The sequence below is a fragment of the Balaenoptera musculus genome, chromosome X, assembly GCF_009873245.2.
Source record: "Balaenoptera musculus isolate JJ_BM4_2016_0621 chromosome X, mBalMus1.pri.v3, whole genome shotgun sequence".
In the NCBI taxonomy this organism is placed as follows: domain Eukaryota; kingdom Metazoa; phylum Chordata; class Mammalia; order Artiodactyla; family Balaenopteridae; genus Balaenoptera; species Balaenoptera musculus.
The window spans coordinates 45,393,091-45,633,353 of NC_045806.1; the positions used below are offsets into that span (position 1 = coordinate 45,393,091).

Consider the following 240,263-nt stretch of genomic DNA (forward strand, 5'->3'; position numbering starts at 1 on the left):
TATGAAGCCCCCCAGCAGTCTATAGCACTCTTCACTGAGCCCAATATGCTCCAACCACAGTGCCCTCTTTGTGTTCATCTTTGTTTTGTTTTGTTTTTTAATTTTTATTGGAGTATAGTTGATTTACAATGTTGTGTTAGTTTCAGGTGTACAGCAAAGTGAATCAGTTATACATATACATATATCCACTGTTTTTTAAGATTCTTTTCCCATATTGGCCATTACAGAGTATTGAGTAGAGTTCCCTGTGCTATACAGTAGGTTCTTATTATTTATCTATTTTATATATAGTAGTGTGTATATGTTAACCCCAATCTCCCAATTTATCCCTCCCCCCTGTGTTATCTTTGAATTAGCTATTCCCTCTGTTTGGAATGCTCTCCCCCTGATCTTTGCATGACTGTATTTGTTGCTGTTGTTGTTGTTGTTGTTTGGTCATTCAGAACTAAGCTTAAATGTCACCTCCCCTCCCGGAACTCTCAAGCTGTAAGCCACCTAGTTACTATCCCATTGGCTTGGAAGATGTCATCAAGAGGACGTGACCTCTGGTTGACCACAGAGCTGGACCCAGGCATTGGGAGACTCCTTACCCCCTCCTCTGTCCTTGGAATATATCCACCGTTCCCACAGGTGGAGCTGTTTTAAGGATGCAGCCTTGAAAGAGTAAGGTGTTGAGACCATCTGGACTGAATACATGACTGAACCCTCTTAACGCCTCTATATAAACTTTTAAGATTCTGGCAGGTGGGTGCGGAGATCTACTCGCTCGGCCACCCAAAACAAACCTTGGAAGTTCCCTTGCTCATTAAATCTGCCACCTACCAATGCGGAGTGGTCTGCCTCTTTCTTCAGTTTCTCCTTGCCCTCCTTGTTCAGGGGCCAGTTTTTGAATCAACACATTGCATGTTTGAATTCTCTGCATAGCACTTACAGTTCCATCATCTTTTTTCCAAACTTGGGGCCAGATGTGCTTTGGAATTCAGAATTTTTTCAATTTTAGGAAGGAAGACATATACCCTATATTACATAACTCTATATACCGCATATACTCTATGTTACATAACTACTTAGAAAGGTCTGGAGCATCACTTATAATTAAACATTAATTTCTAGAGTCAAAAGTATGAAAATTCACACTGAGTGAATCAAGACTACAAATAACCTCATGCTATTTCAGACCAGGTTGTGTCACCTAATGAGTTTGGGCTCCAAAGTATGAAAAAACAACCTATACTTTTCAGAACTTTTGGCATTGTGGAATTGTGCCTCAAGGCTTTTGAGTCTTGTCTAACCTGGCCTTGTTTGTGTGTGTATTTGTGTTGTTCTCCCTGTGCTGGAAGGTAAACCCCGTGGCAGCAGGGTCTTGTCCTGCTGGTTTACCTCTTGGCTACCTAATGCCAAGAACACTGCCTAGCGTGTACTAGACACTCAATACGAATGAAGGAATGAATCAATCAATCGATCAGCCAATCTTGGAAGAATTTGCTGGCCCAGCTTCATGATTCTTTCATCTGCTCAGCTCCAGGGACCTTCACCTCCTCGCTACTTTAACCACCTCTGTCTAAACCACGTTATTAACCTTGTCACGCCCTGGAATGACTCCCCCACATCTGCACACCACTGTCTCTCACTCTGACCATGTTCTCCCAGTCACCTCAGGTCTTCTCCTCTCCACCACTTCTTTTATCTCCTTGAACCCTGTTGATCTGTGGGCCTTTCTATTTTCTCCAGCCCAGCAGCCTCTTCCTACTTTTCTTCTGGACAGTGTAGACTCTCTCTCATTCCTTCTCTCTCTTTACCATTCTCACCAGTGCCCTCAACCCATTTACCCCTTGGCATTCTACCAATTCACCTCCTTGGCTTTTCAGCAAAGGCTCTGAAGCCAGAGGTCTGGGTTTGAATCTCAGCTTCATCATTTACTAGCTGGATGACCTTGGGCAAGCTACTTTACTGTTGTGCCTCATTATCCTCTTCCATAAAATGGGTGTAATCAAAGCACCTCCCTTGTAGGGTTGTTACGAATAAATGAGTTAACAACTACATAAGGAAAAGAAAAAGGTACTTAGAACAGTACCTGGCCTTTAGGAAGAGCTATGTAAATGTTAGCTACTGTTACTCTTCAGAGCAGTGTCTCTTAGCCTTTTTTATGCTAAGAACACTTCTGGCAATCTGGTGAAGTCTAAGGAACCCCTTCCCAGAATAATGCATGCATGAGATAAATAAAGATTACAAAAGAAATATTAGGGGCCTCCCTGGTGGCGCAGTGGTTGAGAATCTGCCTGCCAATGCAGGGGACACGGGTTCGAGCCCTGGTCTGGGAAGATCCCACATGCCGCGGAGAGACTAGGCCCGTGAGCCACAACTACTGAGCCTGCGCGTCTGGAGCCTGTGCTCCACAACAAGAGAGGCCGCAATGGTGAGAGGCCCGCGCACCGCCATGAAGAGTGGCCCCCACTTGCCGCAACTAGAGAAAGCCCTCGCACAGAAACGAAGACCCAACACAGCCATAAATAAATAAATAAATTAATTAATTATAAAAAAATACTATTACCAAAATAAGAAAGACATCTGTAATGTAGTTATATCAGTGCTTCTTTATTAATACATTAAATACCAAACTCTATCAACAGGTCTAGTGACTATCATGATTTCAAATAGTGATGTAATTTTGAGAGATCTGCAACAACCATGATATGCTATGAAAATCTGATTTCTATTGGTGACAAAGCCACAGGTATTGCTAATACTACTGTAGTTTGTTACCCACATCCCCTAGAAGGACATGCTACATATCTGTTGGTGATAGTGAAAATAAAGATGCAATTCCCACCCCCACCTCCAAGTCCATGGGCTCCTTGAATTCTCTCTATAGACTCTGAAAGGGCTGTGGACCCTGGGTTAAGAACTACTGCATTTAAAGCAAACAGAGGCTATTGGGTGAACACTTCCTCTCTTTTCACCTCCAACCTTGTCTCTACCCACACTCTCCTTTCCTTGGGTCTCAGAGAAGAGAGGTCCTGTTTGAGGCTTGCCCTTCCCACTGGGCTCTGGATCCCAACCCCTCCCACTTCCTTGGGGATTTGTGCCATTGAGCATCCCCTCTCTTATTGTTCGCGCCTCTCTCTGAAGATAATCAGAAAATAGGGAACAGGACTTCCCTGGTGGTCCAGTGGTTAAGACTCCACGCTTCCACTGCAGGGGCACGGGTTCGATCCCTGGTCGGGGAGCTAAGATCCCACATGCCGCACCACTTGGCGCGGCCAAAAAAAAAAAAAAAAAGGAAACAGAGCAAACTCAACTTTTGCACACAGTCATCAGTTAGGGTGCATGAGGGCCAGAGGTGAGCAAAGAGTCATGTCAGGGACACCAGAACCAGCAACATCCAGCATTACCCAGGGGGTATTAGCTGTACCAGGAGGTGAGAGAAGAACAAAGGTGATCTTCACTCCTGGGAGATAAAAAACCACAGGATAACCCATTTAACCCTCGTGGGTGCCTGCAGTTATCCCTGCAAAGGCAGAGCTGCACTAGCTCCGACTCTGAGGTGACATTGGCAAATATAAAGGCCCTCAGCTGATGAGTATGGAGAGCATCTGAAGGTGTGCCTGTAATTTCCGAGTGAGTTGGGGCACAATTCAAATGAATGGTTTAAATTCTGAAGGAGTGTGTGGGATGTGAGAATGATTGTGATGTTTATCTGAGAGCATGCTGAGGACGCATGCTAGCTGAGTGTTTATCATTTGAATAAATGGGACTGATGTCTAAATGAGCCTGTTTGATGCCAGCCTAAGGTCATGATGACTTTACCTTTGCCCAAATCAATGGTCATTGTTCAGCCTTTGTGTAATCAGGACTTTCTGGCTGCATTTGACATGGTTGATCACTTCCCCCTCCTAGAAACCACCCCTTGGCTTCCATGACACCTCACTTTCCTGGTTCCTCCTGCTTCCCCGCTTCTTCTTGGCCTTCTCCCTGAGTTCCTTTTCTGGGGAGCTCATCCATCTCCTGGTTTCAATATTGCCTCTCTGCTGAAGACTTCCTAATCTCCAGGCTTACCTTCTCCACCGAATTTCAGAATGAGATAGCCAATTATTTGCTGGCCCCCTACACCAGATGTCCCTTAGGCACCTCCAACACATGTCCTAAACGAAACTCAGTCATTGCCTCCAACATCTGTTCTATCTCAGTTGGTAGCAATACCATCTTTCCAGACTCCCAAGCTGGACGCTGGGAATGATGCCCTCTTCACTCCATCTAATCAATTGCCAAATCCTGTTGATCTAACTAACTCCTACATACGTCTTAAATCTGGCACTTCCTCTCTCCCATCTTCCTACTATCACTATCCAAAATCTCTTGCCTGTACTATTATAACTAGTGAGATCCCACTGTTGTCCCTCTTAAAAGGATCCTCCAAGAAGCCAGAAGAAACCTCTTCCTAAAACTAAAATTTTATTATGTTACCCCCTCCTTGCTTTAAACCCTTTGAGTGGTTCTCCCCCACTTTTAGGGCTCTCCATAAGTTGCTGCATTCTGACTGTCTGACTTCAGCCTGTATAACACTGTACTTTCCAGCAACGACGAGTGACTTGATACCCCCCACAGTAGTGCTGCCAGATGAGATACAAGATGCTCAGTAATGAAATTTGAATTTCACATAAACAACAAAAAATTTTTAGCATAAGTATCTCCCATGCAATATTTGGGACATACTTACACTAATATTATTTGTTAATAATTAAAATTATTTGTTATTTATCTGAAATTCATATCTGAGTGGGAATCCTCTATTTTTAGTTGCTAAATATGGCACCCCTACCCCACAGATAACCTCCAGGATGGTGAGATATTCCTCTTCAGGCTCCCACGGCTCTCTATGCCCACCTCTGAACCAATACTTACCCTCCTGAGAGATCAGGGATGTATTCTGATCTCTTTATCCTTCATTTGCCATACAGGGCCTGGCGCGGAACAGACGGCAGTTTGCTGAGTGAATGAATGCATATGTGTGACATCCCAATAAACCTGCATCATTTGGTGGAATCTATGTGTTGTGATCAGTACACAGCGTCAGTTCCACTTGTAGCTACCTTCCCTTCACAGATTTGGAAGAATTACCTCATGGTTTACATACCCACCCAGCAGGCGAGCTAAAAAGCTGGGAGTCATCTGCAGGCTTAGTGAAGCCATTACATGACCAGTTGGGTTTGTTGTTTGTTTGTTTGTTTGTTTGGAGGGGAGGAGTGGGAGGGAGACAACAGTATTCTGGCAATATGGAGGTCGAGGAAGGCAAAGAGGACGGGAGCAAAGGAGGAAGTGGGGAAGGAAGGGAAAGGGATGTGGACAGCGGGTGGGAAGGCAGGAAAGCGAGCAGGTACGCATGAAGGCGGAGAACCAGGAGCCAGCTGGCGCCGGAGCGAGCAGTGACAGCCGCCGCCCTCAGTGGGCGGGAGCCGGGAGGAGGGAGGCTCCGGCAATACGGGTGGAAGCATTCTTCTCCCTCCGGGCTCCTCATCACCCCTCCTCCAGGCGGCGCGGAACACCCCCGCCCGGCTCCTGGTCAGAGGCGGACACAGCGGCTGGCCCTCTCGGGGCCTCCCAGCTCTCCAGCCAGGGACTTAGACTAGTTTCTCCAACAACTCTGCCGGCCCCCAAATCCCCTCCGCGCCCGCCCGGGTCGAGTTAGGAAAGACTCGGAACAGAATAAACGGGTGTGAGGGAGATGAGCTAGCCCGGGCGGGGCGGCAGTGCCAGTGAAACCCCCGCCAGTGTGACTGGGCGACACCCAGAAGTGGGGGGCCCGCGGGGGCAGGGGTGCCCATTCCGGGTGCGAGGCTTTAGAGGCCCTGTCTGTGATAAGTCTTGACCATGCACCCACTGAAGGGGCGGCTGGCGGCTGTGGGACCTGGGTCGAGTCTTCTTCGTCTTCCGGCCTCAGTTTCCTCCGCAATCAAGTGGGAATACGAATACTCGCTTTATCCTAGTGTATCATGTCTGGTATAAAAGGTGGTCAGTCAGTAGTAACTGTCGTGCTTAGTGCTTGTGCCCTCCACCCTAGGCCACCTGCGCCATGTGAGACTGTCCCATTGGCGGGGATATGGGACACAATGGGGGAGACCCTGATCCGTCGGCACAGGGAGCCCAAAGGTGGCTCAGGCCCTCAAAGAGACTGGCGAAGGAGCTCGTTAGGAGGGAACCCAAAGAGTCCAGCGAAGGGGATCGGCAGGGGGCAAGTTCCCCTTTTATTTCTGCCACACCCAGGTGGGGAAGAAGAGTCGCCTGCTCTGGAACCAAGTATTGGATGGCGATGTACAGGCTGCACCCACTCTAAGCAAGTCAACAGATTCAATATGCTTGTTACTCACTCATTCTTTTTCTTTATTAGAGGGGTTGCTAGCTAAACGGAAGGATTCACACTAAGATTCCAATACGGGGCTGTCCTATAGTCCTGACTGAGTGTGGGAAGACAGGACCCAGCGAGAGGAAGGAGGGCGGCAGGGGGCTCGGAGATGGACAAGTATAGCTTCGCCACCACCCACTCAGCCCATCTTCCCTTCTGGAGCGGTGCACAGCATCTGCGCATGCGCCACCCCCCGCCCCGGCCCTCCAGCGGGGTCGAGCTGGCCTCCGTGGAGGTGCTGTCCGCGCATGCGCGGCCCGCTCATGTTATGCTCCCAGTGGGGTCGGAGAGTCCCTTGAGGAGCTGGAGGTGCGATTGAGGGGAGGATTGCGGCCCAACTCATAAGGGGTGGCTGTTAGGAGATGCGGACAAAGCGGCGTGTGACAGCGACAGGTCACAGAGAGAGGAGGAGGAGAAGTGCGGCCGCTCGGGGCGTTTTAGGCAGGCGCAGAGCCCTCAGAGGTAGACAGGCACTAGTGGTTGCTCCTTTCTCCCGGATTGCAATTTGCGGGCCCCTGGAAAGGCAGAAAACCAGAAGACGGAAGGGGGTGGGTGTGTTAGACCCGGAGGAAAGCCCTCTCGATCCCGTCCTCACATCTCCATGCTCTAGAAGGGACTCAATCTTAGGTCCAGTGGACCCCAGATCATCCCCCCAAAGAAAAGCTAAATTTGGACAGTAACCGCGCCGGACCCCACCCCCAGGCTTTCGGTCAGTTCCAGGGGCTCACCCCACCTTCTGGGGGACTCTTGAGTCGAAAACGGGGTCCCTGGGGCAGGGCAGGGTCGAAAGAATTGCTGTGGAGTCGTCTCTGTGGCCTAGGAAAACCGCTGCTTCCTCACTGGCCACTGAGGTCGAGGAAGACCCCAGACACGACCAGCCAGCATCCAGAGGAGTGACTTCAGACCACCGACCAGGCAGTGAAGACTGAAGGAGATGCGAACTGGCCCAGTGGGAGACTGGGTTATTGACTCTGACCTCTGACCCCCAGACCCCTGTAAGGAAAGGGAAGGAAGCCTTTGGCTGCTCCAGCTGCAGGTGTGAAGTCACCGAGGCTCCAGGGACCTTGAAGCCTGATGCTTCTTATGAATGAGGATCCCTAGGCCCAGTCACACTATTTAACACTTATATATGACGTTATATATGACGTTGTCGTGAGGACTAACAAAGTAAATACACTCACTTTGAGTGTACTTACTTTGTTAGTCCTCACGACAACGTTATGTGGTAGGGATTACAATCATCCCCAGTTTACAGATAAAGAAAGTGAGTGCTGAGAAGTTAAGCCACTTTCCAAAGTCACATAACTAGTAAGGAGCAAAGCAGGACTTGAAACTCAAGGCAGTCTCGCTCCAGAGTCTGCACTCCTAAGAGCACAAGCTGTAGGCTCTGGGTAAGAGGCCAGATAAGAGAGACCCAGTAAAAGGTCAAGCTTGGAACTCATTTCCTGAGCACCTTCTCTCACACTATTGTGTTTCTCTCACACCATTTCAGTCTTCCCAACAGTCCTGTGAAGAAGGAATTGCTTGGTAACGGAGAAAAAGAGAGGTTCCATATCCTGCCCCAGATTACACAGATAGTAGTTGGACCAAGTTGATGAAGCAACTTTTTTTTAAATGAAACACCCTTTCATTTATTTATTTATTTATTTACATATTTTTGGTTGCGTTGGGTCTTTGTTGCTGTGTGTGGGCTTTCTCTAGTTGCGTCAAGCGGGGGCTACTCTTTGTTGCGGTGCGCGGGCTTCTCATTGCAGTGGCTTCTCTTGTGGAGCACGGGCTCTAGGCACGCGGGCTTCAGTAGTTGTGGCATGTGGGCTCACTAGTTGTGGCGCACAGGCTTAGTTGCTCCATGGCATGTGGGATCTTCCTGGACCAGGAATCAAACCCGTGTCCCCTGCAATGGCAGGCAGATTCTTTCTTTCTTTCTTTCTTTAATTAATTTATTTATGGCTGCGTTGGGTCTTCGTTGCTGTGTGTGGGCTTTCTTCTAGTTGCAGCGAGCGGAGGCTACTCTGTTGCAGTGCATGGGCTTCTCGTGGTGGCTTCTCTTGTTGCGGAGCACGGGCTCTAGGCGTGCGGGTTTCAGTAGTTGTGGCTCACGGGCTCTAGAGCGCAGGCTCAGTAGTTGTGGCTCGCGGGCTTAGTTGCTCCACGGCACGTGGGATCTTCCCGGACCAGGACTCAAACCTCTGTCCCCTGCATTGGCAGGCAGATTCTTAACCACTGCGCCACCAGGGAAGTCCTGATGAAGCTACTTGATTCAGGTAACAAGTTATCCAAGACAAATGATGAGACTAAAATCTAGGTCTCCTGTCTCACAATCTTGGGGTCTGTATGGTCAGACCACTGAAGATGGCTGTTCTCTTGCTCTCTGTACGTCCCCTGCTCGACCAGTGCCTGCTTCGCCTATCCCCTACTCACATGACTGACCTTCCTACATACTTGCCCCAGGCCCCAGCTACTGACGAATGTTCTTATCAGTGGGGCAATGAGGGGCATGCTCCTCTGCTAGTTTCCCTGGTAACCGATGAGCCAACCTGACGTCAATTCCCCCTATAACTGGCAATCTCCCCTTCCCCCGGAGCAAAGATTGCAGCCATGTCCTGCCCGCCATCCGCAGCACACGGTGGGATGTCGCTCCAGGACCTTGCTTCAGACATGTAAGATCCCCCCATCCATTAAACCACTGATGTCTCTGTCTCAGACTCTGGGCTCTTTCTTCAGTCTTGAAGCTGGGCAAGCACAGGGCTTATAGGCCTGCGGGGTGCAGCCCAACAGGGTCTTTTTACTATATGCATTTTAACAAACATTTATTTGTTCATTCAGCAAATGTTTGTTGTGCCTGTCATTCTTGGAGACACTTAGAATTCAGCAGTGAACAAAACAGACTTGGTCCCTGTCCCTGAGTCTCTGAGGGAGGGTGATGGTGGAGAGTGTCAAAGATCAACAAAGCTGGACTTTAATTAAAGCAGTGAAAACAGATTTTGTTCAGTAACTACTGACAGTAGGGGAAAGAGCTGAGCTCCGTTCCAATTTGTGCAGGGTGTTTTAAAGGGAGAATGAGAGAGGAGGGAGGAGGAGCAAGCAGGGGCTCAAGTAGAGTGAGGGAAGTGAAAAATTACAAAAAGCAGGTAAGAGGGTTGGTCAGTGTAAGAGCAATTATGTTGCTCAAAAACTAGTTTCGCCTCTTGGTGGGTGTCAAGCCAAAAGATACAACCAAGTCAAAGAGCAGGAGAAGGAAGGATTTATTACTTGCAGCAAATAAAGAGAACACTGGGGATTTTTCCCAAAGCGGTATCTCCCCGAACAGCAAAATTGGGGAATTTTTAAGCTAAGGGTGTATGCATATTCATGAAGGGGATTGGGCGGTGTATGCATATACATGGAGGGGCTTAAGCAGAGGAGAATTCAGCATAGAACTGGGGCAAAGGTCGTCAGAGTCCAAGCTGTAGTTGAAGTCATGATGGTCAGCAAAGGTCAGCATCATCATCCTTTAGGTTCCAGTTGATCTGGTGGTTGAGCGCTCGAGGGGGGTTTGAATTCTGCAAAACAGCTCAAGAAAGTGCTTCAGGCTAATCTTTACCCTTGAAACAGAACTGGGAGTCTTTACAACTGATTTATTATCTTTGCTATTATTACTTCTCTTGCCTGACAACAGTTTGTTCTTTTGTTCCCTTAAGATCATTATTACTGAGACCTGTTCAAGGGCAAGCATTGTGGCCAGGCTTAGATCACAAAATGGTTTAGGCCTAAAATGGCTTCTCTCTCTCTTTTTTTTATTGAAGTATAGTTGATTTACAATGTTGTGTTAGTGTTTCCGGTGTACAGCAAAGTGATTCAGTTATACATACATATATATAATTTTCATATTCTTTTCCATTATGGTTTATTACAGAATATTGACTATAGCTCCCTGTGCTATACAGTAGGACCTTGTTGTTTATCCATCCTATATATAATAGTTTGCATCTGCTAATCCCAAACTCCTAGTCCTTCCTTCCCCCACTTCTCCTCCCCCTTGGCAACCACAAGTCTGTTCTCTACGTCTGTGAGTCTGTTTCTGTTTCGTAGATAAGTTCATTTGTGTCATATTTTAGATTCCACATATAAGTGATATCATATGGTATTTGTCTTTCTCTCTCTCTCTCTCTTTTCTTTTTTTTTTGGCATGCTGCATGGCTCGAGGGATCTTAATTCCCTGACCAGGGATTGAACCTGGGCCCTCAGCAGTGAAAGCGCCGAGTCCTAACCACTGGACTGCCAGGGAATTCCCTGTCTTTCTCTTTCTTGATTTACTTCACTTAGTATGATAATCTCTAGGTCCATCCATGTTGCTGCAAATGGCATTATTTCATTCTTTTTTATGGCTGAGTAATATTCCACTGTATACATATACCACTTCTTTTTTGTCCATTCATCTGTTGATGGACATTTACGTTGCTTCCATGTCTTGGCTATTGTAAATAGTGCTGCTGTTTCTCTTAATATATGCCCAGGAGTGGGATTACTGGATCATATGGCATCTCTTTTTAGTTTTTTGTTTTTTGAGTGAAAGCAGATTTATTCAGGGAAATACATACTCCATAGACAGAGTAGGCCATCTCAGAAGGTGAGAGCTCTTTTTAGTTTTTTAAGGAACCTCCATATTTTCCATAGTGGCTGCACAAATTTACATTCCCACCAACAGTGTAAGAGGGTTCCCTTTTCTCCACCCTCTTCAACATTTGTTATTTGTAGACCTTTTAACAATGGCCATTCTGACCGGTGTGATAAAATGGCTTCTTTTTTTTTTAATAGTTTTTTATTTTTATTATTTATTTGTTTATTTATTTATTTTGGCTGTGTTCGGTCTTCGTTGCTGTGCACGGGCTTTCTCTAGATGAGAAAATGTATTTTATTTTGCTTTATTTATTTTGCTTTAAAAATGTTTATATCTTTCTGTTGTATAGTTATTTTATTATCTTCTTTTCAAGTGTGCAGAAAAGTAGAGAATAGTATAAAACACCCCAGTTTTTTTTTAACATCTTTATTGCAGTATAATTGCTTTACAATGGTGTGTTAGTTTCTGCTGTATAACAAAGTGAATCAGCTATACGTATACATATGTCCCCATATCCCCTCCCTCTTGCATCTCCCTCCCACCCTCCCTATCCCACCCCTCTAGGTGGTCACAAAGCACCGAGCTGATCTCCCTGTGCTATGTGGCTGCTTCCCACTAGCTATTTTACATTTGGTAGAAAACACCCCCAGTTTTATCAAACCTTCACATTTTGTCATAGTTACTTCAGATTTGGCTTTTAATTTTTTATTTATTTAATTTTATTATTTTTCCTTTTGGCCACGCCCCTCGGCTTGCGTGATCTCAGTTCCCTGACCAGGAATTGAATGGCAGTGAAAGCAACGAATCCTAACCACTGGACCACCAGGGAACTCCCCAGATTTGGTTTTTTAAAGAGAGCATTAACAGTACAGTTGAATCCCCCTTGGCAATTCCCCAGGCTCATCCCCTTCCTCCCCGAGTGACCACTGTCCTGAATTTGGAGTTTTTCATGTCCATGCATGTGTCATTATTTTGCAAACATGATATAGTCTTTTTTTTTTTTTTTCTTTTGGCTGCACTGCGCAGCTTGCAGGATCTTAGTTCCCTGAACAGGGCTCGAACCTGTGCCCCCTGTAGTGGATGCTCAGAGTCCTAACCACTAGATCACCAGGGAATTCCTGATATAGTCTTGTTTTGCATGAGTGGTATTAACACTGTGTGGCCCCTATGCTGGTTGTGCAGCTCTAGATATTCCCTACATCTCCACAGAGCTCTCCAGCACACAAAGAACTTAAGGGTCCAATATTTCCTGTGCTCCTCACACAAGCCTCTTAAGAAGGCAGAACAAGTGTTATGCTCCCCCATTCGACTCAAGAGGAAACAAAGATCCAGAGTGAAGGGCCAAGACCACAAAGGGGCAGAGGTCCAGGCTCGCTGCAGGCTTTCCCAGCTCAGTGCGGTTTCCATTACTCAGTTGCCATGCGGGTCGTATCAACGCAATAAGTATGAACGACTGGAGAACAAGCCAGTGAGAGGGAGAGGAGAGGAGCGTGGAGACAAGAGTAGCAAGGAGGGAAAAATAAAAGGCAGAGCTGGTGGCGAGAGCTGTATGGCTTTAAATCTACCAGTGGCTCTCAACCTTGACCGCTCTTCAGGATCTGGGGATCCCGCTCTGGGGAGCTTCAAGAAACACTGATGCTTGGGACCCTCCCCCAGAGATTCTAATGTAACCGCCTGCCAGGCGTCCTGAGCAGCAGGATGTTGAAAAGCTCCCCAGCTGATTTTTTAATGTATAGCCTAGGTGAGGACAATTGACTAAGCAAAGCAATTTGTCAGGCAGTGAATTGGTTGAGGGGATGGTACTGAAAGGCTGGCTTGTTAACCTTAATAAGATCTTAGACCTCAAAGCCTGGCTTGATAATGCAACGTAAATAAGGTATTGAGATCTTAGCCCTAGATTCTATGGACAGAAATGGTCTAAAATGAAATAGGTGATATAAACCGGTTTCCTCAGTGATGTTCATACTAGTCTTAGATTATTTTGTTCAGTTATCAGGGCTTTAACTTGAAGGGAAGACCAGCAATTTTCAGAATGAATACCAGCAAACCCCCACAGAGTAATAGAATTCGTCAAACATTCTCTAAGTACTTCCTTTGTGCAGGGTCTGTGCTATAGGGAAGTAAGAGAGATGGAAAAATCACAATCCTTGCCCTCCAGAAGCTCAGACTAACTGGCAACCCAGACAAATATAAGACAATTAACACAATGTGCTGAGTGTTAGAAATAAGTCCAAAGTGCGAGGGAACAGAGGGCAGAGAATACCTAACTCTACCTCAGGGAGACTAGCAGAGGGGCTCAGAGTAGGCTTCACAGGAGTGCTGCAAGAGCTGGGTCTTGAAGGATGAGTAGGAGTTGGTTAAGTGTATGGTTGAGGCTGGGGGTTTGGAAGAGCATGTGCAAAGGCTGAGGCATAAGTGCGGCTGCAGAAGGGCAAATAGTTTGGTATGGTACAAGCACAGGGAATAAATATGTGGTGGGGAGAACTTTATCCTGTAGGCAGCAGGAAATCATCAAATGGAGGAGTGTGCGGAGAAAAGCAAGGTCCTTATGGAGGCGAGGGCATCTAAATTAGGTCTTGGAATATGAGCAGAAATTCAACAGGCAGGGATGTGGGATGGAGAAGAAGGCTTCCCAAGTCGGGGTGGGAGTGGGACGGGGAATAGTGTGAGCAAAGGTGTGGAGGCAGGAATGAGCCTGACGTGTGTCAGGTGCATTGAGGGAATCCATAATCTGGTAGGCATGATCAAAATCATCTGGGGTGCTGTTTAAAAATGTCAATGCCTGGGCTCCACTAACCCACTTCCCTAGAGATTCTGATTTATATGGTCTGGGGTGGGGGTGGGGTCCAGGCCTTAGTATTTAAAAAAAAAATCCCTGTGATCCTAATACGCAGTTGGGCTTGAAAGCCACAGCTGTAGGGAAGTTGTTGAGGACGTGGGTGGGAAGGTAGGCTAGAGCCAGATACTTGTGATGATAAATGAGCTAACGTTTATTGAATGTTAACTATGCGCCAGACACTCCATTAGTCCATTTTATCCTCATAACCCTATGAGGACCGGTACTATTATCCTGTGTTGCAGGTGAAGAAAGAGTAATTTGACCAAAGTAAGTGGCAGGCAATCTGGCTTCAAAGCATATCCTAGAAGGATTTGTATTCCAGGCCAAAGAGCTTGGGTTTTCTTCTGTAACCATCTTTATTAGTTTAGTGTGTATCTGTCCAGAATACTTTTATGCATGTACAAGCAAGTATGAATACATATTCCCCCCTTTCTTACACAAAAGGTAGCATACTAGATACACTGTTTTGCATCTTGCTTTACTAACCATATATCCTGGAAATCTTTACAAATCAATACATAGAGAACTTTCTCATTCTTTTTTTACAGTTCCTGAGCATTTGTTTGTGTGTATGTACCATAATTTATTTATCCTTGAGTTGTCCTCTGTTTCTAACTATCAAAATGCTGTAATGAATAATCACATATGCATTGTTTTGTACATTTCCGGAAATGAAATTGCTGGGTCAAGGGGTATATGTGAATTTGTAATTTCAATGAATACTGCCAAATTTTTCTCCATAGGTCCTGTATTATTTTGCATTCCTACCTGCAGTGTATGACAGTATGTAGGCACATTTTTTTTCATGAAATAAGTTTTACTAATCATTTCAAAGGTCAAAAAAATTGAAAAATTTCTAGCAGGACTGATCAAGAGAAAAAAGTGAGAATTCAAATTACTAACAACACCAGCTATAAAAATTAGGATATCACTACATATCCTACAGATATATGAAGGATAATAAGTAAATACAACAAACAACTTGAACAATTTGATATCTTACATAAAATGGACAAGTCCCCCGAAAATAAAATAACTAAGATTGACATTAGAAGAAATAGAAACTCTTAATTGTTCTATAACTGTTAAAGAAATTGGATTCAACAACATTCCCCCACAAAAAAACTCTAGGCCCAGATGGCTTCACCAGTGAATGCTATCTAACATTTAAGGAGGAAATATCAATCCTACATGGTTACTTACAGAAAATGGAGAATAAGGGGATATATCTTACCTCATTTTATTTCAGCTTACTGTGACCAAAACTTGATTGTCTATATCTTCTCATGTTCATTTGGAGAGTTGTGTTTTTCAAGGAATTTACCTATTTTAATCTAAATTGTGAAATTTATTTGCATAAAATTGTTCATAACCACGTTTTAATACTTGCAATGTCTATAAGATCTGTAGTGATGTCCTTTTTTTAAAAAAAAATTTATTTATCTATTATTATTTTTTTGGCCACACTGCACAGCATGCAGGATCTTAGCTCTCTGACCAGGGATCGAACCTGTGCCCCCTGCACTGGAAGCATGGAGTTTTAACCACTGGACTGCCAGGGCAGTCCCCTGTAGGGATGTCCTTTTTATTCCCGATATTTGTTATTAATATCTTCTCTCTTTATTCTTGATTAGTTTTTCTAGGTGTTTATCAATTTTTTAATTTTTTAATTTTTTAATTTTTGGCTGTGTTGGGTCTTTGTTGCTTTGCGTGGGCTTTCTCTAGTTGCGGCAAGCAGGGACTACTCTTCGTTGAGGTGCGCGGGCTTCTCATTGCAGTGTCTTCTCTTGTTGCGGAGCACGGGCTCTAGGCACCCAGGCTTCAGTAGTTGTGGCACGTGGGCTCAGTAGTTGTGGCTCACGGGCTCTAGAGCACAGGCTCAGTAGTTGCGGCGCACGGGCTTAGTTGCTCTGCGGCATGTGGGATCTTCCCAGACCAGGGCATGAACCTGTGTCGCCTGCACTGGTAGGCGATTCTTAACCACTGCACCACCAGGGAAGCCCTTATCAATTTTTAAAATAAGTTTTCTAACAACCAACTCTTGGTTATTAATATATATTTTTTGTACATTTGTTTTCTATGTGTTTGTTTTCTGTACTTCCTTTTTTTTTTTTTTTTTGGTACTGCCTTGGAATTTCAGGCTTTTCTTTTCCCAACATATGCACTCAAGATTATAAAAGTTTCTTTAAGGACCGCTTTGGCTGTACCCCCTAGTTTTCTAATTTCTAATTTGATTTCTACATTGACCCTTCTGTTATTTAGTGATGTACTACTTAATTTCCCAGCAGTTCTGGATTTTCTAGTTATCATATTGTTATTTATGATATCACATATTTCTACTATGATCAGAGAATGTGCTCTGAATTATTTCAATACTTTGAAATTTATTAAGCTTACTCTATAGCTCTGGATATGGCTAATTTTGGTAAATGTTCTATATGCATTTCAAAAAGTTTATTCTGTTTTCATTGGCTCTGGTGTCCTGTATATGTCAAATTTTTTTTTTAAAGGTGGGTGTTTTTTTTAAAATTTTATTTATTTTTTGGCTGTGTTGAGTCTTCATTGCTGCGTGTGGGCTTTCTCTAGTTGAGGCGAGCAGTGGCTTCTCTTGCTGTGGAGCATGGGCCCTAGGCTCATGGGCTTCAGTAGTTGTGGTGCGTGGGCTCAGTAGTTGTGGCACGAGGGCTCTAGGGCACACGGGCTTCAGTAGTTGTGGCACATGGGCTCAGTAGTTGTGGTGCATGGGCTTAGCTGCTCCGCGGCATGTGGGATCTTCCCAGACCAGGGCTTGAACCCATGTCCCCTGCAGGCAGATTCTTAACCACTGCGCCATCAGGGAAGTCCCTATGTCAATTATTAATAGTTGTTCAGATATTTTGTATCCTTCCAGATTCATGGAGTGGAACTGGAGATGTTTGGGTCTAAGTTCTTATTTTTTATATTGAAGTATAGTTGATATACAATGTAAGTTTCAGGTGTACAACATAGTGATTCAAAAATTTTAAAGATTATACCCCATTTATAGTTACTATAAAATATTGGCTATATTCCCTGTGCTGTACAATATATCCTTGTAGCTTATTTATTTTATACATAGTAGTTTCTACCTCTTAATCCCCTACCCCTCTCTTGCCGCCCCTTCCCTCTCTCCACTGGTAACCTCTAGTTTGTTCTCTGTATCTGTGAGTCTGTTTCTTTTTTGTTATATTCACTAGTTGTTTTATGTTTTAGATTCCACATGTAAGTGATATCATACAGTATTTGTCTTTCTTTGTCTGACATTTCACTTCATAATACCCTCCAAGTCTCTCCATGTTGTTGCAAATGGCAGAATTTCATTCTTTTTTATGGCTGAGTAGTATTCCATTGTATACATGTACCACATCTTCTTTATCCATTCATCTGTTGATGGACACTTAGATTGCTTCCATATCTTGGCTATTGCAAATAATGCTGCTATGAACATTGGGGTGCATGTATCTTTTCTAATTAGTGTTTTTGCTTTTTTTTCAGTTAAATACCCAGGAGTGGAATTGCTGGGTCATGTGATAGTTCTATTTTTGTTTCTTTGAGAAACCTCCATGCTGTTTTCCATAATGGCTGCACCAATTTATATTCCCAACTACAGTATACAAGGTTTCCCTTTTCTCTACATCCTAACCAACATTTGTTATTTGTGGTCTGTTTTTGATGATAGCCATTCTGACAGGTGTGAGGTGAAATCTCATTGTGGTTTTCATTTGCATGTCTCTAATGATTAACGATGTTGAGCATCTTTTCGTGTTTTTGGATGCACTCCTACTTCCAAAGGTACCTGATACTGTTAATTTTGGAGTCTTTTGGGGATTCCACTTTCAATATTATGCTGATTTTTATCCTCCCAACTGCTAGTATATAATTTTGCTTTCTCTGGTCTGCTATATCTATTACCACTCATCCATATGCCTCCCACATACCAAAATACATTCCAGAATTTTCTTGTATAATTCTTTTTGTCCTTATGGGTTGAGGTCTTTTTTTTTTTTTTTGTAGGCACAATTTAAAGAATTACTTAAATTTGGAATAGATGATATGCATTTACTTCAAAAATGAAGATTAAAAGGTGTACAGTGGACGGACTTCCCTGGTGGTCCAGTGGTTAAGACTCTGTGCTCCCAATGCAGGGGGCACGGGTTTGATCCCTGGTCAGGGAACTAAGATCCCGTATGCCACACGGTGTGGAAAAAAAAAAAAAAAAAAAATGGTGTGCAGTGGAAAACTTCCTGCCATCACTGTCCATCTACCCAATGTCCACCTTCCCCAACATTAACATTATTCTTTTTTTTTTTGCCACAAGGCTTGTGGGATCTTAATTCCCTGACCAGGGATTGAACCTGGGCCCTTGGCACTGAGAGTGCGGAGTCCTAACCACTGGACCACCAGGGTATTCCCTAATATTATTCTTTATTAATAATATTCTAGTGTTTTCATTCTCTCACCACACGCCCCCCCCCCGCCCCAACTCTCTCTCTCTCATAGGGATTTAAAAAAATTTATTAATAGAACTTTTCATACATACACAAAGATAAAGAATAATTCTGAAAAGGAGGAACAGTCTGAGTCCTATGAACTGTCAAAACAACCACACTGGAAACACTGGGAATAGAATCCAATGTGAGTAGGAGGAACATAGTGTTAAAGGAAAAAGAAGGTCCAGATAAAAGTGAGGGAGGAGAACAGAAACCCCAATATCTCAGAGAGCAAGTACCCATAATTTTGAGCTCTTCACAAAAAATAGAAGAGGGAGCTATAGAGCCATGAAGTTAAAAAAGCCATCCTGAACCATGCTTCCCTTCTAAACATTCAAGAAAATTGATTTCATATAAAAGAAAGGAGGTCAAATCCCATATAACGTTATTATAAGAAAAAAGAGGATAAGGAGCAGAATAACATCCTTATGGATAATGAGAGAATGCCAGAAAGACATGCCTACGAAACCAATGAAAATTCCATACTGGTATTTCCAAATGAGCTAAGAGATTAACAAGTGATATAAGATATGAAAAAGCAGCATAAATCAGAATGAGAAAAATCCAGAAATCGGACTTCCCTGGTGGTGCAGTGGTTAAGAATCCACCTGCCGGGGCTTCCCTGGTGGCGCAGTGGTTGAGAGTCTGCCTGCCAATGCAGGGCACACGGGTTCGAGCCCTGGTCTGGGAAGATCCCACATGCCGCGAAGCGACTGGGCCCGTGAGCCACAGCTACTGAGCCTGCGTGTCTGGAGCCTGTGCTCCGCAACAAGAGAGGCCGCGACGGTGAGAGGCCCGCGCACCGCGATGAAGAGTGGACCCCGCTCGCCGCAGCTAGGGAAAGCCCTCGCACAGAAACGAAGACCCAACACAGCCAAAAATAAAAAATAAATAAAATAAATTAAAAAAAAAAAAAAAAGAAAAAAAAAAAGAATCCACCTGCCAATGCAGGGGACATGGGCTTGAGTCCTGGTCTGGGAAGATCCCACATGCCGCTGAGCAACTAAGCCCGTGCGCCACAACTACTGAGCCTGCGCTCTAGAGCCCGTGAGCCACAACTACTGAGCCTGCGTGCTACAACTACTGAAGCCCGTGCACCTAGAGCCCATGCTCCACAGCAAGAGAAGTCACCGCAATGAAGAGTAGCCCCCGCTTGCCGCAACTAGAGAGAGCCCGCGTGCAGCAATGAAGACCCAACGCAGCCAAAAATAAATAAATAAATAAATTTTAAAAAAAGAGAAAAATTCAGAAATGAAGTAATAGAATTAAAGAATTAGAAACAAAACAAAAACTCGTTTCAGAAACGAAGTCTAAAGTAGAAGGAATGTAAGAACAAATAAACACAACAGATAATGGCTTAAGAGAAATAGATGAAAAAGAGGAAAGCTGTTAAGATAAAAAATAAATGAAAAAGGGACTTCCCTGGTGGCGCAGTTGGTAAGAATCCACCTGCCAGTGCAAGGGACATGGGTTCGAGCCCTGGTCCGGGAAGATCCCACATGCCACAGAGCAACTAAGCCCGTGTGCCACAACTACTGAAGCTTGTGTGCCTGGAGCCCATGCTCCACCAACAGGAGAGGCCACCGCAATAAGAAGCCCGCCCACTGCAACGAAGAGTAGCCCCCCCCCCTCACCACAACTAGAGAAAGCCCGTGCGTAGCAACGAAGACCTAATGCAGCCAAAAGTAAAATAAATAAATAAATAAATGAAAAGACTTCTGGTTTCAACTTGGACATGTAAGGAACTGAAGAAAAGAAGCTCCCATCCTTACAACAAGAAATAAGTTGGACAGAGAGCAAATTAACAACAGTGTGAACTCATCAGAGAACTGAGATCACAGGACAGATGGTCATCCTGAAATCTGGAGAGAAACTAGTGCCTTCAGGGAGACACAGGACCAGAGCATTTGCTCACCTGGGGCAGAAGCCACTGGAAGCTATACGAGCTGAGAGGAACATTAAACCAGAAATTTTGACAGATTGCCAGAGGCTGAGTGCAGGCTAGGGAGAGAGTGTGAAGCTTCTGGGGGCTGCAGTGCAGGTTTTTACCTCAGGAACCCCACCAAGCTCTCACAGGAAGGATAAGGGAGAATCTGGAGAAAGTTCCCTCCCTGGACCCATGGTGGGAGGAGGGAGACAGCAGCCACAACACCAGACCACCTACACTGTCCCCTTACCTGCAGGGGGCAGAGTAAGGCTTCTAGACTGGCTAAGGGGCAGTGTCCCAGGTGTGAGATCTCTTAGTTCTTTGGGGATCTGTGTCCTAGGGCACGGGGTCCATGAACTGTTTGGGGCTCTGCTTCCCAGTATGTGAAGACTTTGAGTACTTTGGTCTATGTGTCCAGGGTATGAGCCCTCTGAAGTATTTGGGAGTTGCTGACCCACAGTCTGAGGTTCTGAGATGTTTGGGAGTCATTGTCACAGGATGTGAGGTCACTGAGATATTTGTGTTTCTTTGTCTCAGGCTGTGAATTCCTTGGGATGTCTGGGAGTCTGTGTCTGAGAGTGTGAGGTCTCTAGGCTGTATCTCAGGCTGTGAGGCCTCTGAACCCTTTGGGGTTCTACTTCTCAATGTGTGACATCTCACACTTCCTAGCATGTACAGTCTCTGAGCTGATTTGTTTTTGACCGTGGCATGAGTTCTCTGAAGTCTTTGTGGGTCCATTTCCATGGTTGTGAGGTGTTTGATATTTTGAGGGTTGGCGTTCCTGACTATAAACATCTCTGAATTTTTGAGTTTCTCTCCTTGAATTTGAGGCCACGTTGCTGTTCCAAGGTGGTGTTTAGCCATGTGTCAGGTTTCTGAGCTGATTTAGCAATTATGTCCAAAATGTGAGGTCAATAAGCTTTTTAGTCTCTTTGCAGGCTGTTAAACGTACAAGTAATTTTGGGAGTCTGTCTTCCAAGTTGTGAAATCTCAAATGCTGATGGGGGCATTTTATCATACGGTGATACTAGGTGTTTAGGGGCTCTGTGTCCCAGGGTGTGAGCTGCTTGAGGGCCTTCATCTACGTCATGATATCTTTAATCTGTAGTTTATTTTATTTTTTTAATATTTATTTATTTATTTGGCTGTACTGGGTCTTAGTTGTGGCACGCGGGATCTTCGTTGCCGCGTGCGGGATCTTAAGTCATGGCACGCGGGATCTTTAGTTGCAGCATGTGAACTCTTAGTTGTGGCATGTGGGATCTAGTTCCCTGACCAGGGATCGAACCCGGACTCCCTGCATTGGGAGCGTGAAGTCTTAGCCACTGGACCGCCAGGGAAGTCCCTAATCTATAGTTTGATATGTAGAGTCTCAATACCATGGTGTGTGGTATCTGAGTTACTTGGGTCTTTGTTCCACAGAGTGAAATCTCTGAGCTCTTCTGTGTCCCATGGTGTGAGGTCTCTGGGCTTTTTGGGGATCTGTGTCCTAAGTATGAGGTCTCTAAGTAGTTTGGTGTCCTGTTTTCTATTTTTTTTTCTCTTTTCTTGGCCACGCTGAGCAGCACGCAGGATCTTAGTTCCCTGACCAGGGATAGAACCCGTGCCCCCTGCACTGGAAGCGCGGAGTCTTAACCACTGGACCGCCAGGGAATCCCTGGTGTCCTGTTTTCTAGGTTGTGAATTCTTCAAGCTGATTTGTTCATTTTCTACCTGGGTTTGAGGCCTCTGAGCCCTTTGTGCTTTTGCTATCCAGGGTGTGGGGACTCTAAACTTTTGTGAGACTCTCCCTGATGGTGAGGTTTCAATATTCTGTGGGTCTGTGTCCCTGAGTATGGAGGCTCTGATTTTAAGGTTTTCATTCCTGGTTCCTGTTCAGAGGTATGTTTCAGGCCTCTGAGCTGTGCTGATTTAGTACCTATGTCCAGAATGTGAGGTCACTCAGCTGTCTGGGTTTCTGTTCAAGATGATAGTGCCCAAGCAGTTTGTGAAACGGTCTGTATCCTTGGATGTGTGGCATCTACAGTTGTTTTGGGGATTTTGTCGTAGAATGAGATGTTTCTCCTCTGTTTGGGATCTGTTTCCAGGATGTGCTGTCTCTGAACTCTTTCTAGGGCTGTGTCTCTGGGTGTTAAGTTCTCTATGATGCTTTTGTGGAGATGGGCCACGTAATGAGGATCTTTGAACTGATTTAAGTTTTCTGTCTTAGGATCTGATGTTTGTGTTCTTTCAGGGTTTCTGTGTCCCAAGGCGTAAGGTCTCAAATCTGTTTGGGATTCTGTGTCCATGGTATGAGATGTGTAGGCTTTTGGGGGTCTGTGCCCACCATATGTGGCCTATGAGCTTTTGGTGGATCTGTGTTTCAGGGTGTGTAGTTTCTAAGGTGTTTGGGATAGATCACCAACTGAGAAGATCACTGGTGTGAGATACCTCTGAGCTCTCTGAGGATTTGTGTCTGATGTGTGAGGTGTCAGAGGTGATTGGGGCCTCTGAGGTTTAAAAAGGAAGGCTTATGTCAGGGTTGTAGGTCTCAGAACTCTTGGGAACTATGTGTCTAATGTATGAGGTATCTAAGTTGTTTGCTGGTGTGTTTTGGAGGATGAGGTCTGTGCTATTGGTGGTCTGTACCCCAGGTTGTGAAATTCCTGTACTTTTGGGGGGGTCTTTGTCCCAGGGTGTGAGGCACCTGAGGGATTAGGGGTTTATGAATTTTGTGGGTTCAGTCCATGTGGGAGGTTTCTGAGATGTTCACAGATCTTTGTCAGGATTTTTTAAATTTATTTATTTATTTATTTATTTATTTATTTATTTATTTATTTATTTTTATGGCTGTGTTGGGTCTTCGTTTCTGTGTGAGGGCTTTCTCTAGTTGCGGCAAGTGGGGGCCACTCTTCATCGCGGTGCGCGGGCCTCTCATTATCGCGGCCTCTCGCTGCGGAGCACAGGTTCCAGACGCGCAGGCTCAGTAATTGTGGCTCATGGGCCTAGTTGCTCCGCGGCATGTGGGATCTTCCCAGACCAGGGCTCGAACCCGTGTCCCCTGCATTGGCAGGCAGATTCTCAACCACTGAGCCACCAGGGAAGCCCCTTTTGTCAGGATTTGAAGTCATAAAGATTTGGGGGGATGTTTTCATGGTGACTTGTCTCTGATATGCCTAGGTGTCTGTATCCATGGGTGCAAAGTCTTTAAGATGTTTTGGTGTCTGTTTTTTAGCGTGATTGGTTGGGGTACTAGAAGAAATGAGCTGAAGCAATGGGAAGAAGCTGTCTGAGAGTGTGATGCAGGAACTTAATATTGTACATTTTCCAGTTTGGGTGATGATGTCAAGTTTATTTCTGTGGGAGTGAGTGACTGAGAACATCACTGGAGGAGAGAAAGTCAAGGAAGGGAGGCCAGGTCTCTGTGTGGAAATGGAAGGGTCATTTAAATGGAAATGAAATCAGTAAGGTTCAAGGGAGGGGTGATATTGGAGAGAGGCATAGCAATCTAGGAGCTAAAATTCCAGAGAAATGAGAGTTGGTAGATGACTTTCACCAAATTGGGACTCTTGTAACATGAGCATTGAAACTGAGGGGCTTTGGGGGGAGGGATAATATAGGGGTAGGGGAAAAAAGGGTTATTATGGGATTATATGAAATTATGTCTGTGAAACTTCTTTTTATATAAATTTATTTATTTATTTTTATTTTGGGCTGCATTGGGTCTTTGTTGCTGCGTGCAGGCTTTCTTTAGTTGCGGCAAGCGGGGGCTACTCTTTGTTGCAGTGCGTGGGCCCTAGGTGCACGGGCTTCAGTAGTTGTGGCTTGCAGGGTCTAGAGTGCAGGCTCAGTAATTGTGGCGCACGGACTTAGTTGCTCCGCGGCATGTGGGATCTTCCCGGACCAGGGATCGAACCCGTGTCCCCTGCATTGGCAGGTGGATTCTTAACCACTGCGCCACCAGGGAAGTCCCTGTGTGAAACTTTTGAAAATTATAAAGCACTATAGAATTTAAAGAATCTTTCATTCAATAAAAAAAATTTTTTTTGAACTGAGGGGCTTTAAGACAAAGGGAGGCAGAATTGTTTGAAAGTAATCTCTGTGTAACAAGGATTTAAAAAATAACTCTTATACTGAAGAAGGAATGACGGACTCTCATCACTTTGCACACCACTAATGAAACAGTGGATCCAGGCAATGGCTATCTAGGGCCACAGAGTCACGAGAGAGAACCGGACGTACATGCCTCCTGATGGAAGACCTCACAGCACCACCTATGAAGGATTCTTGCCCCAAAACTGAATGCGTAGAAGGTCAATTTCTAGATCCAACTACCAGTTTATAGATCTCCAGGCGTCAGAAGAACGTGTTAAACTAGACCATAGGAAGCAGTCAGCCTAATAATCCAGGCTTCCTTCAGGTCTCCGCTTGAATGTCACCTCCTCAGTGAGATCTGCCCTGACCATGTCATATAAAATAACAAGCCCTTCCTATCTCAACGACCCGGCACTCCCTCTCCCTTTGCTCTGATTTGCACTCAGTATCATCATCTGAGTTTCTTATTTTTATTGCTCATTTATTATTTGTCTCTGTCTTGTGAGAAAGTGACATTCATGAAGGCAGGGGCTTTGTCTGGTTGCTGTGTTGTGTGTCCCCAGCAGCCAGAACATGGCCGGGTACAGAGTTAAGCAATGCATAAGCATCTGTGGAGTACATGCATGCATGAATGAATGGATCTGGCAGAGCATCAGAGCAGTAGTCCTAGCCCAGCTCAGCGCTCATGATAATTCTCCCACCTGCTTTCTGTCCATCAGAAGGCCCTTCTCCCCACCCCAAGGATGTTAAGGCAGATGTGGGCTCACAGCTCATCTTCAAAAGGCTATTGTACCTTTTGTCATAAAACATACTTCCTCAATCCTAACATAATAAATATAACTTCTGCTTCTCTTTTCCTGGAGTGGGGGTAGGTGTGAAATAAAATTCTATCAACAACTTTAAAACTAGTTAAAGCAGGTGATCCCTGTGATCTTAGAATATCGAGACAAATGTAGCCATTCCTGTTGATATTTGGATGATAAATTCTTATGGTAAATGCAACCTGGTTTGAAGGGGTAGTCTGTAGGAAGATGAATTGTCAAAAAGAATACACCACATTGATATGGGTTGTCATTAGGTCCCATAATTGTGACTTGTCAATGAAACATCATCCCCAACTGGACCTACAGAACATTGTGCCGGAGGGTCCTGGGCCAAATCACTAAGTTCCTTATTAATTCATTTCAGCGCCATAGTCTGTGCTTTTTGTCTGGCTCCTCACTATCTTGGTGTGTGCTCAAAGGTCCGGCCCAAACTCTTGATTATCCGGGCTGCTGGGAAGGGTTGCCTCTTCATCTCACACCAGCTCTGCCAGACATAAGCACAGAGGGGCTGCGGTGTCCCTCAAGCTGAGGCCTCGGCCTCCTCCCCGCCCACCTGACAGCTGCTGCCTCCCTGACCCTATGGTGCTCATGCACACAACACGAGGTGATAGTAGTTTTCAATACTATCAAAAGGTTTGGTTTTTTTTTTTTTTTTTTGGTTGCACCCGGTGGCTTGTGGGATCTTAGTTCCCCAGCCAGGGATTGAACCCAGTCCTAACCACTGGACCGCCAGGGACTTCCCAAGGTTTGATTTTTTTTTTTTTTTTTTTTTTTTTTTTTAATAAATTTATTTATTTATTTATTTATGGCTGTGTTGGGTCTTCGTTTCTGTGCGAGGGCTCTCTCCAGCTGTGGCGAGCGGGGGCCACTCTTCATCGCGGTGCGCGGGCCTCTCACCGTCAAGGCCTCTCCCGTTGTGGAGCACAGGCTCCAGACGCGCAGGCTCAGTAGTTGTGACTCACGGGCTTAGTTGCTCCGCGGCATGTGGGATCTTCCCAGACCAGGGCTCGAACCCGTGTCCCCTGCATTGGCAGGCAGACTCTCAACCACTGAGCCACCAGGGAAGCCCCTGATTTTTTTAAAAATATAGAATTAGGCTTTTTATCTTGTGTCATGTAACCGTCTATTTCCTTACCACCAATTTATTTTAATTTTGGATTAAATAAATGATTTGGATTAAATAAAAAAAATTCTATCAACATTCTTTAGGTGAGTTCCTAGTACATAGAGTTACTTGAGCCACAACAAGTCCATTGGGGAATTTCCTTTTTCTCTACTCTAGAACAGTTTATATCAAGTTTGAGACAAAGTGATGGAAGCATATTATCTAGAGCTGCACTGTCTAATATGGTAGCCACTAGCTACATGTGTCTATTTGCAAATAAATTAATTAAAATTAATTTAAAGTATTTGACACATGCTACAACATGGATGAATCTTGAGGAAATTACACTAAATGCAATAAGTCAGTCACAAAAGGACAAATACTGTATGATTCCACTTATATGAAGTACCTAGAGTGGTCAAATTCATAGAGACAGAAAGTAGAATGATGGTTGCCAGGGGCTGGGGGAGAGGGTAATGGGGAGTGATTGTTTAATAGGTACAGAGTTTCAGTTTTGCAAGAGGAAAAGAGTTCAGGAGACGGATGGTAGTGATGGTTGCACAGCAATGTGAATGTACTTAATACTACTCAACTGTATACTTAAAAATGGTTAAGATGGTAAATTTTATGTTATTTTGTATATTTACCACAATAAAAAAAATTAAAGTAAGAATTCAGTTCCTCAGTCACACTTGCCACATTTAAGTCCTCAATAGCCATATATGGCTTGTGGCTGCCATATTGGACAGTGTAAAAATAGAACACTTCCATCATTCAGAATGTTTTATTGGACAGTGCTGCTCTAGAGTTATGGGAGAAAGCACTGGAAGAACTAAAACCAGAAAGAAGTTGAAGAGGTATAAATGGTTGTCTCTGGGCCTGAAATATGGGGTGAGGAGGGTCCCGCAGAAACCTTGTTTTTCACCAAAAGTCCCTCAGGACTGTGGGACTTATTCCCATGCTCATGAGTTACTGTGATGAAAATGTCTGAAGGTCGAAGGGTACAAAATTTCATTTATGAGTAAATTCTGGGGATATAATGTACAGCGAAATGACTATAGTTAACAATACTGTACTGTATACTCGAAAGTGGCTATGAGAGTAGTTTTTATGTTCTCACCATAACAACAACAAAATGGTCATCATGTGAGGTAAAGGATGCATTAACTAACCTTATTGTGATAAGCATTTCACAATATATAAGTGTATCAAACCATCACATTGTGCACCTTAAACTTACACAATATTTTATGTCAGTTACATCTCAATAAAGCTGGAAAAAATGTCTGAAGGAAAACCCACTCCCCCAGGCCCCACCAGAGAGTTAGATTCCCTCCTCCTTCCCCTTCTTTCCTCCTCCTCCTCCTTCCCTCTTTTTTTGCCTTCTTTTTTAAATTGAGGTGAAGTTCACATAACATAAAATTAACTATTATAAAGTGAGCAATTCAGTGACAACTAGTATATTCACAGTATTATGCAGCCACCACCTCTATCTAGTTCCAAAACATTTTCATCACCCTCATAAGGAAACTTTGTACCCATTAAGCAGTTGCTCCCCATTCCATCCCTGCTACCCTCCCAGCCCCTGACAACCACCAATCTGTGTTCTATCTCTGTGTATTTACCCATTCTAGAATCATACAATATGTGACCTTTTATGTCTGGCTTCTTTCACATAGCATAATGTTTTCAAGATTCATCCACGTTGTAACATATATAGTATGTACTTCATAACTTTTTATGACTGAATAATATTCCTTTGTATGTATATACCACATTTTATTTATCCATTCATCTGTTGGTGAATATATGGGCTGTTTCCATATTTTGGGTACTGTGAATAATTATGCTATTAACATATATGCATATCTATTTGTTGAGTACGAGTTTTCAGTTCTTTTGTGTGTCTACCTAGAAGTGGAATTGCTGGATCAGGTGGTAATTCTATGTTTAGCTTTTTTGTTTGTTTGTTTAGCTTTTTGAGGAACCGCCAAACTGTTTCCACCGTGGCTGAACCATTTTACATTTCCACTAGCAGTGTACAGGGGTTCCAATTTCTCCACATCCTCACCAACATTTATTTTCTGTTTTGTTTTTTTTGTTTTTTTTAAATTATAGCAGTCCTATTGGGAATGGTACCTCATTGTGGGTTTGATTTGCATTTTCCTAATGATGAATGATGTTGACCATCTTTTTGTGTGCTTTCTAGCCATTTGAATATCTTCTTTGGAGAAATGTCTATTCAAGTCCTTTGCCCCTTTTAAAAATCAGATTTTTTTGTTGTTGTTGTTGAGTTGTAAGACTTTTTAAAAATATATTCTGGGGCTTCCCCGTTGGCGCAGTGGTTGAGAATCTGCCTGCTAATGCAGGGGACATGGGTTCGAGCCCTGGTCTGGGAAGATCCCACATGCCGCAGAGCAGCTGGGCCCGTGAGCCACAATTACTGAGCCTGCGCGTCTGGAGCCTGTGCTCCGCAACAAGAGAGGCCGCGATAGTGAGAGGCCCGCGCACCGCGATGAAGAGTGGCCCCCGCTTGCCACAACTAGAGAAAGCCCTCGCACAGAAACGAAGACCCAACACAGCCATAAATAAATAAATAAATTAATTAATTAAAAAAAAAAATATATATATATATATATTCTGGATACTAGACCCTTATCAGACATATGATTTGCAAACACTTTCTCCTATTCCGTAGGTTGTCTTTTCGCTTTCTTGATAATGGTCTTTGATCCACAAAAGTTTTTAATGTTTATGAAACCCAATTCATCTATTTTTTCTTTCGTTGTCTGTAATTTTGGTGTTATACCTAAGAATACATTTTCTTTTTTTAAAAAAATTTTTATTGAAGTATAGTTGATTTACGTGTTAATTCTGCTGTACAGCAAAATGATTCAGATATATATATATGTATATATATATATACATATATATATACTTTTTGTTTTTTGCGTTTTTTTTGGCCGCACCACGCAGCTTGCAGGATCTTCCCCGACCAGGGATTGAACCCGGGCCATGGCAGTGAAAGCCCAGAATCCTAACCGCTAGGCAACCAGGGAACTCCCTATACATTCTTTTTCATATTCTTTTCCATTATGGTTTATCACAGGTGGCAGGTGCTTCCCACCCAGTGGATCACCTGACTCTTGCAGTGCATACCTTGGCCTATGGGAGTGGGAGGGGAGAAGATTCTAGATCACAGTCTTCTTGTTATCTCTCTCTTTCAGTCAGAGGTACAGACACAGCCCCCTGAGTGACCCAGACACACCCACGTACAGTGACCATGCGTTACTCGCACACCCATGGCACACAAACCCAGACATAGGCACACACACTCTGACACATGGCAACAGCAAACACAGACACCTGCAGATACAGTCACCCAGAGACATGCAGTATAGTGACCATTAGTCACTCACAAAGAGACACAAATCCCATAGAGACCCACATGCCATGTGGACACACAGCCCGTGAGCACAGGTATGAGCAGAGCCCATGCAGGCTAACACACAGCAATGCCAAACCAGACCTATACAGACACAGTCACACAGGTACGTACACAAGCAAAGGTGCTGAGAAACAAAGGGGCATGCAGACTGGGGTCACACACACCCAGAAGCAGCCATAGAAATTTTCCTAAAACACACTGTCAGACACAGGTACACAGAATGGAATATAGTTTTCACATCTGGTGATATCCAATATGTCTCTTTTTGGGATGTGGCAATCATTAGTGATCACTGCCTGGATCTATATTTTCATTAGGAGATAAGCTGTAGTGAATCCAATGAAGTAAGAGAGGTACAATCAAACATAATTATGGACCATAGAATTTAAGCTGGGTAAGGAGGAAAGTGAGGACATGAGAGAGGTCTGGAACAGTGAAAAGGTAGTGGCATCAATAAATTCTGGGTCCTAATGGGGTTGAAGGGTGTGATGGTTAATTTTATGTGTCAACTTGACTGGGCCATGGGGTGCTTCCTGTTCCCACTACCGTGTGCTCTGCTGGCCCAGAGGCCTTAGCTCAAAAGGGAGGAATGCTTCCACAAGGAGATGCAACAGTAATTCCATTGAAATGAAAGTTAAGACTGCTGCCCCACCTCTTTGGTCCTTTTGTGTCTCTGAATCAACAGTCAAAGAAGGGAATTACTGTGCTGGCTGGCGTGAATCCTCACTACCAAGGGGACATTGGACCACTACTTCACAATGGAGGTAAGAAAGAGTATGTCTGGAATACAGGTGATCCCTTAGTATTACCATGCCCTGCGATTGAGGACAATGGAAAACTACAACAACCCAATTCAGGCAGGGCTACTAATGGCCCAGATCCTTCAAGAATGAAGGTAAAGAACCACAACAAGCTGAGGTTCTTGCTAAAAGCAAAAGGAATATGGGATGGGTTGTGGAAGAAGGTGGTTATGAATACCAGCTACAAGCACATGACCAGTTACAGAAATGATGACTGTAATTGTGAGTACTTCCTCCTTATTTTGTGCTATACTGAATTTTTGTGCCCCTCAAAATTCATATGTTGCAACCCTAATCCCCAATGTGTTGGACTCTTTTTTTTGAAATTTTATTTTTAAAATAGTTTTTAAATTTTATATTGGAATATAGTTGATTAACAATGTTGTGTTAGTTTCAGGTGTACAGCAAAGTGATTCACTTATACATATACATGTATCTATTCTTTTTCAAATTCTTTTCCCATTTAAGTTATTACAGAGTACTGAGTAGAGTTTCCTGTGCTATACAGTAGGTCCTTGTTGGTTATCTGCTTTAAATACAGCAGTGTGTACATGTCCGTCCCAAACCCCCAATCTATCCCTCCCCCCACCCTTCCCCACTGGTAACCATAAGTTCGTTCTCCCCAGTGTGTTGGACTTTGGATGTGGGACCTTTGGGAGGTAATTAGGTCATGAGGGTGGAGCCCTTATAAAAGGGATGGGATCAGTGGCCTTATAAAAGAAACTCCAGAGAGCTCCCTTGCCCCTTCCACCATGTGAGGGCACAGTGAGAAGATGAACATCTATAAACCAGGAAGCAGGTCTTCACTGGACACTAAATCTACCAGCACCTTCATCTTGGACCTCCCAGCCTCCAGAACTGTAAGAAGTAAATATTGTTTGTAAACCACCCAGGCTATGGTATTTTTGTTATAGCAGCCCAAATGGAATAAGACATTTTGTTATGAACGTGTATGTGTGTGTGTGTGTGTGTGAAATATCTTTTTCTTCCCGCTCTTATTCTCTTATCACGGAACATAAGATGTATTCACTTTATATCATAGTATTTAAGTATCGTTAACTTTACATCATAGTATTTAAGTTATGGGATATCAAGGAGAAGATTAAACATCACCCAAGGACTTTACCTCCTCTTTTGGGGAAGGAGTTAGTGCATTTTTGGTGTACGCAGGATAGCTGAATTATGATAGGTAGAAGGATAACCTTGTTATTACCTTCATTTGGAGATTAAGTATGATTTAAGGAGATGTGTATGTGTGTCAAGTTGACAAGGGGTGGACTTGTGATGGCTAATTTTATATGTCAATTTGACTGGGCCACGGGGTACCCAGATATTTAGTGACACATTATTCTAGGCGTTTCTGTGAGGGTGTTTTTGGATGAGATTAACATTTAAATCAGTAGACTGAGTAAAGCAGATTGCCCTCTCTGATGTGAGTGGGCCTCATCTAATCCATTGAAGGCCTGAATAGAACAAAAAGGCTGACCCTCCCAACAGGTAAAAAAGAATTCCTCCTGCCTGACTGCCTTTGAAGTGGGACATCACCTTTCCCTGCCTTTGGCTGTGAACTGAAATATCTACTCTTCCTGGGTCTTGAGCTTGCTGGCCTTTGAACTGGAACTACACCAACAGTTCTCCTGGTTCTCAGGACTTCAGGTTTGTACTGGAACTACACTATTGGCTCCCCTGGCTCTCCAGATTGCTGAGTCACCACCGTGAAGATCTTGGGACTTGTCAGCCTCCATAATTGCATAGGCCAATTCCTTATCATAAATCCCTCTATATAAATCCTATTGGTTCTGTTTCTCTGGAGAACCCTGACTAATACAAAAGGAAAGTGAGTTGGAAGAAGAGGTGGTGGTCAAAGAGTGAGAGCCTTTTTTTTTTTTTAAGATTTATTGTTTGTTTGTTTATTTATTTATTTACTTATGGCTGCGTCAGGTCTTAGTTGCGGCATGCAGGATCTTCGTTGAGGCATGTGGGATCTTTCGTTGTGGTGCACTGGCTCTTCATTGTGGTGTGCAGGCTTCTCTCTAGTTGTGGCGTGCAGGTTTTCTCTTCTCTAGTTGAGGCATGCAAGCTCAGTAGTTGTGGTGTGCGGGCTTAATTGCCCCGTGGCATGTGGGATCTTAGTTCCCCGACCAGGGATCGAACCCACGTCCCCTGCACTGTAAGGCAGATTCTTTACCACTGGACCACCAGGGAAGTCCCAAAGAGTGAGAACCTTGAAACTGATATTGTAGAGAGGCTGCACTTAATGTTATCCATACAGGTTAGGGTATAATGATGGGAGTGGGTGGATGAAGGAGGGTGGGCACAATATTAATGGAGAAGAAGAGCTCATGGAACAGAGAGGCCAGAGGTTTGGAATGTGTATTTTGAATCAACCATCATGTAGATTTTGAAATCACCAAGGTTCTGAACAAGAGAGGAACTGGAGAGAGTGACAGTGAGCCAGGGAAAAAAACCCTCAAAACCTAAAGAGGAATGAGGAGGGGTGTGGTAGATGACTGTAACGAAGATGCAGAGAAGGCCTTGTAGACTGATGCTTGTGCCTCAAAGGAGCTGGAGGACTTCCTGAGTAGGAAGGGAACATGATCTGGGGGCTGTGTGTGAAGTGCAAGGACATTTATGCCTCCTAGATCAGTGGTCTGAGAGCTGTGGGAGCAACTTCACTGCTCAAGAGGGCTGCACTATTGTCCAGGAAGATTCATGTTCCCACTGGAGTGAGAAGGCAAACTCAACCTTCAGAGAAGAGGTTGAGGATGGAGGGATTCTGCTGATGACTAAGTGTGAGTTCCAGAAGGCAACATCTCAGGAGACGGGTCAGAAAAGAGAGTTTGGGGACTTCTGTTTCCAGCCATGATGCAGGAACAGGGACTAGATTTAGTTTCTTGCCTTAAACAACTAAAAAAACAGATAAAATATATGGAATGATGGTTTATAGATATTAGACAACAGGGAACATGGGACCATGTTTCCTCAGAGAAGGGAAACATGAATAAACCATATGATTACCTGGAGAGAATTTCCATGTGCAGTGCAAGGATGTGGCAGGGAGGACTCAAAAGGAGCCTGGTGGTCTCCCTGAGTTTAGAAGACACAGTTAAGAGTTTGTGGAGGGGCTTCCCTGGTGGCTCAGTGGTTAAGAATCCGCCTGCCAATGCAGAGGACACGGGTTCGAGCTTTGGTCCGGGAAGATCCCACATGCCGCGGAGCAACTAAGCCCGTGTGCCACAACTACTGAGCCTGCGCTCTAGAGCCCAGGAGCCACAACTACCGAGCCCACATGCCACAACTACTGAAGCCCGCACGCCTAGAACCCGTGCTCCGCAACAAGAGAAGCCTGCACACAGCAACGAAGAGTAGCTCCCGCTCGCTGCAACTAGAGAAAGTCCGTGCAGCAACGAAGACCCAATGCAGCCAAAAATAAATAAAATAAATTAAAAAAAAAAAAGAGTTTGTGGAGGTCACAGCAGCTAGAATTTGCAGGACAGGTCAGAGTGCTATGGAAGAGAGAGCTGCGCACAGAGAGAAAGCTGTGGAGACCTACAGACAGTTCCCTTCAAGTCTTCAACCAAGTACCGATCAGCACACATATGTGATAAAACTGCCTGAGGCCAAGGAAAGGCCACTGAAAAGGATCAGGAGGAACAGTCCTCAGAGGCAGGAATAGTTCATTTCCAAATCAGCCTGAATGGAAAAACCTCCTCAGAAACATATTGCCTCAGTACTAAAGTAGCTCTATACTAACAGTCAAATTAGCCCTGGACTAAAGGCTATTCAGGTCCTGCCTAAAAAAACTTAAAAGCAAGCCTCAAAAGGATTAAATTGATTAACTGTGTCCTAGAACAAAGCTCACCCCCGTCCCCCAATTTTTTAAGTACCAAAAATTAAAAAAAAAAGCACTCAGCAAGGTAAAATTTACAATGTCTGGCATCCAATAAAACAAAGAAGCAGGAAAATACACCCATAATGAGGAGAAAAAGAATTCATAGAAAATTACCCAGATGAGAGAACCAATAGACAAAAGGACATTAAAACAGCTATTACAAATATAATCCATACATTCAAGAAGGTAGAGGAGAGCATGAGCAGGGCTGAAATACAGCACCCAAGGAAGACCTTACTCTGCCTCTGCTCCTCCCAAACTGAGATCCAGTCCTTGTTGGAGAGAATATGATCGTGGTTCTCTGAATGGTGGAACTTGCTGGAAATCTGCTTTCTGGAACTTGGCAGAAATCCACCCTCTAGGGTGCCAAAGAAGGTTGTTCATGGGGAGGTGTGTCACCAGAGGCACTCTGCTACAAAACTACCTGAGGGAGGGCGCGGGGGTGGGGGTGGGGTGGAGGAAGTGGCCGGCCACTGGGCACTTCTGGCTGTTATGCGTGCGCGTTGCAAGAACTGGAGAATGAAGATGCTGTGTGAGTGCTTCAGAAGCCGGAGGCAAACTGCTAGTGAGCTGGCTGATGGGGGATTCCAGGGAGGAGCTGCTGGCCACCGGGTGCTGGCGGTCACCACGCACTGCAGGCACTGGAAAATGTGTGGGTGCTTCAGGCCCCCGGTGCTGGAGAAAGCTGTGTGTGCTGCAGGACCCTGCTGAATGGGCACCCCAGAACCAGTAAGCAAACCCATTTTCCACCTTGAAATGCCTCTCTAGCGCCCTCTACTGGCAAAGCTTCAGTGCGGGCTGGCAAAGGAAAAAATATTTAAATGGACCAGATCCATTTGCGCAGAGCGGGCGTAAAGAGTGGATTTGAAGCCAAGAGGCAAAAATCAGTAAGTGGCACAGTCCACCCCTTTGACTACTCAGCTTCTGTGTGCACCCTTTTTGAATTCTTGCACAACAAAACAATTTTATTTCTTCCTAACAAGATATAACTATTCTTCTCATAAGAGAGGAAGTTATCACTCTCTCCCCCAAATGAGGAGACACCAGACAGTTCCAAAAGTCATTGTATCCATTACTGGCTGTTAATTACTCCTCAAAGTTAGTCGCAGTTCCACTGATATTCTATTATCTAAAGACTAAATTGTAAAATTAACTTCCAACAACTATTTGTATATAGAATAAAAATGATATAAAATAAAAATGGGAAGGAGAGAGAAAAAGAAAATGGCTAGCATGTAAAAATAAATACATAAATATAACAAGCAAAAAGAAAATTGGCAAAGCTACAATAGTACTCATTTCTGTATTTGATCATGAGGCTGTAATTCCCATCGATGGCTTCCTTCTTCTTTCTTCCACTATCCATTCTGTATTTCCCCCTGCCTTCTTCCAGAAACTCAGATGCTTTTTCACCTGATGGAGTGACTCAAACTTTTATTCCTGAGTCCTCAATCATCCTGCCAGTTTTTAGTTGCTGTAGTTCTCTACTACTTTTTACTATTGGGCATGGAAGTAGTAAGAGGCACCCTAAATAATCCTCTGGGTTACAGACATAGTCCTCCTTGCCTGTGTTGTGTAGCAGCAAACCAATTTCTCCTTGGTAATGAAGATCAATCATTCCAGCCAGTAAATTAACTCTACCTCCCCCCACTTTTTTGCCTGTAGTTTCATTGGCATAGAGCCTAAAATGTCTCACCTTCCCATTCAGTGGACCCATTGATGTGCCTCCTGGTAGAGGCCTCTCCCACTGGCAGAGAAGACTCATCAGAATTTAGGGCACAATGCCCCCAGCTTCATTAGGGTCTTCCCACATGTACGCATTCTATCTTACAGGATCCTATTCCTTCCCCATCAGTGCCCTCAGTTTAATAGTAGACACCCTGCGAGGCTAGGGGTTCAACTTGCATTGTAATTCAGCCAGTCACAAGATGAGATTCTGCATTTGATTTTTCAGCAAAAGACTGATCCCAGCTCAAAGATAGTCAGGCAGTGAGGGAGTGAATTCTCCATCACTCAGCCTTCTTGTTCTATTCAAGATTTCAGTTGATTGGATGAGGCCAACTCACATTGCGGAGGGCAATCTGCTTTACTCAGTCTACCAAGTCAAATGTTAATCTCATCCAGAAACAGTCTCAAAGGCATACTCAGAAAAATACTTAACCAAATATCTGGGCACTCCATGGCCCTATCAAGTTGACACATAAAAATCAGAAGGACTTGAAAGTGAAATTAAGAAAACACTCCCATTTACCATTGCAACAAAAAGAATAAAATACCTAGGAATAAACCTACCTAAGGAGACAAAAGACCTGTATGCAGAAAATTATAAGACACTGATGAAAGAAATTAAAGATGATACAAATAGATGGAGAGATATACCATGCTCTTGGATTGGAAGAATCAACATTGTGAAAATGACTCTACTACCCAAAGCAATCTACAGATTCAATGCAATCCCTATCAAACTACCACTGGCATTTTTCACAGAACTAGAACAAAAAATCTCACAATTTGTATGGAAACACAAAAAACCCTGAATAGCCAAAGCAATCTTGAGAAAGAAAAACAGAGCTGGAGGAATCAGGCTCCCAGACTTCAGACTATACTACAAAGCTACAGTAATCAAGACAGTATGGTACTGGCACAAAAACAGAAATATAGATCAATGGAACAGTAAAGAAAGCCCAGAGATAAACCCACGCACATATGGTCACCTTATCTTTGATAAAGGAGGCAAGAATATACAATGGAGGAAAGACAGCCTCTTCAATAAGTGGTGCTGGGAAAACTGGACAGCTACATGGAAAAGAATGAAATTAGAACACTCCTTAACACCATACACAAAAATAAACTCAAAATGGATGAAAGACCTAAATGTAAGGCCAGATACTATTAAACTCTTAGAGGAAAACATAGGCAGAACACTCTATGACATAAATCACAGCAAGATCCTTTTTGAGACACCTCCTAGAGAAATGGAAATAAAAACAAAAATAAACAAATGGGACCTAATGAAACTTAAAAGCTTTTGCACAGCAAAGGAAACCATAAACAAGATGAAAAGACAACCCTCAGAATAGGAGAAAATATTTACAAATGAAGCAACTGACAAAGGATTAATCTCCAAAATTTACAAGCAGCTCATGCAGCTCAATATCAAAAAAACAAACAACCCAATCCAAAAATGAGCAGAAGACCTAAATAGACATTTCTCCAAAGAAGATATACACATTGCCAACAAACACATGAAAGAATGCTCAACATCATTAATCATTAGAGAAATGCAAATCAAAACTACAATGCGATATCATCTCACACCAGTCAGAATGGCCATCATCAAAAAAATCTAGAAACAATAAATGCTGGAGAGGGTGTGGAGAAAAGGGAACCCTCTTACACTGTTGGTGGGAATGTAAATTGATACAGCCACTATGGAGAACAGTATGGAGGTTCCTTAAAAAACTAAAAATAGAACTACCATAGGACCCAGCAATCCCACTACTGGGCATATACCCAGAGAAAACCATAATTCAAAAAGAGTCATGTACCACAATGTTCATTGCAGTTCTATTTACAATAGCCAGGACTTGGAAGCAACCTAAGTGTCCATCAACAGATGAATGGATAAAGAAGATGTGGCACATATATACAATGGAATATTACTCAGCCATAAAAAGAAACGAAATTGAGTTATTTGTAGTGAGGTGGCTGGACCTAGAGTCTGTCATACAGAGTGAAGTAAGTCAGAAAGAGAAAAACAAATACCGTATGCTAACACATATATATGGAATCTAAAAAAACACAAAACATATATATATATATATGTATATATATACTTATATATATGGTCATGAAGAACCTAGGGGCAAGACGGGAATAAAGATGCAGACCTACTAGAGAATGGACTTGAGGACACGGGGAGGGGGAAGGGTAAGCTGGGACAAAGTGAGAGAGTGGTAGTGTATATATGGACATATATACACTACCAAATGTAAAATAGATAGCTAGTGGGAAGCAGTCGCATAGCACAGGGAGATCAGCTCGGTGCTTTGTGACCAGCTAGAAGGGTGGGATAGGGAGGGTGGGAGGGAGGGAGACGCAAGAGGGAAGAGATATGGGGATATATGTATATGTATAACTGATTCACTTTGTTATAAAGCAGAAACTAACACACCATTGTAAAGCAATTATACTCCAATAAAAATGTTTAAAATAAAATCAGAGGGACTTAGATATACAAACTAGCAGAGATCAAAGTTGCCAAGATGGGAAACAAAAATTCTGTGAGTGAGTTATTAGGTGTACTACTTAGAGGGACCACTCCTAATTCTACCCCTTGATTTCAGGACCCATTTATACTGGCTATGGGGGGAGACAGCACCATATAATGGTCTCTGATTCAAAGTATATACTGCGTCCTATAAAACAGCATCCCATCCTTTTAGGGTGTTGTTTCCCAACTAGCATCATAACTGAGTCTTCAAAGCCATTCTACCTCTCAATTAGGCTAGCTGCTTCTAGATGATGTTGCATGTGGTAAGACCAGTTAATTCCATAGGCATGAACACCTTGCTGCACGTCCTTTGCTGTGAACTGAGTTTCTGGATTAGATGCAATGCTGTGCAGAAGAGTCCACAGGTGGTGGTGCTGGCACAAGCATTATGGGCGGGGAAGGGAAAACCATATCCAGAAAATGTGTCTATTCCTGTGAAGATGAGTCTCTGTCCCCCTCTTGATGAAAAGGTCCAATATAATTAACCTGCCACCAGGTGGCTGGCTGGTCCCCACACAGAATAGTGCCATACTTGGGACTCAACTTTGTTTTCCATTGATGGCAGATTAGTCACTCTGTAGTAGCATTAACCACACCACCCTCAGTAACATGAAGACCGTGTTGTTGAGCCTGGGCATAGTTTCCATCGCTGCCACTTTGTTCATGGGCTTTTATGGACTGAATTGTGTTCCTCAAAATTCATATGTTGAAACCCTAAACCCCAATTTGATGGTTTTTGGAGATGGGGCCTTTGGAAGGTAATTAGGTCATGAGGGTGGAGCCCTCATGATGAGATTAGTGTCTTTATAAGAAGAGACATGAGAGAGCCCTTTCTGTCCACTATGTGAAGACAGAGCAAGGAGATGGTTACCTGTAAGTCAGGAAGAGGGATCTCACCACAAACCAAATCGGCCTGCACCCAGATGGTGGAACTTTCCAGCCTCCAGAACTGTGAGAAATATATTTCTGATGTTTAAGCCACCCCATCTATGGTACTTCTGTTATGGTTGCCTGAGCAGACTAATTTACATGGGCCCATTGTTTCTTTTCCAAACACTGGAGAGGATGGTGAAAAAGGCTGATTGGTAGGCAGAGAGCACATCATTTTATCCACCCAATTATTAAGAGTCTCCTCTGCAGTGTGTGCCTTTTGGTGGGCATTCGCATGGGACACAAATATCTCCACTGTCTGTGTCCATTCAGAGGTCCGTTCACCTCTCTCCTCCCTAGACTTCCTTGTCACTAATATTCCAGTCCTGTTCCTTCCAAGTCCCTGACCACACATCAGCACAGATCTATACTTTTGGCCATCTCTCACTCTAGACACAGTGGACAATGAATATACTGCTCTGTGTTCTGCTCACTGGAGAGGATTTTCCTTCACTACGGTCATTCAGGGTCACCCCTGAGTAGAGCTGTGATGTGCATCTGTCCATTTTCAGATGGTACCAGCATATCATGCAGATGCGTATGTAAGTCAGGCTTGAGTCTTTTCATCCTCAGTTAACTGGTCATAAGGAACGCCCCATGACACCATAGACATCAACTGAAGGAGAGGAGGCAATACAACAGGAGTTGGTGTCAAAAGAGTCTGAGCCACTTGCTCAGGCAACTTACTTGGACCTTCTGGACCTGTCCAACTTGGTCTCTTCTATACCATTTTCATTTGATATTAGATTGCTGCTACACATGGCTTATTTATGGCCCTATGGCTGTGTGGGTCACACAAGACACCTACGTGGGGATCTTAGGCTGTATGGTTACCTGCTATCTCATGGTTAGGTGTTCAGTCTCTGCCAGGGTCCAGTACTAAGCCAGCAGCTGTTTCTCAAAAGGAGAATAGTTATCTGCAAAAGAGGGCTCAAATTGCTCTAAAATCCTAGAGGCTAACGCTGTGATTCTTTCATTAGTGCTTACCAGAAATGTCATACGGCATTCTCCTTTGTCATAGACACTTCGAGTATCATTGGATCTGCTGGATCATAAGGTCCAACTTGAAGAGCAGCTTGTCCTGCGGTCTGAACTGCAGAGCTTTAGCTTGTTCTGGTCCCGTTCAAAACTGGAAAGTTTGTGAGCAACTCTGTAGATAGGTTCAAAGTAACACACTCAAATGTTCCTTCCAAAATCCAAAGAAGCCTGCAAAAGTGTCTTAGACCGTTCAGGCTGCTATAACAAAATACCACAGATTGGGTGGCTTATAAAGAACAAACACTTAGGGGCTTCCCTGGTGGCGCAGTGGTTAAGAATCCACCTGCCAATGCAGGGGACACGGGTTCAAGCCCTGGTCTGGGAAGATCCCACATGCCGCGGAGCAACTAAGCCCGTGCGCCACAACTACTGAGCCTGCGCTCTAGAGCCTGCGCGCCACAACTACTGAGCCCACGTGCCACAGCTACTGAAGCCCGCATGCTTAGAGCCCGTGCTCCACAACAAGAGAAGCCACCGCAATGAGAAGCCCACGCACAGCAACGAAGAGTAGCCCCTGCTCTCCGCAACTAAGAAAGCCCGCGCGCAGCAACGAAGACCCAATGCAGCCAAAAGTAAAATAAATAAATTTATTAAAAAAAAAAAAGAACAAACACTTATTTCTCACAGTTCTGGAGGCCGGAAGTCCAAGATCACAGCGCTGGCAGATTCAGTGTCTGGTAACAGCCCGCTTCGTCATTGACAGCCATCTTCTCACTGTAATCTCACATGGTAGAAGGAGTGAGGGAGCTCTGTGGGGTCTTTTTCATAAGAGCACTAGTCCCATTCATGAAGGCTCCATCCTCATGACCTAAGTACATTCCAAAGCACCTCCTAATACTGTCACACTGGGAATTAGGATTTCAACATACGAATTTTGGGGGGACACAAACATTCAGACTATAGCACAAGAATTATACCTCTTTGTGGTAGAAGGTGTGAAGTGTGGCAGCTTGTCTTTCCCCTTGGAGGGAATTTTTCAACATGCTCTAGACCATTTATTCCTAGAGACTTCGTTGAGGCAGCAGGCCCCTGAATTTTTGCAGGGTTTATATACAACTGTATTCATCAGGCTTCTCCAGGAAAACAGAACAAATAGGATGTGTATATACTAGAGAGAGCTTTATCTTAAGGAATTGACTCATATGATTATGGAGGCTACCAAGTCTAAAATCTGCAGGGTGGGCTGTCAGGCTGGAGACTCAGGGAAAAGCCAATGTTGAAGTTCAAGTATGAAGGCCATCTGCTGGCAGAATTCCTTCTAGCTCGGGAAAGTTAGTTCTTCAGCTGATTGGATGAGGCCCACCCACATTATGGAGGATGATCTGCTTTATTAAAAGTCAACCAATTTTTTTTTTTTGGCCACACCACGCGGCATGTGGGATCTTAGTTCCCCCACCAGGGATCGAACCCATGCCCCCTGTAGTGGAAGCACAGAGTCCTAACCACTGGGCCACAAGGGAACTCCCCACCGATTTAAATGTTAATCTCATCCAAAAAAATCACCTTCACAGAAACATCCAGAATAACGTTGGACCAAATATCTGGGCACTGGCCTAGCCATATTGACCCTTAAAGTTAACCATCACCCAGCACTTTCATTCTTACTAAGGCATCTAAAGTACTTGTTACTTCCTGCTCACCAGATCCAATCAACATGTCATCAGTGTAGTAGCCCAGTGTGATGTTTTGTTGAGTGTCAACGTTATGGAGATCTCTGCAGGCTGTATCATGGCAGAGATCGAGAGATTTGACATAGCCCTGAGGCAACACCTTGAAGTTATACTGTTGTTCTTATCAGGTAAAAGCAAATGGTTTCTGGAAGTCCTTGAAAATTGGTATGGAGGAAGAGTCATTAGCCAGGCCAATACCTGCATACCGAGTTCCAGGGGTTATGTTGAGTTGTTCCAGTAAATATACTATAGCTGGAACAGCAACTACAATTGGAGTCACCACCTGATTAAATTTATCATAGTCTATGGTCATTATGCAAGATTCATCTGGCTTCTACACAGGCCAAACTGGTGAGTTAAATGGAGATGTGGGAGGTGTCAGCACATCTACTTCTTTAACTTCTTCTACAGGGCCATTAATCTCTGCATTCCCCTAGGGATGCGTTATCACTTCTGGTTTACTAACTTTGAAGGGAGTGGAAAGTCACTTCCATTTAGCCCTTCTTACCATAATGGCTCTCATTATTATCAGCAAGCTGATGTGGGGATTATGCCAGTTTCTAAGTATGTTTATTCCAGGGATAAATTCAGGAATTGGAGAAATAACTACAAGGTGGGTTAATGGACCAACTGGGCTCAATGGGAATCAGATCTGAGCTAAGACTCAATCACCTGACCATCATAAAGCCCCCCACTTTCGCTGTTGGGCCACAGTAGCATTTCAGGTCCCCAGGAATTAGTGTCAAATCAGAGCCACTATCTAGTAATCCTCATAAGGTCTGGGTATTTCCTTTTCCCCAATGCTCACTCACTCTATTAAATGGCCACAGGTCCCTCTGGGGAAGACTTGGAGGAAGATTTACAGTATGTTCTTACAACAATGGTACAGGCTCCTTCCTCTAGTGGACCTGGCATCTCCTTCAATCAAGGGGCTCTGGGTCAGTGAACTGACTTCTGAAAACAGTGAGAGGCTGACTCTCCACTGTGGTGACTTGAGTCAGATTTTTAGCTACTAGATCTAGAACTTTTCCTATCATATAGATTGAGTGATATTCTAGTAGGCTATTCATCTATTTTATTCCTAGGGACATCATGATCAATTTGCCTGTACATCCATGCTGCCCTTTACAGATGTGCCCACTTTGTCTTTGGCAGTTAAGTGCTACCACTTGGCCTCTGCTTCTCTGGGTTTCCATCATCACCACTGAAGCCAGGAAGCCTATCTTAGCCTGTTCTGGCTGCTATAACAGAATATCATAGACTGGTGGCTTATTAACAACAGAAATTTACTTCTCACAGTTTTGGAGGCTGGGAAGTCCAAGATCAAAGCACTGGCAGATTCAGTGAGGGCCTGCTTCCTCGTTCATAGATGGCTGTCTTCTTCCTGTGTCCTCACATGGTGGAAAGGGCTAGAGATCTCTCTGGAGCCTCTCTTATAAGGGCACTAATCCCATTCATGAGGGCTCCACTCTCATGACCTAACCACCTTCCAAAGTCCCCCATCTCCAAATACTATCACATTGGGGATTAGGTTTCAGCATATGAACTGGGGGGGGGGAACATATTCAGTATATAGCATTCTGCCCCTGGTCCCCCAAAATTCACGTCCTTCTCACATGCAAAATACATTCATTCCATCCCAACAGCCTGAAAAGTCTTGATTCATTCCAGCATCAACTCTAAAGTCTAAATTCCAAAGTCTCATCTAAATATCATCTAAATCAGATATGGGTGAGACTCAAAGTACAATTCATCCTGAGGAAAATTGCCCTCCAGCTGTGAACCCAACAAGTTATGTGCTTCCAAAATACGGTGTTAGGACAGGCATAGGGTAGACATTCCTATTCCAAAATGGAGAAATAGGAGAGAAGAAAGGAGTGACAAGGGCCTGAGCAAGTCCTCTTTGGCCAGGTGCTCTGCTCTCCAGGCCCACTGGGGTGGAGGCCCACCTTTCAGATACACTGGGGTGAAGCACAATGATGTGGCTTTGCTGGGCAAGGGCTGGGCCCCCAAGGCTTCAGACAGCCAGCTCCCAGGTTGTTCTCTGCCACGGCCCCATGGCTCTTGCATCTGGAGTCCTGAGCCTGCAGCTCTGCCAGGAGGCCCAGTCCTTTGAAATCAAGGTGGAGGCACCATGTCCCCTCGGTTCTGCTGGATGTAGCCCATAGCACACCAGGCCGCCGGAGCTGCACCTGGGGCAGTTGGGGAGCCCAGTGCCGAGTGCAGTAGCAGAACCCACCACCACGTGAAGTGGTGCCGGGCAATGTGCCAGCGGCGCCTCCTTTGAAATTACTCTGCCCCCAGGGCCCTTGCACTCTGGACCTGTGATCAGAAGGGCAGCCCTGATGCTCTCTGGATTGTCTTCAGGGTCATTCTTCCCCTATGTCATTCCTGGCCTACAGAAGAGAGCAACCACAGAGCTTTCCAAGGTTGCAGGTGCGCTTCTCACTAATGCTTTCTCAATGTCTCGGTGAAAGTAGTGTCTTCTGAGCCTTGTCATGGAACATAGTTGGGGGTTGCATTCAAGTCATACATGATGAGTTCTGTCCAACATTCCCATCGCCCGAAGCCTTTGGATTCCCTCCTCCATATCATGCCAGGACACCTCTGGCATCTCAACCTCATTAACTGTAGGCCACAATTGAGTCTCAGTTTCAGTCAGCCAACCAAGTAAACCCTTAGAGCATGTGCTGACACATTAAATCCAGAATCTCTAGTAAGTGTACCTATATCAATGAATTCTGCCTAATCTAGAGTTATATTCTGCCCTCCTTCATCTAACACCCTTAGAGTCCTCTTCTGAATATATTCCCCAGATTTCTGCCAATATATATAAGCAAAGTCTTGCGATTATTTTGGTGTATAAGCAATTTCCAACTTGGTCATAGTATGCACTTGTTCCCCTGGACCATGCTGAGATTTGACCTCAGTCACGGGTCTATCAGCAGTAGGGGTGGTTGTGGTGGGTCTTGAGGAGAATGAGTATCCCTTTTCAAGGCACCTGGACCAGGTGAGTTTATCACAGCATTTTCAAGGAGAGAAAGGTTAGTTTCAGACACTGAAGGGCAAGCTACTTCCGGAAACTTGAGTTTCATTTGGGACCAAACAGATGTCCCCATTCCAAGTTTCAGGATCCCATTCTTTAACAGTCAATACCATAACTTTCACATGGAAAATAGTCAAGACTGTGAATTCAACTGTCGTTGTAATTCAACAACTTATACAATTAAATGTTGTGTTTGATGTTCAGCAATATTAGCCCTGTCGCTAGGCATCATGAAAGTTCTCTGGTTCTTAGGCTGTGACTTGAGCTGAGAAATTAACAGACCCAAGCTTGTTATTTTTCTCTTTGTAAGCGCTCAAGTGCATTCAAAATAATCTATCCCCCATCACGGTCTTCATAGTCATGATCATGGCCATAATAGTCAAGTGCAGCAGCCATTTCGGCTTCCAGGGAATGTGCTTCAGTTGGCACTTCATCACAATCAACCATAGGTTGATTAATTGTGATGCAACGGCATGCCATGGATTACTAGCATCCATCTCTCATTGGCAAGGAGTTCAGCACCGTGCATAAGCCCAGAGGTGTGAACAAACCAATCTCAAAGTCCCATCTCTGCAGATTTCTTTCCTGGCACCACTCCTGGTAACAATTCTGTATCAGTCTGAGTCCTATCTGGAGAGAGGAGTAACAGTAATTTGAACAGGGAAAGTTAATATAAGGAATTACCTATAACAGGGGATTGGAATAATGAGGGATTGGTTAGTGAGATGTGAAGAGAATTCAAAAGAATATAGAAATAGCAGATATAAGAAGTAGTCACAAGGGAATTCCCTGGTGGTCCAGTGGTTAGGACTTGGCACTTTCACTGCCGAGGGCCGGGTTCGATCCCTGGTCGGGAAACTAAGATCCAATAAGCCATGCAGTGCGGCAAAGGAATTAGTCACTATCCCTAGGCTGGCATAGAATGCCCCTGGGGCTGAGGTCCAGATCTTGTTGGAGAGGCATGACTGTAGTTCACTGCAGGGCAGAGAAGTCATTGTGGTGCTGCACTGGTGGAACTTTCCAGAAATCTGCCTGCTGGGAGGCAGGAGAAAGCTGTTCACTGAGTGCTGCTGGCCTCTGTGCACCGCAGGAGCCAGGCCCTGGGGAAGCTGTGAGTGCATCAAGATCCAGAAGCATTCTGCTTGCTACCAAACTGCCTGAGGGTGAGTTCTGGAGGGAGAGGAAAGCTGCTGATCACTGGGTACTACTGACCACCATGCACGGTAGAAATCAGGCACTGGAAGAGTTGTGAGCGCTGCAGGAGTCTGATTCTAGAAAAAGCCATGCAGAAGGAGCCTGTCAAGCGAACATGCAGGAGTCAGGAAGGAAACCTCTTTTCCTCTTGCAATATCTCTCTAGCACCCTCTACTGAGAAAGTTTCAGTGCCAGCTGTCAAAGGAAAAATAGTTAAAATTGCTTCATTATCACAGAATAGGCAGAAAGGGTGAATTTGAAGTTGAGAGGCAATAAATTGATAACCAGCACACCATGGGTCAAACAAGAAATCCTAAGAAAAATTAGAAAGTATTTTGAATGAAATTAAAATGAAAATATAATGTATCAAAATATATGGAATGCAGCAAAAGCAGTGCTTAGAAAGAAAATTATAGCATTAAATGCTTATATTAGAAGAGAAGAATAGTCTCAAACCAATGACCTCAGCTTCTACCTTAAGAAATTATGATAAAAATAGGAAATTAAACCTAAAGTAAGCAGAAGGAAGAAAATAATCAAGAGCAGAAATCACTGAAGTAGAAAACAAAAAAAAAATAGAGAAAAGCAAAGAAACCAATAGCTGGCTCTTTGGGAAGATCAATAAAACTGATAAACCTCTAGCCAGATTGATGAGGGAAAAAGGAGAGAAGACCCAAATGCCTAATATTAGGAATGAGATTTTGGACAACACTACAGATCCTACAGAAATTAAGATAATAATAAAGGGATGTTATTTATTTTTAAAATTTTATTAAAGTATAATTGATTTACAATGTTGTGTTAATTTGTTGTGTACAGCAAAGTGACTCAGTTATATATATATATATATATATATGTATTCTTTTCCATTATGGTTTGTCACAGAATATTGAATATAGTTCCCCTGTGCTATACAGAATGACCTTGTTGTTTATCCATCCTATATATAATAGTTTGCCTCTGCTAATCCCAAACTCCCATTCCTTCCCTCCCCTACCGCCCCCCCGCCCTGGCAACCACAAGTATGTTCTCTATATCTGTGAGTCTGTTTTTGTTTTATAGATATGTTGATTTGTATCGTATTTTAAATTCCACATATAAGTGATATCATATGGTATTTGTCTTTCTCTTTCTGACTCACTTCGCTTAGTATGATAATCTCTAGGTCCATCCATGTTGATGCAAATGGCATTATTTCATTCTTTTTGATGGCTGAGTAATAGTCCATTGTATATATGTACCACATCTTCTTTATCCATTCATCTGTCAGTGGACATTTAAGTTGTTTTCATGTCTTGGCTATTGTAAATAGTGCTGCTGTGAACATAGCGGTGCATGTATCCTTTTGAATTATAGTTTTGTCTGGGTATATGCCCAAGAGTGGGATTGCTGGATCATATGGCAACTCTATTTTTAGTTTTTTGAGGAACCTCCATACAATTTTCCGTAGTAGCTGCACCAATTTACATTCCTACCAACAGTGTAAGAGGGCTCTCTTTCCTCCACACTCTCTCCAGCATTTGTCCTTTGTAGACTTTTTAATGATGGCCATTCTGACTGGTGTGAGGTGATACCTCATTGTAGTTTTGATTTACGTTTCTCTAATAATTAGCGATGTTGAGCATCTTTTCATGTGCCTATTGGCCATCTGTATGTCTTCTTAGGAGAAATGTCTATTTAGGTCTTCTGCCCATTTTTGGATTGGGTTGTTTGTTTTTGTTGAGTTGTATGAACTGTTTGTATATTTTGGAAATTAAGCCCTTGTTGGTCTCATCATTTGCAAATGTTTTCTCCCATTCTGTAGGTTGTCTTTTTGGTTTGTTTATGGTTTCTTTTGCTGGGCAAAATCTTGTAAGTTTGATTAGGTCCCATTTGTTTATTTTTGTTTTTATTTCTATTGCCTTGGGAGACTGACCTAAGAAAACATTGGTACGATTTATGTTAAAGGAATGTCATGAAGAGCTTTATGCTCATAAATTCGACAATTTAGATAAAATAGAGACATTCCTTAAAAGACACAAGCTACTGAGCTCACTCCAGAAAAAGACAATCTGAATAGCCACATGTCTTTTTTTTTTTAAATTTATTTTTGGCTGCATTGGGTCTTCATTGTGGCGCGCGGGCTTTTTCTAGTTGTGGCGAGTGGGGGCTTCTCTTTGTTGCAGTGTGCAGACTTCTCATTGTGGTGCCTTCTCTTGTGGCGGAGCATGGGCTCTGGGCATGTGGGCTTCAGTAGTTGTGGCACGTGGGCTCAGTAGTTGTGGCTCACGGGTTCTAGAGCGCAGGCTCAGTAGTTGTGGCACACGGGCTTAATTGCTCTGTGGCATGTGGGATCTTCCTGAACCAGGGCTCAAACCCATGTTCCCTGCATTGGCAGGTGGATTTTTTTTTTTTTTAACTCAAGTGAGTTTTTCTTCTCTTTTTTTAAAAATTTTATTTATTTATTTATTTATTTATTTATTTATTTATGGCTGTGTTGGGTCTTCATTTCTGTGCGAGGGCCTTCTCTAGTTGCGGCAAGTGGGGCCACTCTTCATCGCGGTGCGCGGGCCTCTCACCATCGCGGCCCCTCCTGTTGCGGAGCACAGGCTCCAGATGCGCAGGCTCAGTAATTGTGGCTCATGGGCCTAGTTGCTCCGTGGCATGTGGGATCTTCCCAGACCAGGGCTCAAACCCGTGTCCCCTGCATTGGCAGGCAGATGCTCAACCACTGCGCCACCAGGGAAGCCCGGCAGGTGGATTCTTAACCACTGCGCCACCAGGGAAGTCCGTAGCCATATGTCTTTAAAGAAATTTATTTCATAGTTTAAAACTTTCCTACAAAGAAAACCCCATGCCCTGATGGCTTCACTGGTGAATTTGACCAAACAGTTAAAGAAGAAATAATAGCAGTTGTACACAAACTCTTCCAGGGGATAGAAGAGGAATGTATTAATTTTCTTTTTTTTTTTTAATCAGTCATCAATTTTAATTTTCTATTGCTGCATAATAAATAACTACAAACTTAGTGGCTTAAATCAATATCCATTTATAATCTCAGTTTCTGTAGGTCAGAAGTCCAGTATAACACAACACTGTCCAATATAAAATAAAAATTAAAAAAAAAGTCCAGTATAACATGACTCTGCTCAGTATAACAAGGCTGAAATCAAAGTGTTGGCCAAGCCAAGATCTTGTCTGGAGGCTCTGGTGAAAAATATGCTCCCAAGCTCATTCTTGTTGTTGGCAAAATCCAGTTCCTTGCAGTTGTAGGACCGAGGATCTCACTTCCTTGCTGGCCACCAGCTGGGGCTGTTTTTATCTCCTAGAGGCTGCCCACACTCTTTGCCATGTGGCCCCCCTCTGTCTTTGGGCCATCAACAGTGCGTCAAATACTTTTTGTCCTTCTGATTTTGGACCTTTATTACATCTGCAAAATCCCTTCACAGCAGTAACTAGATTCATGTTTAATTAAATAACTGGGAGAAAGTATGTGTACACCAGGGGCTGGAAATCTTAGGGGCTGTCTTAGAATTCTGCCTACCACAAGGAAGGCATACTTCCCAACATATTCTATGAGTTCTGTATCACCCTGATCTTATATCAAAACCAGACAAAGAAATCCCAGCAAGTTATTTTATGGATATCAACAAACTGACTCTAAAATGTGTAATGGAGAGGCAAAAGATCTAGAATAGCCAAGTCAATATTGAAGGTGAAAAACAGAGTTGGAGGACTGATGCTACCCGATTTCAAGACTTACTATAAAGCTACAGTAATTAAGACAGTGTGGTATTGGCAAAAGAATAGACAAATAGATCAATAGAACAGAAGAGAGAGACCAGAAATAGACCCACATAAATGTAGTCAACTGATCTTTGACAAAGGAGCAAATATAATCTTTTCAACAGGCTGTTGACACCTGTCAGGATGGCAATTATCAAAAACAACAGCAACAACAATGACAAAGGACAACAAGTGTTGGTGAGAATAGGGAGGAATTAGAACCCTTGCACACTGTTGGTGGAAATGCAAAATGGTGCAACTACTATGGAAAAATGGTATGGCAGGTTCTCAAAAATTAAAAATAGAACTATCATAGGATCCAAGAATCCCACTTCTGGTTATTTATCTGAAAGAATTGAAATCAGCATCTCAAAGAGATATGAGCACTCCTATGTTCATTGCAGCACTATTCATAATAGCCAAGATGTGTGAACAACCTAAATGTCCACTGACAGGTGAATGGATAAAGAAAACATGGTATATACATACAATGGAGGGACTTCCCTGGCGGTCCAGTGGGTAAGACTCCGAGCTCCCAATGCAGGGGGCCTGGGATTGATCCCTGGTCGGGGAACTAGATCCTGCATGCATGCCGCAACTAAGAGTTCACATGCCTCAACCAAGACCCCACATGCCGCAGTGAAGATCCTGGCGTGCCGCAACTAAGACCTGGCACAGCCTAAATAAATAAATAAATATAAATATTTTACATACAATGGAATACTATTGAGCCTTTAAAAAGAAGAAAACTGCAATATGCAACGACATGGATGAACTCTGAGGACATTATGCTAAGTGAAATAAGCCAGTCACAGTAAGACAAATACTGCATGAATCTACTCATATGAGGTATCTTAAGTAGTCAAATTCATAGAATCAAGGAATGGAATGGTGGTTGTCAAGGGCTGGGGTGAGGGGGCAATGGAGAGTTACTAATCAATGGGTGTAAAGTTTCAGTCAAACAAGATGAATAATCTTTAGAGAGCTACTGTGCAACATTGTACCTATATAGTCAGCAATAATAATTTGTACACTTAAAAATTTGTTAATGGGGTAGATCTCATGTTAAAGAGTTCTTATCACAGTAAAATAAATTGTGCTGAAACAACTGGACATTCACATGCCAAAGGAGTAATCTAGACACAGAACTTACACCGTTCACAAAAATTAACTCAGACCCAAATGTAAAATGCAAAACTATAGAACTCCTAGAAGATACCATAGGAGAAAAATCTAGACGACTTTGGGTTTGGCAATGACTTTTTAGATACAACACCAAATGCATGATCCATGTAAGAAAGAATTGACAAGGTGGACTTCATTAAAATTAAAAACTTCTGCTCTGTGAAAGACACTGTCAGGAGAATGAAAAAACCAGTCACAAACTGGGAGAAAATATTTGAAAAAGAGATATCTGGTAAAGGACTATTATCCTAAATACACAAAGAATTCTTAAAACTCAACAGTAAGAAAATGAACAACCCAATTAAAAAATGAGCTAAAAACCTTAACAGACACCTCACCAAAGAAGACATACAAATGGCAAATAAGCATATGAAAAGATGATCCACATCCTATGTCATTAGGGAAATGCAAATGAAAACAGTAATGAGATGCCACTACCACCTATCAGAATGGCCCAAATCCAGAATGCTGACAACACCAAATGCTGGCTAAGATGCAGAGCAACAGGAACTCTCATTCATTGCTGGTGGGAATGGAAAATGGTACAACAACTTTGGAAGACAGTTTGGTAGTTTCTTACAAAGCTAAAGGTACTCTTACCACATTATCGGGCAATCACACTCCTTGGTATTTACCCAAAGGGATTGAAAACTTATGTCCATACAAAAAACTGCACGTGGAAATTACCAAAACTTGGAAGCAACCAAGATGTCCTTCAGTGGGTGAATGGATTTATAAACTGTGGTACATCCAGACAATGAAATACTATTCAGTGCTAAATAGAAATGAGCTATCAAGCCATGAAAAGATATGGAGGAACTTTAAATGCGTATTACTAAGTTAAAGAAGCTGATCTGAAAAGGTAGGATTCCAACTATATGACATTCTGGAAAAGGCAAAACTATGGAGACAGTAAAAAGATCAGTGGTTGCCAGGGGCTAGGGGGAAGGAGTGAGGGATAAAGAGGCAGAGCACAGAGGATTTTTAGAGAAGTGAAAATACTTTGTATGATACTGTAATGGATACATGTCATTACATATTTGTCCAAACCCACAGAGTGTACAGCACGAAGAGTGAACTCTAATGTAAGCTATGGACTTTGAGTGATTATGATGTGGTAATGTAGGTTCATCAGTGGTAACAAACGTACCCCTCTGGTGCAGGATGTTGTTAATGGGGGAGGCTATGCATGTGTGGGGGCAGGGGGTATATGGGAAATCTCTGTACCTTCCTCTCAATTTTGCTATGAATCTAAAACTGCTCTAAAAATAAAGTCTATTAAAAAATCAAAGAAAACTACAGATCAATATCCCTCATAAACATAGATACACAAATGAATGGATAAAAAAAGATGTGGTATATATATATATTTACAATGGAATACTACTCAGCCTTAAAAAAGAATGAAATCTTGCCATTTGTGACAACATGGATGAGAGTATTATGCTAAGTGAAATAAGTCAGACAGAGAAAGACATATACTGTATGATTTCACTCATATGTGGAATATTTAAAAAAAACAAAATAAATGAACAAACAAAACAAGAACAAACTCATAGATACAGAGAACAGATTGGTGGTTACCAGAGGGGAACAGGTGTGGGGAGAGGGAGAAATGGGTAATGGGGGTCAATTGTATGGTGATGGATAGAACCTAGACTTTTGGTGGTGAGCATGCTCTAGGGTATACAAAAGTCAAATTGTAATGTTGTACACATGAAAATTATATACTGTTATAAACCAATGTTACTTCAAAAAAAAAGAGAGGAGTAGACAGTTGTGGGGATCCTTTCACAATGTATATAGATATAAAATCATCATATTGTACACTTTAAATACATTACAATTTTATTTGTCAATTATACCTCAATAAAGCTGAAAAAAACCCCACAGATACATGAGTTTTTAACAAAATTCGAGCAAATCAAATCCAACACAATATATGAAAAAGATAATACATAATGACCAAGTGGGTTTTAATCCCAGGAATACAAGGTTGGCTTAGCACTTGAAAACCAATCAATGTAATTCACCATATTAATGAACTAATAAAGAAAAACCATATGGTCATCTTGATTGATGCCAGTAAAGCATTTGACAAAATCCAACATCCATTTCTGATAAAATAAAAAAGAAACAATAAACAATCTCTTAGAAATTTAGGAATTTGGGGGCTTCTTTAATCTGATAAAGGGCACCTACATAAAAACTACAGCTAATTTCATTCATTTTTTTTTTTTGGCCACGCCGCGTGGATTGCAGGATCTTAGTTCCCTGACCAGGGATTAAACTTGGGGCCACGGCAGTGAAAGCGCCGAGTCCTAACCACTGGACCACCAGGGAACTCCCTCATTCTTTTTTTTTAATTGAAATATAGTTGATTTACAATGTTGTGTTAATTTCTGCTGTACAGCAAAGTGATTCAGTTTATATATATATATATATATATATATATATTCTTTTTTAAATATTCTTTTCCATCATGGTTTATCACAGAATATTGAATATAGTTCTCTAGGCTATACAGTAGGACCTTGTTTATCCATTCTATATATAATAGTTTGCATCTGCTAATCCCAAACTCCCAATCCATCCCCCCACCTTGGCAACCACAAGTCTGTTCTCTATGTCTGTAAGCTTGTTTCTGTTTCATAGATAAGTTCATTTGTGTCATATTTTAGATTCCACATGTAAGTAATATCATATGGATGGGATGCCTTAATCCTTCCTTCCTTCCTCTCTTCCTCCCTCCCTCCCTTCTTTCCTTCCTTCCCTTCTTCCCTCCTTCCCTTCCTGATGCCCGCTTACCTGGGGCTGCGGCTCTGGCCGAGTCCACGGGGCCAGGCCCTCAGACTGCTCTCCCACTAGATGGTAGGCTGTTTAATTTTAATTTTAATTTTATACTGTATTGGAGTATAGCTGATTAATAGTGTTGTGTTAGTTTCAGGTGTACAGCAAAGTGATTCAGTTATACATATACATGCATCTATTTTTTTTCAAATTCTTTTCCCATTTAGGTTATTACAGAATATTGAGCAGAGTTCCTTGTGTTATACAGTAGGTCCTTGTAGGTTAGGCTGCGGGATCTTAGTTCCCTGGCCAGGGATCAAACCTGGGCCCCTGCAGTGAGAGCACCAAGTCCTAACCACTGGACTGCCAGGGAATTCCCTAGGCTGTTTATTTTTTTTTAAGATTTATTTATTATTTATTTTAATTTATTTATTTTTGGCTGCATCAGGTCTTAGTTGCAGCATGTGGGATTTTCTTTGAGGCGTGCAGGATCTTTCATTGGGGCACAAGGGCTCTTCATTGTGGAGTGCAGCCTTCTCTCTAGTTGTGGCATGCAGGTTTTCTCTCTCTAGTTGTGGCGTGCAGGCTCCAGGGTGCGTGGGCTCTGTAGTTTGCGGCATGCAGCCTCTAGTTGAGGCGCGCGAGCTCAGTAGTTGTGGCCTGCGGGCTTAGTTGCCCCGTGGCATGTGGGATCTTAGTTCCCCGACCAGGGATTGAACCCACATCCCTTGCATTGCAAGGTGGATTCTTTACCACTGGACCACCAGGGAAGTCCCGAGGCTGTTTATTTATTTATTTTTATTTATTTATATATTTTTAACATCTTTATTGGAGTATAATTGCTTTACAATGGTGTGTTAGTTTCTGCTTTATAACAAAGTGAGTCAGTTACACATATACATATGTCCCCATATCTCTTCCCTCTTGCATCTCCCTCCCTCCCACCCTCCCTATCCCACCCCACTAGGTGGTCACAAAGCACAGAGCTGATCTCCCTATGCTATTCGGCTGGTTCCCACTAGCTATCTATTTTACATTTGGTAGTGTATATAAATCCATGCCACTCTCTCACTTCGTCCCACCTTACCCTTCCCCCTCCCCTTATCCTCAAGTCCATTCTCTACATCTGCATCTTTATTCCTGTCCTGCCCCTAGGTTAGTCAGAACCATTTTTTTTTAAGATTCCGTATATATGTGTGAGCGTACGGCATTTGTTTTTCTCTTTCTGACTTACTTCACTCTGTATGACAGTCTCTAGGTCCATCCACCTCACTACAAATAACTCAATTTCGTTCCTTTTTATGGTTGAGTAATATTCCATTGTATATATGTACCACATCTTCTTTATCCGTTCATCTGTTGATGGGCATTTAGGTTGCTTCCATGACCCAGCTATTGGAAATAGTGCTGCAGTGAACACTGGTGTGCATGTGTCTTTTTGAATTATGGTTTTCTCAGGGTATATGCCCAGTAGTGGGATTGCTGGGTCATATGGTAGTTCTATTTTTAGTTTTTTAAGGAACCTCCATGCTGTTCTCCATAGTGGCTGTATCAGTTTACATTCCCACCAACAGTGCAAGAGGGTTCCCTTTTCTCCACACCCTCTCCAGCATTTATTTATTTATTTAAATAAATTTATTTATTTTATTTATTTTTGGCTGCGTTGGGTCTTCATTGCTGCGCACGGGCTTTCTCTAGTTGTGGCGAGTGGGGGCTACTCTTCGTTGCGGTGTGCAGACTTCTCATTGCGGTGGCTTCTCTTGTTGCGGAGCACAGGCTCTAGGTGCGCGGGCTTCAGTAGTTGTGGCACACGAGCTCAGTAGTTGTGGCTCGTGGGCTCTAGAGCACAGGCTCAGTAATTGTGGTGCACGGGCTTAGTTGCTCCGCGGCATGTGGGATCTTCCCGGACCAGGGCTCGAACCTGTGTTCCCTGCATCGGCAGGTAGATTCTTAACCACTGCGCCGCCAGGGAAGCCCTCTAGCATTTATTGTTTGTAGATTTTTTGATGATGGCCATTCTGACCGGTGTGAGGTGATACCTCATTGTAGTTTTGATTTGCATTTCTCTAATGATTAATGATGTTGAGCATTCTTTCATGTGTTTGTTGGCAATGTGTATAACTTCTTTGCAGAAATGTCTATTTAGGTCTTCTGCCCATTTTTGAACTGGGTTGTTTGGTTTTTTTTGATATTGAGCTGCATGAGCTGCTTGTTAATTTTGGAGATGAATCCTTTGTCAGTTGCTTCATTTGCAAATATTTTCTCCCATTCTGAGGGTTGTCTTTTCGTCTTGTTTATGTTTTCCTTTGCTGTGCAAAAGCTTTTAAGTTTCATTAGGTCCCATTTGTTTATTTTTGTTTTTATTTCCATTTCTCTAGGAGGTGTCTCAAAAAGGATCTTGCTGTGATTTATGACATAGAGTGTTCTGCCTATGTTTTCCTCTAAGAGTTTTATAGTATCTGGTCTTACATTTAGGTCTCGAATCCGTTTTGAGTTTATTTTTGTGTATGGTGTTAGGGAGTGTTCTAATTTCATTCTGTTCCATGTAGCTGTCCAGTTTTCCCAGCACCACTTATTGAAGAGGCTATCTTTTCTCCATTGTATATTCTTGATGAGGCTGTTTATTTTTAATTGTGGAAATACATGCTCACCATGAAAAACAGACAGCAAAAATGCTGCTACTGTCGCCGCCAGCGCCGCCACCATCACCACAATGATAATAATACAGATAGGGAATTCCCCCAGTGGTTAGGACCCTGAGCTCTCACTGCTGAGGGCCCAGGTTCAATCCCTGGTCAGGAACTAAGATACATTACAAAATGACCACCATGTTAAGTCTAGTTACCATCTGTCACTATACAAAGGTATTACAGTATTACTGACTATATTCCCTATGCTGTATGTTACTTTCCTGTGACTTACTTATTTTTCTAAGTTGAAGTTTGTATCTCTTAATCCCCTTCACCTATTTCGCCCAACCCCCCCACCCCCCTTCCCTCTGGCAACCACCAGTTTGCTCTCTGTAAGTCTGTTTCTGTTTTTTTTTTTTTTCCTATTTTTTGACCACGCTGTGAGGCATGCAGGATCTTAGTTCCCCGACCAGGGACCGAACCTGTGCCCCCTGCAGTGGAAGCATGGTGTCTTAACCACTGGACCACCAGAGAAGTCCCTGTTTCTGTTTTGTTTTGCTTGTCTGTTTTGTTTTTGAGATTCTACATATAAGTGAAATCACACGATATTTGCCTTTCTCTCTGATTTATTTCACTTAGCATAATACCCTCTAGGTCCATCCATGTTGCTGCAAATGGCGTTATTTCGTTCTTTTTTATGGCTGAGTAATATTCCATTGTATATATGTACCACATCTTCTTTATCCATTCATCTGTCGATGGGCATTTAGGTTTCTTCCTTGTCCTGGCTATTGTAAATAGTGCTGCAATGAACACTGGGGTGCATGTATCCTTTTGAATTATGGTTTTCTCTGGGTACATGCCCAGTAGTGGGATTGCTGGGTTATATGGTAGTTCTATTTTTAGTTTTTTAAGGAACCTCCATACTGTTCTCTATAGTGGCTGTATCAATTTACATTCCCACCAACAGTGCTAGACGTTTCCCTCTTCTCCACACCCTCTCCAGCATTTATTGTTTGTAGATTTAAACAAAATTTTTTTGTTTATTTATTTTTGGCTGCATCAGGTCTTAGTTGCGGCACGCAGGATCTTCATTGAGGCATGTGGGATCTTTCGTTGTGGCGCGTGGGTTTCTCTCTAGTTGCGGCGTACAGGTTTTCTCTTCTCTAGTTGTGGCGTGCAGGCTCCAGAGCACATGGGCTCTGTAGTTTGTGGCCCGCAGGCTCTCTAGTTGAGGCTCACGAGCTCAGTAGTTGTGGGGGGTGGGCTTAGTAGCCGCGAGGCATGTGGGATCTTAGTTCCCTGACCAGGGATTGAACCTGCATCCCCTGCATTGCAAGGTAGATTCTTTACCACTGGACCACCAGGGAAGTCCCTGTTTGTAGGTTTTTCTTATTATTTATTTATTAATTTTAATAAATTTATTTATTTATTTTTGGCTGTGTTGGGTCTTCGTTGCTGCGTGCAGGTTTTCTCTAATTGCGGTGAGTGGGGGCTACTCTTTGTTGTGGTGTGCAGGCTTCTCATTATGGTGGCTTCTCTTGTTGCGGAGCATGGGCTTTAGGCACGCGGGCTTCAGTAGTTGCGGCACATGGGCTCAGTAGCTGTGGCTCGCAGGCTCTAGATCGCAGGCTCAGTAGTTGTGGCGCACAGGCTTCATTGCTCCACAGCATGTGGGATCTTCCCAGAGCAGGGATCGAACCCGTGTCCCCTGCATTGGCCGGCAGATTCTTAACCAGTGAGCCACCAAGGGAAGTTCCTGTAGATTTTTTAATGATGGCCATCTGACCGGTGTTAGGTGATACCTCACTGTAGTTTTTTTTTTTTTAAATTATTTATTTATTTATTTTTGGCTGCATTGGGTCTTTGTTGCTGCACGCGGGCTTTCTCTAGTTGCGGCATGCAGGGGCTACTCTTCATTTTGGTGTGCGGGCTTCTCATTGCAGTGGCTTCTCTTGTTACGGAGCACGGGCTCTAGGTGAGCAGGCTCAGTAGTTGTGGCGCACGGGCTTAGTTGCTCCGTGGCATGTGGGATCTTCCCGGACTGGGGCTCGAACCCATGTCCCCTGCCTTGGCAGGCAGATCCTTAACCTCTGTGCCACCAGGGAAGTCCCCTCACTGTAGTTTTGATTTGCATTTCTGTAATAGTGATGTTGAACATCTTTTCATGTGTTTGTTGACCATCTGTCATTTGTGTTTCTTCTTTTCTGAATTGCCTTTTCATGTCCTTGGATGTTTCTCTGTTGCGGAGTTTGTCTCTCAGTGATTTGTAAATAAAAAAATATATATACAGCAAGGATTAACCCATTGCCTGTTAGAGATGTATTGTTTCCTAGATTGCCGTTGCTTTTTAATTCTTCTCGTGGTGTTGCCAATGTTTTAGTAGTCAAATATATCAGTCTTTTCCATTATAATGTCTTTTGTAGTTTTTAGTGTTAGACTTTCCATATCCCAGATCACTTATTTGCCCCAAAAATAAGTTCACGTTTTTCACACTTGAATCTTCCATTTGGAATTTATTTAGTGAGAATTGCAGAGCAAACTTTCTATTTCTCCCCCTTCCAATACTTAGGCAAGTTTCCCAAACTTAACATTGACAAAGCTATTCCTTCCCCAACTGGCTCTTGGTGCTTCATTTTCTCTTTACAGTAGACCATAGCACACTGAATAGTCACGGCTTGAAGCCATTCTCTGTCAGGTCTGCTCATTTCAGCTTCCACCTTGCTTAGCATGTCTGTTTTCCAAAGTCTCAAGGCCAGCTATACTTGCAAATGAAGACAGTAAGCCTGTTCATTTGCCTCTTTTTATGCTTCTCACAAGAGTTTTGCAGCATCCTTCTTCACATGGATCCCAAACACTGCTTCTTAAGATTATTCCTAGGTATTTTATGTTACTGTTGTGAAGGGAATCTATTTCCTGTTGTTTTCTAACTGGTCATTGCTTGTATTTGAGAAAATGTTTAATCCTGCTACCCCTGCCTATCGAGTCTTTGTGTATCCATTGCTCCCTGAACTTTCCTAACACCTAACCCCTTCCCTTCAGTGAGTTTTTGGAAAGCAGTGACTTCTCAGTGTTGTCAGTACATGGTAAGCGCTCAGTAAAAATGTTTATGTTGGGTAATAATTGTTTCTCCAGCCAAGACATACTATGCTTCATAAGTATAGAGCCATACATCCCAGTTTATCTGGGTTTGTTTGCAGTTGTGGCCCAGCATAATTTTTTTTTTTTTGGTGGCTGTGCCATGTGGCATGTAGGACTCTTAGTTCCCTGACCAGGGACTGAACCCGCGCCCCCTGCAATGGAAGCATGGAGTACTAACCACTGGACCACCAGGGAAGTCCCACAGCATAATTAATAACACCCTTTTTATTTTAAAATTTGCCCAACCTTGGATGATAAGTTATATGGTCACCCTAATTATAAGAAAAGGGGACTATTTTAATAAGGAGATAACCAGTAGTAATTGTAACACACATACGTCAGTGGAGGGGATTATTAGGGGGCAAAAAGAGACATGTTTAATCATATCATGAAAGCAGCTATTAATTAGCCTTCACGTAAATTTAGGCCTGTTATTGACTTCCTTGATACCTGCCTCAAATGCATTTGGAACTATTAAATTGTCCATCTCAAAAAACTTATTTTGAAATATCTCAGGTGTAGAAAAGTTATAAAGTATTATAGTATTATAAGAAATACTTATGTACCCTGCACCACCCAGCTTAAGAAATAAAACATTTAATTTAAGCCCTCTGGGTAATGTACCTCTTCCCAACTGCATCCCCTTTTGTCCCCCATAGCTTATCCTGAACATCGTGCAGTACTGTCATACTTATGCATGGGCTTCCATACTCTTCATACATGTGGATGTGGTTTTTCATGTTCTTGGTATACACATATGTAGTATTGTTTTGCAGTTTTTAAACAGGCAGGTCTCATACATTTTTGCTTATCTTTGAGATTGTGTATGTTGATATATGCAATGGATATTTTTACTATTGTATAGGATTTCTTTATATTAATTTATCAGATTATTTATACTTGTTGGACAATAAACGTTTACACGAATGTTTTGTTCATTATAACCAGGCCTCTTGCTGGACTCACTTAAGCTCTAATAACTTTTGATTCTCTTGGTTTAGCAAAATAGTTTCTCTTCAACAGCTATACCTTGTTTCCTGCTTTATGGAAATGGCTAGAACTTGCAGAACAGTGTTAATGGTGATAACTGACCACTTTATGCTTGCAGTGTGATGTTGACTCTTGGTCCGATGCTACCTTATCAAGGTAGTATCTTTACAAGTTACCAGGAATAGTTACTGTTGGCAAATGCCTTGCATCTACTGTCAAAAGGTTTTTCTCTTTTGACATTGAGGTGATGAATATCCCAAAGGCAAATCATACTCAGTCACATTAGGTTTTTGTGGTATGCCATTGAATTAGATTCATTTATTTCCTTCCATCTGTACTCCGAACTCCCACACCCGACTCCCAACCCTTGCACCCCTTTCAAATTTAAATGGTCAGAGCTTTATTCTACTTTGATTTTTCAAAGAACCAGTTCTTAACTGTATTGATCAATTCTACTATATTTCTGCTTATTTGTTCCTTTTATTTTAAAGCCCTGGTGGACTCCCAGCCTCATCTCAGGCCACTATCCTTTGCTCAAGCCTTGCCCTATCAACTGGACCCTTGCTGCCTTGAGCTAGATTACCCCGTTCTTCTTAATCTTCAGTCTCACACAGCCTTATGATCCAACCCAAATGCCACTGACGATAGAAAGCCTTTCCTGATCTCCCAGGCTAGACCAGGTACTTCTGCTGGGCACCCAGACCCCCTTCCTACACCTGGTCACAGAACTGATCTGTCTTCACCCCTTGACTAGAAGCTCAATAGGAGGGACAGGGTTGATTCATCTGTCTTCTCAGTGGTCAGGGGGGCCAGGAACAGACAAGTGTGAACATTGGAAGAAAAAAAAAAAGACAAGCAGCCATTTGCATCAGGTTAAGGACAGACACACCACTTTCCTAGATCCACACTTTGGGACATGGTTAAGGGGAAAATCTCTAAGAAGTAGAGCCTCGGAGAATGAGAAAACCCACACAAAGCAAGTACCACTTGAGGTTATTTTTCTAACTAAACTTTTATTACTTTTTTCTTTGAAGGCTGGAACCATCAAAGTCCTTAGATCAACTTTAAGTGCTGGATGGAGTAAAAAAAACCACAAAAGACTGTTGGGCGATCCGTGAACAGACTGGCAAACAAGCAGATGACAAAACAAAACCAAAAAGGATGGAAAGACTGTTCTGGGGAGCTAGTCAAATTATTTGCTTATTAAAATTTGTTAGAAATAAACTAAAACATTAATAAATGAAATCAAAATTTTAAACTGAGCTCCAGGCTTGAAACTGTTATAAAGGCTCAGGAAATAGAAACTTCGGTTGGGTTGAGTGAATTCTCTTAGAACCCTGCTGGTTTGTTCCCCTAGAGCAAGGCAATGCTTTGTCCTTGGCTATAATCTCTAACACCATCACCACCCCCAAGTGCAGATCCCATTCTGAAAAAGATCTCCCCAGTTCCTGATGACTCTGAAGGAGGAGGATGCACCCGTGTGGTGACAGAGATGGCTTTCTGGAGAGTCCATTTGGATTTCTTCTTCAGCCATCTAGCATGTGCTCAAGAAGTGTTTCTTTTTAAACTTGAAAAAAACTCCATTGTGAAAAGTGAGTTATGAAGAGTGCTCTTTATTTGAAACCTCCACAACACAGACGCCAATCTTTTCTCGCATTGAATCATTAGCTGTGCACATCAACACATTCCAAGCACAAATTAAGAAATGCAAACAGAACAAAAAAATATATATATATATAATTTTTTCCCCTATCCAAAGGTTTCAAGTCTCAATGCAGCAAATCCTTCTGAACACAGAATCTGAGGAGCACACTGTTCAGTTGGGACAAACGGGTCCCTGTAAAGGCTATTGCCTTTTTAATACACGGGGTGAGGGATCATGGACGGCATGGAACGGGGAGAGGAGGTGAGGAAAAGGGAGCGGGGAGAGAGAATGAGCAGGAAAGGGGGAACGGGTATGCGCTGGGGAAGATGGGGCAGCTGGGACACACACATGGTGAGTTGGTGGATTTTCATTTATTGGTTTTGACATTTTCTTTCTGGTTCTTTTTTGTTTTCATTTCCCCCCTTCCCAGGTCCAACAATGGTAGAAAAACCCCACAGTGGTGGGCGGGGCCTTATTAGGCCAGCCCAAAGCCTTCAGAGCACTCCTGGATGGCCAATAGTAGCATGTGGCGGAGCTTCTCAAAGCTCTCATAGGCAGGCAGGTCCAGCTGATTAAAACTAGGGAAAGAAGAAAGATCAATTCGTGACAAAAGATGATAACCAAATCCGTGTTCCCATGGTGCCCACTTGACTTCTGCTTGTAGACTCCCAATCCTGTCCTAGCCTTGTCTGCCCTCCTCTAATCTGGCCCCAATACTGGCCACCAGGCACCTAAAACATAATCTGACCCTGTCACTCCTCCTTAAATACCACGACCCTACATGAAAGCTCCAAGGAGGCATTCAGGGTCACTGGTCACCCCTGCCGAGTTCTTTAGCATTCTGCTCCCTGCAACTCCTTGCTCTGGCCACGTTGAGCCCTGGAATACACCTTGTTCTCACATGGCAGTGCTCATCTGCAATGTCACCCCAGCCCCACTGTGAGTCTGGGCCAGCTTCTCATCTCAAATATCATCTTCTCCACAAAAACCACCAAACTGTGAGCTACCCCAGGTCCAGGGTACCTGGGGCCAGATTTGCGCTCCTGACCACGGGTAGGGGCCTAGAAGTAGCAAATACGCAAATTCAATCTAAATGCTGAAAAGGAGAACAAACCTTTCCTCTTACCATGTGTGAGCTGAAGGCAGGCGGTCTGTGGACCTGTCATCTCGATGGATCTGAAACTTCTGAATGCCATTCATGCCTTCAAGGGCAGCAAAACCTTGCAGGGGCACCTTGGAAGTACCCGTGACAAACTGGAGGAACTTGGCACGGTCAGCTTGATCGAAAGAACGCAGTGCTCTCCAGAACCACTGGATCTACAGGAATGAACACAAGAAGCCAGTGTTAGGTAGAGAGCTCTTGGAAGAAAGGGGGATGGGATTTGGAATGTTAGGCAAGCCCCTTCTGTGAGACAGGTTTCAGTTCCTCCATTCACAAGATGAGCAAGGAGATCACCTGAAAACTGAAACTCCAGAAGAGTGAAGAGTTAGGTACAGGTAAGCTGTCACTCAACACTCCCTTCCCCTAAGAGTACTGGTTTATTTGGTGTCATACAAACCAACACTGCTTAAGGATACAGGGAGGGATGCCAGCAGCAGCTCACCTGAATAGAGTTGGACTGGTACTTGTGGTATTCAGTGTTGGATTTCAAATCGTCAATGTCGATTGTGGGCAGTCCTGATATGAGCAGCTCTAACTCCTGCTCAGTGAAGATGGAAATGAGGCGCTTTGGAATGATCTCATAGAAACCTTCTAAGAAAGCTGCCAGCTGTTTGCGGATGGCTCCTGGGGAGAGAACCAACAAGCCACGTGGCATCTGAACTCATACAACTGTTAGAGGTCAGAGATCCCCAATCTGGCAGGATGCTGACTCATCTGCCTACCTCACCTACCACTCTGTTTCTAGGCCCCCATATGAGGGTGGATGAAGGGAAATATTTTTTGGTCAGGTTTTTGGACTCCTTTTATGCAAGGCATTTGTGGCTGGCATAGGGGAAGAGAAGAAACAATGTCTGTGAAATGAGTGAGGCCTGACCTTGCCCCATACTGAGCAACTAGGGAGTCTAATGGACATTTCCCCTACCTGTCATTCTCATCTGGCACACCAGGTGTACATACTCCTTCTTATTCTCCTCTGTTACCAAGATGTTGGCCCCATTGGGTTTGAGGTCACGAACTTCACACACTCCAAACTCTTGGACCTAGAATACCCAAAACCAATAATATGAATCAGGCTTGGTCTAGGATGGAACTTACATAGATACCTGGAAACACACCCTAAACTCTTTGCTGTATCCTGGGCAAGGAGATGAAGCAAGGTCATAAAAAACAGTGACTTTTCTCATGAGCTCATAAATCCCTAATAGGGAAAGGCCAAGGGTTTGGTCCTAAAACATACGGAAACTATCAATAGTAAAAGGGAAAAGGGCATGGATAACATACATAATGTAACACAACAGAATCTTTATGGAAAGCAGTTTGGGGGAAGAGTAACCTTGAAATTTTTTTGTTTTTCATTTATGTCTATTTGTACAATTTTTCTAGAGTGAACTGCCTTTGGGAATGAAGAATAATGTACTAGAGCATTTTTTCAAAATATAGAGGAAACTAGGAAACAGCCTGGATTGTTTTACAAATTCTGGTTTTTCTGTTTGTGCCATCTCATGCAAATACCCACTGCTCTCTGCCAGATGGGGAACGGGGAATGGGACTTAAGACATCAAGATGCTTCCTTAGAAGCATTAGAGGTTATCCAATGCCAGTTCAAGGACAACCCCATAACGGGTTTCCTCGACTAGCTGGGATGTGCCATGGTCAGGATCTCCTGACCTACCTCAGTGCTGAAGGTGAGGTCGTAGCCTAGTGTGGAGACATCATTTTCCAGCAGATAAACCAGGCCCTGGTAGAAGTGGTAATCTTCGCTCTCCATATCTGTATATCTAGATAAACAAAATTAGGGCCATGGGTTGGGGTGGAGGAGAGGCAGCCTAGTGATGGGACACAAGAAAAGGGACTAGATTTCCAGGACTGAAGACAGTCCCAGGTTTGTGCCACATTCTCACCTGACAGACTTGCCCAAGATGTGTTTGTAGAAGGACCGAGTAAAGTAGCACTCTAGGAGGCGGTTGTCATATACAGCTTTGGCCACGATGCGTCCGACAAACTTGAAGTAGCTAAGGTGGTTGGGGTTGCAGTGGGAAGATGGATTGATGGTGTATGTGACCCGATCACCAGGTGAGGTGCGGAACAAGGCATACATAGGATTAAACATCTCCCGAGAGATGATCATATACCACTCCCGCAGGAGCCCTCCAGCATCCTGCCCTTCTTCTCCTTCAAACACTATATACCTGTATAAGAGAGCAGAAACAGGGATGTGCAGAAAGCCCAGGACAAATCCATTCTTTTGCATAGCATGACCTGAGTGAGCGATTGTGAAGGAGTAGCTGGGGAGTGCAGGGTCAGAGGACAGTGGTAAATGCAGAGTGCCAGGAGAGCCCAGAGGAGCGGTGGGGATCTGGGACAAAAAAGGGCATCACTGATGGAAGAGATGTCCCGAAGTATCAGTAAAGCCTCACCCATATTCCAGAAAACAGTAATAGGAAAGGTATAAAGGCCTAATAAGAAAGCAGGAGGCTTTCATCAAGGAAGGAATCATCAAGCGGCATCAAAGAGAGCTGAGCTCAGAGTCCGACGTCTATAAGGATTTGGTGGTGGAGGAGTAGGGTTCAGTCTGTCTTGGAAGCCTCTCTGACTTCCTGTGTGACTACATGGATAGTGAGCCCATGCCATAAGGGAAGGGAGGAATCAAGTTCCTGAGTTCAGGAGGATCAAACTCCATCAATAGGTCTATCATCTCAATGGCTCCCATGACACATGGTACTGCAAACTGCCAATCTCCTCTAGGTGGCGCCAGAATCACCAGTGAGGGATTACCAATTTGGTGGGGAGCCACTCTTGAAAGTATGGTCTCCCTCAACCCAGGGTACCATTTGCTTAGCAGGGTTCCCGTTCTTAGTGTAACAATGGAGGAAGCTCTCTTTGCGAAGCCATCAGGTGTACCTTTGTAAATGCGAAAGACTCTCCGGTCTGTACAGGAATTGTTGGATAGCTCAGCCCAAGGGCCAGATGGCCAGCAAAAGACCAGTCTCATGAGACTGGGTGGAGAAGACAGGTGACAGTTCAGTGAGATTATCTAAGCTGGATTCCTCTTAGGAATTCCTACTGGGGAGGGCAGCACCTCCCTAAGTTCCCCTGCACATTTGGGCCCCAAGTAAGCCTTCACTACCATGTAGGGAGGGTCCCAACCCTCCCATCCTGCTTATTCTCTGCTCTGGGCTCTTACAATCGATTCTTCATTTCTTCAGGGGATTTCCGGTGCAGCTCACGATAGGAGTCTTCAAACACATGGTCACGGCGGACGTGCACAGCCATGTCTTCTTTCCGGAGCCCCTCGTCCAAACGCTCCAGCTCTTGGCGGAAATATCTTGGGAGGTAGGAAAGGAAGGAAAATAAGATTAGGGGTGGCAGAGTAAACTTTTGTTTGCCTGATTAGAATGAAGATCCGCAGTGATGTTCCCCCCATCCTCCAGACACTTTGATCCCTCCAGTGTTTGGGAGAGGCAGGTCATTCACTACCAACTCTAAATTTTTCCCATCTCCATCGAATAGGGGCCCACAGACATTAAGGCATGGAATTTCTGCAATAAGCAGGTAAGCATGTGTAGGTGCACAGGAAGGAAGAGTAAAAAATGACAGGAGTGTTGTGGAGGCTCGTCCCCCCACGAGCCCTGCTGTGGCTACCTGCACCTCCTGTATTACCCCAAAGGAAGGACTGGGACTTTAGAAATCATGTGATTAAACAAAGGCTTGCATTTCTCTGATGAAGAATGGAGACTGGGTTGGAGAAGGCCAAGGAGTATTTACGTACAATGACTGTCCGTGGCACAGACAGATGAGTCTCTCCCCGCCCCCCCACCCCCCAGCACCATTCTAAGGGCTGCCACCAAGGGAAACTTTTTTCCCTGAAAACATCATCCCAGGAGAAATTTTGGCTCCTTTCTGGGAGAGGAGATACCATTTAGAGAGTTCCCATCCCCCCAACACCAGGGCACATACTTGCGCTTGACATCAAAGTCGAGGACACGAATGTAGTCTACCAGGACAGCAAAAGGCCCGTCAGCGAGGTGGGTGGTGGACTGCCGTAGGATCTGGTTTAACACAGTGCGATGAGTCTCTGGGGGGAGAAAGGACAGCAGGAATCAGCACATCATGGGTCTCAGAATAATGAATGAAAGCCAACCAGCCAGCAACTCTCTCTTCCTTGTTTCAGGGGAAAAAAACGTGTGGCACACAAGGACTTCCAGACCCAGTCCCTACCTCACTAGCCTCACTTTCCAACACACACACACACACACACACACACACACACACACACTCTCTCTCTCACTCTCTCTCCCCCTCTCTCTCTCTCACCCTGCAAATCAGCTAAGAACAAAATGTATGAATTGACCCTGTAAAAAAATGAAGCCTTCTACATTTGGGTACCTAAGAGTTCCCTGTACCTGCAAAGCGAAGAAACTTCTGTGTGTCAGGGGGCAGGCTTGATGAGATGTGCATAGACGAGGGCTCCCGGGAGAAAAATGGGTCAAGGGAGGAAGGAGTGGCTGGGGTTAAGGGGGCAGGGGAGAGTGGAGGAGGCTCATCCTTGATGTGTGCCAGCTGGCTCTCACGGGTGTCTCGGACAGGAGGCTTGCTCTCCCGCTCTGTGGCATGGACCAGAAAGAAGGCCTCGACGGCAGGCTGTAGTACTGGGGGTAGGAACGATAGGACAGTGACAATTTACTTTATAAACTTCGATAGGACAGTGACAATTTACTTTATAAACTTAAACATATAAACCTCTTCCCCCCTCATAATCAAATTTCAAAAGTACTACATGAAAAAGTAATGAAAACTTGCAGGAGAAATATAATGGTGCCACAGAGGAAGTCAGAGTTTCCAGAGAAAAATGGGATAGGCAACCAGTTATAAAGATTCCCCCGGTCTAAAAAGTAAAAGATACCAGCTACCAAAAGAGAACGTTAATCTTTTTTCTGACAATGAAGTCAGAGAAAAAAAATCCTCTCCTTTGAACTCCTATTATGGAGATCTGACGGAGAGGAGTAATCTGGAAGGAAGAAAATTAAGCTGGCAGAAAGGGCCCCAGAGCAGATCAGCGGACCTGGGCCCTCCCTCAGGCCACAACTCACCTAGCACCGCATGCTGGTCATGGGATTCCTCCAGTTCCTTTAGGCACTCTCCCAGCATGTCCCACAGCTCATCCAAGCTCAGTTGCTCGCTGAGCAGGGGTAACTCGGGTGGCCTCTCCTCCTTCTCCCCCTGTGGAGTTCCATCTGAGCATAGAGGGCACAGAGAGGAGAGATTGGGAAGCCCCTGAGGCTTTTCCTTCATTCAGACCAAATGCACAGGCCATTAGGCAGATCAAGTAGATTGGTCCACTGGCCAATGAGTAATTGAGTGACATCTGAAAGCAAGTTCTAGTCCTATACTGGATGGCATTTAAACTTAAACTGAATAAAATTAATACAAGAAAAAGTTTGTCTAGTTGCACTAGACGCTTTTCAAGTGCTCAGTAAGCTACATGTAGCTAATGGCTACTGCAAGAAAATTCTACCAGACAGCATTGGTCTTCTCATTGCCTTACTAGCTCCCAGAAAACCTATGGATTATTAAATGATTTAATATATTTTAAAAACTGGATGTCCTATGACAACACTATCCCACAGGAATGTGTCAAAAGGGTGCCAAAAAGCATTCTATATGAAATTAACCTTCAAAAATGCTGCTAATAATAGCATCCACTGTGTGCCAGGTACTGCTCTAAGTGCTATATGTACACGTGTTAACTCAATCCTAACTATGAACATCCCTATTTTAAATGAGGAAACTGAACAAAGAGAGGTTTGCCTCAGGTCCCAGAGATAGTAAATGGGGAGACAAGACTCAAACGTATGCTGTCTCCACACAATATCATCATAGTTTCTTTACTACAGAAATTGCAATGTGTGCTATGATTCTCCAATGAGGACCAGGTGGTGATGGTTAGTGATCTTAGTTGACTGGTACGGGCCTATCAACATACAGAAACCAGGGTTCACTTGAACAAACTGGAAAACACTGAGCTTATGTATGTTGGAAGCAGGGGATCCAGCAGGCATTCCATGAAGACTGGTTCTCCCTTTTGTTGGGCTGGAGATGGGAAGCGGTACTGACCAATGGACTGAGTATCTTGAGCACTGGGAGATGGCTGGTCCACATCCATGGGTGATTCCTCCCTTCGGACAGATGCCTCTGACTGGCTTGACTCCGACTGGATAAAAGGGAGACAAAGTCACATAAAGGGTGCAACTCTGCTTTCCTCAGGGACAGGCTAGAGGCTGTCCTACAATCTCTCACATATCATAAGCTTGGAAAGAAGCCTCCCATGTCTTCCCATATGGAAAGAAGTTTCCTTAGGTAGCTCTCCAGGACAAAAGAATGGCCTTCCCACCTCCTTCGCTGTCCTCCACCCTGAGCTAGCAAGCTTTTGCAAAGAGCTCCCTGGATGCCCGCATTTGCCTCCACTCTATTCCAGGCCTGTGTCCAGTCAGGCACCATCCTCCTGGACTTCAAGACTTCTAGGGACAGTTTACACACATATATATACCTATATATAAAACTCAGATGGGCAGAAGGTAGGTTTACTCTTTGTTCCTTTTTGCTCACAAAAGGGGAAATAACGGGAATGAATTAGTGCAATCTTTGATGGATGGGATTGGCTTTTTAAAAAAGCCAACATCTGTCATATCAGGTGTGGGAAAGAGACTGGGCAGAAAAAATACTCCAGAATAATAGTTCTCTATTCTCCCTTTCTACCCTGCTGGAGCTACAGCTCTTAAATTCTAGGCTGTTCCCAGCATGCTCAATGAAATCACACTGTATAATAGTAATTACAAATAAAGAAAAAATAGGCATCGAGATATCCTTATTTCCCGGATCTTGGGAAGGCGACTTGCATGTTGTTACAAGGACAGGAAAACAATGAGTGCCACAGCATATATACATGATTCCAGGCTTTTCCTACAGCCACTCTGTGCTGAGATCCCAACAATGAACTGGCTACCTAGGAACCTGAAAAGGCTTCCTCCTAAAAGTGCCCAACTGCCTGGGTGCCAAAGGAGTATGAAGAATAGAGGCAGAGACCAGGGTGGAGGGATCAGCCATAGCCAGAAGAGGCTGTGTGGGATGTGTACCAAGCTTGGGGGACTTTCAAGGGCAGGATTCCTGACGTGTCTCTGAGGTACTTGCATTGTTCCATGAGACTGAAAAATCTTTTATCACGAATCCCCTCAGAACCCAGACACTTAGCATTATGCAGTTTGCAAAAGCGCCACTGTTGATTGGATAGCTGGGAGTGGGGTATGATGGCCAAGCTTTAAATCAAACCAAACCAAACCAATAAACAAACAGTAAAGAAAGCACCAAGAGAAAGTAACCCTGTTATCCAGAAGCATTCATATAGCAAACTTAATGCAAAAGCATACAAGGTAAGGGCAATGAAACCCCACTGATGATGTGGTGGGGGAGGGAGGAGAGACAAATGAATGAGGGGCCACAGGCATCATGCTAACCGTTGCTGCTTGTTGCTGTCTCCGCGCCCTTTGACCCTCACGTACCATTTGTATAATGGCATCAGCCTCAGCCTCCAGCTGCCGAACAGCTGCCTGGATGCTGCTAGCTGAGCCTAAACCGGAAGAACCTGGGAGAAAGAAAAAAGAAGGTAAGATGTAAACTGTAGAAAGAGAGAATGCTCCATATTCTCTCTCCCATCTCCTGGGCCACCACGGGACACCTTGCTGAAGTCTTTGAGCTTTAAGCTCAGGCAGCCTCAGAATGCTCATCGTCAGGCACTAAGAGCTACCATTACAGATAAGGGCAGGCAACATGGGGCTGGGCAGACGGATGGTGGCAGGTGAGAGAGTTCTGCGGGACAGGGGGAAAGACGTTGGATTTGGCATGCCATAGCTGAGGCAACATGGCTACAATATTTTAGCCAAGAGTGTTCAAGGAAGCAGAGAGGAGACAAACTCAGTGAGTTAAATCTTGTTCACCAAAAGATCTGTCCCCAGTTTCCTTGCCAGGTTTCCACTCCCCTTTAATTCCCACTTGCCCTAGTGAAATTTCCTATGTAGACGGCTTGAGTGAGATACAGAATGCAGCCACCAACATTTTAAGATAGGATCATCATTTTCCTTAGAAAAGATCAAACAGGAAGGAGACATGACATTAAGTCCTGCCCTCCAGGGTCTCTTGTTTTTCCACCGCCAACCTTGCCCCTCAACTGGACACCCCAGTTCCATACCTAGCCTGCCTGTCTGCTTGGCTTTCTTGTTAGCTCGGCGTGTGTCGTCCCGGAGCTGGATGATGACCTGCAGTACCCTCAAGAAGAACTTCTGGGTAGATGTCTTGGATGTCAACATGGACATAGAAGGCAACTGGAGCTCCCGGCCACCCAGAGGTCGCTTCTGAGATGCCACGATTACCACATTCTCAGCCATGTCAAACCTGGAGAGTGTAGAGGTGGCTTGCGTATACTGAGAGCATCAAAGCATCAACACCCAGAGCAGGCAGGGCTTTCTTGTGTCAAGCAGGGGGTAAGGAATCTCAGAAGAAAATCACACAAGTAGGAAAAATAGGGCCGACTGTGTACAGGACAGAAACAAAATCTGTCCAGGGAAGAGGGAAAAAATAACCAGGAAGCCAGGAAGAGCCACTTTTCAGAATGTCCCTGATCCCAACCCCACAGCCAAATGGGCAGCTGCCACCTACCTGCTCTGCATTTTGCCTTTCAGCTTGGTGGTCTGTGGCTGCTCCTCAGGCAGGCCATCAGGGGAGAGGGTCTCACACTGGGCTCGCCGCTGCTGTTCCAGATTGTATTCCCGTAGTTCAGCCAGAAGGGTTCCTGGGCAGGCAGAGAAGCCAGCAAGTGTTCAGAGACTTCCCTAATGAAGCAGTGAAAAGCCAAACCTTTCCAAGAAAACTTCCTAGGTGCTTTGTTCAGCTGCACTGAACCTGGAATGAGCAGAATTTTGCTCTGTTCATTTTACTATGTGTGCTCACAGATCAACTAACTGCTCAGGGGCCACTGGTTTATCTGGCCTTGAGAATTTGCTGAATCTACAAGAAATACAGCTCAGTGCAGAGGGGAAAAAGTATCTCTTTTGAAGTCCGTATACCTCTCAAACTTCTTAGGTTTTTGTGGTAATCTCAGGCAAATTGCTTAATCTCTTTCCCAATTTGCTTACCCATCTTAATAATGCGGCTTATACTGCCTAACCTCACAAGGCTGCTTTGAGAATTAGGAGATAACTGTCTAGCAGAGTGCCTAGGACACTGCCTAACCTATGGATGTTGAATAAATGGTGGCAGTCAAGAAAGATCAGAGGCCTCTTTTGGAAGAACTCTGTAATTCTCATGCAACAAAGAACATCCTAGGTCACATAGTTTAATTGACTCTCATGTCACCTCAGCTCCAGGGATGTTTGTGAGAAGGAGATAACTACACAAGTGGTTGAGATCTAGGGAGACCCATGATTGGGATGGCGGGTGGGAGAGAGCAAAGAGTGTCTCTATAGATGCTGAAAGCAAATCTGGCCCCACTCCTTGATTCAGCCACCCCATCACCTGGGTTTTAGTTTTCTTCTTGGTAAAACAGGAAGACTGAAACTAGATAATTTGCAAGTATTCTTAGAATTTTTGTACCCTCAAAACTGCACAAAGGCAGAGGGTATTATTCTTTCAATTCCCGAGCCTGAATGTAGTATAGGTGCATCTCTGAGGTGGTGAACTGCCTCAGCAGGCTCATCATAGGGCTCTTATGAGTGCCCAGAATGGAAAAGCAATGTCGGTCCTATGGGTTCTCATTTTCCTTCACAAAGCACCAATTACCAGCTGTGTGCCAGGGATTGGGAATGTAGAGAGAAGACCAGCCCTGCTCTCAGAGAACTGGGCAGAGGAAAACAGATGACAACCTAGTATTATCAGTGCTGTGAAAGAAGAGCTCATGGGGCTGTGCTACAGATGCACAGAGGAGTTTGATTCAGCCTGGGGGTTCAGGGAAGGCTTCCATAAAAAGGTGACACCTAAGTGGAAGGTTTCAGAAAAACAGGGTGCTTTACTCCTATTATTACCTATCTGTTTACAAAGGGTATAACCCAGATGGCGGGCTCCATTCAGTAGCAGCTTCAAAACAGTGTCCCGGGTCCCAGGGTCCCCCCGAGAGAGCTGCAGTAACACATTGGCTGCATCCTCTAGGCCTTCTTCAGAACAAGAATGGGATGTCAACACCTGGGAAAAAGAAAGGAGATGGGGTGAGCCCCAACTTGAGAACTAAAACATTATCTACCCCAGTCAACTCTTTCTCCCCCAACCTTGGGAGGTCAGAAGAGCTTGGACTCACCTCCACAGAGAGCTGGAGCTGATTTTCAGTGAGGCCAGAGGATACCATCTTAAAGTCCGTGCTGCTGCCGATATCACCCACCTTCGCTGGAGATTTGCTGGCCTTAGTAGTAGTAGAAGCTTTGAGGAAACAGACAGAACACTGTAAGCCTCTGAAACTCGCATGCCAGAGACTTAAGTGGCAGAGCCAATCGCTGCACTGCCCAGGGCTTCAAAATGGAAAAGTAGTGAAAATGAAGATCCACCCCACATAGCCGAACCCAAATGACTTGGGATACCAAGGACTCTTATGACTGTACCTTCTAAAGTGACAAAGAATCCCAGATATTTCTCGCAACTGTTCCCCTACCGTCAGAGGGCTCTCTGAAAGCCCCCCTTCCTTCAAAATCTGTTTCTTCAAATGATTCTTATTAGTGTGCCGCAGGGCACATTCCCTTCACTTCCTGGGATGGCCTGGCTACTTGATTCTACCCTGATTCCCACTGTTATCCTGCCTGCTCTTGAACTGCTTCCTCTGAGAACTGGCTCCCTCAACCAGGCTAGAAAGACTGGGGATTCTTTAAAGACAGGGACTTTCTCCCCCTCCTTTTTAAAAAAAAATTTATTTATTTATTTATTTATGGCTGTGTTGGGTCTTCGTTTCTGTGTGAGGGCTTTCTCTAGTTGTGGCAAGCGGGGGCCACTCTTCTTCGCGGTGCACGGGCCTCTCACTATCGTGGCCTCTCTTGTTGCGGAGCACAGGCTCCAGACGCGCAGGCTCAGTAATTGTGGCTCATGGGCCCAGTTGTTCCACAGCATGTGGGATCTTCCCAGACCAGGGCTCGAACCCATGTCCCCTGAATTGGCAGGCAGATTCTCAACCACTGTGCCATCAGGGAAGCCCCTCTCCTCCTTTTTTTTTTTTTTTTTTTTAAAGATATCTTTTTTTTTTTTTAAATTAATTAATTTATTTATTTATGGCTGTGTTGGGTCTTCGTTTCTGTGCGAGGGCTTTCTCTAGTTGCGGCAAGTGGGGGCCACTCCTCATCGCGGTGCACGGGCCTCTCATTATCGCGGCCTCTCTTGTTGCGGAGCACAGGCTCCAGACGCGCAGGCTCAGTAACTGTGGCTCACGGGCCTAGCCGCTCCGCGGCATGTGGGATCTTCCCAGACCAGGGCTCGAACCCGTGTCCCCTGCATTGGCAGGCAGACTCTCAACCACCGCGCCACCAGGGAAGCCCCTCTCCTCCTTTTTTTTTTTTTTTTTTAAAGATTTCTTTTTTTTTTTTAAATTAATTAATTTATTTATTTATGGCTGTGTTGGGTCTTCGTTTCTGTGCGAGGGCTTTCTCTAGTTGCGGCAAGTGGGGGCCACTCCTCATCGCGGTGCACGGGCCTCTCATTATCGCGGCCTCTCTTGTTGCGGAGCACAGGCTCCAGACGCGCAGGCTCAGTAACTGTGGCTCACGGGCCTAGCCGCTCCGCGGCATGTGGGATCTTCCCAGACCAGGGCTCGAACCCATGTCCCCTGCATTGGCAGGCAGACTCTCAACCACCGTGCCACCAGGGAAGCCCCTCTCCTCCTTTTTTTTTTTTTTTTAAAGATTTCTTTTTTTTTTTTTTTAATTAATTAATTAATTTATTTATGGCTGTGTTGGGTCTTCGTTTCTGTGCGAGGGCTTTCTCTAGTTGCGGCAAGTGGGGGCCACTCCTCATCGCGGTGCACGGGCCTCTCATTATCGCGGCCTCTCTTGTTGCGGAGCACAGGCTCCAGACGCGCAGGCTCAGTAACTGTGGCTCACGGGCCTAGCCGCTCCGCGGCATGTGGGATCTTCCCAGACCAGGGCTCGAACCCGTGTCCCCTGCATTGGCAGGCAGACTCTCAACCACCGCGCCACCAGGGAAGCCCCCTCTCCTCCTTTTTGAGCTTAGCCTAGGGGAAGCCACATTCAGTGGTCTCCACAGGAGTGGTGGAGGGGGGAGGGAGGGGAAGACGGAGAGAACTTGGACAAATGAGGGTGAGAATTAACACATTTGGCTCTCACAAACACAAACCAAGCTGACTGCTGTCATTTAGGGAGGAATACCCGGGTGGGGGAGAGTTGGGGGTGAGGTGGGTGTACACACCCCTCAGCTCCCAGCCTACATCCACACTTACTTGAAACAGTAGTGGTAGAAGTCGTGGGGGTAGTCACTGTGGTTGAAGCGGCTACAGCAATGGTGGATATAGTCGTGGCAGCAACCAGGGCCGGAACAGAAGTGACAGGGGTGGTTGCAGCAGGGGGAGTGGGTGTGCTGGAGGCAGCAGTGGTAGTGGTGGCAGATGTGGTTGATGTGGCAACACTGGTGGAGGAAGCACTGCTGCCAGAATTAGCCTGTGCTTCCGACACTTTGTTTTCTGGGAGAGCAATTGAGATGAGAGAAAGGAGTCTGAGGAGTTTCTCAGTTAAGAGAGAGCTCCGGCGGATGACTGGGTGTGACAACATGTTCATGAGCTGCCCCAGTGGAGAGGCCTCGAGGCTGTATGGGGAAGTTTCCCCCTCACCGCCAGCGCTCACTGGCACCGACTTCACAGAGTTCTTGCCTTTCCGGCTGACATTCATGTTGTCCAGTTTTACCAATAAGTCCCAGAAGTCTGTGCAAATGCCACTGCTCGTGGACTGTGAAGAGCATGGGCTGCAGGCCTGCTTACTGCCCCTCTCCCGATCACTCTCACAGTTTGTTTCTTTGGTCCGCTGCTGTGTGAAGTGGCTGGGAAACACCTGCCAGGAAAAGAAGGACAGGCTTGGCGTACGAGGTCTACACAGAAAATGTCTTGTGACAAGGAAAGACAACTGGCTCCTTAGACTCTCCACTCCTTTGGACAGCTTTAGTAACACTGGAGAGATGTAACATAGGAGTTTTATCCAACTGATGTTGTGAAGCAGCCTAGAGAAACTAACAAAAGCTCTGTAGCGAGACAGACGATTAGCAAACTTTTCTGAGCATCTATCCCTATACTTACAAAATGGGGAGGATACCTACACGACTGTGCAAAATTGTTGAGATTAGAGGTAATGCATTTCGCATAGTGCCTGGTATAAGGCAGGCCCTCAACAAATGGCAGCAAAGCTTATGAAAAAGAGGACTGAAAAAAAAAAAAAAGAGAACTGAATTAAGTTCTAGGTCCAGCCAGCTCCATCACTTACTAGCCACATGACAAAGCCACTAAAGATTTCTGTATCCCAGCTTCTTCATCTGTAAAATGGGAACCATGCAAACCACTGAGGGTTGTTTGATGGCTGAATGAGACAATGCATAAAAATTGTGAAGAGTGAACACAAAAGACCCACAAAATTATTTAGTGGACAATCTCCCAGAAACAATACAGGCCTCAGCACCAACGATGAGGACCTGGTAGCTCCCTCAGAGTTCAGATTTCACCTACGCTATGGCTGACAACCGTCTTCCATCTCCAGGAGTTGGGTTCCCTCCAAGCTCCTCACCTTGGCTAATTGAATGAGTGTATCCAGAACGTGTCTGCAGACAACAGGAGCAGCCTGGGGGTGGATGTGGACAGTGGAGCCACTACTTGCATGCTTCTCAGTATGTTTGCGCCCCCCTGAACGCTGGATCTGGAATATATTAGTCCTGCAGCCTAGGGCTGCATCCATGGATACTGAGAGCCAGGAAAGCTGGTTGGAGCTCTTAGACTCCATCTTGTGTAGCAGGTCCAGGGGCCGGTTCTCATGGCTGCTTGACCCACAGCTCTTGCTTGACTTTTTGCCCTTTTCCTCACTTGAGGAGAGCCTGGGTGTTTCAATGCAAAGCTCACTCTCACTGCTGCGCTGCAAGATGGAGAGCAGGCTTCGGATGACCCAGTGGCGGGTCTGGGCGTGGTAGCAGAGATTTCTCAGTACTCGATGTAGACGGCTAGTATTGAGCTTCGGCTCATCCACAAAAAGTAGGACCAGGAGACAAGACAGGGCTTCGTGATCCAGGAGGAGCCGTCCTCGGAGGCGTAGGAGAGTGTCCACATTACTGCCAGAAGGCCTGGAACAGAGCATAGTTTCTGGGTAATACTTTGGCTAGAGCTCTGGGATCAGGCATAGGCCTAGGGGAGGGGGATGAGCTGGATACATCCCAGGAGGCTCGAGCAGGGAGGGTGTCCAGTCCAAGGACTCTTAAGTATTCTTAATAGTAACAACAGCTGTCCCCTTGAGTGCCTACTATGTTCCAGATACCCTACAATATCTGTAACAGCTTCCTCATGGGGCTCCTGTAAAGACTAGAGAACCACCCAATTTTGAGATGATGAGCAAGAGGCTCAAATAGGTTAAGTGACCCGCCCTACATCACACAACGACTGAGAAGAGAGCAGAGACTGCAGCCCAGGTCTGTATCAACTGGTAAAATTGGACTGCCCATAAAGTCCTAGGACACAATGCTTATTTTGGCCTTCTATAGACTACCAGGAGGTCGTCTGCTGAATAGGGACTGATCACTCCCTTCACGCTCTGGCCTCGTTAATAATGAACTCTTCTGCAGCCTAGGTGCTGTAATCTCAAGGCAAGCGGTTGTCACTGTTTTCCTATTTGTGTGGGAGGCAGGTGGCTTTCCTTGTCGTAACCACAGCTAGAGCCTGCTGCCTGCCTACCTTACTTTGTGATTATGGTCTACAGTAGCTACACTAACCAGAAGTGTGGCTTTCTGAAGGGGGAGTCCAAAGATCTGGCTTCCCCATTCATTCAAGTAAACATCCTAGAGAGGTCATTCAGCCTCTCCACCTATAAATAAAGGGAGCTGGACTAGCAGTAGACATGAAAGGTGGTATGGCAAAGAAAAAAAGACAGGCAAAGGGTACCTATTATGGCTGCTGCTACCCCCCATCTGGAAGGTGCCGCCTCTCTGCACGGCAAGCCGAGTGTATTGGACCCCACGGTTGCCACTCAGGCGACTGGTGAAGGCTGGAAGGAAAGAAAAAGGAAACTGAAATTGGGGAGGGGGTGTGTGCTGCGCTGGGCCCAAGTAATACAAAGGAGAACAAAGAGTCTCATGTGGCCAAAGCCAGACATTCCAGAGCCCTCCCACTTGCCTCCCTCTGTACCCGGGCTTCGAAGAATGGCAGAGAGTGCAGAGGTGCTGCTGTGCCCAAAAAGCCGCTCATGCATGAGCTGCCTCTGCCGGGCTTCCTGCTCTCGCCTCAGGGCTTGAGCCTCAGCTGCAATGTCAGGTGGCATCACGGCCAACACGCTGTCCTCCATGTCCTCTAGAACACTACGGCGCAGGTCTGAGGGCAGAGTCTGGATGAAGGTCACAGGGTCCATGGGGGTGTCTGAGCTGGCATTCTGTGCCAGTTCCCGTCGCTGTTGCTCAGCTCTCTGCTGTGCCAGTACCTACAGAGCAGGAGGAGTCAATGGGGGCATACCCACAGCCAGGTAGCCTGGCACCACCAGCCCCCCCGCTCACATACTTCCTCCTGGATGGCTGGAGGCAGGGCGGCCAGGAACTCAGGGCTCACTTCGGTCACACCAGGATTCCCCACCACTGCAGGAGCTGAGCTATTTGTCGAGGGGGCAGTCCGCGTTGGTGGACGAATGCCCAGCTGGTTCTGTAGAACTTCTCGGCGAATGTCATCAGGAAGCGCGGCCAGAAAAGAGGGGTCCACGCCTTCGGGGAGACTAATACCTGAGGGGAGATGCAAGATGTGAAGGGACTCTTACTTCTACTGAAGCCTGAAGATGTACTTGGATCAAAGAAACCCATGGCCTTGGATGAGGGAGACCAGCTTTCTCTGTCCTCATTTCATGCCAAGGACACAGGGGACACAGAGAAGGCCCACCCACCCTTCCCTAGGCTCCGAACAGCTCTTGTTATATGCCAAGTTCTGTGTGTGCACTGTCACTTAACCTTCAAGACCCCACCATGTAGCTATCATCACCCTCTCAGTATCAATGAGGATCAGAGAAGTTAAGTAATGGCTCCAGTTCCTAAAAGTAGGTGGCAGAGAGGGGATTTGAGCTAAGATCAGTTTGACTCCAAAGGCCTGGGCTCATTCCATTGTGTAGCATCAGCATCCCCTTACTGCAGGCCCTCCCCCCATATATATGCCACCCGCCATCTGGATGGAACGGTTCGACTGGTGGGCATTTCCATGCCAAGGGTTACTAGAAGCCTAAACAGCCCCAGGATGGCCTGAGCACACATGGAGCTCACCTGCTAGAGGATCTTCTTCTTCACTGCTTGTTGAAGGCAGTGGTTCTTCTAGGATTCCCCGGGAATCTGCTCCAGAAATGGCCACGGCAGAATCTCTGGTGGAAGAACTCTCAGAGGATGCAGGGGTAGAGCTAAAGGAAATCATTTTCAAGTTCTCTGTATTATATTTTCCACTTATAAAATATTCCTATAGTACCCCTTTTCTCACAGAAGCCAAGTTGATTTCCCCAGTATACAAAGCATGTGCACTGGTTACTAAGTATGAATGTGGCTTGAAATACCCACCAACACACCCTGCCCTCCTCTCACTCACACAGTGCTTACCTGTCCTCTGGGGGCTGGGTAGGTTCCCCTGACCCTTCACTCCTGCCTTGCACTTCTGTCACAACTGGTGGGGCATCCCCAGGAGTGGAGCTGCCTGCTGTGGGCTGCTCAGAACTGCCAGGTGCTGAGGTGTCACCCACAGCTTCCTCCAGGGTGCAGGAAGCCAGGCTGCTGGTGTCCATGGGAGAGCCTTCCAGTTGACTGCTGACAGCTGTCAGAGCATCAGAATCTTCAGCTCTCTCTGGGGAAAGAGAGGCTAGGAGGAAGTCACATGGAGAGGTTAGATCTCTGCTTCGAAGAGGGGGAGGCTGAATTAAGAAGCAGCCAGATCAGACTTCTCACTTCTTCACCTTCACTTCACGCTGGCCTGATGCTCCCCCCTCAATCTCATTTGCTTTAAAAAACTCAACTCAAGCCCTTTCTATTATCTGTTAAACACTTATGGTGTTCCAAGCATGCCTGTGAAACATCTTCTCTAGGCACCCCAGGTAAGGGATCCTGTCACTTTCAGATTTCCTGCAGGTATCATTTACACAAGCTCTTTGGTTCTGCTTGTCTAAACAAACAAGGTTCCTTTAAGGCAAAACCCCCTACACCCTAAGGTTTTTCCAGAGCTTGTCACAGGCAGTATGGTAAAGAGCAGGAATGGCAAACAGGCTTGTTTACCCTGTTGGAACACTGCTGAGAAGAATTTTGAGGCCCCATTTCAAACCAGTGGGAAACAGTGCCATGAGATAAATGGTGTTGGCTGGGATGGGAGAGCTGCTAAGTGTGCGGTCACGTGCTTGCCCATTCCTGGAAATGTTGAAGAAAAGCAAGCTCCAGAGTTACACAGATCTGGATTTTAATCACAGCTCAACCACTTACTGAGTGACCTTCGGCTAATTATTTCACCTTTGAGTTCCAGTTTATTCATGGAGATAACACCCTCTACTTTGGATGATTGTTTTTTAAAGAAGTTAAATAATAAAATAATAAGCATGGCATGATAGCCAGGAACAGAGTGATCACCTCAAACTGTTGGCACCATCACTAGTATCATTAAGACACTCAGATGTATATATAATCACTTGAGGACACAGAGAAGAAACCTCAACTTTAGCTAAAAAGGTAATGTGCAATATGAGACCCTACTGTGAGGGCTTGAGCTTCTACTTTAGAAATTCTCTAAAGTAAGAGAGTAAAGAGGAACTACAAAGATGTCCATTCTTCCCCCTTGTTCTACCCCTACCCCCAAACCTTGAAATTCTACTCACTTATAGTGGGAGCTGGGGATAGCTCCATCTGAGTTGTTTCTGCTTCTCCACTTGGCCTTGTGGGACCCAATTCCTCTGGCTCTACAGGCATCAATAGCTGGGTAGAGCTTCCCGCTTCTCCAGTCGGGGACTGCAGCTCTTGAGAAATCTCTCCCAAGGCTGGTGGGGGTGGGAGTGTTGGTTGCTGTTGTGAGGGCTGCAGAGTGACAAGGGTCTCCTTGGGCTCAGATGTAGCTGCATCAGTTGAAGATGGGGTTGTTGGGTAGCTCTCAGGCATGGGAGTCCCATCTTTCTCGGAAAGAACGACAATGGGGTTGTTAAAAGGCAATCAGCCAAGGACCGGGGGAGCCACTCAATCAGCACATGTGGCACAACAAGTAACCCACTCAGTCAGTGATGCAGGATTCCCCTCAGTCACCAACTGCTCCTAGGAACAGCTCGTGGCTGGTCTGGTATACTCAGGATGAGGGCTAAGGCACAGTGCTATCTTAGTCCCAAGAACCAAAAGATCTGACTCTTTGTAGACCCTAAGAATTAAATCCATTCTGTGCCCTGGGTGGAAGGGGGAGAGTTCAAGTCACTTTATAATACTTGCCTCACCCTAAATACCACCTGTCCCCTTCCGCCTCCCTTTTCTTGCAGTCCTGATTATCCAAGGAACATCTACAACTCTGTCTGATGGAGGCAACGGTGTTAAGACTAAATGTGAATATGCAACACACCAGGGAAAGTAGTAAGTTGTATAGTTATCTTCTAATTGGGGCTTAAAATCCCTACCCCACAACAATACAACTTACTACCTCACCCCGGCATGAGCAGAATCCTCTAGCAAGGGCAGCAGGCAAAAGGCCATTTTACCTGATGACAGACCCTTTCAAAGACCTTCTACCAGATTCAGGGCACCAGGACACCTACCCTCTTTCACTGCTTTAAAAAATACTGTGTAGGCTTTGGTACAATCATTTCCCAACTCAAGTGCCAAAGGAGACAGAAGGTATAGGGAAGCAGAAGAAAGTTCTGAGGAAATAGGGGTGGGGGAGACATATAATACCATATGGACCAGTTATTAGAATCACAAAGTGGCTACTGACGTTAGGAAAATTAGGAGGAATAGAAAGCATATAGTAGTAATACCATTTAGCCCACCGAGCTACCTTCGCCAAAAGCAGATTGCTCAAGGCAACATTCTTAGACTTTTAGATTCCACAGACCCACGAAATTTATAGAAAAAGGAAAAAATAAAAAGAGACAAGAGACTAACACAGGGTCACCAACTTTTAATTTTAGCCAAGTAAGAAAAAAAATCCCATTAATATCATTTAATAAAAATATTTTGATACCAAAGAAGTAGGAAGTACATAATCTCTGTAATTTATAATAGTCCTTTAAATTGAACAAACTCAGCTTTTTGAGAAACTCATTAAACCTCCCTTATTCTGTTCATTTCCACTGCGGACTAGCATTTAGGAACCACTGTCATCAGGTGTTCTCATTAAGCACCACACCATGGGGGTCAGTAAAGGGGACAGGACACATGGCCTCACTACACATGCCAGAACGCAGTACAGCATAATCAGAATGAGAACCTAAAAACACAGCACGTCGGAGGGGAAGCGCACCACCGTGGGAAAGACAGTAGACTGTATAGTTATCTCCAAGATGGGGTATGACCCTAAAACTATACAATCTACTACCTCATCCCACAGAGCACCAGCGTTCATCTTCAGCCCACTTGGGCCAGCTATTTGGGTCAGGATAAAAAACCAACCAATTATCAAGAAGGGGAAAAGGGAGGGAGAGTTACCTGAGAGGTTCTGTTCAGTGGAGTCATTTGTCTTAGATGTAGTACACTGCAAAGAAAAGGGACAGACCAATGTGGGACTTTGCAAGCACATGAGATAGAGGTCAACTTTAATAGTTGCCATCTCCCACATATGACACGTATGACCTGGATGGAAGATGAGCACTTTAGCATGCAAACATACCTCCAATTTCTCTAATACATACTCATGCTCAAGGATTGCTTGGGGACAAGGGGGAAACTGTCAGGGGGCTGACTAAACAATGAGAGGAAAGGATAATAAAAACCACATTGGAGATGGGCTTGGACATAGGACATGACCTGAACACAATCGCTGAGACAAGCAAGAATTTCTTAAAAGTTTCACCTATATATATTTCCCTTCCTTGGGCTCATTTTGTACACTCCGGCTTACAAAATGCCAGGCTTATTTCCTATCCCTTTACATGTGCTTGAAACAATGTTACTATTTATTAGGCAAAAGTTCTATACAAAGATATTTGTTAGATCAAGCTTGTTATCATAATTGAACATTTCAATATCCTTTTAAATCTGATGCCCTGTTGAGTGAGGTATAATAAAGTCTTTCACTCAAGTCTTTTAGTTTCCTTGTATTTTTATCAGCATTTACTTCATTTATTTCAAAGCTATACTATTCAAGGTTCCAGAAGTTTCAGAAAAACCAAAATCATGTTAGAGATTTCACAAATTGAGCCCTAGAAAATGACATGTGGTCATGGGGTTCAGGGTAGGAACATTTTCTCTGATCTGAAGCCTAAGCCCAACTTATTCAAATGTTGGAATGGAATCATATTGGTAAGTTTTCCCTGACACTTAAGAAGGCAATCCACCGAAACGGAATTGAACCATTAAGAGCATGGGCTTAGTCAAGGTCATTGTTCTTGTCTAGCTGTATTCACTGAAAGTAGAGACTGTACAGTGAGTCAGGAGCTGTTGAGTCAGGAGCTGCTCTGGTTCTGACTCCAGTTTTCCCCAGCAAAACACCGGAGAAACAATTTTCCCCCTGGGTTTGAATTCTTTTCCCCTAAAAACCATTCAAGTGTACAGTGAATTTGAAGTGGATCATTTCTCAGTTTCAATGTGAACGTCCTAGAATCTTCAATGACTCTTGGGGCCAACCACATGTATGCTAAAACCGTGGGAAAGTTAAGGCAGACATAGCCAAAGATGAGTCCTCCCAGCTCTTGGGAATCACCTGTGCACTCTGATCCCTGTTCTCCTTATCTTCTTTGCCTTTGTCGGTTATCTTTGTTTCTTCCTCAGCTAGTTGTTTCCTGCGTTTCTCCCGCCTTTCTTCCAGCTCCTCATCCCTCAGGAATTCCAGGTGATTGACAATGGGCACTTTAACAACTGGACCAAAGAAGCAAAGATCGGAGGCTGCTCAGGGGAGGTGGGGGAGAAAGCCAAGAGGCAGAGCTTGGGGCCACAGAGAACCAGGGAAACAACTTTCCATGCACTGTCCCAGCCCTGGAAGACTCACTACTGCCCTGATAACCAAACTGCCACACACCTGAAACACAGTCATGCATGCTCTCAGCATCAAGAACCTTGCATTCCTCTGTCCAACGGGTCAGGGCTGTGGGGATGCTGGACAGGGTCCCTGTAGGGAAACAAAGCAGAGTGAGACTCTTGGCATTGTCATGCATCAATTGATCCAAAAATTGCAGTATTTCCCTAACAGGACCCAATGTCTATCACAAGGTTTGGAACATCATAGGTATCCAGATGTAAAACGGTTTTTATTGCCCTTGGCTAAATCACTGAGTGGTTCTGGCTCCTATAAAATGGGATTTCTCCAGGCAGGGCAGATACTGTTCTGCTTTCCCTCAGCAGGGAAAAAGAACCAGACAAACGTTACCCTTTCACCACATAAACTTGCCTGCTTGGCTGGTAGCTGTACTCTGATCATGGAAAAAGTCATCTAGTAGTTCATCATCAGACCGGGCGATGATGTGGACGTCATCGTTGCCCACTAGGAGGCGGGCCCGGCCTCGGCTTTGTAGGGGAAGGCTGCTGCTCAGCTGAAGGATGTCAGCAGCAGCAGAGGGACCAAGCAACCTGTAGGGTGATGGTGGGGTACCATGGTCACTGTACATCCACAGGGGCACTGCAAACTGTTATTGTGAGATCCTTTCTGTATCCTCTACGAAATGCATGACATTATTATGGACCTGATCATAGTGCACATAAGTCTTAGTTACTTTTCTAACTACTCCATCAGTTTGCAAACTTGTTTTGGGCTAAGGCTGCGTATTACTCCATAGTTCCTGGAACAGAGTGAGCATCACTGATAATATCAGGCACTGTGTTAGGGTATAATCTCTCTCTTGTACACCCACTACCGTCTGTACATTGACCATTATGATACCTATATTCCTTCCTTTCACTTCTAAAATTGTTTCTCCCTAGTGGGAGAAGCTCTAAGCCAAAGGGCAGGGATCCTGTCCTGACCATATCTTAAGTGCTAAGTGTTTGGCATATGAGATGCTTAGTGACTGCTAAATGTATGTACAGGACACTTAAGCAGAAGAACATGTTATACAATTTGGTATTCTCCCGAAGGCTGCACATATAATCCACAAAGAAACAGGACAAATACATTATCTGTGTGTGTGACAAGAGCATTATCCCCCCAAGTCAAGACAATGCTGAAGCTCATTGAGCCCAACAATCTTCCTTGTAACTCACCTCTGGAGTATAAGAGGAGGATTGGGCTGACGATTCCCAGGGTAGTGAACGTGAATGGTGTGGCCTGTGTTGGCCGTCAGCTGCCTCAGGGTCCTCTGACTGCGCCCAATGCCCTGGGTGAGACGCGTTGTAGAAGAGCCACTGCCCAGCGTCAGGGAACTGTGGTCTGCATGGCGTACCATCAGTGGGTGGGTGGTAGGGATATTTCCTGGGGATGGGGGGATGTCTGCTGCAAGGACAATATGCAAAGGGGTCAGTGCCAAAAAGAAATTTCTTCTATGGTTGTTCAAGCAGAACCATGTCTCCTGGGCCTTACTTCCTCACACGGAAACCTGAGCTTTGTCCTTTCTCCCTCATTCCCATGCCTCATCTACGATCACTGACACTACCATGGCTTATGCCACCATCTCTCACCTAGATACTGCAACAGCCTCCTAAATAGTACCTTCTCCCAATCCATTTTCTATACTAAGCCACAGTGATGCTTGTAGGCCCCTCAGAAACATGCTGTTCTCTCCACCTTGAACACTCCTCTCCCCCTTCTTCACCTGTACTTTTTGTTCTTGGCCTAGATATCACTTTTTCTGATTCTACAAATGGGCCTAAAAACCCTTTACTCTGTGCTTTCTTACCATACTACAATGTAATGCCTGCTTACTCATAATTCCTAATAGACCATAAGCTCCTATGAGGGAAAAGGACTGTTTTCTTTTTTATTGCTGTATCCCTAGCACCTAGGACACAGTAGGCACTCCTCAAATATTTGTTCAATTTGCTGAATGGACAGAGGCTCAACTTAATAAGGAAGATTGATGGAAATCACAAAAATGCAAAGAAAATCGCAGAATAGAAAGTATCTTGAAAATTATGTAATCCACCCCATTTTTTTTTCTTTTCACATTTTTCATTTACAGGTGACAAACTGAGGCTCAAAGGTGACAAACTGAGGCTCAAAGAGGTAAGAGACTACTTGGCCAAGACAACAGACCAGAACAGTTCAGTGTTTTCTGCTATATCATGCTTGTGATTTGGGAGTAAAGACCTGCCTTCTCAAGACAGCTTGATTTTAAGAATTGGATGCTAAAAGGGAACTTTGACGTTGATGGGGGAGGAGAGAAGAGATTCACTCTCTCCTCCGAAAAGATGCATTCTTGATGAACAGAGTGAATGTGTTCAAATCTACTCCCCAATGCCAAGCTCAAAGGTGTCTATCCAAACTCTCAAGATCCAGTGTTACAGACATAAGGATTAGTGATTGCCCTATCACTATAGTGTACACATGGGTGCCTGATGCAGTCAGCCTTGGTCTCACTTTTTTTTTAATTCAAGCAAATCATCAAGTTGTCCAGGCTCTAAAATGGCTGGCTGCCTGTTTACTGAGGTGGAGAGAACAAAAGGAGCCTCTCACAATCCCTCCTTCTAGGTATACACTTACTGAGAGAGATGGATTCAGATATCCCTTGCCCCAGGAAGTTGGCATAAGAAAAGAGGTGCTTTCTGTATCAGATTGATAGCTGCTCTAGTTCAGGGTATAAGAATCAAGAGATAAAACCCAGCTGAGCCCCTGTGTCTTACTAGCACTGGAGAACATGTTGTCAAACTCAATGATGAGATCATCCTCCCGGTCAAAGCGCTCAAATCGGACCAAGGGAGAAGCGTTCATATCAGGGTAATCCTCATCCAATTCCATTTCAGAGCCATCGTCGTCATCGTCTTCATCTCCCTCTTCACCTTCATCATCCTCCTTAAGGGGAAAATAGGAGATGGAGAATTGCTGGAGGTAAGGATTTTCTGAAGTCTGGTGTCATGGCCACATTTGCACATGAGGGAGGGAGGCGCTGAGGCTAGCAACCCAGACTGTTGGTTTTCTCCAGCTGTGTGTTCCCACGGAAGAGGATGTCTGAACCAACCCAAACACAGTCCCCCCTCACCTGATCATCTTCCTCATCTTCCTCCTCCTCCTCCTCTTCATCCTGACTATCATCCTCATCCTCGTTACTGCCACTGCTGTCCTCTTCCTGAGTGTGCTCCTCCTCATCCTCAGGGTCCAGGATATTCATGGAATCTAAAACAAAGGGAGCACATTGGAGGACTATACTGAGTAGCTAGAAAACAGGCTACTGTGCAGGCCAGCAGATTGAGTGGGAAGGCGATGGGGTATTTGACTCTAGGAGAGGAAGAACCAGATCTGGGGTGATGTACAGACTTAGTGAGCCAGCCCCGATTTCCTGAGAGTGCCAACCAATGCATCAATATGCTGAGCCATGCGGCTGAATGTGGAGGCTGGCTATAGGGTGGTGCTTGAGGAGCCATGGTCTAGGACTTGGCCAAGTCTGTTGGTGCCCCCTTGCCTTTCCAGCCCTACTTTGCTACTGACTGCATCCTGTTGGTAAGAAGGAATCTGGAGCGATGATAGCAGGTGGGTGAGAAGAAAGCGAACCAAGTAAGAAGTGACAAACTTTTGGGCAAGCAGTAGTTAACATGTTATTTGAAAAACTGGCTGAGGATAAAGTGGATGGTGTATGTCAGCGCATGCAGACAGATGCTTCCTTATTCTGCACATGTGGGCAGCTGCCTCCAGGAAAACCCTAGTATAGTGTCTGTCAGACGTGCAGGGCAAGAAGGGAGGCCTTTCTGGCCTCGGCACTCTCACCTTCTCGGTTGGCCTGCAAGGTGGAAGCTTGGCTGAGGTTGGAAGGAGCTTCATCCATCAGCACGTCCTCTTGTGATTCATCCTCTCCACTTCTGCTCACTGAAGGTTACAGAGCAGAGCCTTCACTGAACAACAGAGGACTTCCCTTTCCAGATTGGGTGGGCCTAAAGTAGCTATGTACACCCAGCAGATATCCACTTTTTTTTTGGATGAGGAAGACCTGGGTTCTCTGCTGTTGACTAGCTAGGTGAGCTTGGCCAGTCACTTTACCTGTCTGAGTCTCAGTTTCCTCAACTGTAAAATGGGATGATCACATCTGCCCTGCCAATCCCACTAACTGTGAAACCGCAGAGGATAATGGGTGTGAAAAAGCCTTGTCAAGTTTAAGAATACATGTCTACTTCTGTTTATCCTTTGATTTTCTTCATCAATAAAATAAAAACAAGTAACATATACCCTTGGAGCCAGGTGACAGTAGAGTACCTTTGCTGTTTTTCCTGAGTTGTAAAAAGCAACTTTTTTACAACTCAGCTGTAAAAGTTGTAAAAGAGATCCTTAGGGAATGATCACTCTTTTTACACTACTGAGACTTGGAGGCAGAAAGCTCCTGGATTCACTGAAGAACTGAAAGGAAAGCACTTTCTCACCCTACAGCCTCTATAGCCTCCTCTAGGCCTCCATGAATAAACACTCTTGATGTGCCTGATGTATTATCTATACTGATGGCCACCCCCTCCACCTCCCCCACAGAGGCAACACTTCAGACCAGCCACAGGTCTGTAGATGGCTTGTGAATTTCTCATCTGTAAGACTGTCAACATCAAGACAAGCAGCAATCTAGGCTGGCTATGAGCCCTTAGGCAGAGCTGAGCAAGCAGATGATGAGAAAAAGGGTCCTCCCGAGAGAGACTGAGGCAAAGGAAGAGGCTATACTCAGTTCTGGGGCTCTCACCTATAATTGTACTGTTCCCAGATCCGCCATCCCTCTCAAGCAACTCATCTATCAGGTCCTCCAGCTCATTCTCAACCTGGAGAGAAATAGAACATATATATGGATGCACACAAGTCTATCATTGTGCTGGTGCTCAACCCTAAAAAAAGCCAGCAAGGGAGCATATATTTCTAGGATAATATGTGACAGGATGTTACATAAACACCACACACTTGGTGCTAAGAGCACAGCAACTACCAGGTGCTGCCAATCCACACTCAGACTGTCCTTCAAATGGGTCCATCCCAGTTATCTGAGACCAGATTAAGTCTTTATACTCTTCAGGAATTCAGGAATACATGCAGATCTCCTTAGAGCTAGCAGCTCAGGACTGTAGGCCCCATTTCTTACCATTGCTACCAGCTCCAGAAATTACAATGCTTTCTTTAGGGTCTGTAGAAGACTGCCATTTGAATGCCCCAGTGAGAGCTGGTGCTAGAGGCACAACAGTGATGTTAAGGAGAGTCCATTAATGGCCAGAACCAAGTAGATCAAAGACCCTGGGCCCAGAGGGCTCAGGCCAGCTTTCTATATCAACATTTCACCCGTGCCTATGTTTTCTTGTTGGGATCTACTCCATTTTATATCGATAGTATATGGCATCCTGGCTCTGTACCCACCCCTCATTTAATACAATTCAAACACATTTACTGAGCATCTACTAAGCATTATCATCTGTGCTCCTCTGCAAAATAGACAAATGCATTTAGGCAAGGATCTAAAGTACTCACCCACCCACACCACTTGGGGGTTTGGTTCAGCACCACAACAGGGGTATGCTGGGTGATCTGCCTCCCTACCTGCATCTCTTGTGAACTGAGCACCTCAGGCTGCCCAGCAATCACCACTGAGTCGGTTTCAGCCTCCCCATCCATGATATCCCCATCTGCCACCTCTGTCTGAGTGACATCATGATCCTCCTCCTGCACTTCTGCTTCCCCAGGCTCGCCTGAAACAATCAACCAACCAGCAAAATAATCAAAGGGTGCCTATGTGCAGGGCACCATGAGACAAGCGTAAGACAGTAAGGTCCCTTCCCTGGGCAAATTTACAAGTTCTCAGAGAATAAATGAATGGGTGACAAAGGAAAAGACAAGGCTACGTGTGAGGATAGCCAAATAAGGCTGCAATTTTAAGGAATTCTTTGTGGGGCAGATTCCCACGCCACTATGACAGATCTGTGGAAGGCCAGCAAGTTCCCAGGGAAACAATACCAAGCTAGAACAGTTGTGATGCCATGCCCATAAAATAACTACACCCACCCGGCCAGCTCTCCAGTCCATTGGCTGATTCCCTACCTGGGTCCTGTTGGTTGCTATTAGAGTCCTGAGCAGCTCCTTGGGCATCCTGCTCAGACTTGCTCTTGCTAGAAGCACTCTTGCTGCCAAAAAGGCTACTGGGCTGGTTCACAATCCGGGAAAGTGTTTCCAAAGGCTTCAGAGCAGCATTGACTGTGTTGGCCATGTTGGGACTGAGATAAAGGAAGATACAGAGATGAACTGAGCACAGAAATCCACACTAAAAGGAACCAAGGCTCATCAGAGTAACAACTGATCCCAGGAATGGGACATGGAAGGTACAAGGTGAGCCTGAGACATCTTGTTGTGCCAGAAGGCCTTCAAAAGCAAGAAGGCTTTAAAAAATTAATGGGGTCATTACCACAGGCCAAATCTTAGCATCAAAAAGAATAATGATGGTAATGGATTATAACACATTAAATATAATCTGCAGCCACAGGGATACAAATGCAGGCAGAAAGAGGTCTTCATTATATAAGAACGCCAGCTAATACACAGGAATGAGAGAATCAGAAAACTATCACTGCAACCAGCAATGTTAAGTGATCTAGGTAAAGACCACTAGTGAATGCTAAAACTACTGAGTTAAAAATCTTCAGGGCATAGGATATTCACGTGATCTTCACGTGAACACAAAGCATCACCTCACGGATAATTTGTTAATACAAAGTGGAACTCTAACCATTAACTATGTGATCAAACTTAGCATCACCCAATAATGGGACAAATTGGCATTATGCGTCTCCTGATGTGATGCACTTAGAAAGGCAAACATCACCTATGTAGTATTCTTGCCAAAAAAGTTTACCCTGAACCTAACCATAAGGAAGCAATTAGACAAATCCAGACTATGGGATGTTCTGTAAGACATTCGACTTTCTGGACTCTTCAAAACAGTCAAACGTCAAAAAAATAAGAGACACGTGGCAATCAAATGCAATGAATGATGCTCTCTGGATCCTGGATCAACACACTCTCCCCCAGGATATAAAGACATTCTTGGAATAATTGGAGATAGATGAATATGAAGTATATAGTGAGTATTATTATATTAATGGTAAGCTTCTTAGAGGTGATGATGGTATTTTAGCTATGTAATGGAATGTTTGTTCTTAGGAGACACATGCTGAAGTATTCAGAGGTTAAGCATCACGTTTATAACAAATTTCAAATGATTTACCTCACGAAAAGAGGAGGGGGGGAACTAAAGCAAATAGGACAGAATGCTAACCACTGGCTAATCTAGGTGAGACATACAGTGCTCATTATACTGTGAGCTCAAAATTTTTAAACATTTAAAAAAAACTGATGAGGTTGTTATCAAAAGAATAAAGAAGTCAGTCTGAAGAGGTCCCACAAGTCCAAAGGTGTAATGAAAAAGAACGTGCAGGATGAGCATGAAAAGAAGGATAACTAGTGATCCAAGTAATTCAATCAGATTTTAAAAATCAAGGAAAATTCATGAGTCCATAATACTACACAGAAAATAGAAAGCCAGAGCTCGTATTTGAGGTGGAGTTTAACCCATTTTTGACTTTACTCTGAAAATTGGTGACTGAAGGGAAAAAATTAAGTTTTTATCCTGCCTTTTTAGTAGGAACTGTATTATAGGGTAACCAACTTTCCCTCTTGAACTGGAGCTATAATCACAGAAATACAGCAGCTAATAATGTAGAAGGAATGACAGAAATTACAAAGTTGTCACTGATAATCCTCTAAGAAATTAAAAGACACAGGCAAGGATTATCAACTGGTGTTAAGACCATTAATTAGGTATATGGTTGATAGGGAACTAGACATTTGTACAGTGCTGAAGCAATAACACTGTTTATTTTCTAGTAAGAAGGAGGAAAATATAACAGTACAATGATGAATTATCACTCTACCCTAGTGGTCAATCTTATCATGATTAATGGTAGTTCAAAGAGATGCATCGCCCCATGATACAATATGAAATGTACATCATCTATGATATATCCTAGCCAAATAATGTTTAAATTGCTCCATTAAGCCTCTACCTCTAAGCTTACAGCACACAGGGAGTAAAAGCAACAAGTTAAACTACACTGCGTGGAACCAAGTGGACCAAATCTAGGAAAACATTCTGCAGGTCTGATCACTTCAATAAATTCGTTCATGAACAACAGCAATAAAATGAAGATTAAAAAAATTAAGGACCTGTATTAGAGTAACAGAGACTCAGAGGACATAACCAGATGTAATACAAGGTCCAGAATGATCTTCTTACGATAATTAAGAGGGGGGAAGCTTGAGGAAAAAACTACTGATACAGACCAACTCATGAGTTTGCAGCAAATGAGAGAATTAAGGCCCAAAGAAAGGAAAGTGCCTTGCTTAAAAGCAACAATACTAAGAACTCAGGTTCCCGCCTACACCCAAACTCTTCCTATCACACTGGCTGCTAATTACTTATCTGGCGAGGATACATGAAATACTAGGCAAATGGACAAGTATGAAGCACGATTAAGGAGAGGGCAAAAGCCTGGTGCTGGAGGTCAGGAATAATTTTACCTGGACAGGTCCAGGCTGTGAGGCACTCTGGCCAGGTCATTTACCAGTCCCTTCTTCAGGAAGAGTCGAATGATGTTGTTCATGCCATTGTGTTGGGTCTTGGCTGTTGCACTGCTGTAGAAACTGGAGGTGGAGGGGCAGGACTCCATGATAGTACTGATGATACACATCACTGCCTGAAGCCTAGGAGAGAAGTTTGACATCTCTATCATGTGAATACAGCTCATTCTTAGGCCACGTCTTCACTAACTCGCCTCAGATAACCCTCCTGGTTTCCTTTGTGTTTCCTTCTGGAAGTAACATCTAAACAGGTAAGAAAGAACTCACTCCCTGGGTGGAGGCATTCTTCATTTTCTTTAAACATAATTTGAAAAAGTAAAGTAGAATAACCCCCTCAACTTCTTGCTTGAAGACCCTAGAAATATAATGAAAACATCCCTTTGTTTTCTCTAAGCCGTTTACCCACCTCCTCCAAGTGTCATTAGTGCTTTGGGTATTTTGTAGCACTAGAACTATCTGAGAGAACCAGAGAATGTACAGTGCCAGTATGACCAGAACTCTTGTTCAAATGCAAGGAATCCATGGGACAAGAATGAAGCTAGGGGATGCTACTGGTTATTAGCACTAAGTCAGGCATGGATTTTACCTGGCATGTTTCTCTGTACTCTCAGCCATAGCCAGTGCCCTTCCCAGGGCTGCTTTTACTTCATTCACAAGGGCCACCTGGGCATCTGTGCCACTCCCTGCGGCAGCCAGGCTTGCGAGGAACAGGCGGGCCAGGGCAGGTGTGTCCTTGTCTTCTGCATTCTGGGTATGTGGGAGGAGGTGGTCCAGGACAAAAGCTAGCACACTGCAGTCCTGAAAAGTCATTAATCATGACATTTACTCACAAGCACAATTATGCCATACTGTTTGCACATCAACAAGGTACACGCACACAGAACTGATCCTTGGAGTCATCCAGTCAATGGTTATCAGGCCCACTTTATAGATGAAAAAACCAAGACTTAAAGGTGCAAGCCAAGTGAGTAACAAATCTCGAGTTTATGCTTCCAAATTCCATTCATTTTTCACAAGTTTACACATCTTCATTAATCTGAGACCTAAAGAAATGTGGCTTGCCAAAGCACTTAAGTCAATGGCGATGATTCAAACCTTGATCCCTAATTCAGTGCTACAATTACTCCAGTTTCTAATTAAATTGTAGTATTTACTGAAACCTACAATGTGCCCAGGACCCTGGGCTAAAAATTGGCAGGGGTTGAATGAGAAACACACAGCACAGTCACAGATATGGATATGAAGAAATAGTTAATGCAGGGTTACTTAAAATAGCAAAAAAGGCCCAATAACAGGGAAGGATATTAAGTCAGACTTTCCCTCCCCCTCTAAAAATGATTTCTGCCCTGATTAATTCTTTATCTTAGAAAGAAACTTAGTTCTGTTGTCATTCAAGTAGATTTTGGATCAAAACGCAGTGGTGATTTTGGAACCAGATAGAGATGATGGTTGCACGACACTGAATGTACTAAATGCCACTCAACTGTATACTTTAAGATACTTAGTTTTATGTGCATTTTACCTCAATTTAAAAAATGCATTGAAGGGACCTCCCTGGTGGTCAAGTGGTTAAGACTCCATGCTCCCAATGCAGGGGGCCTGGGTTCGAGCCCTGGTCAGGGAACTAGATCCTGCATACTGTAACCAAGAGCCCACATGCTGCAACTAAAAGAGCCCGCGTGCCGCAACAAAGACCCGGCGCAGCCAAATAAATAAATAAATATTTTTTAAAAAATGCATTGAAGAATTCTAGGCTCTGGGAAATTAGATAAGGTGTCCCTGTTAACTATTAGAAATAAAAATTTCCCAGTAGTGAATAAAATACAAAGTTAAAACAGTTTTCTGGAAAAAAGTGTAACATTACCAGTAAAAACTGAAAAAAAAGCAAGCCTTGCAATTTGGGCGACTGAGTGGATTCGTGCAACCGTGACTCAGTGGAAGGAATCTGGATATGAAACCAGAGACCTGGGCTCTAATCCTAGTCTTGCTACTCTGCAGTGTGGCCTTGGGCAAGTTACTGACCTCTCTGAGCCTTCTCTTCTCTCTGTTAAGGGGAGCAATACCAACAACCTTGCAGTGCTGAGGTGAGGATTATCAATAGTATCTGTAAAGCACCTATGAGTACCCAGTACCAGTAAGTAGGTCACTTGATACATATTAAAGCAGATACTTAATAAATTTGCAATTAAATGTCTTATTCCACAAGTATGCTATTATAACTACAACTGGCATAAATGAGTATAAGCTTTGAAATAAATGTCTAATGTATACTTAATACACACATTCCATAAAGGACTTATATCCAGAATATATAAAGAACTCAGTAGAAAATAAGAATAAAAGACTTGGACACTTCACAAAAGAGAATATACAAATGGCCAATAAAGACAGGGAAATTTTAACCACAATGCAATACCAGTATGAACCTACTAGAATGGTTAAAATGAAAAACAGGAATACCAAGTATTGGCAAGGAGGTGAAATAATCCAAACTCCCATATGCTGTGCTGGTGATAATATAAATTGACACGACTGCTCTGGAAAACTTGGTATCAGTTGCTAAAGCTGAACACACCAGCAATTCCACTCCTAGGCACATAGCACCCAACAGAAATATATGAACTTTACGTATGAACGTGAGTGTGTGTGTATAAATACACACACACACACACGAACTTATATATGTTCACCAAGACATGTGTAAGAGTGACTGTAGCAGCACTACTTTTAATACTTCCAAAAGAAAAACCAGCCAACTGTCAATAAGCACTAGAATGGATAAGACTGTGTTACATTCACACAATGGAATTCTATACAGCAATGAAAATAAACTAAAACTACACACAAAGATGTAGTTGCAAACATGTTAAGCAAAAGAAGCCAGACACAGGACATACTGTAAGATTCCACTTATATAAAGCGCAAGCCCAATTCACGAACGCAAGATAATGGTGACCTTATGGAAGTTCAAAGGGGAAGGGGAGACATGCAAAGGTGTGAGTGGGATTAGCTTTTGTGGAGTTTCTAATGTTTAATTTAGTGGTAGTCATCCAAGAAAAATTAACTGGTGAATCACTTAGGAGTAGTGTAGTTTTGTATGCATTTTAAAAGCTTGGATTAAGATAAAAATAGCTTAAAAAATGGCAGCTGCTGTCATAGATTCTTTGTCTGCAATATTATTGCCCCTGTTCCATTCTCACACCCTTTACTGCTTACTAACCATAAAATAACTATGTGACCTCCAAAACAAGGTCTCCTTTATGAAAAAAACCTCCTTGGGTACCCCTTTTACATATATGGGAACATGATACGGTTTCTTAAAGTGTCCTTTCACTTGAAAAATCCAACCTGAAGATAATTCTGTATCAGGACATATAAAATATGACTTTATTCTTTCCCATGCTCTATTGATGAACATTCAGGCTTTTCTTATATTCTATTTATTACCAATACTGTTACACATCAGGTGTCTGCACAGGTGTGAGTACATCTGGAAGATAAACTCCAATACTGTATACTTCATTTATTCTCCTGTCTCTTAGATACCTTTACCTAGGTGATCCACAGATACCTCTCAAATTCTACATTTTCTCTTCGAACCATTTCCTCTTCTAACAAAAGGAATAAAAAAAACATAAAACAAGAAACATCTCGAGTCCTTGATTTCATCTTTATCCTCCAAATCCAATCTCGTCCATTTCTACTGGTAAAACATCTCTTCAACTCATTCATTTCCCCCTCCAACTTCATCAAGGTCCTGTATTACCTAGACTACTATATCAGTGTCCTGACTGGTCTGACTCCAACCTTGCCTTTTGCAGTCTCTAATAAGGCAGACCAAGTGATTTTCTACAAAACAAATTAACAAACTACATCAACTCACTTCCTGCAAATGAGCCTGATGGCTCCACATCATGGAAAAAAAGGCCTAGCTCTTTAATGTGTCTTAAGAGGCCTCTGCCTCTCTCATCACTGGGTTAGCATGCACGGGCTCCTAGCAAAGCATTCAACACATAGCAGGTATCCAAATGATAAAAGTATAAAATATTAAGCAGAAATTAGAAATCTTACCTCTTTGATCAGCTCAGACTGGCCCACAGTATAGCTGTAGTTGGCAATCAGGGTAGCAATACCAACATAGGATCTCACCAACTCTGCCAGAAGCCGAAGAATAGTGGAGGTGGGCATTAACGGTTTGCTGCCCTTGCCTTTCTGCTTGCCTTCCTCAGACGCCCGGTCCCCTTCTTTATCTTTCTTCCCATCCCGAGACTCCTCCGGAGTTGAAGCTGTTGAGAAAGAGCCAAACACTGGTTCAATTCCACACTGGAATATTGGCAAAATCAAGTCTTAGGTGGAAAGGATACTTCAGGCCACTAGTACAAACTGAATGCCCTCCTCCTACTGCAGTGGAAAGACAGATAGCTAATATGACACAGGTCTCAGATGCGCTCTACGGATATAGTACAACAGAGAGGCTTTACCCAACTGTTCACACATCGTCCGCCATTTCCCTCCTCTTATACATTTTATGTTCCAGAAATACTGTACTAATAGTAGTTCTCCAAACATGCCTTGTATACTCTTTTACCTCTTCTTCCCACATGTCTGTGTGGCACACATTTACTTAATCTAGCTAAGTTCAAAAGCTGATCTCCTCTATAAATGCTTTCCTGCTTCATCCAGGCATACCGAGATGCTATCATTATCATGTGCCCACTATATCTTATCCCAGCACGCCTCCATTCCAGCAGTTATCTTGTACTAAGAGCACTGCATGTCACCCTCACTAGACAAAATTCTTTAAGTGCAGGGAATGAATCTGATTCATTTTGGTGTCTACTATAGTCTGCCACATAGTGGGCAATGATGCTTCCCTTGAATGATACTACCATCACCCATACTATATACTACATATGAGCAGTAAGTCAACCAAAATGAGTTAGCCAATATTTTACTAATTATTAGCCTTTTAAGCATATCCTCCAGGGACTAAACTGGCATTAAGTACAACATCTCAACTTAGATTTCAAAGATCCTTCCTGTCAAGGAGAAGGAGCTCTTGAAAGGTCTCATTAGAATTGCTTCCATGACATTTCTCTAATTCTTGGCAAGTAGCCAATGGGCTCTGTTGAAACTGCTAGAAAGTAAGAATCCACCATATAAATCTTGTAGCCAGAATAGTGTCACTGGCACCAAAGTTCTATAAGCCAGCATGGAAGCTACCAAAAGAAATATATGGAGAGGTTTAAAGAGTAGAACTAAAGGACGTTACCACAGCAACCACTACTGGGTTAGTTAAGCTACAGTTCCATTAGCTTCATTTATTCTATATTCCCCGTGTTGTACAATATATCCTTGTAGCTTATTTTATAACTAATAGTTTGTACTTCTTAATCCCCTACCCCTATACCGCCCCTCCCCCTTCCTTCTCCCCATTGGTAACCACTAGTTTGTTCTCTGTATCTGTGAGTCTGCCTCTTTTGTTATATTTACTAGTTTTTAAAAAATATACATATATATTTAAAAATTTATTTATTTTTTGGCTGTGTTGTGTCTTCATTGATGCACGCGGGTTTTCTCTAGTTGCGGCGAGTGGGGTCTACTCTTTGTTGCGGTGCGCAGGCTTCTCATTGCGGTGGCTTCTCTTGTTGTGGAGCACGGGCTCTAGGCACGTGGGCTCAGTAGTTGCGGCGCGCAGGCTTTAGTAGTTGTGGTGTGTAGGCTCAGTAGTTGTGGCTCGTGGGCTCTAGAGTGCAAGCTCAGTAGTTGTGGTACACGGGCTTAGCTGCTCTGCGACATGTGGGATCTTCCTGGACCAGGGATCGAACCCATGTCCCCCGCATTGGCAGGAGGATTCTTAACCACTGCGCCACCAGCAAAGTCCTACTAGCTTATTTTTTTAGATTCCATGTATAAGTGATACCATACAGTATTTGTCTTTCTCTGTCTGACTTATTTCACTTAGCATAATGCCCTCCAAGTCCATCCATGTTGCTGCAAATGGCAAAATTTCATTCTTTTTAATGGCCAGTTCCATTAACTTTAGCATATAATGAGGGGTGGGTGCAGGGCCAGGATGCCATATACTATGAAATGGAATAGATCCCAATAAGAAAACGTAGGCACGTGTGAAATGTTGATATAGAAAGCTGGCTTTTGGGCCCAGGGTCTTTGATTTACTTGGCTCTGGTCATTAATGGACGCTCTTTAACATCACTGTTGTGCCTATAGCACCAGCTCTCACTGGGGCAATCAAATGGCAGTCTTCTAAAGACCCTAAAGAAAGCATTGTAATTTCTGGAGCTGGTTGCAATGGGGCCTACAGTCCTGAGTTGCTAGCTCTAAGGAGATCTGCATGTATTCCTGAATTCCTGAAGAATATAAAGACTTAATCTGGTCTCAGATAACTGGGATGGACCTTTTGTTTACAGAACGCTGAGCACACCCCCGAGAAAGTTCACTTACGCAAGTAAACGTGACAATTATGCCTGTATTCCCCTATTGCCTGCCCAGGACACTCCGTTTCTTCAAGCTCTCTTCTCAAGAAATAAGAACAAAAGAGAAAAGCAAACCATTACCTTCTCCTTGGGATGTCCCAGATGTGGAAGTCTCAGTGGAGGCACCATCTGCAGCAAAGACCTGACTCTATGGGGGAAGAAAACTCCTGAGCCATTATTAATTTCAAAGACAGTTGTCCCCAAATGGCAGGACTCCTTTTCAGGGTACTGGCTGTAAATGTTATAGACTCTCTTTGTCTATCTTTTAACCACCTTTTCCTTCTGTATACTATAATCCGTGGGAAGCCATCATTATAAACAGCGACTGGAAGATTGAGGGGAAAGGGAACGGGGGAAGATGAGAATGAAAAATGAATTAAAGAAACATTTCTAATCCAAGGAGAAAAAAGAAAATCCCAGGGACAACCCGATCTTCACTTTTAGGCAACAGATAATTTATAGATACATCAAAATTAATACCTTTGAAATATCCCTGGCATAACCCTATATCCCGTAGTAGGTACTGAAAAGGGAGAAGGCAGATAGAAGGTTGGAGCTGACTTACATTAATGGAAAACCCTGGCTGTGTGTCAAAGTCACTGCTCTGACGGGTAAGTGACCGGTACTGCTGGTATACATCATCACCCATGTCTTGCAGGAGCTGGCCAACCTCTTGAGTCATGCCCCCAGGTTTAGGATCAGATTTGTCTGCTAGAAAAATAAAAACAAAACTCTTTAGACTGTGCAATGTTAATGACCATCTGGTAGCTTGGTCAATTTTGCTCCAAGTTGCTACAGCTGTTTACACAGTAATATTGCTAGGCTTTGATTTAAGAATGAGAAATGTAGAGAGAGCATGGTTGAAAGCCTCATTCTATCACTAGTTTTGTGACCACAGGCAATTTACTCTCTTCACTGTCCTTAGTTATCACTACTAAGCTTAAATGAACATACCTGACATTTTGCCTAGTACAGTGAGAGGTCAATAAATGGTTGCTATATATAGCTAAATTATTATTATTATTATTATTATTTTGGGGGGGGAGGGTTTAGGAGGTGGGGTAAAGGTTTTGCGATTGTGGGAAAAGCAAGGAGCTCTATAAGGATCAGAGTGCTGTATGGATGAAAAGCACTAAAGACTCAGATTTTCTTGACTTGTTACATGCACTATTCATGAACTTTTGGCAATTCTGTGGGACCTATCAAATAAGTATGTCCTGAATAAAATCCAGAAGGATCTGACTGGAATGGAACTTTAGTTCCAAGCAATTCATTCATAACTTTCCCAATACTTAAAAGCAGCACCTTAACTAAGGACAAAAGATAGGGATGGTGGTCTCAGAGGTCAGGAAGCCTAGCCACACCTTCTAATATTGTTCCCAGATCTTAGGGCAACAACTATGCTTTGTTTCTGAGAGTGAAAACATTGGAGACTTCTTGGTATTTTATCTTCAACCTGCTCAACCTGCTTATTATCTCCTTTTTAATCTTTGTTCATTCTTCCCTCTGTATGGGATGTACTCTCATACAAAAGATTCTGGTAATCTCCTTATCCTTATCATTCATACTGTATGACTATTAACTTCTTCAGAGAAGTGGGCTATATGTCTTATTCATCTTGATTCCCAGAGAGTGGGCAAATAGTTGAGTGCTCACTAAGCCATGAGTTAGTTGAAGTGACCTAAACAAAGTGCCCAGCCTCCTCAGGTGGGCTAGTTACATACCTTCCTCTGGAGCATGGTATGCAGCCAGGGCATTTAACATGTCATAGATCACTTCCTTGATAGTATCAGGAATGACAGGCAGAGGTGAGGGCTTCAAAGGGGTTGTCTTCACCAGCTGTACAGCATTAGGGCCTTTAATTCTAAGATTTTCAAATTCATCATCTGAAGCTAAGCCAAAGTGAGACAGAGAAAAATCAGTCAATAATGAACGGGTACCTACATTTGGTTACTGATAAAGACTCAGAAGCCGGCGGGGGGGGGGGGGGCACTTCCAAACAATGTTCAAGTAGTCTACTAGAAAATCTGGCTTTTACCTTCCCTAAATCCCAGAGGATTTCATACAGCAATAGCAAATAGTAAAAAAAGAGTATAGGCTTTGGAGTTGGGGACACTTGGTTTTGAAATCCAGTTCTGTTACAGGATCATGGCCAAATTATTTCAACAAACCTCAATTTTCTCATTCTTGAAAATTTGAGGATTAAAGGAGACCATATATGAGAAATGCCCAGCACAGAGCCAGGGTGGGGCTCCTAAAATAATTAGTCCCTTTCCGAACTTTGAATTTAAAAAACAAACAAACCAACAAACAAAAAAACCCCTAAAGCCCCACGACCCCACGGAAAAGTTGAAAGGTTAGTACAAAAAAATCCATACACTTTTCATCTAGAATCACCATTTGTCCACCCCTAAATATGTCTACCTGCATCTAAGATCAAGGATATTTTTCTACATAGCCAGAATACCATAATACCCAAGAAATTTAACACAGATACAATTATATTATCTAATACATAGTAACTGTTCTAACTTCTCCAAATCTCCTTTATCTAGATTCAGCATCCCATCAAGGTTGGTGGTTTTCTCTCATCTAAAAGGAGATTTTATCTAGGAGATCCTTGCATTTTTCCTTTCACAACATTAATATTTTGGAAGAGTCTAGGTCAGCTGTTTTATGGAATGTCTCACAATTTGTACCTATCTAATTGTTTCCTCATAATTATAGGTCAAACATTTTTGGCGAGAATACACCGTGATTCTTCCTACTGTATCACATAAGTCACGTCCATTTGTCCCTCAATTATCACTCTATCTGTAAACCATTCACTGTTTACATTCACTGTTGTCACATCAAGCTAAGTTATTTGAAGGCAAGGACTAGACTGAATGAGTCCTTGGTATCTCTGGCAGGAACTACCACAGGGCAAGGACCAGAGAAGCTACTGAACTACCCCTGAATTGACCCACTTGATCAACTAGCCAATGTCCCAACGCTTGCCTAAGGAGGTTTTCCAAGTTATAGGCTTCCTCACAGAAAATTTTTGGAGTTATACTAAGCCACAGACCTCAATGTCTCAAAGGCCAAGAGAAGGGTAAACTTACCAGTTCCTGAGCCTCGAGGGGCTGGAAGGGCAATGCGGATACAGCAGTTGGCCACTTCTGTGAAAATGTCTGGATTGCGGCATGCGGCTGGCCCAAGGACACGAAGGATATAGTTGATCTCCCGAGAGCCGAGGCTGCCAGATACAACACCAGAGGTAGTGCTACCAGCTCCACTTGTAGCTGCTGAGCGAACAACCTAGTAAAGAGAGGGAGAACACTGCTGATTAAAGACCACTTTCTAAAACACAACTGCATTCAAGGAAGAGTTACCAAGGATTAAAATACCAACCAAGTTCTGCCTCAAGACAGTGGAGGACAGCCTTTGATCTTTGGGAGAAAGATATACTTGGTCTTTCAAGTCCTATTCCTTCCCAATTCAAAAAATGTGGCTTACAAAAAAGTTACAGCATTCAGCATACCCCCAAAATTATCAGCTATTAGACTAGATGATATGTGACCTTTATAGAAACTGGGTAACGTATATAGATCATTGATCATCCAGATTATGGCTCCCAAATTTAAGTGCCAGCTCCTAGCCTTCCCAAATGCCATCCCAATTTTAAACCAGAATGGTTCAAACTCTAAAAATATGTAATATTGACATCCACTCAGTGTATAAAAACAAGATTAAATGCTTTCTTTATGTTTCAAAGTCAATAATCAGTCTTGGATAATGACAGCCAGGAGATATCAAACTACTTATGGACTGTTTGCTTTGATACCACAGGGCTTAGACATTGTCATGCTTTTGCTCTTCTCATAAAATGACTTGTTAATCATGGAAAATATAGGAAAGTATAACGAAAATAGTTCCACTGTATTTCCCACGATCTATTGCTTTGTGAATTATGTTCATAAAGGTAAAAATCTTTTGGACTCAATGCTTTTCTTACCAAATTGGTCATGCTCTTCAGTTTAGCATAACAACTTCTACATCTTGCCTGCCAGACTGCTGCAATCGTAAAATAACTCCCATTTTTTAAGTACAGAAAAGTGTAATTCCACTATGTGCCATCGTTTATTCAGTCCTCTGCTGGACATTAGATCTCTAGTCTTGATATTACAAGTAATTCTACAGTGAACTTTCTTGTATATGTACCTTGGCATACTTTAGTTATCAGATAAATTCTTAGCCACAGAATTTCTAGGTCAAAGGATATCTTAAACTGACAGTACCAAATTGCCCTCCAATGTGGTTGCACCAATTTCCAATCCTACCAAAAGTAAGAGTATGCCTGGTTCTTCACACCCGTACCTGCAATGGATATTATCAAGCATTTACATTTTGCTACTTGATACGTTAAACCTGCCACTGATCTTCCTTTGTTTCCCACACCCCCAAATAAAATTTCCTTTAAGCTTACAAAGTTTTCTGTCATCCAAAAAGAACCTATATTTTTTCATAGCATTTTAAAAAGTTGTATAAGCTTTAAACATTTTAAGTATGTTTGTTTTTAAGTCAGAATCCTGTCTGTATATAGTTGTTTCTTCTCTGTTGGGCTGTCTCCTGACCTTGGATCAGTGTACATGCTGTCTTTAACAGCCTTCTTTTGGTTTTGCTCATGTCAGGTGAAATCAAACAGGCTGGCTGAAGAAGAACTGTCTGAAGAATGTGAGATATATACTCATATACGCATAGAAGCATGAAGTGGCACCACCTTTCCGGCAAGCAAGCTAAAAAACAATATATACCTTTTGATCCAATTTCTAAGCATTTATAAGAAAAACGACCTTAAATGTGACAAAGCTATGCACAAAAATGCAAATAGCAACACTATATATCAACATGGGAAACGATGTTCCAAGAGAGGAAATTGAAAGTGAAGGTCAGTAGCATTCACCTGATGATTGTTGAGAAAGAATTAGCAGAAGAAAGAGTTTGTAAAAGTACTGTGGAGAAAAAGCCTTATTGGTGAGATGTCAGCCCCCAACCCCTCTGTTGATGTCTTAAAGTTGATGACATAAAGGTTTTTATTTTTCTAATTGCTTTGTTATTTCTTCTACTGCTTTATATGTTTCCTAAAATAAACAAATAAACCTCAGTTTTCTCATGTGCACAATGCATATTTGTAAAGAGCTTATCACAGTCATAAACATTCCAAAAATTTTACTACGGCTGACCCTTGAACAACATGGGGGTTGGGGCACCAACCCTCCGTGCTGTCGAAAATCGACGAATAACTTATAGTGGCCCTCCACATCTGAGGTTCTTTATCTGTGGATTCAACCCACTGTGGACTGTGGTAGTACTGTAGTGTTTACTATTGGAAAAAAAATCTACATATAAGTGGACCTGTGCAATTCAAACCTGTGTTATTCAAGAGTCAACTGTACTTTTACAACCCCAAAACACAACGTTTGGAAAACAGGCTCTTGGGTGAAGTACTCCTATAAGAGAATGACCTTTAAAACATGAACTTGGTGGAGGGTATCCTAGTTCCTTATTAACAAGTTTTGGAGGACACAGGGAGTGGGAAGGGTAAGCTGGGACGAAGTGAAAGAGTGGCATGGACATATATACACTACCAAATGTAAAACAGGTAGCTAGTGGGAAGCAGCCGTATAGCACAGGGAGATCAGTTCGGTGCTTTGTGACCACCTAGAGGGGTGGGATAGGGAGGGTGGGAGGGAGGGAGAGGCAAGAGGGAAGAGATATGGGGATATATGTATATGTATAGCTGATTCACTTTGTTATAAAGCAGAAACTAACACACCATTGTAAAGCAATTATACTCCAATAAAGACTTTAAAAAAAAAGTTTTGGTTCAAGAAACCTATATTGCTAGAGAGGACTTCCTAGATAAGAGCTACCACTATAGTAAATTTAAGGGTAAAAAATGTATTTTCTAGTACCTTTTAAATGTCACTCAATGGGATAATCTACCATACACCTAAGCAAGCACCTAAGCACACAGTTGGGAAATTTTGTTGGGCAGAGCATATCTGTAACACCTAGCTATATACTTGATGAAGAATCAGAAGTCTATCTGCTCTGAGAGCAAGGAGAACAAGGTATTATGTAACACTAAACCAGCATCGGACACCAAAAGGACTCACCTTTTCCATGGTATGGCGGAGGGTGCAGGGGTCCTCAATAATGTGTCTTAAGAGAAGGGTGACCAGGGGAGTAAACCCATTGAAGCCTGAACTCTGGGTCAAATTCAAGATCATGCGGGTACTCTTCAGCTCTGCAAACATCATGGCATATTTGTGGTCTCGGGTGAGCCTCAGGCAGAGGCGAAGGGTGGCATGCAAAGTGTCTGGGTCCACAGGGACCCCTAGCATGCTCACACAGGCCCGGATTAAAACAGTCACCATATCCTCTGTCAGGCCCTGGATCAGGATCTCCCCAATTTTTGTTTCTTCCAGGCTTGTCTCCTTTTCAGTATTTGTACTGTCTAGGGCCAAGGGGGTATCTATAAATGGGAAAGTAAGTGTTCAGACAGTTAACTTGACATTTCCTCCCACCCTCTCCCTCTTAAGTAACCAGTCAAACACTTGGGTCCTATTAAGAGAAACAGACCAAATACCAATTCAAAGACCAGATGAAAAGGCACATAAAGAGGAGGACTGTGTATCTTTAAGTCACCAAGCAATCTGATGGATAAGAAATCACTCATGATGAAATCTGGCCAGAATTTAAGCCATAAAGGCACACTAGCTTTGTGTAAGACACTCCTTGAAAGATTCAAAACTAAAAGTCCATACCATTGGCTTTATTTTCTTTACGTTTGATATCCATTTCTTTGCTTTCTTCCAATGTCTTCTCTAGTTCCTGTCCATTGCTGTTTTTAGAATTTTTATTCAGCCGTGGTACCCTCAGGAGTGTCAGCATCACCGGGCGCCGGTTCCCTGTTTCCTCATTAACCTAGGAATTCAAGCAGACAAAAACATCTCTACCGAAAAAAGAATTGTAAGGGGGGTGGGGGAGCTGGAACTCTGTAGCAAAATGCTGTAACAGGAAGGAACCTTGGCAATTTATCCCACCCCTATCATTTACAGAGAGAAAGCCTGAAGGTCCTCAGAAGGAAAGTGGCATACACGAGACCCTACAGCAAATTATAAACTTTCCAATAGAGCAGACTCCATCCCCCAACCACTCCCTAATCCTTGACTGAACACTTAAAATCATTTCTGGGTGGGACAGTATCAAATTGCCACAGATTCATGGCCTAACACATGGCTTTAAGAAGACTCAGTTCTCTGAAAACTATACCCCATTTAGTAGTGGTAATACTGTTCTTATAACACGTCAGGACTGCTGGTTCAGGAAGAAGCAAGTGGAAAGGCGTACTCAGCACCTTCCCCTCTTTTCAATCAAGTTTATGGCATTGAGTGAGCATGTACCTGCACCATTGTAGTGAACTGGACAGTGTATCTTCTTCGGCCTGCAGTGAAACGCACACTTGTCTCTCCAGATTTCCAGGCGGAATCAATAGTGCTATTGTTGCTTGCACTGTAACTACACCAACGTCCAGAGCGGTCATCAAACCAGCGCCAGTTGTTGTTGTTGGACTGTAGGTACTAAATACAAGAACACAAAGTTTCATTGTACTTCCTTACAAGGTTGATTGTTAGAAGAAATAGTAATTTCATCAGTGTTCATTGCTAAAGCTAACCCAGGAAAAAGAAATATATTGGACATTTAAAATGTTTTGCAAACCAAGAGAGAAGTTTTCATATACCTTAACCCTTGCATTCCTGAGCCTCTCCATATGCACAAAACACTCTATACCCTTATCCTGTGATGCTCTGCTTTCCTTTTGTTTCCAACTATTTTCCACAAAAGGTAAACATTTTAGATGTACTGGAACAAAACTTGTTTCTGGGAAGGTACTAAGATGATGTGGCGTATATAATTTTCGTATAAGGAGCACTTGCTTTTGGAGGAATCCTTGCACACACAGTCCTTCACATAAAAGAAGAGCCACTCCTCCTCTGGAGACAGAACACTTCTTTAACATTTACTTCCAGGGTAAGTTCTTAGACCCTTTAGCCAGCAGCTCCATAAAAAAAAAAAAAAAAATTTCTAACTCCCAATTCAAAAGAAAACTCTAGCTATCAAGATCCCTCAAGAGATTTATGCCTTGATCAGAGAGCTTTACATTTTTTTACCACTATCCCATATTCTCTTCTGGTCTATTCTTGCCTCAAGAAGCTGAGCTGTTCTGCTCACCACATACACCACATTACATACCTTAGTCATTTGGGCTCTCCTTTTTGAGGAGATGGCTGTCTTTTCATAGAAATCAATCAGAAGCAACACTGGGGTGATCCACCTATAACAGGAGAAATGATTTACTCTGGGCAAGCCAGAAACCTGCACAACATGGGAAAACTTATCTTGATTTCATCAGGTACCTCACAATTTTCAAACCACAAAAGGTATCCAAGATTTGTCCCATACGTGCCCCAGAAAGCTGCCTGATTCAAGCCCTAAGCTTGAGGGCCCAAATCCCCAGGGCAATAGAAATGAAAACAAGAGAGATTACAGGGTCACTCACTTTGGGGTCTGGACCTCCTTTTGTTCCTTGGCGGCCTGTAGGCAGGGCTGAACCACTTCCAAGAGTTTGATTAGGACATTAAGGATGCCACTAGATTCAACCACCCAAGCACAAGGTAGCTTCAACTCCTGATTGATTAATCAAAGGAAAAAAAATAAAACAAATACCAGCTTCTACTCAGTATCAAGGATTAGCATGGTATAGAACATAAGAGTGAATGCTAATAGAATTGGTTGAATTCAAATTGCATTTCCACCACTTACCAGCTGTGTGGTCCGAGATTAGTTACTTAAATTCTCTAGGCCTTGGTTTCCTCATGGGTCAAAGGGAATAATTTCTATCTCCAAGGTAATTGTGATACACTGTGCCAACATAGTGGCTGGTACATTAGTATGTGCTTAATATGGAAACTGTTACTAGTATCATTAATATCATTAAGACCTGTTACCTACGCTAGTTGAAAAGCTTCTGATTTACAGACAACCTTTATAATCTTCCAAGGAAGATGGAATAATTAAACACAGCAACATAGTTAATGGTTCCCCTTACAAGGGCTACATAAAGTGTTACTGATGTAACAGGAAATCACTGGAAGTAATTTAAATGGCCGACAATAGGTAGTTATTTAAACTAGGGGACCTCAAAAAGATGGAATAGTATATACATGACGTGGGAAAATATTTGTAATATAATACTGAGAGAAAAGAATACAAAACTTTCTAAATACTCTGATCCCAATTGTTTAAATGTACAAAAAAAAGACTAGAAGAAAAATATTAGCCTGTCATTTGTGATTTTTTTAAAAAGGGGGGCTCATGAGTGATTTCTTTGTAATGTTTTGGGGGACCCCCAGCATTCAGTACTTTGCAACATTTCCCACAAGTATCTATTCACAAGTGCTATATAATAAGAATCACCACTTTTATCACAAAGGAAAGCCCTGAGACTGTAGACACACAGACTGACACATATATTGGACTTAACTCCTGAGTTGCTACAAGGGTTTACTCCATTAAATCCAGGTTTTACCATTAAACATGATAAGCTAAGAATGAAGAATCACTTGCTCAAGGTTAGGTGCCTCCTAATTCCTATGATGGCTGGAACAAGAACATGTCCTGGCCAAAGCACGCTTTACCTCAAATAATCTGCTGACTGACCAGGTAGGAAAGAAGAGTCAGATTCTATCTGACACCTATTACCAAATTTCCACATCCTACCCCACTCTTTGGCTGCTAGTTAGTTTTCCTCAGAGAAGCCAAAAATATTCCACAACTTAACTGTAGTAGTCATTCTAAGTACCTTCTTATAATTACACCCCATTCCGCAATCCTCTAAGACCCAATTCAATTAACATTTGTTCTGAGAAGCCCTTCTCTCATTATCCAGAAGTGATGTATACTGCCCCCTCTGAACTCAGATAAAATTGTTTATGCCATTCATGTGGCATAGAATGCTGTATTTTGTACTTAATTGTGTGCATTACAGCCTATTAGAAGCTGTAGGCTATGAAATGCAGACATTTCCTTCATTTCTCTTTACCTTCTTCAATGTCTCAAATGGTAGGTGTTTGATGATTCTTTGATGAATGAATCACAAGGACCAAAAGGTCTAAATCTTACCTCAAAAAGCAGTGTTAAAAGCAAGATTCTAGTAGCCAAATTGGAGGCCTGGGGCAGGGTGGCCATCTGACTGATCCACTCTGACACAGTTTTTGTGTCACTTGTTGTCAGGGGAAGAGCGGCTTTGATCAATACATCAGCAGCTTCCCACACCTAGGAAAGCAGAAAAGTGGCCAAGTCAAAAACTGTAGATTGAGTATGATGAGGTATGTCAAAACATTCTCAACCTTATAAAATACTCCCTCCACCTCTAAATACATTCACTGAAGGAGAGAGGGTAAATATTAACATATTTACTATAGGGTGTCTGTATCAAAAGAAGATGTATGCTATTAAAGGAGCACCTCTAAAAAATTATTTTCTTAGGCTAGATTACAAGAAGTCTAAATTCTAAGTTAAAGAAAATGAATATTTTTAAAAATTTTCTGGTGCATATACAGAGTCAACCCCACAAAGGTTCTACCAACTTAAAATCTTTCACTACACCCGCCCCAGAATTATTATTAAAAACAGAAAACAAAAATCCCAGTTAGAAACATTGGTCTTGCTTTAGTATGCACGTTAAAAATTACTTGTAATGAATTTTATGTAATTGCTCTTGTCTATTAAGGTTTTAGTTTGCTTAAAATCACTTCCATAAGCTCTTAATATAGATTAAAAATAACTAAACATTGGTCATATCTTGTGGGGGGAAGAAAAAGGGTTTATTCAGTTTGCCTTTTACTCTTGTGATGTTTCCATACACTAAAGTTATGTTTACATACAACACTTACTTTCTTCCTCTGTCTCTAAACTTAAAAAAATATATAAAACAAGATTCCAATGATTTAAATACATAAATCATAAAAAAACAGTAAAGGAAATACAACCAAAATGCTAACTGGCTATGTGGGAATTTAGGGTAATTTATTTCTTATTCTACTTCAACAACTAGCATACATTAATTTCATAATGAGGAAAAACACTGCTTAAAAAACGACAAACAATAGGTCACAACTACTCATTCGGATGGGGACTCATCTGTCAAAATGGTTGTTGCATAGGAGGAGAGGGAAAAACATTTATTTAGGCCAGGGGGCCTAACTTGGCTCAAGAGTGAGAGACATTTTTGACATTTTAGATGAATCTAAGAAGAGACACCTAGAAAAAGAGAGCTTTGTTTTTTTCTTTCAAAGACATTTTTTTGTGTGTGAAGCAGTTAATTCATGTTTTGCAGGAAAACACTCAAGAAAGAGCTAGATTACTAGAGCTACAGAATTCAAAGAACGAATACATCCATATCAAATAAAATGCAAAAATACTCATTAAAAAAATAAAAAAAGAAATCAGGTTTTGATAGATGGCAGGAAAACCATTTTACATACTCCCCTCTTCTGGCCCCTGGAGAACTTACCTGATTGACTACTTGCTTCAGAATCATGTCTCGATAGTCTGCTCCATTACGTTTGATTGCTGTCATGATCAGATCACACACCCGGTACACTGTGTCTGGGAGCTCATCAAGAAGGTGAAAGCAGCCTGGCAACATGGTATCTGTGAAAGTGTGGAGTTCATCTTGCTCCAATGGATCAGCATCCTGGAACTTCTCTAGACATTTAGCCTCTTCCTCTTCCTGCTTTTCCCGAGCTTTCCGTTCCTCCTCCTCCTTCCGGCAAGCAACTTCCTGGAGGCAGGGAAGGAAGAAAGTGAGAAGACTCTAAAAATGTATCTGCCCTACCATATGAATATTCTCTACCTTCTCCTCAAGCAGGTGATACATTCGTTAGAGTGTGGCAATGAGTATGAGGGCAGCCACACAGGCTAAGGCAAGACAGGGGAAGGACACCTCCAATCCTCAAAGCACTGGCAACTTAGGTGCATCATCCTACATCACCCCCCACAAATATCATTTGTAGACATTGCCCTGCATTCTCTGCAGGTATGGTAAACTGAAGTAATTATTACCTAGATTCCTAGGTAATAAAGACAGCCAAGTTTGGCCTAATGGGTACTACCAAGGACATTTTGGGCCTCTTATTTGACAATAAATATTAATGCTTCATCTGTTTCACTTAAAGCTTCAGGTCAATGTAATGTAGATTAGTGATGGCAAGGTTGGGATGAATGAGTATTCACATGTCTTTGTTTAGACTTTATTTCGACCAATTACTCTGCAGTAGTAGCAGAATGTTCATAGAAATACTAAGATTAATGTGTCAGACCCTCTTGGAAGCCCCGTTTCCTAGTTACCTCAGGTGACTCTGCCCTTTGATCCATTGGGATATCCTGTCCCAGAGACATGGCAATTGCTCTCATCATCTGGTCCTCTTCGGACATACTCAGATCCTAAAGAGCAACAACAGAAAATCCAGCAACTATACACACTCCAAGGAACTACACACACAACTCATAAGGAACCAGACATCCTGTGCTCAAGCTTTAGAGAGGAAGAGAAGGGGCTCTGAATGCTGCTCTCTAGAGTCAAACCCAATTAGGCTTACCTGGTCACTTACGAGAACGAGAGGGAAAAATCACAATAAAATTAAATATAGGAAAGGAGCTTCAATGTGACCACCTATTTGGCATCTCACAAGAGAGCCTTCCTATTACTTTCTTATTATGCATAATTTAAGAGTTCCTCTGCAAAGTCCAGTAATTTCCATGACTAGGAGACAGAAAGCTTCTGCTCCTTATATTCTAGAGCTATGAGAGTTAGCATATAAAGAAAATATTGGCACGGAGAAGTAAAGCACATCAGCAGCCAAACCAATGCCCTGAAAGATTAGAGCCCCTGAGCCAACTCACCCGAACAACTCCTCCCATGATCGGGGGAGGGTGGGTTAGAAGGTACTCTGTGGCCTGCTCCATGGTGCTGGTGTTCAACAGGGCCTCCATAGCATGTTCCCTTGTGAAGCCCATGTCCATGAGCTACAAAAAGAAGGCAGGATCTCAGAACCATGGTAAAAGAGAAATCCAAATGCATTTTAAAAAGAAAGGAATCCTTTTAAGACGTAAACAAGTTTTCCTAACTTCATATGAACTGAGAACATTTATAAGGTTAAGGCAGTTAGATAACGTGAATGATCCTTTCTGCCTGGTGCCTCCATACCATTTACACAGAGCTACACATTGAGGCAAGGAGCCAAGGTGATTCTCAATTCCATCCTTTAAGAAAATTCACCTAGATGGTTATTATCATTAGGAAGATTATTCTAATTCAAAGATTGAGACTCACACACAGAAGCAAAACTTGGTCCCACTTTTCTTGAAGACAAACTGGCAACAGAACAAGAGCCTGAAAAATTGACCCAGGAAATCTACAACTAGGAAATAATCATGAGATGCACAGAAAAATTTGTAGAAAAAGAAACTATACATCACAGCTTTACAACATCAAATAATAAGAAAATCAACATATCCAGCAATAAAAGAATGATTAAGAAGTAAAAAAGACCCATTTTCTTAATGACAGCGGTATAAGCCTGCATACTGTATGATGTTACTATGTAAAAATTAGGCATAGAACTAAGTGATGAAAAAAAGGACATAATGACTATTTTGTGTGGTGATATTAAGAATGCCTTTAAAAAGTATTTCAGTATATTTCTAACTTTTCTTTAAGTGAGCACTTTTAACTATTATAATAAAAAAAAGTGGCATGTACATATAGAAGACATGTTTGAACAGGACTCTAGATATAAAGAGAACACACATACATACACACAAATTGCAAGAGGAGTACGCTAAATGCTGTTTGAGACTGAAATGTGAGGATCTAAGTGCATCCCCCCCGCCACTTCTAGCCTCCAATTTTTTAAAATTTAAAAATGAAAACAAAAGTTTTATAGGTGACTAAGGTTTCCGAAAGCTCTTGATGGAAAATAAATTTGGGCCACGATATTCCTTCTCTTCATAGACTAATGAGAAAGTAGCTGAGGACAGTTTGCCTCCAAAGAACATGGCAACCACAGCCTACTGAGAATACGTAAAAGACTTCCAATACTAAACAATATGCTTGGGAGGACACAAATCTTTTACCTATTAGGAGTACTGAAACTATTCTCCAGCTTTCTCAGGAGAAGAAAATAAAGAATAAGAGAGGGAACATATTTAAACCTATCCCCTAACAGGACCAGGCATTAAGAAACTTAGAAACCCCACGAGCAGTATACTCTCCGGTGCAAAGTCTTGGCCCTGGAGTGTGAGGTCAGAACCCCACCTGTTGTAGTTGTTGCTGGTTGACTTGAGGTTCCCGGCGGGAGCCACCTTCCTCTTGTCCTGTATCCTCTTCTCCTCGAGACCCCTCCTTCTCTTTGCTCAGTCTTTCTCGAATAACAGGTTCTCCTCGGAGGATGTGGCACAGGATGGCCAGCATGGACTCAGCCATTCGCCCACCATACACCTTCAAGGGTTTCCGGTTCCACAGGTTCTTGATGCAAGTAAAGGCTGCCTATAAGTCATTTGAAAAGCTGTGTGAAGATCATTTTGTTTCAATTCAAAACCCCAGGAAGAATAAGTCAAAGACTTATGAGACGGTCCTTCCACAATCAGTGCCAACAACAAAATCCTAGGCAGTACTGAGGTTGGGGGGAGCCCAAGGAAGTACAGAGAAGGGGCATTTAACCCAACCTGGAAGTACCAATCTGAAGTTTACAGTTCAAATGTTTACACCACAGAAAATTATCAAGTGATCTCTATCCCATTCTGCAAGGCAGCCCTATCTGGGAGTAGGATCCAGTGGTTCTCTACCAATTGAGTTGTTTCACTAAGAAGGACAAAACAGAGTGGGAGCTACCCAGTTGGCATGAGAAATTGCTCTTGGTTTTAGAATGCTGACTACTCACTTTCTGAGTTACCACAAGGAAGCGGAGGGCACTGAATTGTGGAAAGTTCTGAACACCTCCAGGCAATTTGGCAGGCAGTGAATGTGGAGATTCAAGCACCGTGGTGGGATTCACCATCTTCTCCACCAGCATTAGCCAGGCATCTAGGAATTCTCCTGTGCCATCAGGTAAGTCTGAATGTTCTAATCCCTCAGCAACAGGAACTTTGCCTCCCATGGACAGAGCCCAATTGAATGTTCTAAATTCAAATAAGAGAAAGTATAGAGATAGAATATTAGTATTTTAGATTGGTGATGGGGAGAGAAAGGGACACATTCAAAAGCTTCCCAATCCCTCCTCTTGGAGCTATTGCTTCCAGTCTATCCAACATTTATTAGCTTTACCCCCCACCCCCTTTTTTTTACTTGAAGTATAGCTGGTTTACAATGCTGTGTTAGTTTCTGGTATACAGCAATTCAATTATATATATATATATATATATATATATATATATAGTTCTTTTTCATTATAGGTAATTACAAGATGTTGAATACAGAGCTTTACCTTTTATTTGGGTTTTTATTCCAGCTTTATTGACATATTATTGACATATATTTGTTATACGCATATATGGCAAAATTACTACCACTTCTAGCTTTACTTTTAAAGCCAAAACAAACAAAAACCCTAAAGTGAAACTTAGCTAGCTTAGAATCTTCTGACCAAAAGAAGCAGGAAAATGATCATATTCAGAGAAAACAGCAGAAAAGGACAAGTCTATTAGAAAAATATGTACCAGACATTACAAGCCAAATGAAGAAAAACAGAGACCCTTACAAACATTCCTAGGACAGGCTGAATCCCACCCTCCAGGAAGATGGAGATAAATACAGTTAGTTCCTGAAACGTGAAAGGGTATACCCAATGGCTGTCCCTATGTATCCCACTGTCACAGGATAGGTGGCTTAGAAAGTTGTGGGCTGCTAAGGCACACAGAAAAGACAAAACTCCAAACAATGCTTCTCTGTAAAGCAACATGATCCTTACTCAAAAAGAGCATTGTGGCCTCCAGAGCAGAGAAATTTTTGCAGCATGAGGTGGTAGGGATACTTCCTCTCATCAAACAGCATTGGGGATGTAAAACCAACTGAACAGATGAAGAATGTCAGCCTGGAAGAGGGAAAAAGCAAAAAGTTAACCTTCTCTGAGGCAGACACAGAAGCAATGGGAAATTCAAGTAAAAGCCAAGAGTAAAATTTAACATTGCACTGAAGTGACTGATACACTGACTAGAGTGCAGGTGGGTGACTAGTTTGGATATTAAAATTTCTAAGGCAAAAAAGGGTGACAGTTCCCACCTACTAGTAAATACAAGGTTATTGGAATGCAGTTTGATTACAAATGCTTTTAAAATCTCTATATTTTAGACTAGGCAGAACCAAAACAAGTAGCTTAAACAGTATTTGGGGTACACATTTAAGAGTAAAACAAGGGACCTCCAAGTCCTCTAATTCAGTGGCTCACTCTGCATTCAAGTGGAGAAGGAACCAATTAGATTCTTTCTGCATCTCAAGCGGAACCTCACCTGAAGCGTGGAGTAGGCGTATATGGTGGAGGCTGCCAAGATAAGCCCTTTGTGAGGAGCTTAGTGAGAGCTGAGGCCGTTGATCGAGCAGCAGGTGTTGGTGCTGTGGTGGTGCTGGCAGCATGATGGCTCCTTCTCTGGCGGACAGGAGACCCCACACAAAGTTTAACAAGGAGTCCAAATAGCTCAGCCAGTGCTCTGCCTAATCTAGAGGAAGCTGGAACCCAAAAGTCAGAATAAGGCTGTACAGCATTTTCAGAATGGTTTCATTATAACAGACACATTACTGTTAATACATTTTAATGACTGACTACTCCCTCCCACTCAAACATTCTATGAAACACCTGGATTTGTCTCTACATATGATATCTGAAAAGGAAGCTCCGCAGGGAATAAATGCCTCTTTTGAAGGCAGGAGACTGAGAAGTATGTTGGCATTCAATATATAATAAATATGAAAGACAAACAAGATAAGCACTCACACTGTTAGGAGATATAAACTGAAACTACCTTTGTAGAAAGCAATACACAATATGAACTATTTAAGTAAATGATATATCTATGTATTGAATTATGGAGTCACTTAAAATGCCTACAGAGAACTTTAAAAATGGCAAAAATGCTAACAACTTAGACCAGAAAAGAACATCACATATATACTAGTATCGTCTCATCATAACATTAAATGTATGGTCCCCAAAGGAAAAAAGGTTGTTAGGAAAAGCATAAAAATTTAAAAAGTGGCCTTCTTAACACATTATATTTGGGTAATTTCCTTGCTTTTCTTAAAACATTTCTCTGTACTTTTTCTATAGTGAATATTTATTACTCCTAAAATCACAAATGAAAATGCTGTCACAACGTGTCTGAAATAAACATTATTTCATCATGATCCAGGTCTGAATCAAAGCACATCTCTTAATTATACACATGTACATATGAACCCACTGTAAAAAAAATAGGCTCTACTTGAGCTGGTACCACATATCGTACCCCAAAAGCTCAGTAAGCTCTGAGATATACAGCATAAGAAGAAAGGAACAGGTCTTTTCTTTTTCCCAATCCATCCAAATTAGGATCTCCCAATCCTAATGAGGGATCAGGCTACAGATACTCGCACTGCCTGGCTGGAGGTTGGGTGGGCCTAGACTCTGAAAGCCTAATGCATGTACACATTAAGTTTGTACTTTTCCACCACCGTTTTCAGGTGAATAGACAGCAAAGTGGCTCAAAGGTAGTCAGCAAGGATAAAAGAGAAAAACAAAAGGCCAGTAACCATAGAGAAACAGACATCAAAAGCATGGGCTGGGCCCACACAGAAACCTCAGAATGTTCCAAGGTCACAGAGGTCTAACAAAGAAAGGGGAGATAAACATTAGCATCTTCTTGGATGGTCAATTTTTCTTCAATTTGGGGAAAGCGGCAGTAGACTTTCAAATTAAAACAAAGGAGCAGAATTAAACAAATTAAAACAGAACATAAAATTCAAGGAGGTTTAAAATAACAAATGGAAACACCAAAGGCCATATTTTGCTTGCTTTTGGGCAGAGCCCCCAATTCCCAGGAGTTGTCTACATTTTCCTTCACATTAAGGTGTCAGAAAGTGGCAAATGTACAAAATTGGTAGAGGTACAGAACACAGAAAATAGGTTCCCCACTGATTTTACATTAAGGGGCAAAAGATGGCAAAGACAGATCAGTGCACATCTTTATTCACTGTTTTGGTTGCACCGCACAGCACGCGGAATCCTAGTTCCCCGACCAGGGATTGAACCCGCACCCCCCACAGTGGAAGTGCAGAGTCTCAACCACTGGACCGCCAGGGAAGTCCCCAGTGCACATCTTTAATGTGGTCTTGCATCATATTACTGTAGTCTCCAGAGCTGGCAAAGTAACTACTAAAATACAAATCAACTATGTCACTTGCCAGCTACACTTGAGGGACAGAGAAAGGAAAAGGAGACTGAGTGCAGTAGCCAGACAGGTAACAGGAAAGCAGGAGGGCTTAATATTAATACCACAAAAGCCAAGAAAAGAGTATTTTGAGAAGGAGGTGATAGGTCAACCATCATGCTGCGGAAAAGTGAGAAGTGGACTGAAAAGTATCCAATGGACTTAGCAACAAGGAGGTTACAGATACCTCGGTGAGACATTTCAGGGAAATGGTAGGAGCAGAGGTCATTTGCAGTAGTAGAAGAGTGAGCAGGAAGAAAAGGAGGGGTAGACTTGGCTTTCAGAAAGCGATTCTCTCATCTCTGTATCCCTAACAGTTAGTACAGAGCCTGTCACATGGCAGACACCTGAAAATGAGCCACCAAGTTTAAAACTTCCTTAAAGGAAACAATACAGCCATACCAGGCTCTAAAAGGGAGCAGAAGAAAGAGAATCACCTGACAATAACGGCTTGATTTGCTTGATTCTGGCAGCCATGGCAGGTGTGATTTTAGATTTGCCCTTAGAGTCTGAAGCAGTAGGTTCATCTGTCTCCATAGGAGCCAGCGTGTCACCATCAAGCCCAATGCCTTCCAACAAGCCCTGGGTAGAAGCATCCATACTTCCAGCAGTTCCATCCTGTTCCCCATCTGTAGACATAAGAGGGGAGCAATAAGACCATGTTGACCCAGCACTCACCTGGTTCCTTGTTCTGAAGAGTCCGAAGAAAGAGGTACCTACAGTGCTTGTTACTAAAATGTCCACAACTTTCTAAATCTGAAAAGAAAAAAACGCAAAACTGTACTTCTTTCCCTGGAGTCCTTCTAAGTAGCTAACACTGACATCTTCCAATGAGAGCATGTTAAAAGTCTTAACTTTCAAGGGCTACCTTGGAAGACTGTAGGCACACTGCATGACCCAGAAACTTCACATAAACTGCAGTGTGTGTGGTGACCCCATGCACTCAAGGCACATACCCCACTAGAATTTTAGAGCTCGTTAATAAACTCATTTGGACATCACAGATTACCACTAGAGAAATATATTTCCTAGAATTTAAGATTTTTGTATATGAATGTGAGATGAGTCTTTTGGGGGGGGGGGTGTGCTCTTGATCTAAGAATCAGCATTAGGCAAACTATAAAACACATCAAATTTTCTTTCTAATATTCTGGAAAAACTATGTGGAAATGGAGATACCTTTGTTAAATGTGAAAGAAACTGCTGGGGAAAAATATATCTAAATTGTTATGCAAGGCAATTCTTTGACTGCGAGTCTAATTTTGTTCTTGGTTTTTAGTAAATTATTTTATTCTTTCCTTGACTTAAAGTTGGTATATTTAAGACTGACAAAATTTGAGATTCTAACACTTGGTTTCGTCCATTTTCGTGTATATTTTATTAATTCTGTCCCCTTCCTCCACAATACAATAACTAGCTGTCATATAAAATCCTTATTTGTTGTTTCATAACTTATGTCTGCTTTATTAGTTCCTTATCATTTTCTCTATCTTTAGCAATCTCAATACAATTTTTAAGCATATCTTTTTTTTAAACATCTTTATTGGAGTATAATTGCTTTACAATGGTGTTAGTTTCTGCTTTATAACAAAGTGAATCAGTTATATATATACATATGTTCCCATATCTCTTCCCTCTTGCGTCTCCCTCCCTCCCACCCTCCCTATCCCACCCCTCTAGGTGGTCACAAACCACTAAGCTGATCGCCCTGTGCTATGCGGCTGCTTCCCACTAGCTATCTATTTTACGTTTGGTAGTGTATATATGTCCATGCCACTCTCTCACTTTGTCACAGCTTACCCTTCACCCTCCCCATATCCTCAAGTCCATTCTCTAGTAGGTCTGTGTCTTTATTCCCGTCTTACCCCTAGGTTCTTCATGACCTTTTTTTTTTCTTCTTAGATTCCATATATATGTGTTAGCATACAGTATATCTGATAGGTTTTTTAAAAAAAATATCTTTATTGGAGTATAATTGCTTTACAATGTTGTGTTAGTTTCTGCTGTATAACAAAGTGTATCAGCTATACATAAATATATATTCCCATATCTCTTCCCTCTTGCGTCTCCCTCCCACCTTCCCTCTCCCACCCCTCTAGGTGGACACAAAGCACCGAGCTGATCTCCCTGTGCTATGCGGCTGCTTCCCACTAGCTATCTATTTGGTAGTGCATATATGTCCATGCCGCTCTCTCAGTTCATCCCAGCTTACCCTTCCCCCTCCCTGTGTCCTCAAGTCCATTCTCTACGTCAGTGTCTTTATTCCTGTCCTGCCCCTAGGTTCTTCAGGACCATTTTTTTTTAAAGATTCTATATATATGTGTTAGCATACGGTATTTGTTTTGCTCTTTCTGACTTACTTCACTCTGTATGACAGTCTCTAGGTCCATCCACCTCACTACAAATAACTCAGTTTCATTTCTTTTTATGGCTGAGTAATATTCCATTGTATATATGTGCCACATCTTCTTTATCCATTCATCTGTCCATGGACACTTAGGTTGCTTCCATGTCCTGGCTATTGTAAATAGAGCTGCAATGAACATTGTGGTACATGACTCTTTTTTATTTTTTATTCTTTTTTTTTCATGACTCTTTCTGAATTATGGTTTTCTCAGGGTATATGCCCAGTAGTGGGATTGCTGGGTCGTATGGTAATTCTATGTTTAGTTTTTTTTTTTTTTTTTTAACTTTGGGTTTATTTATTTTATTTATTTATTTATTTATGGCTGTGTTGGGTCTTCGTTTCTGTGTGAGGGCTTTCTCTAGTTGTGGCAAGTGGGGGACACTCTTCATCGCTGTGCGCGGGTCTCTCATTATCGCGGCCTCTCTTGCTGCGGAGCACAGGCTCCAGACGCGCAGGCTCAGTAGTTGTGGCTCACGGGCCTAGTTGCTCCACGGCATGTGGGATCTTCCCAGACCAGGGCTCGAACCCGTGTCCCCTGCATTGGCAGGCAGACTCTCAACCACTGCGCCACCAGGGAAGCCCTATGTTTAGTTTTTTAAGGAACCTCCATACTGTTCTCCATAGTGGCTGTATCAATTTACATTCCCACCAACAGTGCAAGAGGGTTCCCTTTTCTCCACACCCTCTCCAGCATTTATTGTTTGTAGATTTTTTGAAGATGGCCATTCTGACTGGTGTGAGGTGATACATCATTGTAATTTTGATTTGCATTTCTCTAATGATTAATGAGCATTCTTTCATGTGTTTGTTGGCAATCTGTGTATCTTCTTTGGAGAAATGCCCATTTTTGGATTGGGTTGTTTTCTGGATATTGAGCTGCATGAGCTGCTTGTATATTTTGGAGATTAATCCTTTGTCAGTTGCTTCATTTGCAAATATTTTCTCCCATTCTGAGGGTTGTCTTTTCGTCTTGTTTATGGTTCTCCTTTGCTATGCAAAAGCTTTTAAGTTTCATTAGGTCCCATGTGTTTATTTTTGTTTTTATTTCTATTTCTCTAGGAGGTGGGTCAAAAAGGATCTTGCTGTAATTTATGTCATAGAGTGTTCTGCCTATGTTTTCCTCTAAGAGTTTTATAGTGTCTGGCCTTTCATTTAGGTCTTTAATCTATTTTGAGTTTATTTTTGTGTATGGTGTTCTAATTTCATTCTTCTCCATGTAGCTGTCCAGTTTTCCTAGCACCACTTATTGAAGAGACTGTCTTTTCTCCACTGTATATTCTTGCCTCCTTTATCAAAGATAAGGTGACCATATGTGCATGGGTTTATCTCTGTGATAGGTTTTTTTTTAAATTTTTTATTTATTATTTATTTATTATTTTTATCTTTGGCTGTGTTGGGTCTTTGTTTCTGTGTGAGGGCTTTCTCCAGTTGCGGCGAGTGGGGGCCACTCTTCATCGCGGTGCGCGGGCCTCTATCGCAGCCTCTCTTGTTGCGGAGCACAGGCTCCAGATGCTCAGGCTCAGTAGTTGTGGCTCATGGGCCCAGTTGCTCCACGGCATGTGGGATCTTCCCAGACCAGGGCTCGAACCCGTGTCCCCTGCATTGGCAGGCAGATTCTCAACCACTGCGCCACCAGGGAAGCCCCTCTGTGATAGGTTTTTATACACAGAATTATCTTCACTGTTTTCTTAATAGTTTATCAAATTCATTTTCGCCCTGATGCAGAGTATAGGAGAAGAAAACTTTCTAGAAAAGCTACTTCTGTTAATTTTTGGTTTGTTGCATTATGGTCAGAAGATTGTATTGGGTGGGCCAAAAGGTTCGTTCGTTTTTTTCCATAAGATGGCTCTAGTAGCACTTAGTTGTCTTTTAACTTCCTTCAAAACAATTTTGTTAGATTTTATGTGACAGCTGTCATATCAGCATGCATTTAAAAAAAGACTTATTAAAATTGGTGAATTTCTGTGTAGCCATTTTAATATTGAAGATGGGAGGGAAAAAAAGCAACATTTTCAGCATATTATGCTTTATTATTTCAAGAAAGGTAAAAACGCAACTGAAATGCACAAAACGATTTGTGCAGTGTATGGAGAAGGTGTTGTGACTGACTGAAAGTGTCAAAAGTGGTTTGCGAAGCCAGAGCCACTTAGAATAGTCATTTACCATTTTAACGTAAGAAATTAAGCTTCTGAAAAATAAGCATACAAAAAAAATTAAAGACCCACCATAATCTTTGTTACAGTAATTTCTAAGAATCAATCTTACATTCTCAAAAAACTACATACAAAGATGTTCAGTTTTCAAAATAGTACATTAGAAACAACAGGGAATGGTTAATTCATGGTACCTTTACATGGCACTTAATATTAAGTGAAAAGAGACCTGTAAAATATTATGTCTAAGATAATCACAACTATGTTAATAAAACATACCTTCAGGGAAAAAGATTAGCAGATACTTCCAAAATATTTTTTGTGGTATAAATATGGGTGATTCTTCTTTCTACTACATTTTCTAATTTTTATCATTGTGGGTATGTATTTTTTTAATAGAAAAAATAACTGAAAATAGTTTAATTTTAAAATAAATAATTAAAAATTAATGAACGGAAAAAACTGAAGACTACAGATGATAGACCTACTAAAATTTCACAATAGACCTATAAAGACAGAGACAGACAGAACTTAAGAGAATTAATGGCTAGGATTTTAGTTTCTTGGAGTTACCTGATCTTTTTCCGCCCTGGGTCGTACCTGCCTTCTCATCCTTTGGAACCAGTTTCTGCATGTCCGCCTGACCAAATTCACACCCAGATGGCAGGCTGCAAGAAGAGAAACAGTGAGCAAAAAAACCTCTGATAACTCATCTTTTTAATGTTGTGCTTGGTCTCTGACCTGCTTGGCTGACACTATCCCCCTCCTATAGCAGGTAAGTTAACCTAATAAAACATCTGCAATGATGGAATTCCTGAGGTCGTACTCAACAGGTTTCCAACTCAACTCTTTATATCTGGCTAACAACAGGACCAAACTGTAAACACCCACCATGCTGACACAGCATAATTGAGATATCAGGTTAAAGATGACACATTTGTAAGGAAGTCCTTTGGCTGATAAGTGGGAAGGACAATGCTATTGGTTAAATGTTGTGTCTCCTCAAAATTCAAATGTTGAAATCCTAATGTCTGATGAGACGGTATTAGTAGTAAGGCCTTTGGTAGGTGCTTAAGTCTTAAGAGTAGAACCCTCATGAATGGAACTAGTGCCTTACAAAAGAGGCTCCAGAGAGATTCCTAGTCCCTTTTGCCATGTGAGGATACAATGAGAAGTCTGCAATGTGGAAGACAGCCCTCACCCAACCATGCAGACTTCCAGCCTCCAGAATTCTGAGCAATAAATTTCTGTTGTTTATAAGGACCCAATCTGTGGATTTTGTTATAGCAGCCCGAATGAACTAAGACAGACAAGGAGGCCTCTGAACTCTTTACCTTTCTATCCTTGACCAAAGCAATACCCCAGGCTCACTAAGCTTAGTTTCTCTGTTAGGAAAGACAAAAGAGATAGTAAAAGAGATGACCATTTCCTTACCTGTTTGGGGTACACAGGGAGAGAAGGACAGTGCTTTCCCACACCAGGGAACAGTATAACTGGCTCAGCTTGCTCAGAACACTCAGACCCAACTGAGAGCCCCACTGGTTTACGGAGATGGAACGAATTTCACTCTGTAGCCAAAGTAAAACAGGTGATCTTTGGGATGCCCTCTGAACATTTATATTCAAAATCAACTTTCAGCTATTTACAAAGGATAAGGGATTTCTATTTTTCCTTCCTTACTATTCTCAGAGTTGTGTACTTCATCAAAATTTCCACACTTAAGAGATCATAGTTCCAGAAGGTATTCTCTTACAATATTTACAATCTGTCTCTAACATCCCTTCTCATTTCTTCTTTGTAAAATGAAAAACAGGAGTCATAGGCAACTCTGTTCTTCTTAAATGGAAGAAACAGTTTTATAGACACATTGACAGCTTCCTAATTTTTTTAGATGGTGAGGGGGCTTGTTATTTCCTGTTTATTTCTTTATTTCAATCAATCAAATCACTCCCTAAAGCTCTGCTATGTAATTTAATTATTTTCTAAATAGTTTATAACTGTGCTTTTCATTTATTTTGATCCAAAGAACACACTCCTAGCTCAACAGCATAAAACAGGGCTGCTAAAAATACGACACCAATAATCTTTAGACTTGATTACTTGACAACTAAAGGTAGCAAAACTGTGAGCACTCCAAAAACAAATAAACAAACCCCCCCACCCCCAAACTTCAACTTTCTGGAGCCATAAGAGGACCCTCACATGGAATGCAGACATAGGGTTTGATATTTAGGAAATCTTTAGTAATCTGTTAATCACCATTAACTTAAATGTTCTGTGGTCAAATTTCCTTCTTGCCATCTTATTATCAAGCCTACACGCATTTGTAGAAAGATTAGGAAGTAATACGGTCAGATGAGCACCCAGTTGAGGCTTGTCTGCTAAAAGGGGTGACTATACATCCCTAAGGCCTATATGGATGCTACAGATCTATTAATACCTGTATTTATCTCAACCTCTTTCACTCTCAAGAAGGTCCAGTTGACAAAACAAGTTATATGGTCACCCAACTTCCAATGAAAAAAATACTAAGGGGAAGTGAAACTAGACAGCAACTTGAAGCATAAACTTAAGTCATCCACCCAAAAGAACTCACCCTAAAACTGTTCTTTCAGCAGCTCGCCTAGGTAGAACTGCTTCTAAGTACACTAAGATGCCACGTATATGCCCTAGGTATTTTACCGACTTTAAACCAACATGTTCACACTTAACATAATTCTTACCTGTCCAACTCTACAAGTATGAACAAACATCATGATGTAGGCGTGGGCAGCAGTGAGCGCATGCAGTAGAGGTGTGGCTTGAGCTGAGAGGGTAGCATCAGCGACATTGCCAGCACAAGCCAGTTCTCGCAACAACACTGAGCCCCCAGGGGATTCTATTGGGCGGTGTAAGGGCTCCAAGGAGGAAAGAATGGAGTCCAACTGAAGGAGACCCTCCTGAAGGACTTTGGGTTCATGTGACAGTGTCTGAAATAAGAAGAATAATTAAAGCATTAATGTACAATGAACTTCATATGCATGTCTTAATAGTCATGATGAAAGAAGTGGAAGACAAGTCTCACAAATTTCAGACCTGGCCATGGTCTTGCACCTGGTAAATGGTGGAGCCAAAACATGAACGAAGGTATGACATACCTAAACGCCTTTTAGAGCAACACATTACTTCTCTTGAATGAGAGGCTTTCAAAGGTGGTAGGCCAATCAAATTTAAAAGATTGTGATAGCCAAACTGGACTACTGTTACAGCAAGGACTCCATGCTGTAAGATTAATTCCAAATTTTGCACAACAGGGAGCAATGTTAGGCAAGGTTCCAAAGCATGGAAATGAACCACTATTACAAACGTTTTTTTCTTACCACAATAAGAGAGACAATTCTAGGATAGGCATCAGCTAGGCATTTTCTTATTTTGGAGACAACTCAAGGATTATATGGCCCCTGCAATTTCTTTCTGAGTATGAAGAAAAATCTTGACAGTGAACACTATCACTTGCCATTCAAAGAAAGGAGAACTTATGTGCCTTTCCTACGGCTTTAAATAAATCTATCCACCCTCACACAGTATCTTACAGGTAGGATAAAGATGGAGCAGCCCTTTCCCCCCTCTCTCTCTCATAAATAGCACTTAATTAAATATTTGCAAAAAGAAAAGCAAAATAAAATATCAAATGCAGATGTCACAATTATGGATCTTTCCAAGTCCGCAAGAAATTGGATTTCTGATTTTTAGCAGAAATTACTTATCATTGCACAACTCAGCTAATAAATAAGCTTCACAGATTTAATCCAATTCCTATAAAAATCCCAATGGTTTTTTTTTTCAGAAACAGAAATATCTCTCTTAAAATTCGTACAGAATCTCTAGGGACCCCAAATAGATATAGCTATCTTAAAAGAGAACAAAGTTAGAGGTCTCACATCCCCAGATTTGCAAACTTACCACAAAGCTACAGTTATCAAAAGTGTAGTACTGGCATAAAGACAGACATCAACACCAACAGAACAGAGAGCCCCAAAATAAACCCTTGCATATATGGTCAAATGATTTGTGACAAGGTTGCCAAAACAAGGGTACAATAGAGAAAGGACAATCGTTTCAACAAACAGTGTTGGGAAAACTGGATACCCACATGCAAAAGAATGAAGCTGAACCTTACCTTACACCATACAAAAAATTAACTCAAAATAGATCAAAGACCTAAATATAAGAGCTAAAAGTATAAAACACTTAGAAAAAGCCATAGGATAAAAGCTGCATGACACCGGATTTGGCAGTGATTTCTTAGGTACGACACCAAAAGCACAGGCAATGAAAAGTAAAAAGCAAAAACTAAACAACAAAAAACCCCCACAAAAAACAAACTGGACTTCATCAAAATTAAAACCCTTTTTCACATCAAATGACACTACCAAGAGTGAAAAGCAACTCATGGAATGGGAGAAAATAATCTGCAAATCATTTATCTGATAAGGGATTAATATCCAAAATATATTAAGGATTCTTACAACTCAACAACAAAAATAGACAACCCTATTAAAAAATGGGCTCTCCCTTTTCCTCAGAAGCTCTAGGCTGATGAGAGAAGGAAAGCATCAGGCAATTGAGGGGAAAAAAAAGTGCCAGGCTATCTAGAGAAAATGTGAAGAGACGCTCCAGGCCAATGAGAAGAATTAGGCAAGAAACACACAGATGTGCCAGCCTTCTGAGAAGCACCAGCCAGCAATACCTTATTTCTTTGAACTTGGAGGAACGGCTTCATCTCTACCCTTCTACCTCAAAGGGAATCTATGCCAAAATGCTCCAGTGAATGGAGGACACACTTGGATTTGTGAACTGAAGTGAAACGCAGAATCTCTGAGCCTTGGTTGTTTTGAAGATTGAAAAATCTTGTTCAGCATGGGTGACCACCAAAAAAGCAATCTAAAGCCATCTATATGTCACAACTGAGACAAACTGGGGAGTCTGTTGTCAAATAAAATGTACTGTTTTGGAAAAAAAAAATGGGCAAAGGCCCTGAACAGACATTTTCTAAAGAAGACATACAGATGGCCAACAGGCACATGAAAAGATGCTCAACATCGCTAATCAACAGAGAAATGCAAACGAAAACCACGAGATCTCATTTCACATCCATTAGGTTGGCTAGTATGAAAAAACTAGAAATTAACAAGTATTGGTGAGGACACAGAGAAATCAACCCTTGTGCTTTGCTGGTTGGAATGTGAAACGGTAGAGATGTTGTGAATAATACAGTATGGCAGTTCCTCAAAAAATTAAAAACAGAACTACCAAATGATCTAGCAAATCCTACTTCTGGGTAGATAACCAAAATAACTGAAAGCAGAGCCTTGAGTATGATCTCACTTTAAAGTCAAACTCAGAACCAGAGAGTAGAACGGTGGTTGCCAGGGGCTGGGGGAAGTTGCGGAGATGTTGGTCAAAGGGTATAAACCTTCAGTTATAAGATGAATAAGTTCTGGGGATCTAATGTATAGCGTGGTGACTATAGTTAATAATACTGTATTATATACTAGAAATTTGCTAAGAGAGTAGATCTTAAGTGTTTTCACCATACACAAAAGCAGGGTCTGGAGAACACACCCATGTTTGTAGCAGCACTATTCGTAAGAAGTGGAAGCAACCAAAATGTCTATCAGTGAATGAATGGATAAACAAAATGCACTTTAAACATACACTGGACTATTATTCAGCCTTAAAAAAGGAAGAAAATTCTAACATATGCTACAACATGGATGAATCTTGAGAAAATTATGCTAAGCAAATTAAGCCAGTCATAGAAAGACAAGTACTTCATGAATTCAACTTACATGACATACCTCAAACAGTCAAAATTCAGAGACAGAAAGTAGAATGGTGGTTACCAGGGGCTGGTAAGGAGAGGGGAATTGAAAGTTGTTGTTTAATGGGTGCAAATTTCAGTTTTACAAGAGGAAGAGAGTTCTGGAGATGGGTTTCACAACAATGTGATGTACCAAACACTATTAAACTATACACTTAAAAACGGTTAAAGCGGTAAATATCATGTTATATCTCTTTTACCACTATTTAAAATAAAGCAACTTCATTTTTGGGCAAAATTTGAGCAATGAACTACAGGTCAATCATGCTTAAAATACACAACTATCAAGTCTGAGAAAGGGGAAAAAAATACATGGCTAAACAAACCAGACTGTGTTAAAACCCACTTCCAAAGCTTTCTTGGAGATTTATTTTCCCTTCCAAAAAACTCATATGTTAGAACTATATACCAAATTCAGGAACAAAGAACAAACACTTTGACTTTTCAATGAGAAATAACGTGGCACACTATTTATTGGTCACAAAATCCACTTATAGTACATAACCTCAAATTTCTTCATTATGTTTTAGTTGAAGGGGAGACCACAGTAAAAACACGTATATAGAAGTATTGCAAAATTGATTTCTAAAAGAAATGAAAATATTCGGCCAGATGCTTCTTACCAATATGGATTTGCAGACACCTGCAACAGCCTGACAGGCTGCAGATGTGGGAAAGTCAATGGGCAGATTGGGAAGACCCAAAATGGTAACCAAAGGCAAGAGTCCTTTCTGATTCACAAATTCCTGGCAGTGGTCATCGGTTGTATTGTTGCTCAGAATAGATTCCACAAATTTCATCTAGGTAATAAAAATTTAAAAAAAAAGTTAGAGCCTGACACTTGGAACTAAAATGCCAGCTTGGAATTAGGACAGGGGTAACCTTATAGTCATGAAACCAGTATTTTCTAGAATATCAAAACCTCAAGTAAGCAGTAATAGGTACATGAAATGACCCCTAAACATCCAGAAAATAAGGAATTACAACTTCTTCCCAATATATCTTTTCAGCCACACCTAAAGTCACATAATCTGAGAAGCACAGAGAGGTTAAATGACTTGCTCAGGGCCACACCATGAATTAGTGGCAGAATCAGGTCTAATCTCTTAATTTGCTCATTTAGTGCTTCTTGCAGATAATGTGTTGCCTCTCCCCTGGAAGCAAACATCATGGATACTTTTCTTCAAATATGCTCATAATGCAAATGAAACCTAGAACTCTGGAAGAGTGATTCAGACTAAACAGAGCATTTTGTAAGGGTAAGAAAGTAAAATACAGGAAACAAACACACAGGCAAAAGAGAAACCATCTTTGGAAGTCTGGAAGTGCTTACTGGGCTAGAACAAATGCTAAATGGGCTTCCCCTTATAGGTAAATAACTCTGGGAAAATTCAAACTCTTCCTTTTTTCCTGTGAGACACACACAGAAGTTAAAAGAAAACACCACATTTTTATTATTATTATTATTATTGGTAAAAGAGAAGTTAATGGGAAAAAAATGGCAAGTAACGGGAAAAAAATATGTTGGGACACACTCAAGGAACATAATACTGGACTGGCCTAACAAAGCCCATTCTCCTCCTGTTTGGATTCCAAAGGGGAATCAACAGAAAATTGGGAATATTCAAAAAGGGACTGTTAGCTAATTTTTGGCAAATCACACAGAACAAGGTTTACACATCTTTCCCCGCTGCTCTCTGCACTTTAAGGGCCCCAGTGAAAATAAACACAAGTCATCAGACTATTTGGTAACCCCACACATTTTCCAGAAGAGCACACACCTTTACTCAGATCGCCCTACCATTAATCTTACCACATTAAGGATGTAATCCATGAGGGGAATAGGAATACGTTCCTCTGTACCAACAACCCTGTTAAGGGAGAAAAGAGTGAGTTTCACAGAAATTCACAATACCAGTGCAAAAGAACAAAGCGAAGAAAAGGAAACCGTGAAATTCTAGTCCTTTCTCTCAGTGAGACTTATAGCCTTTAGTATATAGCACAGAAAAAAAAAAAGAAGGAAAAAGAAAAGAGCTGAAATCAATTCTGAAGGTAGCTTTCCTAGCCTGAGTAGGTTGAGAGCACAAAAGGAAAAACCAAGCTTTCACAAACTCAGCACTTGTACATATCGCAAAAGAAATTATTCTATCTTAGGCAAACTACTGTAGGAGGAATTCATCAATATGAAAATACTAAAAATAAGCAAGTTCAATTAAGAGACTATTTAAATATTTGCTTGAAGAAAGGAGCTAGGCAAAGAAACAAATACATAAACATCTTACCGTGTTCTTGAATCAGATTTAATGTTATAGAGAACAGGAAATGGAATTTAATTTTGGTCAAGAATCCATGCTTAGATTGGTAAACCATTCAGAATAGTCAAAGTTGGTCAAAGATGAAAGCAACACCCAAGGCCTCCTTCTCTAACAACCTTTTCCTGAACTACCCAAAAATTGTGATCAGGTCCTTTTGCTTCAGGTGCTTCAATGATGCATTGAAGATAAGAAGGCTGCAATAATGCCATAGCTGCAGAAAATGCAGCCTTTAGACCAATGGCTACACCTTGGCTTTTGTAAGAAATAAACAGAGGGAAAAACTCCACAAAGTATATTGAAATGAAACAAAATCTACCTAAAACATAAACCCTAGAAAAGGACAAAACTTGAGTTGAATAAGGAACAGTTTAGATATAGGCCCTTGGGAGAAATTTGGGAGAAAAGGGCAGAGATAGAAGAAGGGAGAGGTAGGGGGAGAAGGCAGAAAAATTGGCAAGAAATAATTTCGTCTCTGAGCAAGATAAAATGTGAACAAAGATTTGCCAGGCATGGGGATATGTGGCAGCAAAATGGAGACTAGGCAATAGGCAAAGAGAGTGGAGAGGCATGACGAACTGCTTTAGAGCTAAAATATCTCGAGCTAGGGGGCTTGGGTAGGATGTTGTGAACATGCTCAATGAAGAATCTGGGGAAGAACTTTGTACAAAGGGAGGACCTATATATAAGCCAGGAGTGAAATGATTCCATGGGAAGATTGCAAACCCTTCCCTGACTGTAAACTTCCTCTGCAGAATCACTGCCACATTTCCTGCTACTTACACCAATTATCCACCCCAGCTTGACTGCACCTCCCTGGGAAGAACTCAGAGATCCACCTCTACAGCTAAGAAGTACACGTGTGGCTCTAAGCCCAGGGAGATACCTGCTCCTTTGCAGAAGCCAAATATAATGGTAAAGACCCAAAGCACCATCATGAAATGTACTTTCTTCATTTGCTAGATGGAAGTTGGAGAGAACAAGAGAGAAAACAAACCAACAGTGGTTCTTAAACTCCAGTAATGAACTTGTTCAGTAACCACTTTTCTCCCCACCCTCATCTTTTTGGCTTCCAGGCTCAGGGCATCATATAGGAATAGTAAAAATGATCAACTTTCTTCAGTAGAAATCCCCCTACCACTGGTTTTAAGAAAAGTCATTCTAATCCTAACCTGATATGAAACTTTGACCCATAGCATCTTTGAAACAATGGAAGACTGCATTTCCATGAAGAATGAAACAAATTTATCTTAACTGTCAAATTAAAAACTGCTGCCTCTCCGCCTTCTCCAAAACAGACACACATTCCCAAACTTAATTTTAACTCTAGTCACTTTTACATGTGTATTTATGATGTTGGAGCCCTTAATCAGATGTAGAGGAGAAGGATTCCAATTGAGTGTCATAGTACACGGGTACAGGACAACAGATCTCATGTTTTGGGGTTTTTCGGTGGGGGGGGGCGGGGGTGGGGGCTGGAAAATCAGGTCTTTCTTCCCACTCCTGAGGAGACACAGCTGCCTTTGGCAAAAGAGCCCTCCCAGTGGGCCACGATTCAGGGAACAACTGTTTCTCTGCATGTGACGCCTTTAAGGCCCAGACAGTTGTTATTCAAGTTACAAAGACAACATGGATATATATAACCCATTTCTTTCAAGTTGTTCAGGGTAGGTGGTTAAGTTAGGCAAAATAAATGGAATCAATCACAAAAATAAACCATGGTGCCCCAACTGAAAACCTTGGTTACTTACTGGCAAGTATATTCACCCCCAGCAATATCAGTTTTGCTGAGCTCAAACAATTCAGAAGGCAGAAGAAAGAGGCCAAAAGACAAGTATTTAGAACTACTTGTGGTGAATGCCTTTGAATGTAGAACAGAACTCCATGTATTTGGGGTAGACTGTAATGCCTAAGTTTCCTTATTGCAGATTTGTAGCACAAAACCATGTGTCTCAAGATCAAATACAATCAATCATTTTATTCAATGCTAGCTGCTGATTTTGGGGACAAAACCAAGGGAAAAGAACACTGTCTTAGTCTGGAAAAAAGAAAAAAAAAAAGAAAACTCAAAACTTCGTCAACAGGTGAGTGGATAAATGCTGTAGTATATTCATACAATGGAATACTATTCAGCAACAAAAACAACATACTGATAGACACAACATGGATGAATCTCAAAAATACGCTATGCAACAAAAGCCAGAAACAAGAAAGTATATACATTAGATATGATATACATATAAGACTCCATTTATTCTATTTATACGATGTTCCAGAACAGGCAAACTTATTCTATGAATGACAGAAATAAGATAGGTAGCTGCCCCATTTTAGGGTAGGGAAATAGGAAATTTAAAATCTGTACCATTTACTGCATAGGAATTATATACCTCAATTAAAATTAATGGAAAAAATTTACTCATGCGTGTATTTAAGGCATTGGAAAACAGATGTGGGCATGGGAAACCAGAATTTGTTCGGGAGTCCCATTGAAGAATTTTGCGTTGGGTGGGGGAAGGATACAAACAAGACTTTTGGGGAGAGGGGTGGCACACACTGCAAATTTTTCGAAGCCACTTTCCCATATTGGCAGAAAGTACATAGCAACTCCCACCATAACAACTACCTGGGATAAGGAGATAAAAGAATTTTACCTTTAATAGATAGTGGCTTTCAAAACGTAGGTTGAGTTTAGATAGTCTTTTGTGTTCCCTTCCAGCTCTAATAATCCACGTAATGACCCAATTGAAGCTTGTGAAGGTGGCAGGAGTAGAAAAGTACATGTGTCAATATTTGTGAGATTCTTAGATATGTTATGCGAATGAGGTGCTGATGAACACCCAGACCATGCAAGATACAGAAGAACATCAATACCATGGAACAGCAACTATTAGAGTCCTTTGCAGCTTAGAAGCTACATATGACTAATACTATGATAGAGTATTAATGTTGTGGGTCTAGATTTTAACTATTTCTTCATTCTTGTTCATGTTTCATTAGGCCCAGCTCTCTTGGCATTTAAGACTCGGGGACTCCTTAATCTAATACTCTTGATTCATTTTATCAACTCACTAAATAAACAGTTATTGACTGATTACTTACTATATACAAAGTGATCGGGATACACTGTTGAATGAGACATTGTTCCTGCCTTGGAGAACTATGTAGATTAGTGGGGGAAACCATTAGAATATATAAATAATTTTAACAAAACTGTTGGAAGAACACAAAAGATCAACTTCCTATTTGGAGGTTAAAAAAAGTTCTTTTAAGAGTAAGACACTTGAGCTGGACTTGTAGGAATTTGGTAGATGGAAAAGAAGGAGATAAGAGGGCTTCCCTGGTGGCGCAGTGGTTGAGAGTCTGCCTGCCAATGCAGGGGACACGGGTTCGAGCCCTGGTCTGGGAAGATTCCACATGCCGTGGAGCGGCTGGGCCCGTGAGCCACAATTACTGAGTCTGTGCGTCTGGAGCCTGTGCTCCGCAACAAGAGAGGCCGCGATAGTGAGAGGCCCGCGCACCGTGATGAAGAGTGGCCCCCGCTTGCCGCAACTGGAGAAAGCCCTTGCACAGAAACGAAGACCCAACACAGCCATAAATAAATTAATTTAAAAATAAAAGTAGCTGTAATATTTAAAAAAAAAAAAAAAAAGAAGGAGATAAGATAATTTGAGGATGGGGGATAAATATGAATAGAATATACAGTGACTCATGATATTCCAAGAAAAGCATGCAGAGTGAAGACATATGAGGGCTTGAGAAAATGTCAATTTACCAAGGCAGCTTAAAATCTGGGCATGTTAGACAAAAGGTATTAAGAAATCCAGGTCGTGAATGGATAAAGAAGTTATATACATGTATATATATATACAATGGAATATTATTCAGCCATAAAAAGGAACAAAATTGAGTCATTTGTTGAGACGTGGATGGATCTAGAGACTGTCATACAGAGTGAAGTAAGTCAGAAAGAGAAAAACAAATATCGTATATTAACGCATGTATGTGAAACCTAGAAAAATGGTACAGATGAACCGGTTTGCAGGGCAGAAGTTGAGACACAGATGTAGAGACCAAACGTATGGACACCAACGGGGGAAAACTGCGGTGGGGTGGGGATGGTGGTGTGCTGAACTGGGCGATTGGGATTGACATGTATACAGTGATGTGTATAAAACTGATGACTGATTAAAAAAAAAAAAAAAGAAATCCAGGTCGAAAAGTTATATCCAGACGAATGTACACAGCTTGACTCAAAACCACCACCACTACTAACATTCAAGAAATCCATCCCTAGTTTGTAGCCAGGAACGGGAATCCTATGCCAGCAGGATGGCTGACAATCAAGGACGTGGCAACGAAGCACTAAGATTCCGACTCCTTTGCAAATAAAGTCCTGCTTCCTTTTAGGGTATCCTCCTTTTCCAGAAAGAGAACATTTTTTTTTTGTGTGTGTGAACTTTTTATTGACACACAACATACAAGCAAAAGGTGCATAAACTTAAGTGAACAGCTTGACAGTTTTATACAAACTGAACTCACTATGTTACTACCAGCACTCTACAACACCTCCTCTCAGAAAGAGAACATTTTAATCAAAACAGAAGATGGTGCTAGATGAAGGCAGGGTCGCCTTCTCAGACAATGAAAATATATCTGCCCAAGAAAGCAATATACTTAAAACACAATGCCTCTCCCCTCCAAAAAATTCATACCAACAGGCTCATTACTTTCTAGAGTTCCAAGAGGGCATACCTGTTTTGGATTCTAGACCTTCGCTCCTGCTGTCTACTCCACCATAATCTTCTCTTAAGTCCCAAGCCACCCTTTGAGATGAGCTCAAACCCATTCATATCCACACCTAAAATGCTCATGCTTTTCTCAGAACTACTTCTATATATACACCAAAAGAGCACTTATTAAAGACTGCATGACTGTCCAGAGGGATCATGCCCATTTCGAGCATGAAGGTGATTAAGAGTTACAGCTACAGCAGTTGCTTTTCATCCCTTGCATGCGAACACTGTAAGCTCGAAGAACCAGGTCTACCAGCAGTCTTTAAGCTCACCCCCATCCCCATCTCACCATCCAGGTAATCAATTTTCATGTAGAACAAACCTCAAATAAATACAAGGAAAATCTACTGTGCCTAGTTACAATCATATAGTACATTCCAAAGCCTTCTGATGTATCTGGAATGAACAGATGAAATAAACAAAAACAGAGACCGACCAACAACAAATCCCTGTAACTCTTAAGAACTTCTTAGGAGATAGGCTTCGAAAGTGCAACGTGTTTAATGTATGCTCACTTATAGAAAACAATCAAGCAGTCGATGACATGGAATACCAAATCAACAAAGGGAAATCCTCTGAAGAAGGCCTTTTAATTTGATATACTGAATTCTGATTCAATTTCATGAACAGCGTTTAAAAAAGAAAGCTTGCTAAAGCAACCAAAACAATTAAACACCAAAGCACAAACGACACACAAGGGTCAAAGAAAGATAAATTACAGACATTTAGGGCTGGAAGAACCTTATAGCTGGATCTAATCCAACTCCCTCATTTTTACAGATGAAAACAACATGCTCAAGATCACAAGGCTAGAGAACCTGTCTTGTGAACACTTACTGCTGATTAGGCTCAGTTTCATTCTGCTGGGTAGAATTAAAGCTCTGCATGGCCTGTACTTCCTCTTCCTCCTCATCCTCACTAGAGGCCTCTTCTGCAGCATGATTAGATCTTGGGGGAGGAGCAGTGGCAGTGCCATCTGCCTTCTGGATTGATGGCTTCTGACAGATGTATTTAGGGTCTCTTCCAAGGTTACAGATTTCTTCAAGTAACTGAAAGGCAAAGGAAACAAGATTACTTATTACTAATTAAGGAATGGGGAGATGACTAACATTTTTGAAGCACTTTCTATGTGCTATATACAGAAGTGCCAAAACACTTTATATACGTGTTATATACACTATTCCTGGAATATAGTCATTAATTTCATTTTACAAACAAGGAAACTGAAGTCCTATGAAGTTAAATAACTTCTTCAGTGTCACATGGCTGTTAAGTGACTGACTGACTGATGTGACTCCATGTTCTAATTCACCAACCACCAGTAACTCATTTACCAGTTTCAACAATCCTAAGGGGCAACTGGCAGGGCCAGTAAATGTGGGGAAAAAAAACCCCAAACAAAAACCAAGCAACAAAGATTAGAAAGGGTAATATGCTTTTACAAACAGAAGCTAAGCCTTGGCAACTTCTTAGTATCCTGTATAAGAAAGCAATACTTAAGTGACTTTTTTTGGGGGTGGGGTAAAGGACCAACCCAAGGACTTGGAGAAAATGAGGCAGACATAATCCTCTTATAGGCACAGTCTAAGAATCCAAATGACCTCCAGTAGGTCATGCCTTTTCCTAAAAACTCCGACTTCAATGCTCTCTCATGCCCATGGTCACAGCCGTATCACTTCCCACCTTGATGATCGCAGTCGTTGCATCTGTTTTGAGGGTTGGCTGATGTCTCATGAGCTCATCAACAGCACTCCCAAGGTTGGAGGCAGTATCCCCTTAAAGCCAAAAATGGAACTGTTAGAAAGACTGAAGAAAATAGAGCTTGGGCTATTTTTTTTTTTTTTTTGGTGCCAATATAAGGAGGAAAGAAGAAACTGAGCTGGTTGTTGTGATTTTCTAATGCCATGCTTTCTCAAACGAATTCACACCAACCTCTGCAACCAAATCACTGGGGAGGAGGAAAGAAATTTATCAGTCTAGTAAACACACTTTAAGGTAATCATGTATGCTAAATTCTACCCTAGTAATCTCTACTGTCAAGGTCTGAACTAGTATTGTAGCGTGAAGAGAGAACGAGAAACGAAAGAACCATAAACCATTAACCCTGACTGCCCCGGTAAAGAATGGCAGTGGCTAAAATGCTACAGTGGTGACAAAGCACAAAGCACATTTTTGAAAACTGGATTCTTTCTGGAACCCTTCCTTCTTGCTACGCCTCAATGATCTGGTCTCAAATACACTGAGAAGGAAATCTATTAATTTGTGACTATCTTAGGGACTTGGATATTAGAACAGAAGATTACCAGGATCTCCTGTTGCTGAAGACTAGATGGTGGACCTGAAAATCTACTGCTGGTTTTCTAATACCTATTTCTCACCAGCACTGTAACAGTACATTTAACAGTGAACTGTTCAGAAGCATGGAAATATTATAAGCAGAGGCTAAGGATGAAGTATTCTTTTCTCCCTGCAATAGACTATATGGTGATAATTCCCATTAAGCTTAGCACACCTAGCCAGAGACATGAAGTGAGGTCAAGGAAGAGTTTCCTTGCCAATTGGTGGCCTGATAATCACCTAACTCTCGGCACAACAGCCAACCAATTATTTATTTTAAGGCAAATCCTTACTTACCTAGAGGATCAGAACTCCTCCTCCTCCGCATGGCTGGGAGGTAATCTGGAGACAGAAGAACTTTGAAGAGACGTTCAAAAGGCTGACACTGTACAAATGACTGAAGACCTCGGGCATTCAAGCAGAGTGCACTGAATACATTTGGGAGAGAGCCAAGGACTTCACGGGTAGCAGGAACCTAGAGAGAAAATAAAGTGAGCTTGAAGACATCTGAAAGAGTCCAGGTACAGAGTTAGGAAACTTTGGCCAGGTGTACTACACAGAGAGATCAAAGGGATCTTGATGACCAGGTCCCAATGGTTTCTTTCTTTTTTAAAATACTTTTAATTTTACATTGGAGTATAGTTGATTAACAATGTTGTGATAGTTTGCAGGTGTACAGCAAAGTGCTTCAGTTATACATATACATGTATCTATTCTTTTTCAAATTCTTTTCCCATTTAGGTTGTTACAGAATATTGAGCAGAGTTCCCTGTGTTATACAGTAGGTCCTTATTGGTTATCCATTTTAAATACAGCAGTGTGTACATGTCAATCCCACACTCCCTAACTATCCCTTCCCCCCACCCTCCAATAGTTTCAATACTACATATAGAAAACAAAAGATAGGATTTTCATGCCATAAGACTGCTTTTCAAGTGTGTGTGTGTATATGTCTGTACATTTTATGGAAAGGGGTATGCATGGAGCATTCTTTACAGATCAGCAGAAAGGTCTCACGTCTTTGATCAGCAGTGCATGCAGCATGACATCTGTCAATCCATTGTCCTGGAGTGAGGAGAGCAATGATGGTTCTTGAAATACAAACACAGTCACCACTTCAGTAGCTAAAAAAAAGATGAAAAATATAAGAAACTGAGAGATTCTTCACAGGTATTAAAAGCAAAACTTCAAAGGCTCAAACAAAACAAAATAACAAAAAAAACCAAACCCAGAGCTCAATGTACAACAATTTAATCACGTGCATGTGCTTAGTAAAAGTTCTAATATTGCCCATCAGAGATTGATCACTATTAGGAATTTAGTGACTACTCTTCAAGATTTTTATGGGGCAATGTATAGGCATGACAGTTATAGTTAGTAATATTGTAATGAGTAGTGGAAATATGCTAAGAGAGTAGATTTCAGGTGCACTCATCACACAGAAAAGGGAAACTATGTGAGGAGATAATGCTTGACTGTAGAAATCATTTCACTATGTATAACAGATTATGTTGTACACCTTAAATATATAAAATTTAAGAAAAAATATATAAATAAAACCTGAAAATTTCAAGATTTTTATGAGCATATTTTGACAAGAATGAAGTTAACTTGTTTTTTCAATTGTAATATGCACCATATAATCTCCTTTATCTTTTCCATGTCACTACAACTCATTCAATTTAAATGGCTGCATACTGTTCTACTAAATACATGTACCACCATGTATATAAACCAGTCCATAATGGTAAGAATTGATAAACCTAAAAATATACCCTTTTTTGTCTGCTTAAGCAGGAAAAAAATGTAAGATGGTGGCGTGTGTTTGCTAGGTTAAAGTGAATGTAAACTTACTGATGAAAATGGACAAAATGTCTTCTAAAAAGCCCTTTCAGCAATTTAAAAATACCATCAGCAATGTTAAGAGTCCTTGGGTAGGGACTTCCCTGGTGGTGCAGTGGTTTAGAATCCTCCCGCCAATGCAGGGGACACGGGTTCGAGCCCTGGTCCGGGAAGATCCCACATGCCGCGGAAAAAAAAGAGTCCTTGCGTATTAATCTGACCAATTTTTTTTTAACATCTTTATTGGAGTATAATTGCTTTACAATGGTGTGTTACTTTCTGCTTTATAACAAAGTGAATCAGTTATACATATACATTATGTTCCCATATCTCTTCCCTCTTGCCATCTCCCTCCCTCCCACCCTCCCTATCCCACCCCTCTAGGTGGTCACAAAGCACAGAGCTGATCTCTCTGTGCTATGTGGTTGCTTCCCACTAGCTATCTATTTTACGTTTGGTAGTGTATATATGTCCACGCCACTCTCTCACTTTGTCACAGCTTACCCTTCCCCCTCCCCATATCCTCAAGTCCATTCTCTAGTAGGTCTGTGTCTTTATTCCCGTCTTGCCACTAGGTTCTTCATGACCTTTTTTTTTTCCCTTAGATTCCATATATATATGTGTTAGCATACTGTATTTGTTTTTCTCTTTCTGACTTACTTCACTCTGTATGACAGACTCTAACTCCATCCACCTCACTACAAATACCTCCATTTCATTTCTTTTTATGGCTGAGTAATATTCCATTGTATATATGTGCCACATCTTCTTTATCCATTCATCTGTCCATGGACACTTAGGTTGCTTCCATGTCCTGGCTATTGTAAATAGAGCTGCAGTGAACATTTTGGTACATAACTCTTTTTGAATTATGGTTTTCTCAGGGTATATGCCCAGTAGTGGGATTGCTGGGTCGTATGGTAGTTCTATTTTTAGTGTTTTAAGGAACCTCCATACTGTTCTCCATAGTGGCTGTATCAATTTACATTCCCACCAACAGTGCAAGAGTGTTCCCTTTTCTCCACACCCTCTCCAGCATTTATTGACCAATTTTTGACAGTATATAGAATCGTGCCTTAAGACTACCATTAATGCAAATATGGGAAAAAGAATATGGAAAAAACTCTATGCAAGAGAAAACAGTACAGCATTAATGCATTCATTAAAAAGTAAACAAAAGAGAAACTAGAAAAAACAGAAGAAAGTAGAATTTAGTGAAACTGTAAGCAAAATGCACAAATAATGAAAACCAATTACCAGCCCTCTGAAAAGACTGAAAAAGCTTACAAACTTAAGGGAAATCTAATAAAGAGAGCAATATATATTAGCAATGAAAAAAAGAGATTTAACTGGATTCAGAACAAATAAAATTTTACAAACTGCATGTTAACAATGAAGTGCAATGCTTTTGTAAGAAAATGTCATAAAAATTGACTATCAAGAAATGATAGCAAAGCAGACTAGACCATTACAAGAATTTTTAAAAATACTACCAAGTAACAGAAAGGAACCAAGCCAACAATTTTAGACATGAGTGTTATTAAACCTTCTAGGAGCAATTAAAACAAGGCTTCCTGGGCTTCCCTGGTGGAGCAGTGGTTGAGAATCTGCCTGCCAATGCAGGGGACACGGGTTCGAGCCCTGGTCGGGGAGGATCCCACATGCCGCGGAGCAACTAAGCTCGTGCGCCACAACTACTGAGCCTGCGCACCTAGAGCCCGTGCTCTGCAACAAGGGAAGCCACTGCAATGAGAAACCCGCGCATCGCAACGAAGAGTAGCCCCCGCTCACCGCAACTAGAGAAAGCCCGTGCGCAGCAGCAAAGACCCAACGCAGCCAAAAATAAAATAAATAAAATAAATAAAATTAAAAAAAAAAACACAATTCTTGACTGTATTTCTGCATGCGATTCTGTAGTTAAACAAAAATGTTCCGTTTTTAAACAAATTGTGACAGGCGATGAAAGTGGACATTGTACAATAATGTGGAACGGAAGAGATAGTGGGGTAAGCGAAATGAACCACCACCAACCACACCAAAGACCGGTCTTCACCCAAAGAAGGTGATGTTGTGTATATGGTGGGATTGGAAGGGAGTCTTCTATTATGAGCTCCTTCCGGAAAACCAAACGATTGATTCCAACAAGTACTGCTCTCAATTACACCAACTGAAAGCAGCACTCGACGAAAAGCGTCTGGAATTAGTCAACAGAAAACGCATAATCTTCCATCAGGATAATGCAAGACTGCATGTTTCTTTGATGATCAGGCAAAAATTGTTACAGCTTGGCTGGTTCTGATTCATCCGCTGTATTCACCAGATATTGCACCTTCGGATTTATTTCGGTCTTTACAAAATTCTGTTAATGGAAAATTTCGGTTCTCTGGAAGACTGTAAAAGGTACCTGGAACAGTTCTTTGCTCAAAAAGATAAAATGTTTTGGGAAGATGGAATTATGAAGTTGCCTGAAAAATGGCAGAAGGTAGTGGAACAAAAGGGTGAATACGTTGTTCAAAAAAGTTCTTGGTGAAAATGAAAAATGCATCTTTTATTTTTACTTAAAAACTGAAGTAACTTTTTGGCTAACCCAATAGTTTTAAAGGTTCGCTAACTGGAGATCCCTCTTTGCAGGAAATGGAGGTCTTGGTGCCTGGCTGGGCCCACGTCTACAACTTTATGGTTCTTCCAAAGAGGAAAGGAAGATCTTAAATTAGTTCCCAGTACCAACACTCTTAAATAGGATGCTAGCTCTGAATCCATGCTATTACGGAGATACTGACTGAGAAACCACTACATAATCTGGGATAACAATGCCCATGGCCCCTATAATATATAGGCACCTCTAGCATGCCAAGGCCCGGAGACCACAGGTTTGAAAATATTATGCAACATTCTAGCATAATATTATGCCAGACTCTGGTTGGCCTGGCAATGCCTCATTTGGCTGGCTTGGGTCTTGGATTCTACCACTCCAGCTCAATGCCAAAGTCCTTGGGCCCTTTCTTGTCTATGCTGTGACTTCACTTGTTTGGGGTATTCAATCAGTCCACAGTTTTCCTGTAAGAAATTACGTTATAACTCCTGGGGACAAAGGAATACTGATATTCAGTCACTTCTCTAAGTACTTCTCCAATGTATAAAACTTTCCATCAAAGTTTTGGGGCTAGGCCAGGACTCCCATCAACCCAGCATCCTAGATAACTTAGACATTCAGCATAATTGATAGTCCTAGCCTCGATGCTGACACCCTCAAATGTTAACTGCTCCCATATCTGCTGCTATACCACTCATCACAACTCCATGGCCCCATGAGCTGATTTCCCCTCATCGGACAGTCTCATACTTCACTCTCCATTATTCCCCTATCACTACCCCACATTTCCTTCTTCCTCAACTTGATGGACAATATTTTTTGTAATAGTAACAGAGAATGTCACCTGAGCACTCAACCTCCAGCAATGTTACCAGGTGCCCCAGGAGAGGCAACCACTTATACAAATAACTCTTGCTGCTCTGGAGGTCTTCAATATTCATACTGACTACCTGTCACCCTCTCCAGTTAAGCAGTCCACAATAACCATGTTGGTACTAGTGTCAGCTAGGCTAGGAACAGAGCATATGCAGACTTGAACAGATTAAAATGTGGCAAGGCTAAGACAGGAGGTGAGAGAGAAGAAAAGGCAGTCGAGGAAGTTAAAGGGGACACAACTGGGTATAAAAGTGGGGTAGAAGAGCCAGAGGTAGGATATGAGAGGAGTCAGAATCTTTATTTGGTGGGTTTTAGCATGGAATTGTTGCAACAGGACACCACAACCTCACCAGGTACTTCCTCACTGACTTCCCCTTCATGCCCTCCCCCTAGGCTCCCCTATCAACTGGCTACAAAAGGGAGCACTGGGACATCTTTTTACCTATTATATTGGGCCTCATCACCAGCTTTGGTGTAATAGGCACAAGGTGTTTAGGTGTTTTCAATTCTGTAACAGATTCATCTCATAGAGGCTACCCAGATAATGGCATAACTCCTGGCCGACCACATAAACCAAACAACTCAGGTCTTAGAAGCCCTTAATGAGGGACAAAGCAATCTACTTGCTATGACAATTGATAATACATTACATTAAACTACCTACTGGTATTTCGAAGTGGAGCTTGTGCCTTAAAGGGGACCTCCTATTGCATGTGGGTTAATAATATAGGAAACATATCCAGAATAGTTCAACAAATAAAATAACAAACCAAAACAGCCAATTATATTACTAAAATACTCCAAGAGATTCTCAGACCCCCATTAATTTCTTTTCCTGGCCATCTCCTTCTGCCTGGGGTGAAAGGCTCTACACTATTATTTATGGAGCTAAAATAATTGCCGGACTAATTACTTTGGGTTGGCTTTGCAAATCTGGTCCCTTTCAAGTACAAGTTTATTTACAGGGAACCTGGGAGGTTGTTATGCTAATTCAAATGCCAGGGATGAATCAAGACTTTAAAGAAGGAATTTTGACCTACACTGACGTTTGCTTTTATGCTCTAAGTCTCATTTACTGCTTCCTTCATCATCCTGAGAGGGCTCACCTGCTCCCCACCCCAACCCACAAGCACATGTATCCTCTTGCTGCCTTTTAAACTTCCCCTTTATAAATAAAGGCCTGTGCACTTGCTTTTCTCTGTTCTGGGGCTTTCTCCCAAAGAGAGCCATCCCTCCCTGTCCCTTGACCTGGGACTTCTCCAACTGTGTAACAAATCCTTTTTTGATCATACCAAAGGACTACTGTCAGGAGTTTTTCCACCTGAAACTAACCTTGGGAGGGAGCCTCTCCATGTCAAAATGGAGTTGCTGTAACACAAGGGAACACTTCCTCAACCTGATCAAGAGGAACAAAACATTCAACACAAAATCTTCTGCTAGCCTCAAACTTTTTTTTTTTTTGGCTAACCTCAAACTTAATGGTGAAATACTGACTGAATGCTTTCCCCTCTGAGTTCAGGAACAAAAAATAAAATAAAATAAAAAGCATTTAGCAGAGTCACAGGATACAAAGGTAATATACAAAAAAAACCCTAAATTGCTTCGGCAAGGCAGTTAAGCATCTGAGTCTGTAGTAGCCAAAACCTCTCCCTCCAGACACCCAAAGTATTAAAATATGTGTGCTACTGGTACAAGGAGGATTTCTCTATTTCTACACCTCCCACTAAATTCCTTTACAGTTTTAAGGAGAATTCTAGAAGCATATATATCTTGTGTATTGTCCTGAATATGTATGGCACTCAATAAATGCCAGTTAATAAATATGAGGTTTTAACAACAGCAATACTCAAAGTAGTGGTGATGTCAAAATGCAAGGACATTTTCTATAAGTAACTACAAAGTACCCACAAGTTCCAAAACAATTTTCTCCAGTAAGAAACAATTTTCTATGCTACAGCTTACAGGTCTGACATTCAATTCTGAGAATGGAAACCATTCTGATTGGGCTTTTTAGACCAAGGTTAGGGACTAACCACTGAATAAAGACATGTTTCCTACCACACGTGCAATGTAAGTATAGCACAAAAATCCAAGTGTACAATAATACTATTGATTACAAATGATTCACAATACACTGCAAAAAAGAGTTCTGTAGTGTAGTAGTTATCACATTTGCCTGACACAATACACTGCAAATGGATATTTATTTGAAACTGGACTCTGACCTTTCTCTATTTCATCACCAACTAGAAAGACACATAATCACACAGTGGACAAATGTGGATAGTAAACTTCTACAAGGATATAAAACACACAGAGAACACTGCTAGGTTATTCCAGCTTGGTATGAACAAATTCAACTTCCACTTACCTAGGAGAAAAAGTGATGGGCCATAATATTCTGCATTGCTGATGATGTGTTTCAGGGAGGTAGGCAGAGAACCATCCATCACTAAGAGAAAAGCAAACATCAAGAAGAATATGATCAGTCCAGTAGTAGTTTGATGCGTGGGGATGATGGATCAATATATTACATATACCGCACGGTGGCAAAGTCTATGTTGATTCCAATTTAATGGCCTCCACTTGTCTCCTCCTAAAATTCTATTATTTATTCCTTGTCCATGCAATAACCTTTTAACAGTAGGTCAAAGAATAAAAGAATACAGACACTGAGAGACAGAGTGGGGTAGCAGACTGGAAGTGAACACAGATTCAAAAGCTGAAACAGGAAAAAAAATAGGTGAATCATTATTAAAATAGTTGAACGAACAATCCTTAGGTCTAGGAAAAGTGACACTAAAGGACTAAAAGCTATTCAAAATGGCATGGCCTTTTCCTAAAAAGTATGAAAAGGACCAATTTTTGAGAGTCAAACACCCCTCCAGAAAGTATCTAGAATCAAATACCATGTCGTATGCCATCCGAGAAAGCAGGGTCTTGAATGGCCTTCTTGAGGAAATTCAACATGGATTTCAGAAGTGCGGCTCGTTGTGGAATACACTGGACTCCTGGCAAGGGAGAAAGAGGATTATACTGGTTCACCATTATGTACAATGAGCAGGTACATAAAACAAATTTTTAGGAGATCCGCATGCACTATAGCAACACTAGCAGACATGCGAAGTGAAATCTCTGGATGTTGGGAAGAACATTTACCTAAGCTTTAAAACTGGAAAAAATAAATCACCAAGGACTACACAAAACCTATACTAAAATTAAAAGTCTAAAGTAAAAAAGAAAAATTACAAAGTAAAAAGATTAACTCTGATCCTCAGTTACTATTTTGAATATTATCTGCCCATAAACATGGATGTTTTGATAAAATAATCAATGTGTGAATAGTTGGAAAACTATAAAATGCTATGAAATAAATGTTAATACGAGAAAATGAATACCAGAATGGCAAAGTAACAGTCACAGTCATAAGAAGCAAACCTCCAAATGTACTGCTTAAGCTCCCCCAAAGCACCTTGCTTCACTAGTTTAGTAATTCAATCACTGTTATCGGCTGTGTCTCTCTATGTCTACATACCAGGACGAGGGCCAGGGCCAGAGGAGATGCTAGTGCTGCTGGAACTTGATGCCCTTAATTCAACATCCAGACGGTGCTCCACAGAGATGGATGAGCCGGGACTACTTTCCATAGTCACATCTGCAACTAAAGTAAAAGTTATGATAAAGAAATTAGTTAGAATAAAAGGCACCACCAAAGAGAAGGTTATTTGAGAACAATTTTTTTCCGTAAGGTGAGATGAATGATATCAAAATGGAGGATTAGAATATTGAAACCCAAAATGAAAATACAGTTGGCCTTTGAACAACACAAACGTTGGGGCCCCAACCCTCCATATAGTCAAAAATCTGCATATAACTTTACAGTCAACCCTACATATCCGAGGTTCCACATCTGTGGATTCAACCAACTGTGGATTTTTCTTCTAATCTTTTTTATACATATACAAACATACATACATGTGCCTACTTATACACAGGAAACACAAACTCATGGTTTTGTAACCTGCTTTTCAGTGAATATACAATTTTCTCTACGAGTATATCATAATCACCAGGATTAGTTTTTAAAAATGTAGATTTCCTGGTCTTACTTACTAAATCAAGCATTGCACTAAATCTTTATTTTAGCAAGCACTTTAGTTTATTCTTATGCTTACTGAAGTTTGACAAACACTGATTTATAGTGAACAGTGAGTCTTTAAATTGTCTTCTACACCACCACATTTAGGATATGTCACATTTTAATCAACACTCAGGACCACATGACCACACCCATTACCTCAAATGCCAAGTCACCCACTGTAGACTAGAGATAGAAATTGGGTAAAGGGGTTTCTAGGGGCAGCAATGCACATAGTTAATTGTGTTCGGGAAAAAAAGGAATGAAAACTTAGGGATATTTAGTGTAAAGAATGAAAGCATTATAAAAATTCTAATACCTTTATTATTAGCATGATAACAGATATATGTAATGACATCCTGGGTCAAGATAAGATTAAATTCTAAGAAAGCTGTTTTGTGGAAGTTTTTTTATTTTTGGTACTATTAAGAGCTATGAACTGGGGGAAGTTTTAAAAATGGACTCACCTGATGCACCCCAAGATTAAGAATACCTGGTCTTCTATCTTTCAGATTTTATGATTTAAAACTTATTCCCTACCAACAACTTTTTCACCTCTCCCTTTCCTTCTCAAAATGGCCAGATAGTTTCACAGGGTCCCATTTTAGTGTCTACATTCTCCTTATCTTTCCCTAACACATATTTAAACACTTACGATATACATATCAGGCACTACTGGAGATTACAGCAGTGAACAAAACAGTATCCTGATCTCACGGAGCTTACACTTTATTGGGAAAAAAGAAGATAATGAACCAATACTTATAGTAACTGTCAATTACCATCCATATCAGTTTCCATTTCTTCTCCTTCTTGTGTAGTACTGGGTCTCTGGATCTTTGGCTTGATCACAAAAGGACATTCTTTTCGGCACAAATCTACTTCATGCTACGATCAAGGGGAAAACAGTAAGATAATCCTACATAAATAACAGAGATTAAAAACAATTATAACAAAAGAATATCACAGGCAGATTACAGAACTGGTTTCTAAAAACAAGAGGGATAAAATGGCTCTTTAGGGTTATAAGGATAGTTCCTAGGCTCAGCTCTCACTACATACAAGTATATGCAAAATGCTCCAAAGTGCTCCTTGTATACCTCAAGTCTATAAATGAAGATAGAAAGTCCACTATGGGATTGAAAAGCTGCCATGTCCAGATTGGTGATGAGGTCAACCACTCTGACAGCTCTGGTGACAAATGTTATCTGGTCCTGTTCATCACCAAGAAACTTTATGACCTATTAGGGAGAGAAAAAGGTAAAACCAATCAAATGAAAAGACACAAAGCTGTAAATAATGTGCTCTTCTGGAAACATGCAGTCTAGGGTTTCAGGGAGGCAGTATGGTATAGGAGGAAAAAAATATATGTTTGATTTTTGGTGCTTGCCAAATGATAGCTCTATCACTTCTGAGACTCAACCTCCTGAGGTAATAGGGACATAAATTACCTTTCAGGATTAAATAAAATATTCAGGGAGAAAAGAGCTGGTGCCCAGTGCCCAGCACATGGCAAAGCCTATCATGCCTAAGGTCATGATAAGATGTGGCAATATCTTAATTAGTACCCAGGGCCTCCTATCACATCATGCTGGACTATGAGCAATTCTTAATAATGGAAATAGCTGCTCTTAAAAGTTGTTAATGAGATAACTAGAAGGCCAAACTTGAGAAATTAAGTATAACATTTTCTGGGTAAGCTTTCTTATGCTAACTGTTCTCACAGTAAACCATTCACAACTCTGTAACCTCTTAGTTGATTTCCCCACAAATGTATTTTTTAAAACAAGTAGAGCACCTTCAATAAGGCTTCCATCATTCCACAGGAGACCAAGGCTTCGCCACCAGCATCGTAGCTGGCCAGATGATATAAAAAAGAGAAGAGAGCAGTGGCAAACTGGTGAGGGTACGGATCCATGGAAGGATCTACAAGGGAAGTGGAGAGAGGGAGAGAAAGAGCAAGCTTAGAATTTGGTGTTAAGTTGGCAGGATGTTAAACAAAGGCAGACAAAGCAAAGGGTAGGGTTCCTCTTGGTGGCTAGGACAATAACCACCAAAACTTACCAATCATGGCCTGGATACAGTTCCGCACAAGTACAGGCAAAAATCCATGGTAGGAGGCAGTTCCAGTACAGTCAATAATACTGCTGAGTTTGGGAGTTCTCTCCAAGTGGACAATTGATGTTAATGTTCGTAAAGAAGCAGCTTTAATCTCCTTTGAAAACAGAAAGTAAACATGGGGTGTGTTAAATAAGAAGTAGATGACTGAACCAAGTTGCTAATACCCACTCTAAAATTTAAGTCATTCTACTGGTAATTGCTTGGAGTAGATGGAGGTCTGTTGAGAATAACATTGAAAATCCTGCGTTTGTTAAATTTGCAGCGAAATATCCAAAGAGGAAAGGGCTAAGCGTCCCTCTTGGGGTTCATTTTAACCTCTGGGAAAAACCAAAAATCAGATAAATACATACGAGCCTGATATACACAGGAAAATATTAATAAATACTCACCATAAGCTGCTTATCTGTTATCTGAAGGACATCTACCAACTCTTCTATCAACCCATTATACAAGATACTGTTTGCAGACTCCTGCAAGGCATTGGAATACACTGCAAAAGGAGAAATAAACACTTTAGGCAAGAAGGCAGTGGTCAAGCCACTGCCCAATGACAAACCTTTTGGCACCTACTGGTTCTGGGGAAGGACTCCCTTCCCACCAGTACTGGAGGGCAGAATCACTGAATTCTAGGGGATTGGATCAAATATAGTGATAAGCTCTAAATACCCACCAAACTGACAGATTCTCCTATTAATGATATTGTCTTGGGCAAAGATTTTCAGGAATCAAAAGAGAATGAAGAATTAATATTCTATAACATCACTACTTGATAACACTATTACACCCTGGACTTCCATTTTAGTCTCTTCATGTGCTTCTGTTTTACACTGGAAACACTTATACAAACTGTAAAGAACAGAATTTATGGACTATTGCAGACTAAATCAGAAACTTGTATGACACTGTAGTAAAACTTGAGAGAATGCATGTAATCCACTTCCAATAAATCCCACACAAAGGTAATACTGAACACAGTCTCCTGAAGTGCAAACTAATGGGATTTGAGCACATTCAGTTTTCAACAAACATTTCCTGGGTACCCACTAACATACCAGAAGTTATGCTAGGTATGTTATGCTAGGTATGGATATAAATAGAATAGCAGGAATTTCATTTCAAGGAACTCATAGTTTTAAAGAGTAGAAAAACAAGTAATTACATAATGAAGGATGGTAATATTAACAGGAGCTACCATTTTATACCTTCTATGTGCCTGGCCTGTGCTAGGTACTTTACACGTTTTCATTTAATCCTCAGATCAGCTTATAAAATACTTATTAAATGAGGAAACTGAGGCCAAAAGGATAAACAGGTGCCTAATAAACTGAAGTCAGGGTGAAAGCCCAGGACTGATTTCAAAACCAGTGTGCTTTCCACTATACCACCCTACAGTTAAAAGTAAAATGCACAGTACTGACTATTTAATGAATTTCAAAATTATACTCCCAAAGAAGAGGAAGATGAAATGGCAAGAGGAAAAATAGTGCCCAGAGGAAGACGACTATCTGAACACTCATAAAAAAAAAAACCAAAACAAAAAACCCCCGCCCAAATAAAGACTAAACCTATGTGATATATGTCAATCATATCCTCTTTCTGACCCAACATTAAGGAGCCCAAGGATGATGAATACAGTGAACACTAGGAATGCTGGCAATTTTACAATTTAACTTGCCACCTAGGTAACTACAATAAGCCCCACAGCAACAAAGACAGATGAAGTTCAAAGGAAATCAAGTCTAAACTGCCTAACCAGGGCCTGTTAATTATAGGGTGTTATTCTCTTACCTAATATAGATATTGCATGCAGCCTGGCCTGAACAGCTTGCAATCGCTTCCTGTGATTAGAAAAGCCATGGGCCAGCCGTATGTGTGTAAATAACAGCATCTGTAGAGACATAAGACCTAAATTAGGAAACCAATGGAAAAGGTGACTATACTTTCTGAGGGAGGGCTAAATCTTACTCATTGGGCTACTTGACATTTGGCAAGAGTTCTGATTGTTATTAATCAAATCAAATATTTGATCACCATTACAATGAGCGGAAAAAAATAACACAACTAAACGTTTTCTTCTTTGGTATCCAAAGTGTTGAGCTACCACCACTTATTAGATATTCATGGTGAATAAGGCTGCTTCTGTTTTCCTCAAAGTCTCACCAGGACCTAGGAAGTCAGTAAGTGTTGGCCTCATAAAAGATGAGGAAACTAAGGCCCACGGAGGCTAATTTGCCCACTGTCTGACTCCATTCTTTCTGCTCTGCTATATCCCAGCCCCAGCACATATCACTGATCTATATGGATAACAACCACACCCTTTAGATATTTTTAAGACATATCATACCTGCTTATCCTTAGGAATGCTGTACATTTTGGTAAGAGATTCCATGATTTCAGAAGGGCTTTCTGAAATCTACATTAGAAAAAAAACTGTTAGGAACAAAAAGTGAACCAAATGTTAAGAACTAACCCAGAGTCAAAGATTCCTCTTACCTTGTCAAGTTGCTCTATGTGAATATAATGTAGTGTGTTACTAGATGTCTGAAATTAAAAAGATAGGAGAGTTGTTAGGAGTCACTGTATACCTTAGCTTCCCCCTGCCATAGGACTGCAAGAGCTATCTGAAAAACAAGCTGTCACCTCCTAGGTTGAAGCCTCAACTGAATGCTCTCAAAAATCAAAATATTCTTTAGAATCCCCCCAAATGTTCATTTTATATATTTTCAGCAAAACTTCTTTGAAACCAGTAGATTAAATATATAACGCACATAGCCAGATACATTTCATGTTCTTCCTTATCCCTTTTTAACCTGTATTGACTTAATACCTACAGCCTCTGTATTCACAGCAGAGTGAATCCATGAAAATGGTTTCTTTCTAAATATGCATTAGAGCTGTTCTCAAGGCACCAATAATCTAGAAAGATTATTTATTATTATTATATATTGTAAGTAGAAAGGAAAAAAAAAAGATCTTGTTCACTCGGCCACTTCTAAGCCAAAGTGAATTTTGTATCTCCTCAAAGAATATGCAATGTCCAGATAATTGAAGCAGGACCTTGTAAGCAATACATAGACTTCTTGCAGGCTGGCTTAAGTAGAGAAAGTTCAGCCGATCACTACCTGGACTATTATACTAAACGGTGGAATTCTCAACTGAGACTGAGAAAAATACACCAGTCCTAACAGTGCCACATAAACAGAGTCCTGTCTTTTGGCAGTTCCAACATAAGTAAGATTCAAACCTATCAGAGCTGGGCAAACAATGAACACTTATTCCTGAGAAGCTGCTGGATATATTTAGCTTGGAAGGGCAGCAACGTAGCTCAACATCATTCCCTCTTTTTACTGAGGAGTCCTAGAAAAGTTGACCCCAGCTACGGATTACTGACTTTATTAGAACAAGTGTGAATGAGACTCACCCTTCTCTCGATTTTGACCTCGGCCCCAGGGTCTGCATAGAATTCAAAGTGTAGTGTAGTTGCACTGGGTGGGTATTTCTGTGTATAAAACACATGAAAAGAATGAGATACCATCTTCTCTTAAATCTTCCCTCGGACTTAGCCACTTGTCCAACTCAGTGTGACAGCAGAATGACCAGTGTCGTCAGCAGCTACAGTGCCTTCACTCCTTGTTTTAGCAGAGCTCAGATGTCTTGTAACAACACAGAATCAGGAGGGTGGAGCCCAGAGCTCCAAAAGCTTTCATATTCCTTACTGATAACTCAAGTTATCAGTTGCTCTTTCTTTCAAGAGATCAATTTTGACTGCAGCTATTCTCAAGAGGAAAAAGAGAGGCAAGTCTGCCCCCAATAATTAATAAGAATCCAAGGATGAAGGACAAATACAAGGGTCTAGGTACCAGTTCGAGAATGGAAAAGAACACTCTTATGGAAATCTCAGTGAATATAATCGCCTTTTGAAATATTTTATTCAAACTATGCCTCATGGGCCTACCTTCATAATTCTTTAAATACTCCTTTCTATACCATCCTACATCATTTCTCATGATATCCAACTGCTTTTCTGCACAGGTAGATACCAAGTCAATATAAACCAGACCCTGACAACAATTCCTATTTAACGCTCGAAAAGCAACATGAAAAACAAAGTAAGACTGCAAGAGCATGCCCATTAAAGTGTATCTTTGAAAGAAACCGGTAGCAGTGGTTGTCTCTGGGGATGGAGAATTATTGTATACCCCTTTATACTCTTAGAATTTTTTAACATGTATATGTATTACTTCCTTTCAAAGTACACAAAGTTTTCAAAGTCCTATGACATGCCAAATACCAATAAATAAAAGAATGCATGATTTCTTAATATAGGCTGAGATCAAGATGGGTAACAGACATCACGCAAGCCTAGTAGAGTATATCATACTGTTTTGCTCAAGTGGCCAAGAACAAGCTTGATATACATAAGGAGTCTCAGAATTAATCAACTAAACTTAAAGATGAAAAATAATTTTCTCAGAATTAGAATTCCAAACTGAATACCCTTTAAGATTTATATAGCTTTGATTATTAAAACAGACAACATTCACCTCTCATATTACCCAATATCCACTCATATAATGCACACTAAAGAAAGTATATACCAGCTAAGGTGGGAAAGTAATTTGTTCTATTTGTAGTTTTCTGTGACCAGAAAAAGAACCATTCTCCTAGGGGTAAAAAGGCTTGTTAAGATAAATACACTAAATTTCACTGCAGCCATTTGTCCTATACATGACAAATTGACAAAAGCAGCAGTACATCTGTTGGAAAATACAGCTGCTTCTTGGCATGGAATTGTATCATAATAATCCAGTTGTGCTTTGTGGTTCTATAGCAACGTATCAAAGCAGAGGGGAGGATGGCCTGAGTTCATAGTCTAAACATGGGTTAAAGGTATGAGCAGGACAGGCACGAGGGGTAAACATGGAAAGCACACAGAACACTACAAGTTCTCAATAACCAAAATGGCAGAACTGTTTTCCAAGCAGCCATTCTTAAATCATGCCAGACTGCCCAGAGTTCTGATAGTTCCAGTGAAAAAGTGCAAGGAAGTGTACTTTCTGGGATTTTTCATCACTTTCAAACTGACTCACCAAACGCAGTTTCTTACTCAAGAGATGGGTATGATCATATACTTTGTTTCTGAGATTCTTCATTTACCACCAGTACATTGAGAGCCCAAGCATTTCTAGAAAAGGTATGCTATATCTCAATTGATCTCAGGTTCCTCAAAAGTCCTGATGTGAAGTGGCAACTTTAAATACCATATATTCATTGTAAAGTAAGGCTCAAAAAGAGATCACGCACAGCTCTGTCAAAAGACACCCATATCCCAAAGAGTTACTTACCATCATATGCAAGTCTCTGCAACATTCTGCAAGTCCAAAGCCATTCTCCTTTCCACCCCAGCTCTTGGAAAAAGAGAAAAGACAGTGTTAAAACAGTGCCTAAGGTAGCTTTGTGTATAAAATATTTATGAGTATGTGGCTGCCTGGAACACAGTGTTGAGAAGACATCCAATGTTAAAGTCAAACAAAAAGAGGGAGCAAAGAGAAGCAAGAACTTCAGTAAGACTCAAGGCAAGATGGTCTGCCTAAAGGTGATTTCTCCAATGAGATCAATTTCATTATTCTGTGAGGATGCTACTGAGAAGAACATAAACAGCTCCTGCAAGCAAATGTATTTTATATGCCTGCAGTCAGGCTTGCTGAAAGGTCAGTCTTGATCCATTGGGTCTTCAGTACTGTACTGTGCTTTCCAGGCTCAGCCTGCTCACCTCTCACATAGGGTGGAATCACATGCTCTCCAGTTCCTTACTTTTTGACATGAGCCAAAGTGCAGAGTAGACGATTCTGCATTGCTTACTACTACTGTACTCTGCCACCACAAAGTCTAAAAAACTCATCAACAAGTACTAGCCCCTACGGTAATAGGGGAGAATGGCTCAACTGTACACTATTATTGACTTCCAAATCCAAAACCCCAGCCATACAATCTTGCTTAAAAACTAACCTGTATTTTCAACAGCGTTTGAGATATCCATCATTTTTGCCTAATTCTGAACTCTCCCAGGGGTGGGGGTGGGCACTTGTTGAAAACATTCAAGAGTAAGTGCATTAGTCCCCTGGAACAGGCATACAATTGGGGTAAATAACAGACAAACTGAAAAGCTTGGGAAGAAAGGCTGGGGCGTGCAATGCTTTGGGGAATAAGGGCTTTGAAAAGCCCTTTCCACACACTCCTGAGAATCTAGAAGGCCACATGTATGCCCAAGGTTGGGCACATTCTCAGAAAAGACCTGAAAAAGCACTAAGTTCCCACATCTCTGGCTGACATCAGGCTCTATGCAAGCCAGAAGTGAAGGCTAAGTGAGAGTTGTAAACTTCCTGGCTGAGTACCGAAGACAGTGAGTATTCACACTGAAGATACCAACATACACACAGACCCCACCAGCAAAGACAGAGATATTTCGGTTCCAGGAGTATAAAGCAAATCACTAGCTGACCACTAAGCTAATAGAATAGAGACTTCAATGACCACACAAAACAAAGAATTACGAAGTCAGTTCAGAAAAGTCTAAACAAACAACGACAAATCATAACAACAAACCCTGGGGAGGGGCGAGAATCTGGTTTCCAGAGTTGCCACATATAATATCCAAAATGTCCATTATAGCAACATAAGGAGTGATGCCAGCAAGATGGCCGAATAAGATGTCTCTCACTGCACCCCCCACCCCTGCAATAATTTGGCATCCATTCATGGAGAAAAGTGCCTTTATGGGAGCTGTGGAAACCAGCCTCATTATGCAAAGGGACCTGGGAGGAGGCATACAGACCTCAGTCCCAGCTGTGGACCCTGCAGTGGCCTGTGAACCAGCTGTAGCCACTCTCAGCAGCTGTTTGAGAGCCCGAGGAGAACACTGTCTTAAACAATCATCCATGGATGATAAAGGTTAAAGGACAAAAGTTTAAAAAAAATAAGAGCTAAAATAATTTGTTAATGAATACACAATATAAAAAGAGGTAAACTGTGACATCAAAAACATAAAATGGAAGGGGAATAAAAGGGTAAAGTTTTTCAGATGCAAAGTTAAGTTGTTATCAGTGTTAAAATAAAACTATTTTATCTTTTTCTAAAAGCAAAACAACAAAAACAACAAAAAAAGAACTAGTAAGATGGCATTACTAAGTCCCTGCCTATCAATAATTACTCCAAATGTAGATGGACTGATTTTCCAATCAAAAGGCATAGAGTAGCTGGATGGAAAAAAAAACAAGACCCAACTATATGCTACCTACAAGACTCACCTCAGCTTTAAGGACACACATAGGCTCAAAGTAAAGGGATGGAAAAAGATATTTTACACAAGTGGAAACCAAAGAGCAGGGATAGCTACTTATATCAGACAAAACAGGCTTTAACTCATAACCTGTAATGGGAGACAATTAAGGTCATTATAGAATGATAAAGGGGTCAATTCAAAGAGGATATAACAATTGTAAGTTATATGGACATAATGTTGGAGCATCTAAATGTATTAAGCAAATACTAATAGACATGAAGGGAGAAACAGAGAACAATACAATAATAGTAGGAGATGTCAACATCTCACTTTCAACAATGGATTGTACTGAGAGAAAAATCAAGAAGGAAACATTGGATTTGAACTATACTTTAGACCAATGGACCTAGTAGGCATATGTATAACATTTTATTTAACAGCAGAATACACACTCTTCTCAAACCCACATGGAACATTCTCCTACATAGATTATATGATAGGTCACAAGACAAGTCTTAGCAAATTTAAGATAGAAATCATACCAAGTATCTTTCTGGACCCCAATAGTATGAAACTGGAAATCAGTAACAGGAAGAAAACTGGAAAAATTCACAAAGATGTGGAAATTAAACAATACACTACTGAACAACCAATGGGTCAAAAGAAATCAAAAGGGAAATTAAAAACATCTTGAGACAAATGAAAATGAAAACAAAACACATGAAAACGAATGAGATGCACCAAAAGCAGTTCTAAGAGGGAAGTTTATAGGAATAAATGCCTACATTAAGAAACAAGATCTCAAATAAACCTAATTTTATACCTCAACTTGAAACTTGAAAAAGAAGAATAAACTAAGCCTAAAGTTAGCAGAAGAAAGGAAATAACAAAGATCAGAACAGAAATAAATGAGAGAGTAGAAAAAACACAGAAAAGATTAATGAAAATAAGAGCTCTTTTTAAAAAAACTACTCAACAAAATAGACAAAACTTTAGCTACACTGAGAAAAAAAGGCTGAAGACTCAAATAAATAAAATGAGAAACAAAAGAAGAGACATTACAACTGATACCACAGATACAAAGGATCATTAAGAGACTACTATGAATGAACTGTCAACAAATTGGATAACCTAGAAGAATTGGATAAATTCCTAGAAATATATAATCTAACAAAACAAAATCATGGAGAAATAGAAAATATGAATAGACCAATAATGAGTAAGCAGATTGAATCAGTAATCAAAAAATACCCCAAAAAGAAAATTCCAGGACCAAATGGTTTCCTTGGTGAATTTCACCAAACATTTAAAGAATAACCAATCCTTCTCAAACTTTTACCAAAAAATTGAAGAGGTGGGAACACTTCCAAACTCATTGCTTGAAAAATTACCATTGTTTGGCCAAAATTACCGATACCAAAGCCAGATAAGGACACTACAAGAACAGAAAACTACAGGCCAGTATCCCTGATGAACAAACTTGCAAAGGTCCTCAGCAAACTACCAGCAAACCAAGTTCAACAGCATATTAAAAGGAACATACACCACGATTTAAGTGGGATTTATCCCTGGGATGCAAAGATGTTTCAACACATGCAAATCAGTAAGTGTGATACCACATTAACAGAATGAAAGACAAAAATCACATGATCATCTCAAAAGTTGCAGAAAAAGCAATGACAAAATTCAACATCCTTTCATAATAAAAACTCAAAAATGGGGTATAGAAGGAACATACCTCAACATGATAAAGGCCACATATGACAAGTCCACAGCTAACAGCATACTCAAGGATGAAAGGGTGAATTCTTTCCCTCTAAGATCAGGAAGAAGACAAGGGTGCCCACTCTAACCACTCCTATTCAACACAGTATTGGAAATACTAGCCAGAGCCAATTAGGCAAGAAAAAGAAATAAAAGGCATACAATTCAGAAAGGAAGAAGTAAAACTGTTTCCATTTGCAAATGATATGATCTTATATACAGAAAACCCTCAAGGCTCCACCAAAAAACTGTTAGAATTAAATTCAGTAAAGTTGCAGGATACAAAATCAACATACAGAAATCAGTCACATCTCCATACACTCTCTGAAAAAGAAATAAAGAAAACAATCCCATTTACAATAGCATAAAAAACAGTAAAATACTTAGAAATAAATTTTACCAAGGAGGTAAAAATCTGTACACTGAAAACTATAAAACACTGATGAAAGGCATTAAAGAAGACACAAACATCCTATGTTCATGGATTGCAAGAATATTGTCAAAATGTCCACAGTACCAAAAGCAATCTACAGATTTTAATTACTATCAAAATTTCAATGACATTTTCCCCAGAAATAGGAAAAACAATCCTTAAATTTATATGGAACCAAGAAGACCTCAAAAAACTAAAGCAATCCTGAGAAAGAACAAAGCTACAGGTATCATACTTCCTGATTTCAAACATCATTACAAAGCTATAGTAATCAAAACAGTATGGTATTAGCATATTAAAAACACACACAGACCAACAGAACATAATCAAGAGCCCAGAAATAAATCCTCACATACATAGTCAACTAATATTTGAAAGGGAGCCAATAATCAATGGGGAAAATATACTCTCTTCAATAAATGGTGCTGGGAAAACTGGATAACCAGTTTTCTGGATAACACACAGAAAAATGAAATTGGACCCCCTATCTTATACCATTCAAAAAATTAACCTAAATTAAAGACTTCAACATAAGACCTGAAACCATAAAGCTCCTAAAAGAAAACACAGGGTAAAAGCACCCCAACATTGGTCTTGGTGACAATTTTTTGGACATGACACCAAAAGCAACAAAGGCAAACTGCATCAAACTAAAACACTTCTGCACAGCAAAAGAAACAATCAACAAAATGAAAAGACGACCTGCTGAATAGGAGAAACTATCTGCAAACCATTATATCTGATAAGAAATTACTATCCAAAATATAAAGAACTCATATTGATACAACTGAATAACAATAACAAAAACCAACCATCTGATTTTAAAATGGGCAGAGGAACTGAATAGACATTTTTCCAAAGACAACATACAAATGGCCAACAGTTACATGAAATGGTTCTCAGTATCACTAGTCATCAGGGAAATGCGAATCATAGCCACAATGATGTATCACCCTCACACCTGATAGAATGGCCATTTCCAAGAAGACAAGAGATAACAAGTATTGGTGAGTATTTGGAGAAAAGGGGACCCTTGTGCGCTGTTGGTGGGAATATAAATTGGTATAGCCACTACAGAAAACAAACAGTATGGAGGTGCCTCAAAAAATTGAAAATAGAACTATTATATGATCCAGCAATCCCAGTTCTGGCTATCTATCCAAAAGAAAGGAAATCAGGACAAAGAGATATCTGCACTCCCACACTTACTGTAAAGTTATTCACACTAGCCAAGGTATGGAAACAACTTAAGTGTCTGTCTATGGATGAATGGATAAAGAAGATGTGCTGTACATACACACACACACAATGAAATATTGTTCAGCCACAAGAAAGAAGGAAATCTCCCCTTCTGCGACAACATGGATGGACCTTGAGGGCATTCTAGTAAGTGAATAAATCAGACAGAGAAAGACAATTACTGTATGGTATCATTTATACATGGAATCTAAAAAAGCTCAACACATAGAAATAGAGGTAAGAATGGTGGTTGCCAGGGACTGGGGATTGGGGGAAATGTGGAGATGTTGGTCAAATCGCACAAATTTCTACTGTGGTAATCACTTTGTAATATATTAAGTGTATCAAATCATCATGTTGTATACCTTTAAGTTACACAATGCTTTATTTCAATTATATCCCCATAAAACCAGAAAAAATTAATTAATAGAAACCATTCCTGAGCAAGTCCAGACACTGGATTTAGTAGGCAAAGACTTTAAATCATCTATTTTAAATATGCTTAAAGCGCTAAATGAAATCATATACAAAGAACTAAAGGAAACCATGAGAATGATGTTTCATCAAACAAAGAATGTCAATAAAGAGTCAGAGGTTATAAAAAAGGAAGCAAATAGAAATTCTGGAGCTGAAAAAGCACAATAACAGAAATGAAAAATTCACCAGAGTGGTTCAACAGCAGATGTAAGCAGGGAGAAAAATGAATTAATGAACTTAATTAAATATATATAATGTTAGGTGGCAATATGTGCTACAGAAAAAAAATGAAGAAAAGTGTAATAGGGAGTAAGGTAGGTGTTCTAATTTTAAAACAGGATGGTAGGGAAGACTTCACTGAGATGGTGGCTCTTAAGACTTAGAGAAGATGAGGGAGCAAGCCATAGAGACAACTGGGGATGTAGCTGTGCAGAGGCCCTGCAGCAAGAGTGTGCCTGCCACTGTCCAGGAAAGCAAGGGTGCCAGTTATCTGGAATGGACTGAGCCTGGGGGAAAGAAATGTGAGGTGAGGTCTTTGTAAAGTTTGATTTTGTACACATTACAATTGATATCCAGCAGAGATTTTGAGAAGGCAGTAAATATACAAGTTTGAGGTTCAAGGAAAACATACAATTTTTGGAGTCAATGGTCCTTAAAACCATGCAATTGGATCAGATCACCTAGGCAGAATGTATTGATAGCTGGATAAGACACAGAGCCTGGGGTGGAGTCCTGGGCCACTCTAACACTCGGAGGCAGCAGAAGAGGAGGCACCAGTCAAGCAGACATAGAAGGGCAACAATGGAGGACCAGGAGGGTGGTTTGGAAGCTAAGACTTTAAAAATGGTATTTTCAAAGAATATTTAATGCTGTGGGAAAATACTCACCATAGGTTACATGGGGGGGGAAAGCAGCATATGAAACACAATGTTAGTTATTTTTTCTACATGGTGGTGGTTGAGGATTATTATTATTTTCTTCTTTATACTTTTTTATATTTTCTTAATTTTCAACACTGAACATGCATCACTTTTATAAAAATTCTGACAAATTTGAAAATAAATATTGGAAGGTGAAAAAAAAAAAGAATCAATGAACCTGATGACAGGTCAATTGAGATTACCCAGTCTGAAGAGCAGATAGAGAAAAAAAAAAGTAAATAGAGGTTAAGAGATCTGTGGGACTTCACCAAGTATACCAACATATACATAATGGGAGTCCAAGGAGAAGAGACAGAAAAAGGGGCAAAGAGATTATTTAAAGAAATAATGGCCAAAACATCAAATTTGACAAAAGACATGAATCTATAAATCCAAGAAGCTCAATGAATTTCAACAGGATAAAACGACATAGATCCACAGAAAGACACATTATAATCAAATTGTCAAAGGCCAAGACAGAGAGAATAATCTTGAAAGCAGAAGGAGAAATGTGACTTGTTATATACAAGGGATCCTCACAGCTGATTTGTCATCAGAAACGATGGAGGCCAGAATGCAGTGGGAAGACATATTCAAAAGTGCTAAAAGAAAATAACTGCCAATCAGATTCTATATCTGGCACAGTTATCTTTCATAAATGTAGGAGAAATTAACACTTTCTCAGATAAAAGCTGACAGAGCTTGTTGCTAGTAGACCTGCCTGTAAGAAATGCTAAACGGGAGTCCTTCAGGCTGAAATGAAAGGACACGCCACAGTAACCTGACTCCATATGAAGACATTAAGAACACCAGTAAGTTAATTTCATAGGTAAATATAAAAGGCATTAATAATGTATTTTTGGTTTGTAACTCCTTTTTTTCTGAGTGTTTTAAAAAACAACTACATAAAAAAGTAAATTCTACATCTATGTTGATGGGCACACAATATATAAAGATGTAATTTGTGGCAACAACATACAGTGGGAGGAAAGTGCTATATAGGAGGAAAGTTTTTGTCTACTCTTAAAACTAAGTTGGTATTAATTTGAACTAACTTTTCATTAATGAAGATGTTAGTTGTAATACACAGGGAAAACATTAATAACTAGACAAAAGATAAATCAAGAAAACATAAGACTTGAACATTAAATCAACCAGACCTAACAGATATATACATGTATATAGAACAATCCACCCCGGAACAGAATATACATTCTTCTCAAGTACATACAAAATAGTCTCCCATATAGACCATATGTTAGGCAACAAAACAAACTTTAAGAAACTTCTAAAAAAGAATAAAATCATACAAAGTATCATATCCAACAACAGAAAGAAATTAGAAATCCGTAACAGAAGGAAATCTGGAAAATTCACGAACACGTGGAAATTAAACAATATACTGTTAACAACCAATGGGTAAAAGAAGAAATCAAAAGGGAAATTAGAAAATTCCTTGAGACGAATGAAAATGAAAACACTTCATATCAAAACTTATGGGATACATTTATGGGATAAAGCAGTGCTTAGAGGGAAATTTACAGCTGTTAATTGCCTACATTTAAAAAAGAAAGATCTCAAATCAGTAACCTAACAGTCCACCTTAAGGAACTAGAAAAACAGCAGCAAACTAAACCCAAAGCAAACATAAAGAAGGAAATAGTAAAACTGGAGCAGAGATAAATGAAACAAAATAGAAAAACAGAATCAGCTAAACCAAATTTGTTTCTTTGAAAATATCAACAAAAATAGACAAACCTTTAGCTACACTGACCAAAAAAAAAGTATGTTCTTGCTCTCTCAAGCTTGTTCTTTTAAAATATACATACAGGAGGAACCAGAGAAAAGGGAAAGATTTAAGACAGCTATTCTGTTCATCTTCAATAACAACCAGAACAAGTTACTTGATTTCTCTGATCTTTACTTCAAAATCGAGCCTATGCACAGGGGCATACCTTATTTTACTGTGCTTTGCAGATACTGCTTTTTTAATTGAAGGTTTGTGGCAACGCTGCATTGAGCAAGTCTACTGGTTTTTTCATTTTTCCAACAGCATTTGCTCACTTCATGTCACTGTGTCACATTTTGGTAATTCTTGCAATATTTAAAACCTTTTCATCATTATTATATTTGTTATGATGATCTGTGATCAGTGATCATTGTTATTACTATTGTCATTATTTTGGGGTGCCACGAACCATGCCCATACAAGATGGCAAATTTAATGGAAAAAAAAATATGTGTTCTGACTGCTCCACTGACTGGCTGTTCTACCATCTCTCTCCCTCTCCTCAGGCCTCTCTGTTCCCTGAGACACAATAATATTGAAATTAGGCCAATTAATAAACTTACAAGGGCCTCTAAGTATTCAAGTAAAAGGAACAGTTGCACATCTCTCACTTTATATCAAAAGCTAAAAATGATTAAGCTTAGTGATTCTTACACGTTGGATCCATTTCTGGAAATTTTCCACTGTTATTACCACACTATTTTAATTCCTTTTAGCTTTATAAAAAAAGTTAATACCCAATAGGAAGAGTATTTCCTCATTCCATTTTCAATATTTTCTTGGCTATTCCCAGGACTTCCAGTGAAGAAACATGGAATTTGCTGAGAACTGTGAGGATAAGGGATATATAAATACTTGATGCCACATAGGGGTGACAGGTAAGTCAAACCAAGGATCTGAATTTGCAAGGCGGAATAAGCTTGCAAGGTGGAATAAGCTTGAAAGGCTATATATCTTCACAATTACTTTCCTTTTGTTTCTTCTGTTGTCACAACTAATTGTTTTTTAGAATACTTCAACTATTACTGTCACCACTAAATCTTTCTATCTTTTGTGATCTAATAAAAATCAAGTGCCTACAATAAGAAAGTTGTGGTAAGCTGGGATCCTTAAAAGACCATGTCAAGCCATGATTCATGAAAGTCTGTGATGTTGTGACATTTCTGAGATATTACCATTATTAAATACAAAGAAACATTTCTTACAAAATTATGTAAAGTTAATATGGGAAAACACTGATGCTAGTATGTTAAGTAAATAAAGTAGGATATCAAGTTACATATACTATATTCATTCAGCTATGTAAAGAAATATGCATAAAGACTAAGAAAATGTACCAAAATGTGAAAAGTAGATACATAATTATGATAAATTTTCTTCCGTACATTTCCAAAATTTTTAAATACCAAGCACATATTTTTATTATGATGTTTGTTTTGCAGCCAACAAGATAAACCTACGGAATGTTTAAGATGCAAGGGTACTTATTAGTTAGTACTAAGAAGAACTAGTTCTTTGTCCTTTTAATTATGCCCCTATATCACTTTCTCAACTACTATGTGAGCTTTTTAAAGAAAAGAACATGTTTTATACTATCTCCTGCGCAGGATTAGCCATATACTTCTTGAATATTATCAAGTGGAAGAGTTGGGTGTGGATTCAAGGAGCTGGGTCTCAGGCTGACACCCAGGTTTGGAACATAAACCATGCCCAATCAACTCTACAAACAGCAGTTATCACATTTCACACTTTATCAGGGGCTAAAAGCCCATGGGCTTTTCCTAAAAATAACGTAACTTCTGAATCTCATCGTCTTCACCTACTCCATAGAGTTACCATATGATCCTGGCAATTAAGTAGATACCCAATAAATAACATTTATATCAACCATGGCATATTTGACACCACCTCACTAGATGGGATTTGCTCAAGAATGGGTATGTATTCAGGTATCAGAGAAAAGGTCTTGATGCCTTTGGGATGGAACTATAAGAATCTGGTAAGATTTTGTAACTTTGCCCAATAGGATAGATTAAACCAATGGTTCTCAAAGTATGATCCCTGGACCAGCAGCCTCAACATTCCCTGGAAACTTATTAGGAATGCACATTACTGGGCTCTGCCCTAGGCCTAGTGAATCAGAAACGGGGGTTGCGGGAATTGAGGTAAAGGGGTATGAGCAGACAGGGGAGGGAGACTTATCTATGCTTTAATAAATCGACTCTTTCTCATGCATGCTCGAGTTTGAGAACCAGTGTCCTAGACCCTCACAAAAATCAACCAACTGGCTTTTAACTGATTCAAGTCTTCTTGGAGAACTTCTGCTGTATTTGCAGTTCACTAATATCTGTGCATAGTCACAATTGGCTCACATCACTGGGTTAACTGAGTCACTAAAAAACTATCATGAGAAAATGGTTAAAAATAATCTTGTATTTGCAAATCCAAGAAAATATGCTCAAATTTTAAGGGAGGCTCCATCTGGATGAATATCAGGTGATTAACATTCTCTTTATACTTTCCTATACATCCTAGAATTTTTGCAATACATGTTACATTTATAATCACACAAAAATGATTTTAAAGTAACCATGCACCTAAAAATAGCCTGAAACTTGAGTTGTATGACTTGTGAGGTAACCATTTATTATTCAGCTTTTAAAAAGTTAGCCCTACCAACTTTCTTCCAAGAAAGCTTTCTAGCAATGGCTACCTCTCTCAAACCTGAGTATGTATTATCAGTTTGCCTCTACAAACACTGGACAATAGTTGGAGTAAGCTGAATTTAACATGAGCCTTTTTGCCTTCAATTAACAATCATTACCACCACACACCAATTACTGAGCGCAGCACTAAGAACCCTACATTTTATTTTATTCTGAAAATACTCTTAAGGTAGATATAACTAAATTCTCAGATGAGAAAACTGCTATCAGAGCTAATAAGGTAGGCCAGGACTCAAAATCTAGATCTTTTATTGCAGCCAATGTTTCCCTCCAAACAGAATCTGATTCTAAACTTTCTTTCCAGAAGAGAAGTGGCCATTTTTGAACAAAGAGAGATTCTCTTTGTGAGCAGAGATTCATGAAATCCCTCAAAATTACTTCATAAAATTGAGAATACTTCCTAGGATTTTTGGGGTACCTTAGTTAAATGGGCCCCAATAGTTCTACTCAATTAGGCCAGTAAAGTTAACTTATGGATTCCTATTCATTTTGACACTGCAAGAAACACCTGTGAAAAGGAATAACAGGGTCCAACTTCTGTGTCCTTCCAACTCTTCACCCATGACTCACCTCTGCCAAATGCTGCAGCCGGGTTAGCAGTGGGGTTCTCTTGTCAGATCCAAGGCGTGTGATATAATTTGATCTTTTGCTAAATACGTACAGAAGGTTGAGGACTGCCAGCACCACTTGCATATCAGAAGAAGCCAATAAAGTTGTCAAATGCTACAGGGGACAAAAATGGTGGGGCAAGTTCATGGTATCAGGCATACAAAACCTTGAAAACTTGAAATGCCATGGATTTACAAAGCTATCAAGAAGTTTAACAATACAAAAAAAATTTATAAATATTTGAGCACCTACAACATGTAACCTTATGCCCAAGCAGTTTATAATCTGGCAGCAAGCCAGAAAGTCCAATTTAAGTTAAAAAAATGTGAACAGTTCAAAATTACATAGATGTCTCCACAGGAAGAAACAGATTACAAAAGAGACATATGTAATATTTTAATACATAGCAGAACTCAAGAACATTAAGTTTCCAACTAGACTAAAAGTATAGACTAAGATAATTTTATGCTCCTTCTGTATCCTTTACAACAAATACAAAATTGGAATTAATTAAAACACAGGGTTCTTCATATAGAAACTAAAAATAACAACAGCTGGTGGCACTTAAGACTGTTACAATACAGCGTATGTAACAATAACCCAAGAGTAACTATTTTTGCTTTTTAATACAATCAAAATTTACCAATATATTGAAACATTTGGTTAGTGTTAAAATCAGTATGTAATTTAGCTGGAAATGAACCAAAGTATTTCTGGTTGCTGATTATCCACAGAAGGCTATGGATTTCCTTTTGCAGCTTATCTATTTCATCTTCAACAGACTGCTTAGCCATTCCCTACTTAAAACTTCAGGTATTAGGTCTTTAGTTCAGTTATTCCACTTCTCTTCTTAAGCCATTTACTTTCTACCTGTTTGTTCTGATTCTGATTCTGTTTCTTTAATGAAGACTTAGGAAAAGTAACACATAACAACAGGGCACTAAATCAACAGTGATAAAAACTCTGAAGTTAGGCTAAAGGAAGAGAGTTTCTTCTTATACTGATTTTTGACCAATTCAAAAGTTCACTAATTCCTGTGCCCACTTTACTCTTTAAGAATACATAGCATGCTATTAATATACATTTTGGGGAGGGGGAGCAGAAATTAAAAAGCAGCACACTAAAACTTAGAAAAGCAGTAAGTGCAGTAATGTGTCAAGGAAATCAAATTATGTCTAATATTTTAAAAGTAATTTGGGGCTGCTCTGATAACCTGGGACCAAGATCAACTCCTGTAAATTCCCAAGAATACACCAATACATGTATTACATTCGCATTAATTTCTTGAATCTTAAAAGGCAAGGTGAAGGTGACAGTAAAGAACCCTCCCATCAACCCTGTGAAGGGTATCTTTAGCCAAGAAACATCCTACCAATGTCTCTGACATTGAAAACCCCAGAACTCCGTAATGAAAAGGAAAGAATCATCAGATAGAACAATTTCCTTATTCTGGACATGAACAATTCTAGTTAAGAACAGATCACAAAGGCTTGAACCTCTCCTACCTCTATGGAACTATACAGATGCCGGGAAAAGCTGTACTCAATGAGCAAGGCTGTGAAGTTCAACACAGCCAAGAGAAGCATCTTCAGTTGTTCTCTTTCTGGCCTATCACACACGAGCATCCATGACATATTCTCCACTGTCTGTCCAGCGTCTGCCAGAATTCCATCGAAGCGGTCCAACAGATCCACCCAGTGATATAACTCGCACTGGAGAGGGGAAGAGAAAGAGGAAGATATAAGAATAAGGTAAAAGTACTGTGTGGGTACTCTGTAGCTGAGCTTTGCTGCAATGGATTGCTAAGCATGACACCTAGACAAGTTCACTTCCCACCTTTGCTTCTCTTCAATCCCCCACCAGTACAGAAACCTATGAGAAAGATCATACTCTGAGCCACATGGACCCGAGTTCATTGCTATATCTATCAAAACCCCTACAGCTAGGTCTTCAAAAGGAGAATTCTGGCTACCTCTGAGGTCTAAAAACACAAGGACTTTCCCTGCCAGAATCCACTTTATCTGAAGTGCTCATTTTTAGAGTTATCTAAAGAAGAGTCTTTTAAGCTAAGAGTAAAAATCCTGAGACTATCTCAAGCTCATATTGTCAGTCAAACTAAAGGAATTTTGTGGTTGAGATTCTTTATCATCACCTGTATAAACATTCTTCATCCTTGGCTAGCAAAATTTTCCTTTTACATTTCTTTCAAAATTTCCTTGGCAACCATTCACAGGCTAAAAATTACTGGTCTAGAGCTGTGCCAGACACACACTAGATGCTTATTAAGTAATTGCTGAATGAGGCTACCTCGTTTTGGTTTCTCTTTTGGGAGCATGGGTTTACATACCTTTCCAATGTTCCATGTTTTGATCTGCTGCAGTTCCAAGAGGAGTTGCTCATCATTACAAACTTTGAGTTTGTCTATTAAGGCTCTGCAGTCTGCAGGCTGAGAAAAACAAACAGGTATTCACAAAAGGGTATTTTGGAGTATGAGGGAGACACAACAAGGAAGAATAGGAAAAAAACCCCCTTATGTCAACACACTCAATGATTTAACTTTTGATAGAACTCACTACTTAAGTGGAAATTTGCCAGACGATCACCTGAGATTAATACAGAAATCTTATAATGAAACAATCCATCTGTGTATTTTTTTAAAACCTGGATGAACCTGTAGATGTAGACAAACTACTTGGAAGTGTACAGACAACAGAAATAAAGGAAACAAGCTAAATATCAATAAAAACAAAATGAGGAATCTGTATCATAGTCTGAAAGTTAACTAGAATGCCTGATAAGAAATGTTCAATTAGAGGAACACTGAGGAGCCCTAGTGAATTCACAAAGGTGAAGATTAGCACTGGCTATATTTTTCTGCAACATTAAACCATCCAATTATAGGAGGCAAAGAATTTCTGAACTGTGTAAAACTAGGACTCCATTCTTACTTGGGGTTTCCATTTCCATATATTCCTGCTCTGTTTTACTGATGAAAGGGCCTGTTTGTCAGGTAACAAGGTGTGGATTCAGAGTTCATAGTAAGTTTCCGAAAGTGGAGCTGGTGGGGGGGGGGGGGGGGGAGGAATAGGGACTGGGATAGAGATGCTGCTATTAATGGATGGCAGCTGGAAGTGATTACACTTGCTCTTTGACTCTGTAAAGCAGTATGGTATCCTAGGAATGGGCCTAGATTTGGAACCAAACAAATCTGGGTTCAGTTTTTCACTTGATGTTTACAAAGTTGTTTGATCATGAGCAAATCCAACCTCTTAGCCACAGTTTTCTCACCAGAAAAAAGACCTAAGAACCACCTTGGAAATGTGAAGCTCAAGTATTTGCATAAAGCACTTATCTCACATATTAGGAGCTTAAATACTGAAAGACAGCTTACTGTTACAAAGAGCATGGACTTTAGAATTAGGTAGTTGGTAAGCTACCTCTTTGAATCTCAGTATCCTCTTCCGCAAAATGAACTTAACACGACCTATTTACCCAGCAATGTTGTGAGATTTAAACTAGGGGCATTTTCTGCAGCCAAAATGGAACGTGGAACAATAGGGGCTTAAGGGCAAATTTTTTTTAAGCTAAGTCTGAAACCTTTTCTCTCTCTAAAGTAAACATTATTAAGAGCTATCTCAAATTTCTGTGGTAATTAAAGACATGTAAAATTCTTGGCATAAAACCCTTCAACAAACCAGACCTGCACTTTTTCTTCCTCTCCTTGAAGTCATACAGGTTGAGGGAGAGGTAGTGAAGTAGTAGAAACAGATAACAAAGGAGTGTGAACCACCTGCTCATGCAGTTCACTTGTGCCTTCTGGACCTACCTGGGCCTACTATCAAATATACCACTTCAATTTCTAATGGATTGCAACGATGCAGACCCAATTTTATGATTCTGTGGGTTAGATAGCACCCAGTTCATGACAAACATTTGGGTCCTGTAATCATTTGGTATCTCATAATCAGGCATTCAGTCTTTATCAAGGTCCAGTAGCAAGCCAGAAGCTGCTTTTCTGAATGTCAGAATAGCTGTTGGCAGAGAACAGCACGGCCAAACTCTACCCCCTAGGTCTTAAGCTGTGATTCTCCTATTGGGGCTTGCCAGAGGCATCCCACAGCATCTTTGGCTGACACTTAAGTCAGACACCTGGATCTACTAGGCCATAATGTGCACAGAGTAGGGCAGCTTACATCATAGCCTGAACCTTCTGCAGAGTCTTCTCTAGATCCAAACACTACTATCACTTCAGAAATTATCCAGTAAATGGATCAAAACAGCATGCCTAAATGTAATACATGCTGGCTCCAAAATCCAAAGAGGCACCCCATACACTGTTCCTCTTTCTTCATGGTGTGTGGTACAAGGTGCAAAAACATGTCTCTCACTTTAGAAGGGAAATTTTGACATTTCCCAGACCTTTGAACCCCTAGAAAATTTCCTGACGTGGCAGGCCCTCAACCTTCAAAGGGCACTCTCTGGCACACATATGTCTAAGGCATCTAAAGTGCTTGTGCTTTCTGTTCACAAGCCCCAGTTAGCATAACAGCATCAATTTAACGTACCAGCACCATGTTGTTTTATCAGGAGTATCAAGATCCCTATGGACTTTGCGGTTTGCAGAATGCACCAGGGACAAAAGTGTATCTTTACCGTCTTGTCCCTGTTGCATAAATGCAAACTGAGTGTGATTTTCCTTACTTACGGTAGTACAAAACAAAGTACTTGCCAGTTCAATGGCTGCATACCAATTGCCATGGTTTATGTTGATTTGCTCCAATAAAGATGTCAAATCTAGGGAAAAAACCCTCTGCATAGCTGCCAATACATAAAGTGATCAATAAATATCTTTCTTGTGCAGCCACTATGGAAAACAGTATGAAGGTTCCTCAAAAAATTAAAAATAGAACTACCATATGATCTAGCAATTCCACTTCTGGGTATTCATCTAAAGAAAATGAAAACACTAACTTGAAAGGATATATGAACCCCCATGTTCATTGCAGCATTATTTATAATAGCCAAGATATGGAAACACCCAAGTGTCCATCGATGAATGGATAAGAAGATGTGGTACATATATACAATGGAATACTATTCAGCCATAAAAAAAAGAATGAAATCTTGTCATTTGTGACAATATGCATGAACCTTGAGAGCATTATGCTAACTGAAATAAGCCAGGAATCTGTACATAAGTGTGACTCCAAGAACAAATCTATAACAATCTACTAGGTAAAAGAAAAAGAAATTGAATTTCTCTGATTATCTACAAGGTTGAATTATCCTGGAAGTTAAATGACTTCAGGCAAGTTTTCTTTTTGCTTTTCAGTTTCCAAAAAATTTGAGTGTGTTAACTGTCGAAAATTCTAGATGCCAAAACATATCAAAAACAAAATGAAAAGGAAATGAACAGGTATGTAAAATGAACATACTCAATATGTATGGCATTCAATAAGAAACTGACGTTCCAATGTCAAATACAAAATAAAACAGCACGAGCAGACAACTAATATAAGGCCAATAAATGTGAAAATATATGTATTAAGGCATGCAAATCAGAAGAGTGAAATATTTTTTCTCCACCTATTAACAAAAATTTAAAAGATAATCTGCAATGCTGGAGAGGATGTACGAAGACAGCACTTCTCATACTCATTAGTATAACACTGAATGAAAAGGGCAGGAGAACTGCCCATGCAATACTGGAATAAATATCAATAGTGATACCCTTGGGTGATACTTGCCAGGTAGTTACAGTTTTTAAAAAACCAAGTGGCCTGTATTTAGAAAATGAACCAACTAATTATGTGCCAGATACTTTACTGAGCAGCTGCCTCACATCAGGGACGGAGGAATTTTCAACCCCATTTTACAGCTGTGGAAACCAGGCAAGTTAACTCTCAGACACAAAAATCTAGTAAGATTCAAACCCATGTCTAATTCCAAAGCTTGTGCTCCTTGAACTACAGCACATGGGGTCTATGGGAGTGTCATAACAATACAATACTTCCTTAATTTCAGAATGCAGTTTAAGCAGGCCAATAGAATATTGGACAGAAGCTGGGATTTCTACTGCTGACACAGGATCAACTGACATGGACACCCAATACACAGGTTAATATAGGTTAAGCTGAACTGTATGATTAAGAATCAGTAATAAAGAAAGCTAAAACACTGGCCTCACAAGAAATCTAGTGAGAAAGGTGTTACCACTTTAATTTTCTAGATAACAAAATTGAGAAAGATCCTGCAAATACAGACAGAATCTGAATCCATACTTGCTCTTTCCATTATACCATGCTGCCTTTCAATGCACAGAAACAGCAGCCAGACAGCCTACTTCAGGTACATATAGCTATAAACTGTTTAGTGCTCACTCTCCACTGATCACTAGCTTATTCACCTTTTCAACCAAGGGAAGTTCAAAAGAAAATTTGACTGTTTCAAGACAAGTTGCTGTTTTACTGCACTGTGTGTATATAAGTGATGATATATTTGGAAGATCAATATGAGTGAACTGACTGCAAAGATTTTTTTCTGAAATGAAAAAACAGGCAAACTTTTGGATACTTACAGCCTCAGTAGGTGTCTTTTTCAGTTTAGTCCTGTCTACTTTCATGTTTTCGATTTTCTGTTTTACGATCTGAAAAGAAAATTTCCCAAAAAGTGAGAACTTAAAGTTGCAAGCTTGAGCTCTACATGCTTGGACATAGACAATATAGAACAAAGAGCATGCAAAATGTTTAAAGTAAAATTGGAGTTATGATGCAGGCCAACTCAGAGGTACAGGTATGAGGTAAGGAGTGGTAAACAATCTCTCCAAATAAAACTGGCCCACATTCAAGTTACACAAGCCTGTAACCAATTTAAGCCAAAATTAAAATTCCCCCCACCCTGACCTCTCAAACTCATACTTGAAAGTAAGAGTAAACTGTTTTAACACACCTCAGGATGGAAAAATTCACCACATCCTGCAGTATTTTGGAAAACTCAGCAATTCCACTTCTGGGAATTTACCCAAAGAAAATCATAAGAATGTATATATATATTTAATCACAAGAATCCATACTGCATGACCATGTATAACAGTGAAGAAGTGAAAAGGATCAAATATCCAAAATAGGATTGGTTTAAAACAGACTATTACACAGCTGTTAAAAACACTGCACACAATTACATAACAGCAAAGCTGTTCATGGTGAAATAAAAAGGTTACAAAACAGAATAAATAGTATAAACCCATGTTTAAAGAACACAGCTTAGAAGGGGTATGCATCAAAATGTTAATTCAATCTAACCAAAAGGATTATGTATGATTGTTTTACCTGTGCTTTTCTGTATCTTTTACTGTTTTAACCCATAAAAATACATTATGTCATAAGAACAAAGGAAACAAAATACTTTTATTTTTTTTCATTAGAAAATGAGGTATAAGACTCCCACTAGAAATATCCTGAGCACAGAACACAATCATTTTACTAAGGTCCATTAAGATGCTCCGGCCAAGGCACAGGAAGAAATAAAGGTTTCCCCCATTAGCAACTAGCACATATGCAGAGGAAGAGGTGAACTGCAGGGCTCTTTACCTCTAATAATGTATTTGCTATACAGCAGTCACTGGGGGTCAATGTCCCTCCTCCAAGAAAGCTGGCATAATATAAAGCTGACCAAGCTCAAGTATAAATTTTAGGCAGCTTTTGGTCTAGAGTTAGTCCAACATGTTCGGTATTCTGGAAATAACATGTATTTGTCTGTATGGCTGGCATCCATTCAACCAATGGGCATTCAGAAAGAGTTGGTACAAAATCCAGAATATGTTCTAAAATGTTGCTGTAGGGGTCATTCCTGAAGAAAAAAAGATGTTTCCCCTCTAAAGTTCACATTTAGGGTATGTGATTCCAGATTACTTTTTAAAAAAATTACCTCAGCATATAAGAGAAAATAAGCAAGATGCCTTCTGCCAACAACTTCCAAATATATAAAATGAGGCCAACAGGATTCTGGCAACAATCTGATACATGTAGTGGAAACTATAAGTGAGCTACTTGTACACTTACTCTCAGGTTTGCTTTGTCTCACAAAACCTCACACCCATTAACTTAGAGCAAGTGGCTGTCACATCATTGTGGCTGTAGTCATTTGTGGGAGGCTATTACATTGCCTCAGCTACAGGAAGTAGCAGTTAGCCCCAACACCATACAACCCGAATCACTGAATACTCTCCCTCCAAAATTAGGAGCAAAGTAAGAAGGTCTGCTCTCTCCAGTTTCATTCAACACAGTGTTGGAAGTTCTAGCCACTGAAATAAGGTAAAAAAAGGAAGTAACAGGTATACAGATCAGAAAGGAAGAAATAAAACGGTCCTTATTTGCAGGTAACAAAGTATTATCTAAGCATAAAATCCCAAGGAGTCTACAAAAAACTTCCCAGAACAAGTGATTTCAGCAAAGCTGTAGGATACAAGATAAACATACACAGATCAATCATATTTCTGTATACTGGCAATGGACATGTGGACTCAAAACTTTACAACACCACTCATAATTGCTCAAAAAAAATTTGAAATACTTAGGCGTAAATATAACAAAGCATGTACAGGCCTTGTATGCTAAAAACCAAAATATGTTGATTTAGAAAATCAAGACCTAAAAATATGAAGTGATATACTATGTTCATGGACTAAGAAGACTCATATTAAAGACAATGGAACTACAATAGCTCAAACAATTTTGAAAAAGGAGAGAGAGGGAATCACTCCATCCAATTTTCAGACAGACAGACACACACACACACACACACACACACACACACACACACACAGAGCTACAGTAGTCAAGACTGTATACACGGTAATAGAGGAGGGATAGGCACATATGCCAATGGACCAGAATAGAGAACCAAGAAATAGACCCACACAAATATGCCCAACTGATTTTTGACAAAGGCGAAAAAGCAAGTCAATCAAAGGATATTTTTATCAACAAATGGTGCCAGACCAAGTAGACATCTATAGGCAAAAAGATGAACTCTGACCTCAGTCTCATATTTTGTATAAAAATTAACTCAAAATGGATCATGTGGCAAGGATGTGCAAAAAAGGGAACTCTTGTGCACTGCTGGTGGGAATGTAAATTGGTGCAGCCACTATGGAAAACAGTAAGGAGGTTCCTCAAAAGATTAAATATATGATCAATTCCACTTCTGGATATTTATCCAAAGGTAACGAAAAAAACTAACTTGAAAAGATATATGCACTCCCATGTTTACTGCAGCATTATTTACAATAGCTAAGACATGGAAGCAACCTAAGTGTCCACTGATGGATGAATAGAGAAAATGTGGCTGTAGATAGATAAAATGTACACCACATTTTATATTTTTATATATATTAAAGATATACAAAATGTAATATTATACAGTCTTACAAAAAAGAAGGAAATCTTGTCATCTGCGATAACATGAATGGACCTTGAGGACATTATGCTAAGCGAAATAAGCCAAACAGAGAAAAGACAAATTCTGTATGATCTCACTTATATGTGGAATCTCAAACAAACAAAACGCCAAAAAAACAAAAATACAAAACTTATAGATACAGGAAACAGACTGGTGTTTGCCAGAGGCAGGGGTTGGGGGGTGGTGGGGTGGATGAAACAGATGAAGGTAGTCAAAAGGCACAAACTTCCAGTTATAAAAACAAAGAAGTCATGCGGATATAACGTGCAGCATGATGACTATAGTTAATACTGTATTATATATTTGAAAGTTGCTAAGGGCAGACCTTAAGAGTTCTTATCACAAGAAAAAAAATTGTTAACTATGGTGATGGGTGTTAACTAGACTTACTGTGATCATTTCACAGTATATACAAATATGGAATCATTATGTTGAATACCTGAAACTAATATAATGTTAAACGCCAATTATATCTCAAAAAAGAAAAAAAAAAGGATGATGGACTTAAATGTAAAACTATAAAATCTACTGGGAGAAAATATTTGCAAACCATACATACTATCTAGAATATATAAAGAACTCTTGAAACCCAACAATAAAAAAAAAATCCTCCAGAACAAGAGCACAGACTAAAACTTGTGCAAATACACAACTCACAACGATTTTACTGGTTTAAAAAAATGTAGATGAAGTCACTGGCAAATCTTCACACAAATATGTATCTCACTTTAACTAAAGCTATTTTGACTTATTCTGTACCATTCAAGGGTCTGGGTTGAAAACAATAGACTCTGGCTAACTAAAGCAAAAATGTGATTTACTGGAAGGGTAACTGATAGCTCATGCAATCAACAGGAAAGCTTAGAGATTCACATTCAGAAAACAGACGGAACCAAGGAAGCTAGGCATCCTGGAACTACAGCCAAAGACCTCCCACAGACACAGCTTAGTTGGGGGTGCCTATGCTGCCAACACCAGACTCTGGATGCCTAGAAGCTACTGCTGGTGGCAGTATGATTTCTAAATGGTCTCAGGTATTTGCATCAGTGGCTCTAGATGCACTGTCCCAAGTGTGAGCATCTGATTGGTCAAGCTGAGGTCCCATGCCTATGCTCTAGCTGTCAAGGTTCTGGGAGAGCAAGTGCATTTGGCTTTTTCAGTTTCCACATTGTTCAGGTTCCAAACTTTTCATAAACAGATTCAGATGATAGGCACCCAAATAAAAAAAACAAGCCAAAACGAATGATCAAGCACACGTGCCCATAACAAGTACAATGTTAGCCTGGCTTCTATAATTTTGTTGCAAGAAATACCTATAGTTTAAAAAAGAAAGATATCACTGCCTGTGAGACATCAATTGAGAAAATTCAAGTCTTTTTTGTTTCTGTTCTATTTCTAAGCTGGTTTCACAGTAGGAAGGGAGAATACTTTTTGAGTGCCCACTACAAACCAGATAATACTTAGGCTGGTGTTTCTCAAAGCATTCTAGAGCATCTTGCTCCATGAAGACTAGGTTCCAGTAATTTAGGAAATGTTACAAATTTCTCTTCCTTTAGGACAGTCACATGGCTGACTGATATTACTAACAGCTCCAAGAAATCCCGGGTAAAGGAAACTTATTAGGACATAGAAACATTTTTCCTCCAGGTGGCATCTATTGAAAGTCCAATTTAAGAATCCCAAAGAATACACTTTGAGACATGTTGCTCAAGGGCCTCATATTTGTCTTTCCTACAACCCTCACCATTCAAGCCAAATTCTTTCCCCATTTACAGATAGAAAACTGAGGCTCAGAGAAATTCAGAACCTTGCCTGGTTAGTGAATGTTGGCTCCAATATCTAAATCCAGGCCCTTCTGACTCCCAAGTCCATGCTTCAATAACATGCTGTTCACTTTATTTACTAGTTTTATTACAACAATAAATGCTTGCAGATGAAAATACAAATTTGTGACAAATTCCTCTACACTGTTGGATCCTATTGTTCAAAAAAATATCATAAGAGAGGAAGCTGGGGCACAAGGTGAAAAGCTGAGATATTATCAATCTCACTAATGATGGAACAGTAACTAGAGAATGAGTTCTACCTAATGCTTAGAAGTTAAACAGATGAAAATCCCATTACATAAAAAAGTCTCTAACAAAAAGAAGTTAATTCTAAACAAATCCCTGGAAATAGCCTACTGCCTTTGTTGGGTCAGACCAGAACTCTGTGCACCAAGCAATCTCTACACATAATAAATATTTCTTCCTAAACTCAGGTTAGAAAGATCAACTTTCAGAAAACTAATGAATTATTATGAATCACCACCTGTAGCGATTACCATTACACTTAAATACTTCCATTTAATTAACCATTTCTTTTTTTCACTCCTTCATTCCCCCCAGCTTCACTTATCTTTGAAGTTTGAATCTTGGTTTTATAGGGTTTACATCAAGACAAGAGGGTACAATTAAAATACACTGAGGGAAGTCACTCTTTAAACGGTAACTCACTCTGTAGTAATCACCTGCGGTTGATCAAATTTAGAATGACTTTCAATATTGAAATCAGCTTAAGGGCAGAGGACACCTATAGTTCCAAATCTGGGTCAACAGCAGTGGAGTACAGTGGTGAACTAGCCTTACTATTCAAAGTATGGTTGAAGGATCAGCGGCACTGATATCACCTGGGAGTTATTAAAAATGCAAAATCTCAGGCCCCACCCAGACGTGAAGAATCAATCTGTATTTTAATAATATCATATATTAAAGTCTGAGAAGCACCAGATTATAACACAGATTATATATCCAAACCAGGAAACCCAGGTTAGAATCCCTGCTATATCACTTACTCACTGTATGAGCATGGACAAATCAGCGTATGTGCACTTCTGTTTTCTCAACTGTGAAATATGGATAACGGATCTCCCCACTTCCATACTCACTTTCATCCAATCCATTCTCCAGAGAGCAGCAAAAGTAATCTTCTTAAAACATAAATCAGCTCACGTTACTTCCTTGCTTAAAACCTTTCAACAGTTTCCCTAAAATTATTTCCAAATTCTAACCATGACCCAGAGGGCCCTGGCATGATTTAGTTCCTGGAACTCTCTCCAATCTCCTCTCTGCACAACCACATTAGTCTTTCCGTTTAGTTTCTGGAACACTCTAAATTGTTTCTGGCCTCTAGACTGTTACAGGTGCTATTCCTACTGGAATGCTTCTGCGCCACACTCTCATTCTTCCCACAGCTAGTTCTATTTGAGAAATTGACTTTAAACTAAGACCCAACGCAGCTTCCCAAGGCAACCTGCCTAAAGCTGTCTGTTATTTTTTGTTATGATAATAATCCTGCTTATTTTCTCTCATCGCAAATATCAATTAGTATAACTGGTTTGATTTTCTACAGTGTTAAGCTCTCAGCATCTAGCACAGCATCTTCCATGTGATAGATATGCAAATATTTATAGAACTGATTCAGGAAAGAAGTATGCACTGAGAAAAAAAATCTGTGATTGTCAGCATACAGACAGTACTTGAAGCCATGGGAGGAGAATCCAGCAAAGGAGAGGCTGGTGAGGTAGAAGCAAAACTAGTTCATCACGGCATCATGAAAGACACAAGATGGCAAGGCTGATCAACTGGGTCAAATGTCAAAATGAGGTATGTCCAGAAAAATGTCCATTGAAATTGGGACTAGAGATAACTTGACAAGCATTAGTTCCAGTGGCGTGGCTGGAAAGGAAGTCAGACTGGAATGAGTCAAGGAATCAATAGGAAGTGAGGCAATATAGATGGCACGTGTAGAACACTCTTGAAAAGGCTGATTGTAAATGCAAGCAAAAAATTATGGGGTCTCATTGAAAGGCAGAGGGTAAGGGAGAGGAAAAGGAGATAATGGAAAGAAAATCCCTAAGAAAGTTGAGGGTAGGGGACTATTTAGAATCTCACTATTTCACCTTAACATAGTGAACACTTAACGTGGGTTTTGAACAGCAGAAATAGTACTAACCAGAATTAGGACAATCCTCTTCTTAATCTCTTAAAACTTGACTGAGTGTCCTTCCTACGTGCTCACACTGTACCCTGTACCTATCACTTCCTGACATTAATGAGAAAATGTATGCCACAGGGTGAGGAAGAAAACCAACCAACCAACCAACCAACCAACCAACCTTGGGAAGGAAAGAAATATACAACATTATCAGTGGTTGCCTCTAGGTGGCAGGATAACACAGTTTTATTTATGCTTCTTGCTTTTCAGAGCCTTCCAAATTTTCTATAATCATCCATCCATTTATAATGAGAATTTTTCTTTTGTACAATTTTTCTTAAGGTAGAAAACAGTGGCCCCTGAGCCAAAGGGCATGCATCAAATTAAGAAAAATATCCTCTAAACAAATGCCTTGGATTGGCTGCTGTTGGCTCTTGGAGCCTCTTTCCTATACCTCTTGCTGGTTAATCCTGAAGTATGGCACACAGCAAGCATTCAGTACTTATTGATTTGGTTTATTATTGGTAGGTTAAGAAATGCTGCACACATGTATGGGAGTGTGGATGAATCAGAGTCAGCCTACCCATGGGAATGTCTGCTCCGTGAAGGCATTTTCCCTATTTGATTGTTTTGTTCACAGCTTAGCTGTACACTAAGCTCCTATAGGAAACAACAAATATTGGCTAATTAAATGAAAAACAAAAAGAACAAAACAAAAAAGTCAGCCTAAAATTCCCACTGAAATCATGGAAAAGCATTATGGTGGTTTTAAAGCAATGCTTTAGAGAATACTAAACTCCAACGTCTTACAAAGCAAAATACTTAATTATATTTGCCTTTTGCCTCTCTGCAGACTCTGAAAGTAAATTCGGGTGAGAAATGCCCAGACCGTCCATCATGTCAGGAAACAGCAAGCTGAATCTTGAAACCCAGCCTGCTATTGACCATTTGATTAGAGGCAGAGACATCACATTGACTGATTTGTAAAAGGGTACAAGGGGACACCACCTGATTATCAGGCCTTTCCATCCAGTCTAGTTTCTGATTATTTACATTAATACCCACCAAATAGTCTGAGAACCCATTTATCACCATAATAACAACAGATAACATTTACTGACCACCTATTATGTATTATCTCTAATCCTTATAACACCTTGGAGATGAAGATCACTCCTGGTTTACTGAGGCCAAGAGTAGCCACATACCCAGTAAGTGGTAGAACCTAGATTCAAACCAAATTTGCTCCACAACTCTACAGTACACAAAATGTCTGTATGCACAGTCCACCCCACTACACCCCTCCTATAGACACCGATATCCCTGTCCTTGGCCACATAAAATATGACCCTGAGAACTGCTGACCTAGATTTTATTGGACATTTGATAGTAAGATGTAATAATAAAGCAAATGAGGTATAGCCTTTACTCACCCAAGACAAATCTGGAAATTATCTGCAGAAATACGTCGACAGGGTCTCTCCCTCAAAATCTGAAAACACTATACCTCAGATAAGTTTTCATGCTTGCTCTTGGTGCTTTTCTGCACTGCAGTATACTCAAAATAAGGGCAGGGATACCGAGGAGGAAGAATCTGAAACCTCCAACACTGACTTGGGAGGTGAGAATGGCGTCTGAGAAGTCATCCCCTACACGTCCTCTACCCTACAGTCCTGGGAAGCTGCAGATCCAGGAGTTATTCTTCTGGTCATTACTCCCAATTACTTAGAGAGAAACTGGCATCAAAAGAATTTAGGCAACAAATAGGGCTCACCAAAGTTGTAAATCAGTTTTGCCAGCAGAGAGGAAATGGCAGCATGCCAAGGAGACCTCCCTTCCTAGCATTCCTAAGAAAAAAAATAAAAACAGCAATGCCTGTGTGAAAGTTATGCTTATTAAGGAGGAGAGGAAGAGACTCCTTGTCTACACATTTCAAATTGGTGCTCTGGAATAATCTTAGTCTACCCTTTAAGAATGCTCTGTCTCCCATCCCCATCTTTACTTGTGGCTGGATTTGGTGCAAAAGATCAATTATAACAATGATGGATTATTCCCTATCTCATCACATCCAATTTCAAAGACGGAAGTACTTTTCAGTCTTGCCCACCTCTAACAGAAAATTAAGACATCAGCCTTTAAACTAATATGCTCTATTGAATTGTCAACAACTTAACCACACAAAAGCCTGCCACTATCTAATAGATGATCTTCACTCAGAAGAGCCACAGGCAGCATTCAGTGAGTTCAGGAAAACACATCCATCAGCATCCATCAGAAGTCAAAGCTAATTTAAAAATATCTTTAAAATAATTTACTTAAAAATTAAATCTGGAGTTCTCAACCCTAGCTTTGTAAAATCAACTGACACTTATTTTGAAAACGAAAAATGTCTGGCCATATAAATATATGACTCAATAGATAAGAGGTGGGAACTTTTTTTTTCAAGCTGTGTAGGTGATTTGGCTGCACAGCCAGACTTGGGAGCCACTTTGTTATATATTGTTAATTATGCTTTGCCAATCTGTGATTCATTTAGGAATATGCTTAAAAATAATGGGGGAGGGAATGGGATATAAATAAGTATAGCCATGTGTTGACAACTGTTGAAGCTGGGTAACAGGTACATGGGGGTTCATTATACTGTTTTCAAACTTTTGTGTATGTTTGAAAATCTCATAAATTAGAAATATTTTAAATTAAGACTTTATCTTGCTAGATCCCCCCATTCCATCCTCCACATTGCTCCCAGAGCAATCTCCCTCAAACTCAAAATCTACCTACAACATCAAGTGTAAACTCCTTACCTAACCAGCATTCAAGACCTCTAGGACCTAATGCCTGCTTACCTCTCTTACCAGGGCCATGACATTACATAATATTCCTCTTGGCAACCCACATGCTTTAACCATGTCAAGTTTTTACAGTTTCCCTACCATTCAAGACCTTTGATACCTTGACTCAGACTGTTCTCTCTGCTAAAATGGCTGCTCCCTGCATATATTCCCTAGAGCTCAGCTTAAATGTCACTTCCTCTGTCAAGCCTTTTCAGATATCCCCTCCCCCAGAGTAACACTGATCACTCTCTCCTTTGTGTCCCGACTGTATCCTGCACATACCCTCAATCAACACACCTCTCTTTATTTACATGTCAGTCTCCCCACTAGAGTGAGTTCTGCATGAGTGGGATTCTATTTATCTTTGCATGCCTGTTGCCAGCATAGGAACTGTCACTTAGTAGATTAATAAATGAATGAATGACTACCCAGTAAATGTTTAATGAAGCTAAAAATTCCAAATCACTTTAAACGCTTTTTTAAAGTGACATTTTCAACTGAGAAAACCAATGTATACAACTCATTCAATCTGCATCTTTCATTCAACAAATAGTTATGAATATGCTATATGCAGGGCATTGTGATAGGTGCTATGAGATGGTCAGGTGTAAATCAGAGAAAAAGGAAGACTAGAAGCAATGGTAATATAAAAGCAACAAAAAGCCAGTACACAAAACACACAAATTACAGCTTCCTAGTGGTCAAAGCAAAGCTGGAAACACAATCAATTACAAGATCAACACACTACATAGGATAAATCCTTATGTAACACCAACCATAATCTTCTTGCTTTTTAAAAAAATTTGGATTTTTAGAGATTAAAGTTGCATAAAGCAGAGTACACCTTTAGCGAAAGTGAAACAATTTTAGCCCAGCTTTCACCTTTGGGCATAATGCTTTGGTCTAGGGAAAAAAAAAATACACACACACACACACACTAGGAAATATAAGCACAAACAACAGCAATTTGGACATCCTCTTAATGACACGTGGAGAAATCTTTAGATTTCTTTGTGTCCTATATTGAGGGAGCACCACAAAAATCCTAAAATTCTATGGAAAATTTTCACCTATGTGGGTATTTTTCTGAGAAGATAGCTGATAGCTTTCATTGGCTTCTTAAAGAGATCTATGACCTGAAAAACATTAGGAACTATCACCCCCCAGAAATATCTCCAAGACACTGTGTGCTTAGCCACTACAGTGTTTTCACTTTCATTTATGAAACACAGGCATATGGTATTTCCCTTAAAGCCACATGACAGGCCACTGTCAAATACAATAAAGACAGTACAGGAAACCAAAGAAACAGAATTCCAACCCTTGTGCATTATTCAGCTCCAATTCTCTCATGTCCCTAGGTTTATAAAGAAATATGCAGCATCTCTAAAATTAAACCTCCTCTATGTAAGGGGGAATTCTGTATTCCTGGATAAAATCCTCTAGTTCTGTATCCTGAAGACAGGTAGAAAAGGCACAATCCTTTTATAAAAAGGTTAGATTAAGTATATTTCTAAATAAAAGCTAGGTTTTAATGCCTTGAAATATTCTGACAAAAGATATATCTATATGAGGGGAAGAGAGAACTTAGTATTTATCTGCTACCATACATGAGGATTATTATTTTTTTAAATTTAAAAGTAGAAACTGAGGAATACTACTGGAAGAAAGTAAAAGTGAAATAGAGGACAACAACAGAATGGAAAGGCCTGGGAGTCAAGCTGGGCTTAAATTCCACTTACTAGGTGTATAATCTCAGACAAATTACTCCAAGTCAGTAACCTCTGTAAAATAAACAACACAGTCTATCTCATAGGATTGTGCCTGGCAAAGAGCAAGCCATATATATTATTACGTCTTATTTCTTTTAGCTCCAGATTAATCTAAGGGCAGCAATCTTATGCTGGGTATCACACACACACACACACACACACACACACACACACACACACACACACACGATCAAGAGCCAAAAAAAGCTGTTTTTTCCCCAGCCTTTCTACATGTTATCTGCATATGAAGAACATAAAGTATTTATTAATCTCCAAACTGTTTGCCTTAATTACGGACATAAACTTAACTTTGATGACAAGATTAGGAAGCTCCAGGTCTCACTATCAAGTTAGTTATAGTTCTCCAAAGGTTAGTCTACTAAATAATGTTCGGGCCATGCCACTTAAGAATCAGAAATTTTAAGTGTACCTCAACTATTGAGCTACTTTTAATGAATTTGGAAGGAACAAAGATTCTTTTACATGGTTAAAAGAATAAGTTATTTGTAGCAATTATCAACATGGCAGCAAACTCCTTTCAGAATGATGAAAACAATTCCAACTTCAGAGGTTTGTTACAAGGATCAAATTAGTTCACTGATAAGAAAGCTTTAAAACAAAGCCTTTAGAAAAAAAGATTATGTCCCAACATATAGACGAAACTGGCTCTGTTTGAGTAAATTTAACACCACTACATACAGCCCGGCACATAGTCATTTCCAATGTTCTTTAAATAAACCAGACAATGTGAACAATCTGCTGCTTTAAAACATTTATAACTGAAAGGTGTTTGCTAAAAATGTTAAGAATAGTATGCAAAGGCACTCTAGTTCCCTGACACAAACTGACTTTGTGACTTTAGGACAATCTGGGCCTCAAACATACGTAAAATGGAAATATAATAAATAAGATCCCTTAAAACACTGTCTATAACACTATGCCTTCAGTTCAAGACAAATGTTAAAAGTATTAAACATGAACAACCTGAATTATTCTCAAAACCTATAGAGCAAAAAGTAACCAACCCAGTTTGCTACTTGGCCAAATTCCAACTTAAAAAAAAAAAAACTATTAAAAAGAATTAGAAGATAAAACGCAGGGAAATATTTTTGTAATCCTGGTAAAGAAAAGATCTCCCAAGAAAGATGTGCAACCTAGAAACCATAAACGAAAGAATTTGACTACATAAAAATTCCAAACCATAAACATAGAAAATATCTGCAACAGGAAAAACAAAGGGTTAATATTTCTAATATACAAAGAACACCCAAAACTCACTAAGACAATCTTATTGAAAACCAAGTAAAAGGAAACTTGTAATTTGCAGAGGATATAAACATTTGCTTATCCTTACAAGTAACTACAAAAATGCTAATCAAAACAAGGAGATGTGATTTCTCGCTCAACAGACTGGTTAAAATTAAAAGGACCAACTTTATCTTGTTTTGGCAAATGTAGGTGGAGAAAAGAACACTCACAAACACTTCAGTGGAAATGGCAATTCTATATAGCCTTTCTGGAGGTCATTTTGGCAGTACCTATCAAAAAATTAAATGGGTACCACCCTTTGACCCAGGATGAATTCTATTTCCAAGGCTCAGGGAATGATGAAATTATAGCAGATTCATGCTTTTGGGATGCAATGCAACCATTAAAAAGAATGGAGTCCAGCCATATATTCTAACGTATAAAAATACGTATAGTACATAAATGGATAAGCATAGTATGTAAACGTTAAAAGCTATAAAAGAATATGTACACATTGTTAACAGATATAAAAGGAGACCATCATTTGTGGGGGGGGGCACTAATTTTTAACTGAAATGTTTATTTTGTTTGAATCTTTTTTTTTAAATAGCAAACGTTACTTTTATAATTTAAAACAGTTGAAAAGGAAGGGAAAAAAAGATGAGCTTAGAAAACATCACTTTAATTTGAAAGTTTTACAAGCAGGAAATTTAGTCACATCTATAGATTTATAGCATCCATAAATATGCATGAAAACATGCAACCAAATCGAATTGTCCCATGAAAGAGCTCCAAATTAACCTTATGTTGCAAAGTAATAACCATAGTCAAAAGGGCAAAAGAAACTGAGCTTTCTTTGAACTTCTGACTTTCTCATTTACCTTTCTACTCCCTTAAATTTCCCCCATTTTTTTGGTTAACTTTCTTATAGGAAGGGGGCCACTTATTTTGCACTTCTATGGATGACACCTGCTGGTATATTTAGAAATACAGATAATAAATTCAGTTTTAAGGAAAGATACAGCATAGTGGAAACATACCAAACTAGATAACCTGGGTTCAATGGCCAACTCCACCCCTAAGCAGCCGTGTTACCTTGGGCAAGTCATTTCCCCAAAACCTGTGCCTATAAAATAAGGAGTTTGATGTAGACAATACCAAATATAAGGGTCTTATCCAGCTCTTCTGTTGGACATGGAGAAGACTACCATTTTTAAAGCCACTGGTAATTTGTTTTGCTAGAGGTAGATATGTGAATTCACCCATGCAGGCAGTCTGCCTTTACTTTTAAAAAGCAAAAATCTAAAATGCTCTATGTAAAAGGTTGTATTCAAGTGACATCTATACCTCTCCAGACTATACTTCCTTTTAAGGCTGGCCTCACCAAGACAGTTAAGGAAATTTGAGAAGCAGGGAACTGGAGCTCCAGATTAGGTCAACAGACTGCAAGGCACTCGTAAGCTGGAGTAGTCAAGCTAGTCCCTGTAAAACATGGCAGCAGATATAGATACAAAGAGAGAGGTGTCTATAGCAATGATACTGGATATATCCAGGTTTATACTCTTCTCTTATACTAATGTATGTCCCTAGCTCCTTGTACTTAAAAACACTCAGAGAATGCTTGTTGAACTGAAGAGAAGTAAGATGTGAGAGGGAAAAAGAAGATATAATATTAACAACAATAACAACAACAAAACCAACAATGGTTTCCAGCTTATTGAGGACTTACTATGTGCCATATGCTATATTTTATACAATATATGAAATGTTAAAAGTGCTACTCAAGGGCTTCCCTGGTGGCACAGCGGTTAAGAATGTGCCTGCCAATGCAGGGGACATGGGTTCGAGCCTTGGGTCTGGGAGGATCCCACATGCCACGGAGCAACTAAGCCCATGCGCCACAACTACTGAGCCTGCGCTCTAGAGCCCGCGAGCCACAACTACTGAGCCCACGCACCTAGAGCACGTGCTCTGCAACAAGAGAAGTCACCGCAATGAGAAGCCCACAAATCGCAACGAAGAGTAGCCCCCGCTCGCCGCAACCAGAGAAAAGCCCGCATGCAGCAGCGAAGACCCAACACAGCCAAAAACAAAAATAAATAAAATAAATAAAATTTATTTTAAAAAAGTGCTACTCAAGTATGTTAATAGTGGTGATATTGATAACCATTAGGAAGACTCATCATGGGTTACTAAGGTTACAGGAGAACCTTGAACAAACCAAAACACTAGGGAGCTGTGTAGCTGGAGGGTGGGAGATCAAGGCAATCAATGTACTGCACACCACCACAGAACTGGGTAAGACCCTTCAGGGGGTATGAATGTGACTCCAAAGGCTTGGCAAAGCGAAAAACTACTCTGGTGGAACGTTCAGTTATCACTGGCCAGAGACTTAGCCCCCAAATGATCAAAGAACAAATACCATTCCTCCTTAACCACAGACTTGAAGGATCCAGACAGGCTTTGCTAACTGGCCATCAGTTCACCGCCATGACTGCCCATCTTTGAGCTGTCAGAGGGGTTAAGTGAAATAGTATGTTAAAGAAATTACCATATACTTAACCATCTACAGTATACTAACACCTTATATTTTCACATTTAACCCCAGTAAACCCATAAATAAGGTATTTTTCCCAGATGAAGCAACTGATAGGTTAAGTTAACTTGTCCAAAGGAACAGAACTAGTTAAGTTGCCAGAAAAAAATTTAAAACCCGAGCATTTATTCTGCCTTTCTTATATAAACTATAAATTATTCCAGCCAATACATGAAAAGAAAATGAGAGTTAAAACACCATTTTGCAACTCCCAATGAATTAATAATGGATCTAAGCTTTGGGCAGCAGTGGCTGTTAACATCAAAAAAAAAAATCCAAGACACCACTACAACCTAACAAATGTAAATGAACACACCACCGCCAAAGGGAATGAATCTGAATTTATAAAGCCTCTGGATGTAGCTATCAATTTTTAGGAAATACAGAAGACAGAAGAACATATTGAACTATACTGAGTATGCAATCAGCAAAATTCAGTCTGGGAAATTCTACAGGTCAAATGGCCTGAGTTTGTCAATAGACAAAGTATAAAGAAAAGGAAAAAAGGGAAGCTACAGATACTTAAAAGACAAATTGAGTTTTTTAAAATGGACAAAGTAAATTACACTGTCCAGGGATGCACACTTGTATGATTAAAACCATAAAAGAATGCAAAGAAGTGACTACTATAAAGTCAGAACAGTAGTTACTGTTACTGTAACAGTTACTGTTACTGTAAGTTACTGTAACAGTACTACTGTTACTGTTACAGTAACTATTGTTACTGTTAACAGTAGTTACTCAGAGGGAGGGAGGATGCTGTGATGGGGACGGGCACATGGAGGGACTTCTAGGGTGACAGGCAAAATTCTATTTCTTGACTTGGGTAGTAGTAACAAAAGTGCTTTAAGATAATTTATTAAACCATAAATTTGTTTTGGGATAGTTTTCCACATTTGTTTTCTATTTTTTTTTTTTTTACAATAAAAGGAAAACATTTTAATCACATTAACGTTTCTCACATACGGTAAGATTCCATTTTGTATGAAATGCCCCAAATAAGCAAATCTATAGAGACATAAAATAGATTAGTGGTTGGTTGTGAGAAAGGAGAAGGGGAGTGATTAATGGCCACTGGGTTTCCTTTAAAGATGACGAAAATGTTCTAAAATTGATGTAGTAATGGTCGTACAACCATGAACGTACTAAATAAAAACCACTGTATACTTTAAATGAGTGAATTGTATGGTATGTGAATTATACCTCAATAAAGCTGTTAATAAAAGTCTAAGACACCCCAATTAAGTCAAGACACACTTTTAAAATAAAACTGGGGCAGAGCCTGAGAATCTGCATTTCTGACAAGTTCCCAGGTGATGGTGCTGATGCTGATCTGGGGACCACATTTTGAGAACCACAGCAATGAAGGATTTCAAAACTGCTTCTAGCTGAAGGCAGTACTAATCAGCACTGAAGAGTCAAGTGTTTTACTCAGGGACTGGGAAAGTAGTCCTGAATAAAAAGTTAACACTTTGTGCCAAGCACTGTTCTATTCTACTGGTTCCCTGACCATTAACACCAGCATCTCCTTGGGAACTTGTTGGAAATACAAAATCTAGCCCCCCCAACCCCGACCTACAGAATCAGAAACTCTGGGGATGGGGCCCATCAATCTGTGTTTTAGCTAGCCCTCTAGGTGATTCTGATGTTCCCTAAAGTTTCAGAACCACTGTTCTACGAACTTTATATGCATTAACTCAGCTAAACTTCTCAAAAACCCTATGAGGTAGGTAACACTATTATTATTTTATAGATTAAAAACTGTAGCACAGGGGCTTCCCTGGTGGCGCAGTGGTTGAGAGTCTGCCTGCCAATGCAGGGGACATGGGTTCGAGCCCTGGTCAGGGAAGATCCCACATGCCACGGAGCGGCTGGGCCCGTGAGCCACAATTACTGAGCCTGCGCATCTGGAGCCTGCGCATCTGGAGCCTGTGTTCCGCAACAGGGGAGGCCGCGATAGTGAGAGGCCCGCGCACTGCGATGAAGAGTGGCCCCCGCTTGCCACAACTAGAGAAAGCCCTCGCACAGAAACAAAGACCCAACACAGCTATAAATAAATAAATAAATAAATAAATAAATATTTAAAAAAAAAAAACTGTAGCACATAGGTTAAGTAATTTTCACAAGATGACACAGCTGATAAGCAATGGAGTCGGAACTTGAACCCAGGGAGTCTGGGTTCTTAATCACTGTGCTGAAAGCTCTTTCCACCTATAAGAATTCAATCAGCAGAATGCAGTAATAGAAAATTAGTAGGGGAAGTTTAAAAACAAACAAACAAAAAAAGCAAAGACCAGAAGACGGGAATTCCCTGGTGGTCCAGTGGTTAGGTAGGACTCCACGCTTTCACTGCCGAGGGCCCAAGTTCAATCCCTGGTCAAGGAACTAAGATCCTGCAGGATGTGCGGTGTGGCCAGAAAAACAAAGCAAACAAGAAACAAAGACCAGGAAAAATACACCTCACTATAAAGACAGGAAAATAAGAAAATAATTGTAGCAAATAAGGTAATCATTAAAGCAGTCTTCCAAATGTGTTCCAAAATATAAGCAGCCACCAAATACAATATACCCAAGTATTTCCAGAGCAATTATCTTGGTACCTAATTATAAGGACTTAAAATTTGTGTTATGCTAAAGATGGTACATAAATTCATGGCAGTATGTTCACACTTACCAATCTTTAAAATCTAAACGATTATACTAAAAAGTCATTCCAGAATAATTTGCATCTCCCTACTCCCTGTCCCTTTCAGTCACTACTTAAAGATTACTGAAAAGGAAAAACTGCTTTCTTTCAATATCTAAGATTATACAATCAGAATCTCAGAGCTGAAAAAGAATTTTCACATTCACCTAGTCCAGTCAGCAATCCAAACTGAATCAATCTACAATACCAATCTCCATTTAAAGATATATTAATAAGAAGTTGAAAGAAATTCCAATTTTCTGTAAAATCACATTCTGGAACTAATCCATGTCACCACTGTAATTTTTAAAGCCAAATGACTAAAACTTTTAACTAAAAGTTGAAAATGCTCAGGTTAACAGCCCAAACAAAACCTACAGCTGTTTTACTCAGAGAGGACCACTCCTTCACTATCTGAAAGTGTTTCTATACCAAGCTGGTCAACAAGTACATCAAGTTTTAGCAACTCAACCCTTATGACACATCAAATGAGAGGGCTTCCAAAGAATCTGAGCTGAATTATCCCTGACATTAACATATAAACATCTGGTAACCGGTCACTGAGGAAACAAGTCAGAGAACAATATAGCAAAACACCCAATTGCTTGTGACTATCAACTTTACAGATAGTGAGATCACTGTAAAGCAGCCAAATATGATTACAGCTACACATCAGATTTTAACAATTTAATCAAACTGCAAGAGAGGTAACATGGAATGTGAAAGACAAATATTTTCAAAGCAACCAATTTTGGCATTTCAGTAATACTTTGACTCCGCGGTTGAAAACACACAACAAAAGGGAAAAAAAGCAACAGATTTCCATTGTAAACTTGTAATTCTGGAAACAATTCAAATATTGAAATGTCTGTGTGCAAAGCTCTCTCCCAAAACTCTAGTTATCCTAGTTTCACAAACTCAGGATTACAAGGTTTAAGCGATATTGTTCAAACTTCCTAACTACAGAAAACTCAGGACAAGGGTAAATGTCTAATCACTATACATAATGTGCTCAAATTATTTTCTTGAACAAATGGATTTCACTGTAATTCCCAAGAAATCACTTCTTTAATACTTAGTCAATTTACAACTAAGGATCTGATTTCTCCATTAATGAACAAAGAACTGAAAAGCCTGAACTCATGATCCATAGCACTGATGATTCACAATCATTTCATCTAAATACCTCAGAAACTTTCATTCATGACCTCTAACCTTCTCTGCCCCTTCAACTTGTAATCACTCTCATTTCAAAGGTAGGCACAAGTGGCCTTGCTCTGCCCCCAACGTGTGCTTAAGTCAAAGGCTGACTGGAGCATATGTGCCCAACTTCCATTCTCAGGTTTTGACCATGGAAGGGACATACAGTAGATCCTACAATGGCCAATGCTGAACAAGGAAAGAAATGAACAGTATAAAGGGCTCTATGCTGGGGGAACAGCATTTCCAGAAGAAATAAAATGAAACAATAACAACAGGAAAACTACAGTTGTGTATAATAGCTGAAAATCAGGATGTCTAAGTGGAAGCTCTCAAAAATTGTTTAGTATTGCCATTTCAAAAACTGTATTACAGCCAGAGGAACTCATCACTAAGTCTTAATAGCTTAGAAGTTATGGGTCAGAGCAGCTGAGATACCAACATCAAAAGAATAAAAAGCAACATTATAAGATAGTATAAAAATAACTAAACTACCTAAGGAAACTGAAACCATGATAAAAACCCCAAAGGCACAATCAGGTCATTATCTAGGAAACATTAGCTTCTTCCACAAGGAGGCCTACTTTTCATGTGGAGCAGTAAGCAGGGCCAAGACATGGAACTGAAGTCAGGTATCAATTAAATCAGACTCTGCCACAGAAAAAGGAACCCATGACTAGTTATTTTGGGATAGTGCCTAGGCCAGCAGTATCAACTCCAACTGGGATACAGGAGATTACTGCCATTGTTCCATTATAATGGGGTCCTCCAGGGTCTTTAACTTAGTAAGAATGGGTTAGATACCACTTTGAGAATGTAATCACCAAATGTGGGGGAAACTCTACAGGACAAGTTCTTCAACAAATAAATTGGAAGAAAAAGGAAAAGGGAGGGAACCTGCAGATTAAAATAGATTTAAGAGAGATATCAATCTTCCTTTGTGATAAATGGACTTTCTTTGGATCCTGATTCAAACTAAAATTTGAACACTAGCTTCAAATTTGATATTTTAAAAAATCAGTTAATTTTTTTTATCATACTGAAAGTCTTAGCAAGTGCAATACAGTGAGAAAAAGAAAAAAAAATCAGTTAATTTTTTGAGTTGTGGTAATGGTTTTGATGTTTAAAAGAGCCCTTTACCTTTTAGATACAAATATTTTGCAAATAAAAAGAAAACAACAGCAGGGGTTTATTTCAAAATAATCCAGGGGGTAGGGAATAAGGGGCCGCAGTGGGTAGAAGTATAGATGAAAAAGAATGGCTGCAAGTTGGCAACTGTTAAAGCCGGTGATGGGTACACAGGGGGATCATTATATTATCCAATTTTTATATGTTTGAAAAATTCCGAAAAATTGGTTAGACATAATATCTTGCAATTTTATTTTTTGAATGATGCTTAGAGTGACTTAAAAAATCATGTATAGACAGAATTCATTTAAATTTTAATTTAGTAATGAGCTCCACTTAAACACAAGAAACAGCTAGTACCACATCAGATCCAGACAATGGAAGAAACCAAAGTAGCTCAATTACAGAATGGAGATACATACACCCCTACCATCTCCATTCCAGGAAGTAAAATACAAATACTACCCACAAAGATCCACAAAAACTAACCTAAAATCACAGCCAATCATACTCATCCTGGTAGGAAATCCCAACACTGCTCCAACAGCTTCCTGAACCTTCCTAACCAAGTTGGTCTGCTGGTTCCTCTGGAGTGCTAACCCACTCAGCTCAGACTACTGGAGGACCTACAAAAAAACAAAAAAAAAAAAGAGGGGGAGAGATACACAACACATTTATTAGGGTGTGGGGGAGCTAACCATTATATCAACGTTCAAACATAATCACAGTTATTATTTCTTAAGCAATAACCCTCACATATCAATTTTCATTTTTTAGAACCTGCTTTGAGCAGCAACAAGAATTCAGAACCAAAGCTAAAGCAATTCTTCTGACATTTAGACAACACCCCTAAAAACTCAGCTCTCAATTCCAATGAAATTATAGGGAATAGTGATTATTTTATAGACAAAGTTATATCCTTGTTGTGAATTGACACTAAAACAATGTTGAATTTTTTGTGAAAAGAACTACATAAATTATTTTTCACCTTCATACACGCTTTTTTGGCCATACTGGGAAACAAATGATAAACACCCTGGAAACTCAGGTTGAACTTTGCCACTGAATCTTAGACAGTTTTTAACTGGTATTGCCACTCCTTCCTCCTTTCTCAGAGACCAACCTAAAATAAATTAAACCTTTTAGAGGTCACACCTAGATTATCATTCCCAGATTTATTCTAGTTCCGAATGACAAAAGTCAAATTAAGGTTTAATTTCTGATCACTACTTGACCCATTGTGAAGAACACCAAGGCAAAATCTCAAAACAGAAAGCGATCTCTTGTCCTCCCATGAAAAAGGGGGAAAATTACATTACCTCCAAAGCACTTCAAACTAAATAAAGCAAACCCTAAAGCGCAAAACCAGTGTCTGCATATAGTTAACTAACAGACGGTTACCCATGGTAAAATTTTAATCCTATGCAAACTTTTCACCATCATATTCCTATTTCAAACCCCATCATCCATCCAAGGTAATTAGAAAAAAGCACTCACTTTAATATTGGTCTAATTAAAATATAAACAGTAAGGAAAACTACATCCAAATTGAATACAGTAGGAGTATTCTACTTAGTATTCTACTTAGTAAGAGTGTTGGAAAATATAAAATGGCAAAAACACAACAGGGGATAGTGTATTAAAGAACTGTCAGTAATTCACTTTGGAAAAGAAGCTTGGTATCCCAAACAACCTTTCTAAATCCTCTCAGATAGGAATTATCTTGCTCAGGTAAGCCCAAATAACAGATCCCCACACTGATCTGAGGGACCAAAGAAAGGAGGTAGGGGAAAAGCAGTATGAACACTTAAAAACTAGCTAGCAGATGTTCTCTTTCTTACTGTGAAAAGCACAGCACCAAATTTCATTACTTTCATAGGGTGAATGACAGGACAGACTGACTTTGAAGGAGTGGAAGGAGGGAGTAGGCAAGGGATGAAACATCCCTTCCTAAAGGCAGAACACCTGGGTGTGGTTCTTGACAGGAACATTATGGCCAGGGGTCATTCCAGGAAGGTGATTTTGCATTAAAATTCCTAGACCAGAAACATAGGTAGGAATCACATTCAAACATAATAAACCACTGGAGATAAAAAGTTTGGCTTACGAGGGGGGAAAATATACAAAAATGATAGGACTGGCCTAGAAATATACTAAAAATTTACAGTTCTTTAACTGTTTCTTTAAACAAAAATCTCTTCTTTTCCAGGTCATAAAACTACCATATGACACAGGTGCATCTGCCAACGTATTTTTACACCAAGAAAAAATAACCACATTTTACTGTATGCCTACTATAAGCCAAGCACTTTATAAATTGTTTAATTCTAACAACTATTAAGAGCTACTATCCCCATTACACAGATGAAAAACTGAGAATACGAAAAGTAATTTCCCCAAGGTCACAAAGTTTGATGTGAACCCAAAGCACACAGTACTTCTACCATACCAGGCTGCCTCCCTTGAGTGGGCAATGTTGGTGTCTCCTCAATATACGCAACTCTGGGGCTAAGAGAAAACAATGTTGAACATGTAATCTAAAAAAGAAACAAATGATAGGGAATTAATTGTCTATAGTAATTGTGGAATGGGGGGGTAAGTAGAACAGGGCAATGATTGAGGGACAAGACATAATCTATCAAAGCTACTTTATTTTCCAGCACATGGTGGGGTGGGTAAATGTAGTGGACTGACAGGAGGCTACCTTTCTCTCTAGGGGATTCAGCTCCCAGAAAAACGGGGGGGGGGACGGGGAACAGAAGAAGTAATAAATCCTTAACGATTACATGAGAAACATGTAAGAGGTGGTTAGCAGCAAAAAGAGATGTCCAGACCAAGAAGGCCACAGAAACTCAGAGCAAGGCAGGGAAAAGGGGCGGTTCCCAAGCTTGCAAAGGGGATGGGCGGGGAGGGGGTGCGGGGGAGGAAAGAAGAGCAAAAAGTTAGTTCACTGGAGGGTTATTCTCTACAGCCTTTTTTAAATTTTTCCCCAGCCTTTTTTAAAGTTTTTTTTCCCTTTTTTGGGGGGAGTGGGTGTTTATGAGGAAGGAAAGGCTAACGGCCCCGAGAACGAAGAGGTCACAAAGACTGCAATCATCCAACCACCAACCCATTCATTGTTCCACCTAAAAATGGTTGAGCAGCAGAGTTGGAGAAATCAGTGCCCTGTGCTCCGATCAGGGTCATACAGGCTTGAAGGCTACTATGACTCCATCCACGAAAACGGAATAAATGCAGGGAACAGGAAAGGGTCTCTAGTCAACGCCTGTGTCCAGTGGATCAATTGGGGGGGGGGCGGATTAGTAGACTTGGGCTAAGCTCTGCCTTAGCAGGACCTGGGAGGGGATGACAGGGAAAAGCTTTGACTCTCCCTCTTAAATACGAGCCTCAAATATCCATGTAGATGAGGAAGATTCAAAGGGACGATGGAATTAGGGGAGAATGGGGAAGGAATACGGCAGAGGCACCAAAGCTTGACCCGTTCTATCTTAGTTCAAAGACCATGGGAGTTGGAGAAGTACAGCCCACCTCAACTCAAGAAAAACTAGAGGATTCATTTGGGCCCCGAAGGAGCGGAAAACCGAGGCGAGCCCACAAAAAGGTAGGAGGAGGGAATCAGTCATCGTAGGTTGGTCCCATCTCCCCCGCTGCCCAATCTAACCCCCAACCCCACTCCCCAACGAACTCCAGGACTCCCGCCCCCCACCCTTCCCAACCCGCCCACTGCGGCGGCGACAACGGAGGCGTTGACCGATTGGTGGGGTAAAGGCGGGCCCACACGCGGCTGAGGCCCGGGAAATGGTGTCGCCTCAACCGACTAGAGACGGAGTGGTCTTCGCCTCAGGTTCGACTTATTGGCACCTCGGCTCTTCGCCAATCGTCACTTCCTTAACGTCGGGTACCTGAGAGGTGTCACAAACGCGGACAGCCAACATCTCGGTCCCGGGTCCTGGCCGGACAGACATCAGCTTCCGCCGCCATCTTAACAGCAGGCGAACCGACCCTAGTCACTGCCACCCCCCACCCGAGGTACCTCCGCCACCGCCAACGGATCCCAAGAGAACGTAACCCCGCTCCCGCGAGAACTCACCGGCTAGGAACAGCACGAGCCGAAGACGCTGCCGCCGCCTCCGCGGCTACTGCAGTCTGTAGCCGAACCGCGGCCGCCTCCGCGCGATCCCGCGAGAACCTCTACCCGACGGGAACAGCCTGAGCCCAGCCCTTCCCAGACCCCTCCTCCCACCAAAGCCGAAGTCGCTACGGCTCCGCTCTCACCCTACGCGAAGCAGAAAGCAAATGACGCACAAACTCACGGAGAGCCGAGGGGCGGAGCCACTCTGCCGCCGCCGGCTCTCGCATGCGCGGTCAGAACTATCGCGATAACACGTTTTGGTCTCCGCGAGACCTTCGAATTCACCGCAGGATGCCGCCCGCGCCTCTTTAGGAAATACGAGATCTCGCGAGACCTGGGGCACGCTCCTAAAAAGGAGAGAGGCGGGGCTCCATGAAAATGACTGGGAGTTTTCAGGGGAAGGGAGGAACCTCCCGTCCTGCAGGGATCTCGCCCACCACGAGGTTTCCGACCCACTGCGGAGCTGGCTGCCAAACCTCGCGATGACACAGCTCAGCGCCAAATCTCGGCCATGTCCTGAAAACTGCCTCCGCCCCCGATCTAAGGTGTCTAGAGCCTAGTGCTTGAGGAAAATTTAAAAAGTCAACCTGTTTATTCTCACGCTTCCGGGCAGAGCTGTACCAATTAACCAAACTCCATTCTGGAAGAGGAGCAATAGATCTCCCATTGTTACCTGACTCCAGGAATCACATATTATTTTGGACTAACACATAAAAGACGTTCTATCTCACAATAAGCACGCAAATGCAAATGAAAACAATGACATAACATTTTTGGCCCATTAGATCGGAAAAAAATTTTTTTAAGACCGATAATATCCAGACTCCTTCCCTCGCCGCACTGCAGGCTACTGAATCCATCTTAACTAAAGGCTTATATCGTTAGTTCTAGCTCCAAAGCCACAAATTTTAACTCCTGAGGCTTTACCTTGGCATAACGAAAAGATCCAATAAAGTGGTTTTCTCCAAACAAAGAGGTCTGCCCTCAGGAAAAATTCAAGCTTCCAAGGGGGGGGGATTGGGGGGGAGTGCGTGCTTTAAGCTTTTAATATGGCAGTTTTTCCACGTCTAGCCAACAATGTTTCTCCAATAAATCTTGGGAGCCAATCTGGCTCGATTTGTGGGCTTTCCTATTCTAATGCATTGTTCTGTCTATTCTAATTTATATAATGTTCCTTTAGAGTACATTTTAATAGCTGGTAGTACAAATACCCCATCTTTACTTATCTTTAAAATATTTTCTCGGTTGTTCTTAGCCATATTTTTTCTGGATGAACTATAGAATCATATTAAGTTCCAAACACTTGGTATATTTATTGAAATTGCATGAACTGTATAAATCAACACAGAAAAAATGGACATCACTACAAAATTGAGCCTTCTTATACAGAAGCACAGTATCCCCTTCTTCACGTATGCAAACGTTCTTTCATTATATTCCTCAATAAAGTTTTGTAGTTTACTTCTAGGTATTTTTATTCTTTTTTCTTGCTATTGCGAATGGGGTTTTTTTAGTGTTAAATTTTCGAAATGCTTACTGCTTATAGATAGGAAAACTATCGATATTTGCCTATTTAGTTTTGTAATCGGACAAATAAAAAATATGTTCAACTTCACAAGTAATCAGGGAAATGCAAATGAAAACAATGACATACCATTTTTTGCCCTTTAAATTAGCCAAAATTACAAAGGTTGATGATAATTCGTGTTGGCACAACTGTGGAAAAATGGGTATTCTCGCACAACATTGAAGAGTGTAAATTAGTATAGCCTTTAGGGAAGACAGTTTGGACAAATCTATCAAAATTCAAAATGCATAAACATTTTGACCCAGCGATTACTCTTCTAAGAATTTCTCCTACAGAAATACTCATACATGAAATATATATATATATATACACACACACACACACACAAGCCCATTCATTATAGCATTGCTTGTAATAGCCCCTTCCCTCCCCCAAAAGGGAAACAAGCCAATGTACATCAATCGGGAAATAGTTAAATAAACTGTAGTACAATCATACAATTCAGCTGTTTATAAATGAGATAAATTTAGATTGCCTGATATAGGAAGATCTACAAGACATATTGTTAAGTTTTTAAAAAGCAATTAGCCGAAATTAATGTGTGTGTGTGTGTGTGTGCGCGCGCGCGCGTGTGTGTAGTACCATTTAGATACCAAAACCTACATATACGACGCCTAAGTAGTTACCCGCGAAGCCTGCCTGCCAGCCCCTCACCTTCCCCCTCCTCTGAGGCCGCCTTCCTCGAACCCCTGAGAGAAATGCCGAAGGCCCGGCCTTTACTCCCTCTCTAGGGCCACTTGGTCACGACTAATGCCGGTACCTCGCATCCCCACTGTCGGCCGCTCTCTCGCCGCACTGCCGGCCGCTGCCCCCGAAGATGCGGCGAGCTCTCTTCACTGGCGCCGGCCGAGGCCTGGGGGAGGGGAGAGAAGGCGGGGTTGAGGGAGGGCTGAGGCAGGCCGCCGGGTTCCTTCACCAGCCTCTCCCGCAGGCTCCCCAAGGCCGCCACCTCCGCGCCTCAGCGCAGGGTCCCGTGGGAACATCCCCCCGCGAGGAGCAGAGGACGGCCGTGAGAGCAGAGCCCGCCCCCCAGCCCGGAGGAAGACGCTCACCTCGGCGGCACTAGCTCCGCGGGGCCCGCAGGAGCGTGCCGGGTCCGCGGCCCTGCTTCAGACCTGCTCCCCTCGCTCGCCCTCCGCCGAAAACCTCCCCCTCCGGCTGTCCTCATACTCGTTCTGAGGCTCCGCCCCCCGCTCGAGAAGCCCCGCCCCTGCCCCCCGGGAGGGCACTCCCTCCGCGGTGAAGCCGGGTCCCCTACGGGGGACCGCGCCTGAGTTACTCCAGGCCCAGCAAACCCAACCGTAGAGGATAGTAGGGTCACTAAGGAATTGGGAGTTGATTCGAGGCACGATGGAAACCGCTGAAGGGTGACGTGATTTGATTTGACTAACGTTTAAAAATTAATCTCTCCAGCTGCCTAGCGAAGACTGGGGGGCGAGAGGGCAAGCGGGGACACTGTGTGGAGGGCGGGAGATGACGGGGACGCCTACCATAGTGAGTTTACACAGGTAAACCCGTACTTCAGGGAGGTAGTGAGACCTCAATAAACATTATCTTTTTCTCCTTGGTATTATTTGGGGTGACAGTGCGATTGGCAAAGAGCTTATAGAGGATCTACATCTGTGAATGCATAGGTATAAAAAAGATCAGGTAGGAGTTACCACTATTAACCGTGCTTTTCTTCTGGGGTGCAGAAGAAGGGAGCTTTGACCCGAAACTCTAGATACTTCGGTAAGGTTTGAATTTTTAACAAAAAGCATGTAAAGTATAGAGACGAAAGTACTATCTGAAGTACTCTTGAGACATAGAGGAAATAAAAACTGTAATTGTACCCTCCAGTTCTAATTCCAGCCCTCCAGAGCAGTGGTTAATGCCCCAAATTGAGAATCTGATGAATGGATCCACTGCCCGCCAAATATATATATTTACACATAAAATTTTGTGTATAATCTCAGTTTTATGGCGGCCCCTTTGAGGTAGATTGATCCATTAAATATTCTTACAATGCTATTTTTAATGGGTGAATGTTACTCCATTGTAATGCTAATTATTTAACCAAGACTCGATGTTTGTCTTTTTTAATTATAAGAAATACAGGTATGAAATTTGATGTAACTAAATATTTGGATATTTCTGAGACGTTTCTCGAGAAATTTGTAGAAATGAAGTAGCTAGGGTCCCACCAGAAATATGAGAATTCCAGTTCATTCAGATATTCCCATACCCTCACTGATATTGCCATTATAGTTTTCAAAAAACCTTTTAATTTAATACGGACTTTGATTTTAATTACAATCTCTCACAGCATCTGCATTAATTCTAATAATCCATGGTCTCTACTCCTAATTCTAACCCTTAAATTTCTATTGTCAATTCCTAGGCCCCATAAAGTCTAGTTCCCCAACTCCTAATTCTAAAATCCCACATACCCCACAACTCTAGTTTTAATTTCAATCTGCAGCACCCTTTAGTTCTCTTGCCAGCTCCACTCCTTTTGCAGTCCTAATTTCAACTAATATCCCCCTACACACACAAATACACACACACCTGTTGTTTCTTTTTTTTTTAATTGTGGACTATTCAGAAATTATATGAAAGCATAAAGAAGATACCAAAAGATTAAAAATTTATAATCCTACCACCTAGAGAGGACCACTATTAATGTTTTGGTTTTATGTCCTCCCAGCCTTTTTCTATGCATTACATATGTACTTATTGTTCTAAACAAAAACAGTATCATAGCATGTTATTATTTAATAACCTAGTGAATATTTGTCATGCCATTAAATATTTGTCTGTAACAATTTTAATGGCAACATTAAGCATTCCTTTCTTTAACATGTAATTAGTTTCATTTTTGTTCTTTTTTCATTTTAAAAATGTTTGCCTAATTACACATGAATGAATACATTATTGCAAAACACTCAAAACAGAAAAATGTAAAGTTCCTTTTATATACACATATAGAAATACATAGCTTTGTTTTGTGTTTTTTACTTTTTAAAAATATAAATGGCATCCTATTTTATGTATGGTTCTAATTGCTTTATTCACTTACTATGTCTTGAAGATCCTTCCATGTCAGTATATATAAATCTACCTCATTCATTTTACGTACTGCATAGTATTCCATTGAATGAGTGTACTAGAGTTAACTATTGATAAGTAACCTATTGATAGATACAAAATTGTTTTCAATCTTATACTGTTACAGTGCTTTTGTTTTTTTTTTTTTTACTATTAACTATTTTAGCTATGCTAAAATATTTCTATAAGATAAATATGAAGAAGTAAAATAGGTGGCTCAAACAGCACTTTTTGGAATTTTAATAGGCAATGACAAATTGCCATGCAGAAAGACCCAGTTTACACCTACATCAGGAGTGAATAAGAATAACCATTTCCCTAAATTTTTATCCATGCCGGTATTAACCAATCATTTCAATGTTGTATCAATGTGATGGTTGAAAAATGTCTCATTATTTGCGTTTCCCTGATTATTATCGAAGTTAAGGAATATTTTCATATGATTTTTTGGCCATTTGCTTTTGTTGTTTGGTGACTTTGCCTGTTCATATCTTTTATCTGTCTTCCAATGGGATTTTTTGACTTCTTATTAAATTATGTAGTCTGAATATAAATCTTTGTTACAGGTATGGGAAATTTTTTTGCAGACTTTTCATTATTTTTAAACTTTGCTTATGGGATCTTTTTGAGTATAGATGTTTTAAATGTTGATGTATTCAAATTTATCATTGGTTTCTTTTATGGCTTTTGCATTTTGAATCTTGTATAAGAAGACTTTTCTACTCCAAGATTAGAAACGTTGTTCTATATTTCCTTGTAATATTTTAGAATTTTATAGATTTAGCTCTTTAATTTTCTGGAATTTTTTTGGTAAACATTTTTCTTAGTCATTAAATGTTCTAACAATAGTATGTTTCATAGGTGAATATTATTCCATTGTAATACTAATTACTTATTAGTATTTTTCATAGGGCCCTAAGCATTAATTGAACAGATCATTCTTTCCCTCTATCAAAAACCAAATTCCTGGGACTTCCGTGGTGGCGCAGTGGTTAAGAATCCACCTGCCAATGCAAGGGACACGGGTTCAAGCCCTGGTCCGGGAAGATCCCACATGCCATGGAGCAACTAAGCCCATGCACCACAACTACCGAGCCTGCTCTCTGGAGCCCGTGAGCCACAACTACTGAGCCCACATGCCACAACTACTGAAGCCCACGTGCCTAGAGCCCGTGCTCTGCAACAAAAGAAGCCACCGCAATGAGAAGCCCATGCACCGCAGCAAAGGTAGCTCCCTCGCCACAACTAGAGAAAGCCCGCGCGCAGCAACGAAGACCCAACACAGCCAAAAATAAATAAATAAATAAATAGAAACCAAATTCCTAAGTATGTATATGGGTTTGAATGTAAATCATCAGTTCAATAGTCCTAAAATCCATACCAGCATCAATACCATACTTTTTAAAAACATTTGAGCTTTAAATTATTTCATCTCTGCTAGGGCAAGCTCCTCTGTCTTTTTTTCCCACAAATTTCTTGGCTATTCTCGTGCATTTTCTTTTCCAGATGAATTTTTAAATTAGCTGGTAAAGTTCTATAAGAATTCCTATTGGGCTTTATATTGCATAAATTTATTTCATCAAATGGGTTTAGGATATTATATTTGACAAACTAGTCTTCTATTACCATATATTCATGTTGTCTCTAATTGTCCACTGTTAATAAGCAATTCTGTAAAGGACATTTAGAAAAATCTTTCCTCACCACTATAATTATTTAACTACAATAAATTTCAATAAGGCACAGCATATCCACATTTTGGGAGAGGTTGACAAGCATTGCTCAGTGTACTTTGAGAAAGATTTTCCCAATTTACATTTCCGTGGGGTGTATGGGATGTCATCTCCCTATCCTGCTGCATGACTGGGTCATTAACAGATTTTGAACTTTTGAAAATTTGATAGAGGACACATCATTGTTTTGCTGATGTAATGTATTTTGTATTTGTTTTCTATAGTTGCATAACAAATTACCACAAATTTAGCCATTTAAAACAACACCTTATTGTCTCACAGTTCTGTAGGTCAGATGTCCTGGTGGGCTTGATTGAGTTCTCTGTTTAGGATCATACAATGCCAAAATCAAGGTGTCCCCAGACTTGGCTTTTATCTGGAGTTCTCTGGAGAAGAATCCACTTCAGGTTCATTCAGGTTGTTGTCAAGATTTAATTCCTTACTGTTGTAGGACTGAGATCCCCATGCTCCCAACTTCTAGAGGCTGCTCACATTTTTCCTTATGTGTCCCCTTTCATCGTCAAGCCAGCACTGGCACACTGAATCGTTCTTTTGCTTGGAATCTCTCAAAGCTCTCTGCTTTTAAAAGGTTTATGTGATTAGATTAAGGCTATTGGGATAATACAAAATAATCTCCCTATTTTAAGGGGAACCTTAAATACATCTGCAAAATCTCTTTTACCAGGTAATGTAACATGATCATAGGCATGGTATCGCATCACATTCAAAGTCCAGAAATTAGGGTGGGAAATCTAGGGAGAGGGCATTCTAGGATTCTGCCTACTATAGATTTATTTTCCCCTTTTCAAACAACTACGTGAATCATTCTGGTTGTAAAAGATTCAAACATTACGGAAGTACCGTTCACGGAGCAAAACATGAAAGACGTGTTTCACCACCCTTCCCCCTCACTACCACCTCTATTTAGAAGTAGCCCTTTATATTTTTCGTGCATAACGGGATGTCTTTTTGTAACTGGCCATCCTACTTACCTTCCTTATAAGTTCTAGTAGTTTTTCTATTCATTTTCTTTGGTTTTCCAGGTGGATAATGATTTCCCCTCCTTATCATATTTATAATTCCTATATGCATTTACTTGACATATAATGTTTTATTGAATTTCTAGGAAAAAAAAGGTTAAATAGTAGAGGCAACAGTGGACATCTTTGTCTTTCTCCTGGTTAGTGAAACTTCTAGTGCAGTGTTTCACAAACTCATGTTCTGGATGATAATAGGTTTTTAATCTATTTAATTATGAACATTTCAAACATGGAGCAAAGTTGAAGGAGTTTTACAGTGAACACCTGCATACCCACAACATAGATTTTATCATTAATGTTTTGCTATACTTTATCACATAGCTATCATCTATCCATCAATCAAACCATATTTCTCAGATTTATTTTCCTATTCTACCACTTTCTCCCATCCTATTCTCTACTTAATAAATTATTTTCAGCTTTATATTTATTAATATCTTCCTCTAGTTCTCTCTAAGTTTGTTTTGCTGTTTTCTTTGAAATGGCTTACATTAAATATGTGGCTTATTCGTTTTCAGTCTTCCTTACTTATTTCTAAAATCATTTAAGGTTATAAATTTTTTCTGTTTGACCTTAATATGTAACACTTTCATTCTCATTAATTTCTAGTCTATAATTTTGGTTTTGATTTCTTCTTTGACCATGAGTTATTTAGAAGTGTTGTTTGATTTTTGAAGTGACAACTTTTTTTTTTGGCTGTTTTTGTAGTTAGAAGTTAGTTGTATAGCACTGTGGTCCAATAGCGTGACTTTTATGATTCCTACTATTAGAAACGTATTATGCTTTCTTTTGTGACTTAGTACATGATCAACTTTTGCAAGGGTTGCATAGGCATTTTTTTTAAAAGTTACCTTATAAAATATAACATCTGTTTTTCTGATTTCTTTATATATTTTAGTGGAATATCGTTTGGTATATATGTTCATGACAGAAGATATTCTTGGTTGATAGTATCTTTTGTCAGTATCTCTTTTACCCTATTTAAAATTTTTTGCCTCGAATACTAACATTTCTAATGTTAATGCTGTTGCTCCTATATATATATACGTCTTTATTGGTTTTTTTCTGATTACAGAATGTCAGACAAACAAATTATTCAAATAGAGTTAACAACTGTTAGTATGATATATATTCTTCCAGATCTTTTTCTATCTATACATTGATAGATATATGTATTATAATATAGATTTTTTAATCATAAAAAGGGAGAGAGTCATGCTATATCTGTTTTACAACTTGCTTTATTGACAATGTATTCTTGACATGCTTTCTATGTCAGTGTATATACATCTACCTTATTCTTTTTAACTAATCTCTGGAGTGAGCATTTGTACAAAGTGCCTGGTCCATCACTATCTTTTTTTAATTCAAATATCACTTCAGGGAAGCCTTCCCTCACCCCCCCAAAACTAGACCAAGGCAGCCTGTAATACACTTTCATGATACTCTGCTATTTTACTCCATAGGCACCCAAGACAGTTGTACAGCTGTGTGATTAATGCCTGTTCCCCTCACCACACACAGACATACATATACCCTACACACACATCTTATAGTGGACAGTGAGCTCCTCGAGAGCAGGGACTATGTCTGTTTTGTTTATATTTGTACCCCAGCACCTAGCACAGTACCTAACATTTGTATCTATTCAATAAATATTTTTTGAAAGAAAGAATGAATAAACAACCCTATGAGGCAAGTATTACAATTATGCCCATTCTACAGGTTACAAAGCTGTGCTAATTTAAGTAATAGTCACCCTATAAGAATCCCCTGAGGATCCTCAGAAATAAGTGGATAAGGTAACAGTAGATTATGGGTTTCTTAATATATCAATACTTAAAACTTTACCTTTTTTAAAAAATTAGTTGCATGGGGTGGGTGCTCCTTTGGATTATTACTGATTTTTCATTATTATAGAGTGCTAAAATGAACATCCTTGTAAATAGCTTTGCACATGTGTATAATTCTTTTTTTTTTAATTAATTTATTTTACTTTTGGCCGCGTTGGGTCTTCGTTGCTGTGTGCGGGCTCTTCTCTGGTTGCAGCGAGTGGGGGCTACTCTTCCTTGCGATGCACAGGCTTCTCATTGCAGTGGCTTCTCTTGTTGCAGAGCACGGGCTCTAGGTGCGCGGGCTTCAGTAGTTGTGGCACGTGGGCTCAGTAGTTGTGGCACACGGGCTTAGTTGCTCCGCAGCATGTGGGATCTTCCCGGACCAGGGCTTGAACTCATGTCCCCTGCATTGGCAGGCAGATTCTCAACCACTGCACCGCCAGGGAAGCCCCACATGTATGTACTTCTGTAAGACAAATGCTGGAAATGGAATTGCTCCAATGGGTATGCACATTTTACAATTGGATAGCTATTGCCAACTTGCCCTCTAAAAGAAATTATACAAATTTATATTTGTAGTACCAGAGTATGAGAGTGATTTTCCCCCATACCCTTGCCAAAGCTGTGCATTTTCATTTATTTTTTCTTTGTTAGTATGATATGTCATTGCTTTCATTGCTTTTGATTTTTGGTAAAGTTGAGCACCTTTTCATTTGTTTCTTAGCCATTTGTATTCTTCTTCCTTTTTCAAATGTGTAGCCTGTTTGTGTTGTTTGCCCATGTTTTTACTGAATTTAGTATTTTGTTACTGATTATGAATAGTTCTCTTTTTTAAATTTTTATTAAAAATTTTTTTTTTTTTTTTTTAAAACTCTTCTTTTAGAGAAAGCAAAGATGGTCACCCCAAATTCCACGCTGGGAAGGAGGCACATGGTGACTTTCTTTCTTTCTTTTTTTTTTTTTTTCATGTAATGTCTGAAACATTTATATTAACATATTTCCATACATATTTCCATACAAATACAAATATAAGATTTTTAGAAATTTCATGTAATGTCTGAAACATTTATATTAACATATTTCCATACAAATAACCCAATGAAAGTTTAGTATTAGTTGTTTTGTTTGTTTTTTTATACTGCAGGTTCTTATTAGGCATCAGTTTCATACACATCAGTGTATACATGTCAATCCCAATTGCCCAATCCAGCACACCACCATCCCCACCTCACCGCAGTTTTCCCCCCTTGGTGTCCATATGACCATTCTCTACATTTGTGTCTCAACTTCTGCCCTGCAAACTGGCTCATCTGTACCATTTTTCTAGGTTCCGCATACATGCATTAATATACGATATTTGTTTTTCTCTTTCTGACTTACTTCACTCTGTATGACAGTCTCTAGATCCATCCATGTCTCAACAAATGACTCAATTTCGTTCCTTTTTATGGCTGAGTAATATTCCATTGTATATATGTACCACACCTTCTTTATCCATTCGTCTGTTGATGGGCATTTAGGTTGCTTCCATGACCTGGCTATTGTAAATAGTGCTGCAATGAACATTCGGGTGCATGTGTCTTTTTGAATTACGGTTTTCTCTGGGTATATGCCCAGTAGTGGGATTGCTGGGTCATATGGTAATTCTATTTTTAGTTTTTTAAGGAACCTCCATACTGCTCTCCATAGTGGCTGTATCAATTTACATTCCCACCAACAGTGCAAGAGGGTTCCCTTTTCTCCACACCCTCTCCAGCATTTGTTGTTTGTAGATTTTCTGATGATGCCCATTCTAACAGGAGTGAGGTGATACCTCATTGTAGTTTTGATTTGCATTTCTCTAATAATTAGTGATGTTGAGCATCTTTTCATGTGCTTCGTGGCCATCTGTATGTCTTCTTTGGAGAAATGTCTATTTAGGTCTTCTGCCCATTTTTGGATTGGGGTGTTTGTTTCTTTGATATTGAGCTGCATGAGCTGTTTATATATTTTGGAGATTAATCCTTTGTCCGTTGATTCATTTGCAAATATTTTCTCCCATTCTGAGGGTTGTCTTTTCGTCTTGTTTATGGTTTCCTTTGCTGTGCAAAAGCTTTGAAGTTTCATTAGGTCCCATTTGTTTATTTTTGTTTTTATTTCCATTACTCTAGGAGGTGGATCAAAAAAGATCTTGCTGTGATTTATGTCAAAGAGTGTTCTTCCTATGTTTTCCTCTAAGAGTTTTATAGTGTCCAGTCTTATATTTAGGTCTCTAATCCATTTTGAGTTTATTTTTGTGTATGGTGTTACGGAGTATTCTAATTTCATTCTTTTACATGTAGCTGTCCAGTTTTCCCAGCACCACTTATTGAAGAGACTGTCTTTTCTCCATTGTATATCTTTGCCTCCTTTGTCATAGATTAGTTGACCATAGGTGCGTGGGTTAATCTCTGGGCTTTCTATCTTGTTCCATTGATCTATGTTTCTGTTTTTGTGCCAGTACCATACTGTCTTGATTACTGTAGCTTTGTAGTATAGTCTGAAGTCTGGGAGTCTGATTCCTCCAGCTCCATTTTTTTCCCTCAAGACTGCTTTGGCTATTCGGGGTCTTTTGTGTCTCCATACAAATTTTAAGATGATTTGTTCTAGCTCCGTAAAAAATGCCATTGGTAATTTGATAGGGATTGCATTGAATCTGTAGATTGCTTTGGGTAGTATACTCATTTTCACAATGTTGATTCTTCCAATCCAAGAACATGGTATATCTCTCCATCTGTTGGTATCATCTTTAATTTCTTTCATCAGTGTCTTATAGTTTTCTGCATACAGGTCTTTCGTCTCCCTAGGTAGGTTTATTCCTAGGTATTTTATTCTTTTTGTTGCAATGGTAAATGGGAGTGTTTCCATAATTTCTCTTTCAGATTTTTCATCATTAGTGTATAGGAATGCAAGAGATTTCTGTGCATTAATTTTGTATCCTGCAACTTTACCATATTCATTAATCAGCTCTAGCAGTTTTCTGGTGGCAGTTTTAGGATTCTCTATGTATAGTATCATGTCATCCGCAAACAGTGACAGTTTTACTTCTTCTTTTCCAATTTGTATTCCTTTTATTTCTTTTTCTTCTCTGATTGCCGTGGCTAGGACTTCCAGAACTATGTTGAATAATAGTGGTGAGAGTGGACATCCTTGTCTCGTTCCTGATCTTAGAGGAAATGCTTTCAGTTTTTCACCATTGAGAATGATGTTTGCTGTGGGTTTGTCATATATGGCCTTTATTATGTTGAGGTAGGTTCCCTCTATGCCCACTTTCTGGAGAGTTTTTATCAGAAATGGGTGTTGAATTTTGTCAAAAGCTTTTTCTGCATCTATTGAGATGATCATATGGTTTTTATTCTTCAATTTGTTAATATGGTGTATCACATTGATTGATTTGCGTATATTGAAGAATCCTTGCATCCCTGGGATAAATCCCACTTGATCGTGGTGTATGATCCTTTTAATGTGTTGCTGGATTCTGTTTGCTAGTATTTTGTTGAGGATTTTTGCATCTATATTCATCAGTGATATTGGTCTGTAATTTTCTTTTTTTGTAGTGTCTTTCTTTTTTTGTTTTAAGAGCTCCTGACTTATTTATTTATTTATTTATTTATTTAATTTTTTTGGCTGTGTTGGGTCTTTGTTTCTATGCGAGGGCTTTCTCTAGTTGTGGCAAGCGGGGGCCACTCTTCATCGCGGTGCGCGGGCCTCTCACTGTCGCGGCCTCTCTTGTTGCGGAGCACAGGCTCCAGACACGCAGGCTCAGTAGTTGTGGCTCACGGGCCCAGTTGCTCCGCGGCATGTGGGATCTTCCCAGACCAGGGCTCGAACCCGTGTCCCCTGCATTGGCAGGCGGATTCTCAACCACTGCGCCACCAGGTAAGCCCCAAAAAATTTTTTATTGTGGTGACATTGATCTATAACATTTTATGTTTAATGTATACCACATTATATTTCTACTTCTGAATACATGCCAGCATGCTCACCACCAAAAATTTATTTCCCATTTACCACCCTACAGTTGACCCCCTTTACCCAGTTTGCACTCCCCCCTGCCACTTCTCCTCTTGTAACTACTACTCTGTTCCGTATATACATGTTTGTTTTTGTTTGGTTTGGTTTATTCATTTATTTTGTTTTGTTTGTTTGTTTTTTGTATTCCACATATGAATGAAACCGTGTAGTATTTGTCTGACTTATTTCACTTAGCATAATAACCTCAAGACCGATCCATGTTGTTGTAAATGGCAAGATTTCATATTTTTTTTATGGCTGAGTAGTATTCTGGTGTGTGTGTGTGTGTGTGTGTATATATATGTAAAACATCCTCTTTATCCATTCATCTGTTGATGGGCACTTAGGTTGTTTCCATATGTTGGCTACTGTAAATAATGCTGTGATGAACATAGGGGTGCGTATATCTTTTCAAATTAGTGTTTTTGTATTCTCTGGATAAATACCCAGAAGTGGAATAGCTGGATCATATGGTAGTTCTATTCTTAATTTTTTGAGGAATCTCCATACTGTTTTCCAAAGTGGCACAAATAAATGGAAAGATATTTTGTGCTCGTGGATTGGAAGAATCAACATTGTTAAAATGTCCATATTACCTAAAACAATCTACAGATTCAATGAAATCCTTATCAAAACCCCAAGGAGGGCTTCCCTGGTGGCACAGTGGTTGAGAGTCTGCCTGCCAGTGCAGGGGACGCGGGTTCGAGCCCTGGTCTGGGAGGATCCCGCATGCCGCGGAGCGACTGGGCCCGTGAGCCACAATTACTGAGCCTGCGCGTCTGGAGCCTGTGCTCCACAACAGGAGAGGCCACGATGGTGAGGGGCCCGCGCACCACGATGAAGAGTGGCCCCCGCTTGCCGCAACTGGAGAAAGCCCTCGCACAGAAATGAGGACCCAACACAGCCATAAATAAATTAATTAATTAATTAAATAAAAAGAATGAATTGACTAATGCTAAAAAAAAAAACCCAAGGAAATTTTTCACAGAAACAGAACAAAAAATTCTAAAAGTTATATGGAACCACAAAAACCTCAAATAGCCAAAGCAATCCTGAGAGGAAAGAGCAAAGCTGGAGGTATCACACTCCCTGATTTCAAACTATGTTACAAAACTATAATAATCAAACCGATACATAGATCAATGGAACAGAATTGAGAGTCCAGAAATAAACCCACACATATATGGACAATTAATTTATAACAAAATAGCAAAGACTATACAATGGAGAAAGGATAGTCTCTTCACTAAATGGTGTTGTTAAAACTGGACAGCCACATACAAAAAAGAAAAAAGAAAAGAAAAAGAAACTACACTATTATTTTATACCATACACAAAAATCAACTCAAAATGGATTAAAGGCTTGACTGTAAGACCTGAAACCATAAAACTCCTAGAAGAAAACAGTCAGTGCACTCTTTGACATAGATTTTAGCAATATCTTTCTGAATATATCTCCTCAGGCAAGGGAAACAAAAGCAAAAATAAACAAATGGGACTATATCAAACTAAAAAGCTTTGCCTAGCAAAGGAAACCATCAACAAAACAAAAAGACAAACTACTGAATGGGAGAAGATATTTGCAAATCATATAGCCAATAAGGGACTAATATCCAAAATATATAAAGAATTCATACAACAACAACAAAACCTCAAACAACCAGATTTTAAAATGGAATAGCTCTTTTTTATATTATGGATAATAACCCTTTGTCTTCCTGTCTCAAATATTTTCCTCAGTTTGTTATTTGTCTTTTAACCTTGTAAATTTTTTTCTTAGAATATACAAATTTAAAATATTTTATATAATCAAATTATTGTTCATTTCATTTATAATAGCTGGCATATGTGTTGTACTTTGAAAAGCTTTCCCTACATCAAGATTATAAAACTCTTTCTCCATGTTTTCTTCTAGCACCTTTATGCTTTTAATTTTTACCTTTGAATACTTGTCCTATATAGGTTTTATTTTGATGTACAGAACAAATGTAGATTTCCAACTTTAATTTTTCCCAATGGCTATCCAATTGTTCCTACATAATTACTGAATAGTTGACATTTTACTCATTCATTTGAAATGCCCCCTTTATTAAATGCTAATCTCCCAGATATCTTAGAGTCCACTTCTAGAATCTTATGTTCCATTGTGTAATAGTAAAGCGTGCAAGCGCTGAAGCCAGACTACCTGGGTTTGTACCCAGTTCTGCCATTTATAGTTTCTGCATCTGTAAAATGGGGAAAATAGTACCCATATGATAGCGTTGTGATTACTAGATAAGTTCATTTATGTACACTCATTAGAGCAGTCCCTGGCACATAGGAGTACTGGTATTTTTATAATATTTATTATTAAAATTTTAATTATTTTATCATTTTTCATAGTACATGGTATCATCTGCATATGTATTTCTATTATCTTGTTGTAGAATGACTTCTCTTTTTTTTTAACATCTTTATTGGAGTATAATTGCTTTACAATGGTGTGTTAGTTTCTGCTGTATAACAAAGTGAGTCAGCTATACGTATACATGTATCCCCATATCCCCTCCCTCTTGCATGTAGAATGACTTCTAAGCAACTTGAATAATTTGCAGATGACCTATAACAACTCTACTTATCCTCCACTCTTATATTTCATCCAAATTAGGCATCTTAATCCTAGGCAGTTAGGGAGGGGGAGGAGAGGAAAGAAGGGAGAGGAGTAAAACTGTCCCTATTCACAGATGACATGATTGTCTACACAGACAGTCACAAATAACACACACACACACACACACACACACACACACACACACACACACACTCTCACCCCCCTGGAACTAATAAATGAATTTAGCAAGGTTCAAGAATACAAGATCAAAATCAAACAAAACATGTGCAGGATCTATATGCTGAAAACTGCAAAACACTGATGAAAGAAATCTCCAAAGGCCTAAATAACTGGAGAAATATACCATGTTTATGGACTGGAACTCTCAACATATTAAAGATGTCAGTTTTCCCTAAATTGATCTGTAGATATAATGCAGTTCCTATCAAAATCCCAGTAAGATTTGTTGTATATACAGATGAGCTGACTCTAAAATTTATGTGGACAGGCAAAGGAAGTAGAATAGCCAAAATGATATTGAAAATATTGATAAAGTTGGAGGAATCACACCATCTGATTTTGAGACTTACTATACAGCTACAGTATTCAAGACAGTGTGGTATTAGAGAAAGGATAGACATATGGACCAATGCAACCAAAGAGAGAATACAGAAATAGACCCATACAAATATGGTCAATTGATTTTTGACAAAGGTGCAAAGAATTCAATGGAGAAATGACAGTCTTTTCACCAAATGATATTGGAACGATTGGACATCCATGTATAAGAAATGAACCTTGACCAAAACCTCACACCTTGTATGAAAATTAACTCAAAGTGGCTAATAGATCTGAATGTCAATCATAAAACTATAAAATTTTTAGAAGAAAGCATACAGAAACATCTGGAACTCTCTTATGTTGCTGGGAGGCATGCAAAATGGTACAGCCACCCTGGAAAAGAATTAGGCAGTTTCATATAAAGTTAAATATACACTTAACATATGACCAAGTAATCCTAATCCTAGGTATTTACCCTGGAGAAATAAAAAATTATGTTCACAAAGAACGTGTACATAAAAGCTTAAAGTGTTCTATTCATAATCACCAAAATCTGGAAACAACAAATATCCTTTGTGGAATGAATGGATAAACAAACTGTGGTACATCCATCCAATGGAATACTACTCAACAGTAAAAAGAAACGAACATGCAACAACTTGAATCAATCTCAAAGGCATTGTGCTGAGTGAAGGAATATGATCTCGAAACATTACATATTGTATACTTCCATTTATATGACATTTTTGAAAGGATAAAAATATAGTGATGGAGAACAGATCAGTGGTTAGGAGTGGGGGGAGGGTGTGACTTCAAAGCAAAAGCATGATAGAGTTTTATGGGACAATGGAACTGTTCTGTATCATGATTACAGTGGCGGTTACACAAATCTATGCATGTGTTAAAATGGAACTATATACACAAAAATTTAAATTTACTGTATGTTAATTAAAAAATAAAATACAAAAAAATGATGCTAGAATTAGAATGACACCTGCTATGTCTGGTGGGTCCATACACAACTGCAGCTTTGTTTAACCATTTTTTATTTGAACAATTTCTTCTGAGAATTCTAAGCTCACAATAAAATATCTTAAGTACAGCTAGGCCTCTGTACTCAGACTAGTTAACCCTGTCATGTCCTGCAAGGTGCATCAATTAGAATTCTTTCAGTTGCAAGTAACAGCAAAGCCAACACAAAGTAGATCAACAAGTAAGCCCATTTTATTATCTCCCATATATACATAGAGGGAGGGATTAAAAAGTAGATGATTCAGCAGCTCAACAACGTCATTAAGTACCCACTTTACCTCCATCCTGTACCACTATCCTCAGCCTATTGGTCCTTCACCTTATGATCCCGAGATGGCCGCAGCTACTCAGTCATCACGTGGTCATATACCAACATCAAGAGGCTGGAAGAAAGAACATAACTGTCATGTGTCCCTTATTAAGACTAAGAGAAACTTTTTCCAGGAGCCCCCAGTAGATATCCTCTCTTAGCTCAATGGCCAGAAATCATGTCTCATGCCCATGCCGAAACCAACTATTTGGCAAGGTAAATAGAATTACCATGATTAGTTGCCTCAGACGAGTGCCCCTCTCAGTATGGTCCCTAGCCTGGTACTAGTCTGCAAACTGTTGGTTACCAGCTAGGTGCAGAAATTGAGATTATACATTTAGAAACTTTTTAAAAAAAAATTGAAGTATAGTTGATTTACAATGTTGTGTTAGTTTCACTTGTAGAGCAAAGTGATTCAGTTATATACATTTCAGTTATGTATATTTTCAGATTCTCTTCCATTATAGGTTATGACAAGATGTTGAATATAGTTCCCTGTGCTATACAGTAGGTCCTTGTTGGTTATCTATTTTATATATAGTACTGTGTATCTGTTAATCCCAAACTCTTGATTTATCCCTCCCTCCTTTCCCCCTTTGTTTTCTATGTCTATCATTTGGAAACTTTTATAACAAGTTGACTGAGTAGTTGTTATGCCTTTTGAATGTAATAAAAATTGGGGGCTGGCATTTTGTAGGTAGGTCTTCATTTGAGAATCCCAGCTCCCATGATGCACAGGGTTGCCCTAAATATTCACAAAAATGGGGACTGTAAAGTGAAGGATGGCCATTGGGTAGGGTACCAACAGTGCGGGCCACGCAAAAAATGATGGGAATGATGTTGCTCCTAGAAACCCTGGAAAATTCCAGACAAGAACAGATTTTGGGTCCAGCACTGCAGAGCAGTCTCTCCTTTTGGCTTCACTTGCATACTCACCTGCGGTGCTACCACTCCCAGGAGGGAGAGTCTTGAGCAGCCAGGTGGAGTTGTGCCTCTCCTGAGAAGCCACACCCCAAAACCTGTTTCCCAGCTGGCCCAACATTACCTGTGTTTTTTCTGATACTGGAGAGTCCTCTTTAGAAGGCTATAATTGGCCTACATCTGCCATTCTTGCTCACAACAGCAAAAACAAATACAAAAGAGAAAAAAAATCCACTAGACTTGCCAAATTAGGCACATACAGTCAGCGGGCCACAGTGACTCACTCTGTAGCCTGTGACAGGGGCTCTCAAACTTTTCTGAGCTCAATTCGCAGAGTAAGAAACATATTCGACATCACAACTCAGTATACGTGCACCTGTGCACACACGCACACACACATACCTGAAACCAGTGTTTCACAAAACAGTATTTACTGTGTGTAATACAACTCTGTTTTTAAAAAAACTTGTATTTATTTCTTTTCATTAAAAAATTATGATCTCGTCCCACTAAGTCAACTTCACAGCCCACCAATGTGTTACAACCTATAGTTTGGAAAAAGGTGCCCTTAAGGGGGGAGATGTAATGGTTTTCAATTACAGAGGCCTTTAGAGTGGCCACCATTGGCTCTGTGTGGGATGTTGTGGCTCCCTCTGTACCTACTACCAACACTTGAGCCCTAACCTCAGGACAATGCTTCTGCAACTTTATCTTTTTCCTCATAAGCTTCCCTGACCTCAGAGCTCTAGCCTCCTAAATCAGCTGCCTTAGCAATGAGAAGGACAGAGGCCCTCCAGGCTGTTCATGAAGCCTGAGTTGCCCTAGCAACACTTGGCTGTAATTGACTCCCGCTGTCACCTGCTCCAACCTAGCCTGCTTCTCCACACTGCGGGCTGTGGCTCCCTTTTCTCCTGCCTTTCATAACAATCTCTCCATCCTCATTACATAGACAGATGTCTTCTTATTCTTCCCCCTCCTGATGGATGGTCAGATTCTTGGCACACACCTCCCTGGCACTCTCCACATTGCCAAATACTCGCTCTGACATGATTAAACACTCATGGAGATGGATGATTTGCATGTCTTTCAGATCACAAACAATATCTAATGCTGGTCAGTTTAAATCAGAGATCACAAGCTCAAATGTAGGCAAGGGCTAGGCAGGTCACACAGAAGCCTACATGGAGACTGTGCCTCTTCCTAAAAGAAGCATGGCTTCTTTGTACAGCTGATTTTGCCATACAGAAATGCACATCCACGTGGCCAGAATCTCCCGACTTTTCCAGAGAAGCCATAAAATCTGAGTTTTTATATGAACTCTACCAATTTTTATATGCTGACAAGTACTTTAAAAATATATTTTTTAGGGCTTCCCTGGTGGCGCAGTGGTTGAGAATCTGCCTGCCAATGCAGGGGACATGGGTTCGAGCCCTGGTCTGGGAAGATCCCACATGCCGCGGAGCAACTGGGCCCGTGAGCCACAATTACCGAGCCTGCGCGTCTGGAGCCTGTGCTCCGCAACAAGAGAGGCCGCGATAGTGAGAGGCCCGCGCACCGCGATGAAGAGTGGCCCCCGCTTGCCACAGCTAGAGAAAGCCCTCGCACAGAAACGAAGACCCAACACAGCCATAAATAAATTAATTAAAAAAATATATATATATATTTTAATTCTTATAGGCCAAATCAAACACATCTGTAGACTGGGTCTGTTCAGCAGGCTACCAGCTTGCAAGCTCTGTTTTAAGCTCTCTTTTATCCTCTGTCTTGCATTTGGACTTGATGTCTTCTGCCATTTGGGGCAAAAGAAAAAAAACCACCACCAATAACTGGGCTTAAATTGACTTTAAAGTTCTCTCTCTCCCAGATGGCCACAGTAATCAGGCACGACTCTTAAGAGATGTTCATGGGATGAAAGCAGTATGTTACACTGTTTCTGCTGGGCACTGGGGCACCCATTTCTACATATCACTGTGTTCTAGTTTGTTCCAGTCATGCAGTGAGGATGTAAGCCACTGGAGAAAGCCCTGCCCTCTTGGGGAGGGAGCCCTTCTCTTGGTGCTACTCCTTTGACCATATTTATTAATGACGTAATATTTCCCTTTCTAGTATTCCCATCTGTACCTGAACTAGAAACTTTTGCCCTTTCAGAAGTATTAGGAAGAGAGCTTCTCAGCACCTCCTGCACTACTCCCGCCTTCACTCACCTCCTCCCCACAGTGACTGCTGGGTGAGATTCCAAAATGTCATCGAGGGTTGTTGAGCATCCTGCTCTCTATTTTTCAGAGTTCCCTTGTTCATAGCATGCTTGTGTCCTCCTCTCTGCCCCTCTGTGTAGTCAGCCCCACTAGGGTGAGCTCAGCAGGGTGAGGGTCTGCTACAGACCCACCTTTTCCCTCAGAAAGGTGCAAAAGTCTAGGCTTAGGATGAAAAAGTTGAAAACCTGATTCAGACTGCAGGCCATAGACTTATTCTCCAAACCAGTCTTGTCAACGGTAAATCTCAATATTCCTATCCTTCTTTGACTCCTGCATATATCTCTCAATTACTTTGGAATTCAAAGGGAGAGATTGGGCTGATTATAGGACCTTTAGAGAGATCCCACGGGTCGGGTCAAGAAACTTTGGAAATGGATACAGTGTCTGGCCTTTGAGATCTAGAGTAACATTTGAGGGAGGCAGTTCTCCTTGAGGGAGTGTGGTGGCTGGCATGCACATGTGTTGCAGATGCTTTTTTTTTTTTTTCATAAGGGTAGGCCTTAGAAAGCACTGGCCATGCACATCATTGACTTTGGGAGTTTGCAGATGTTTATATTATGATTGATTGGCTTCTGCAGGCACACAACTGCTTCTAATAGACAGCAGCTTTAGAAAGCACAGGCCTCATAGGTTTTTGACCTTACAACTGTGGCTGGTATCTAAAAGCAGGTGCGCCCAAGTGAACCCTAGCAAGAACAGACTGTACCTGCTTTTGTGGCAGAGACAGGGATTAGGGTATCAGGAAAATAATATTTTGGTACCTCTTAAGGTTCACCTCAAAGCAGCTTCAAAACAGCATCAGAGGGCTGAAAATTTTTTGCGCCCCTTTTCCTATTTCTTAGCCAGGACCATAGGCTGGGGCTTTTAATTGCAAAAGTAGCTAAGTTCCAGGTGAGTACTAAGGAGTGAGATTATATCTTTACATTCAGTAGGTGGCATTCCATCAGTGCTGTTTCTCTATCTTGATTTGAATTGCATCCTGTCCCAGAGGCAAGGAAAAACTCTGGAGGAGCTGCCTTCTTGAATTTTTGTGGCACATCCACAGACTTCTAGACTTACCCCACCAAACATACACCACCTCCACATGGTCTCAGGTTGGCTCTGAATTTACTAATGACATGAGCCACGACCATGACTTTGGATTTTAAAGACCCAGACTATGGGCTTAACCTAGGAAAGCAGGTGATTTTTTATCAAGGTACAGATAGAGAAATGGGAGTCCTTACCATATATAGGATATAGCATCTTCTTGTATTGAGGTGGAGAAACATGTCTTAAAATTATTAAAATTCCAAAGGCTAAGCAAAAAACTTTAAAGACCACCTTCTCTAGGAATACGGTTTGCTCACAAAATCAAGGAGGTACTGGATTTCTTTCAAAATAATGCTTCATACTAATTTATTTGTGAGTGATATGACATGATGTTTGAGATTAGCTTAATATTCCAGAAAAAATGTATGAATAGATGAATTTAAATTGACAAAGTGTTCTCCTGGGATCTCTGCGGCCAGCATGGAAGGTGCGTGAGAAGGGCAAGTTTCCCCAGGCAGGGAGGGTGCCATTGTTATAGTTTGATCTTCGGGCTGGCCTGAGGCCGGAGGCCTCCCGGGTTGAATGGCGGTCCGTCCCTTGCCCCAGCCCAGCCCGCTGGCCCCGATCAGGCTCTGCGGTCGGCTCGGGAGTCAGTTTTGCCAAGCCTCGATTTTTTCATGTGTAGAACGAGATGATGCAAAGGAGTGTCAGCAGATCCTGACACTCAAATTGTAATTGTCGTTATAAATTAGCACCAGCGGAGCACTTTCCCTGAACTCCCCTCAGATTTCCCGGCCACAGAGCTTTCTGCTTGTAATAAAAGCTATCATTCAGCGAGTGCTCACTGTTGCGCCAAGTCATGTTCTAAGCACTTTCAGTGGATCAGCTCGTTTGAGGTGCACAGCGATCCCATGAAGTAACGTCAACAGGTGGGGAGTCGAGGCTCGGAGGGGATAAGTAACATAGCCACTATGCTACTGCCCTGCCCTGTGATTGATAACTGATCTCTTTCCCAGCTAGGCTGTGAGTTTCTTGAAGTCAGAACATTGTTTTTGGTTCCTAAATATGTGCTGGGTATGGGTCAGACACGATGAATCACATGTGGTCCTCGCCCGCAAGGAGCCCCTACTGGGGGAGGGAAACCCTTAGAAGATTATAGTACAGGTGGTGAGAGCTTTTTCTCCATTTAACACATTCTAGTCAGCACCTACTACGTGCTGAGATTATGAGAGGGACCAAGACAGTCTTAGTCCCTACTCTGGTGGAATTTAACAGTCTATCAAGGAATGTACTAGACATTATACAAGCAAATACACACACACACACAAAAACACAAGAAATAAACTGGCAAAGTGTTGATAATTGTTGAAGCTGAGTGATTCATTATTATTCATAGGGGTTTGTTACAGTATTCTAATTTTGTGTATGTTTTAAATTTCCCATAATAAAACATTAAAAAATAAAAATAAGCTTTGATCTTACTATCAGAACAAGATCAGTGACAGAGTGAAAGAAAAAGATCTAAGAAGATATAGTATTTAAGCTGGAGAAAGAGAGATTTTCTTAGGAAAATGTGATCTTGGAGAACAAACTACACAAAGATGAAAGGGAAAAAGAAGGTACACTCAGATCTAAAGGTTCTTAAAGATGTAACTAGAAAACAGAGATATTTTAATTGTTAGTAAGTCAGAGACGTTGTCTGGGTCCCAAAGAAACCAAGGAGAGATAGAGAGAGAAGAAAAAAATGCACTGGAATTACTCTACTAGCAAGAGTCCTGATCTACAATGCTATGAGGAGGTATTCCCACAGAAAACTGTTCTCCAAAAGCTGACCCTAGACAGTATATTTAGAACAGCTGGGAAAAAACCCCCACATAGTATAGGCAAAATACACCCCCCCAAGATGTTCACACTCTAATCCCTAGAACCTGTGAATATGATATATTACATGACAAAAGGGACTTTGCAGATGTAAATAAGGGTACAGGCTTTAAGATAGGAAGATTATCCTGGATTTTTTGGGTAGGCCCAATCTAATAACATGAGCCTTTTAAGAGCAGTGAACCTACCCTGGCTGTCAGCAAGAGAGATATGGCAGAAGTCAGAGGGATTCCAAGGGTAGGATGTAGGGGCCCATGTGCGAGGACTGGAAAGGGGCCTTTAGGAGCTAAGGGCTGCCCTCAGATGATAGCCAACAAGGAAACATGGTTCTCAAGCCTACCAGAGTATAGAACTAGATTTTAACAACAATCTGAATGAACTTGGAAACAGATTCCAGAGCCTCTGATAAGAGCCCAGCTGGCCAATATCTTGATTATGGCCTTGTGAAACCCAGAGCAGAGAAACCAGTTGAGCCAATCCAGACTGCTGACTTACAGAACAGTGAGATAACAAATTCGTATTGCTAAGCCTTGAAGTTTGTGGTAATTTGTTGCAACAGCAATAGAAAAATACTATATACCATAATATTAAGTGGATATAAAACACTTGAACTGATTTATGAAATGGAGATAAGAATATCATTATAAAATACTTCAAGCGTTTTATTTTATTTTATTTTTCTTAGAAGCAATATAAAATATTTATTCAAATTTTATACATTTATAGAGACCTTTACTTCAAGCATTTTAGACGAGTTTCAAGGCAAAAAAATTATGGGTGGAGAAGCAGGTACGACATGTCCTTGTGAGAAGTTCAGAACAAGTATGGGGTTAGGACTCCAAGAGAAAGAAACAAGGAAGATGAAACACATAACAAGAGAGTGAGGCAAGACAGTAATAGATTGAGTTAAGCCTGGAATAGACATTGATTTTAATGGGAGAATACTTCCTTGTGGAATTATCCAATTCTGGGAGGTGAAAGTAGATAAGAATTGTTGAACTGTGGATGCTTTTCCAGATCCAGAATTTCTTTCTTCCCCCTGCCCAGTTTTATTGAGGTGTAATTGACATATAACACCTTTATCACACCTAAGGAAATGAACAATAATATTCTCACAATAAAATTTTAATATCATCTAATAATATCATCCAAGCCATATTAAGATTTCCCTAGTTGTCCCCCAAATGTCTTTTCATAGCATTTTTAAAAACCAGGATCCAGTCAAGTTTCATGCATTGCATTTTGTTATATCTTTTAGTTTGTTTGAATTTGAAACATTTGTTCCACATTTTTTTGTTCCACATTTTTATAAAATATTTTTGAAGTTAAAAAAAATGGACAGCTGAACTTGAAAACTAACAAAAAAAGGAGCTCTCCAGGGGTCAGCAACAGAGAGAGTCCAGTCTAATCACAATCACATGAGTCTTTAAAAGTGGAAGAAGAGTGGGATAGAGAGATGTGACATGAGAAGGACTTGACCCATGTTGCTGACTTTGAAGGTGGAGGAGGGGCCACAAGAGGAGGAATGTAGTTAACCTCAGTTTATAGCCAGCAAGAAAATGGGGACCTCAGTCCAACAGCTGCAAGGAACTGAATTGTGTCAACAGCTCAAATGAGCAACGAACAGATTCTGCCCTGGAGCCTCTAGACAGGAACAAGCCTGGTGACACTTGATTATCAGCCAGTGAGACCTGTGTGGGACATCTGACCTCCAGAACTGTAAGAGACCACACATGTATTTTAAGCTGCTAATTTTGTGGTAATTTGTTTCGGCAGCAATAGGAAACTCCTATAGCAAGATTCTGAACGAGGCTCAGAGCTATGCTTACTTTACTTTAGAGGGAGGAAGCTGCTCACAAGAGTGTGGAGGCTGGGTAACCACACCAAGCCCATCCTCAGGGCAATGTTGGGATGCCAGGAGCTTGGGGTTCAAAACAAGGATGTAAGTGGTTTCAAACAGAAACAATGATGACCTGAGGGCTAGGGGTTCCACCCCAGAATATCTCTTAACTTTTCAAGAAGATAGGATTGTCCCAAATGCCACTCTCCAAGAGAGGAAACAGTAAACATACATGGAATTCCACTCTCCTTTGTATGGTAAACTGAGTGCCATCGTTAATCTCTTGATAAATCCCAGTAGAATTTAAATTGAGAGGTTGTAAACCCTATCCTAGACAACTAACACACTCTAAATTGCCTCCTATTGAGGCTGAAAGCAAGATGATTCCCTCTTTCTCTCACATTTTCTATGGTTACCCTTCTTTCCTCCAGATATCACTGTCTCGGATATATACTTGCTTTCTGACAACAGTGTGGGTCTGGACACTATTATGTACTAGTTTCTAGCAACATAATTCTGCTTGGGATAACTGCTTCAAGGCCTGAGTTTTGTTTGTGGCTAAGAATTTTTTCTTTTAAATAACTTTCTATTAATACAGAAGCAATGCAGATGGATTGTAGAAAATTAGACAATATAGACAAGCAGAAATATAATAAATGATTAAAAAAGTAAAATTTCCACTACCTAGAAATCACCACTGTAAGACCCTAGTGCGTGACCTGCAGTTTCTCCCCACACACACTGTGTGTGTGTGTGTGTTTGTGTATACATGCTTTTATTTTATTACCAAACTGAGGTCTTACTACACATACTGTTCTATAGCCTGCTTTTTTTCAGTCATCAACCTGTTTTCCTATTTTAGTAGATTTTCAACTTATCTAACACACAGATCATATTCATATTTCCCCAAATGACCTAAAAATATCCCTTATAGCTGCTTCATCCAAAACAGTACCCAATCCAGACCATGCATTGCATCTGATCCTTATGTCCCTTAAGTCTCTTTTTTTTTTTTAATTAAACCTTTCTTACAACACTTCTTAATTTTATTTATTTATTTATTTTTGCCGTGTTGGGTCTTCGTTTCTGTGCGAGGGCTTTCTCTAGTTGTGGCAAGCGGGGGCCTCTCTTCATCGCGGTGCATGGGCCTCTCACTATCGCGGCCTCTCTTGCTGTGGAGCACACGCTCCAGACGCGCAGGCTCAGTAATTGTGGCTCACGGGCCCAGTTGCTCCGTGGCATGTGGGATCTTCCCAGACCAGGGCTCGAACCCGGGTCCCCTGCATTGGCAGGCAGATTCTCAACCGCTGCGCCACCAGGGAAGCCCCCCTTAAATCTCTTTTAATCTAGCACAGACACCATTTTTAATGATCCTGATTGACCAAAGATACCAGGCCAATGGTTCTGCAGAGTGTTCCACTTACTGGGTTTGTCTGATTGCTTCCTTGCATTATTTTCATCTAAAGTTTGTACATGTGGCATTGGTGCAGGGAAAATCTTACGTGTCCTTTTTGAACTCTTAGACATGTGAATCTTGGAGTTGGATTAATTCTTTTTTTGGAGGTCCTGTATGAACTTCACCTATTCCAGTGGATGACAGCCCAGTTTGCAGTTGCCAAAGGAACTTCTACTCTCCTCATACCTCAGAGTGAGATCCTTCTAGCTGAAAGTGAGCAGAGACAGAAATTGGGGAGGAAACGATTTTGGACTTAAATTTCTCTGTAATTTTGTAATTTATTTTCTTCCCAAGGATTTCAGAAGAGGAGAGATCTCACATTGTTCAAATCTAGGACATTTATATATTATCTGGGACATTTTAATGCTATCATTTTGGCTGAATGTGTAACTTCTGGTGAACCATATTGGACAATGTGGCTGGGCTTAATTTAGGATGGGAAAATACAACAGGGATAGACTTTACGGCCTAGGATGTGGCAGGGAACTTGGAGTTAATTTGATTAATGTCCTATTCTGATCCACTTCAGAGCCTTCTGGAGACAAAGCAGAGGTGCCCAACATTGGTCCTAGGAGGAGCAGGGGTTAGTACTGGGAGAATGGTCTCGTGAAGGTGAAACCTGGACTGCCCTGTTGAACTCTAGTTCCTCCCCCTGATGCAGGCAGCCATATTCCCAAAGAATCTTCGGTTTGGCTATTAAACCCAAGAGGTTAAGATAACAAAAAGGTTGAGAAATCTTAGAGGAACCTCTCCTTTGTAATGGGTTGAATTGTAACCCCTCCATTCATATGTTGAAGGCCTACAGTAACTCAGAATGTGACCGTATTTGGAAATAGGGCCTTTAAAAAGGAAATTCAATTAAAATGAGGCTGTTAGGGTGGGCTCTAATCCAATCTGACAGTGTCCTTATAAGTAGAGGAGATTAGGACACACAAAGATACCAGAGGCAAGTGAGCACAGAGGGATGACCCTGTGAAGAGGCAGCAAGCCAAAGAGAGAGGCCTCAGGAGAAACCAACCCTGCTGATACCTTGATCTTGGACTTCCAGGCTTCAGAACTGTAGGAAATAAATTTCTGTTGTTTAAGTCACTTAGTCTGTGGTATTCTTTTTCCTGTGTTCCTGTCAGTCCATGATATAGAAACTCACCCCCTTTCGGAAGTATAGACATCACCTGAGGTGTTTTTTAAAAATACTGCTATTTGGGCTCCACACCCCAAAGATTCTTTTTTTTTTTTTTAATTTTTATTTATTTATTTATTTATTTATGGCTGTGTTGGGTTTTCGTTTCTGTGCGAGGGCTTTCTCTAGTTGTGGCAAGCGGGGGCCACTCTTCATCGCAGTGCGCGGGCCTCTCACTATCGCGGCCTCTCATTGCGGGGCACAGGCTCCAGACGCGCAGGCTCAGTAATTATGGCTCACGGGCCCAGTCGCTCCGCGGCATGTGCGATCTTCCCAGACCAGGGCTCGAACCCGTGTCCCCTGCATTGGCAGGCGGATTCTCAACCACTGCGCCACCAGGGAAGCCACCGCAAAGATTCTTATCCAATTAGTCTGGGTGGTGTCCTGGGTGTCAGGTAATTCTAAACTGTTGAGAGTTTGAGAACTGTTAGGATAGGAGGTCAACCAAGAGTTGTGTGGGACAGCAACTGGAGATGAATGAAACCAGGGCTTCACCAACAAAGCAAGAGAGTGGTAGGAATCCAGCCACTCCATACAACTTTTAGGGAAAGTTGGTCCTATTACTGGGAATTTGGATCCTGTGGACTGTTGTTCAGTGCAAACTGCTTTCCTGGCATTCAGTGATTCTACCAGGCCTGTTATTATGCACATAGATGTCAGTTTTTAGGGTCTAGGAATAAATAGTACTATAGCAATACAAAAGGGGAACAGATTCAGCCTTCCGCAGGAGCCTGAAAAAAAGCCATGCCCAGTACCCTCCTTACAAATTTGAATTCTTGGCCCTAAAAAGGGCAGTCACTCACAAGTCTTAGAATTTCATGTTTGAGGTGGCTATTGAGCATGAACTGATAGCCACATAGTACTTTCAGATTAGATGGAGACACTGTCTTCCACTGTGGTCTTGTGCCTGCATGCTGTGCCACTGCACAGTCATAATTCACGAAAATGGATATTATAGCACTCATATTCTTTAAAATTTTTTAATTCATTTTTAATTTACATGTAATACAATTTACTCTTATTAGTATACAGTTCTATGAGTTTAGACAGAGCCTAGAGTCATATAACCACCACCACAATCAAGGTATAGAACAGTTCCTTTACCCCCCCCAAATTCCTTTACCAGCACATATATACTTGGTATGCATCCCCCCAAGCCCCAGATGCTTAGAGCCTTTGTAGACAGTTTTGGCACAAACCACAGTGCAGCCCACTTTTGATCATCCTGAAGTGGGCACAGCAGGTGGAGATAAATACGAAAGGTGAGTCCTGGTAGTCATGCGAGGTGGGGGGGGTGGTGGCCCCATAGCCTTCCCAGATAGACCCACATGGCTGGAATTCAAAGTTTTAGCAAGGGGTGGCCCTATTTTGGTCAGGTTTTAGGGAAATGTTAGTACCTTATCATTTAGGGCTAGATTCTGTACCAGAGCTTAGAGAGAGAACCAATCGCTTACCAGAGTTCAAATGTATCAAGATAAATTTTGAAAGCCTTCCTGCCAGCGCACTCTGGAGCAGCAGACTCAATACCAGGCAGTTATTGCATCATCTCAAAAGAAACACTCATAATCAATTAAACTCATTATATTTGAATATTTAGTTCCTGCCAAAGCACTTTTTAAATCCCCATTTCAAAATAATGTATTCACAGAGATCAGGTCTACTATATAAAGGATGTCATGAAACTAATTATTTCAAGAAGCGCTGTAAAGTTTTTTGCTGGGGCAAAATATCTTTAAAAGGGGCTTTCCAACATTGCTCAGAACTTATATGCTCACTGATACTAAACGAGATACTGTGGGACAATGGTGGGTAGACTTACTGTTTCTAATTTTAGCATTCATAACAGAATGGACATCTACAAAGAATCCCCTTCAACTCTCCCTAGGAACAAAAAAAACCCTTAGGGGCTTCTCAGAAGTAGAACAAATTCTTGAAGGAGATATAGCTGTGTATCAGTCCAGATCTTTGACTGTAAGCAACAGAATTTGACTCTGGGTGATTTAAGCAGGAAAAGAATTCATTAAAAGGATATTGGGCAGCTCCCAGAATCAGCAGGTGGGCTGGAGAAGCAAGTTTCAGACAGGAACAAGCACTCAAACCACGCCGCAGAACTGGTCTGGTAAGGAACCCACTGCAGCACCTCTGAGCACTCCAGTCTGCAGCTTTCACCACTGTTGCCCTGCAAAGAGCTCTATCTTTCTGTGAATGCTAGTGCTGCCCACGAGAGAGACTCTGCCTGTGTCCCTGATTCTTTGTCTCTAACTCTGAGAAAATCTAGGGTGACTGGTCTAGGTTATGTGCCAACACCCTAGCTGCAAAGGAGAGTAAATGTGGCATTTTCAAGTCTGTAGCGGGAGGCAGGCTCTGCCTCCTTCCAAGAATCGTAAGATGGGGAAGTCCCTAACCAGAGGAAGTGGGTTCAAATGCACACCCAGAAAGAGTAGCAAAAGATCCAGCACAGGCTGACGGTTGGGGGGCTGCTTGGTGTCACGTGGCACCAAGTCAATAGTCATTGCTACCTCATTTGGGTGCAGAGTAGAGGAAGACAGAGTGGGCTGACCCTGAGCCGAGGAAAGTGATCAAAGAAAGAAACAAGGGCTCTATTTCCCTTGGGGCCTTAATATTTTCTTGTAAGGTTGGAGGGAATGAGAACTGCCTAATCGTTGGAGGTGGAGGATGTATCCGGAGCTTCAGTGCCCTGTACAAGGCAGAGGAAGCAATCAGTGTCATCCTCAGAATATATAACTTCCTTGTCTAGAGACCGTGGCATGATGACTTGGGTGATCTGGGAGCAAGTGGGTGGTGGCGGTGGGTGGAGGGAGAGAATTTAGAGTACTTTTCTCAGCAAGCCATTGCCTTTGATCCTTTGATGAGATGCACCTGAACATACCTAGGGACAAAATCAGGCACCACAGTATGTTCTGATTGTAGCCATTTGGTTCCAAAACTAAGAGGTTTATGCATAACAACTTTAGGAAGTTCCTGCCCTAAAATTCTCAGTGAATGAACTCTCCCCTAGATTGACATTTGCTGACAACAGTACTTCAATTAACTAGGGTGCAGAGGTTCAGGACTGAGCCCCACTGTGCCTGGGGAGACCCACAACCAGAGGGGTTTAACTAACTTTTATTAAATATATTTGGGATGCTCAGGCCTGATCAGAAAATGCAGTGAAACCAATATGAGGCATTCTTGGCACACATCTGAAATGCCACCAGGAGGAATTAATGCCATAAGTTTTGCTGCTGCTTTTTGGTGTTTGGAAAATACACTTGGCTGTTCACTGATCTCTGATTTGGAATGGGTGAGGGAGGCAAGGCTACAGGGAACTTCACTCATTGTTCATCTACCGTTAGTATCCTCAGTAGTGGCTGATAAGCTAGCCACTACTGCCTCTTACCGTGAACAAGAGGAAAAAGCAAGGGGAACTACAGGATAAGGGGCCTGGGTGCTGCTGTGAAATTTGGGGCTGCCCTGTGAGCAGCAACTTCCTAGCATGTGGTAAGGAAACTTGGGTCCCTCTGCTGTGTACAAAGTGTAGTCACAAAGTGGGGCAAGTCCAGATAAAGTAATCTACCAAAATAACTTATTGCTCATAAAGGAACTGGCTAGGAAAACTACCCCCACATACCCCAGTGTAGATAGGGTACAATCTTTCCACACCCAGAACAGAAGGCAAGAACAAATCCTTTGAGGGATTCAGCTTTATACTAAATTGAAGGAAACAGCACCTTAACCATCAGAGAGTGAGGGAGTTGGGTGGTGAATTCAAGTGGGAATATGGAGACAGCCACCTATCAAGCTGCCCACCCACCTACAGCCTTGGAGAATCCTGTGCAGCACTCTTTGAACCAAACAGTCCATATGTGGGGAATCTGGATGTAGGTGGGTAAAGCTGATAAGGCCAGTTGTTTGTTTGCCTACATCCATTTCTCCCTCTTCTTCCTTGCTGGTATGGTCCTGAAGTGGTCATGTGCTTAGGGATGAGTCGTACCCCAGCCCCATGTTGAGGTGGTGGTGGAATCTTGAATAGTTAATGCCAATCACTGATGGCCTGATTCTCCTTGCCAGTGATTGGTTTAGGTATGGGAATGTGACCCAGTCCTAGGACCTGAGGGGAAGCCTACTGGGGGAATTTTGGAATGGTTTTCCTCAGTAATAAAAGGAGATGTATAGGAGGAAACTCCCCTCTTTTTTAACAGGATGTTGCTATGTCTGCATGCAGTGCTGGAACTGCTACAGCCATCTTACAACCAGGAGGAAATATCTGCTGTCAGTAGAGGAAGGCAGAGAAAAAAGAATGGAAGCCCTTGTGCCTTTGATGATGTCGTTTGATTACTGAATCAATCAACCCTGAAACTACCATGCAGGAATTTTTGAACCAGTTTTAGAAAATGATGTTTTCCATTTTCTCATGGAGAGGGATGTGGGATGTAGAGTGAACTTTCTTTGTGGAGGCCTAAAGATTTTCACTGGGAGCATAGGGTAATAGGTTATGAGAGCTCAAATCGTGACACACATATTGTGTCAAGGAGTCCTTCCTGGGGGTAGGCTGAGATCATGAAAAAATAAAAACATTTACCTGTCTTTTAAGGTAATGGAGACCAGCCACTGGGTGTAGTTACAAAGCTGATCAGTGGCCTGAGAAGGGCTAGGTCAGTGGATGAGGGATATTGCCATGAGAAACACTGATCTGGACCAGAGAACCAAACCCAGAACCATGGCCAGGAGCTAAGTCTCAAGAGTATCCATCCCATGAATGGAAACATTACCTTATTTGTGCTTTGACATCTTGCCACCTGAGCATCTGCGTAAGTGAACTGCTGCCCTGCCTGTACCTCCAAACCTCACCTTCTCACTGCCTTCTTATTACATGAATGGAAACAAGATCCTGTCTGTGCCTCACGACCTTGTACCACAATCATCTAGCCAATGTGTGAGGACCCTTAGCCATGGCACTTGAAGGGGTGCTTTCTGGTCACCCTGGACATCTGCAGGTGTCAGAGAGGAGCTCTTTGAGACAAGAACTGGGGCATATTAATATATCACTAGCTAGGGACAGAGGGGCATAGACACTGTTATACACCTGACAGCTGAAATAATATGTTTTAGTATCAACCTTAGTACCAAAAGCAGTGGTAACATGGATATTAAAATTATTTGGCTGGACTTGACTATAAGATAATCATCCAAATCTAGAATCATAATTGTTGTAATTAGATGATCATCAAAAGAAAAATACAAAATTAAAATATTTTATGAAGAATATGTGGACAACTGAGAATATGCTTTTGGACCCCCCACAGGCCATGGACCTTAGTTTGAGAAACATTAGGTTAGGACAGCCTCAGAAGGGATTATCAATATGAGATGAAATAATATTGAAATCTAAATTGGACTTTTCTTTGTATGAAATGAGAGTGACAATTCAAGGCTTAATCCAATGTTTCTTAACTACAATATACCTAAGAATCACCTAGAATGCTTTGTGAAATGTAAATTCCTAGGCCCCTAGCTATTCTAATTCAGTAGTTCAGGGGTGAGGCCCAGAAGCCTGCATTTTAAACAGGTGATTCTGATTCAGACACATCGGGGATCATACTTTCAGAAACACTGAATCTGCCAACAACAAGTGGGCCACTAAAGTGATACAGCCCCAAGAAGAGGAATTCTCCCCAATAACCCTCTTCTATGGGGCCAAGGGGGACAACAGGCTGGAGAAATTTTCCCAAGACAGACCCAGAGGTGGGAGCAGACAGATTGGTTGATCAAGGGATGCATTCTACTGGCAGAGGAAGGGAACCTTTGCTACCCCAGTAGAGTCTGGATTTTGAACTGGTAGCCGACTGCTATGTGCTGTTTCCTTTTCTCTTTTCCAAATGCTAGTTTTAATTTCAATTATCTGGTTTTCCTTCCACCATTGTGCAACTGGGTATATTAGAGGTTGGTTAAATGTATCATTTAGACATAGTTTGCCTAACTATGACAATTGTGTCAGTTAAAAATTTTAGTTAAAAATGATAGAAAACCCATATGAACTTGTGTAAGCAAACAAAGATTTATATTTTAATATTTTTATTGAGATTTAATTCATATGTAATAAATTGCACATATTTAGAGTGCACAATTAATTGTGATAAGTTTTGACATATATATGTATGTGTATATATATATACACACACATATATGAAGTCATCACCACAATCAATATAATGAATATATCCATCACCACCCCAAATTTCCCTATGCCCCTTTGTAATTCCTCTCACCTACCCTTGCCCCCCTGCCCCCCCAGGCGACCACTGCTCTGCTTTCTGTCACTATAGATTAGCTGTAATTTCTAGACCTTTATATAAATGGAGTCATGCAGTATGTTCTCATTTTTGTCTGGCTTCTTTTACTCAGCACACTTTAGTTTGAGATTCATCTATGTTGTGGTATTGTAGTTCACGCATTTTTATTGCTGAGTAGAATTCCATTGTATGGATGTACCACAATTTTTTAATCCAGTTCACCTGTTGATGGACCTTTGGATTGTTTCCAGTTGGAGACTTAAAAATAAAGTGGCTATAAGCATTCTTGTACAAGTCTTTTTGTGTGAAAATATACTTTCATTTCCCTTGGATAAATTCCTAGGAGAAGAATGGTTGAAGCATATGGCAGATGTATAGCTAACTTTTACAAAACTGCTAAACGGTTTTCCACAGTGGCTGGACCGTTTTATATTCCGCTAGCAGTGTGTAAAAGTTCCAGTTACTCCACATACTCCAACAATTGGGTTGGTTAGTTTTTTTTAATTTTAGCCATTCTATATGGTAGTAGTAGTATCTCACTGTGGCTTTAATTTTCATTTCCCTAATGACTAAAGGTGTTGAGTGCCTTTTTTATGTGCTTATTGCCATCCATATATCTTCTGTGGTAGAGTGGTCAAATATTTTGCCTGTTTTTAATTTAAATTTTTCTTTTTTAATTTTTAAATTTTTTTGGCTGTGTTGGGTCTTCATTGCAGCATGTGGGCTTTCTCTAGCTGTGGTGAGTGGGGCTACTCTTCGTTGCAGTGCACGGGCTTCTCATTGTGGTGGCTTCTCTTGTTATGGAGCACAGGCTCTAGGTGCGCGGGCTTCAGTAGTTGCAGCACGCAGCCTCCGTAGTTGCCACACACGGGCCCTAGGGTGCGTGGGTTTCAGCAGTTGTGGTTCAGGGGCTCTAGAGTGCAGGCTCAGTAGTTGTGGTGCATGGGGTTAGTTGCTCCACGGCATGTGGGATCTTCTGGGACCAGGGCTTGAACCCGTGCCCCCTGCATTGGCAGGTGGATTCTTAACCACTGCACCACCAAGGAAGTCCCTTAAGTTTTTTATTATTATTATTGAGTTTTTGTTTTGTTTTTTAGATTAAAGTAGTCATATTTGACTTATGGATGCTTCACACTGATCAATTAACAGAAAAATAAATATAACCTAATCATGAGGAACAAACATGCTGCAACTTTAATGACACAGAGGGCATTCCTACTATGAAAAAAATGAGAGAATTGTGCTCCTCCTTGATGGGAGTTTTTTGTTTTTTGTTTTTAACATCTTTATTAGAGTATAATTGCTTTACAATGGTGTGTCAGTTTCTGCTTTATAACAAAGTGAATCAGTTATACATATACATGTCCCCATACTCTTCCCTCTTGCATCTCCCTCCCTCCCACCCTCCCTATCCCACCCCTCTAGGTGGTCACAAACCACCGAGCTGATCTCCCTGTGCTATGTGGCTGCTTCCCACTAGCTATCTATTTTACGTTTGGTAGTGTATATATGTCCATGCCACTCTCTCACTTTGTCCCAGCTTACCTTTCCCCCTCCCCGTATCCTCAAGTCCATTCTCTAGTAGGTCTGCGTCTTTATTCCCGTCTTGCCCCTAGGTTCTTCTCACCATTTTCTTTCTTTTTTTTTTTTAGATTCCATATATATGTGTTAACATACTGTATTTGTTTTTCTCTTTCTGACTTACTTCACTCTGTATGACAGACTCTAACTCCATCCACCTCACTACAAATAACTCAGTTTCGTTCCTTTTTATGGCTGAGTAATATTCCATTGTATATATGTGCCACATCTTCTTTATCCATTCATCTGTTGATGGACACTGAGGTTGCTTCCATGTCCTGGCTATTGTAAACAGAGCTGCAATGAACATTTTGGTACATGACTCTTTTTTTTTTTTTAAGAAATTCACGTTCTTTTTTTATTTATTTATTTATGACTGTGTTGAGTCTTCGTTTCTGTGTGAGGGCTTTCTCTAGTTGCGGCAAGTGGGGACCACTCTTCATCGCGGTGCGCGGGCCTCTCACCATCGCAGCCTCTCTTGTTGCGGAGCACAGGCTCCAGACGCGCAGGCTCAGTAATTGTGGCTCACGGGCCCAGTTGCTCCGTGGCATGTGGGATCTTCCCAGACCAGGGCTCGAATCCGTGTCCCCTGCATTGGCAGGCAGATTCTCAACCACTGCGCCACCAGGGAAGCCCCGGTACATGACTCTTTTTGAACTATGGTTTTCTCAGGGTATATGCCCAGTAGTGGGATTGCTGGGTCGTATGGTAGTTCTATTTTCAGTGTTTTAAGGAACCTCCATACTGTTCTCCATAGTGGCTGTATCAATTTACATTCCCACCAACAATGCAAGAGGGTTCCCTTTTCTCCACACCCTCTCCAGCATTTATTCTTTGTAGATTTTTTGATGATGGCCATTCTGACTGGTGTGAGATGATATCTCATTGTAATTTTGATTTGCATTTCTCTGATGATTAATGATGTTGAGCATTTTTTCATGTGTTTGTTGACAATCTGTATATCTTCTTTGGAGAAATGTCTATTTAGGTCTTCTGCCCATTTTTGGATTGGGTTGTTTGTTTTTTTGATATTGAGCTGCATGAGTTGCTTGTATGTTTTGGAGATGAATCCTTTGTCAGTTGCTTCATTTGTAAATATTTTCTCCCATTCTGAGGGTTGTCTTTTCATCTTGTTTATGGTATCCTTTGCTGTGCAAAAGCTTTTAAGTTTCATTAGGTCCCATTTGTTTATTTTTGTTTTTATTTCCATTTCTCTAGGAGGTGGGTCAAAAAGGATCTTGCTGTGATTTATGTCATAGAGTGTTCTGCCTATGTTTTCCTCTAAGAGTTTGTTGGTGTCTGGCCTTACATTTAGGTCTTTAATCCACTTTGAGTTTATTTTTGTGTATGGTGTTAAGGAGTGTTCTAATTTCCTTTTTTAACATGTAGCTGTCCAGTTTTCCCAGCACCACTTATTGAAGAGACTGTCTTCCCTCCATTGTATATTCTTGCCTCCTGTGTCAAAGATAAGGTGACCATATGTGCGTGGGTTTATCTCTGGGCTTTCTATCCTGTTCCATTGATCTATATTTCTGTTTTTGTGCCAGTACCATACTGTATTGATTACTGTAGCTTTGTAGTATAGTCTGAAGTCAGGGAGCCTGATTCCTCCAGCTCCGTTTTTCTTTCTCAAGATTGCTTTGGCTATTTGGGGTCTTCTGTGTTTCCATACCTGTGTGCAGAAAATTATAAGACACTGATGAAAGAAATTAAAGATGGTACAAATAGATGGAGAGATATACCATGTTCTTGGATTGGAAGAATCAACATTGTGAAAATGACTATACTACCCAAAGCAATCTACAAATTGAATGCAATCCCTATCAAACTACTACTGGCATTTTTCACAGAACTAGAACAAAAAATTTCACAATTTGTATTATTGAGTTTTGAAAGCTCGTTTTAGCTTCTGGATTCAAGTCCTTTATCAGATATATGATTTGCAAATATTTGCTCCCATTATGTGGCTGTGTAATTCAATGAGCAGAATTCTTTATTTTGATGAATTAAAAAAAAAGAATTTTGACTGTTTTAGTTAGAATTCCTAACAGAAAATGTAACTCAATAATAAAATGATAATTAAAAATAGGAAAAATTTATTATCTCATATAATAAGTTCTGAACTAGGATGACTCCAGTGTTTGTTAATTTAGCTACTCAACAGTGTCATCAAGGACTTGGATTCTTTTCATCTTTTTGCTCTGCCATCCTCAGCCTCCTGGCTTTAATCTTCAGGCTACTCTCCTCACAGTTGCCAGGTGGCTGCTAAAGTTCTGTGTATCACATACAAACATGCAACATCAAAAGGAAGAATCTGGACTGTCTTTTCTATGTGTCTCTCAGAGTGAGGAAACCTTTCTTGGAAAAGCCCCAGCAGACCTTTCCCTATATCACATAATAATCCATAAACTGCATAAACCCCTTAGATCAGGGGTTGGCAAACTACCACCAGTGGGTCAAATACAGCCTGCTGCCTACTTTTATATGGTCTGTGAGCTAATAATCGTTTTCACATTTTTAAAGGGATGAAAAAGTCAAAAGAAGAATAATATTTTGTGACGTGAAAATTATATGAAATTCAAATTTCAGTGTCCAAAGAACTTCCAGTTTCAACTTGGAGATGTAGAGAGCTGGAAAGATGCCACACTTGCCCTAATAAGAAAAAAGCTGGTCAGACTGCAAATCAATGGCTCTTCATGAACCCCTCAGAGAACTGAAGCCACAAGTCAAATGGAGAGACACAGGTGCCTGCAGGGAGACACAGGACCCAAACATTTGCTTCCCTGGGGTAGACATTACTTGATGCCATATAAGCCAGTAAGAACATTAAACTAGAAATTTTGATGAATTGCTGGAGGCAATTGCTGGAGTGTGAGCTAGTGTGACAGTATGGATCTCCTGGGAGCTGTAGTGAAAGCAGCATTCTCAACTTCTTGCTGCATTTTCCTCCAGGAATCCTCCCACCTCGGGTTCTCACAATAGAATGGGGAGAATCAGAAGAAGAATCCTCCTCTCTCTTTCCTTCTGTGGTGCTGGCTGGGTGAGTGGAACAGCAGCCTCTGCTAAATCCAAAATCCACCCAGAGTCTTGTCCTTGTCTCCCTTACAGAACTAACAACAGGTTAATCTTCAGTGGGTCGGGATCCCATGGAAGGTCCTGTTAGGGGAATCACAACTGAGATCTTTAGAGGTTTGAAATATATCTGTGCCCCTTTCCTCAAGCACTGATCTCCTTTTGAGTAACACATCTTGGTTTGCTCTGGTGGAGACTGAATGCCTTGACCCTAGGCATACAACACCCCTAGGTGTATAAACTAAGCTGTCTATCAGTAATTTTTTTTCCTGATCTACCAAGCAATAGCATATGGTGTTCCCATAAGTATTCCATAATGAAAGTGAAGTAAATACAAGGTTGCATTCAAGCAGATCCTGGAGGCACAAGTAAGTTGCATGAATGGTGGTTCACATTTCCTGGATCCCACACCAATGGAATCAATAAGAATTACCTATGGCCAGATTATCGAGGAATAAAAAAACTATTTGGCCTAGTTTACAGATTGTTCCATGTTATGTTTGCTGTTACCAGTTGGAAGTAGACTGCTATAGTGTTACCGTTCTACACAGGGATGTTCCTGAAGGACAGTGGTGAAGGAACATCTTATCAGTGGGCAGAACTTCAAGCAATGAAACTGGTTGTTCAATTGCCAGGAAGGAGAGATAGAAGTGTGGGACGTACACTAGATCATAGACAATTTCGAATGGTTTGTTTGGAGGGTTGGGAACTGGAAAGGAATAAGATTAGAGGTATAATGGCATAAAGACCTGGGGAAGATGCATGCACACAGAACTCTCAAAATGGTCTCAGAGTTTGGAACTGTTTATATAAATTGATAATACTCACCAAAGCCCCCAGCTACAGAAGAGGCTCTCAATAATCAGATGGACAAGACGACCCATCCTGTGAACATCAGTCAACCTCCCTTCCCAACCACCCCAGTGCTTCCTCAACGTACTCGTGAACAAAGGGCCAACTTCCCCTTATAAGCCTGGACTGGTCTTTGCTGAGTGACTATTTTTTTTAACCCTGATTGCTTGCCATGAGCTTCCAATGAGGGATTATGACTAGTGAGGACAAACCAGCCACACAGTGGCGTTCGATTATACTACACCCCTTCCCTCATGCAACAGGCAGTGATTTGTTGTCTCTGTAATATTAAATTATCCTGGAAATGGATTTACCTTCCTTGCCCACCATGCTTCTGCAAATCTCACTATCCATGGGTGTATTAAATACTTCATTCATCATTATGATATTACATATAATATTGTTCTGGCCAAGGAACTCATAGCAGAAAAAGCCAGGCAATGGACTGATGTTCACTGGTCTTACTACATATCCCATCACCCCAAAGCAACTGGCCTTATAGAATGGGAAGGGAAGTTACGGCACTAGTTGGGAGACAGCACCTTGTTAGGTTGGTGTGCCATTCTACAGTAACTGATAAATATATGGTGCTTCTTTCTCACAGCCAGATCACGCGGATCCAGGAATCAAGGATTGAAAAGGGGCATGATCACTCTCATTATTACACTTAATGAATTATTTATAAAATTTTTGCTTCTTGTCTCTGTGACTCTGAACTCTCCCAGTTAAGAGGTTTTAATACTGAAGAGAGGAATACTTCCCCTGAGATATATTTGACAACAGCCACCTTGTCATTTCAAGCTTCTAATGCCACTGGGAAAACAGGCCAGAAAAATAAGAGGGAGTTACTGATTATATTGGAACGATTGACTTTATCAAGGGGAAATAGGGTTACTACTGCCCAATGAGTCAAGGATGAGTATGGATGGCACCTGAAAGGGTTCTTCTGGGGCACTTTCTGCTGCTACCATGTCCAGAAGTAAAAGCTAGTGGAAGACTAAAGCAACTCCATATAGACAGGACCTCTAAGGGCTAAGAATTTATAATGGGTAGTTGGGAAGGGGAGCCATAAATACCAGCCACAAGCTCCTGGCCAGTTACAGAAATGAATATTTCCACTTGAATATCTTTACTTTATGTGTTACACATATGTATGTACATATTTATATATGTTTTAAAATTATTTTTCTTTCACTCTCATCCATTGCTATATGTAGACGTGATGGATGTGATGGTGAACTTCATCATTTAGTCCGAAGGTTACAGACTATAAGATCAGGATGGAACTGGAGAAGGAAAGACATCA

General features: G+C 41.1%; 1 protein-coding gene across 12 annotated transcripts; it reads right to left on the minus strand.

The window, feature by feature from the left end:
* Positions 1–62,666: 62,666 nt before the first annotated feature.
* On the minus strand, positions 62,667–201,524 carry HUWE1 (HECT, UBA and WWE domain containing E3 ubiquitin protein ligase 1). 12 transcript variants are annotated; one of them, XM_036840532.1, is made up of 86 exons: positions 201,427–201,524; positions 201,135–201,227; positions 197,104–197,191; positions 195,144–195,280; positions 174,334–174,402; positions 170,104–170,202; positions 169,262–169,468; positions 167,718–167,870; positions 155,863–155,925; positions 153,939–154,016; positions 153,011–153,058; positions 152,862–152,930; positions 152,306–152,405; positions 150,907–151,007; positions 150,461–150,611; positions 150,195–150,322; positions 149,497–149,637; positions 149,179–149,284; positions 147,794–147,919; positions 147,168–147,269; positions 146,630–146,710; positions 139,965–140,071; positions 139,245–139,422; positions 138,294–138,385; positions 137,448–137,659; positions 131,316–131,373; positions 130,126–130,302; positions 126,363–126,608; positions 125,074–125,207; positions 124,213–124,307; positions 119,517–119,708; positions 117,127–117,343; positions 116,589–116,711; positions 115,563–115,800; positions 114,938–115,168; positions 113,524–113,646; positions 112,969–113,064; positions 112,133–112,402; positions 110,740–110,892; positions 109,118–109,245; positions 108,811–108,892; positions 107,961–108,137; positions 107,322–107,481; positions 106,671–107,029; positions 103,614–103,809; positions 102,234–102,401; positions 101,075–101,220; positions 100,591–100,657; positions 98,084–98,298; positions 94,599–94,810; positions 93,953–94,135; positions 91,421–91,593; positions 90,923–91,071; positions 90,084–90,159; positions 89,132–89,230; positions 88,410–88,543; positions 88,054–88,222; positions 86,479–86,707; positions 85,670–85,848; positions 85,301–85,390; positions 84,986–85,140; positions 83,773–83,818; positions 81,969–82,256; positions 80,713–80,968; positions 80,389–80,519; positions 79,646–79,860; positions 79,280–79,568; positions 79,037–79,139; positions 77,679–78,225; positions 76,352–76,955; positions 74,216–74,334; positions 73,947–74,103; positions 72,586–72,718; positions 72,119–72,321; positions 71,388–71,515; positions 69,991–70,087; positions 68,967–69,110; positions 68,280–68,525; positions 67,834–67,951; positions 67,061–67,201; positions 65,778–66,065; positions 65,549–65,654; positions 64,799–64,916; positions 64,319–64,500; positions 63,841–64,031; positions 62,667–63,292 (listed from the first exon to the last, which is right to left on the minus strand). In XM_036840532.1, exons 5-86 carry the CDS (start codon positions 174,376–174,378, stop codon positions 63,190–63,192), a joined length of 13,239 nt encoding a protein of 4,412 aa, XP_036696427.1. In that variant the 5' UTR covers positions 174,379–174,402; positions 195,144–195,280; positions 197,104–197,191; positions 201,135–201,227; positions 201,427–201,524; the 3' UTR covers positions 62,667–63,189. The 12 variants fall into 12 exon arrangements, with proteins under 12 accessions (XP_036696427.1, XP_036696428.1, XP_036696426.1 ...); XM_036840533.1 differs by having other exon boundaries at positions 124,240–124,307; positions 150,907–151,028; XM_036840531.1 differs by having other exon boundaries at positions 101,075–101,217; positions 150,907–151,028.
* Between the last annotated feature and the right edge of the window lie 38,739 nt (positions 201,525–240,263).

Bases quoted from the DNA above. Each gene is read 5' to 3' on its own strand.
- HUWE1 (XM_036840528.1), bottom strand. From the start codon at position 174,378: ATGAAAGTAGACAGGACTAAACTGAAAAAGACACCTACTGAGGCT. The intron at 113,065-113,523 runs GTGAGTTGGCTC...GTTGCTCTTTAG, and splicing joins TCATGGGAGGAGTTGTTCGG to GATCTGAGTATGTCCGAAGA. The intron at 102,402-103,613 runs GTAAGTTTACCC...ACTTTGGCTTAG, and splicing joins CCCTCGAGGCTCAGGAACTG to CTTCAGATGATGAATTTGAA.